Raw genomic sequence first — 243,793 nt, 5'->3', positions numbered from 1 at the left:
GGCGTCAATGTGGGCCACGGTGGACTCTGATGTCTTGCGCCACAATTTTCGCCTCTGCCAGCCCCACCGTTAAACATGACTAGCTCTGCGCTGAAAGTTCTGGAAGGAAGTCGGCCATTTACCGCCAAAGCCTCTGGTTAATGGCTGCCAGCATGGCATCCACGTTGAATTGACAAAGATGTAGCAAAGCGTTGGAATAAAGCTTCCTCCCGTACGCGTCCAAGATCTTATCCTCCTTGCCTAGCAGCGCAGAGGATGACTGTAGCTTTGAATAGAGTGACGCTGCAGCAATTACTGAAGAGTGCGGTTGAGGGTGGGTCGACAGCAGGAGTGGATCCCCCTCCATTTGCCTATACTTGCCGTCGAGCCGCAGATTGACAGGCTGGGCCGAATGGGGCTGGAGCCACCCCTTTTTGGCCAAGGCTACAATGTCCCTCTATATCGGGATCCCAGTTATAGCCATGGGACGTAGAGTAAGCACCTCTGCAAATACCCCACCTCCAGTTGTTCAACTTTGTGTTGAGGAAGGCTTAAGTACTCTGCCAGACTTACAAGTTGTTCGTGGAAGTCCTTAGTTGATGGTGTGTTGGGGTCTTCGACCTCGTCTGTATCCACCAAGGCGTCCGGCTGGTCCAGCGCGGGCAGAGGGGTGCTGGGCACCGAGGTGTGTAGACTGGAGCCAGAGGCTGCATCAGAGGCTGGTACGGAACCGCCTGAACTGTTGGAGGCAGGGGAGCCGGAATCTAAGGAGCCGGCGTGGGCAGCAGGGGCTGCACTGGGGCCTGCAGCGCTGGAGCCATATGAGGAATGACTATAGGCGCAAGCAGAGGGGCCAGAGGGAGCATTTCCATGATTACATCCCCAAGGATGGACCCCATATCTAAGGCAATCTCATGAGCGTGAGGAACTTTTCAAAGAACCTGTCCTCGCAGGCCGGTTAGGTGGCAGGTGATATTGACGAGGTAGCGGGTGGCTGCTGAGGCTGGTGCATACTCTGTCCAGCTGTTTGCGGGGTAAACCTGCTCGGCTGAACGATGAGCTGTAGGCCACAAACCTGATTGACACCAGTCCCACCTTGTAACTCTTTCTCCCACCTGCATCCGTTCCTCAGGGTGGTATCGGACAAGCGGCCATATTGTCTGGCGCAGCAGCCATCTTGTCAAGCTGCATACCATGTGCCGAAGTCGTGGTGCTTGGCTCACTGGGCCCGGCCTCCTGCAGGACTCTTGGCGATGGAGCGTGAGACCTACACTGCACCTCAGGCTGAGGCCTGGTAGGCGGGTCGCCCTCACAGAGTTGCCGGTAGTGCTGCGTGCAGGCACCCCCTCTGACATCTGGCTGGTATTAGGGCATAGCCCCTCGGGTGTACACCCGGTAAAAGAACATTGCGGCCCTCAGCATTGTCTCCGGAAAAATCCAAAGACCTCTCGGCCGGTAGCTGAATTAGCCTCGGTAGCCGTGCTGGTGCGAGAACCTGAGAGGTCCCTCCCGTCTGGATGTTTCCTTGGGAAGGAGTCGCCCTTGTGGGGCGCGCTGGAAAAGAGCGGCCCTCCCTTGGGCCTTGACTTATGTCTGACAAAGTCCTTCAAGTCCTCTGGAGGAGACTTCTCAAAGAGCTCCCTCCACCTAGCTAGTCTGTTCTTCAAAGCATGCGAAGACAGTGCGTTGAACGTGGAGCAACCCTCCCATCCGTGGTCAGGGCCAAGGAGCGGAGGTAAAGAGCGTGGAGATCTGATGTAGGGAAGAGCCCCTCACAGGCTTGCCACCTGCTGAAGTTGACATGTGCCGAGGAGGAGCGTGGGCCAGAGGACCTAGTACATGCTTAATAAAAGACCAAAATGACAGAAGAAAGTATCCGGGGAAGAGTGTGTGGTATTACATGGCCGAAGCCAAACCCAGGAGCACTGGTGAAATCGTCCCGTTTGTCGATGCGGAAATGGGGAATGGGGAGTGGCGCAGGTGGGCGGAGTCAGGGGAGCACATGCGCCCCGTGCAGCTCTAAATTTAATGGTGAAGATTTTTTTCCTGGTGAAAAAAAAATTGAGTCTCCTGTCCCTAGCGAGGGAAGCCAAAGCAGTATAGAGCAAAGGGGACGGGACGCAAGTGTAAAGGGAGTTACCATAATTGTGCACAGGCTGGCTGAGAAGGCCACCAGAGAGTGATCAGAAAGGGTGGCCTCTAGTTGAAGTCAGTAAGCAGTGGAAATGTTCCGACCTTTAACATCTCCCTTGAGCAATACAGGGACTCGACGGGAAGGGATTCAGGTGGTACATCCAGGTCTAGAAAAAAAGGGAACCGAGCGGGCAAAGGTTGGTAAATGGGAATGAAAGTGAGAGAGAGCAGTGCCGGAGGTTAGCTACTAAAATATTTGATGGAAGAGGTGAGAAATGGTGAGTGAAGATGGGTCAGTGCCGTTCAATCATATGTTAATGTTAAAGGATATTTGTATCACACACTATCACCACCGGAGTGGTCCCATGTCGCTCTGGTGGCTCTGAAAAAAAGGAAGGAGGGGAGCGAGTTAGCGGGAATAAGCTAGAAAAGTGCAAGAGAGCCATGATGTGCTGTTGGCGGCCTCAGCCCGGTGGGTCCGTTGGCTGGGCTTGCAGTGCTTTCCACTTGGTAGTCGTCGTGTACTGTTGTGAGAGTCTGTGATGTGTTTTGTTGTTGCAGTGTAGTGAAGTTTGTGTGGTTTGTTGTGCTATAGAGTTGTGGTTGTGTTTGTTTAGAGTTTGAGAGGTGTATGCAGAGGGGTGAGATTGTTAGTGAGTTGGTTATCGATTCATGATTGCACGCTTGGTCCAGGCTTGGTGAATCGCATGTCAATCATTGAATCACATTACCATCTAGATGTTGCGGACTAAACTTAAGAATTCCATCTGAGTGTGGTATATGCAAAGAAAACCCCATTTCTATCTAGATGTGATGCAGGCTAGGTTGAGTATTCCGACCAAGCGTGGCACATGCTATCATTTATAGTTCTATCTAGAAGTGGCGCATCCAAGTGTGGCATATGTTAACAATCACATTTTTCTAGATGCGACGCAGGCTAATCCGTTAAAGTAACTGAACTATGCCAACACCAATTGCTGATCTTGAGTGTCCTGCATATTCATTTTAGTCTACAATAGCCTCAGTTACTTGATAAACTTGTACCAATCTCTTAGTATCCTACTTTATCAGAAGTAGAGGCAGGCGAAGGCCTTATCATTGGATATATTGAGAAAGTATTTTGGTATTCAATATCACTTAGAAAGGGATATTGAAACAGCTAGATGCATTTTGGAAACAATCTGCAATAGAACTACCGTCCAGGCAGAATATACACAAGTGAGAGATTGGTACAAGACTAGCAAGGAACTGAGGCCATTATAGACTTCAAGGAATAAGCAGGACACACAAGATCAGCAATTGGTGTTGGCATATTTTAGTTACTCTTAATCAACTCTAAATCAAAGCCCTGAAGACCGGTTAGTAAAGGTCGAAACACATGTTGGCGGCAAACTATTACAGAAACATGTCTTGAATATAACAGCTGAACATTGCTTCTATTTTGTATACAAACGATTTACATTTTCAGGGTGTAGCGCACATGGTCACCAGTTATCCATCAACTTAACATTTATGATCCCGGGCTAGTGTCAGGTTGGTTGACCATTGCATGCTTTCTTTACCCCGCGACCTTTAGTAGCTATTTGTGTATCTTTTAATCTAAAATAGTATATCAGCTCAATGAGGTGTTAGCCCAATTAAACTAACCTCAATATGTATTCAGTCAATTGCCACGGTTACATAGAAGATATGTCGCAGCCATCATATACACTGGTTGTGTTTATTATTTGGAAATACAATTTAAAAAAGGTTTAAAACAAACTAAATAAAAACAACGGGTTGGTAAAAGCAGCATGTAAAAAATACCCTTAAATATTAATAGTTCATCTAGATTCTGTGTCTCTAGCACACCACATTAGGTAAAGAAGACTCAAAGGATGTAACCACAACTGAGAATATTTACTTGTTTAGGAACCTAAACCTATTACTAGCTTCCCAGAAATCCTACCCACCCTCCAGTCATCAAGTACAGTGATCTTGAGCAGAGCTGGGCTCCACTCTTCCTCCCCAACAGCAACCCCCTCTGGACTCATAAATGCAAACTATTAGCCTGTGTCGCTATCCAAGTAGAACCCCAAATACAAGTCCTTTCTAACTGGTTATTGCTACAGATGTCCAGTCTATAGACTTGTCCACCACCTCAAGGTTTCGTAATGCCAGGATCAGCTAACCCCACACAGCAGTGATGTATATTAGTGTTGCTGACACAAGGATAGAAATTAAGATTGGAGAAGCACGAGCTAAAAGCAGGCACTGGGTATCCAGCATCAACCTGTGACCAGGCGCTACCACTGGGGAACGAGGAGCTAGTCCATAATGTTCCACAAATCGAACTAAAACATAAGAAGCGAACAATTTTTTCCATTATTTATAAACCCTTATGCTTTAAATGTCAGATGTGCCTAAATGTTCAACTGTAGATTGTCCGAAACGCACATAAGTATGTTTGCTCGGCATCAGTTGGCCTGCGGGAGCAGCCAAAAGTTAACTCCTGGTAGCTGTTGGTGTCAAGCTACCCAAGATCCTCTAGGCCACAAGCAGGGCTCCAAGCTCCCCTCAGTTTCGAACCGTGCTATGCCCCATTTCTGTTTGTAACGATAAGGTTAATCCAAAACAGATTATCAAATGGTATTTGGGAAAAACTGCACAGCGAATGGGATGCACAACCTGTGGCAAAAGGCTGTTAAACATGGAGCGAGCTCAGCAAATCAATTTAAATGTGTAGCTCGTTCATCAAGTCATACCAATTGCTTTCACTCCAAGAAGGGAACCTTTTAGAATGCGATGGAGCGGTTGGTGGAATTCCGCAATTGATGTTCAATTATTTAGATCCAAGACTTTCAAATAACATTGATTACTCTGTCTGGAGTTTTATTTATTTTATTTTTTTTAAACAGGCAGCCCCCTTACAGAGGGCAAATAAAAACATATTAAAACAATCAAAAAGTAGGCGCTTCTATCAGCACACTATTAAACATTTTTTAAATGCGTAATAATGGAATGTGCCTCTTCAATCTACTTGGACAAAGAAATGTTGTAGATTTTCCACAACTATAAAACAACGAAAACACCACAGCGTAATAAAAACGTGTCAGCAAACAAATACATGTATTAAATACTCTTAATCAGTTCCAAAATATTTTTGGCCGAAGTGCGTTGGAGCAACAGGATGAACCTCTGTAGTTAGGATTGTGATGTCTGGGAATTCCTGAATAATTGATATGGCACCTATAAAGAAAGAAGAAAAAACATTTGATGGATAAAATACATGTATTTATTTTGGTAAAAAAATGTAATAGAGACAGCCCAAGGATTGTATTGCTTCACTCTCCACCCGCACCTTCAGCCCTTCTTGGACAGAAAACCTTCTCATGTGTATTAAGAAATCACTTGCATACATTACAGTAAGACTACTGTTTCCGGGTCAGACAGGATTCATCAGATCCTTGGTACACCTTCCCCCGATAAAGAAACTCCATCTGAAAACGCCATCCATCTCACTTGCCTACTGTATCCAGCTCGTTACAACAGATCTTAGAGCATTAGAAATCTAACCATATCAGTTTTAATTAATGCAAGAATATAATTCTACATCTCCAAGGATAGAAAAGTCTACAAAAGAAAAGTACATTTTCTTTGCAGTCATAAACAGAAATTTAAATACAGCTTTCGTGGCTGCAAAGAAAATAGAAAAATATATATTTTACTACAATAAGCTGTCGCCATTACCCAAGTCAAGGCTATGTTTATGAATCTATACCATGAAGTGTACGTTTGAATTAACATCTGTCCAGATGTGTGGCCAGCCAACATAATGCCAAATGAATCACCAGCGCAAATACTGGCAAAATTATGCAACTTTGGGATGAATAGCACATCAAAACTATCAAAATGAGATTTTATGCAAGTTTAAAACGGAGACACTTTGGTGTTGATGCGGAGGCCTAAACAATTAGGAGCTGAAGGTATCGTGTTCCCATGTCTTCCTTTTAACAAATATCCAGAGTTGCAGAGATGTTGCGAGACCACTCGGAAGAAAGAGCAGGGTTCGAAACTGAGGGGAGACTGGAGCGATTTAGCTCCTGCTTGTAGACTAGAAGAGCCTGGCTGCAGCCTAGAAGCTACGTCTGGCTCCCCATGCCAACTGATGCGAAACACACCTATGTGATTTTACCTCTCAGCCTTTGAGACCATCTCTAAATAAGCATTAGGACGTATCTATAGGACATTCAACGCTTAAGGGGGAATGGGGGTTATTAAAACAATAAGCAAAGTATTAGGTTTGCATCTTATGTGGAAGTTAGATTTGCAGAAATGCTTTGTACTAGCTCTTGGTTCCCCAGTTGTTGCTTCTGCTCACTTGTTAATGGCGGCTACCCACGACCAGCTTTTAGCTCCTGTTGATCTAATCTTAATTTAGATCCCTGTAGAGCAACCTTGGCGGTGACCAAAAGATGTAATGGAGGTGATGGAGGACTCGTGTTGCCGAGAGAGACTGTTGCAGGAGGCACATGGGTCAAGTGTCATGCCCTACACCCTGGATTGGGGGCGAGTTGTGCACTGCAACACAACTCTGCTACAGCTGGGCCCATGATGGAGGAAGTGACTAGGGTGCTAGTCCAAAGCAGGGCACCAGCAATGGCCCTCTGGGAAGTGTGCAACTGTGATGAGCCTAGCGCCAGTAGTTGCCAATAATACTTGAAGAGAAGCGAGGAAGCTCATATGAGATTCTGTTGGAACAGTCTAGATGATTTGAAGGTGACCCCATAGATTCCATGGCGCATTTAAAACAGCGGGAACAAAGGGAAAAGGATTAGCAGCCAGGGGACTGGAGCTATTCGAAAAAGCAAGCAGTCCTTGGCAAGGAAGATAGCAACCGGTTTCTGCTGGAAAGGAGGGAATGGGAGTGAGGAAAGCTTCTCCTTTACCCCCATGTCTCATGGCAGCCGTCGATGCAAGGGGGGGGGGGGTGGAGAGGTGGCATGTGGGCAACCAAGATTGAAGCAGGGCACAGCTGGTAACCCAAAGACCGAAAGCTGGAGAGGAGGTCCATAAGAATAAGGAGCGACTCGTGGATCCCCAAAAAAGCATAACGGGTAGAGTCACTGGAAAAATGGGAAGGCATTAAGGGCAGCGGCCAGCTCAGGGCCCAACTCAAGATCCCCATGTGTGACCAATGGCAACAGAGTAGACCTCTGTGGGTATAAAACTAAGTGCCTGAAGGGAGGCACAGGAAGCCGGCTACAGCGACGCAGTGTAAAGTCTGCTAAAGGACCACATACTACATACAACGGTGTGTGTTGCCAAAACGTCTACACACTGCAGACAGGAAAAATGAAACGGTCTGGATCACGAGCTGGAAAGCTCAGCTGTGAACATCCTAGAGTCCATCAATCAAAGAAAGAAAAGATTGGTTGAAGAAAGTCCTAGACCCGCTGATCGCCAGTCTTCGGAGTGGAAAGAATGCATAGTGTATTGGGAAAGAAACACCCAGCACACAAACCCAGAAGGCAGCTTATTAAAACATGCTCAAACCATTCATATCAAAAATCCTGACCTCGAGACAGAATTCATACCTCCAAAAAGGTAAAATCTAGAGGACTCATGTTTAAATCTTCAATCGCGTTGATCTTCCCTATACTACTCTAGCAGACCAGAAGCCTCAGAAATCTAACAGTGGGGGGAACAGAAGTGGAGGAGAATACAGGTGAAATACATGCTAACCTATTACTTTGGGCGAAGAGTGATTCAAAGACACAGTCAAAGAGGGACTGGATGGAAACATTTTCAGGAGGCAATAAGTTGCCCAGAGGGGAGGATTGACATGGCTCTTCAGATGAGCATGTTGAAAGGGTGATTCAGAATTTCACATGAGACAATGAAGGAGAAATGGTCAAGCGGAGGAGAGCAACAGCAATGGATTTTTGACTGACAAAAAGACAAACACACAGAAAGTGAGATTTATTATTGAAGCAGACTTACCGGAGGCGAGGCATGCTTTCTGGCTTGATCTATGGCTCAAGGGTGACCTGAAGGGCATTGTGGCCTAAGTAGTTAACTGCCTATGAATCGATGTAAAGATGAATTTCTAGAATCTCGCCTGGAGGACAGATTTTAGGAAGCCACACTAGTTCTACTAAACAGGGGAATTCTGAGAGGTTAGCCAAACCCAATCAAGCTAAGCGTGGAGAGTGGTCAAGGCTTAGTCTCAGGAGAAAGTGAGTGGGGTCAGTGGTCCACAATGAGTCCACACAATAATTCAATTTAGACAGGCAAGTACAAAAATACTATATTAAGTATAGGTCCAAAACGCACACCAAGACATGAAATAAACTGGTAGTAATATCGCACAATACTCAGTTTTCAAAACGTATATACAGTCACCTTTAGGTTTGTAGGAATGCATACAGTAACTTCAAGAAGGTAGGGATGTGGTAGAATGAAACCAGTTCACAAGAATGTTGCACTAACTTTATAAGTCCAATCCCTATGGATGTATAAGGCCTTGTACCCAAAAGTCAAAGCGTTTTAGGAGAGTGAGCGTATGCAGGCAGAGTTCCTGTGGTGGTGAAAATGTTCCAGAAGAGATTCAGCAAGTTATAGGTATGTAAAATATGATTCCATCTTTCAGAAACAGGTTTTTTGATCAGATGATTAAAAAAAACGATGGAATAGTCGAAGGATAAGAGGGGAAGGTGAATGCTTTGGCATTAAATAGCCCCCGATTCTGATTTTACCAGATTACTAGGTATGTAAATTGGAGAGGGTGGCTTGTTGGAACTAAGCTGGCCCGCGGTTGGATCCAGTAGAAAGTGCTCAGGAGCTGCATGTGCTAGTATGATTCTTCTGGTCAGTTCCAGGATAATGAGTGTACCATTTGCAAAGAGGAAATACAGAAGGCCCCGATGCAGACTTCTTCAGAACACTGCACCAGATGGGGGGAAGGAGAGTTCCAGCAATACCTAATGCACAAAGGCGACAGCAGGAGTCTTTACAGTCACGGTTGAAGACGACCTTCCAGGGCAGGATCCCTTGGATGCTGGGAAGCTAAACGTGGCAGGAAGGAGACTTGTGGCACAAGCTGGCGACCACTGAAGTTTGGAAACAAATGCAGAAAGGCGGCGATTCTACTGAGGTAGCCCACTGGAGAGCTGGTGGACCAGAGACACTTCTGAAGGCTCGGGATGACTGGATCCTCGAGAATGCGTCGAGAATGGTTGGTCCCACCAGTCGAAGGATTGAAGCACTGCTGAAGGCCTTCGTAGATCAGGTAGTCCAGCAGGACTTCATCAGGCCAATCACAGGAAAGGATGCTGGGTCTGTTCAGGAGTCGTTTAAATCTAGTGTTCTAGGTCTCTGTCTTGTGAACACTCGGAGGCCTTCGGGTGAGTGGCGCTGTACAAAAAATATATAAATAGATATACTTAACTCCATGCTAATCTGAAGAAATGGCTGCAGGAGTACTCTTCTCGTCCTAAATACTGGCTGGAAGCAAGTCCAAGCTCACCAATGGTAAGGATCTGCACCATTCAAATAGCCAGCAGTGGGTTTCACTCATGCACACACCCCCAGACTCTCTGGCACCACTGACCTCTCCCCGCCCCCACCACCCCCCAGGAATCACTAGCCCACGAAAACAGCAGCTTTTCCAGGCCAGTGTAGGGCCTTATGTGGGATTTCCTGACCGGAGAAGGCAGGAGGAAAGCGTAACAGTATGGCCAAAGGACAAGCAAAAAATCTCGTGACATGGCCATTTTAGGCCCTAGCCATGTTTAGTAGCCATGCGCAGTAAATGAGAGTGTGCACACTAAAAATAATGAAACAATGGCAAAAAGCTATCTGCTGGCACCAGCTTGTCTTTAGGCGCATATAAAAAGTAACCAAAATCCCCCCCCCCCCCCCCCCCCCCCAAGTGTAAAAGACTAGGGCTGTACAAAAGTATCCCCCACTGCACTGTAAGATGTGTAAAAGGTTACCAAAAAGCTAAAAGGAAAATGGAAACAGTCTCCCAGTACTAATAGTCTGAATGACTGATCAGTTTACCCACAACAAATTAGCAAAAGGCCAAAGGTAGTAAAGCTGAAGGCTTCACTTCCCTGTAAAACACCAGGACAGGTTCAAAAACAAAAAGCAAAACATTTGTGGGTCCATAGAATGTGGAGGGAAAATGTCCTAGAGAGGGATCATTCCTAACACATGTGAAGCCTCAACTGGCCTAGTTCGGTGGAAATAGACTCACAGGATTCAAAATTGCTCCTGAGAGACGATTAGACAGACTTCATGCAAATTGGTTCAATAACAGCTCCTCTCAGTAAGGTTGAGAAAGACACATTTGACATTTTATTGAAGTGCTCTTTGGCTTTGTAACAAAAGGCTTCAGCACTAAAACATTTAAAATAAGAAAAATGTAATATACAAGAACCACAAATAAACAACAGCAACACAATTCTAAAATGACAAATATAGAAAATGAACAAATAGGCAAGGCAATATTTACATCAAAATTGCACTAAAAAGTCTGAGAGCTTCCTTACAAATATGAAAAGCAACAGATGTAACGACCACGGATTCGGCAGAATAAATTGATCAGACAGCCAAACAGCGACAGAACTCAAAGTTGCAGTAACCCTCATCTCTCACGCAGCACTGGACCTGCAGTGAGGATATGTCGACTAGTTTCAATGGCGTAGTTTCAATGGCGTGCTTACACAGGCGACAACGCCTTTCCTCATAACAAATTCCTCGCGAAGCTCCTGTGTAATCAAATGTGGGCAAGATGTTAAAGTGCAAGTAACATATAAGGCGTGTGAGATTGCGAGTGTCAGGTTTTAACGAATAGGGACAAGGGGTGCTGGGATGCTTCTTTTGAGCCTTAACTTGGCAACATTTTGGGATCTATCCCAAACCATGGTTTTAGTTTTCAGCTCGTGGAAGATGGAGGGTGTGCATTGTCAGGAAAGAAAATGGTACTTAACCCTGGTAGAGTTCCTCCCACGTATTCCTCTTCTTTGATGGAACATGTAATGTCCAGCTTCAGTTGCTTCGGAAAATATTTTTCGGCAGAGGGTGCTGTGTGCCGATGGCGTCGAATCTATGTCCTTCGAAGGCCTCAGTTGATGGTGATGTCATCGAAGGGTATATATAGCTCGCTTAAATACAGGCATGAGAGTACTCAGCCTTGGTGGAGCGGAAGCTGTAATAGCACAGGAAATTCTATTGAGGGGTAGGTTGTGAGGGCGATGGGGAATACGTGGGAGGAACATCCAGTCGAAAGAATGTTACCAGGGGCAAGTAACTTGTTCTTCGAATGGCTTGTGTACTCCCACGTATTCCTCATCTTTGACATACTTCCAAAGCAGTATTATGTTTGGAGAAGGGTGTAGAATTACAATTTAAACATTTTCAAGGGCAGAGCAAAGTACTGCTTTGCCAAACGTACCATCCTGAGCAGTAAGGTATTGTAAACGTGTGGATGGAAGACCACGTTGCAGCTTCAGATATTTCTAATTGGAACACTCCTTTGAAGGGTTGTAGATGTAGCCATGCCCCTGGTGGAATGAGCTCTCAAACCTTCAGGAGGATCTTTACCTGCCAGTCTGTAGCATTCTGATATTGTGCGAATTATCCATCTAGACAAGGTCTATTTGGAAACAGCCTGACCTAGCTTGTATCCTGTGTATCCGATTGAAAGTTGGTAATCAACTCTCAATTTAGACATTCGAGACGTAAAAGCTTAGCGTTCTCCTAGAGTACAACCTGTGGAGTCTTTCCTCTTCCTTACCAGGATGAGGTGGAGGACAGAAGGAAGGCAGAACAATGTTCCGACTCAAATGGAAGTCCAAAACAACTTGGCAAAATGGAGGGTTTGACCCTTAAAACAACCCGGTCCGGGGGGGCGTGGCCAGCGAGCGATGAGGACGTGACTCGTCTGCGCTCCGATGGCCGCCTGAAGAATCCTGTAATATCCTGCGTTACGAAAAGGTGAAATTGCTAATAAATCCGGGCAGCCGAACACAATAGCAGCACCTAGCCGTGAAAGGGGCCGGATCCACGCCGGAAAACGCAAGATATCGGCATTGTAAACTGTAAGAACGTATCGCGCGGGCCCAACCAAGATGGCCGCCTCCAAGTCGCGATGAAGTAGAGTGAAGACAAACGTGGGCAGCTGCGAATCTCAACTGTCGGAGCAGATGCGGTACTAAATACCCTCGGAGCAACTGGGTGTTATTCAAACCACAGACTTTGCACAGCGGTGGACCATATCCTGTTGCCGAGGGCGAGCGGACTCTGCGATCTTCCCCCACTGGCACGCGACGGTGGAATCGACCCGCGTAACAACGCCACTCCCGGGCAGCGGTGCCTCGGAGCGCCATTCGGCTCTTGGGCGGGCGGAGCCCGAGAGATCAAGTCAAGAGGACCAAACCAGAATGGCGGGAAAAGACGTGAAGGGCCTGTGACCCTCCTTCCTCCCCGCCCGACCACCGACATCCCACGGCACCTGGCAACCTGGCGAGGCAGCCTATCACACTCCTGCTGCGGTGCAGCCGCCTGGGGAGGAGATAATCGAGAACCTTGTGGAATACTGAACGGAACCATCTTTGCGATGCGAGGGGAGAACTGAGTAGGCGAGTTGGCCCTCCTTGATACGGAAATACATACGAACAATGTATTTCAAGGTACTAAGGAGGCAAGATAAATGAGGTGATACCCCGAACAACTCATCAGTGAACAGAACCTCAAGGAGACCACTACTGCTTAAGGCTCCTGAGACTAACACTGTAAGCAAGCTACAAGAGCACGGTAGAGGCCCGAGATGAGGCGGGAAAAAACAGCCCCTCTAAACAGGCAACAAGCGACCCACGCAAAGCAATACCATGGGCAAGCAAAGGAATAAGAAAACCTCGACCCAATACACCATGGACCAATACGCCACGAGCACAACCACGGCACTAAGCACAGAGGACGCGAGGGTAACCCCCTCTCCGCCAAAGGAACCACTCATTAAAGGTCGTGATGGCCGCCATCGAAAACTTGCGCGCCTCGGTGGAGCAGAAGATGGACACCATCTCCACCGAAGTCTCCTTCCTCTGCCACGACCTCCAGAAACTATCATCCCGGACCGGGGAAACAGAACAACGAATCTCCGGAGTGGAGGATGACCTGAGCGGGGTACACCAACAACTTGCGCAAACATTGAACCGACTGAAAACCCTGGAGGCCCGAGTCGACGAGTGAGAGGGAAGGTCCCGCCGCAACAACATTCGTATCCTGGGACTACCGGAGCGTGCGGAGGGACCCAGCGTGGAACTCTTCCTGGAGGAATTGCTGGCGGATCTCTTTGCACCAAAGACCTTCTCAAAATTTTTCTCGGTGGAGCATGCACACCGCATGCCCACAGGATGCCCGATCCCCGGGTCCCCCCCCTCCCGAGGACAATCATCGCAAAACTGCTTAATTACCGCGACAGAGACGCCATCCTACAAATGGCCCGTACCAAAGGATCAATGACATAACGGAGCGAAAATAGCCTTTTTTCCAGACTACGCCCGTGAGGTCCAACGGGCCAGGCAATCCTTTGAACACCCAAAGAGGAAACTACGCTCCATGAACGTGAAATACGGACTGCTGTTCCCAGCCCAACTGAAAATCCTGCATGAGGGCAAAACTGTCCATTTCACTGACCCGCAGGAGGCCTGGAGATGGGCAGAAACTCACATTGGGGGGGACTGGACTGGACCGAATCAAAATCGCAATCGGAGAAAGACCTGCACAGCTACCCAGACCGGATGTCCCAATCGAACCAGACGGAGACCCCAATGAATAACGGATGTTTAAGAAAAAAAGATGTGCAGCGGCTGGACACGTAAACGGGCTGATTCACGGCATACTCAATGCCCGATCACTTCTCCTGGCAACAACCTGCAAGGAACACTCCTCCGGTCACTTCTCCCGGCAACAACCTGCAAGGAACACTCCTCCGGGTGTATCATCGATGGCGGATTACCCCCATCCCCCTGCAACGGATCACATGAACCGCAGTCACCAGTAACACACCATGCCACCGGCGGCCGCCATGCCCCCGACTTGAGACTGAGACACCAGACCCACAAGGGTATAGTAAGTCAGAGGGGTAGTGTGAACAATTCATGTTAAGTTAACCTGGCGACAGTTTTTAGGCGCCAGTAGAGTTCGGGCGACAGATACTTCATGAAGGGAAGTTGTATTATGTTCATCTTTTTCCGGGGAACCATACCAGTCAAACGTCCATAGCGAATTCACCAAACACAGTGCTCGCCGCCCACGCTCCCACCAAATGCGAACACAATGTTTAAGTTCATACACACCACGCGCCCGCAGAGCACAACACCATAAACCTCTAGACAGTAATGGCTACACAACAACATAGCGACCCCGATTGCCAAAATACACAAGCCTCATCGATGTCTAATGAACGCCATAGGTCTCTTAAGCTCCTCACATGGAATGTGAATGGCATGGGCTCAAGTATAAAACGCCGACTGATCCTACAGTTTCTTAACAGACGCTCCCCTGATGTAGCTCTTCTAACTGAGACCCACTTAGCAGACTCAAACTGCCAGTTTTTCCGCAGATCCAAATATCGGGCGACGTACCACGCAGGGTATACTATGGGCTCCCGGGGGGTCCTGATCCTCCTGCATAAACGACTCTGGGGGGAGACAATGGCTATTCTAGCGATATATTCCCCACCGGGATTGGGGGAGGCTCTCCTGGGGGAGGTGACGGCCCTGATGGCGCAACGACAGACGGAGCTGTGGATCCTTGGAGGGGATTTTAATGTTACGTGTAACACTCGACCGGACCCATATCCGCAACCGGAACCCGCGCAGGCCCACGGGTCTAGCGACCTTTGCATCGGCGCTCGGTCTGAGCGGCGTGTGGAGAGAACTACACCCAACAGACCGTGGATTCTCCTTCCACTCTGGAGCACACGCATCCCTATCCAGGTTAGATTTTTTTTTCTTCCCAACCCCCGAAGCATATAGGGTAAAGGCGGCAGAGCTCCTCCCCCGCGGCATATCAGAGCGTCCCCTACCGCCCAAAACATGGAGATTAAACAGCTACTACCTGGGCCTCCCTGAATTCGTGGAGCATATTACTGTAAAGTCAGACGAATTCTTCGAAATTAACACAGGCTCGGTGGAGGACCCAGTGACACTTTGGGAAGCACACAAGGCGGTACTTAGAGGGGAGATGATGGCCTGGATATGCAACAAAAGGAGAGAACATCATAGGAAAGTAACTGAGGTAGAAAAGTGGGAAACCAATTACATCGCTGACGCTACCCCAGAAACACACCGCTCCCTGTTAAAGGCCAGATCTACCCTGCATAACACAGCGCTGGACAACGCCAGACAGGCACACAGGGAGTCCAAAACCAGAATTTATGAACAGGGAGATAAAGCAGGTAAACTATTGGCGTGGCTGGAGCGACGGGAGGAAGGGCACAGACATGTTAGATTAATTACAGATAGCCCAGACAGACCGGCGCAAACAGACCCAGAAATAGCAGAGGCATTTGCCAACTTTTATTCCTCGCTCTACGCCGCTCCAACGGCCCCCACGGAATCATCCCTTCTGGAGGAGATCACGCTCCCGCAGTTGTCGGAACCCCAAAGAGCACATCTGGATAGGGAAATGGATGAAGCTGAGATTGCGGAGGCCATGACCCAACTACAATTGGGGAAAACACCAGGCCCAAATGGCTTCCCGGCCAAGACCTGGAAGAAGTTAGGCACCAACAAGATGGCGGCCCCCCTTTGTGATCTGTTCCTAGTCGCCAAGACGCAGGGCACCCTTCCCGGACCTACGAACCGCCAATATCGTGGTCATTCCCAAACAAGGGAAACCTCCCGACCAATGTAAGTCGTATAGACCGATATCGCTCATTAATAGTGAAACTAAAATCCTGGCCAAAGTATTGGCAAATAGGCTCCAAATGGTCATAACGGCTCTGGTCCATCAAGATCAATGCGGCTTCATGCCGCAAAGATCGACCAGAATGAACCTACGACGTTTACACCTGCTCCTGGAAAGGGCCCCAACCCTTAATACACCACTCGCGTTGCTTGCAATTGATTTTGAGAAAGCGTTCGATTCGGTGGTACGGGCAAGACTCTGGACAATAATGCGGCGTATGGGCATAGGCGAAACCTTTCTCAGCTGGGTTCAACTTCTATACGAGGCACCCTTGGCCGCAGTTAGAGTAAACGGTTGGACCTCTAGAACCTTCCCACTGGGCCTAGGCACTCGACAGGGCTGCCCACTGTCCCCCCCTTCTCTTGGCCCTGGCAATCGAGCCACTAGCCCGATGGCTCCGACAAGTAACTACATGGTCCGGATTCCAATGGCCAAACGGACGGGAGAATAAACTCTCCCTTTACGCAGACGACCTACTGTTGTATTTGAGCAACCCGGACCATGCATGCCCCATCATAGCCCGAATGCTGATGACCTACGGCAATTTCAGTGGCCTCAGGGTAAACTGGGGGAAATCAGTCCTCTTCTCGGTTAAAGGCGATGATCTGGCAATTCCCCGGGACACCCCATGTCGAGTGGAGAGGGAAGGTTTTCGTTACCTGGGCATATGGGTCACTGGGACACTATCAAACTATGTGTTGCATAATCTACACCCCTCCTGATCGACCGCTTCAATGGTGACGTACAGCACTGGAGGCTCCTGCCACTAACACTCATGGGGAGAGCGGCCCTATTCAAGATGATGGCACTTCCACGTTTCCTCCATGTCCTGAAGAACGCCCCTCTAGCCATACCAAATTCTGAGTTCACCCGGGTAGAGGGCATCTTAAGGAAACTAATATGGAGGGGGGGGGGGCAGCCCCGAATAGCACTAGCCACGCTGCAGCGCTCTGTTTGGGAGGGGGGCATAGGAGTACCACATCTCAGATCCTATTACTGGGCCAGTCAATTAAATATAGTTAATGACCTCCATGGGGACCCAGAACTCCCACACATCAGAGCGGAATTACCAATTACCCAGGACACCCCACCAATCCGAACACTATACCAAAGCCTACCCCGACCCCCCGCACAAACTACTTCATCCCATATCACGATTGTCTGGAAGCAGGCCCATAGACGCAAAGGCTGGGAGAACAGGATCACCACGGCACAACCACTATGGGGCAATCATATGCTGACGGAGGTTAAAAAACTGACTACATGGACCCGATGGGTGAGGGCCGGGATAACAGTGGGAGATGTTATCGCGGATGGCGCCATCCTTCCGTTTGAAACACTCCAACAGAAATTTGGAATCCCGGCAGCAGAACTATCACTATACACAACTAACACACGCTCTCAGGGGTTACAGGCAAGAACTTGCTGACGCACCAGATTATACACCCCTGGAACGTAACCTACTGCCACAACATCTCCCCCACCAAGGTAACGACTATACTGTATAAGGCCATCAATGCATTCGCTACTCTGGAACTGGCCAGCCTCAAAACTAGATGGGAGCGGGATATTGGGGATATTGACCCCGAGGACTGGATTCAGGTCCTCATGCACCCTCGCAAAATCGCAATAGACTCCAGAATAAGACTGGTACAGCTCAAAATACTTCACAGGGTATACTACCCCCGCGTGACCCTTTTCGGTTGGGGAAGGGCAGCAGACCCCAATTGCCTGAGATGCCGGGGGGAGGAGGGCACTTTTTTTCATCTCCTCTGGGACTACCCCAAGATCAGAGACTTCTGGACACAATGCTCACAAGTACTTACAAGAACGCTGGGCCGCACAATAACACTAGAACCCGCAATAATGCTACTGGGCGCTCTGGATGAAAACGCCTCGAACAAATGGGAGGGTATTCTTCTCTCCACAGCAATGGGCCTGATAAAGCGGGACATAGCACAGAAATGGGGTGCACCGGAATGCCCAACAGTCGACCAATGGGTCAACGAAATGGACATCTGCGCGACAAAAGAACACAGAATATACACGGCAAGGGAGTGCCCTGCAAAAGCTACGAAGATCTGGGGAAAGTGGGAAGAATGTGAAATCTGAGAACTATTGGTGGGCAATGGCGGGAGCACTGGGGTCCTATCTTGAACATTACAGGCGACATACTACTGGAGGTGATGCATGGAGTGGCAAACATGAACAGACCAAGGAATCAACCCGGGATGGGGGGGTGGAAGGGGGCAGGGGGGGGGGAACTGTTGATATGGTGTATAAATGTGTTTAAATTACCAATAAAATAGGTTTATTAAAATTAAACAAAAACCCTGTCCTTGTGGAAGGCATTAAAGGGTGGCTTGGAGGAAAGTGCCTGCAACTCGCTCACTCTACGGGCGGATGTCAGAGCCATCGATAGGATTGTCTTAAAGGTTAACAACCTTAGCGGACATGTGTGCAGAGGTTCAAATGGAGCACACATCAGGAATTTCAAAACCAGATTAAGGCCCCAAACCGGAACCTGGAAAGGAGTTGGAGGGAACACATTAATGAGCCCCTTTAGAAATTGAGTCACCAGTTGCATTTTGAAATCCGAGCATTTCTCTGAAGAGCGCTTAACCATCGATAGCGCTGCCAAGTAGCCTTTGATGGTACCTATCTGAAGGCCCAAATTAGCCAACGATAGAAGAAAAGATTGGACATCCGGTGTTTTACACAGAAAAGGATCAACATTTTCCTTGCACCAGTTTCAAAACGTATTCCAACAGCAACGGTACAAATATTTTGTTGCTGGTCTGCTGGCCGAAAGCAACACCTCCATCATGTCATCTGGGAGGTCCCAATCCTTGTATCTCAGTCTTTCAGAAACCAAGCATGAAGTTTGAGAGTTTTGACCTCTGGATGGAGAACCTGACCCTCCTCTCGTGAGAGAAGGTCCTCTCTTTGTGGAATACGCATCAGAGGACCGATGGACATGTCCAGAAGGTCCAGGTACCACGTTCTCTTGGCCCAAGCTGGAGCAATTAGAATCATGTTTTTCCTGAACCTTCTCAACCTCCTGATTACATGAGGAAGGATTGGGACTGGAGGAAACTGGTACGGGAGTGGAAACTCCCAGTCCACCACAAATGCGTCTCCTAGAGCTCCTCTTGGAAGAAATTCCCCGGAGCAGTACAGTTCGTACCTTCGGTTCATACTGGTCGCAAACAGATCCACTTGATGGGTTCCCCAAAGGGTGAAGATCTCTTGAAGGACTTCCTGAGCTAGTTCCCACTTGTGAGAGACTGCTCTGCCTGTTCAGAGAGTCTGCCACTGTGTTCTCCTCTCCGGCTAGGTGAACTGCCAATAGGGAGATGCCTTCTCGAATTGCCCAGTACCATACCTGCATATACTCTCTGCACAGTGGTAGTGACCTTACGCCTCCTCTTTTGTTGAAGTAGTGCATAGCCACTGTGTTGTCAGTCATTATCAGGACATTCCTTCCCCGGGAAGAGGGCAGGTAGGCATTCAGCGCTAGTCTGATTGCCCTCGGCTCCAAAAGATTGATGTGTATTTTGGACTCTGATGGAGGCCGATCACAGATGGTCAGATCATGGCATGGGCTCCCCACCCCATGCACGAGGCATCAGTCACTACTGTAATCTCCGGCCATGGTTGCCAAAAGGGTTCTCCCTTCAGATTATCATCCCAGGCACACCACAGAAGATCCTGCGAGACCCTGGATGGAATCTGAAGTTGGTCAGACATTTTTCCTGAGAACTAGGACCAGTGTTATTAGAGCCCATTGAAGCAATCCAATTCTCAAACGGACCTACGGCACCAGAAAAATGCAGGATGCCATGAGGCCGAGCAACCTCAAATAAATCGAAGGCCAGCAGAGTTTGTCCACACAAACCTGGTAACCATCTGAAGAATGTTTTGAGCCCTCACCTCGGGTGGCAAGCTCTTTCCCAAGGGCGTGTCTAGTACAGCTCCGATGTACTGGAGCCTTTGGGAAGGTGTCATATGGGACTTCTTGTAATTGAGGGAGAAGCCAAGTCTTTGAAGAGTGGCAGGTTGACAGATGATCCAGAGCTTGTTCTGGAGAATGCGCCCTGATCAGCCAATCGACCAGGTAGGGGTAGACGTGTATCCCCCCCGCCCCCCTCTCCTGAGACACCCTGCCACTGCCATCAGTTTGGTGAAAATCCTCGGGGCAGCGGTCAGCCCGAATGGCAGAACTTTAAACTGAAAATGAGAACCGCGAACCTCAAGTATTTTCTGTGCTTGAGATGGATTGGCACATGAAAATAAGCATCCTGAAGGTCCAATGACACCAACCAATCCTGTAATTGGTGGGCGTGAAGGATCTGAGAAAGTGGGACCACCTTGAACTTGTACTTCCTGAGGAACTTGTTCAAGTATCTCAAGTCCAAAATGGGTCTCAACCCTCAGTCCTTTTTGGGGGATCAATAAATATGGGGAGTACCATCCCTTGTTCCTCTCCGCTACAGGTACTGGTTCTATAGCACCTTTCTCTAGCAGGGTTAACATTTCCTGCACAACGATCGGATCCGGAATCCTCAAAGAGTGGTTTCCCGGTGGATTGTTCCAAGGTCTTCTTATAAAAGGAAGGCAATAACCGTTGGTTTCCAAAGCCCAAGCATCCAAAGTAATGTCTCGCCATTCTTGCAGATGGAGTCGGACCCCCACTGGTGAACTGTGGCTCAAGACCTCAGAGTGGTTTTGTGGAGGCTGCTGCTTCAGCTGGCTTTGCGCCTCTACCTCGTCCACCACAAGGAAATCTTTGGCTTCGTTGACTGGCCATTCCTCTCACCCTTCCAACTGGGGAGTAGTAGTGAAAAGATCTACCCCTCCAAGGTTGCCCACTAAGACAAAAAGGCTAAGGTTGCCCAATATCGGCGCCTAAAGATCTGGCTGCCAACTTTGAGGTCTGCAACTACTCAAGGATCTCATTAGCCTTGCTGCCAAAAACATGAGACCCATCAAAAGGCATGCTGAGAAGCCTAGGTTACACATCCGGTGTAAAACCAGACTTCAACTACGCAAATCTGCACATGATAGTGCTGGCAGCCATGGATCTGCTGATGCGATCCTGATTGAAGGGACTCGCACATGGCCTCTTTGCCGTCCCTAACAATAGCCAAGAAACCGTCCCTTTACTCCCCTTCGGGAATGTGATCTGCCGCCATGAATATAGTCCCACAGAGTGTACGAAAATGTTGCGAGGGCACAAGTGGAGTTTATTGATTACATTTGTAATACAGAGTTGGCAGATTTCAGTGCCATGCTCTCTGCAGAAAATACCTTCCTCACCCATCCATCTACACGCTTGTTGTCTCCATCAGGAGGGATGCTAGGGTACGCTACCTGTTTTGAAGTAGCTGTAGCTGCCTGAACCATCAGACTCTCCGGAGTCTGGTGTTTGGACAGGTAGTCAGGGTCGCTACTGACGGGCAGTATATTTTAGTCAGGTTCTTGTCGACTGCCGGATTAGACTCCGGAGACTCCCCGTTCCTAGCCACCCTTTAAGTGCCACATGGAAGGGCAAAATGGGATCCTGACGCTGACGGCACCACCGGCGTCAAAGGTGTCGATGGCCTTGACGACCTCGACTTTTCACCATGTTTCTTTTGATCCTTTGTTTTTTCAGATCGAGGCCTCGAGGGCTCCCGATGAGGATCAGGTCTTTTACCCAGGCTCGAGGGCGTGCAGGCTTTCGATCAAGACCTCTCCTTTACGGCTTCATCCGAAGGCACGGTCAGAGCATGGCTTTGTTTGTCAAATATTTAAACATTTGCATCCTGAAGGCTTCCCATTCAGCCGGTGTTGAGTTTTTAGCAGGGAATGCAACCTTTTCTGGGGAATCGTCCAATGAAGTCGACGAAGGCGACTGTCTGTGCCTCCTCTTCAATTTTTTCAAAGACGAGGAAGAGTGGTGGGACTCACTCCTCGACCTACACCGCTTGGCCTTCGTCCTCCGAGGAGTCTTCCCTTGACTCGTCAGTCGAGGGACTAGCAGTTAGGATAGGTGACTTTTTGGGGATTTTCCGACCTGGAGTTTCCTCTTCCATTACCTTAAGGCTTTTCCTGTCATGGACTGACACTTGGAACACTCTGTGGTATCGTGGCTCTCCCCAAGGCACCACAGGCAGATCCGATGCGGGTCAGTGACATTTTCGAGCCACAATCTCTGCATTTCTTAAAGCTGGACTTCGCGCGACTGAGTCGAAGAAGAAGTAATTTTCGATGATTTTTGTAACGTACGTTACAGAAGAGGCGGGACGAATTTCACTTGAAGCAATTGCTAACGCAGAAAAACAGAACTGAGGCCAACGAGCGCTGTGCAAGCTATATATACCCTTCGATGACATCGACTAGACGCCATCGACGCACAGCGCCCTCAGCCGAGATATTTTTTCTGAATTAGCTGAAGCTGGCCATTACATGTTCCGTCAAAAATGAGGAGTAAGTGGGAGGCACAATCCATTCGAAAGTGAGGTTATACTCACTGTGCGCAATAAGGCCGAGTAGCGTGTTACTCTCCTTGCAGGCCTGACAAAATGTTGTAAAAAAACAGCATTGGATCAGCCATAGGGACGACAAGGAAGGCTACCCACTCACCTCAGGGCCTCCACAGGTACGGCAATAGGCACATCCATTAACGAAGGAAGGAGCTTTCCCTCAATTTGGTCAAGCCATGTAACCCAATTAGATGGTAAGCACGCATGGCCATATAGAAAGCAGGGGATTATTCCAACCTTCTAGAATACCCAAAAAACCCTTTATACCCATTTCCTGGCAATTCATCTTTTGTTCACTACCACCGTTTGTTGCCTTTATTATTTATCCTTTTCTCCTTTGCTTCACACTTTCCACTTCTCCCCCTTCCATGCACTTTTCCCCTCCCCCTCTCCCATGCACTTGCGCATTTTCAATGTCACTGGGCCTAGTAAGATCGCGGTTTTGTTCTCCCCTGCTCCCCTCCCTTGCCGCACTCTGAAACACTTGTGTACGAGCGCAATAGAAATAAAATATCAATATCAACAGCCATTTCTTGAGCACCTTCTGGGTGACATAATTGGCAAGGAATTGGGAATTATGGCAGGATTTGATGGGAATGCCCAGGTAAATATATGAGTTTATCATTTCAAATACTGCCTCCTCCAACTTCCAAGGGAAGCTTTTTGCTGCAGGACTGCTTACCCATGATCATTACCTTGGTCTTAGTGGTATTGATTTTCATGTTGTTCTTAGAAGTTGAAAAGCAGGGGTGCCAAAAACGCACCCCTGCTTCAAACCTTGATTAGTGGGGCTCAATCTTATTAATTGTCCACCTAAATCAATGGGTATACCAACAGAAGTGTCTGTGTACAACAGTTTGATGAAGTGCAACAAAACGGGGTTGATGACCCAACGTGAAAGTTTCCCCCACAGGATAAAGCGAAAAACACAATTGAATGCGCTGGAGTAATCCACATAACTGCGGTAGAGCATCCTGCCAGGGCATCGAAGGACGTCCTGCATTATGTAATGTAAGGACCAAATATTGTGTGAGGTATTATGTGCACATCTGAAGCCTGTTTGATATGTGCTTAAGAGACCAACCTGCTCCAACCACAGATTCAGCTTTTGCAGCAAAAGAGCCACAAAGATTTTACCACTGGCATCAATCATGGCAAGGAGTCTACCATTTAAGGGGTCAGATCTATTAAGCTTATTTAACACTGGAACGAGAATAGACTCCCGCCAAATGGCTGGAATGTTTCCTGTGTTGAGAATCCTTGCATAAACGAATGTAAGCAGATAGGCCCAATATCTAGGATTACTCTTGATCACAAAGTTCGCAAAACGATGCAGCCCTGTGGCCCAGTCCAGCATCTTTACAGATGCCTAGTGTCAAAATAAAAGGTTGGAAATGTACGAGACCTAATTTTCTTCAGATATTGGATTGAGTTCCTTGGGCATGTCAGCTGTCATAAACCTAACTGTGCATAACTTTTCTACTGCCATTTTATTTTAACAAGGCAAAAAAAAGGCGTTATTCACACTGTAGTTTCTATGCCAATTCATATATTGTGCATCGAGAGAGTGTATAGCTCTGGTCTTCCCATTGACAGTAACTAAGATCTGTCTATTAATCGGATCCCTCTCCATAGAGCTTTCTTTTCATTTGCGACATTGTCATCATAAAGGCCCAAAGGAGAGGCCTGGCCAGGCACTATCCGGCCCGTGTACAACGAGGTCTGAACCTTGCCAACCACAAAACGAATATCCCAACTATGATGTTGCAATAAGAGGGCAGTAGGGCGGATATCTTGGCAAAGAACAGATTGGCACCTTGCAACATTGTAGCAGTCCATACCAATCGGTGGCCCCGCAAATTAACAGACATGCAAAAGTTATTTTGCAACGTTTTTGAACATAATTATGACTAATAGCCCAAGAGACTGCAATTTTATGTTAAGTCATTTATGACACGCCTGTACACAAGCGTTTCTAGGCGCGACAAGGGAGGGAAGACAGACGGAGCGGTAACCAAGAACAGCAGCTTAGGGTGGTGAATGGCACTAAACTATCTTCCGAGCCAGTCACTCGCTTCCCCAGGATGAATACATAATAAGTGTTTGCCAGACAACAAAGGATGTGCTCCGACCTTATTTACAACCCACAATTGACTCTTGAAATTCCATGGTTGCCCTATGTGGCGGACTAGAAGGAGTCGGATTAAAGGTTAACATTTCAAGGGTTTTATTGACCAAAAAAAGGAAAATGCCTATCTGTCCCTATCGCTAAGAGGGATTTCCCAGATTTCAAACTAAATATAGGGTGCTCGTCAATTGTCAAAAACTTTACAAAAACATAAAAATGAGCCAGAGCCGTAGCCGCCCAGCTCTTGCTTTGTCCGGCCAATGTTAGTTGGATCTCTCCCAAAGTACTGATCATAGGACAAAAATGTTTGTTCTCAACAGTTCACAAAAACATTTTCAAGTCTCTTTTTAAGTTACTCAGGAAAATGTGCAAGTCTGTATGAACCAAATGTCTCAAGTTCTTCAAGGGGAGGGGTTTATACCCAGAGTCCATTTCCACCAACTTGGACCTCCCCCCACCCCAAAATACTGTGTCTTGTAGAGATTGATTGAACCTTCAGGTTCCAGTCTAGTAACATGGTCTCAGGTTTATGGCTCTCCAAGCCCCTTTGGTCCTCTGAATTACTTATTCCTCTCTCTGTCTAATTCCACTCGCCTCCCTCTACCTTGGGCAACCCTGGTACCTTCTCTGCCTTGGGCGTGCTCCAGTGGAATGGTGTCTCTGGCATTCTGCTTTTACTGCACGTCTCGGTGATCTTTGCACCAACAGCAGAAGATTAGTTCCCTAGTCTCTGCGTCAGTTCTCAGGCCCCATACTCCCCACGGCTGCAGTGAGAGTTTGCCTCCTTTCCATCTTGTCAGTTACTATGTTCATCGCACTCAGAGCGAAGGGTTTGTTCCTCCGTTGTCCCCTGGTCCACAGATGCAGAGTGATCCCACGCCACCAGGCACGACCGTTCTTCCCTCGTCTCCGTCCGGGCAAGGTTGCCCTTCCTGGAGCCAGCCTCCCAGCACCTCGCTTCTTCAGTGCCCCACGCTACTGCTGGCTTCGCTGTGTAGCACGGCTCCACCCCTCCAGGACGTTCACACATCAGAAGCTCGCCTCTGCGTAAGATTCTTCCTCCTCCATTCAAGGTTCCTCAGCTATTCTCGCCACCATACTTCAAAGGGGCGTGCTGGCTTTGGCCAGCTGCAGAGTTCAAGGGGATTCCATCATTACCTTGAGCCAACGATATGGGAGTAATGCAGAGTCGTAGACACGGTAGAGACTGAGTGGGCAAGGCCCACCCAAAATCTATAAATGCTCACTCAGCAGTGCTGTGTGTGCATTTATAGGTGTTAATGTCACTGCGGTGGGCCCAACTACATTAGCTGCAGGTCCCACTTGTTAGACAATCCTGGCTGCGCGCCTCTGGAGTAATGTCAAAAGGGTTACAATGTAAAACAAAAGTAACAGCAATGTTTTTTCCACCCCCATATATGCAGAGAGTATTCCTCATTGGAATTCCTTACTTGTGTACCTCTATTGGATAGTTGCATCTAGCCTGTCTGTATACTGCCATCTGATGGTTGCATTTAGCCTGTTTGTACACCGCTACTTGACATTTGCATTTAGCCTGTCTGTGTACCGCTATTGGATAGTTGCATTTAGCCTGTTGCACACTGCCATTCGATCTCTACTGCAACTGCCTGCTAACCCCGGTAAATCCTGCCACCATGCACCAGTCCCCATCAGTCCTTCATTCCCTCAAGTCTCCGCTCCACAAGTTATTTGCCCTAGCTTTGATTTGTATGCTCCATCTTACCATCTATTTAGTGCTCATATGCAAACTCATCTTGACTGTCATCTCACTCACACTACCACACTTATGTCTGCCCACAACACCAACCCATACCTCAACAACCGTGCTTTATGGATCCAACATTTTGCATCTAAACCCACTCCTTTCCAACCATGCACCCTTGCCATGAGAAACACCAGACTCGGCACCAGACTCACTCATGCATTTTACCACCAGTTGACTCCCCCTCCACCCTCAAACACTCACAACCCACCACCAGAACTGACTTCCCAACCTAGTAACCTCGATGCGAACACTATTAAAAGGTGCATTAATTAATGCTAGATCTCTCACTGCCCACGCCACAGAGGTAGCGGACCTTATGATAAGCCTCGACCTGGACTTTTTACCTGTCACTGAAACCTGGCTTCATGCAGCCTCTGGACCCCTACTCTCGCTAGCCATCCCACCTAGCTACAATATTATCAGACATGACCGCTCTACTAGCCAATCTAAAGGTGGCGGCATTGCCTTCATCTACAAAAACTCCCTCAACTTCCGCCTCGCTACTGTTCACCAAATCTCATCTATGGAAGCTCTAACAGCCAAATTCACCCTCACTCCCAACCGCATCATCTCACTACACCTACTCTACAGGACCCCAGGGCCATTATCGTCCTTCGCGGAAGACTTGTCAAGCATCCTGACAGAAAATACTAAAACTAATTCACAAATTATTGTATTAGGCGATTTTAATCTAGGACTCACTGACCCCAATGACACGGCTGCCCTGTCGATTGACAACTTGCTTGCTAATGCATGCTTCACCCAGCACATCAACTAGTCTAACCATTCCAAAGGTAGAATCCTTGATTGGATAGCGGACCTTAACTGCAGACTCAATATAGTATCTAACCAACCCTGTGTCTGGACCGACCACCATTTAATCACCTTCAACATCCCCGCCAAGACCACCAGCCCCTCTTCAGAAATCGCACATGCCATCCCCACACGCAATAAGCGCAATATAACTTGTGACAAACTCCTCCCACTTATCCTTCCGGTCCTGAATGAACATGCGCTACTATGCACAGATCCTACTGTCCTGGTGGACACCTTCAACCTTACTATGCTCAAAGCCCTCGACCTCATTGCCCCATCCAAACTGAGAAAACCCAAACCACAAGCTCATGTTAACTCTTGGTTTAAACCCCAACTAAGAACGCTTCGCAAAGAAAAACGAATCGCTGAATCAAATTGGAAAAGTAAGCCCACAGAAGCTAATAAATAGTGTATCACACTAGCTACTTTAAACTATAAGGAAGCTGTAATCCAGGCTAAAAAAGTGCTTAATGTGTTACAATAAACACATTAAGCAAGCTAAATCCAATACCAAAGAACTTTTCAAAATCCTGAAAGAATTGGAAACCCCTGTCACCGCACCCGGTACCTCCATCAAAGACAGCACCTGGTGTTCCAATATCCAAAACGCTCTCCTTGGTAAGATAGCCACTCTCCAAATTAAAATCAATGACACAGACTAGCTTACAAACCAAACTGCAACCCATTCCTCTCCCTACCTTCGACAACCCTATCCCTGACTCCGTTCAGCTTCTCCCCCTTAACTATCCCAGAAGTAGAAGAACAAGTTACTTTCTTATCTAGTAACGTTCTTTCGATGGGATGGTCCGACGACGTATTCCATATCTATGACAGGTAATGTCCACAGCTGAGCTGCTTCGGAAAATTGTCTGCGTCGATGAGGTCGATGCGCCATCCCCCCCCCCCGAGGACCTCCTCTGACGGCCGACGTCACCCGATGTGATAAGTAGGACACACGCCGCCAGTACCCTCAGTTGTAGTTTTTTCCCCAGAACGTGAGACACCAGTTTTCTGCCAGTCAGATACACAAGGCCTTGCGGAACGCAAGCTGCAATCACAAATTTTGCAGCGGGGAAGGTAGGGAGGGAGCGATATGTAATGCGTCGGACCATCCCATCGAAAGAATGTTACCAGGTAAGAGAGTAACTTGTTCTTCGAGGGGATTGGGTCCTCCGACGTATTTCATATCTATGACAGACTCTCAAAGCGGTACCAAGCAAGGAGGAGGGAAAATAATTTAGAACACAAATTTGCCCAATCAAATTGCGGAATAAAGGACTGCCTTGCCAAAGGCCATATCCTGCCCTTGGATGGAATCGAGGGAGTAGTGACGTACAAAAGTATGTACCGAAGCCCAGGTGGCTGGATCACAGATGTGACGAAAAGGAACACCCCTCTGCAGGGCAGAAGACGCAGCCACACCCCTGGTAGAATGGGCCCGCAAGCAAGCCGGAGGGTCCTTACCCGCCAAGCGGTAACACTCGGAGATAGTGAAAATAATCCAACGAGACAAAGTCTATTTCGTCACAGCTTGTCCCAAACGCTTCCCAGCATAACCAATGAAAAGTTGATCGTCCACTCTGACCCGGGACATGCGGGAAATATAAAAGCTCAACGCTCTCCTAGGATCAAGCCTATGGAGCCTCTCCTCTTCCTTAATAGGATGTGGAGGAGGATAGAATGCCGGAAGAACCACCTTCTGGCTCAAATTAAATTCCTAAACCACCTTCGGAAGAAAGGAAGGACGAACTCGAAGGACAACCCTGTCCTTATGAAACACAGTGAAGGGTGGCTTAACTGAAAGTGCCTGTAACTCAATCACTCACTCTGAGCGGAAGTAACCGCAACCAAAAACAGTTTTAAGAGTTAACAGTCTCAAAGGGCAAGAATGCAAAGGCTCAAACGGAGCACCCATAAGAAACTTAAGAACAAGGTTCAAAACCCAACCGGGCACCAGAAAAGGTGACGGAGGGAACACATTAGTGAGCCCTTTCAAAACTGAGAAATTCAAGGAATCTTAAAATAGGAACATTCTTCAGACAAGTGCTTAAATATGGACAGCGCCGCCAGGTAACCTTTAATGGTACCCACTTGCAAGCCCCTGTGGGCCAAGGAAAGCAAAAAAGACAGAACCATGGGAATGTCACACTCAAAAGGATCCATATTCTTAACTCTGCACCAGTCGCAGAACTAACGGCAACGGTACAGAGACTTTGTTGCCGGCCGTCTGGCCGAGAGCAACACCTCCAACACGTCTTCAGGGAGGTCCCAATCCTTATACCTCAACCTTTCAGAAGCCAAGCGTGTAGGTTGAGGGATCTGACCTCTGGATGGAGAACCGGACCCCCCTCCCGTGAGAGCAGATCGTCTCGGTAGGGAAGACGACGCGGAGGGCAGATGGACAAGTCGAGAAGGTCTGGGTACCACGTCCTCCGGGCCCACGCCGGAGCAATGAGGATCATCCAGGAACCGAACCTCTGTAACCTCTGCAGTACTTGTGGGATGACGGGGACTGGAGGAAACGCGTACAGCAGTGGGAATGACCATTCCACCACGAACGCATCTAAGTCTCCTTTTGGAGGAAATTCCCGCAAGCAGAATCTTTCGCACTTCCGGTTGACACTGACAGATCGAAACTTCCTGCTGGATGGCCCAGAACTCGAGCTGCATTGCCTCCCTGCGCAGAGGAAGTGACCCTGCCCCCCCCCCCTTTTTGTTGAGGTAGTGCATGGCCACCCTGTTGTCCGTTAGGATCAGGACACTCTTTCCCCGCACAGTCGGCAGAAAAGCCTTCAGGGCTAGCCTGACGGCCCTCAGCTCCAACAGATTGATATGGAATCTGGACTCCAACGGAGACCAACGACCGCTGACTGTCAACCCATTGGCATGAGCTCCCCATCCCGTGAGGGATGCGTCCGTCACGATTGTCACCTCCGGCCAGGGAAGCCAAAACAGGGCCCCCTTCATCAGATTGCCTTCGATCGCCCACCACAGAAGGTCCTGGGCGACCGAGGGCGGCACCTGAACAGGGTCCGACATCCTGCCGGAAGATTGCGACCACTGCATCTTGAGTGCCCACTGCAAAGATCTCATCCGCAGACGAGCCTCTGGCACCAGAAGAATGCAGGATGCCATGAGGCCGAGCAACCTCAAGAACTCGAACGCCCGGAGCGTCTGGGCAAGTTGAAACTTGTGCACCATCTGCTGAATGTGAAGAGCCCTCAACTGGGGAGGAAAACACAGCCCCAGGGATGTGTCGAGCACTGCTCCGATGTACTGGAGCCGCTGTGTTGGCATCAAATGACTTCTTTAAATTGAGGGAGAAGCCCAGCTTGTGAAGGGAGTGGCGGGTGACAGACAGGTGATCCAGGACTTGCTCGGGAGAGCTCTCCCTAATCAACCAATCGTCCAGGTAGGTGTAGACGTGAATTCCCCCTTTCCTGAGATGCACTGCCACCACCACCATGAGCTTGGTGAAAACCCTCGGGCGGAGGTCAATCCGACCCGAAAAGTGCGAGTAGCCAACCGCGAACCTCAGGTACTTCTTGTGCTTGGGATGGATCGGCACATGGAAGTAAGCGTCCTTGAGGTCGAGAGACACCAACCAGTCCTGAAGTTCAAGGGCCTGGAGGACGAGAGAGAGTAACCATCTTGAACTTGTCCTTCCTGAGGAGTTTGTTCAAACCACGCAAGTCCATGATGGGTCTCAATCCCCAGTCTTTCTTCTAAATCAAAAAATAAGGGGAATACCATCCCTTGTTCCTCTCCGCTACAGGCACCAGTTCTATGGCGCCTTTCTCCAGCAGGGCTTGAATTTCCTGCGTAAGGAGCGGATCCGGACTCTTCAAAGAGAGGCTCCCAGGTGGATTGTCGTGAGGCCTCTGCCGAAAGGGAAGACAGTAGCCGTGGGTTATGATCTCCAGAACCCACACATCTGAAGTAATGGCACGCCACTCTACAAGATGCTGCGCTAGCCTTCCCCCAACCGGCGAACCATGGGACCTGGCCTCATGACTGAGTGGTAGCGGCTGCAGCGTTGCCTGAGGACAAAGAGGCAACTGCCCGAGTGGCCTTGGCACTTCGAGTACCCCGTTTTCCACCTCTGGCACTCTTACGGTGGCCTCTTTGACTGACAGCTCCTCTCGCTTTACTGAAGGATGAGTAATAGCGAAAGGAACCTCCCCTCCATTGTTGTCCCCTAGGACAAAAAGGCGGAGGTTGTCGAACTGCAGCACCCAACGACTTCGCTGCAGCTTTGGAGGTCTCCAACCTCTCAAGGCTCTCGTAAGCCTTGCTGCCAAAAAGATATTCACCGTCAAAGGGCATGTTGAGGAGCCGGGACTGCACATCAGGAGCGACCCCAGACTTCCGCAACCACGCAAACTTGCGTATTACGGTGCTCGCCGCCATGGACCGGCTGACACAATCTGCCATGTCCAAACTCGACTGAACGGCCCTCACACATGGCATCCTTGCCATTCTGAACCATAGCAAGGAAACCATCCCGTTCGTCCCCTTCGGGAATATCTTCAGCCGCTAATGCAACACAGTTCCACAGAGTGTGTGTGAAACGAGACAAGGCACATACGGAGTTGGCCACCTGAAGCGCCATACCCCCTGAAGAAACCACTTTCTTCGCCCAGCCATCAAAACATTTGTCGTCCCTATCCGGAGGGATGGTAGGATACGACGCCTGCTTTGCCGTAGCCGCCTGCACCACCAAACTATCCGGACTGGGGTGCCTGGACAAGTAGCAGCGGTCGCTACTGGCTGGACGGTTTTTCGCGACAAAGACTTGCCCACTGCTAGGAGACTCTCCGGAGCAGTCCAAGCCGCCGCCACCCTTCTCTGCAGAGGGGGGACCAAGATCAAGGATGTCCGTGAGATCGTCCTGAACAAACTCCCCTAGGGGAGCCGACCATCACAAGTACTCGGTGACCCGAGACATAAGGCGCCGGTACGAAGAATCGGCATGAGTGCCAGGCTCTGGCCTACAAAACTCCACCTCCGGAGAGGTGTCCGTCCAGTCCACTGGCATCATGCAGTGACTGCCTCAGGTTATCAAATTGGCTAGGGCCCGAGAGAAGCTCATCAGGCACCGTAACCGGAACCAAGCCCTCATCAGAGCCCTCATCACCCTCTGAAATGTACTCCAGGCGGTGAGAGGAAGACACCTTGGGACCAAAGCTATGCCTGACCTTAGCCAGAGCCTTTCTAGGGGCTACCCCTGTGCCACGGGGCCCCTCCGACAGCACCGCCTCGAAAGGCGTTGAGGGCGCCGAACGAGTCGGCGCCGGGAGAATCTGCGTCGAGCGAATCGGCGTCGACGTCAGCCGCAGCGCCGCCAGCACCGGCGGCGTCGACACAGGCCTCGAAGCCAGGGCTCCAAGCGTGTCCGACGACCTAGGCGCCGACGTCTTCCTCGAAGACGTCACAGGATCACGCGATCTCGAGCGCGTCGAGGACCGGGAATGGCGAGAACGGTTAGTCTTGTCCGAGCGGGACCTCTCCCACGAACCGTGCCGACCACCCGAGCCCAAAGGCGTGCGAGTGGTGTCTCTCGACCGACCCCACTCGGAGGCGCGGACGGACCGGTGCCCTGCGATTCGAGAATCGCTAACATCTTCTTCCCGAAGGAAGCCCATTCCTCCGGTGTCGCTTGCATGGTGGGATAAGCGACTCACCGACGGGCGGAGTCCTCGGAAGAGGACGGGGAAGTCGACCGATGCCGGCGCTTCCGAGAATGCCTCGGAGAGGCAGAGGAGTGGTGAGACCGACTCCTGGAAGGAGACCCACTGGACCTCCGACGATGATGCGGATTCGCCTCTCGAATCATCCGTCGAAAGCCCCGCAGACCTCGACTTCCGGGGCTTAGACACCCTACCTACTGACAACTTCTTCTTGCGCTCCCGCAAGGCCTTGGCCGTGAGCGACTGGCAGTCGACACAGTCGTCCGTGTCATGGGCCTCCCCGAGGCACCAGAGGCAGGCGTTGTGCGAGTCCGTTACCGACATCTTGAACCCACAGTCCCCGCATTTCTTGAAGCCCAGACACGGGGTTGAAGACGAGGTAGACCGTCACGAACAGGCTTTTTTCACAAAAACCGAGCAGGTTCAAAGAACCGAGAAGAATACAACAAAACTCCAAAGAGTCGAGGCATACTGAGATTCACGAAGCGAACACGTTTGCGGAAAAAACGGAACTGAGGCTACGGGCGTCGTGCGTCCTACTCATCACATCGGGTGATGTCGGCCGTCGGAGGTGGTCCTCGGGGACGGCGCATCGACGTCATCGACGCAGGAGCCGAACATTTTCCGAAGCAGCACAGCTGTGGACATTACGAGTCATAGATATGGAATACGTCGGAGGACCCAATCCCCTCGAAAATATAATTAAGAGCCTCAAACCGTCTAACTGCCAAGAGGACCTCTGCCCAGCGCCCATTGTCAAGGAAGCGGCCCACGAGCTAGCTCCCTTCATCACTATTCTCATCAATTCCTCATTCAGCACTGGAACCGTACCTGACAATTTGAAGGATGCCTGGGTAATCCCTCTCCTAAAAGAAACCCACCCTTGATGCCAATATACCCACAAATTACAGGCCCATCACCACGGTGCTGTTCCTACTCAAAATCATTGACCGAGCAGCATACTTACAGATTCAAGACTATCTTGAATCCAATAAACTCCTGGGCCCAAGGCAATCTGGATTCCAACCATGTCACAGAACCGAAACTGCCCTTATCGACCTCAAAACTCAAATTGAAGATCTAAGAGACAAGGGTAAACTTGCCCTACTACTTCTTCTAGATCTCTCTGCGGCTTTTGATCTTGTCAACCATCAGACTTTGTGTTGCCACCTCAAACTAGCCGCCCATTTTTCTGATAAAGCCACAGCCTGGATCACCTCATTCTTGGACAAAAGATCTATGCGTGTCTTCTCTCCACTAGCAGAAGCATCACCGGCACCCGTCACCTGCGGGGTACCACAAGGTTCCTGTGTTTCTCCCACGTTGTACAACGTGTTCACAAAACCGCTATTCGATATTTTGGACTATCTGGGTGTCACATATACCAATTATGCTGACGACACCCAGATACTCATCCCTATCTCAGGAGACCACACAGCCAACTCCCTCTCTGTAAATGCCATCTACCTAGTCATCCAAGCTTGGATGGCACAACACGGACTCTGTTTAAATGACGAGAAGACTGAGCTCCTCAGTCTCGGCTCCCTGCAAAAATTATCCAAACTGACCCCTGAGTTCAATTCCTTCATAATCAATGGCAAAACTATCAAAACCTCCAAGGATACCAAAACGCTAGGGATCTACCTCGACTCTACCCTATCCTTGGCCAGACAAACTAACGCAGTGTCCTCTGCAGCGGCTTACACGTGTAAGTTTATTACAGCCAGCCGCCCTTTACTATCACCAGCCAATTGTGTCACACTGGCTAGGACCCTCGTATTGTCAAAAATTGTCTACTGTAATGCCCTTTACCTAGGCACTAACAAATGCAATTTAAACAAGCTACAAATCATCCAAAATAACTATTAGAGCTGCCCTCAACATCCCCAGGAACCAACATATCTCTGACACCAGACGTAACTTACACTGGCTCTCCGTCACGCAACAAATTTCACTGGAAACATTTGCCCTCACTCATAAATGCCTCTCTAACTAAGCACCACTATACTTAGCCAATAGATTTACCCTACACAACACCAACAGACCTCGCACAACTGCTCAGACTAACTGCCTCTCTATTCCACGTTTCAACCTCCAAAGATCTGGCAGAGCCAGCTTCCCTGTGATGGTGGCCAAACTTTGGAACTTGCTTCCCAATTTGATAAGATCCGAACCATCCTTCCACAGTTTTAAAAATATGGCTAAAGCCTGGCTAATCCCCCCCAAGACCCATCACCCTCCCGCCAATCACCGCCTCCGCGTTTGTCGCCCATCATCACATGGGTCTTGTCTTCGCACTCACCTGTTACCTCTATGTATATATGTTTATATGGTCTCTGTAATATTCAATTTGTAACTTAACTGTTATTGTTATATCCTATTTGCCTCAATATGTTGTAACTAAAATATGCACCCGGATGCCCTCGGGCCTGGTGCGCTCTATAAATAAAATAAATACAAATTACAGCTTGTCTCCTAGAGGGGAGTCACTCCCAGTGACGTCTGGCTTTCCCAGACTCCTAGGGAGAGTCTTGCTTAGTGAGCCAACCTCCCTATCCTCAAATGGGGTGGCTCCCGCTAAGGGAGAAGGGACGAATTCCCCAGATTTGTTACACCAAATGCAATCCAAACAGAGGAGGACCTTAGCTTTGACTCCTCTTATTGTTGAACTCACAATATGTGTACAAAGACTGAAACAACACAAACCACTCCAGTTAGGGATCTCTTAAAAGCCACAATTTCATCATGTAGGGCAGAAGGATAATACATACACTTCTGGACTGTTAAAGTAATTTTGGGTGCGATTTCAGAGACTGGGGCTTAAATCCTGCCCATTAAAATGGATTTCTAGAATCTGTACTGGTGGACAGATTTCAGGAGGCCACCCTAGTGTTATGAGTTTTTCTAAAGTCCAACTAAGGGCTTCATTAAAACATACATCTGAGGCAGTACATAAGCTCCACTCTTAGTATAAGGCTGCACCCCCTGAAAACATTTGGTAGCATAGACAGAGCAGCCAGGCTTATTTTAGGAGAGAGTGCTGTAGCTTGGTACAGAGAAATTGCAGCATATGTATGATCCAAAGAAACACAGAAACACTACGTATTGTAAAAATAAAGGGTTTATTTAAATATAAATAGACCAAGAAAATTCTAGGATAAGTTCTGTAACATATAAACACAATCATAAAAACCAACTCAATACCTCTGGTATGCAAACCAAGATATAGCTTTATTTAGAAGAGCCAGAAGCAAGTCAAGGTGAGTCAAACCTAAGTTTATACATTCAGGATAGTAATATACTATACTATGGTAATAAGACCAGGTTGATATACGTTTTGAGTACAATCAGTATTTTAAGCATAGCAGACCCTGTCAGTCATGCAGGGACACTCAGTTATAGACATCATATAATAAACCAACCCAGTTACAGGTATACACCTTGCAACCTTACTTTTTACAACTCACTTCAGCTATAGTAAAACAACTCATTCTTTCTGGAGGGAGCCTCAAGCTACTCAATGATAAGTATGAACGCTTATTTTAGAATGCACCAAGCAAAGCAGGAAAAGCAAACTCCAATTACAATTAGAAAAACACAATGTATTTCACGGTAAGCAAGTGACCTATTGGCACAGAACTATCTTTTATCCAATAGCTAGTTATATCCAGTATATGTTTAAGAAGTATATAATACACTTTTTAAAAGGTAAGAACTTTATGAAACTATTTTAGTGTATATAATATTACACAAGGCATTTATAATGCACCTGTACTAGGCGCCACAAGACAATGAGGGGGGAACAGAGGGAGGACAAAACAACGATCTTACTAGGCCTTGTGTCAATCAGATCGTGCAAGGGAAGGGGAGAATTGCGGAGGGGAGAAGTGCAGGTAACTCAATAAGTGCAGCCGGCGAGTGGCTCCTAAGTGCAGAGAGAAGGGACTGTAGGGTTGCAGATATAGACCTTAAGTGCTGGGGGAACCCGGCGGCAGTGCAAGGGCAACTCGACATGCAGGAGCCTGGGCCCGAGTTCAGAGGGTAGCCAAGTGACCAGTGCGTGGAGCAGTCGGGACATTCGCAGGGGAGAGGAAGAGGGAAATCGGAAGCGAAATGGAAGGTCTCGAGTTGCTTCCGGATCCAGAAGTGGTTCTGCTCAAGTTTGAGAGAGGCAGGGAGGCTGTTCCAGAGGGAGGCCCTGGCTGAAGAGAGCAATATGCCCCCAACTCTGCTTGGAAAAGTGTCTGACCCTCAGAGTTGGAAGTGGATGAGCGGAGAGCTCGAGAAGGGAGATGTTTGGAAGAGAGAGAAGGTAATGCAGCGCCAGGCCCCAGAAAGCCTTGTGGACGATGCAAAGGGTCTTGAACTTGATCCTTGCTGCCACAGGGACCCAGTGCAGAGATTTCAGAGCTTGAGAGATACGATCCCTGGGCTTGAGGCCAAGGACAAGTTTTGCAGTCCTGTTCTGGACAAGTTGTAGGGATTGGGGAGTAGAGGCAGGCAGATTTAGAAAGAGGCTATTGCAGTAGTCCAGCCTAGAGAGGACCAGAGCTCTGGAGACAGATATTCTTCCTTTCCTCACTTTCCCCCAGAATCCCACTGAGGAGGTGCAGCTGATAGTTTGACTTCTTAGAGACGTCAGAGATGCGAGAAGAGAAGGAGAGGGGGCAGTCGAAGATGACACCAAAGTTCTTCGGCTCACAGGTAGGAGAAGGAAGAGGGCCCATAGTGGGCAGCCAGAGAGTGAAAAGGAGGGACCTTGTGTTCTCAAGAGTAAAGTCTCACTGGCATTAAGGCAGAGATCATTAGCGACACACCACTCCCGTATTGCAGCCAGGCAGTCTGGTATGAGAAAAGGGGAAGAGGCGACAGAGCGGACCCAGAAAGAGCTGGGTGTCATCCGCATAACACTGAAAGTTGGAGCAGAAAGTAGCGATGCAGTGGGCAAGAGGTGCCAGGTAGAGGTTGAACAGCCTGGAAGAAAGGTTAGACCCCTGGGGAACACCACAAGTAAAGAGATCGAAGAGAGGAAGGAACCCAGTTGGAGCCGAGAGGGTCGATCAGTGAGCAAGGAGGTCACCAGGCCAGGGCCTGATCAGCGATACCCAGGTTATCACAGAGGCGATTGAGCAGTATAGCATGGTTGACAGTATCAAAAGCAGAAGAAAGACCGAGAAGAATGAGGACAGAAGGAAGGTTAGAGTCAATAGCACCAAAGCAATTCAGGGAAGCACAACCCAGGTTTACAAGTTTAGAAAAGCAGCAGCTATTCTAAGCGAGTAAGGCTTATACACGTTTAAGAGGAACTACCAGCAACTCAAAGACAAGTATTAACTAAAAGACTGTTTCAGATCTATATAAAGCAGACCAGGAGAGGCAAAACCCAATGTTACACTTTGAAAGACAGTGCCTGATTCATGGAATTATTTGCGCGAAAAACGTGAATTTCCGCGCCTTTCTGCCCGAAAATCCCTGTTTGAAGTACGGCGATTTTCGGGCAGAAAGGCGCACAAATCTGTGTTTTTCACGCCAATAATTCCATGAAACAACAGACAATGAATTTCAGGGCAGCTTTTACACTAATCCAGTAAAGCAATGATAAAACAGTCCCAACATGTATTACTATTTACCATTCAAATAAACTTGCAATTGTAATAAAAATGTTACCAGGTAAGTCAGAAAGGGGATACATTGTATCCCCCCCCAGCACTCCACAAAAGGTGGGGTGTGCTGGCTCACCTAATGTAAAGTGAATCCCATTTTACTGCTTGGGAACAGTAGTTCACCCAAGATATAATAATTAAAAAGGAAGCCACTGCATTACAAATGCTGTGTGTTGCCATAGCACACTAGTCAGTTATAGGAAACTATAACTCCAAGCATGCACTATGGAGAGACATGAAAATGTCACCCATAAAAAGAGTACAAGACTAGGTGAGAGGAGAACAAGATTCCCACTCACCTAGGGACAAAGCGAAATAATCAAGTTCAAGCAAAATGTTCTGGGGTTGACACAGGTCAGGAGGATTTATCATAAAGATGGGAATCTTACTCAACACCTAGTTTGGGTGAACAGGGAGCTCCGAGAGTTTTGCCAAAATCCAATCAAGTTGGTTCTATGTGATATGGTCACGGGAAATATCCTGCGGCCCAAAAGACCAGGTTTCTTTTGCACTTCGCAACACAATTATATATGTAGGGGGAGACACTCTTACGCAACCTCACCTATACTCCCCTTACAATAAATGATTACCCTAGCCCAGCCCTCACATATAACTATGATCAAAAATGCAAACAAAAGAGTCTCTATTGTCCACGACCATATCACTGGACACCAAGTTACAGTGCATTGCGGCCGAGGCTTAATCTCAGGAGAGATTGAGAGGGGTTAGGGGCCCTCAATGAGTCCACAAAGTATAATACACAATAAGATATACATTTTTTTTAAGTGATTCTGCGGTTGACTTGTAACCAAATCTTTGGCCATTACATATAGACAAAATTCCAATACCATCAAATTCATCTTAAAATCACAAAATCGTTGATACCATGATACATCATGATCATGATACATGATGCTTAAATGAATATCCTCCGTACTTTAGATAAAAATGCTCATTTTAAAAAGAAACAGCTACAATTCTAACTTCCTTAGAAATCCAACTACTGCTAATGCCAAATTGCCACTCCATATCTTTGCCTACTGTGCGGGGAGTTTTCCTAAAGTCTCCCAGCAGGTAAGACTCCATAAAACTATTCCTTTGGTATACATGCCCCAACTGGAAGTAGTAGTCTGTACTACCCAAATGTTTGATAGATTGGCAGAACAGCCAGGCTCGTCCTAGGAACAGGATCTGAGCTTTAGGTAAGTACAATGTACTCAGTAAATACATAGGCCTAAAGAAACACACACTTGTATTAATTGAAATATACATTTATTTTATATACACAAGGCAAGGTTTTCAGGTATGTAAGTACCATTTTTATTTATTTGTATATGGTTTGTACAAACCTTTACAAAAGTAGAATCACAAGATAAAAAAAAAAACACAGTATACAACATTAAAAGCATTTTAAAATCAAAAACATTTCATTATCACCACAATTCATCTAAAATCATATATGCAGATATTTTAAGATCTTGTACTAAACATTTCATTCCAAAAAGCAGAAGTTCTTTAAAAAGGCAATAATTCTTATTTTCAAGACCGCGGAGCTGTTGTGTCGTATCTGAAACCACAACATTTCCGTATTAACAGAGTGTAGATGTACAATAAATTGCTAAGTACTATTTAACTTAATCACCACAATAGAAAATATCAGCAATACTTCAGGTGAGTAAGCCAATAGTCACTCAGAAAATGTTCTGTTGTAGGAATACAAAGGGTTATTGAGCACCAGTGATACATAAGAGCCCTGTCTAAAGACTGGAGGGGGGCATCTGTACTCCTGCTCTCTATATGGCAGAGTGGAAGCACAGAGCACCCCAGCCAAGGTTCTCTATTTGGTAGCTATAGACTAGCAACTCTCAGGAGGTGATGCAGGCTGGTTCTTAAGTACAGTGTATTCCCCAAGCACCCACAAAGGAATGTCCACATACTATGTTAGTGAAAACAGTCTTTATATAAATAATGTTCACGTTACATACACAATCACAATAACACACGTTGTGCTCCGACAATTCTAAAATGGTAAATAAATATATACAGTTTCTATGTGGTAACACTATTACTCTGATTCCATTCAAATGCATCAACTGTAGACAGTTCAAATAACAAATCAATATAGCAAAAGGCATCAACCATTGACTTTGGAGGAAAACAGGTGGTTAGACAATTGGCAGAATGCTGTGTCCGTTTACCTAGACACAGTTTGGTGTGAAGAACCCCCCCACCTGGGCAACCTGTGAATAAAGATATAACACAAGCCCAGTCCATATATCGTCTAATAGCGTCTCATCTCCTTCTATAAAAGTTCTACCGCCCCAAAGTACCTGGTTTAGCAGAGTTCGACGTCAGGTCGTCGACGGATCCTTCTTGAGTGACACCCTTAAAACGCAGGAGTCACAGATAGTCGAGATCCCACGAGGAAATGTTGAACAAAGGTGTCGAGGCAGCAGCTTCGGGCCTGGCGGTGCTAGTCGATCAGTCATGGACGTCCTGCTAAGATGAGGCGTGCAGGGCACCTCAGCGACGATAGTTCCTTGCCGCAAAGAGTTACTGAAGAACTTTGGCCCAGCAAGGGCATCAGGTCGTCTGCGTCTTTTTGGTCTTCGGGTGGCGGGAAAACCACCAGCGGATTCTCCTCGGCAGCCTTGACTTTCTCCGGCGGGACAAAGCGGTCGTCAGTGATGAGCGAGGGAGCCCTTTGTTCAAAGTGTTCTTAGGCAAAGCAGTACTGCAGCTCCGGTCGGCGACAACAGTCGTCAACGGTGATGGACTTCATGTCCAGGCGCTTCGCTTCGTGATTCCGTGGCGGTCCCAGTCTCCAGTCGGCAGACTTTCGAGGACTGACTTCCAGGGCGCTTTGGCGAATGTTAACTGGTGCACGATGGTCCCTCGTAGCTCGGGAAGAGGTCTCCTAAATAGGCCCAGTTGGATCAGTTCCTTGAAGGCACACCAGCTTTCAGATTGGCGAAGAACAGCAGTAGCAATTCTTCTTCCAGTGGGCATCAAGGTTAAGCATCAAGTATCAACTTCAGCTTCTGAACGATTTCCATCAAGTGAGATGCCCCGAGATATACTGTTGATCTCCCATTCACTCTGCTGGGTCAAACTCGGGCAACCAATCATTCAGAAGGGGAGTCAGGCAGCCAATCAGGCTCACAGTGCATTCAGGCCATTCTTCTCCATCCAGACACTCACAACACGGAATGTGGATTCGGACAAGCACTCTGCCATTCAGCACTCCACACTGCATTCATATCTGTTTCGGGCAGGGCTGTCTCAGTCATTTTGTCAACCACCAGATACTAGACAACCATAACATGAAATGTGTATTCGTCACACACTCCATTCACCCAGGTACCACCCCGCTGGCGTACCCACAACATACAGTCATTGGGAAGGCTCCAGCCAGTCTGGCCTGGACTTCCCCACACTACCATATATGGAACTTCCACCCAACAGCCAGTCAGTGGGAAGGGACAGAGTCGGGACTTCAGGAAACTAAGGTAACAGGCGATAGAAAGCAAGAGGCCACAGGGGCCATCTTGTTTCCTATCAGGAATCAACTGATTCCAATGGCAGGGCCTGGGTATCCCCAAAATGTAGGATACCCTGAGCACCTGTCAAATTCAGCATGGAGCTGCCACCAGCCCATACCCTGCTCTGTGGGCCACACACTGGTGTCCAGAAGCACACTAGGAGTACAGGGTCGTACTCCCAACCATGGGTGCCCTAAGGGTACCCCAAGGGTCTGTTCACCAAACCAATAAGAGGAAGAGCGGCACCGCCGGGGGTCGCACATGAACTCCTGCGCGGAAAACAAGACAGAACACTCATGATTAAGCAATAAAGGACAAGGATATGCAGGCCCTGTCCCTCCAATGCATTTCCAGCATCACCCCTGCACATCAGTCACGCTACTATAGGATTAGCAGGGAAGAGAAGGGGAAAAGAGGGAGGAAGAGAGAAAGGTCTTGAGGCTTTTTTCAGAACTTAAGGAGGTCCAGCTCAAGACCTAGAGGGAGACAATTCCACAGGAGGGAGCCCGACGAGGATAATGATCGACCACCGGCTCTCTGTTTAGCAAACCGCTTCACAAGCAGGGAGTTGGTGGCAGAGGAACGCAGGCTGGAGGAGCCCGGAAAACTTAGAAATAAAACTGCAGCTTTAAAAACGTTGCATTTATGTTTGCGGTCGCTTTTGAAGCGACCGCAAACATAAATACAACGTTATTGTGTTGGAAAACGCTGCGGTTTTTCTTTCCAAGTTTCTCAGGCTCCTCCGGCTCCCCACGGGGAGCCCGAGAGCCCCAAATGGGAAAGCAGATTCAGGCAGAAACAACGCAGCATTGCGGAAAACAACCGCGTTGTTTCTGCCTGAATCTGCTTTCCCATTTGGGGCTCTCGGGCTCCCCAGCCCGGAAAACTTAGAAAAAAAAACGCAGCTAGTGCTTATTTTTAAAAAATAAATAAATAGCACTTACCGAGATTCAGCTGCAGCTTTCCTGCTCTGGTCTCTGGTCTCCGGTCCCCGTCCTCCGCCTACAGCACTAATGAAGGGAAAGCCACCCAGCGGTAGCTTGTTTACTACAGCTGGCTGGCTTTTCCTTCATTAGTGCCGCAAAAGCAAAAGCCAGCACAGGCGGGGCATCCATTTCACAAAATGGATGTGCCCATGTGCTTGCTTTTGCGAATTTTGAGCTTGAATAGCTCAAAATTTTACATAGGAAGTTTTAAAACGGAGAATGCTATTTTTTTTTTATTTTTTATGTTGCCTATCTATTTTTTAAATAAAAATTTTTACTAGACCATCCCTTTAAAACTATGGATGTCCGGTCCACTAGCACCAAATAGTCTGCCTAAAGCAGCCACTGGACCGGGAACCCATTTATATGTGGTGAAAAAGCCCTTATTTCCTTCAAAGCCTGTCGCAGATCCAGAATAAACCAATTAAATAAATGCCAGGGAGAGTCAACATCTTGGGTTTAAGCCTCTAAATGTAGGTAAAGAGTGATAATTTCCCCTGGTGATTTCATCTTACTTTTAACTATGTGTACCTATATAAACTTTTTAAAGTTTCCACCAAATAGACAGGGCAATTCCAACCTTGTTATTTCTTCCACAAAAGCACCAAATCGATGCCATCAAAGGCCTGGGCATAGTCAATAAAAGCCAAATAAATGTGTATCTGATCTAAACACCCTTTTATTAAATGATTTTAAAAGACCCATTCAAACCAGTTCCAGTCCCCGTAACAAACCCAGTTTGCTGAAAGTCATTAATTGTATTAAAACTCAAGATGCAAAAGTCTTCCCTGGACATTCAACAATGCTTTTGGGCAATAGTTCTTCGGAGATGTTCCATCACCCATTTTTTTTAAAAAAAGGACTATAGCAGTTTTCAAGGTAGGGGGAATCGCTGTTTCTAAAATATTAGTAAAAAGAGTTGTTAAAGACTTTGTGCCCCATAGTCTGGATGCTTTAAAAAAAAAAGTTGGAACGCCTGTCTGGCCCCGGGGCCTTAGATTTACTACCTTTTTTAAGGAGTAACTAAATCCTGAACACAATACAAGGACCATCGTTTATCTGAATGTTCCCCTCTTTATCCTTTCGAACTCAGATTTATTGCAAATAAAACAGTAACATGATTTATCCATTCCTCTTCTGGTTTAATTGAAACGCCCTTTGCAGATTTTCTTTACTCTAATAATTTTCACACATCGCCAGTCTGTTTGGTTATGATTGCTTTTAACATCACCTGTGCATCATTCAGCAACAATTTAGCTCTACATCCCCTAATCCAATGTTTGTATTACAGTCTTAATTTTCTAGTGGATTCCCTATTCCTTCAATTTGACTGCACTGGACCCAGGTTGTCTTTTTTATTACTGGACCACTGGCTCAAAAACATGAATGTTTTTATAGTGGGGATTTATTCATAACGATTGGACTTGTGTAAAAGAATCTAACACTATTACACATAACACCAGTTCTTGTATATTTTCCCTCATTGTGCCATCTAAACAATTAAAGACATGCGTTTAATTCTGCCAATTTATGTTCTGTCCAGTTGATCCTATTTCGCCCTGAATTTAACCTAGTTTTTGGGGTTATCGTTCTTCCCTTACTAAACAGTTGTCAACATAACAAATCGCTTGTAGTGCTAAATTGTCACTCCACCCTGAGGTATTAATACACAATAATGAAGATTTCCCATGTGCTTTGCGCAGGAAGTCTTGATTCTATTAAAGATACGGAGGCAAGCGTTATGCTTTATCTTCTGTATTCACTGCTCAACAGCCTTTCAAAACTTCACTTTTAACCCTGTTTTTTTTTTCCAACAGTTAACGAATGCCCAACTGGCTTGAAAAAATAAAGATAAACAAAACATGATGAACTCTGAAAAGTTCTCTAAACCACATTTTCCAAAGGTCTCTGCAGGCCAGTAGTCCCTAGCCTCAGTTGTCCTCCAATGAGGGCTCTTTAGTAGGTATAAGTCCCTGAGTCTGTAGGTGCCTTCCTCTTTTTTTCTTTTCTCGCTGCTCAACTCCTGCAGCAGTCTAACTGATCAACCTCTTAACAACTTGGTCTAGATCTGCTACACTGGACGGCATTGCCCTCTATGCGATGACTTTCTAGAAATCAATCACAAGTGTTCTTCTGCTCTTCTCCTATGGTTAAAGAAAAAATTAGGATTGTTAGGGCTGGGAATTCGTTGCCAAACACAAATCATAATGCAGTACAAGATTATTTATACAACTGAATTCCGTAGGGAGGGATAATGCTTACCTCTGTGTCTTTAATAGAATCAAGACTTCCTGCGCTAAGCGCATGGGCAATCTTCATTCTATGACACGACCGGAGGCGAGCATTATGCTTGTTCAAAGCTTTGCACCACTGCTGACGCAATGTTAGCTACTGGCTGGAAATAGAAAGTCCTGAACACTAAGTCACTGGACCAGTCTGCTGCCTTCATGATCTCCTGCAGCGGAACTTCGGCTGCAAAAGCTACGGAAGCCATAGCTCCTCTGGTCGAGTGAGCTGTAAATACAGAAATGTCTATTCCCGCCAAATCCATAATCTCCTTCACCCATCTTGCTATAGTAGCTGGGGTCACTGCGTTATGTGGCTTCCTGCGCGCAATAAGTAGCTGCGTCACCCCCTTTGGCCTTATCGCTGCAGTAACTGCCTCGTATCGCTTTATGCATTGTGCTACGCAGAGGTTGCGGTTATCAGGAAAATATGGGTATGTAATGACTCTGGAGTTGGTTTTAGTATGCTGCGCTATGTTGAACGCCACTCCTTCAGGTTAAAAGATCTTTCGGTCTATCTCCAGAGATCTCGCATCCGAAACTCGTCTACAAGATACTAAACAGAGTAAAGTGGCTAACTTCCCAGACAATTGCTTCCCCAATAAGCGGTTGTTTCTTGGCCACTGTTCAAACAAGTGCAAGACTTTAGCAACGCCCCACAGGACCGAGTATCTAGGCAATGGAGGCTTGCTCACTTTAATACCCTTCAGAAGTCTAACCACTGCCGGGTGCTCTCCTGCCGGTACTCCGTCCACCAGCTCATGCCCAGCCGAAATGGCTTATCTGTACACTCCCACTGTTCTGAATGCTTTCCCTCCTGAGCTAAGGGATGCTAGAAAATGTATGATCTGAGTTGTAAGAGCTGAAATGGGAGAAATACTTCTCCCCCTGCACCATATCTCCCAGGCCTGCCAAGCGGAATTATAGCTCCTGACTGTAGAGGTGGCCCATGATACTCCGATGAGCTCTGTAGCTTCCTCTGAAAGTCCCGGCAAACACCACCTTTGCCTGAAATTCTGCAGGCCCGGAGGGTTAGTGTCTGATCCTGAAGCAGAGAGCGGGGCTCCCGCTGGATCTGTGAGGAGATCCTCTCGGTGAGAGATCCTCTGAGGGAAATCCGTGGAAAGTTCCATCAGAATCGGAAACCAGGCTTGCGACCTCCATTCCGGAGTTACTATGACTAGTTCCGCCTTGTCTCTGCGTACTTTCGCTAGGGCCCTGGCCAGCATCGCAAAGTGTGAAAAGGCATAGTGGATGTGTTGCCTCCAATCTTGTAGGAACGCATCTGTCCCTATCGCTCCTGGATCCAGCTTCAGTAGTTCGGCAGGTGTGTATTTAGCCTGGAGGCGAAGAGATCTATATGAAACGGCCCCCACCTGTGCTGTAATTTGTCGAAGACTGATTCATGTACTCTCCAGTTGCTTGAGTCGATCAGATAGCGGGAGTTCATCTGCCACTGTATTCTTCACTCCCAGAAGATATTCCGCTTTGACCAATATGTTCCTGTTGTAGGGGAGGATTGGTCCAAGAGACGCCCCTGCCCTGCATCCTCTCCCCCGGTGAGGTCCATGGCTCGTCAGGGGCCCCTCCTGCCATCAGGGCCCAGGTGGTGGATGGGCCACTGGCTGTCGACATTGACCAAACCTGCTGAATTTAGCTAGGCCTTGGAAACCATTTTGTCTAATAAAGATGGTTTGAGCCCTGTGCACCGCAGCGCGGCCCCCACCCTTGGAGAGTTTCAATTATCCCTGTGGCCACAGCTCTCTGGCTGATCCGCTGAGAGCCTGTTCCCACGAACAGACGGACATGAGCTAGTGTTAGATACCAACAGTAACATTTCACCTTCTGCAGTGTATCGCTGTTTTCCAGCATGAACCGGCCAGCAGGGCCTGGGTGGAAAAGAACTGTACAATGGTCCCCTGACAAAAGCAGAGTCCCCAAATACTAATGAGCAAACCACCTGTGATGGAAGCGTTCTCTCCACAACCTCTCTGACTAAAAAAAAAACCTGTAAAATGTATAAAAATGACAGAATGGGTGCTCATATGACATTAGGGATGAAGCACCCACATCCCTGTAGCTATGCGCAAATGGTAAAAGCGTCCCGGGGGTTTTTCATGTTGTGTGTTATCGAGAAGACTGCACCCCATGGTCCTGTGCCAAAACTGAACTAATGCTGCTAGAGTGCAAAGGAAGACAAATGCAACCATATTGAGGGCTCATGTAAGGGGTGCAAGAAAATGCACCATATGTGTGTCCAAGCCCACTATGTGCCACTGCCGTCAGTCTCATTGGCGGGTTGTTCCTGCGTGCTCCACCAACCTTACTACTACCTCACTTACCGCGCATGTATAAGCATATAACAAAATGTTGTAGTTGTTAAAAACGTAGTGTACAAGTAATGTGCTCAAATTGGCCATATGGATGGCACTAGCAATGTCAAAACATGAGTTTTGGAAAGACTCAATGAGTATTGTATAGTATAGTCTCGTCCACCTAAAATCTGCAACACACGAGGAAAATACCTTGGTGAGCACATGCAAGGCCATTCCCCCTTCCTCCCAGTGAAGCCTGCCAGATGAAAAAGCAGAGGCCTGTGCCGCGCTGCTCCACCTCCCCCAATTCGGCTGGAGCCGCTTCAAGCATTCACATTCCCCCCGCAGTACCCAAGGCCACGACCTGCCACCTGAATTATTTACAACCCAGCAGTAAACCCCGGCCTTAAAACACAGATCCAAAGGCGCCTTTCATAGGCTCCATGACCCACCAGCTCACCTTAGGTTAATGGCCCCTGTAAAATGAAGACACCCAATATTATGGCAACACTACAGGAACACATCCATAATCACTTCTAACAAGACGGGATAACGTGGACCGCCTGTCCCATGCCCTGAGACCCAACCCCGCGACCAATGATACCCGGTCAACAGGACAATGGTAACCATGTATTGATGAATCGCCAGCACACCCCACTCTAGGTGCATTCCTCCTGTGTTGCATTAACCTGTAGAATAACCTATTGGAAGATTTACCAGGGAAGATAATATTGCAATGTTGAATGACTGCGGTGTGCGTGGCCCTAGGGCAGCAAGTCAGGAAAGACATTCATCTGTGACGTTGGTCACGGTTGGCACAACACCACCATCTGGATGAGCCCAGCTGACCTGCCAGGCCCAGCCCAACCCACGAGGGTAACCAGTGACGTCCTCCAGCCACAGCAAACCACATCGCAGCAGCACCTATAGCTAGTCGTCGCCACCCAATCCCCACGAACTTGTGCCCCCTATAGCATGTAGGTTCTTATGACTTTTTTGTAAATATATACGCCTGTCTTTGCTATTGTCAGGCAGAGCGCTCTCGGAGTTTGCAGAGTTCTTTGCATGCCCTATTCTGATTGATAAACTCCCATTTAAGCTCACCCGCACTTTGTCCTGGCCTTATTCCCATCCTGGGAGAGTCCATTATTGTCTCTCATTGTGGGGAGGATCGTGCTATCTGGGGACGCTTGCCTTCACTGTCCAGACAGAAGTGCCAGAAGCCAGAAGTCCTTGGCAATTTGTACTAGCATCTTGCACTTCGTTCCTCCCAGTTTGTTGATATATCTCACTGCGGATATATTGTCCATGCATAGGAGGATGCAACATTGTGCCTTGTCCTTGAAGGCTTTGACTGCGAATGACCCTGCGAGAAGCTCTAAACAGTTGATGTGCAACTCTAGCTCCTTTTGGGACCATTTTCCTCCTGTCTGTCCGCATCTGGCTCCCCAGCCTGACCTGCTGGCGTCTGATTCTACTATGAGCTCTAGCAGGTCTCCGAAGACGTTCCATGCGTCCATGTTGTGAATACACCAGCTGAGCTCTGTCCTGCTGTCCTCGTCTAGAGGAACCTGGTGATGGTATCTCCATCCCTTTTGCAGTTACCTGATCTTGAGAGCTCAATAGTGTAAATGCCCGGGAAATAAATAAATTAAAAAAAAAAAAATCCCCCGAATCGAGGCTGCAAGCAGACCCACTATCCTGGTCAGATTCCGAAGCGAAATAACCTGTCTCCACAGGGCTGTCCTCCGATCCTTCTTGATGGATCTTATCTTGGCGGACGGGAGCGCTAGTGTGGCTTTCCTCATATTTATGGTGAAACCTAGGAATTCCAGCTTCCTGCATGGGATGAGTTCTGATTCCTCCTTGCTGATCAGGAAGCCTAGACTCGAGATGAAAGCAGTTGCCCACTGCACTTGCTTCTGCAATCTCGCTTTGTCCTCTGACATGAACAGGAGATGTCGCCTAAATATATGATCATCCTTATTCCTTGCTCTCTCATCGCGGTAGCCAGGGGCCTCATTAACTTGATAAAGGCCCAAGGCGCCAAGGCTAGCCCGAAAGGTAGTGTCTTGATCTCTCCCTTCCACTCGAATCATAGGAAACTACGGTGAAAAGAAGTTATGGGTACTGTCAGGTACACATCCTTTAGGTCTAACCGTGCTAGCCAATCGTCCTTTCTCAGGAGATCCGTGTCACGCTCACCTGGATTCCACGGGGGCGCCGAACTAAGCTTGACTGCTGTGGTCTCCACCAGTATGACTCGTAGCGAAGTGATGATCGACTGCACTTGCCCACTCAGTTTCGTCTGCCTGGCCCGCAAGAGGATTTTCCTAGAAGCAGTAAAGGGAATTAGCCCCCCTTGGTAGAGGGGTGAACAATAACACTATCTTCCCGAAAATTTCTAGTATTCCCCTTCGTAAAGTCTCACCTGTGCAGGGGCGCGTAGAACTTCAGTTACTTCACTGATCCGAAAGTATTTGGCAGAGTTCCAGACAAATAATGACTCCGAGGTAAGTTGTGTGTAAACCAAATGTATAGTTCTTTTAGAGTTCAAATGTCTGTTTATTCACTCATGCTCCTTTCATACCTTTCCCCATGCAGCGTGGTCCGAGGAGCGAGTTTGCCTCGATGGATGAAGCTAGCGCCTTGGTAAGAGTCCGTTTGCAACAAGCACTGTTTAGCAAGTAATATTGTTCCAAGTGTGATTAACCAATAGTTCTCTATCTTCGTTGCAGGTGCGGCGCCTTTGCGAAAATGTCGAGCGTAGAATGGTGACCAGCGCTGCCTCGAGCTGTAATATGCCAAGTAAGTATCTTGCGGTAAGTAAGTGAATGCCTTTGGCGGAACCTCGCTCACCTTTTGTTTGTTTCTTGTTTTTTCAGATGCTGATGTTGCGAGCGGCGATTCAACGGGCACCGCGCTGGGTCGTGAAGATGCTCTAATGATAGGCGAGTATGGCGCGGCGCTGCAGCTGGCAATGGGACGCGGTTGTTTTAAATGTTTTTTCCCTTTCTCACAGGTGCGGCTGCTCCAGGAGAAGATGATGACCAAATGGGAATCTTCCTGTTCTAACCTTCTCTTCTTCTTTCCTTTTCTCTAGGATCGGCTCCGGACACAAACCAGACACAGTGAGCGTTACGCTGCTAAGATGCAGAATAACGCGAAGCGTGTGCTGCTCTTCAGGCGTGGTTTAAGTAGCATAAAAAAAGTAGTTCCCAGGTAAAGAGTTCCAGTACCACACCCAAGTAGTAAAATAGTTCCTAAAGGAAAGTAGTCCCTTCATGGCCTCATGATGGCCTGTGAGTTCTTTGCAGGATGATCTGCACAGTTTAAAGATGGCAATATGAGCCTGGCGCCGATGGCGCCAGGACTGAACCCATATAGCCCCTAGACAGGGTTTTGGGAATTCCTGGGTCTTCATGGATGCCTGTTCCCTGGATAGATGGATCTGTTCCGGATGTCTGGGGCCAGGCATCGTGACAATCCGCTAGTAGATAGTTTACAGACACTTCAAGATGGAGGGAATCCAACAACTGTTCAGCTCTTTCAGATTGATGACGACAGGTCTGAGCTTGCCCTTGCAGTGGACTAAAAACATGTTGCTCAAGAATCCCTCAGAGTGAGGTTGCACTCTCTCTATGGCCTGTTTTCGTACCAGTGCTTCTAATTCTGCATCTAAAAGCACCATCTCTGAGGTGTGCATGCGCTGTGGGGGGCGTAGCTGAATCGGCTTTTGTGCAAAATCTAGGTGAAAGCCCACGCTGTCTGAAGCACCCATGCGTCTGCTGATAATTCGCGCCAATTGTTCATAAAAAGTAAGGTTCTCAATCCTACGGGGGGTACATTGCTGCGCGTTCCCTCACCTGTGGGATTGTTCTGATGCCTGAAGTATCCTCTGCCCCGGCGGCCCCTGAAACCTCTGCCTCTGTTCGGAAAGAATGCGTCGTCCTGGCACGATTCCCCATACTGGGCTCTGGGCCCTTGGGGTCTCCTGTTGGAATTGAAGCGGCCGGTCGAGCGGCCCCTGAAACGGCCGGCCCCTGCAAAAACTTGACTAAGGAACACCTTCCTAATAGATAGCTGCGCCTTTTTGAGTGCTGTACAAGTTCCTACGAACGTATTAATTTCTTTGACAAATGTGTCACCGAAGAGTAGGCCTTGGGCCCTTTCCCCTGCCTCATATGAGGCTAGGTCACCTAGCTTGTTGTCCATCTTAAATACCATAGACCTACGTCTTTCTGCAGAAATGGCTGTGTTTGCGTTACCAGTTGGGCCCACCCAGCTAGAATGAAAGGGTCTACTGGCTCTTCCGTGTCCTTTGATCTCTCGGCGAGGACCATCATTTTTGCTATGGGGCCCGTTAGGTCCAGGATCTTGTCCTGACAAGTCTGCCAATGCGCGGTCCATCCCCCTCCTGGCGTCCTTACTGGCCTTAGTGACAAATGTTAGCATTTTAGGGTCGAGCTCCGAGGTCTCTGCCACCTTTCCCGTAAGCTCGGGTCTGGGGCATTCCGCCCCAAGTAGGAACCTGGTCTCCTTTTCCAAAGGTTTCCTGATCTTTTGAGCCATATAGAGCGCTACCCTCTGGGATGGGGTCCACTCCGTGGACCTGGGGTGCCTAATGGCATCCGGCTCAAACATGTCAGACATGTCCTCTTCATCGGGGGTACGCTCCACCAAGCTGGCTTTCTTCTCTGGAAGTCTGTCTTTCTCTCGCGTTCTTGAAATGCCTCTTGACAGACTTATTTCATCCTCATCTTGCTCTTCCTGATCGTACTCCTCCGAGGATGAGGGTGCGTCCTTGAACCTATTAAAGGCATCAGCTGCCTCCTGGGGCTTCTCTCTCTTCCCCATATCTGAGCCTGGGGGGGGGGTAAAAGAGTGCTTCCTCTTCTGGGCTACTTTACACCCCCTATGTGGTTCTTGCAGAGGCTTAGTGGTGGAGGTCCCCTCACCTGGATCTTCTTGCCTGCCAGCTCTAGTGCCCAAAATATTCTCCAGGACCTATAGCCTGTCCTGTATAGGCTGAACTCACTGAGCTACAGCATTGACTAGGGAGTCTCCCAAAACTCTTTTAAAGCTTTGGGAGAGGTCTATTTCCTCCTCCTGCAGCACCTGCTCTTGGTCACTATACTCCTCCCAGTATTCCTCCCCTCTGTCACAGGCTATCTTCTGACTCTCTGTGGGGCAGTGACCCTGCACTATGGTCTTTGTAATTGACCTGTCTGCCTTCAGTGGCACTGGCAGAGCGCTTTTTTTTAATTATTTTTTTATGCTTTATACGCCTCTGATAATAAAAACACTGCTTTTCCGATGTGAATCGGTGGTCTGGGAGCTCCGGAGCGGTGTTCGTCACTGCTTCGTTCGAGGAAAAAAGTTTGAGGAGGAAATCAAAGCCGAGCATGAACAGACTCCTCGTTTCGAGTCATCTCTGCTTTGTCATGCGTATGGCGCCGGTGCGCTACGCAGCAGATAAAACAAACCCCTCAGAGGATAATGACTTTCCCTGATGCGTGCGATGTCTCTCGCGGGCTCGTCATTTCCTCCTGCCATTATTTTGAAATATGTAAACAGTATCCCGCTCGAGAGTAAAATGAAACGCTCTTAAGTAAATATACGCGCACTAAATGATCACGCTGGGCGACTACCTCCTAACATTGTACACAAAGATACCTTTGCCAGGTTCAAATACAAATCGAATTCACATGTTATTGAGTATACGCATGTGCTAATAAATTGTAAAAAGGGGTACATAGCTGTCAAGAACAGCAAAAAAAGAAGAGGAAGGCACCTACAGACTCAGGGACTTACACCTACTAAAGGCGCCCTCATTAAAGGACAGAACTGAGGCTAGGGACTACTGCTCTGCAGAGACTCTTGAGAAATGTCGTTTAGAGACCTTTTCAGAGTTCATCATGTTTTGTTTATCTTTATTTTTTCAAGCCAGTTGGGCATTCGTTAACTGTTGAAAAAATAAAAAAACAGGATTAAAAGTGAAGTATTGAAAGGCTGATGAGCAGTGAATAAAGATGATAAAGCATAATGCTCGCCTCCGGTCTTGTCATAGAATTCAGTTCAGTTATAGAAATAGTTATTTATTTAGACCTTTCAAATACACTGAAAAATGAAATTAGCAGGTAGTATATTACAATACAATCTAGTACAACGATATACAAATCACCAATATGTCAAGCAATGCAGGTAAGTAACGCAGATGCATTCATATGATGGGAACAAGTCACAATATCCTAACTTACACGTTTCAGGTTCAATGCCCTACCGACTACAGAAATTCAATCTGCCCGCAGTATAGACCCTGCAAAGGAACTTAGCTGCCGGTATTGGGAGTGGAAGAGACTCTGGAGCACTTGATATACTAGGTTTGCATTAAGACCTTATTGGATTAATTATTTAGTAAATTTGTGGCTCCCTCAGGTCTGCAATCATTATGGATAAAAATGTTACATGGAGCAGATAAATCGTTACAAATATCCATTGTGAGGTTTGAGACATGTATGTAAATTGGAAACAAACTGATTTGCATGTGGGTAATGCTGACTAAATAACTGTACGAGCAGAATGCTAGAAGTCTTCAAGTGTAGGTCCCTGTTTGCTTTGTCCTGAAGATGAAGACATTAAGTATTTAGTGCATTTTTCCTTTTTTCCTTAAGTAATTATGGTAGATTGCTCATATGTTCTGACTTATTTTCTTTTAAGTGTGATTGCTCTGGTTTTTCTTATTTCCTGTAATTATTCACGATTTATTATCTAATATCTTTTAAGTATACATTTTTAAAACTATTTTTTCATCTGGAAATTTTGTAAAGGTTATCTTAAACCATATACAAATAAAATATCCTAATTTATAAAGGTCCAAACCCTAAAATGAATAGGGCCTTGTGCCCAAATGTCACACCGTTACTCACAGATACATTTTCTCCTTTCTTCTAGATCCAAGGCTAACCCAGGGGTAGGATATCTGACCAGGATCGACTACCAGAGAGGATTGGAAGGGAGATAGGTGACAAAGGGAGTTGTGCCCAATGTTAGCCTATAAAGTACGGGTGACCTGGGTTGGGGGTAGGGACAGGCACAGCTATGCTTACTTGCCCTTCCCTAACCCTGAGAATTTGCAATGGATTGTATGGGGTCTTGTTCTTCCACACTTTCACTGAGAGGTACTCTGGGGTTGCCAGTTCGAGAATTCTTCCAACGGGTGCAACTGCAAGATGCAATACCTGTCGGCAAAGAAATGCAGAACTCAACAATGCAGACCTCTTCAGGACACTTCACAGGATGGAGGAAGGAGAGTTATAGCAACGATCAGCATTTGCAAGTGACGGCAGATGTCTTTCCAATCACAGTTACAAAAGCTGCACCAAAACAGTTTCCCTTAAAGATAGAAAGCAGGAATTCAGGGAGAAGGTGACATGTGGCACAAGCTGGCGACCAGCAAAGTTCCACACTATCGCGGAACGGCAACAGTTCTGGTGAAGTAGCCCACGAAAGAGCTGGTCAGTCCACCAGGCTGTCTAGGGACACTGCCGAAGGCTCTGAAGGGGGTGTTAGATCCTCAAGGCGTTGAGACTAGTTGGTCCCACTATACAAAAGGTTGACGCACCGCTCAGGGTCTTCAGAGATCAGGCAGAGGAGCAGGGCCAGATACTGGAGGGGATGCTGGGCCACTTCAGGAGTCATCTTCGGGTCATCAACGGTCTGCTCTTGTAGGGATTCTTAGCTGCAATGTAGATCTGAAGAAATGGCTAAAGGAGTCCTCTTATCCAAAATCCAAACTGGAAGCAAGTCCAAGCCCACCAATGTAAAGATCTGCACAATTTAAAACCGCCAGTAGTTGTCCAATCAGGGACAACTTCTGGTTTCACATCCGCCCCAGTAGCAGACTTTCTGGCACCAGTGATGTAGACTGGGACTAGACAGTTCCAGTCCCTTTCCTAGGCCACATACACGCGCACACATGCACACTAGCCCACGAATGCAGCAGCCTTCCCGAGCATGAGCATGACCTTATTATAATATTCCTGCCCTGAGAAGGCATGAATAAGACCAAAATAACATGGCCAAAGAACAAGCAAAATAGTTGTGGCACAGCCATTTTAGGGCACTAGCCATACTTCGTAAAAGCGAATGTGCACACTAAGAATAATGCGAACACTGCCACCAGCTTATCTTTAGGCACATATAAAAGTAACCAAAAATCCCCATGTGTAAAAACCTAGGGTGACACAAAAGTCTTCATCTAAAAATAGACACTTCCATGATAAAATCTCATTAATAAAACACTGTAATCCTTTGACTGAAGAACTCCTTGTGACCCAGATTACCACGACCAAAAATAATATTTTGTCCAGAATCACTGATGTGCCATGCCACCAACCCCCAATTTAGGACATATTGTGATGAATCCCAAGGTGTCGTCACTGCTCTAGAGGGAGGAAGCCCATTTCCATTAGGCGAGGGAATCCCATAGTTCCCCTGGGGGTGGTACCCAGCAGGAGACTCATGGGAAGGGAGGACCACATTGAGAGTAGTGACCACTTCAGGATAACAGCCTTTTGACCCTTCCACCTTCCCTCAAAAACCTTCTACACCCCCAATTGCCCAATGTACTTTTGCTGTAAGTCTCGGGTGGAGACCACTGGCAAGGAAAACACCCATAAGGTATCCAATGGTAACACTGGAACAAGAAAGAGGACAGGCGCAATTAAGATCATGCTGAGAACCAAGCCATGCGGTCTGGTAGTTCGTAACTACCAATTGGCCCGCTGTCTTTCAGGAGCGGATCCTATGGTGTCTTCTACCCCTCGGCACAGACCGGGGAAAGCAGCATGTCCGCAAGAATCCCACCAGGGCTGGACTGCCCCACCAGGACTCCAGGACATCCCCCGGTAGGCCTCTGGGCATAAGGCCTCTTTGGCGAGGAGCGGAAGGATACAAAATTAGAGGGAGCAATGATCGCATGTGTCATTTGATCCATCTGGGTGATACACATTGAATTGGCTGCCACCGCACCGACCAAGGCATTTCTTTTCTTCCCCAGTAGCTTGCGCCTAGTGCGTATGAGGGACTGGGTACCCCAACCGCACATGCCCCGCCTGCTGCTACACACACATTGCACAGGTCAGGTGCAGCCAGGCAGCTAAAGTGCACTGGCGGAGTGGGCAGGCTGCCGTCGACAAACACCAAGGTAGGTGAGAATGAGCTAATTGAAGGAGCGGTTGGCTTGGTGATGCATTTCTTCACATATTTAAGAATCCTAAATCTTAAACGTATGAATTATTAGGAAAAAGAAAGATTGCTTAGTGGTGGGCGTTGGCCGGTGGTGGAGGTTCCAGTGCGACTGGAGGTTTGGGGCAGGGGTGGGTCAGGTGGAGTGTAGTAGTACAGTACTAGTTGTGTAATGTGTGGCTGCTGCTGGCCTGGAACAGGGCCATTCTCCCTCCCCTCAATCTAAGCTGAGAGAAGTGGGGGCTGGCGAGCCCAGTCATTCCTTGTAAAATTTGATTGTGATTTCAGGGGGCACATTTTACCAATGCGTTCATGTGCGCACTTTTATGAGAGCCCCAGGCCCTCAGTAATCTGATATGGCGCGAATATAACCTGCATCAGCCTGCAAGGTTAGAGAAGAAACTCCTTGCTGCTGGCACGGGCTGCGGCAGTGTAATCTCACTTTATGCAGCAGCACCCCTCAGAAAATGTGCCACACTCGGCTCCATTTTTTTTTTTGGGGTGTGTGTGTATGTGTATGTGTATGTGTATGTGTATGTGTATATATATATATATATATATATATATATATATATATATATATATATATATATATGGGATACATTACTCACCGTAATCGTATTTCTGATGCTTGTATCTGCTTAGATTCACATGCTGTGCATAGGCCGACATCTAGTGGAAGCTGCGGAGTATTACAGTTTGTTTTTCGAAAGTCGAAAATGGGCGTCGACACAGGCGTGCCAGTAATACTATCCCTAGTGTGACGTCCACTGTACCCAAGATCCCTCACGCGTGTAGGATCCTCAGATTGTATTTTTTCTGACATGAGGAAGCATGAGGAGTAGCGTGAGTACAGATAATCCAAGCAGATAGACAGAAAAGGTAAGACTACAAGCAATCATGCGCCTTCTCTCGGAGGGGAGGAAGGGTGGGTCGCATGTGAATCTAAGCAGATACAAGCATCAGAAATACGATTACGGTGAGTAATGTATCCCTTCTGAGGCTTGTGGAATCTGCTTAGATCACATGCTGTGCATAGATTAGCGAGCAGTACCAGAAGAAGGAGGTGGGATGTGAGAAGGGTCATGAGCAAACAGGTGTCTTAGAACCGCTTGTCCCACTTGTGTATCTGTCTTGGAATGAGTGTCAATGCAGTAATGCTGAGTAAAAGTGTGAATAGAGCTCCAAGTAGCCGCTTTGCAAATGGTGTCGAGGGGAACATTTGCAATGAAAGCCAGAGTGGCACCAATGCCTCTAGTAGAGTGGGCCCTTGGCGTAAAAGGCAGAGTCTTGTCAGAAAGAGAGTAACACAGCTGTATACAGTTGATAATCCACTTCGAGATAGCGCCCTTAGAGACGCGATCCCCCTCTCTGCCTGTAGCTACGGAGACAAACAGTTGATCTGTTTTCCTTAGCGGTCTGGTTTTATTTACATAGTATAGGACCGCCCTACGCACATCTAGGGTGTGTAGTTTCACCTCAGCCGAGCTTTGCGGGTTCTGGAAGAAAGCCGGAAGCTCGATGGACTGGTTTACATGGAACTTGGATATGAATTTAGGTGAGAACCTAGGGTGTGTGCGTAAAACCAGTTTGTCCTTGTGGATAGTAAAGAAAGGATCCTGCACTGACAGAGCCTGAATTTCACTGACCCTTCTTATGGAGGTAATGGCTACCAAGAAGGCCGTTTTATAAGTCAGGTGTTTGAGACTACTTTTATGCATGGGTTCGAATGGGGGTCCCATGAGCTTAGCTAGCACCACGTTGAGGTCCCATCCTGGCGGTGGGTTCGAAATAGGAGGGTGAAGTCTCTTTACTCCTTCCATGAAGGCTTTAACCACTGGTACTTTCCACCACGAGACCTTGTTATGGGATGTGGTGTAAGCCGAGAGGGCTGCCAGGTGTACTTTCAGCGAGTTAAAAACCAACCCTGCATCCAGCAGGTGGAGCATGTATGTCACAACGTTGGAAGGAGTGCAATCAACCGGGTTGATTTGTTTATTCTGGCACCAGATAACGAATCTTTTCCACTTATCAAAGTAACAGTGCCTTGTATTTGGTTTCCTGGACTCCTTTAGAATGTCCATACACCTCTGTGGTAATTTGAGATGTCCAAACTCTATGACTTCAGGAGCCATGCTGCTAGGTTCATAGAGTTGGGTTCCTGATGCACTGTTTGACCCTGTTGCTGGGACAGTAGGTTGTACCAGGCTGGGAGTCTGATGGGTTCGCACACCGCCATCCTGCGTAGGTGTGGAAACCATGGTTGTCTCGCCCACATGGGAGCAACTAGGATGAGCGTCATAGATTCCTTGTTCATCTTGCACACCACCTTCCTGATGAGAGGAGTTGGTGGAAAAGCGTACGCAAACATCCCTGACCAGTTCATCCACAGGGCATTCCCTTGGGAGTCCGGCTGGGGGAACCTGGATGCAAATCCTGGGCATTGTTTGTTTTCGCTTGTGGCGAATAGGTCTATAGTGGGGAAACCCCACTGAGAGAAGAGATCTTCTACTACGTCTCTGTGAAGGACCCATTCGTGTTCTTCTGGGAGGGAGTTTCTGCTTAGAGCATCCGCTAGGGAATTGAGCTCCCCTGGAACATGTTGCGATGACAGGAAGATGTTCGGTCTGAGTGCCCATATCCATATTTTCTGGGCAAGCTTGGACAGATTTGGCGAACGAGTCCCCCCTTGCTTGTTCAGATAGAACATGGCTGTCGTGCTGTCCGTCCTGATCTGCACCGACAAGTTCAGTAGATGGGGCTCGAACGCCCTTAGCGCTCGGAATACTGCCAGAAGCTCTAGCAGATTGATGTGGTTCTTGGCTACTGAGTGAGACCAGAGACCCTGAGCTGTGTGGTGGAGATGGTGAGCTCCCCACCCAGTCAGGCATGCATCTGTAGTCACCACGGCTTGTACTTCGGGATCGTAAAAGGGTTTCCCCTTTGCGAGATTCTCTCTTGTCCACCAGTGTAGGCTCTGTACGAGTGTTGGCGAAACGACCACTAGATCGTCCCAATGACCACTTGCCTGAGACCACTGTTTCGCCAACCATTCCTGCATGGGACGCATGCGCAGACGCGCGTGGGGGACCAGGTAAATGCATGACGCCATCATGCCCAGTAACCGCATAGCTTTGCGTACTGTTATCTGTTGACCAGACTGATAATGCGGAATTTGCAGAAGTATATTCCGAATTCTCTCTTCCGAAGGGAAGGTCAATCCTTTCTGAGTATCTAGGATAGCTCCTAGAAACTGTTTTGAGGTGCTTGGCACCAGACTTGACTTTTTCTCGTTGATGGAGAAGCCTAATTCGTGGAGGAGGTCGATAGTCCTCTGAATGTTTGACCTGCAAATTCCTGGGGTTTCCCCCGTTATGAGCCAGTCGTCCAGATAAGGGTACACCGGGATTGCTTCCCTGCGTAGGTGTGCAGCCGCCACCGCCAGTACCTTGGTGAATACCCTTGGTGCTGAAGCTATCCCGAAGGGCAGTACCTTGAATTGGTAGTGGCGACTGTCCACCTTGAAGCGCAAGTACTTTTTGTGCGCTGGGAGCATGGAAATATGAAAATAAGCATCTTTCATATCCAAGGTTGCCATGTAATCCCCCTTTTTTAGGAGGGGGATTACCTCTTGTAGCGTGGTCATACGGAATTTTTGGGGCTTGACATATTTGTTGGCAGGCCGTAAGTCCAATACTGGGCGCATTGTCAAATCTTTCTTTGGCACAAGGAAGTAAGTTGAATAGATACCCTTGTTTACCTGGTGTCCTGGGACGAGTTCTATCGCGTCCTTTTCTAGCAGAATGGCGATCTCCTCGAGAAGGATCCTTTGATGCTCTAGGGAGTGCACTCTTTGTCGTGGAGGATGATTCCGGGGACGCTGCAGTAGTTCTATACAATATCCTGCGGATACTGTTGACAGCACCCATCTGTCTGAGGTGATCCCTTCCCAAGCCTGGGTGAAGGTGGAAATGCGTCCCCCTACTGGGGTTGCGTGGCAAGGGACCCTGAACTGAGCGTCACTGTTTTGGTGGAGGCGTGCCACCGCCCTTGTTGGGGCTGCCTCTGCCTCTTCCACGACCTCTCTTGTTACCCCTGCCGTAACTCTGGGTAGACTGCTGGTTGTTATTCCATTGTGTACCTTGTCCCTGGGCATAGTTGCCTCTTTGTGAATTTTGGCCGCGTGGGCGACGAAAATTATTGTTCCCCCTCTGGTTAGGGGGTTTGTTGGTAAGCTGGCCAAGGGATTTGAGAGTCTCATATTCATCTTTGGCATTTTTAAGTGCGTCTTCGACCGCTTTCCCAAACAATAGGTCGGGTTCCACTGGCTTGTCTATTAAAGAAGCCTGGGTTTCTGTCTTGAATCCCGACTGCCGTAACCACGCATGTCTCTTGATAACAGTACCTTCTGCTATCAATCTCCCTGCGTTGTCAGCGGCGTCGAAAGTTGCTTTTAAAATGCAACCAGACACGGCTCTCCCCTCTGCCGAGATCCGAGCCAGCTGGCCCTTAAACGGTTCTGGAGCAGAGGCAATGAGCGCCGCGACTTCTTCCCATTGATGGCAATTGTAACTAGCCAACAGGGTGGTGGAATTCGCAATCCTTGCTTGGTAGGCGGACGTTGAGGCTACCTTTCTGCCAAACCCGTAAAGTTTTTTGCTCTCCTTGTCGGGAGGAGCTTCTGATGAAGATAAGGGCGTGCCAGCCCTCTTTCTAGTGTTGGTCACCACTAGGGAATCTGGTTTAAGATGTCCCTTTATATACAGAGGGTCAGACTGGGCTGCCCGGAAAATCTTTTCAATTCTGGGGTTGACAGCTCTGGTGAGGTTAGGATTCACCAGGGAAGGATCTATTCTTCGTTGGATGGATTTGAGGATAGGGATGGTCTGAGCGACCGGTCTTCTCTCTCCTACAAACTCCTCCGCGAAGTCCCTTTCCTCCTGTACACCGTGGGTGTCGATGTGGAAGTGTTCCGCTGCTCGAGCGAGAACCTCGTTAAGGAGGGGCTGGTTATCAACTGGAGAGTCAGTAACTGGGGCTTCGCTTTGTACTGGGGAATCTACTCTGTAAATTTCCTGCTCATCTTCTCCCTCCTCCAGGTCCTCATCCTCTGCATAGTAATCTGTCCCGGTTTGTTCTTCCATAATTGCAAACTCCTGGTCCTCTTCAGGGAAAACTTGTCCCTGATAACTGGGGAGTGGAGTAGAATATGGAGTGGAGTAAGGCTGAACCTCGAAGGGTTCAGGTCTTTCGACCCGGGGCTTTTTACTTAGCGGGATAGGATCGGAGGAGCCTGAGGGTGTGGCCCCTTGAGGGTTATATGAAAGAAAGTGTTCTGGGTTCTTATCATAAAAATCAGCCAAGGAAGACATCCTAGACATAACCCTGTCTATGTCTTCACTGGACCATTCCCTGGAACAGGGTATTACTTTAGCAGGTGATTTATTTTCAAGGGTAGACTTGTGTTTGCTTGTCTGCTTAGGCTTTACAGGGGTGGAAGGCTGTGCTTTCCGCTGTTTCCCCCCTTCTCCGTGCGTGGAAAAATGTTTTCCCTGTCCCTTGGGGGCCCCAGAGACTTTCGACGCCTGGCGTCGAGGGTCTGGAAAGGTATCTGTGTGCTTCGGGCGTGGGGCCTCACTGGTGTTAACCGCGGTCTCGGTATCTTGGAGCGCGGCCTGGGGGTGGAAGTCGTCTTCGTCTCCCGACGATCGAACTTCCGTTAGTGTGTGTAGCGAGGCACTCTTGGCAAGAGTGGATGATTGCCTTGCGTCGTGAGGCGATCTCGATCGAGAGCGCCCAGAGGACACCGAGTCGGACCGTTCTTTTTGTGCCTCTTTCCGGGAAGTCGACGTCGTCGAGGTCCGGTTGGTCTTAGTGTGTTTAGTGTGTGTTAGGTGTGTAGCGCTTGCGTCGCCGGGGGTCTTCCCCATAGCCGCCTTGCCGGACGACCTTCCGAGGTCGGGGACCTGCGCTCGTCGGCTGTCTTTCGACGCCGTAATGCCCTCGCCGTCCGAAAGTACGGCGTCGCTGCCATCGCTGAAGGCGCCCTCCGCTGCCATGGCCTCCTGCCTGGCGTGGTGGGCCCAACGCTTTGTCGAACGGTCCTTAAGTGTCTTAGGTTTAAACCTACTACACGCTCTGCAGTTCGCTTCGGGGTGATCCCTCGGCAAGCAGAGATTGCACGTGGCGTGCCTGTCGACCCAAGGGTATTTGCGATTGCACTTGGGGCAGAATTGAAAAGGGGTACCCTCCATACGCACCTTAAGGCAGCGGGCTGCTAAGTGTAGGAATATATATAAATGTAACTATATATCAAGAGTGAAGAGTATGTACCACCCCCCACTCTCCCTACTTGTAAGGGCCGAGGCCAGCGGCCTACTAGGCCCGGGCCGAGGCCAGCGGCCTACCGAGGCCCAGATCCGTCGTGCAGCAGTCGACGGTCGATGACTTCTCCAGCCGTCGTCGAGGTTGAGGGTCGACGTTGGGGTGGGGAAGGGAATGAATAAGAATTAAAATTATAATAACAGCAAAAGTATGGCTAAGGCCAGGGAACTCCGCAAGATGCTTCCGACCAGTATGGCGGAAAAAAACAATCTGAGGATCCTACACGCGTGAGGGATCTTGGGTACAGTGGACGTCACACTAGGGATAGTATTACTGGCACGCCTGTGTCGACGCCCATTTTCGACTTTCGAAAAACAAACTGTAATACTCCGCAGCTTCCACTAGATGTCGGCCTATGCACAGCATGTGATCTAAGCAGATTCCACAAGCCTCAGAAATATATATATATATATAACCACCACAATACATCTATGAACTAAGCACCGCGCTGCGCAAGGTTTGGCAGCGTTTCCATGTGTCCCAGCCAGAAGACGGACCACGGTAAATCTGACAGCAAATACAGTCCACGGAGCAAAATGAGGCAGCACTTGAGGGCCTCTTTCAGGCCTGCTTTGGAATTACTCTCCAGGCGGCAACTGGTAGCAGTACCCAGACATACACAACACCATAACATTGTACACAAGGTAAAGCTCTGTAGTTTGCCAGTGATTGCTTAATGTGAAGTTTACATATCGATGTTAGCTTATTTGGTTATTTAAAAATTGTACCGAGGGGCCCATTTCAAAGCGCTATCAGGGAAGACGGGAAGGGGTGAGGAGAAAACGGAAAAAGGAAGACGTGCCTTTCAAAAGGTTCGGTTGGCGGATGATGCCCAAATCGCTCCTTGAAGCTACTAAAACCGCCTTGTATTTGACTTTATGGGGTTTTTGAAGAAGGATAATCTGATCTGACACTGCTGTTCCGATATTTATTGATTGGGTGCTCAATACAGTGCGATATCAGGTCGCTTATGGCTGTGGCATTTACTAGGTAATAAGGGCTGAGCAGTAAGGGTTGGGTGCTGTTGGTTTGACGGATTTTGGAGAGTCCACTGAGGGAATGGACGAGTTGGAAGCCAATTTTAGATTTTGGGGTTGGGCAAGACCAAAGAAGGCACTGTAGCTCTGAAAAATGCAGAAGGAATTATGGTGTATGTGGCAGGCGGGTGGCTGTCTGGGCCTGTGGGAGGGGGGGCCCCCGGCACTCCAGGCCGGCAGTGTGTATAAGGTAGGAAAATATATTAAAGATTGTAATTTGTAGGTCATTTTCTTAAGCGACGTTAAACATTTCATGGTTTTTAAAGCTGAATTTGTCACTTTTACTTAGAACATTTTGCAGTAATGTACCTTCAATGCATTCGGTCATTTTCAACTAGCCCTTTGTCATACCTGCCCATCATTTATACTTGTACAAGATTAGAAAACAAATGAAGTTCCACGCAAAAGGAATTCGTCACATTTCATTATTGTGCAAACAAAAGGAACTTTAGAGCGTCACACATTTGTAAATGCAATTATTCAAAACCGAGCATTTAGGGAGCACCAGAATTGCCAAACATTTTATATTCAACAAATATTTCAGTGATGATGATTTAAGAATCAAATCCTTTAGAGCATGTAAAGAACACTAGGCCTGGTGCTCATTTCATTTGACAGTCACTCCTTCGTCCTAGCAGTAAAAGATCTGCTAACCAGGATTCATATTTAGTCCTTTGGAGATTCTTAACATTTGATGTGGGGTGCGGGACAGACAGCATCTCATTTTCTTAAGTGCTCATAGATTCTCAAAGCATTGCTGAAAACTTGCCCATTTGTATATCCAAAAGTTCAAGTGCTCATGACTGGGGAGCGGAGGGAGTACCAATAGAGAAGCAGATTTTGAAGATGGCTGAGGCTCCGTCCTTGCTAGTCCTGGTATAAGTAGGCGGACGTGTATCTGCACTAGATGCCATTTGGCAGCAATTATGCATTATTCGTTATTTTAACATGTGGTTAAATGATCCAACAAACATTTCAAGCTGTACAAGTCATCCTCTAACGCTTGCTCTTTTCTAAGATATGAAGATATTGTATTCTGTCATCAACCTATTGTAGTATTAAACATTATGATCAATAAATTGACTTTAAAATAGTCGTATTAACGAAAATGGTTCAAAACACACATTTCAATTACTATAGCTTGTGAATGTTGACTATGGCAGGGTTAAAGTGGAACGTTTATTGACACCGATATTGCACTCATTTGTCCATCTATCATTGAAGATCTACTTTGCGAGATCATGAACTTATTTAAAACATACATTTTTTTAATCCAGATATGATTAAAACATGGTTTAAATGCACTAATTTTATCTAACATCTCTTTGGGGGCTACTTGCAATCCTCTCATAGAAGGGTTGGGCTTGCACACTGTGCTTGCTCATACAGCTAAATATGGGTCCACTTTGAAAAAATGTCCAGGGCCACCTTTGGTTCCCAGTCCAGCCCTCAATCCCACAAAGCATGAAGCTTCCTGAAGAGGGAGGGTGGGGGTTTGCGGGACACCAGAGAATGCTCCAGGTAGCTGGAGAAACCACAGAAAACCGTGGGAGACCCAAAACAGAACCGGAGAGCAGCTGCCAGCATCCTGCAGGTATTAGGGTAGCTAGGCCGGGGAAACCCAGAGAATGCCCAAAGCGCTAAATGAAATAAGGACTGACATTTGTAAATAATTGTCGACGCACAGCAGCATAGAAAAGGGGGTTTGGGTCAACACTGGGAAAAACACATCCCAAGGAGAATTAAGAGGAAATACAAAGAACTTTGCATTTACAGTTTACATTCACAGACCTTGGGGCAGGGGTGTAAATCAAGACTGTGGCATCAGACACATAAGATAAAGAGAAGAGTGAGTTTGACCAAGCAAAGGGGGGTCTGGGACCCCCCACTGGGGAGGTGCAGCCCGACCAGTGACAAAGAGAAATACCAACCTTACATGCACAAGTGACACTCAGACCTTGGCAGGAGATTAAAACAAAGCTGTGGGAAGCCAAACCAGGGAGAAGGACGGTGAGAACAAGATCGTCGAATACCCCACTTGGCAAGAGAGTGGACCAAGAAGTGGGTATTGAGAAAACTGGGTCAGCAACGCTCAACAAAGTCTGGGAGAGAGAGCCAGGCTATTGTTCCTCGTTGCAGTACCCTGGGAACTGGGTCTGCTCACAAAGGGCCTGGAACCCTCAGGGCGACCTGGAATTGTAGCAGTGCCTGGGAGGCAGGTCTGCCAAACATGGATAAGGACATATCTAGAGCATTGAAGACAGAGATCCCTTTGGATAAAGCTGGAAAGACTCTGGAGAAAGGGAAGCAACCCCTTGAGTCTTGTGGAACTTGGTTTGCTTTTCTACACTTTAGGAACTTTTGTTTTGAACTGCAAAGCTGGGCGGCAGGTCAGCAGCCAGAAGATATTTCCCTTCTCGCATTATATTAAATGTAGCTTGTACGGGATAGGTTAGGATTTGGACACAGGACAGCAAACTTTATTTTGTACATTCTGACAGTTTAATTAGCTTGTTTTGTTGAGGCAGGGAAACCCCTCTTAAATGTAGGGTTAGTTAGGATTTCCTCCAACCCTCCCAGCCCCATTTTGTTAATAGACGTCTTTGCCAATCAACATGCCACTCATGTTCACCTCTTATTCCTAGACCCTCACTATATGCATATTAATTATACACAAACACACATGCACGTACCAAGAACACTTTTTGGCACATGCATGTGTGTTCGGCGCTCAATGAGTCCTTTGCAGTGATCACAGACTTGAACCCCGAATAAGAGGTTAGGGCTTGTTTGGACTCCTGCTCATTAAATGGTTGCTTACTGTACCTGATCAAGTCAAAAGGAGTATAGACCGGAGAGGTAATCCTGGGAACCAGCAATGCATCTCAGGGTACTGTGACGATTCACAAGGAGTCGTCACTTCTCCCAAGAGGAGCCCTTTCCCATGTGGCTAGGGAGGTGCGGCCGCTACCCAATGGGGAGGAACTCCCCCCCTGGGGACAAGGACAATCGCCTGGGGTACAGCCATTTGAATGCTGTCACTCCCCAACATTCCCTAGTGCGCCTCTCTGGTCAGAATCACTTTATCAAAAGCAAACCGTATGTATTGATGCATCATAGGAGACAAAGCCAAAAGTACTAGGTGGAGCTGGCTCCAAGGAGGCATGTGGAGTGAGCCGTTAACAGCGACAAGGGACTTTTACAATCCGCATGGGAGGAATTTGATACAATGTATAAAAAGGAACAAAGGACTACCAAGTGTGTCAAGCCCAGCCATGTCAAACTATGCCCAGTCTGGCAGCAGAAGTCGAGGCGAGCCAGTGCGAGAGTACGAGGTGTTGCGAATAGACTAGCGGGAAGAGGACAATGGTGAAGTGCCGTGGGAATCCTTCACAGGTTCTGCGTGAGAGTACCCAGGCCGAAGACTGAGCAGGAGAGCGCAGCTGCAGAACAGACTGAAGTAGTACCGCACAGCAGACAGAGCAACAGAAATGATCCATTAGAGCCCGAGAGAAGACCTGCGATCCCACACAAGGTAACGGGAGTTAAGTGAGACCCGGAGGGGACACAGGGCATAAGGGAAGCTGGTTCACAAAGCTCTTGCTCACTTCAGTAGTGGGAAGCCCGCTACTGGCTATAACCAGGAGGGGTCTGGGACCCGAAAGCAAATATTGAGAACATTACGAGGAAATCTTCCTCGTCAAAGGGGAAAAGAGAAAACTACTGAACATCAGACAAGGGTCCGAGACCCTAACAAGATTTGGGACTTTGGTAGCAATAATCCAGAGTGGCAAAGTGTACTCCAAGCAATACCAGGAAAAGGGAGGCATTTCTCTTGGTCCTAAACTGAGAGTTGTGCTGGAGACACCATGGGAAGAAAGTCATTCCCCCTGGTGTTATTGGAAAATGTACAGATATACACCAGGAGACATGAGCCATTCTCCTGGATGTGAAATTATATGACAATTGTGTAAGAACCTGCAAGCCAGGGAACGGGAGTCATTCCCCCCTCGCAGTTTTTGTTGCAAGTGAACATTCTGGTGAATATCTGAGAAGTAGGAGAACAGAGCCATTCTCTTGAAGGAACTTTGTTTAAGTTTTAGTGTGAGGGATCGAAGTAGGCTTTGACACATGACTGTGGAGATTAATTTGATGGACATTCAGATGGACCCTTTAGTATTAGTTTTGAGGCAGGGACACCCCTCTTAAAAAGGATAGCCTGGGTTTTTTTTATTTATTTATTTATTTATTTTTTAGACACAAATACAAGTCTATAGCCACCACATAACACCTTTATGGCAACTTCCTTCTTCGCTACCTTTACAGTACCACGACTGCATAAGTGATTTCATGCCAGTTTGCTGGACAAGGAAGGCCCTGGGCGACATTAAGAAGGTGTACGTGGTCATGTCTAAAGCTGCCTTTGTACTGCCTCATGGATCAGACTTTTGGCTAATTGGAAGGCAGACTTTGTACTCTGACTGCAGAACACATGCACACAAAGAACAAACTACTGCAAAAATAGCAGAGTGCAAAAATACCATAAACAATAACAAATCGGGGATATTATCACCCATCAGTGCCAGGGTAGTAGTAGAAGAATTAATAGTGGCATCCTTATTTACAGGCGGTACAGGGCAAAAAGAGGTGTGGAGGCAGCATTGGGAATACGTATATATTTCCTTAATCCATCTCCATCCTTTCTGCAAGGAGCTGCAGACTGAAACCCCTGCAGCAAATTAAGAGAACTGCAAGCCCCCTTAGCACTACTGAGTTCTCGTCACCTGTGGCAAAGGCAAGCAAGGAACAGGAGCGGCTCATCTGCAGTCCAAAGCGCAGAGAGATATCGAGGCTTTAGTGAAGAGTCCACAGGGAGCTTGAAGACATAACAAGAATTATGAAATCCAGGTCAAATCAGGAAACCCAATCTCTGGCAGAAAATAATGATGCCTTAGGCTAGCATGGAGGTAGGCAGGAAACCTTGATTTGAAACAATAGCAGAGGGAGCGATTGTGAAGGACCCCCTTCTAGAGGAAGTCATCTGTGTGTCTCCCATCACAGATCAATCTAGCTTACAGAGAATTGCAGGTATGAAATAAGTGACTTCTTGCCTCTATGATGTGGGAGGGAGGAGCAATTGAAAGGATTGACCAGGTCTGTGACTTCTTAGATCTTGGAAGGGGATTATCTGGTTAGTGTTTTGTCATGATCCCATTTACACCTGTGCTTATGGCATACAAATGTTTGCCAGATTCAGTGCATGGTGCGAGACTCTGCAGTTTTAATAAAGTTACTCACCATAGTGACTACCTTACTCCTAGTCCATAGTCCGCTTTCCTTCATACTTTTGGGGCATTTCGTCCCATGGGTTGGGACCGAGCACTTTTATAAAAAAGCATCAAATTGAAAATGTGGAGGCGGGCGTATGGAGGAAAGGGGACTATGGAGTAAGGTAGTCAATACGGTATGTAACTTTATTATACTGCTACGTCCAATCCCCTTTCCTCCATACTTTAGGGAGATTACCAAGCACTACGGGTGGATGGAACTCCTTTATTGAAAGAGGTTTCTATGAAAATCCTGCCTGAACTGAGCATCGGCCCCGGAGCTCAGAACTAGGCAGTAATGTTTCACAAAAGCTGATAGGGAAACCCATGTAGCTGCTTTGGCAATGGTTTCCCAGGGAACATATTTTTCGAAGGCAATGGCAGCTGCCTTGCCCTGCACAAGATGGGCATGAATCCGCCTCAGAGACTGAAGGCCCTGAACGGCATAAGCCTCAGAGATAGAGGAAGCAATCCATAGGGAGATAGCTGCTTTCGAGGCTGGCTTTCCTTCCGGGTCTCCGAAGGTCACCAAGAGCTGGGAAGAGCTCCGAAGATTAGATGTTCTGTTCAAATAAAACTTAAGAGCTCGCCTTACATCCAAATTATGTAGAACCGACTCGGCATCTGAAGCCGGTTCTGGGAAGAAGACTGGCAAGGAAATAGACTGATTCAAATGGAGATCGGATATCCCCTTCGGAAGGAAAGAAGGATTGATCCGGAGGACAAACTTATCCTTACGAAAGGTGAGGAATGGGCGCTCTGACAAGGCCTGAAGTTCGCTTACACGCCTTGCAATCACCGCAATCAGAAAGGCCATTTTCCATGAAATTATTTCAAGTCTGCCAGGTTTATGACGGAGCAGTAAGGACCACATTCAGATCCCACCTGGGATGCGGGTTACGAGCAGGTGGCTATAGATGCAAAAGACCTGCAAAACGCGGTTTAATTACAAGCAAGCAGCAATAGCCGACAAGTAAGTCCTACAGGACAAGACATGCATGCCCAAAGCTGCCAGATGAGAAATGAAAGACGGGACCGTATCGATGACAGCTTCAATGGGGTCCAGCTTTTTAGCTAGAACACCAGTGACAAAAACGGGGCCATTTACTCCTATACCGAGACCTGGTCGAAGGTTTTCTAGCCGCTTGGATAATACGCATATCATCAGCGGACAGATTGAAAACTCTAAAGATTTGAACTCGGGCACCAGGCCGCCAAGCTGAATGATTGTGGGGAGGGGTGCAACATCTGCTGATCACTCTGGTGAAGCAGGTCGGGAATCAGAAGCCTGATCGGTGAGCAGACTGACAGCTGCTGAAGCTCTGAAATCCAGAATCTTGCTGGCCACCACAGGGCTATGAACAGGAGAGTGCAATTCAACATGTTCCTGAGCTTGCATAGCGCCCGGTGAATCAGAGGAAGAGGCGGGAAGGCGTAAGCCCTCATGTTGTGCCACGGAATCTCGAGAGCATCCCCCAGGGATGAAGCTCCGAGCCCATTCCTGGAAGCATAAAGAGGAAGTTTCTTATTCAATGACGTCGCAAAGAGGTCCACTTCTGGAGTGCCCCAATGGTGAAAAAGTTCAGAGAAGATCTCTGTGTTCAGCTCCCATTCGTAGCTGACCACCGCTCGCCAGCTGAGAGAGTCTGCCGTTACATTCAGCTGGCCCGGAAAGTGTACCGCCAACAGCCAAACACAATGCTGAATGGCCCACTCCCAAATCTGAATGGCTAGATATACAAGGTGAGGTGACCTGGTACCCCCCTGCTTGTTGACAGAACATGGATACCGCATTGTCCGTGCGGTTGCGGATCACCTTGTTCACAATCCCTGGCTTGAAAGATTTGAGCACCAGGAAAAAAAAATAAAAAAAAAAACAAAATCGCCAAAAGTTTCAGATAATTTATGTTGAATTGTCTGTCCTGCGGCGAACACAGGTCGAAAACCTGAAGATTATCCATCGTCGTGGCCCACCCGATAAGGGAGGAGTCGGTCGTAATGGTCACCTGAGGGAAGGGCTCCTGAAAGGGCGCACGCACCAACATATTGTTGGAGGAAGACCACCAAAGAAGATCCGTCCTCATGTAGGGTGGAACCGGGATCATTTCGGGGTCTGGGTCCACCGCCTGGAGGCAGGAGCTTCAAAGAGCCAACTGTATAAGTTGCATCTTGAGACTTGCCAGAGGGAGGGCAAGCATGCACGAGGTCATGAGGCCCAGAAGCCTCTGGAACCACCAGGCGGACATGTTTTCCGACTGAATGAAGACCTGACACATGGTTAACAGATCCGCCATCCTGTCCATCGTCAAGTACACCCTGCAGTCGATAGTGTTCCAATGGAAACCCAGGAGTATCAGGTCCTGAGAGATCATCATGGAGGATTTCTGCCAGTTCACCAACAGCCCAAGACAGAACAGGAGCTGAAGGAGAGACTAAAAAATTGCCCGAAGCTTTCACTGGACAAGGACTACGCAGAAGCCAATCGTTCAAATATGGATACACATGAATACCCTGTAGCCTTAAAAAAGCTGCAATGACTGACATCTTTGTGAAGACACGCGGCGCAGAGCCGAGACCAAAAGGGAGCACTCAAAACTAATAGTGCTCCTCTCCCAGAGAGAACCGCAGATATTTCCGATGCGGCCTCCAAATCAGGATATGCATTATAAGCATCCTGAAGGTCCACAACACTGAGCCAGTCGCCCTTCTGAAGAGAGGACTTTATTTGGCAGGACGTAATCATCTTGAATTTCTCTTGGGGAAGAGAAAGGTTGAACTGGGAAAGGTCTAGAATGGCGCGCAGGCCAGCCTGGTTGGGTTTTGCCACCGTGAACAGACAAGAGTAGAAGCCCTCCCCTCGTTCCCCTAGGGGAACAGATTCTATCGCTCTGAGATCTAGATGTTTTTGGACCTCGGCCTTGAGGGAGGGTGTCCCAGACTGCTGAAAGGGAGGATTGAAGGGTGGGGTAGAGGGGGGGAGGGGCAGGCGTAAGCCTGCCCGAGCGATGCACAAAACCCACCGGTCGTCGGTGACCGTTTGCCACGTCTCGAGACGAGACGAGACGAGATGAGACGAGATTCGTCCTCCCACCGGAGTCTCGTGGGAGCGCCAAAAAATATCATTTTGCAGACTTTTAGGCGGAGAGACTACCTGTCCCTGAAGCGGAGGCTGAAGACCCAGGGGAAAAAACGACCTTGTTGCCGTCTCCAGCGGGAGTTACCTCTCAGCGGGTCAAACTTACGAGGCCTGTGGTCCTGGAACCCTCTGAAACCTGAAGAGGACCGAGGCTGGAAATCAGATCTCCGAGCGTTGACTGGGGCCTTCACTAGCACCGACAGAGACTTGGCAGTTTGCGTTCTGGCCTTGGTCTTGGTGAGCTCGTCATCAGTCGTAGAATGAAACAGCTCTTTGCCATCAAAAGGCAGGTCCAGAACTATCTCGGACCTCCTTCGAAAACTTGGTTGCATGAAGCCAAACTTGACGAGAGATGTCCACCCCCAGCATGAGGCCTCGAGCAGAAGTGTCGCCATGGTGCGCAACAGCCTCCAGCATATCCTGCGCCAAGATCTTGGCGTCTGACAGACCGCCCTTGAAGTCTTCCAATTTGTCTGCCGGAATGAACTCTTGGAAGTCAGCCAAATCTCTCCAGTTTCATATTTGCCGCTGCTAAAATGAGCTCTGTGTTAGCCTGACGCAACTGCAGCGCCGAGTTAGCAAAACTCTTCTTGCCCAAGGAATCGAGCAATTTGTCCTCCTTGGACAGAACCTGGACCGCAGCTGCGGAAGTCGCAGAAGCCGGCTTAGATTGCAGAGTGGCAGCCGCTACCACTGTCGGGGACGGAAGCGGACATGACGCCAAGCCTACTCCCTCGGAGGTGTGAAGCCTATAACGGGCGTCAATTCTTTTATGTGTAGCCTGGTGTGGGGCTCATCCCAGACCTTGCGGGTCTCGGCAAGGACATTGCTCTGGAGGAACAGGCTGGTGCGCTTCTGTTGAGACAAGGTCAGTGCCCCCGATAGCACCCCTTCCTGCAGAGCAGGTGCCTCGGGGACTTGTCTGTCCAGGAGTGACATGTCCAGTACCCGGTCGTGAAATACTCTGACTGAGCGGGGCTGGTCTTCACTATCCTGATCTGCCAAGGGGTCGTCTAAAGCATCCGAGTCCCCCGACTGCGATGCGACCGGCGTCAGATTGACATCACGCTCTGCTGAGGACTTGTCCACAGGTGACAAGGGAGGCAGAGGCGGAAGAGCCAGAGGAGACCCGGGAGGCAGAGGAGGTGCTGCCGCCGGAGCAACAGGTGCCGTGACAGGAACTGTCGGGGCAGGCAATGGAGTGAGGGCAGATTTCTCTAAAGAGGCCCTTAAAGTACTCTCTCATGGGATCAGAGTGCATTAGACTGAAATGTCCCAAAAAAGGCATCCTCTGCCAAGACCTTAGGTGCTGGAGTGGGCAGAGGCCTCTCATGAGGATCATAACCCCACAAATGCAGTGAAGAGGGCTGCCAAGAGCGCCCGCCACCCACCGGCTCTACATAGACCAATGGGCCAGATGTAGGAGGAAGCAAGAGCGAATGTGGTAGTGGCATCCGAGCACACCAGTCATAGGAAGGGCAGGAACAGGTTGACACTGTCGCGTGGAAAAGGTTGTCCACCAAAAAGAAGATTCCCAGCACCCGCTGACGATAGCGTGGGTGTGAGGGAAAAATCCAAAATGGCCACCGTAGACCACGCGGGAACGCCCGCCATTTTGTGAACATCTGAGGAGAACTGCGTCACATACGATGAGGCAGTTCACTCCACAGACTGGTCAGGGGACTTGACTGAGATTTTAGCCTTGACACAAGGAACCTCAGCAGAGCCGGTACTACGGGGCCTTGAAGGTTTACTGGACATAGTGTCTCTTAAATTAGCCTCCAAAGGAGGAACCTCAACAAAGCCGGTAACAGAGGTGTTGTCGACAACCTCTCCCTGTGCACCCTGCACAGAACTGGTAACACTGCGAGTGCGGGAAAGATGTGGAATCCACCTCACAGACAAGACCTTAACAGGCCTCTCAGTTCTGTTGGTACACACCTTAGCCTCGTGAAGAGGTACCTCGGAATAGAGTCCGGTCTTAATAGCTCCCCCGAGAGGGGCCTCGAACCGTGGTTCGGTACAGAAAGCCTCAGAGGCCTCAGGGCGCACCCCGGTGTCTGCTCCGGAAGCTCCTAACAAGGAGACCTCGGAGCGAACTCCGGTACCCAATGCCTCAGCAAGACTAGGCTGGCTATTAAAACCTGATCGGTGAACCTTGGATCGTGATCTGCGAAGGACCTGCAGGCCCCTTGCGGAAACCGCAGAGAAAACCCTGGTATGCCTATTAGGCCTGAGAGGCACCTCAGGGATAACCCCTGTAGTAGAGCTTATGAAGCCCCTCCCGGACATGGAGGACCCCGGGAAGGAGTCACCCCGGCCGGGGTGGCCTGAAAAGTAAAGAACTTACCGGGCGTCTCTTCTTTCCGTCAATGAAGAGTTGGAAATGCGATGGAATAACCTTCTGGAAGATTTCCTTCCACCTACGAAGACGACGCTGAAGTGCCCGGACCGAAAGGGCGTCACAGAAGAAACACGAGTTCCAACGGTGATCCGGTCCCAGACACCGCAATCAGACAGAATGGGGATCCGCCCTAGTGAAGCGACGCTCGTAAGAGGAACAAGTGTAAAATCCCAGATGCTCCGGCATAGACGGAGGACAACACGACCGCAGAACTGGAGCAGGAGAGAAGGACAAGGGGAAAGAAAAAAGGTCTTCCCGGTGATGCTAGTAAATCCAGCCACGACCGCGCGGAGAAAAGGACTGAAGGGCGTTGCGGAGCTAAGGAGGGCGGGGTTACGGCCGTGTGCGGTACCCCGCGTAAAAAGAGAAGGACACATTTTCAATTTGATGCTTTTTTACAAACGTGCTCCGGTCCCGTCCCACAGGACGGAATGTCCCAGAAGTATGGAGGAAAGGGGACAGAACGTAAGAGTAAAAGCTACTCGCGCAGTGGCAACCTTAGCAGTGGCAGACGGCTTTTTGAACCCTATTCGTAGACATTCATATACATGACAAACCAATGGGAAAATGGGAAATGGCCTACTTGGTGGTGGCATTGCTCTTACAAGGCTCAGCAAACTAGTTTAAAAACAGATTGTCCATTTAATATGCCCTAGACCAGCGGTATTCAAACTGTGGGCAGCGGCCGCATCCCTGGGGGGCCGTGAGAGGCCAGCATGAAATAAAAAATAAAAACTAAGATTTTTTTTTTTTTTTTAGATTGAAGAAATGGCAGGGGCGGCTCACATGGTCTGGCAGAAGCATGAAACGGTCTCAGACCCCACTGAAGATGTGCCCCGCAGTTGTAAATGGATATTCATTCCTTCAGTCACAGACTGTTTGAACAGTGCCCAAGGGGGTGCTTTGTGTTAAAAAGTAAATTGTGATATTTAAAGAATATTTATTCAGCAACAATGGTCAAAATTACTAACTACTCAATTGTCAAAATCTAACTGCATAGTGAAGTAACTCAAACTGGCCCACATTGGCCAAAAAGGTGGGCCATTTTAAATGGCCCATACTAGCATTTTGAATTTTTGATACATGCATTGCCCTATTGCCCTATAGGCCAGTCCGACCCTGGCGGCTCATCCATAGTGTCGAGGGGGCGCCCACCCAGTGGTCCCAAACCCATTATGGAGGAGCCAGCCCAGTGAACAATGAGCACTCCCTCATCTGCTTTTTTCAGCTGCGGGAGTGCTCCTGGGCTGGCTGAACTGTCAAAGAGAAACACCATTTCCCTTTGACAGTTCTGTTCAGTGCCCCAGCCGCACATGCTCACTGAGCCATGCAAGGCCGGGGCGTTTTGCTTCGCCAGCATTGTATAGCTCATTGGAAATGCTGGATGGGGCACTGCATGTCTATGTGCGAGGGTGAGCTCCTGGGCCTCCTCGCGCATACGGACAGAGCAGCCTGGAGCGGGGCGTTTCAGCACGCATACGCAGGCCCCTGCAGAAGGTACATTTATGTTCATTATTCTTTATTTAAACATCTTTATGGATGCATGTATGCTTGTGTTATGAGTGAGTGTAGGGTGATGGATGCTTGTGTGAATGATAGAGTGGTTGCTGTATGAATGTGTGTTAGTTTGTTTTGGTCCGTTGAGCTGATTTTGGCAAGTGGTGGATAGAGGGGGAAGGAGGGCTGTACAACAAAGGCATTTTAAAAATGCCTAAATGCCTTTGTTGCACAATCCACCTACCCACCTGCCAAAATCAGCTCTCCTTCCGAGGCACTGTGGAGCCCAGGGAACAGGGATGGTATTTTTATACTGGATTTCTATCATAGATGTCCAGTCAAAAATACCAGGCTTTCCCCCTTGGCACCCCAATGCCTTGCATATACACATAATCATGTTGATTGTGTTAGGTCGAGTGGGGCCCAGGGTCCAGGGATGGAATTTTTGGTCATGCCTGCCCCCTGGCCCTCCAGCACCAATTGCAAACTGTTTGGCTATTTACCCATTTCTTTTTTTAAAGTACGCTCTACAATGCAACTTTTTTTTTTTAAATCATGGGAGAAACCCCCCCACCCACCTGATCGCCCCTGGATTGGTTCAGGCTCCCTCACTGCTCTCGGTCGCTTATGCATTTTTGGGGGAAATAGTTATGCCCCTCCACTTCAAAAATTCACCAGCCACCACTGGCCCTCGGATTGTGTTGGGAATGGGATGGGGGAGCCCAGGGACTGTGGTGGGAGCAGGAGGGGCAGGAACCATGGGATAGTGGTAGGAGAAGGGTGGGGAAAGCCCATGATGTGTGATGGGGTGGGGAGAGCCCATGGACTGGGTAGGAGTGGGATGAGGGAACCCAACGACTGATGGGAGCAGGTGGGGGAGCCCAGGGACTATACTGGGAGTAGGGTGTGGCGACAGCACGCAATAGTGGTGACAGCCCGGGAGGATAGCTCAGCGGCAACATGCTCGCCTTGGAAGCAAGACAACACGAAGCAACACAGGTTCAATCCCCGGGTCCGCGCTTAGAAAGCTCTGGGTATTAAGCGTGTTCTAAATAACCTATCATATCATACATACTATCCATTTGGCATTTTTTGGGGGAGTCCCGGCCTGCCCAAATTTTGCTCCGGGGGGCCCCGGCCTAAAAGTTTGAAGACCACTGCCTTGGACCATGAGATGCGCAAAAGGCATGATGGTGAAACTGCTGTCTCAAAAGGATAAGGAGGGAACGAAAACACAGCAAGAGGAATTTGATAGTTATTTTTAACTCTTGAACATAAAAAAGGGGCTACCACAGAACACCTGCAGCGTGCCCAGGTGGCACGTAGACATGACAGTAGTCCGACAGATTGTTTTCAAAATCATGAGCTGCAAGGGGCAAGACTGCTCAGGTTCAAAAGCTGCAGCAAGAAGAACACCAGTTTCAATTCCCAAGACAAAAGCACATAAGTCTTTGCAGGGAAAGGAGTTGAACTGCTTTTTCAATAACCAGCATGACATCAAAGGCTCAGATGTGCACATATAGGGTGAAATATTCCTGAATAGTGCAACCAATTTAAAAAAAAAAGGTAGACTCTAAAAACAATTACCAGAGAGCACAACAGGTCGAGACCTTTAGCACAGCAACTACTGGAAAATACTTTCTGCATCGAAGAATAAAAGAGCCTCAACGAAAAGGCCTGCTGGTGACAGCAACACACCAAGAACATCTTGAGAGCAGTCCCAATCTTGGTAGCTCAGATTCTTGATAACCAGTATGGCTAGGCTTGGATGGAATCTGTCTCCCAGCCCGCGACAGAAGATCGCTCCTTCAGAAGGATACCTGGAAATAAGAAAAATACAGGCATTTCCTACAGAGGCGGGCAACTCAAAATCAAAGGACCAGAAGCAAAGCGAGCCGTTAACTAGTCCTTGACCGAAACTACAAGAGATTCGGTAGGAATCTCCAACCATTAACAAGCAGAATGGCCTAGTTTAGCTCTTTTCAATTGGAACTCCACTATGGCCTATTTTACAGCAGTACATTCCCCCCTTCAAATGTGGATGTTAACATGCAGGTATTAAATCATTTACAGTCATTCCACATCACACAAACATTTTTTCAAAATGGCACACTGGTCTCTTAGAATTATAGCGAGAGTACACTGATCAGTGCATTTCACTAGCCAAACAAGGAGACCTAGGAACTTACCGTGTGGGGTAGAGAACAGACTGAGTAGGATGATAAAGCTGGCCTGGACTCCATGTTCAATTAACACTTTTACAGCCTCAATAACTGTATTCCCAGTACCTAATGAAGTGGGAAAGCACAGGCATTAATATTGATGTATTTGCTTTTACTCTACAGGTTAGTCAAGGCTTTTTATACATGCCATCCCCATGTATTTGTATAGTTTCAGTGACCAAGGGAAAATTAGAACTACCTTACAATTAAAGTTTGGAATCCTGGCTGTGAAAATTAGAATTTTATGAAGGAGCCCCAACTCCGGCCAATTCTACATGGCTAAAATGATTGCGTCTCTAAATAAAATTACCACCAAAGCTGAATTAAAAGCAATGCAATACCTATTTAGTTTTAGCTATTAGGTGGCGCTGAAAGCGCTACCAATAAAGCCAAAACTATTTTCATTAACATAAGAGCTTGAAATAGGGGCTTTGAATGTAGGTTTGTAATTCTTTTCAATGCAGGTTGACATATGAGGATGGATATATGTAGTTTAGCTCTGTGTCCCCCCCATTTAATGCCCATTGCCAAGTGAAATCTTTAGGCTTTACCTCCCATTTCCACCCATTTTCCCTCCAACCACACCACCTGTTGAACTCTTTGGCTCAATTTCTACTGTGTGCTGAATTTGTCAGCCATTTTACTTCAAAAATGGCGGCCGCCATCTGTTAATGTTATTTGATAGTTATTTGACGCTTTTAAAAATATTTATTGAATCTTTTAATTTATGCTACATATTCAAATGCATTTGGTTTTCAAAATAAAGGTTACTGTTAAAAGATACGGGTTTCATTAAAATGGCTATCAAATTGTCCATGGACTGGCTTGGAGGTGTGGGTACCTAGTGTTTTCTGCTGTAAGTAGTACTTGATTGTATCTCCAGATACTCATATCAGTATGATGTGAACTCTAGTCTGCGTTTGTTTTCCCCTAGGTAGCCATTTTATTTCAGCATTATTACTGCATGCAGAGTTGTTCAAGTAACCCAGCTCTTCTTGGGGACAAGCAGAAGCCAAGCACTCAACAATTTTGCTTTCAACGCCCCACAGGGATTGTGCAGCGAGGAGAACGATTGTACATCTACAGAGGTTATTTTTAAAAGTCCGATTCCCGCTTCCTCCTAACATCAAGCAGAATAGGCGAGAACAGAAAGAAAACGAACATATTAACGTTTATAGTGTTCGTTCCCATCATTTTCAGATTTGGTCGCTTTTAAAACTTCTGGCTCCTGGAGAGAATGCAATGAGCGCTTAACTTGCTTAGTTATCGGACTGGCTTTTTATTGCCAATGAGTTCTGACTGAGCAGGCCTCGAATGTCCGCCAGCTGAAAGCTACTTTGTATTTATATGAAATGGTCTACTTCGCAGATCAAAATATTGATCAAGTCTCAATGCTACTACGCAAGTTACCTGCGTTCCTTTAGTCTGCGTTTAGTTTAACAGTGGTTGCAAACCCGACCAATGATTTTAAATGGCATCGCTGTTCATACAAACAGCACTGATAATGTGTAATATGGAAGCTATCGGACAGTCGGAGAAATTAAACACGCTCTGGTGTGTGCGTAGGTTGTGCTATGTCTGTTTATGCGTGCAAGTCTTCGTACCACACATATCCCATGTTGTCGAGAAACATGTTCCACAGAGATTGCGTTGATAAAAATGAAATGGATGGGCTTTTTTTTTTACACAGGTTATGTGCGCGTTTTCACAAATACGCAAGACAAAACCCAAGAGGTACAATGCAAAACCAACGTGGTGGGCGAGGGAGTTCATTTTGAAGTCCTTAACAAAACATACTTGTCCCGACTGTACAGCATTAGATTTAGAATCGTATATAGCTCACATTCTCCCTTTTCAGTGTTCTGGTGACACGGTCTTGGTTGAAGCTGGCTTTACCAGAGTTCCACAATCATCCAAACGGTAAACCTGCTGTGCTTTATACTGAGCTTAGTCTGTTTTCACTGTTCACAATTTCGCAGGACCAAGGCAATTGAACGATTTGCCGCTGATCAATTTGTTTGACCAAAATGACTGCCACAATTATATAGCAAGATGTCTCCACGAGCCAAACATTTAACAATTAGAATAGCAAAGCAGACACTTCCTATATGTAGCAAAGTAGACCCTGTTGGTTTTTTCCTGGCCTGTGAAGCCTAGCATTAAAAATACTGTGGGCCAGGAAATGGCGAACCACAAGAACACCACCACCCCCTCACAGTCCACCAGCTCGGGTGAGGTGTGCTCAGCAACCTGCAATGAAAAGGTTAGTACAGGAGATGCACACAATGCCGAGTTCCTGGATGTTAATGAGGCACAGTACAACGGTGGGGAGTTTTAGTGCCCTCACAGGCTTTTATATAAAATAAAATGCAAAGGTTAAACATAACTGATATCTTCAATTCAACCCCCTGCCCCAATCTATAGTCCCATTCCATGTTTGATGATGCATTAATATGGGTAGGGGACACCCATTGCTCAAACCCCTATGCACATTAACATTATGCAGGTTAACAATGACTTCACTCCGAGCATCCGGTTACTACATCCGCCTCACATTCCACATTTACTTTAACACTGACACTGAACCACCATGGCAGCTGCAGTCTGCCCTCATGAACTAACCCACAGTCCTCATTGGTCAGTCCCAAAACAAAGTCAGTAAATGACAGTACCTTCTGCTGGTGCCGTCCCTGTCCTTCTGCACACATGAACACAAACCCCCGCTCTGCCGCAGATGGCTTTCACAGGGCATATTGGTGGCTTTGGCAGCCCTGGTATCCATATGTGCTCTTACTGCCTTCATGGTGGTGAACACGTGCAAATTCCTCCCCTAGGACTTTGGGACCCCCCGTTTTCATATTGGGCTCTGGGAGCCCAATATGCTGGGGCTTATAAACCCATATTTCCTATGTGGTGGTGAAAATGCTGAGTAGAACCCCAACTGTTAGTCCTGAGCCCACACACTCCCTGCTAGAAGGTGCCGGATTAAATTTCCTCCATGGCGGTGTGTACACACTGTCCTAGGGCTGAGAGCCCTCGGTTTATTTTTCCTCTGTGGAGGTGTGAGCCTTCGATGGGCAAAGCAAGCGTCCAGCCGAGGCACTCCGCGATGTGTCCCCGCCGCTTAAGACATTGCGGCTGGTGCTCCAAGTAAGTTCTGCTTCCTCCTGCTCTCCCCGGGGAGAGCAGATTGCCGCCAGGCCCCCCGGCAGTGCTGGTGTCGCTGAGGTCTTTTATTCACCACTCGCCCCGCGAGGCCAGGGCGGGCAGACTTTCCCTGGCACGGCCATGCTCTTCACCCAGGCCGCACTGCGCACACGGCCCGGGTCTTTGCCTACCTCTGGCCTGCCCAGGTTGGCCACTGGGCGGGCTGTAGCCAACAGGCCACTCTCCGTTTTGGGTTGCGGCAACACGTGTCCCATGGTGTTATTTTCAGCCAGGCCACACCGCCCGGGACTTTCTCTTCTGCTGGCCCGCCCGGGTTGGCCACTAGGCGGGCCATTGCCTCCCAGGACATGCTCTTGCTTGGGATCCGGCCTGTACACGCTGCCCCGGGCGCGCAAGTTTTCATTCATCCAGGCGCTCCCCGCGTGTGGCCTGGACCGTTTCCTCTCCCTTTGCTGGGCTGCAGCTGACAGACGCAGTCCGGCTCAGCAAGGTCAGGGAGCCCTGGAGGCTGCTCGAGGAAGTGACCCTTCATGCAACGTTAATCTTTTTTTCCTTTCTTTGTCCCCTGTCCTGCTTTCTTGTTGCTTTCTTTTCACTCCCTCCTTCAATCAATTGTCACTTTTCAACGGTTCTTCTCCTTCTCCCAGGTGAGTCCAGTCCATGTCTGTTGGTTGGCAGGGGAGACCTGCCATTGTCCTCCAGTGTTCCATGTGTCCCCCATGGTGGGGAACATGGTACAGTCAGGTAAGTCAGTCTATATAAAACACATACATTTAATAAAAGCTTTAAACAAACTCCTAATGTGCCTTGTCTTTATTTATATACTCCTCGTATACGCATAACCCCTTTAGCCAACAGGGCCCATAGGAGTCGGGGGCTACATATATAGTAGAAAAACAGTGATTGCTTCTGCCTTCATCTAAACGCACTTTAAAGTTTTACTAAACTAAAACACGTCCGTTGTCCCGTTCATGAACCGCCACGATATTTTAGCTAAAAATAAATAGCACTGCCAGCTCTCAATACTGCCGAACCCAGCGCCTGCTTCTTATTTTGGCCACAGGATAATATTACTCCCCTGAAAGGCCCATCTTGCGGATGCATTCATTATGAAGTGTGCTCGCTTCCTAATAACTTAAAGGATAGTTCCGGGACTTTTTTTTTTATTGTCCCTACGGTTCGGCCATGTGTTTTTAAGCATAACTCGGTAGATCGTAGAAAACTTTCCTATGGACCTTACCCGACTTTTCGTCCATTAACGCACTCGAAATCAGCCGCCATTTTCTGATAATCCTATCATTTCCCCCCATCGCCCTGGCTCACCTGCTTTTGCGGCACTAAATCAAATCCCCCGCCCCTGAGCCTGACATCAGCAGACGCGTACCGCCCATTTCCCAACGCCAAAGCACGTTTCGTGTCAACAATCGCTGCGCCTCAGCTAATGACGTGTCGCCATGGAAATGGCAGGACGCCTCTTTCCTCAATAAGTATAAACACACCGTTTCACAACACACAGCAGCAGATTTTCGATTCCATTACTCTCTCTGTGTTACTTTGAGTATTCTGTGACTCGTTTCTGTGCTCTGGTCAGCTACCTTCGCCGCTTCTCGGCCTTGTGAACACCTGTACCATCTCTGTAAATTATTTTACTTTCTTTACCACACAATGGCTACAATAATGCCGTATATGTACGAGCCCGAGTACACCGAGGAAGAACTACTGGAAAGGCAAGCACGCGAAAACGATGGGGATTCGGACGGCAGTTGGGAGGACCAGTCAACGGATGAAGAGCCTGGACCATGTCGCATGGACGGCGTCTCCACCTGGTGCACGTGCAATCGGTGCGAGCTAATGCCAACTGAGGAGGAGAACTGCTGCTGCCGAGAAAACTCGGGATGCCTGGCCTACATTTCGGAAGGCGAGCCAAGTCCGCAATGCATCACCGAGCTGCCAGAGTTCAGGGAAGCCTGCCTCTCACGGACCGTGTTGAGGATGATGATGGTGCTTATGCACGAACTTTGCGGCACTGTTCGTCCGCGTAATCCGAGTAACGAGTAAGTATACTCTGGTTGTGATGTCAGTGATGCCACTACTATTTCATGGTCGTCTCATCATTCGAATGCATGTAAATTGGTTCCATGTTGTGCATTTTCTAGATAGAATTTTTTTCAAAGCAGAATGACATTTTTTACCTGAATCGACAGTGATAAGAAAGTTGTCATTTTAATACAGTTTGCATCTTTCATTTTCACAGGTGGTACATGCTGGTGGCCTATCGTTGCTTCACTTGGTGGCTTCACGGGAGGCTCGGACACCGCGTTCGGAGAGTAATACCTGCCTGTGCGGTACTTGCCATTAGACAACATTTCCCCAGCGACAGTGGACAATACCGCGGATTTTCCCTGGATGTGCTGCAACCGCAACTTTACAATGTGTAATGTTTATTATTTATGTTCAATTGAAATTAAGATCTAAAATAAAACCCAACATATATTTTAACAATGGTTGTTTTGATTTTTTAAATGAATCTAGTGTGTCTCCATTGAATAGTCTTCCTGCCTGCTGCTGACTAACTGCCTAGGCATCCAGGGTCTCCAGGGTGAACTGCACCCATATATTCTCCTGGGAGGGTGAGGTATTTATAAACTCACCCCCCTGCCTTCCATGCACTAGATCCTGCAGCCTGCCTCTTACATGCAGTTAGATGGCCTCTCCTTGGTGAGGCCCTGCGGCAAACGAGTTGTCTGCACGACCACCGCCCCAATCCACCCCCCGCCCTATCAAAGGCAGTTCGCACCGGGGTACTTGTGCTGGCAAGTGGAGCTGTCAGGGAGCGATAAAGGCCAAGAGGTGCCAAAGACCATGTACACTTCAAAGTGGTCTATAGAGCATGGGTTGTTGTTCCCATGTCTACCTCCAGACCCCGTGTCTCCTGCCAAGCATCCCCCCTCACGCTGGACGGCCCCCTGCAAACCGCATAATGCCACGACATATACACGTCATTCATTCACAAACACACCCCTGTTTCGAATTCTTTATAACCCACTTCATATTTCTAATGAGAACTTCTTTGCGCTTTGCTAGTCAACCCGTGCAGGTGCTGGTTATCTGCTCTTCGTCTCTGTGAACTTCCGTGACCACTTCGAGGAAACTCGTCAGTTTGCAACCTGTGAACTGCTCCCTGTTCTACGACAAGAAACTACTCTGATCCCGGAATCTAACTGTTTGTTCGTCAAGGTAAGGCCATGTACCATAATCATTTTGCGTCCAATTTCTTTTCGTTCAAGACAGTACATGCAAGGAACTAGTCACATGTTCTGAGTTTAGTCAAATTATTTTTCTATTTTTTTTAAAGTTATTCAAATACTTATCTGCATGTGAATAACGTGTATAGTTCCAAGAACCAAAACGAACCTTGCATTGAGCCTTTTATGTGTCATTTAATTTTTTAACACATTGGTATTCATAGAGAATTGTTGATCTTTACTTTTCAGAACTTTCCACAATGCCTGCCTGTTCCATTGGCGGTTGCCCTTCGAAGACCCATAATAAATCTGAAGGTACTATAATGCATGTTTTCCCTAAGACAATAGATCAGATAAGAGAATGGGTCCGATATTGCGGATATCCACCGTCTGAGCTTGAAAGTAGAGTCCTAGAAGTCTTTGCGGACAAGAGGGGTGATCGATACCGCATCTGCAGCAGGCACTTTAGCTCTGACATGTACTCCACATCATTGCTAATAAAGAAGAACACACCGCGAGCGAAGCGAAAATTGCTCTCAACCGCTATTCCCACTCTATTCGTCCACATCCCTCCACTGGTGAGTCAAGTTTACGTATTTATCTCTCGGCCTTGCGGTAGTGTGTAGCATTAGCTAACAATAATTTCCCCATTTATGTATCCACTCAATATGAAGGCGGAAGATTCTCCATCCGTGTCGTTATTGCAGTCATCAGCCACTTCAAGCGCCTATCGGGTAATCTTACTTGGCTATTCTGCCACTGACTTGTTTTAGGCATGTAAATCAATAGTTTTAATTTATCGTGTAATTATTTTACCTAATGGTACACCCTTGTACTCGTCCTCTAGTCTTTGTTTTCAGTTATAATTATTGTTATCCAAAATAATGCAAGTACTGTCTTTCAGGGAGATGCTGAGGAGTCCAACGTATTGACGACTACCGTTGATGACACTCAGATGCTCGAGGTACGTTTCAGGACAGTTCCATCGATGGAGATCATCAGATCTTGCATTCTTGTAGCGTGATTGTTACACACAATGTTTCTTTCGTTTTTAGCCATTGATATGTCCTTCTGTCGTCGCCCTCCTATGTGTCTTCTTTTTTCAATATTGTGTTCATTACTAATGAAAGTCCTATGTTTCAGGGAGTCGATGGAGCATTAGTCCAAGAAGAAGGGGGAGCGTGCAGTTACGGGTCGGCGCAACAGCTTGCAGAAGTGTGCACCGCAGTTACATCGTCCCTTGATGTTCTTATGCATTTCGAGGTATGGATACTGACAGTTCGATCAAGCGAAATCATATGACGTGATTACATCCGCTATACTTCCTTCTTTATTAACGCAAGTACTATGTTTCAGGGAGATGACGGAGCTTCTTCTACAAGAACATCACCCCTAGTAGTTGATGCAGATCTCTGGGTGGTGACACTTCCAACGATCGAGCCAATCGAATCATATTTACATATCCATTATTTATTTTAGACAACTGATCATTTGTGCAGGTCTATTTAGATGAGCCGTTCACGTCTGCACAAAGTTTCTGTTCTTTTTATCAAAATAGAAAACCATACTAATGCAATTACTGTGTTTCAGGGAGTCACTGAAGCATCATCTTCAATAATATCATCAACGGAAGTCTATGAGGAGCCCGAGGTATGGATCTTGACAGTTCCATCTAACTAGATCAACAATGCGTGAATAATTGTCGTTTGAATGTTCTACACAAAGCGTTCATTCGTGTTTTGCTATTGAGATGTACGTGGGTATTGGTCCCCAAGTACATTTTGTGTTTTCGATATTATTATACATACTAATGAAAGTTCTATGTTTCAGGGAGTCGATGGAGCGTCAGTGCGTGATGGATGTGCTTATCATGAAAATATAGTCGTTGCAGCGCAAGAGGAAGTGGAGACATGCACACACGAGTCGGAGCAACAGCGTCCTGATGTTGAAGTTCGAGGCAAGAAGGTTTCAAAGAAAAGAAAGCAAAAGAAGGTTAGTGTCCTGGTCACTATATTATGTTGTTTTTCACTGTTAATAGTTCAATACTGTAGTTGTGTTTAAACTGAACATCCCTTTTCCAATCTGTCCTCTAGTTGCGAGTGGGTGTACGAACTAGATCTACACAGACAGTGAAGCGAACGAGAGATGTTGCTTGTCAAACCTTTTGGCAGGGACTTGAGACTGGAGATGCATCGTGCCAATGGGAAGAATATGAAGTGATTGACAACGGAGCTATACCACCACCAGCCATTGATAGTGAATGTCCTCCTGGTAGTTCGGATGCAGTCGGAGATCAATTCACAGAATCCACACCCGCAAAAACTAAGACCGCGAGAAAGTTGAAGAAATTGTTTTATTCACCCATCTCCGGAGAAGGAACAGATGTTGCAATGGAAGAGAATGAAGTGGACGACAATGAAACACCATCAATATCACTGAACATAGCGGAAGACGATATCAGAGATTCTACCTTTCATGTGAGTGACATGTCCTCAACGTTACAGGCCGAACCAGCTGGGATGCAGAGTGACAGTATAAGGAAAGAGGCCAAATTCATTGTATTCGATAGTTGTTTGATTGATATTATTATTCGGATGAAATGTGGGCATTCGGTTGGTGGGGAAGTATGTGGGGAGCCATTCATTAATGTGACTCGTGCAATTCGAGGCACTAACCTTAAAATACATGCCACCTGTACAAAATATCATCCTTTCTCATGGTCTGCACAACCTATGCTGGGACAACTGCCAGCAGGCAATCTACTTTGTGCAGCGGCTGCACTTTTTAGTGGTTCAAGTTTTAAAAAATTAGAGTCTTTCTTTCAGTTTGTGGGAATCCATTTCATTGCGAAAACTCAGTTCTACAAATACCAAACCAATTATCTATTTCCAGCCATTAGCGAAGCTTGGAGAATGGAAAAAATGTCTATTGATAGTACATTCGCGGGCAAACGGTTCAGGCTAGCCGGTGATGGACAGTGCGACAGCCCAGGATTTTCAGCCAAGTACTGCACCTACCACTTTCAGGACATGGAAAGTAAGAACATTGTGAGTTCGGTGGTCGTGCAGGTGTCACAAAGTACATCCTCAGTGGCCATGGAGAAAGTTGGCTTTGTAGCATCATTGCAAGAACTACAATCGCGGGGAATGGTGATCGACCTGATAGCCACGGACAGACACGTTTCAATTGCCAAGACAATGAGAGAACAGTACAAAAATATAAATCACCAATTTGACGTTTGGCATCTTGCAAAATCAATCAATAAAAAATTGTCGGCTGCAGGTAAAAAAAAAGAATTGCAAGGTATTTCACAGTGGTCCAAGTCAATCAGCAACCATCTTTGGTGGAGCTCAAAAACATGTGGAGGGTCGTTGGAAATTCTACTGGAAAAATGGCGGTCAGTAATGCCACACTGTACGAACGTTCACCGATGGAACACGAACCAACATTTCCACAATTGTGAACATGGCCATTTGTCCACAGAGGAGGCACGGAAGAAGAAGTGGTTGATTCCTTCATCACCCACTCACAAAGCCATTGAAAAGATTGTATTTGATAAAACTATAACAAAAGCTTTGAGGGGACTCACGGAATTCTGCCACACAGGAGATTTGGAGGTGTTTCACAATATGTGCCTAAAGTACAGGCCAAAACGATTGCATTTTGGCATGGAGGGCATGATAAATCGGACTCTTTTAGCGGTCTTGGCACATAACCATAATGTTGGCCGTCAACAAAGTAGGACGACCGGAACTTTAGGGACGCTTCGCTACAATAAGGCCTTCACTAAAAGAAGTAAACAATGGGTGATCAAACCAGTGTTTGAGGATATGCAATATGAGTTTATTGAGAAACTTATTGTTGACGTCCTAGATAGGCACATAAATGGAGTTGTGAACGAACCTGTGCAGGGGACAACTGCATTGCCACCCAACATTGCCTCTGTTCCATGTCCACCTAAAGAAGAACTCATTGAGAAATACACATCACGGTTTAAATGATTGTAATTTGATTGTCTGTTCTCTCGAGTCTCCTCATGTCGCAGGCCCATTGAATATGTGTATCTATCCAACCTTGTTCATTTGCGCATTAAATTAAACCAAACAGTAATATAAATCATTTTTCAAAAAATATAGAATGTCTCCGTATTTATGGTTCTGTGGGGCTGCAAAGCACGCAGACAAAATGCAAAGATGGAGTGTAAATTTCAAGTCCTGTGAAAATGCCTTACACTGAATGTAGCTAACTAGGAATGTGTGCTCGTTCAAAGTGAATGTCAGCTGCTTTGATTTTTTCTCGGGTGCCAGAATGGCCCACGACTCAGTATAAGGTTCTATTGTATTTTGACCTTGACAGGCCGGGACCACGTAAGAAACGATAATGAATATAATTTCAGAAACGAAAGCCATTTCATGTTCGTTCATTAGAAGAAATAACGTCGGCATAGAAGGAGTGGTATTTCGGGGCTGCCCTACGCACAGACACAATGGAAAATGCAAATATAATGTAAGTAACTCTTTAGATGAGTTTATACCGCAATTTAATTACTATACAGTAGCTTTAAAGACGGGTTAAGTTTTACTTGTTCGTTCTATGTGGCATATTGTTTTGTACCGCGCACTATCTTGGGGAGAACCGTCTACTTTTACGGAAGCACCTCAAAACCTTTGCTTCTGCTTTCTCTCTCCCTCTCCCCTGCTACAACTGGTCCACTGTCTGCGATCTCGGTCCTGGGCCCTTCCACTCTCCACCTGCACTCCCTGTCAACCCCTGCACTGATGGACTGTCTCAGTATCCTACAGCCCCCCCTTGACGTTTAAAACCCAGTTGCACTGTCCTAGCTATGAAATAATTTCCCGACCGAATATATAAAATGAATAATTTTAATAAAGATCTGATGGTGAGACTAATTTCATCGTTTATGTTTTTCAAACAGGTACATCATGCATTACTGCATGTGTCACGAGTACCAGACACCGGCGGACGGCTTTTTTAACCGCCAGTTGCTTCTCCGCGTGAACAACGTTACCACCCTGACCATTTTATGGGACGATCGCCAAGTACAAGTATGCCCTTACGCGGTACTAACGGCTAGATGCAACATACAGACCGTTGTGGTGGCCTAGTGCCTCGTTGTTGGAACAGCCATGCGATTATCAGTGCGACCGAAGAGCTTATTTTATCGTAAACCAACACCCTGTGTACTGCACACGAACATCGCTTGCCTCAAGACGAACTATTTTGGATCGAGAGCAAATAAAAATGAAAATCGCTGAATATTCTCTCAACATTTGATGTCCAATAAATGTACTTTGCCAAATGTACAATCTTGCAGTTTGCTTTTAAACCAGTTTCATATTCCGAATTGTGGCGCTGTATTGTGAGATGATCTAAGACCCTGTGTACAGCAAAGGAACATCGCGTGCCTCAAAACGAACTTTTTGGAACCTGAGCAAATAAAAATGCAAATCGCTGAATATTCTCTAAACATTTGATGTCAAATAAATGTACTTTACCAAATTTACAATCTTGCGGTTTGATTTAAAAGTACAGTTTCATATTGCGAATTGTGGCGCGCTGTGTTGTGAGCTAATCTGTGTTGGTTTCCGGGTTCTGTGTGGAGTCGCGTAGAAGACGCCTGGGCGCGTTTGCCTACGCAGCACAGTCACGTCACGGATAGAGGCGGGGAATATGAATGTTTTGATAAAGTCTTTCAGGGGCGGGGGATTTGATTTAGTGCCGCAAACGCAGGTGAGCCAGGACGATGGGGGGAAATGATAGGATTATCAGAAAATGGCGGCTGATTTCGAGTGCGTTAATGGACGAAAAGTCGGGTAAGGTCCATAGGAAAGTTTTCTACGATCTACCGAGTTATGCTTAAAAACACATGGCCGAACCGTAGGGACAATTAAAAAAAAGTCCCGGAACTATCCTTTAATCTATTTAAAAACGTGGCCAAGAATATTGGACAATGACCGCTGCATGCGGCAGAGCCCCAGATACAATGACAATTCCAAATATGAGTTTCTGGGCCAGAGGTTTCTGCTGGGGGCACCGGCGATACCCATTTTAAGAAAGCTTTTCAGGGACACTCAAACTCCCCACAACAATTCTTTCACTTGGCAAAAGTCATTTCGGGACCATGTTGTAACACTGATGCGAAATGTTGTGAACACCTTTCCTTCCTTCCCCATGTACTAAGCTGGTTTAATTTGTGCCCGAAACAAATGACCGCCCCAGTGCTATCCTGCCTATATGTGATGGCAAGTATATAAGTAGTGTTAAAAAAAAGTTTACAAAAAAAGATAACGTTGTTTGTGATTTTATAGCAATACCTGTGATTAATAAACATTTTTTAAAAAGCACCTATGCTGTTGATGCCAACACCGGCCCTATGATCGACGTATTTGGCTGAATGAGCGCCTAATATTGTGTTATACCTGGCACATGATTTCTGTGCTTGTGCATTTGAATGGAGTACATGGGTATGATGCAAGTGCCAGGAAATGAAAAGTAGACTAAGCCAATTGTGTACCTCGCATATAATAGCAACACCTGACCATTTGAGTGCCTTCCATTTGAATGGACCACCTGATGCCTGTAACTTTCCATTTGATACCAATACCTGGAAAACTAATTGTACTACCTCAAAGCAAAAGCCGTTGGCTTTTCTGTACTTCTCCCCATGCGGTTGGCACACCAAGAATGTCCACCTGCTCTTTTATAGAGGGGTGGGGAGGGGTGCATCTTATATTGTGTGAAGCATGCCATTATTCATAAAATACAGCGCGGTGCATAGCAAGTGCCTACAGCATTCATAGCACGCCCTCCAACTGAACCAAACCTTAAAAGGGTTAGCACCTGATTAGGGAAGTATGGATACCACTTTAATTATTGAGTAATTCTCTCCTCTAAGAAAAACATCATTTTTTATTCTTTATCTATATTGAACAATCATGTTGTGAAAACCGACTATCTTATTTCCCTGCGTTACTAAAGGAGGGTGACCTGATGATTGCACGTTATCTGTACACTGCTTCTTAGTTTTGGGTATTAGCTGGTGCTAAATGTTTTGCCTTAGAATATCGGTAAGAGGGAGATCAGATAGGCGAGAGGAGCACAGCTTGTTAGTGTTTGGCATTTTACCGACCCAAATGACTGCCTATTGCAAGGACAATCGCTACGATATGAAATATGCCATTTATAACGCGCCTATACACAAGTGTATCAAGGCGCTTCGAGGCAAGGGAGGGGAAACAGAGTAAAGACAGACAACGATCTTACTAGGCCAGGTGACATTGAGATTGTGTAGGAAAGGGGGGGAGGATGCGAGGGGAAAGGCAGGGGGCCAGAGCAGTACATAGGATAAACAGTAAATAAAAATAAGCTAGTGGCAAGTGCTGGTAGGGAGCTAGATTCCTTCATTTACAAAGCACTTTAACAACAAGTGTGGGTAAATTAATCTCAATGAATCATCCTGGGGAGGTTGAAGGACGCAAGTCTACCCTGCCAGGATTCTAAGCAGTACCTCGCGGGTTAATCATAGGTTAAAAAACTGAACTCACAGAGCTTATTCGACAACAGCCAAATATCAGGTGCCAGAACGCAAACACTGGAAAGGGGCAACAAAAAATCCCTAACCTAACAGCAGTCAAAGTGCAGCTCATCTGCCCATGTAACTGTGGCAAGTGGCTGCGTGGGCAGTTCCAATCAGTCGGAAAAATAAAGAACCCAGGTTGGTGTGTACAACTGACTACACCACTACTTTTGCCATACAACTTTCAAGAAGCAATTTCTGGTTCCACCATCAGGTCGCAGCAGAGTGCAACAGTTGGTTATATTGCAGACGTATGCGAGAGGAAGTCTGCTATTATATTTCGATTAAAGTCTAGGCTACCCAAAGAGTGATTTACTCTTGCTGCAAACTAAAGCAAGTGTGCTCAAGTTTAACCAATTCTACAGTAGTCTCATGAGTTTCAAGGCAAGTCTTCAAAAAAGGACAGAATTCTGGATAGCAAAGGATAAAAAGAAACGGACTGCACTGTTCCAAAATGCTTCCTCTGTCCAACTCAAGCTTGGTTTGAACCCTGTCGATTCCTTACCCACCAGATCTATTTGTGTCTGTTGAAAACGGTCTTCTCAAAAATCTGCCAACTGTTCCTTAAGAATTCCAGCTCAGTAACCTATCGCACCACAATTCATCTCCAAGCAACGTTCACTTTTTCCCCAATTGAAACTTTCCTACGCGTTCCAATTTACTAGCTTTCGAACTAAGCAATGTTGATTTTATGTTCACTACTCTCCCTCCTTAACTCCAATAAAATGAATCCTTACACATAGCTTTCCTCATGCTTCTTGCACTAAACCACTCATCAGTACCCGATTCAAGGGCTTCTGTGTCTACTCTACTGAATGCTGCCTCCCCAGAATTCCAGTCCGTCTGCTGGCAGATCTCCCACAGATTGACAATTTGCCTTTTAAAGGTCAGCCCCATACCCACTTGGAGGTGGCCCAAGTGCATTGATTGCACCTGTGCAGTAAGGGCTCGTCCTTATTGGGCCATGTGCCTAGGGTCATATGGTGTGTAAGGAAGATTGTCTATGGACATAGGTATGCTGGTGGCCATTTTGATTTTCCTTTTGTTTTCTATAGTGCAAGGGATTACTGTCCACCTGTGCTGGCGATTGCCTATATAAAGTCTAGGTAATGGTATGTGTGGTGCTGTGACCCTGGGGAAGGAGCCCCTGTGAAGGGATTTTGCTCAGGTCACATGGCAAGGACCATGTGACCACAACAATAAAAGGGAAGAGCGGTTTCCCACTCATCAGGCGATACAGACCGACTCCTGCCTGCCATGTCGTTCTTCCTGCAGCGTGACGCAATAGTTATTATCGGCCTACTACTTAGTATCACAGGGAATGGTACACTTTTCTGCTAGTGGTAACGGGTGAACAGTGCGAGCTGTACTTGATGGCGGTCAGGAGAGATGGTGGGATGGCAGGGTTTGGGGAAGGGTGCATCTTATATTGTGTGAAGCATGCCATTATTCATAAAATACAGCACGGTGCATAGCAAGTGCCTACAGCATTCAGAGAGTAAAGCCCCATCTACTACTCACTTAGAATGGGATACATTAAGAGAACCTTCCGCCTGTACACGTCTGGGGGGAATTTGGCATAATACACTTTAGCTCGCTGCGTCTCCTCGTCACTCTGAATGAGGATCTTTCCTATTCGAATGGATCGACAGCAGTCCCGTAGTCCTTGTTCCATTGCCTCGCCTGCAACAGACAGACAAAAAAAGGAAAAGAAAAAAAAAAAAAAAAAAAGCACACATGAAAAACAATTGACAGAGGGAATTAAGGCTCAACTTACAGACATTGCCAAGTGTTGCTTTTTTATTGTCTCCCAATCGATCATGCAAAGTTTGTTGCCGATATCTCCTAAAAGCGAATAGCCGCAACTCTAGTACCAAGCTTCCTGATTTTCTGAGGGCGTAAAACACGGTACAAACATTCTCTTCAAACTATTAGCCCCTTAACTGAAGCATCAGAATAACACCCTGGATCACTAATAGGTAACAGCACAATCCTATATGCTGCTGAACCACATCCTGAGGGGGGGTGGGGGGGGGGGGGGGGAGGGGACCATCTGTACAAGAACAATTAAGCATATCTATTGCAAGCCGTGCTTAGTAGGGAGCATAGCTATTCTCTCTTCATAAAAACTGGCACACAAAATGAGGTTCATCACAAGTCAACCTGATAAATGGTGGACTACACCTATGGCTATACCAATACCAGAGAGAAGGAAAAATGTTGTACGGATTCTTCTCCTGCAGATTCCTCAACAGATAGCCATCCCTCTTCCAGGGTCAGCTGTTCAGAATACTTTGACACAGGGTGGCTGTCCATCCCTCGACTAGATGCAGCAGCTGTCAACTCCAGATGGGACATTAGTCGCACATATACTGCATCACTATACCCCCGTACCTCAGTTCACTCCCCCTCTCTCACAGAATTCTCAGACTTAAGAATTGACATGGATTGAACGTAGGACAGCATTCCCAAATCCTCCTTCCTGGCTAGAGGATGAATCCAGACAGTAATGTTTAGTAAATGTGTGAATGGTAGACCAAGTGGCTGCCGCACAAATGTCTTTTATAGGCGCCCCTCTTTACAGAGCAGAAGATGTTGCCATGCCCCTTGTGGAATGAGCTCTCTGGCTTTCTGGGGGATCTTTCCCAGCCAATCAGTAGCATTCTGTAATAGCAAGAATTATCCATCTGGACAAAGTTGTTTTGTAACGGGAAGACCCAGTTTGTGTCCAGTGTACCCAATGAAAAGCTGGTCATGTTGACGTATTTTCGCCATTCGTGAAACGTAAAAGCTCAAAGTCCTTCTGAGATCAAGCCTAGGCAGCCTTTCCTCTTCCTTACCAGGATGAGGAGGCAGATAGAATGTAAGAAGTATGATTTTTGGGGATAAATGAACATCTGATACAATTGACAACAAAGAAGGTTTAACCCCAAATACTTGTAAAAAACAAAAACAAATAGTAAATGGAAGCTTACTAGATAAGGCCTGCAACTCACTCACCCTGCAGTCTGATGTCAACACATCTAACAGAATGGTTTTGAAAGTTAATAGTCTTCGTGCACATGAATGAAGTGGTTCAAAGGGAGCATACATTAGAAATTTCAACACAATAATAAGGTCCTAAATCAGTACTTGGAAAGGTGTAGGAGAGAACACATTAGTGGGCTGTTTAAGAAATTGAATGATTAACATCTTGAAATAAGATACCGCTTCCAATTGGGGGTTTAAAAATTGAAAGCGCTGCCAAGTAACCTTTTATTGTTCCAATTTGGAGCCCCAGATTTGCTAAATTTAACAAAAAAGATATCACCATAAGTGTATTGCATTGAAAAGGGGTCCACATCATTTTCTTTACACCAGCTGCAGAATGTTTTCCAAGTGGTATAAATAAGGATTTCATTGCTGGCCTTTTGGCCGAAAGCAAAATCTCCATTACGTCATCCGGGAGGTCCCAATCGTTATATCTCAATCTCTCAGAAACCATCCACGAAGGTTGAGTGTTTTGACCTCTGGATGGAGAACCCAACCATCCTCTCACAAAAGAAGGTCCTCTCTTTGCGGAAGATGCATTGGAGGGCTGATGGACATGTCCAGAAGGTCCAGGTACCACGTCCTCCTGGCCCAATCCGGGGCAATTGGGATCATTTCCCATACTTTGTCAACCTCCTGATTACGTGAGGAATGACAGCAACTGGGGGAAACACTTACAGCAGTGGAACCTCCTTGTCTACTACGAACAAGTCTCCAAAAGCTCCTCTTGGGGGAAATTCCCTGGAGCAGAAAAGTTTGCAATTCCGGGTGATACTGGTCGTGAACAGATCCACTTGAGGGGGTCCCCAAAGGGTGAATATCTCAAAGGACTTCCTGAGTTAGTTCCCACTCGTGGGAGACACTGCTCTGCCTGCTCAGAGTGTCCGCCACCATATTCTCCTCTCCAGCTAGGTGAACTGCTGACAGGGCGACTCCATCTTGAATTGTCCAGAACCAGAGCTGCATTGCCTCCCTGCACAGTGGAAGTGACCCTACACATCCTCTCTAGTTGAGGTAGTACACGGCCACTGTGTTGTCCATCATTATCAGGACATTCTTTCCCTGTACAGAGGGCAAAAAGGCCTTCAGCGTTAGTATGATTGCCCTCAGTGCCAAAAGGTTGATGTGTAATTTGGACACTGATGGAGACCAAGGACTGCTGACTGTCAGATCTTTGGAGTGGGCTCCATCCCGTGAGTGAGCGTCCCCAACTACAGTCATCTCTGGCCATGTTTGCCAAAAGGTTCTTGACTATTTACCAGAAGGAGCTGCAAACGAGTGTGGTGCTACAAGAAGGTGACTTAGGGGTCAGGGACTAGCGATTCTCACTGTATATCACAAGCAATGGAGATATAATATTGCACTCGAGCCTGCAGCGGCCTGTCCTGTCTTCAGGGGAAGAGAACGCGACCTTGTTGAACCATACTGGTCATTGAACAAGGGAAGGTGCAATGCATACAGGAATTTCAGAACCAGTCTGATGGTGTCCGATTCAGAGTAGTTGGCCTTGGTTCAGAATAAACAGAAGCGATCATTAAGGATTAAGTGCCCTTCTATTACCCGATAGATATCCCCCAATTAACCTTGTGGGTTGAACTGTGCCTTTCAGTCTGTAGCGGGTAGCTTCCGTTTCTGTAAATGGGGCAGGCATATCCCTTACCTGAAATTCCTACATAGTGTGACCATATTCTAGATCTCTGCTACACCAGTCTGAACAATATCGGTTAAGAAAGACCAAATTAAAAAGCTTTTAACCTTAGAATAATCCTGACCAAACACCAGAGATCAAAATAAAGATTTCATAAATAGTCGCAAAATTAAGTGTTCAACGTCTTCTTTTGGATCCTTGCATAACAAACAAGACAAAGAAACACCATTATCCCACCTGTGCAACGGAATTCAAATTTAGAGGGAATAAAATCTAGGTATTCTTCGCAGCCCATCTGATGGCAAGATAACAAAATAAGGTTGCAGAATCTTGGGAACTCAACACATTATCGCGCTCCACCTTAACCAAAGCCGCCCCCTTTACCACAGCACTAGATGCTAGAGTTAGAGCACTAGGGTTACACCAATATTCCTCAAACCCCAGTTCCCCCAGCAGAGTCTTAACATGCTTGAACCAGCTCCTTATACTATACTACGTGTGGCACTTGCATCCGTTCTCCACCGCACCACTGCAGTGTTGTCTGTATAAAGACTTTAGATAGCTGACAGAAGTGCACCCGGAATACCATAGTTCCCCAAGGACCTCCCATAGCCGTTCTTTAGGAACAGTGACAACAGCAGTTTGCAAGTCTACAAACATTGCGTAGACGCTAGTCTTCCAGAGACCTGCGTATTTATCGCACACTAGCCGCAGCCAAAGGCTTTGGTCAGTTGTGCTCAGCCCTACACGGAAGCCCGCCTGGCGGTGGTCAATCTTATTTTGCTTTCCCATTCAGGCAGATGGTATAGGAGAGCCCGGGCAAAGGTTTTTCCTCCAGCATTCAGTAGAGAGATCAGTCTAAAATTAGCCAGATCACCACATGAGCCCCCAGAACCATCCCTCCACTCTATTTTGAGTAGAAGAGTTTGGTCAAAAAAGGGACCTGGACCGTGAGCTTGTTCCTGTAAAAAGTCAATGGGAACCATATCCGGGCCTGGAGCCTTACCCAATTTCTGGCCTAAAAGGGCCTTCTTCACCTGTTCACTGGATAATACCAACAGGGCAGTACTACCGGTCTCCACCTTTACTGCCCCAGACCCATATAGTTAGCCCCGGCGCATGCGGTCCCCTCTGCACTTTACAAGCAACCGTAGTGGTCAACCCAGGTCTTCTCAGATATGCTTCCCTGCAGAATATTGGCTCCAGGTCCACGGGTTGTCCCCATCAATGCCCAGAAACCCAGAGTCCCCTATTCCTATGATTCCCAGGTGCCGTCATAACAACCCTTCTATTCCTTCAGTAATCTACGGTACTCCAGTCTGGCCGGCCTCAACTCTATCCCCCTCCTAGGGAGAGGAAGCTTAGACGCTACTACCAGCTTCCCCTTAGACAGTTTGCATTCCTCATCATACCACGGAGTAGCTGTCTCAGTATATCTATGTACTGCTTTCCGTGGTTTGGAGAAGCACTGGCCCATCTGCTCCATCACTTTCTCATGCACAGAAATTACATGGGCTACATCACCAGGAGGTACCCTTGCAAAGTCCTCCAACAATTGGATAATAACCTTGTAGGCCAGTGGCAACACTGCCTCGAGGTCCATCTTGCACTACCTCAGTGTTGTCCTGTTCAGCCCCACAATTTCCAGGGGAACCGCCACCTCCCCCGGGCGAATAGATCTACCAACATGGGTGGCCCATAAGTTTTCACTATTCTCTAAGCTTAGGAGGTGGTGGTCACTGTCAGCCCTCTTGAGCGCTGAGAATGATTTTACATGGCACCAAGCCTTGAGATTAACCAGGAGATAGTCGGTGTTACTTGTAGCCAGGTTATCGAATGTGGAGGCTGCTGGTGAGTCACCTGGGAGACGCTCATTACACGCTCTCAAGTTGACAGCTGTTTTAGTGAATAAGCTGCAGTGGCTGTCCTCTTCGTCCATGATCTCACCCATGCATCGAAGTGGCTCAAATTGGAGATTGAGATCACCCATGAGCAAGATCTCAAGAGGCCAATGGGAGCGCCATCTCCAATCTGCTACAATGCCAGTGATTCTATCTACTAAGTCCATGCCCCTTATAGCTGGAGCCTTGTTGTAATAATTAATCAACAGGATCTTAGAATCGTCCTATAGTTTGATATGGATCTCAAGCAGCTTGCTACATGCGGTTTCAGTCCTGGTCACAGACTTCAACAAAGCCGCATCTACCCAGGTTCCCAAACCCCACCTGGGATAACCCCCCCCCCTCCCACCACCTCAAATGGGCTGGGGAAAAGAAGGTGGCAAATCCTTGAATATGTGGAGGTTCAAGGGCCCAAGTTTCTTGTAAACTGATCACCCCGTAATCCCTGACAAGATTAACCCAATCGTTGTCAGATAGGTATTTTTGTCACCCCAGTGATATTCCAGGAAATGACCCGCACCTCAGGCGTGGTCTGCATCAGCCAGTTTCCCATTTAAGGCCTCGGATTAGCACACAGCACCATGGCATCCTGGTCCATAGTAAGAACGGGTCGACAGGGCATCCAGTCCATTTCCTGGTTGCCTGCTCGTGGCTCCCACCGAGCTGGAGCAGTCTATATTGAATCCCCACCTCCCTGGAGCTGTTGTGCCCTCAGCTCCCCCTATGATCAATGCCCGCTAAAAGGCTTGCGCCGCTTTCAAGATTGCACCTGGTCTGGGTGTGGGTGCCTACCAGCCCATCAGATCTTCCTCCCACTGACCGAAATCCCAGGGCCTCTTACATCATAATCATGCTGCCCTACTGGTGGAGATATTTTAATGAAAATTCTTAGTTCGTTCAGAGGAAGGGATCCCTGAACAAGCAGTGGATCTTTAATTGTGATCTCAATTGCATCCTCGTCTCGAGCACCCATGAGCCTCTTTCAGTGTAAGTTATTACTACGAATGACTGACAAGCAACCTCTCTTGGGGTTTATAGTGATGGCCTCGAAAACAAGGGGCGAATTACAAAAGCATCGAATACAAACCCTCGACATCCTATATTCTACATATAAAAGTGCAATTCCATCAAAACCAGTCCATCGACAATATACATGGACTGGTTTCAATGGAAATGCACTTTTACATGTAAAAAGCACGTTTTCATGCATTTTTGTGTTACTTTAAAACGTTATATGGCGCTGTCCAGTGCTGAAATTTCAGCACTATCCAGCCCGTTTTAATATTTTTTATATATATTGGGGGGTTCCCCTCCAGCCCCCACGCCTACCCCCCTAGCCTTTGCCCTGGCCCAAACACTAACCCAAGCTCCATCCCTAGCCCTAGCCCCCTAATAATTAGCATTCCATGTCGATGGAACCATCACATTTTTTTCAACGAAATGGCCATTCTTTGGAATGGTATTTCAATGGAAATAATTCTATGGTTTGTGTTTCGATGGTTTGTGATTCGATAGAATAACCGGATACCCTCTCTTGGCCCTCAGCCAATGGACGACCTTATTGACAGGCAGTTCCCCCCCCTCCCCCCTGTTCATGACCCCTTCTCCAACCTCTTTGGCACATTCATGGAGGTAGAAGCAGTCTTTTATTAGCATTATCTACCGAGCTAGCACTTGGGAGGCCGAATACTGCCCTCTGGGGCTCACACTTCTTGTCCTCTCCCATGCCACCACTCTGGACAACCAAATATGCAACAGGCCTCACAGAGAGACCATATCATACCCCTAACCCTCCTGTTTGGACAAGGCTTCCACCTGAGGTTCCACTACCAGCCCCTGGGTAGGGGGAACCTGGACCATCAAGTCCTCGACCAATTTAGCCAGTCTTCGGATATCATTTTTAAGCTCTACATTCAACTTCCTCAAGATTGACAAATTAATTTCAGGGCACACTTGCAACCATCGCATCCCCCACACCCTGTGGGCTAGGGTGAACTAAACCCAGTCCGAGATCATCCAGTGTCCAAGTGGATGTTTCTGGAGGGGCGTTCTCTTCTACCGCATGATCCTCCAAGACAATGGGCATTGGGTCAGGGCCAAATTCCACGCCTGGCCCAAGGTTAACTAAAGCCTCAAACCTATTACATCCATCCCCGCGGGGTAACAGGGAATTATTCCCCACCGCCCACTCTTTGTAACCTCCTCTGGGTTCTCCACTCTGGAAGTCACAACCTCCACCGGAATATTATAGTGGAGCGCTTCTGATCCACCCACAATGCTTTGGACCTGGTAACCAGAGAGAAACCTATCCACATCAACAAGTGTCCCCAAGCTAACCTTAGGTCGCCCCACGGTGTCCTTTGCCAGGACTCGCATCTCCTCAAGACTCAATTGGATCTTGTGTCCCACCCTATTTGGCACCTCCAATGCCCCGCCCGCCCCACAACTGTCAATACTGATTATCTCAATATTCTCCATGGCCCAAAGTCGTACAGGTCGAGGGAGCTCTTGTGCCATTAGAAACATATTTTGGATTTTATTTACCACTTCCCAACTGTTAAGAAACCCAGCTGTTTCTCTTATTGCATTTGTTTCATCAATTCTTCCTAGAAATGTAGAGGTGCGCTTCCTAGCTGACCCATTTAGAGGCACGCTCTGAGCCTTCCTCTTAAGACATTATCAGCTAAAATAAAGTGCAAGTACACGCCCACAACAAATACATGCGAACACTTGTAAAATACAATGTATAGTATTTCTACCGCCTGAAACATAAATAAAACAATACTAAAAAAAGAATTAAGATTATAAGAATGGGTGGGCTACTAGATAAGTCCACTTAGTGGAGAACTCTGTCTCAGTCTCTTGAAATCCAGGAAAAAGAAACCAAACTTTATCAGCAAGATCCAGCTCCCCGTCGCTGTCTGTCGATGTAACGTGGTTCATGAGGCACTCTCCAGCAAAAACCCCTTCGCCTCTACTGCTGTGCATAATGGGGGGTGGCACAGGGTCCAGAGGAACCAAGTAAACTGTTTAGAGGAGAGTCACACAACAAGGCGCAGCCGAGGCTAAAGGGGCTGCCTTAGTCAGTCTCCCCTGCCTCACTTCTGTGCTCCCCTCCAACAAGGCTCTAGCAGGGCCTCCTGGCACCTCTCAGAAGGTCAGAGCTGCTCGCGAGTCACGGCACACAAGACTTAGCAATGAATCGTGCAGTCATGTCAGTGAGTTGGTCCCCAGGGCACTTATGAGGACACAGATTCACTGGTAGCCACAGTGACACTGGCTCTTTAGTCAATTTTGGCTTGGGGATAGTGAAGGATTAGACACAGAGCCCCCTTGGGCGCATAGAGTGTGGGGCTAGCAGCCCAGTTGAAGAATTGAAAGTAAATTCACCATGCCAGATTCTAGAAATCCATCTCAACACAAATAAGATTCAAACTTTACTTTCTGTCCATTACACATGGGCCATTTTGAGTCTTCCTAATGCTCCTTTATACACATTCCAAAACACACAATTAGTATAACGTGTACATTTGTATATTACCATTCAGCCTGGGTAGTCAAAAAGGGAGTCAGGCTCCGCTAGATTTTTATGACCACGGAGACAGAGAAAGCATTTTAGTTGGTGTTAGGCAGATTTACACAATCTCACCTTTGGTATAAGTCTGTACTACACAGTTTTGTGGTAGCGGGGCTGAGCAGCCAGGCTTTTCTCAGGAGGGATGTGAGCAGTACAAGGTGTTACACAAAGGACTTGCAATCACAGTGGTTCAAACACTTACTCAAGGTTTCTTGGTAAAACAATATTAATATATTTACACAGTCATTTAGAAAACATTCCACTAGCAATAAACAGCTCAATATCACACTATAATACACTCCAGTACCAAACCAATACGTTTCTGAACAGGTTAGGCTCCCCTGAAGTGGGAGAAAAATGGCACGTCAGTAACTTTAAAAAGGGGTAAAAAGACAAAGGTTATAAGAATTAAACCAATACTTTCTCAGGCAGGGCAAATAGTTCAGATCACTACAAAAGGCATTTCAATAGGTCTGGGCCAAAGTCAATGGATCAGTGTCTTGGATACGATAGCACACTTCTGGTAGTAAACGGTTAAGTCTTTGCCAATGTTCTTAGAAGTAGTTTGCACGAAAAAGAGTTATATGTCGGATAAGGAGCGTACAATACTCCAAAGTTTGGAAAGTTTCACAAACTTTCATTGCGGCAGAGAGGATTTCCCAACCGCGTTTTCACAGTACCTTTGTAATGAAGAAAGGCTGTAGCTGAGGCAATTGTTTCTGGCAGTTCCTGCATATCTCGCTGTTCCTGGGTCTCAGTCGTGGGGACAAGAGGGAGGACGTCGGGAGGTTCCTGCACAGCATGGGGAAGGATCCACAAGTTTGGCAAAACGTTTGCTTAGGTGCGAGTGCCTTAAAGTCCACAAACTGGTATCCTTCTCACTGGCTACCCGGTTTTCAACAGCACTCTGAAGAAAATCTGACCAGTATGGAGATGGTTTCCAGGTGGCTTGTGAGTTGGTTGTTCCCACCACCTCAAGGGAAGAAGTCGTCCTTGAAGGGGCTTCTCTGTCGAGGGAGTTTCAGGCTATTTGGCCCTGCAGCAGGGCTTCACCGAGCAAACCAACGGTCCAGGAGTTGCAGCAGTCGTCTTCCTTCAGCTCATCTTCGGTTCTTTTGTTCCAGTGGTCGACTCTGCCTTCCAAGTCCCAGAGACCTGCTTTTAAACAGTTTGCGCCAATTCATTCCAGCCTGGCTGCCACTCACCCAGCAGGGTGGCTGTCCTTGCCAAACAGCCAGCCAGCCAGCCTATCACTCCAGAGTGCATTCAGGTCTCCTAGGAGACTAAGCACAGGGAGTTTCGGGCACCTCCCTCACATCCTGTCCACCCCAGATACTCAGACGCAAGAGGGGGGGGCTTTAGTACTGAAGCCCGCCAAAGGCAAACTAACTAAGGAACCAAACCTGGTTTGGAACGCAGAGACAAACACTAGAAAGTCCTTTCCAAAAAGAAATGGCAATAAAAGTCGATCAGAACCTGTTTTTACATCTTGAAAAACATGGCTCTGGTGGATGTTAGCTAACTGAGCGTTTAAAAGTGTCGCGGTCGGACAAACCATAGTAATACCACTGCCACCAACCATTCTGAGAAAGGGTAGCTTTTGAGGGTTACATGAGTTTTCTAGGCATAGGATACTAGGCATTCCCTCCAGCACTCTGCTGTAAGGCAGTGTGTGCTGGGTCTAGCATTTTAAAAAGACTAGCAAAGTCAATTTAACTTTACATTCACTGGGAGACAGTAGTCAGTCCCATAGAAGGTATTTAAACCTTGGGAAGTCTGAAAGACATCCCTGTGCCACTGCACTGAGGGTGCTGTGCGACACACAAGAAAAAGATTATGCCTATGGAGTGGTCTAAAACTCCATATCCAAAGAACACAAAAGTAAAACACACATCAAAATACATGAGTGGGTAAAAATTAAAGTCCTAGAAATCCAGCAAAGTTGCTGGGGGTCTCAAAAGGTAAGGGAAATTAGCACATTTATGACAATTCTCCCTAAAAGTTGGCACCTGAAACCCTCTGGAAATCCCAGCATGGCGACGAGGTCACAACGTTCTGAACATTCATTCCTAAAGATGTGGTATGAAGAAATCTAAATGATTCAAAGATCATTAATTACAGTCACAAGGCTGACAGTGGAGGACAGGAGGACAATCAAAGCTAAGGGTCATATGCTGGTGACAAAAGGAAACATTTTCATGTGTTAGACCCATTCTGGTCATTTAGTCCTGGTTGAACATACAGATGCTCCCTTAGGAACGGTTGCATACTTAGACAAGGACCTTGATTGTGCAGGCTTCCTTTATTTTGGTAGGCCCATCTTCATAATTAATTGTATATATGGTTATCCTAGAGCAGTGAGCTCGAGTGATTAGAACAAGTTTCTTCAACATTCAAAAATATTTGCAGTACAAGAAAATATGTCATCCTTGTTTTTTACATCATTTAGAGACAGGGCCGTTGAATTGACCGTGTGCCCCGGCAATTAGTACATCACTTGGTTAAATAATGCCACTATTCTCCTTTAAAACCTGTGACTAGTTTAGAAACCAAACAAATCACAACCTACCACTTCGCATTATGCTGACGCCACAGTTTCCTCTTTCAAACCGTACTCCTTCATACTTGTACCCTAGGGGGAAATGAGGAAAGGGTTAACTTCTTGTGTGCAAAGCTTATGTTTCATCTTCACCAACATGACCTTAAATAAAAATGATTTAAACAATTCTTATTGTCATTTTACAATAAATGCTCACATTCACATTTAATACCCACCCAATTTATGAAATCTTTGATGCATACATTTCTCCCCTATTGCACTATGTTCACAATGCTCATGGAATCAAATCCCAGAAAAACAGATGGTCTTGCTTAGCTCATTTACATATCAATGTGCAGCTTTCAAACTAATTCAGCAGAAATTAGATTTATTCGGAATTTAATCATTAGCACATAAAAACAGATTTACAATAATAAAATAGTTAATTCATCCCCACAAGCGCCACGGTCTCTACCCGTTCTTAAAACATAGGACTGCATAAAAATTAAACAATCTTCAAGATTCTTCTTCTAAGAGATGCTTGTACATCATAAAAACCGTTGTATAAAAAAAAGAAAAAACGATAATTACTTCTCATGAACATAGTTCTGCCGTCCAATAGATGCCCAGATATTTTTTTTAATAAAATATGGTCCTAGACATTTATTCCACAAGGACATATCCTACTTTAGGTTAGCCAATTCATCCTAGCTCTTAGAGGGAGGACATGAAACCTGACCATCAGTATCATCCTTCGGCACTCAGGAGATGTAATAGACCGGGGCACTTGGATACATACAATCAAGACAGTAAAATATTAAAAGATGACATAGTACGATTTCTGTCCTATGCTATACCAAACTATTTCAGCAGCCCTTTAAGTAGGGACTTACGGTGGGCATTTGAAAGGTTACTCAAGGCGTTCATATCCGCCAGCCCCCAACTTTTCATCGGAGTGATGTCGCTAGTAAGCGAAGTTACGGGGACCTTAAGAGGGAAAGGATACATCTCCCCCATAGCTTTCTCCAAATGTGGGTTTGTAGAGGGGGAAAGCTGCCTCCTCAAATAGAACTCCAAAAATCTCCTCAATGGACACTAAGTCATGGCAGTTTTTCATCTTCCAACTAGAATAGCATAACAGAGAAATCTGGTGCCAGAGCCAGCCTGAAATCTGAGCAACGACATTGACACATACTGCTCTCTTCCAATGGCCTGCATTAGTCACCCGCCAGATTTAATTGCCTTACCCAGCTTTGTTCGAGACTTCTCGCCACTGTAAAATCTAAGCAAATATCGTTTAGCTGACGCTGGGTTCCATCTTTGATCTCATCCTGCACTCACCAATATACTAAGACTAGTCACAATCTTATTAGTACAGTTCCATTCAACTCACCTGTGTGTGAGAAAGTGGAAGAAAGTGTCAGGGTGTTAACAAGGAAGGTGGTCCTCTTTTGCTCCCTTTTGTGATTACCCTGCATATTTGCTCCTATGACGTCTTAGCCATTTTCTCCCCAGTGAGCTCCATCCCGATACTGGGCATGTGACACATTTGGGGCCTTTTCTGGGATCTGATGACCCAGAATGGTGGGGGGCAATGGTGCCCCTTAGTCTCCTGGGGGAGTATCCTGACCCAGATAATTGCACTGCTTCTGGTTAGAGGCAACATACGTTATTTAAGTTGCTACAAGAGTAGCAGCCATTTTGGCCCCTAAAACGCCTTTCCTGCCTGAAGGCTCCCAAAATGTGTAGAACACATTTCAGGCAACTGTACTTTAAACCCTCGAGTATGTTAGGGTGGAGACCACGAATGACCACGTAAGGTCATTTTCCAACATGAGCTCCAGCCAGAAGCTGACAATGTGATGCATGGATGGGCCTGTGGGTGCCTCCAGGGGGATGCGACACCACAAACCTTGTCAACTGCTGGGTTTGTATCTTGAAGCATCCAAGAGGATTGACCAGATGCTGACAAAGATAGCTATGCTTCTTTCCAGACCAGTAGTAACAGTGTCCGGTGCTCTTATTTTAATCCAGCGCAGACAGGTTGATCCGTTGCTTGGAAGGCTTTTGTGTATCTCCAACTACTAGGGCCTGCCTGTGCTGTTTAACGACTGAAACAAGGCATCCCACAATTTGGTCTCCCTGGCTTGGCGTTTCTTCTGGATTCTTTGTTAGACATAGCACATGGATCCGGACGTGGAGACCTTAACCGTCATGCCCTGGTGCACTTTCATTGAACCGCAAACTGGGACCCCTGAAAAAACCCACTTTTGATGAATCTTTGCTCATACGTCAGTCGTTTCTTTGCTTGCACATGGAGTCCCTTCAACCTCAGCTGGGCTAACGGTACCATTCTTCTGGAGACAGGGTCTTTGTTTGCAAACCATGCCCAACCAGCTGCTCCAAGGGCTGTACTCTGCAGGCTCATTAAGGCAATGACTTAATCTTCACTTCTTCATTGGGATCACCTATTGGGTGCCCTTACTACTCACCTACGTATGCTTGTTTTGTTCTCCCCCGGGTTTAGGGCTCCACTTCTGAGCTAGCCATTCGAACCGGGTCCATCCCGGTTGATGACAAAAATACTTACCTCTGCAGTCCCCTGTTCTAATGGTGGCTCTTCTCATCCCTCTGGAGGAATTCTTTGAATCCCCACCGCTTACAGGGTTCCCCGCGCAGACATCCTACTTACTTCAGCGGTTAACATTGGCCAACTGACTCGCATAGGCCCAGAATATCAACTTGGGAATAACTGTGTTCTCAGAGACCTGGAGCCTCATAAACAGTCCAGTTGCACTTCGGGACTTCTGAGAACAATCTGTGGTCCTGTGACACCAATAAGTTTACAATATTCTAAAAAAAAGTGTATTCATTTACTTGCCTGTAAACATTTTGTAGTTATGCCTATCCACAACTTTTATTATAAAGAATACATTTTTATATACAGTGTGTGGACCGCTTTTACAATACCAATCAAAATTATTACCTGTACCTTTAAAATAGCTCATCTCTACTGGAGAGTGGCCTGGACTGCTCTGCCGTTTTATCAGTAGATCGAGAAACTCAGAAATCGCCCTGTAAACCAAGTTGGTCAGAGGAGGAGGGGCACCTGTCTCTCCCGCTGTCTCCCCCCTCTTCCTAACCCCTTCCTCCTCTCCTCCTCCATCCCCCTAGCAGCTGTACTATGGAGTAAGGAGGTTGTGTGGCACCCTGAAAGATGCACCACACCACCGTTGCCATGGGCCATAAGCTCTCCAGACTCAGAGATGCCTGCTTCTCCTTCCATGTATCCACCTTCTGGAACTCCCTCACTATCTGTCTCAGATGATCACCTGGCGTTTAGGAAAGCCCTCAAAGTCTGGCTGTTCCCCTCCCCAAGTCTGGCTGTTCCCCTCCCCAAAACGCACACACGCATAAGCGCTCCTCCAAATTGTTTTCATACTCTGGACTTTGGTCCCTCTGAGGGCATTTAACCAACAGCGCCCTGGGGCCGAGCACCAGCAGACCGAGACAAGCAGGAGAAGGAAGTCCACGTGCGGGAGAACACTGTGTGGCGCTGATGTGCTGCCTGGCTCCGAGGAAGTGCAGCGGAGCCGCCAGAGGCAGCGCCAACACAGAAGGGGGCTGAGAAAAGCAGTCGGGAGACTCAGGAGCCAGACAACAAGGTACGGTCCATGAAGGGGTCAGGGACCAAAGCAAGAGAACCCAAATTGGAAGGGTCATGGACCCGAAAACCAAGTTGAAGTGGTCTGGGACCCAAGGCAGAACTTTGCAGGGGAGTAATACCAGGACTGCCCATCGAGCCACTGAAAGGGCTCTGAAGAAAAGCCAAAGAAAGACCAGGGGAAGGGAGACCTTCCCCAGCTCCAGGTATACGTAACTGTGCCTGTCCAGAAGAAAGGAGTCCTTCAAAGGGGTTGTACTGCTCGTCACAATGATCTGGCACCACTTTGAAAACCATTTCCAGGGACATTTTTTGTTCCCAGTCCACCCCTGGATGCAACAGCACTTTTGGACACCATGAGGCTCACTGGATTCAACACGTATCTTCAAGGTTCGATGCAGACATGGTCATAGGCATGACCTATACTTCGCTCAGGGTATTCCAGTGGTAAATGCCCTTTTCTCTAGTTCCCCATCCAATGAAAAGATCATAAGGCGAGCCAGATGGAAATCCGAGGCACCTTGGCCCCCTATAAAAAGGTGCAATTAACTCTTGAGTCGGTAGATTTGACCCAAGAGAATATTCTATCCCATTCTGCTTGAGGTAGCTCTAAAAATGTCAATCCCCTCTTCTTTTTGCTAAAATCTGTAACAGACATTGGTCTGAAGTACAATTCTGCTCTCCCGACGGTGGTTGACAATATTACTCCTCTAGGCAAAATGCTAACTGGAAGAAGCTAGAGTGTTCCTTTGTACAAACTCTTCCAAGAGTTTGCAAGTCTAAGAACCAGCCGAATGACAACATCCCGAATGACTTCGGATGTGTCAGCACGGGTATAATGGCACCATTCAGAGCATAGAAAACTGATTGCTGTGAAAATTGACAACTCACAAAACAGTCCATCATAAGCCTTCAGGATTGAAGACTGCCCAATTCACCCCAACCAACAGCCCATCTAGGATGTACTTACTGAAGAATGCAGTGAATTTCACAATATTTTTCAGGAAATGATTGAATACACCATTACTGGCATTAGTTAACTCTAAACGCTAGCCTCAAGCCTAACTATTTCTTGCATTTTTTAAATAAAAGATTGTTTGCAAGAAGCAAAGATCTTGAATGCATAAGAGTATGCCATACCTGTTCCACCCACACCCTACCTTCCCAGTTTGTCACCCATTCTGACACCAATGCTCCCCCTTTCCCAACAAAAGGAATCACATGTACATGATGTGTCGGCCTGCATTCAATTTAACTGGTTTTTCAATCTTCTGGATCAAATAAAACTCATACTGCAGTCATCGATTTCCCCTAAACCTTCTCACGTTTCGCCTCACGGTTAATACATTATTTTTTCCAATCCCAAATACCTCTTCAGAATTTCCTTTTCTTCCTGCACCCCGAGGCATCTTCTGCTCTCTGTGTCCTGTAAACACCTCCAATACCACAGTTTTGGGTCCAATTCTAAATCCCCACTATGTACATTTGTGGTCTCTCTCTGGAATCCTGAAGGTGGGTTATTCCCCCATTATCTGACAAAAAAGTCCCCACATAGTTATTTTGGACATAATGGACATCTTTGTCCCATTTATTTTTTCCAGACTAAGTGGGGAATAATATGTTCTATGTAGAATTTTAAAATGGAGGCTGAATATAGCCCATATTGCGATATAGCCCTCTTTGCACCTCAAGTTTCCGCCCCATCTGCATCCTCAAACGAGAATATGCCCAATATGGTTAGATCATTCAGCAGAATTTAACACCGTGGACCACTCGATCCTGCTGTCCTGTCTGGCCCTGGCTGGTCTCTTTGGGCCCGTCCTGGTGTGGTTGACTTCTTTTCTGACTGACAGGGGCGAATCACTTCCTCCTTTTTCTGCACCTTCCTGTGAGGTTCCACAAGGAACTGCCTCATCTCCTATTCTTTTTAACATCTATATTCAGCCTCTTGTAGGTTTCATCCACTTCTTCAGCCTCCAGTGCCATTCATATGCAGACGGCACTGTTTAGATCTTAACCAGGCTGAGGTGTTGTCATGCCTGTGTCGGTGCCTGACGGCTGTGAGGGAGTGGATGAACAGCAATTGGCTGAAAATGAATGGAGACAAGACTGATGTCACCAAAGGTCTTTCAAAGAACTACATTCAGTCAACAGATGATGCCAGGATTACTATGGTAAAATGTATAAAGTTAAGAGAAATCTGTGTGTCTTAATTGCCCATCTATGAGAATACTGATCTTCCCCAGGATTTCCTAGCTAGAGATCCTTACCCGTCAGGTCAAGAATATAGTGCCACGATTCCCTTCTCCCCCTCCTATGCACCCCAGCTTGGGTATTGTCAGGTCTAGATATCTGCATCCTCTAGTTACGGGTAACCACCTGGGCATTCATTAACACCAACACACTCCAACCACAAATATTTATTTTCACTTGTGCAGGTTTTTTTGTTGTTGAAGCAGTGATGTTCTCCCCGTTGAATCAAGGAACACGCTCCTGGGTCAATTAAAGAGCTTCTTGGTATGCCTCTATGACCTGGTTAAACTCCATTGAAGCCATCCATAAGTGATGGAGATGTTGGATCTGGGATGTCCCCAATAGTAGCTCTCCCATCGAACTGCAGATTCTTGTTGCCCCTACTCTCCAGCTCATACTACTACTATCCTTGGTCTAGAACCAGGACTCCAGGACCATGAACCTATACAGCACTCTTGATTAAGAGAATTGTTCAATAAAGCTTTGGATATATTCTTCTTTGGTCTCATCTCATAAGACGAGCTATTCCCACATTCTGCTTGTTCACTTTCCGTTGTTACCTCCTTCAACTAGGTTTTATCAGATGCAGCCAGTTGTTATTTGCCTCTAGGCAATCTGAACTAATTAGTGTCGGCACATCACTAGCCAACATTTTGAATTCTGGCGAAGGACAGAGCAGGCCTCACTATCTGCAGAGCAGCACCTCGACTTTGTTGTTACTTTGTGCTCAGGCATAGAGGCCATACAGAGGGTTTCATTCCTTAACCACAAGTCATCATAGAATGTAGCACAGAGCTCATAAGCAGGAGCACCCAAGACAGCCACAGACCCCAAACAAGTATCTTCATGAGGTGAATTGTGCATCTTACAGATTGAGATTCAAATCAGCCCAAGGGGTTGGAAAAAGAGCTTGCCTTAACAGAACAGCTTATGCTAGATGTTCAGAACATCCACATCCAATGCATGACAAAAGAAAGGCTCTGGGAATTTCCGCAACCTCCCAAATCCATTAACCTCCCCCATATATGACATCACAAAGCAGGAAGCCATCGAAGCTCCTAAGAGCCACCCAGAGGCTAAAAGAAGGGATATCTAATGTCTGATAAAAGTCAGATGGAGGAGAATTGGTTAAAATGTAATTCAGAAGAGATGGAAATAATGATCATCTGTTCTGCAAGACAATGGGAATAGGTCAGGACTGTGAGGACAGACATCATAATGGTGTGTAATGTAAGCCCTTCTTTCAGATACACAAATCTCCAGAATTGTCCACAGAAAGAAGTACCATCAATGCTTGTTGAAGTTATGGTCAGTACAGGGCTTTCTCCCAACCCCCCCTCACATTATCTACTAACCTAGAATCATTGATACACACAGTGAGAATGCCTTTGGACTATGTGAGTGCACTCTATGTAAATTGGTGTACATCTGTTTCGCCCTCCCCAATCTTAGCACTTTAGATATCTTTTGCAATTAAGGGGTTCCCCAATGCAGGATGGCATGGTGCTTATTGGAACACAATAATTCATCAACACTCCATGTAAATTGTAAAATGGGCACTTATCCCTCTTTATCATCTCTTATCAAAATACAGAAAGAAAGATGAGCAAATATTTTAATAAATCAACATTAGCGTGGTTTCAAAACACATCATCTCTGCCAAATCACTTCACTGGCACCCCCAGGTTGTAAGAGAGTCACTCGCCAATGGGAACAGGCTGACTGAGCATGTCTGCTTGCATCAGCCCACTCAAAATTCTAAGTGACTTGCTTTTTCTCGGTCTGTGTGATGTCTTTCCCTCAAGATGTACTCCAGTATTTTTCTAGAGATGTTTACAGTCAGTAGAACCCCCACAGCTGCGCAACCATTACAGTTACCGGACTCCACTGAATTTGTAAATAATCTCTGGTCTCTCATTAGAAGCGGACCGACCTTGCTCTTGGCTGCTGAGAGAATGCAAAATAAACTGTGTCTGAACACAAACAAGCTGTCTTTTCATTGCTGCACTAAACGCACAATGTGCTCAGAAATGGGCTTCTGTTTAAGCCTGAAATCTAGTGTTCACTGGTATTCCCAGAATGCCTCTCATCTTGACTCCATATTGGAATCAAAGCGAATACATTTTTAAATACATTACAACATCTTGCATGGAAGCTACAGCGGGGAGTAGTTGAATGTTGCTGCTCAAATGTTAAGTGTCTCGTGCTTCCAGTAGATTACCTCCACTTTGAGCAGTCTGTCTGGTAGTTTTGCAAGGACAAGACCAATTGATCTTCAGTGTCAGGTGTACTGCCAGAAGGCATTAACGCACACCTGAATACCTTTGAAGACACGCTCCTGGTCAAGGAGATGCATCTGATGCGGTGAGGTCACTCCTTATAAAATGCAAGTTGCATTGCACACGTTTGAAATGCTTTTGCGCGTTTAATGACAAACTAAATTCCTATTCCAGACCTGTTGGAAAAACCACTCCCAACATAATACGCTGCTAGGCAATTCCCTCTTAAGAATATGAATATTAATTGATTTGAGCAGTTTCAGTATTTTGCTGCCAGCTAAATTGGGGCGTTCTAACATTCTAAATAATAAACTGACAGCCTGATATTGTACTTTGCCCCAGTGTGGTCATTTATGATCATCAGGAATGTTTCGCCACCGGGTGTGTGGGTGTGGAAAGAGAAAGGAGTTTAACATCAATTCCCGGAAAAGCAGAATTTGCACATTTAAGTGGGGGAGGTTTCCACCCAGAGAAAACAAAATGCTTGCCACCGAGTTGATTAAAGGATTGCACCGGTTTAAGACTGTTTCAATGCAATATTGTACGGCACTATCTTGGACTTCTCAGAGGGGGTGCAGTTTTACACTAATCAAAAGTGGTCTTCAAACTTTCACAGCCTGGGCAACCTGAACAAAATGTTAGGAGGCTGGGCCCCCACCCCAAAATGCCAAATCGACAGTAAATCCAAATTGCTATGAACCATCTGTGCCCTTGCCACACCCTGCTCCCAATATAGTACCTGGGCTCCCCCACCAGTTTCTGGACTCCCTCATCCCACTCCTAGCCCAGTCCATAGGCTCTCCCCACCGCACTATCCCATGGCTCCACCACCCTGCTCCCAGCACAGTGCCAGGGCCAGTGGCGGCTGGTGAATTTTTAAAGTGGAGGCATAAATATTTGCCCCAGATATGCCATAGCGACCGGACGTAGCCCAGACCAATCAAGGGCAATTCAGGGGGGAAAGAAATTTAGAATGATAGCAGTATAAAAAGGGTATCAACACAATATTTATTCCAAGCTGAAGACCAGATTTATTTTTTTTAGTCTAGAACCTAGACTCTAGGCTAACAAATATCTTTCTTTTTAAAGACCGTGGGTGCGCGACCTCCTGACATGAGGCCGCGGCCACCAGTTTGAATACCGCTGCGTGACAATGTGATCTTGCTTCAAATGCTCGCTTACAAGAATACTGTACAGAACAACGTTTGAATAAGTTATTTTGTGGAATGCCATATGGCGACCATGTATAGCCATCTCTCCGTTACTTATTGCACTTAATGTAAACAGAGTAAAGACTTCCTAGTATGCATATGATAGGTTTTGTATTATCAATACAGATATAAGCAAACTATGATCAATGTGATGGTATTGATTTCAAACATTACTCTTTTACCCTAATTATTTATTGAAGTGTACCGTTGGATGTACCTGAAGTACTATCACAGAACTGTGCGATTCAGCTTTGCTTTAATGGTCATATTCATATTATAATTACCAATGTATTGTCATATATTTACCTGTAGGAGTGGTCACTGTGGACTCTGTGTACGGCAGCTGATTTAGTCCCTCTTCAACCACAAGTCTGATCTGCAGAAACACAGCGATAGAGCATTGTGCTAATCACTATTCTCGAAATAAAGCATTGTAATCAAATCACATCTTAATCCTCACATACCACTTGTATTCATTTAAAGGGCAACAGCGGAGCAGGCAATTGACAACTTTTGAGTTCAAAGCGGACTTCCTGTGCCAAGGTCTTAATCTAACTGTCCTAAGAAGCTGGAGATAGGGAGCAACAGCAGGTGCCAATGTATAATTCCACCACCACGCACCCTCCGCCCCCACCACGACCACACATGCAATCATGGAGAGATAAGAAGAGGTTGGTGAATACAGGCAACAGTCTCCCAAAAGATGAAGGCTAGCAGCAACTTAAAAGAATCGGGTAGCCCAGTGGTCTGCAGCTGCCGTAAACATTTTGTCCTACAAATTGACCGTTTTACTAGTTTTTAGGTCAATGGTGAGCTTGTGACAACTAGTCAGTCATTCTCTACCAATTAACTTACCGTGTTATTGCTACAACTATGTCTGCTTTGAAGCCTTTCACTGGATGTATTGCACAATAGCAAAACCCAATTACCAAGGCAATCTTCAAATACAAGGTATCCCAAAAATAACTTTGAGGGCGGCATTATTCTTATTACTAAAGACGCTCACGATAACCTCAAAAATAGAACTATGCATGTTTTATCAAATCACAAATAGCATGCATTGTAATCCTAGCCCATTACGAATTAAGTGTTCTTTCCAGCTCAGATACCTCACTCCGTTTGGCAGAGCTAGAGTCCCCAGTGCATTTTATGGGGCAGGCTTATTTGGCAGGCTCAGTCAATGGGACTGCTGTTAACGAAGACGCTGCCTGCCCACTAAAGAGCAGCTGTGCGGCCGCAGAAGTAGATCACACTGACCAGATGCTTCAGCGCTGCAAGCCAAGATGTAGATTAAATTTGCCATCACAGCACACAAGTTTTTGCTTTCAGACTAGTGTTACAATTTAATGAGCAGCAGAAATGAAGTGCATTTTCTGTAACAACTTACCAAACGATCAGCGGAAAAAACGAAGTCTCCTCTACTTGTTGTCCTGAAAAAACAAATTAAAAGGCGCAATTAATTTTCCTGAAGCATACAAGGGGACATGTAATAATAAATACATTGAAATAGGTAGCTTTAATGGTCTGGGATGCATGTCCAGACCCCGCCCCTCCTAGACGATTTAGATTGCGAAAAATATATTTAAATATAGAAATGAGTACGGAGCGGTGTAGGGGAGAGGTGGGTGTGTTATGGGTAGGGACAATTGGCGGGAGTAGGAAATCATGAAGAGGAAAGTTAACCAGTAGTTTTGCAATTGAAATATGCAGGATGTAGTATACAAAGATACACACACGACAGTCATAACATGAACACTGCGTCTACTCGCAGGCCGTGTTTTCACAGAAACACAGAATTACAAGGTCTCATCCCTCGCCTCACCATTGCAACCCGAGGCCCAGGCGTGGCAAAGAACACACAGGTTCCCACATCAGTTATGCCTTTGGACTAATTAGGTAGGAATGTGTGCAGTTAAAGAAGTTAAGGGCGGGTGTATATTACCAGTTCCATGTAAAAGCTTGGTCAAAAATAACCTGACAAACAATGGCGCGGTGTAAACACAATTTCTAAAGAGTGATGCAAACAGTAACAAAATGGAGAAAACGTTAAATGACAAAAAAAAACCTTTAAAAACAGGGATGCAATGCTGTCAAACCCTGGGTGTGTTTAAATTGGGCTTCTACATTCCTACTGATTTAATAGTATGGGACAACTCTCCTGCCATTGCCACTGCCTTCATCAGCACGTCACTTTGTGCAGCACAACCTTTTTCTTTCACACTAACCCCGTTTTCATCTGTGCAGGATTTCTGGAAAATGACTTAATCATAACTACTTTACCAAACACCTCAACCCTCTTCCCCATTGTTAATCCTCTTAAGTCATCGTTTTTCTCTATTCTCACAAGTACTTTTTTTATTTCCCTCTTTTGTTTAAATTTTAATGTTTTGCCCGTTTTTTTTCAGTATTCTTCATTTTCGGACAGTTTTACTTTACGGTGTACCATAACAGAGCCCAGTGGGCTTGCGGACAATGGATTCCATTGCGCATGCTGTTTCATGAAGGTCACCACTTACCGCACCCAGGCTCCTTCACATGACAGAATTTCTCTCAAGGGTTTTGTGCCAAAGGCTGCCCTCCCTGTTCAGCTGAACAACCGCTCATTGTTTTAAGACTGCAGTATTCCCCCGAAATAGCCGAGACCACGCTGGCAGCCCCACTCCCGCCCCCACCCCACATACAAGATACATTTGTACTACCTTACTTTGATTCTCTCGCATGCCCAACAACTGGTGCAAGCAGATTTGAATGTTTTCACCATGGTATTACCCAGTGGTCAACTTTCTATATGATCCGTGAGCACTGGTACCAATTGCTTCGAATTACAGCTGCTATAGGTCAGTACTTTCCTTTGTTTGGAGGCTATGGTGTTGGCCATGCTAAGTTTAGAGCAGCTTTAACACCCCTATTCTGGAGTGCCACATCGACCACTACAAAAACTAATTTGCAAATATTACGCCATGCTATAATCTGGTTGGAAAGAGCTTGTGAAGATTTTGGATACTCCCTACCAACCAGCTGCGCACCACACTACAAACATCTTAACAGTTGGAGAACCTATGGACAACTCTTGCTACTTAATAGAGAGGCCCTGAAATGGAAGGACTAGAGAGAAATATAACTCAAAGCTGCAATTATCGGCATAAATACACTGCCCTATACTGCATAACATCAGAGGAAAACTACAGAACAATACAACACACAAAACGAGAGACATGCAGTAAAAAAGCTCACAGAAAAACGGATAAAAGATTAATAGATTAAAACTTGAACAAAGACGTTTTTAAGAGATCAATGTGCCAGATAACTCTGTAGTAAAAAATACATGAAGGAGGAGAGAGAACATGACCTACTGGCAATTTACCATTATTGTCAAACACAACAAGCTGGGAGATTCCCACCTTGTAAAAACCAAAAGGTGAATAAAAAGAGGCTTCCAAAGAAAACATGATAGTGCCGTTTACGAACTATATACAAAAAACAAGCTTAAGGATAAAACCTGAATAACTTCCATACAGAATGCTAGAGGATTTGGTACACAACCATCTGCTCTTTTACCAACATTAAAAAGTACAGGGAATAGCAACAGTTACTATTACCTTGTTAGGATGTAGAAAGAAAAAAGTGAGCTCATAAAGCTACAAATTCACCATTAAGCTATATCGAACTGCAGGGTTTGAAATTAAGATTAGATGACCAGGAGCTAGAACCAGCTCCTGTGTGTCAGGCATATTCACCCAGTAGGCAGGAGCTACCGCTGGGGGACCAGGAGCACATTCACAGTGCACTGCAAACTTAATTTCCACACTAATATTTGATCACTATGTATGATCCATTAAATTTAAGTGTCCCAAGTCGTCTTTATTTACATTTTCAAACACTCAGTTAATGTCATATATGCATGTTTGTAAGGCACCAGTTGACCTAGGGAGCCAAATGTAGCGCCTGATAACTTTTTTCTGCCAACTAGGCTCACCTCAGGTAGATGTAGGAGCTAAATAGCTCCCATCCACGTCGAAACCCTTTACTGTGAAATTAATAAGCATAAGGAAAGAAAAAAAAAACTTTAAATAGCTTTAAAGATAAAAGCAACAAGAAAGAGGAAACAGATGCTCAACTACAAAATTCTGTTAACTAGAAACATCGGACCAATTTCAATACACCAACCTACCAACCTGTGCTCAGCTAGCTGTGTTTTATTTGGATGATGAGGTGTTTGTGGGGTCATGTTAGCATGAGGAACAGCTGGCCTGACTTTACCATGGTTTAGCTGTGTTCTAGTTGAGCGATGGTGTATAGGGGAGAGTACGTGTAGTAGTGCGATATGGTGATCAGTAAAGCGCCTGCAACCAGGCACGAGAACAGGACAGAGGGGCGTACATAGCGGCATACGTATATAAAGCGACAGGATGGATAGGGTAAACATGGGATACAGATAACATGAGGATACAGATATTTAGGCGATACAGATATGTACCATCGGCCGTAGCAACCGCATCGTCTGTACCGTCCTCAGCATCCGCACCGTCCGAGGCGTGCGCACCATCTATTACATACACTCTATCCGTTCCATCTCTCTCATACGTTCTATCACTCCATCCGTCCAACTTTTCCATCTGTTCAATCCACTCTTTCTTCTGTCCATTTAGTTTGTTCCATCTGTTCCATCCATTCCATCAGTTCGACTCCATGTGCTCCATCCGTTCCATAGGTCCTATCAACTCCATTTGTTTGACCCATTCAGTTTGTTCCATCTGCTCCATCCATTCCTTCCATCCATTCCATCTGTTCATGGACCCTCACCATCCATTCCGCCCATGCCAGCTACTCAGTCCGTGCCAGCTACTCAGTCCGTGCCATGCGTTCCATTATTTCCATCCACTTGATATCTTCCATCCACTCCTCCATTTTCACCCTTGCATGTGTCCCAGCCGTCCCATTTACATTATCCGTTCCATCGACTCCCTTTGCTCTTTTATTTTCTTTGTTCAAACAACCTTGGATTTCTGTTTATTGTGACTATTCATTCCATTTGCTCTTAGCGTCGATTACTTATGGGAAGAGCAAAGTTTTCAGTAATTTGCAGAAAGACAAGTGGTCTAGGGTGAGTCGAATGTGGGGTGGAAGAGAGTTCCATAGAGAGGGGGCCAAGGCTGGGAATGAGGATCCTCCTAACCCGAGTTGGTGTTTGGTATCACTAAAAGGAGGGCAGAGCTTGATCTTACAGTGCGCCGTGGGTGGTAGGGTTTAAGCTTGTCCTGTAGGTATAAAGGGCGGTTTTATGCACTGTTCGGTGGGAGATGCATAATGTTTTGAAAGTTGGCCTTCGTGCAACCGAGAGCCAGTGGAGAGTTCTCAGAGCTGGAGAGGTGTGGTCTCTTGGGCCAAGTGCTAGAAGCATTTTGGCTGCAGCGTTTTGTGCTCTTTGTAATTTAATGAGGTGGTATGCTTGGACCCCGAGGTAGAGGGAGTTGGCATTGTCCAGTCTCGACATTACAATAAATTGGACAGCGGCAAGTATGTTGGGAAAGAAGACGTACAGAAAAATGCGTCTAAGAATTTGGCAAGAGAAACACAGAACACATCTGAACATCACAAGAAAAGCAAGGAATCAGTTCTGAAAACCGCAAAGGTTTCTGTTCCGTTTCTTATTAATAAGAGCTGAAACCTACACAGAGAGAGAACAAAAATAAAACAGACTTCTAATGTGTTTTAGAATGTGCTACCTAATGGTGTTGCTGCTTCAAAGCTCCTGGGACAAACCAAACAGGACATTCAGAACAATACAATAGCCATCACATATATACAAGGAATAGGAAGCATAAGATAAGGTTACATGCACAGAGTTTGCTTAGTTACGATCAGTATCAGATTTGAGTATACTGATGAGTTATATCGAATTAGCATACCATGGCCCTCTAAATAGTTATTGGGTTATTCTAAATGTGGCCTTGTGGCGGAAGTGCAAGTCATTAGGTGCAAGTGTCGTAGAATCACGTATAAGAATCATTGGGGCTGAGAAGGTTATTTTGTTGACGTACATGGGCTCATCGGAGTAAGAGCTTCTGTTCATGGAGCGCAATTTATAATAAGCAACTGTAATAACCATGAATTGCAATCACTGATTCTTTTTGGTCACAAAACAACCAATGGGGATTTTACTGAAAAAACAGCCACAACACCATCGTATTATGTGAGGCCTGGTATGGGACATAAACAAAGGGCTACAGGAATGGAGACCAGGAACTTATTGAGCCCCCCCAAAAAAGCAGGCAAATTAAAATGAAGACAATAAGGGGGGAAAAGATCTGCTACAAAACAGAGATAGCTAAAGTTAAACAATTACCAACCAACCTTGGGTTAGCAGATCTTGAGAGATATTCCAATAACCGACAGAGGTTTATTCATGTGCAGTACACATACCACCGAGTACGCCCCATGCTACGATTAGGAGATATTCAACAGAACAAGAATCTCCGGCCTCCCAAGTGAAAGGGCATATACATATGTGGGGACTGTGGCGAACCAAAAGAAAGAGTCAGACTAAGTTGTGACATTTTCAAGGGTTCAAATAAGAAACATTTCCATCTAGCCCTATCGCCATGACGGACGTTCTCTGCCGAACCATACTAAAAGTAAGGGTACTCATTAAAATCCAAAAGAAATGGTCATTAGTCCAAATCCTAATAGCCAACTAGCCCTACCACATAGGAACATTTAACGAAAAGGAGGTCGGAGAAATAGCATCCATCCTTGGCTTCTGCCTGGCCCAATACTTCCAAGAAGGTTTTAAAAGTGCATCAACTTCTGCATTTCTTTCCACAAAGTTTACCAATTTCTCACTCTGCCTCTCTGCAGATTCTGTAGGCTAAGATTTAAGCCTTCACATATATTCCATACGGTTCCTTTTTCTCTCAGGAAAGACAAGGTTTTCTTAACACAATTCCACCATTTCTCACTTGCTGCTCGACAGTGTCCTGGTCTTTTTAAACACTGGAATCCTCCAGGTTCTCTCCTCCTACTTCTGTTCACTAGGTTTTGTGTTTCCAGGGCCATAAAGTCCTCTAATAGTCTTACTTTAGCAGGGCCTCAGAAGGACGTCTGCCCATTCGGATTTTCTTGGCTTCTGTAACCCTTATGCCTTTCCCAGCTTGTGATACCACGGTTCGACCCTATCAAACAAGTTACCTCTTCAAGAGTGGTTGCTTCCCTTACTTAGCTCGGCAGTAGTTATACTTATGAGGATATCGGGGATCGGACATCTCCGCTGTGGTCTAGTCTCAGCATCAGTTAACGTGCCCCAGGCACACCACAGCTTACGTGTGGTCACGCCACCAGTCAAGAAGCTCTTTACCGTCTCGTCTCTCTCCCGACCTCAGCTTCTTGGTGTAGACCAGCCTTCCGGTGTCTTGCTAGCGATTCATTTGCTCGCCACAATACCACTGGCTCTGCAGTCTAGCGTGGCTCTGCCCCTCCAGGATGTCTTCTTGTCAGCGGCTCGCCTCTGCTTGGGATTCCCTCTCCTCCATTTAAGATACCTCGTCTTTATGTACATAATCCCAAAAAAAAAAAAGGGGGGGGGGCGGCACGTCATTCTTCTTTGATTCAGCATTACCTGAAACCAGAGAGACTGAAGAAATGTCAACATTTGGTGAATCCAAAACAGAAGCATCAATCTATCTTTTCGATTCCCATATACAAAGAATGCATTCCTGAAATGGAGTTCCTTATAGCAATGGAGTCCTTGTCCCCTCGAGAGTCTCCGCTCCCGGTGAGGTCATACTTTGCCACGCCCTTAGAAGGTCTTGTTTAGGAGGCTCACTCCTTAGCCTAAAAGGGGGTGGCTCCCCACTGGAGAGAAGGTACAAATTGCTCAGATTCGTCACAGGACTCTACTGCAAAAAAACTGCCAGGGCACAGAGTTCACCCAACAAAAGAAAATAAAACGCATGTAAAGATGGGACTATCCACCCAAACTCAGACAAAAACAGACAGGGCTATGGCCACAAAGCAAACAGGCATAGGAAAAGCTATGCAAACCATTAGACCTACTCATCTTAAATTGCAGAATGGGACTGAACTCTCTGGGTTAAGTCACATTTAACAGCCCACATAGTATCGGTGTAAAAGACTATGTTATCACAGACATGCAGAAAAAGTAAATTGAAAGAATTCACAATCAGAACTCAGAGAAACCTATATGACTATAACCTCAAACCAAACGGTTTCATACCTACAGAGCAAAGAACCACACCTGGCAGACAAAACCACAAACACTTCACAAACTTTGCTCGAAATACAAATCAACACCAAACAGCAGAACACATTAGGAGGACAAACTCTATAGTACCGTGATAGAGACCTTACTATAGAGGAACTTCAGGCCTAATAAAGGAAAATGACCATGGTCTTAAAGACGAACACATTAAAAACAGAAGCTGACAAAAACTGCCAAAGACAGACACAAAAGAAAACCCAAAGTAAAATGATTTGACAGACTGCAAATTCTACATCATCAGAGACTGCTCACTCAAAAAAATAATGCACGGACAGCGAGAAAGAAAAAAGCATAAATCAAAGAAGTTTGTCTGTCCCTCCCAGATAATCCATATTTATCCCGTAATCTATCAAAACTAACAATCTGATACTCTTCAAAAAAGGTCACCTATGCACAATATACCTTTGACAACCCAGCTTTTCCAAAAAATCATTTTGTTGTTATGCAGCTGGAAACTCAGATTATTCCAAAAGAAAGCCTCCTTATGCAACCAGACCACCTGCTCATTCACCTTTAGCCATAAGTAACGCGTTACCAGTAGTTTGTGTAGAAGATCATAAATTAAGTCGCAGCATCTTAGATCTAGAACAAACATGTGTATGATGACCTGTACTCCTTAAAATCTATGACAGTCCTCAGATAGTGTCGACTTTCTTTAGATTTATGCCGGTTGTGTCTGAGATTACTGATGGTTAAGATATGGCATTTAAAATGCGCCTGTACACCCGTGTTTCTAGGCACGAAACAAGTGTTTCTAGGCGTTGTGATTGTTTGTGGTCAAAGTGGTCTACTGAGTTGAATTGTGAGTTCTCGCAGAGTGAGTCTGAAGAGGCGACAAAGGAGACAACATTAATGAAGTTAGATCTGAAGTAAAGATTAATATGACAAAATAATTCTAGGTAGATTATATTGGCCCACAGACAAAATGTGTTTGTTAGGTCTCCAAGGTGAGGATTATTGTTGTGGATGTGGAGTTAGATCAAGTGCCATGGTTGCATATGCTATGGAGCTGTTGAAGTATTTCGGAGCGAAATATTTGACATACTGAGTTAGATATGAATACTGTTGTTTCAAGGTGTCCTAAACATACATTACTGTGGTTGAGTGGGTTTAGCATCGGAGCAAACCTACTAGAAAATGTGGACTGTCAGAGCGCTGGCAACTGCTCAGAAGCAAATTCTAACAGTATGAAAAACCTGGAAAAAAACTCAAATAGATGATTTGATTATACTGTCTGCTTATGAGAAAGACGTATGAGAAACAAAAAAAATCCTCCGATACATATGCTGATGTTTGGATGTCCTTTAATGACTGTCATGGGCGATTCTGACTTGGTGAGGAGAATTGTGGTGCTGGATCTGGGTGTGTGCAAATAGTTAAGGATACGGTTTTGTTTGTGTGTTTGCTATTTAATGGTTAGCTACTTCAGTTGCGTTTACTCTGTGTGCATGTTTTACATTCAGAATCAATTATACACTTGAAATGTGTTGTGTATTTGAGCATTCTGTATGTTTTTTCATAATTCTCTGATATTTGATGGATTTAATTGACCTGTTGCTCGCAATATATTTTATGCTACGATCTGATTTTTTTTTTGCAGAGACCTACATTGCACTGCACTTGCGGTTTATTCAATGTTACTGCGCATTTGAAAATGATAGTTCTATAAAAAAAAGAAATAAGAAAAACAAACACACAAAAGAGAAGAATACTACGGCATGCCACTGCGCAGATTTAAAATGCTTGCCAAGAGAAGAAGACCATTAACAGTATATGAAACCAAACAACTCACATATAGAGAAATCACTAAGAACAAACCTTTTCGAAGTCATGTCAAAATGAAATGGAAAAAAGAAAGTTAATGAATTAGGCTTAAGAAGTGGGAAAAGCACTTCCAGGAACTGTTTTGATGTATACCAACAGAGCAAGTGAACGCTGAACCATTAGTACCCATGAGCAAGCTAACAGATATGAGAATCACTGGACATACAAAGTAAATTAAGAGAGACCAATGGCAATTTACAAAAACTGAAATCTGGATTATCCATTGTAGTCACCATATTAGGCATGAACGAAAGCATGGTTTTCTTAAGCACCCTTAGTTTTGCCGGCCAACTTAAGTATATCTTCCAGTTTCGTGGATGAACAAAAGCAGAATCATGCAGTTACATTTTTTTATAATTTCATTTTTTAAAAGATAAATAACACAAACATGCATGAATCGGGGTGGTTGATGAGGGATTATGGGTCATAATTAAAAACATGATGGTATCCCAACTTTGTGTCTTAAGCGCATGGTGCTCTCAAACTGCTCTATTATTTAGCACAGTATTGCAAGTCCATGCTAAATGAAGGAAGTCTGCGTCCACCAGTGCCTGCATCCAGGTTCAATGTGTAGGTAAATCGGGTGGAAAATACATTTGGTGCAGATATTTTAACTATGTGAATTTGAAACTTGGGTTTAAAGAAATTCTCTTGACCCGTTAGCATGTATAGGACCAGTCCTCATCTGTTATGATCCGTGCCAAGGCATTTCCCAGTTATTTTCATTTGGGCAAGACAGGTTGCCACCATTCAGTCTGGCGTAGAGTCGGTAGACTAGCTTCCCTTCACCCCGGTTGCATTGGTAAGGATGGAAGCGCAGTACATATTCATTCTAAAAGTAAGGGAAGACATCAAGTTGACATATACACCCGATCTATTTCCAGGAACTTAATGAGATAAACTGGTCATCTGAGAAGTGGTAAACTATTGCCTCTATCCCCAGTTTGGCCAATGTCCTAGTTTAATGTTTCTCAGAGGCAAATGGCAGACATGCCATGGGGATTGCCGGGAGAGGCGGCGTGTACATACAGTTAGTCTCAGCTTTCTTGGCTATCATTCTTCTACAATGTGCATGCAGCAGTGTTGAATTCATCTCAAGCGCTGCGTCTACCATTCAGAATTGCTGTTCTGATTGGCGGTGGAGAAGCTATGGCCCGTTCTATTTGAACATGCAGCCTATCCAGGACCAGAATGACCGATAACGCACGTGTGCTGATAAATAGCAATTCTCGAAGTCTGCCATGGCCAGCCTGCCCATAGCCATTGATGCAGTAAGTGTCCAAGCCAATTCCTGTAGGTTTCCTGGCCTATATGAATTCGAGCAGCAAACCTTTAAGCGCGTAAATAGCATTTGGGTAATAATAGGGGGACATTGATAAGTATGTATGAAAATTAGGGGTGGACAGCAATTTTAATTAGAGGCACGCTACCCAGTAGCGACAGATGAGGACAATTCCACTTGGCTATATGCAGTTTTAGCTCGTCAAGAGCCCTTCCATAGTTTTCCTTGTAGAGCATGCCAGCGTCTTTGGTGATCTTTAAACCCACATAGCGTGTGTTCTCCATTTGCCAAGTAAAGCCCAGACCATCATACCTGCTTGTACCTTTGACTAGGGGAAACAGAATTGACTTGGTCACACTGTGGGCATATGCTGCATTCCTAGCGCCAGGTTGTGCTCTGGGTGCAGAATATCACAAGACTGTGACATACACAGACACTAGGACTATGAGCATAGAATTATACCCAGATGTAGGTGCTTAGGTGCTTAGCCCTTAGCTGCATGCCCAGGGGTTCAACTGCTAAATTAAACAGCATTGGGGAGCTGAGGCAGCCTTGTTTAGTTCCCCTAAGCAACTGTATTGCTGTGGACAGGCATTTGTTTATACATATATAGTTGTGGCGAATCAGCTATTTAAAAAGGATTATTTTTTATTGTTATTATCAGTTTAGACCCCAATCCCATCTTTTTTTTTTTAAACCAAGAACAAAAATGCCAATTTCACAGAATCAAACACCTTCTCATCACCCAATTAGTTATTTTTAGTCACTGTGGTCGTCACTTTTATTTAAAGAGGTATTGGTGGAGAGCACACAAGGGACACTCTTCTGCAGCATCCTCAATGAAAGAATAGATATTCCTTCCAGAGAAAGATATATTACACTGTACACAGGTGGGATTTCTCCCTAAACACTGAACAGATCATATATGCATCCTTTGCACACGGACAGACAAATGTGACCAAAGGAAACATATCTGCTTGTTTTGTGGACTTGGCTCAATGTGGCATCCAGGGACATCACAAGTCGAAACTGGTATTTGGGCAGGAAAGTTAGGATACATATCATTATAAATCAAAGGCGCATTTTAAAACTGCATTTGGCCTGGGATTACCGAGTGAAAACAGACTCGAAACTGAAGAGTTAAGGGATGCTGCCTAAACCCCACTGTGTTTAATCTGTACATGAACGGCATACCCATCACAACGGAACCTTCAACGCCAGGGCTATTACTGGGGGGACACAAAAACTGGTGCCTATAATCAGGGGGCATAAATGCAAGTTTCAAGCTACTAGCCTAGCATCCAAATGTATCTTGCCTCCTCAGTTCTCCACATGCACATAGCACACACATTTCCCCTGTAGGTTGATTTTGTCATCGATTACCCATACAAGAGGGGCTTGGATATTTGTGCTACTGGCAACGAATGGCCCATAGAAATGAACAAAACAAAAACCAAAGTAAAGATTTTCCACAGTCGAAACAATAAAAAGCAACAATTATACTTCAAAAACGAAACTCTACAAAATATAACTGCATATACACAACTGTGAATCGTCTTTAAAGCCTCTTGAAATATCACAAGCCATATAACATGCCATAAAATCTAGACAGCGACTGAATCGAGGTCTGGGGACAGACAAACTAAACACGTCGAGTGGGACAAGACTAATAGAACATAAGCACTTCGTGTTCTGCCAGACACCTTCGGATCCACAGAAACACTAACAACGCATGCAGAGAAAGGAGAACTGGTATGTTACATCCTACTACCAGTCCTACGAATTTGTATACACATCTCAAACAAAGCAGTACTCGTAAGTGAAATAACGAAGCAAAGACCTGATTAAACAGAACTGGCACAAACCCAGAAAACCTCTTACAGCCCCAGTCTAAAGTACACTGTATAATCCACTGGCAACCTCCAATAGAGAACGAAAGTTGCAGACCAATTGAGAGGATAGATCCTTGCAGAATATCTACGAACAGTAAAAAAGAAATGTAAAAAAAAAAAAATCACTAGATACAAGCAACTCGCAGACTGGAGATGTAAACCGATTGCCACAAGGAAACCGGATTAAGACCGATCTGTAACCAGTGTAACAGGGAATCTCTAAGACTAATACCATTTTCTCACTCATTGGCCCAAATACAAAGACACCAGGACACGAGAAGGCATTGTTTGAGAACTTGAGAAAGATCACATTTTCCGAAACTACATTTATAACACAATAATGCACATTGAAAGCAGTGAGATGGTTAAAAAAAAAAAAAAGCAGAATACCAAGCATCAAGTCACATCATAATACAACAAAATAGCACAGACCAACCAGGAGGACCAGACGCTAAGTGGGTTTTGTCACCTTAATCCAAAAAAATAGACAAACTGCAACCAAACCAGAAACTAACCCTCTGTATATTAACAATATTCCGAAAATGCATTATAGAGGGGCGTGGCCTGGAGCGCCAGCGATGAGGCAGCTCCTCCGATGGCCTCCGCGGCTCAGCGTTAATTTTACCCGTTTCCAGCAGAGTCCGTTGGTCGTGATGGGGAGCTTTCACCTGCTGTGGTCCTGGGCAGTGGATGGCAGCATTTTGAGGGCATAACGCCTTCGCTAGCGGCGAAAATGCGACGGGGAGTGCGAAGGCCTGCTCCCGTAACACGACCTAAAATGGCCGCCACATCCTCGCGACCCGCTCTAGGCTGGCGGCTGGCTGCCATCGTCTGCCCATGAGACGCGTATGAGGCTCATCCTGCCCGACACCCTGCACCGGAGCGTCTCCCCCCCCCCCTGTGCCCGGTCCTCAACGGGGCGAGGTCTGCCACCGGGCCCCCCCGCCCCCCGAGATCACGCCTCGCTGGGATTGCTCTCTGCGGACCCTCCACCCCCGAATCAGTGGCCTGTGCACCGGCTCTGCGCAACATAAAGTGGCCCTCTACGCGGATGATGTTTTGCTTACCATCACAAACATTGAGAGATCCATGAGCGAGGCCTTAACTGAAATCCACAACTTTGGGATGTCTCGGGATTCGCAATTAACTATCAAAAGTCGGCGGCGCTGGGAGTGGGCATCACGCCAGCTGAACGGGAGGGAGGCCCTGGTGAAGAGCGGTCCGTTTCAATGGAGCATCAAATCGATCCCCTACTTGGGGGTTCATATCCCCGCACGCCCAACGGAAGTTTACCGAGCCAACTTCCCGCCACTCTTCGAGGAACTAGAAAAGGATCTGACCCGCTGGCAACCCCAAGAGAACTCCCTCCTAGGCCGGATCACGGCGTGCAAAATGAATGTACTCCCGTGCTTCCTCTATGCCTGTGCCGCCCTCCCGATTACCATCCCGCTTCCCCCCTTGCAGCGGCTCCAAAGGAAGATGGTGGACTTTATCTGGAAAGGAAAGAAACCGCGCATCCCGTGGCGAACAATGGTGGCCAGCACGATTGGGAGGCCTGGGGGTCCCCGACCTCCGCAAATACCATATGGCGGCACAGCTGGCCCACCTCCAAGCATGGGGACTTGCTACGGGTCGACCGAAATGGGTGGAGATCGAACAATCCTGCCTCCCTCTGCCCCTTTGCTTCCTCCCGTTCTTACCCACAGCTTTACGCCGCAGCTGGCCTGGCACCCACAGCTACAAAACAATTAGGGCCTGGGAGTGGGCTCGCAGACACTGGGGCGTAACAGGAGATTTGAGTGCACTCTCCCCGATCTTCCTCAACCCAGCTTTCTCCCCTTGGGCCCGTCCCCAAAACTTCAGAAACTGGGTCGCAGGGGGCCTCGCCACCTTAGGACAACTTTTTGAAAGGGACTCCCCCCTAACCTTTAAATGCTGCAAGAGGACTTTTCAGTTGGCGGAAACGGATAAGTACTCCTACGCTCAGCTCAGACACTGATGCTCTCACCCACAGACCCGAGCGGCGGCCACAAGACCCCTCACCTCACTGGAACTGACTGAGCGACCTACCGGCCCGGGGGAAAATATCGACCTTGTATAGGCTACTACAGGAGGACCCCCTCCAGTCCAGGCCTTCCTACATGTCCCAATGGGAAACTGACCTCGGACACACCATTGAGGACCATACATGGGTAGACATTTGGACAAGAACGCGGACGTCTTCCCGCTGTATAACCAACAGGGATTGTGCCCATAAACTACTCCTGCGCTGGTATTACCCCCCTCTACGCCTTCATCACTTCCAACCAGCACTAAACCCTCTCTGTTGGCGACTTTGCGGCCTCCCAGGATCCTACTTCCACATGTGGTGGACCTGCCCCCGGGTGCAGGAGTTTTGGTCTCTCTGTCTAGCCACCATTGAAGATGTCACCCAGGCGATCATTCCGCTCACGCCCGAACAGGTCCTTTTAGGGATTCCATTGTCAGGCTCATACCCGCGGTCGGGGAGAAGAGCGGCCCTAATATCCCAGTTCCTATTAGCGGCTAAGATCACGGTGGCCCGCACCTGGAAGTCCGCGGACGGACCCTTGATGGCCCTTTGCTGGGTCAAACTTTGTGATATTTTAATAGCTGAGAAAGTCACGGCAGCCAGGGCGGGACTGCTTCATCGTTTTCGGGATATCTGGGAACCAGTGCTAGACTATGACCGGAAGTATCCGTCCCTGACCTACAAACCGCCCTGATCGCAAGGGCCCTTCACGCTGTGGAGGACCCACCAGTGCCGCCGAGCCAGTCTGAGTAAGGCCGAGAACTATGCTTGCCGGGGAACGTACGGGGACTCTGGGTTACATGGCTTGAGATACTATATGTAATGTCTTTGTATAATCTTTCCTGTGTGTCGATTGATAAACAAATTAAAAAATTAAAAAATAAAATGCATTATAGAAAGGATTCAGCTCAGCTTTGTCTAAGCTTTTCTGTTTAGCCATGCAACCAAAGAATGACTGCATAGCGTGGAATAATGACCACCATCACCACCAAATGGTGAGGGGTGTTCAGTTGGGGGAATTGTACAAGACCAGGTTTCACCCCTTTGGATTTACAGAAGTTAACAGGATGATAAAGGAAATGCAATGAAGATTTTTTTTTTCCTCAAAGGTGGTTACTATTTTACGGTAAGAATGAAAAGCATAGCATTATCAATGAAGTAATCAATGTACATACATTATGAGTAATAACTAGAGCAGAACATGGATTAAGCATTAGAGAATAGGAATATGTGAAGATGGAGAGGATTTTAATTGGATAATAGGCAGAAAAATCTGCTATGGTGTCCAACTCGAAGGGTAAAGTTTGAAAGAGCAGAAGAGGTAGTCAAAAACCAAGAGAAGCACAAGGCTTTTGGGTGGTATGGGTGCATTCTCACTTTTTTTTTGTTAGGTCTTCCTCTTGCTGTTAAACAGCAATGACTCAGAAGGCTTGCAATGGCAGTTACTTAGGCTTTATTCTTCAGGTGGCTCTGAAGTACAGAGACACAGGAGACACCTCCCGCGACCCATCTCAGCCTCCAACTGAGACACACACATAGAATATTTATTTGGAGAAAAAAATAAAAAGGAAACCACCTAACATTCTCTGACGCTTCATTCCCAGCGCACAGCAACATTTTAACAGTTATTCATAGAGGCCAGCAGGAAAGAAACAGGACACGACACTTCCTCTCTTACACCAAGGAGCAATGACACTTGTGCACACACACAGGTACTAAACACCTTCCATCGATCCACACACAATTCCAGGATGGACTCCGATATGGTCTGGTAACTGCTAAAGAGAACAGCATTACAGGATGAACGACTAACCGAGAGAACAGAGGTTCCACTGATGGCCTACCACGGCAAACCACAACTACCAACCCTATAGGTGTGCACCACCGGGATAGCTTCCAGAATCCCACAATGCCGGCACAAACCAAATCCAAACCTAGCCTGTGACCTCAAGGTTCGGGTAGCACACGCCCTTTATCAGGCATGTTTCATGAAATAGTTGTATGAAAACCCCAAATATCTTACTAGTGAGACAGACATGCTCCCAAATGCCAGGGCAAAACACAAAGTCACGTTGGGGCCTGCCACACAGACCAGTCCTGCCAAGCCTTGTTTTGTTTGTTTGTTTGTTTGATTGATTACTTCTATTGCGCACCAGACCCAAGCGCATTACGTAAGACATCTTACAGCTTAGTTACAAAAACAATTTAAATACACGAATGGAACACTAATTGTACAAGCAGAACAACTCATTATCATATATACATGTAGTGCCAAAGGTAGGCACACGTAGGCACTAAGAGGGAGCCCTAAAAGTCCTTATGGGTCAAGGGGTTAGTAAATGTATGTATGTGGCGGGACTGGGTGGCAAGCCAAGGTGGTCATAGTTTCACAAAGATTCTGTGGGTCAATAAGAAAGTACAAGTATACACATATACAGTATGGCCAGACAGGATAGCAAGGAGGAGCAATCGGGTAAGTATAGGGCCTGTCCTTAATAATCCTGATCTTTAATCCACTTTATGAGCTTCTGTCGGAATGGAAGGTAAGGTTGATCTGATCGCAGAGCGTGAGCTAGGGAGTTCCAAAGTTGAGCTGCTTTGACCTGGAAGCTACGTCCCCCCACACTGGGAAGGTTGAATTTGGGTAGTGTGATGCGATTGGAATTAGCAGACCTACTGCGTCTGGTAGAGCCTTTTCTGGTAATTCTCTCAGAGAGATAACAGGGAGCAGCCTTGTTTAGGCATTTGTGTACAAGTGATGCAACTTTTAGCTGGATTTTGTCGTGTGTCGATAGCCAGTTCTTCTATTATCAGAGATATAGTCTCATTTGGAGATACCTAGTGCTGCTCTGAGCGCATTATTCTGAAGGAGTTGGATTCTCTTAATAGTGGTTTTATTTGCCCCAAGGTAGAGAGAGTTACAATAATCCAAGTTTTAGAGAATAAGTGCTCTGGCCAAGGTAATACAACTTTTGTTGGATAGGAAGGGTTTACCTGCTCTAATCAATTTGCAAGTGTAAGCAGTGGCGGACGCCATAGAATTGACTTTTTTATTGAAGGATAGGGTAGAATCAAGATAAAAACCTAAGGTTTTTACCTCATGTGCGGTGGTGATCAGGTTGTTGTCAATGTTGAAAGTGGAGTAGTTAGGTCCCAGTTTTTTAAGGGTAATGAATGTACCCAGGATGATGATCTCAGTCTTCTCGTCATCCACATATTGCAATGCTGGGACAAACCTACACACCACAACACCCTGCAGTGGATGGCTTCACCACAATACCTCACAATTCCTACAAACCTTAGGCACACCACACCTGCAGTGAGACTCCAATCAGCGTACAAAAACCCAGGCCTGCTTCACCAGTATATCAATAGTACAACAAATACTGGGTTGAATCCAGACAACATGACCACCCTGGCTGTTAGCTCAATTACAACACATGTCCGATAAAAAATAAGCTTGCAAAGAAACAACCACCCAACACGCTCACTTCAGCCCCAACACCACATATGCCCTCACCCAATCACAGCTCACTATAGCAACATCAACATCTACGAAGTCACAAAAGCAGCTGTACGGAAACTGTGCACGCCAATAAGCCAAGATACACACAATACCCAAGTACCCACAATTTGTGAGTGGGATGTACAGCATAGGATACAGCATAAGATACAGCCCATTAATACATGTAGCACTGCCAGAGTTTCCGAGGTATTAAAGGCAACAACATATAACACATTCAATCATGACAACTGCCACACTACAAAGGGAGGCTATGTAACTTAATCCCAAAGAGCCATAATCTCCACTACACCATGCCTAAAATGCGCTTAGTGACAATGTGGAACAATCCCAACACGAGGCCACAAAACTGGTTTTCCAATGTATACACACAGGCCCTTGCATAAAAGTCTATAAGTCTAGACGCTACAACCACCCTCCCCCCAAACAAGTTTTGCTGCAGCCAAGTGTGGACTGGCCTATAGGGGAATAGAGCAATGCCCGAAACAAAAACACAAAATGCTAGTGTGGGCCAGTTATTTTGGTCAAAATTGGCTACTTTTTTGGCCCATGTGGGCCAGGTTGATAAGTAACTTCACCATGTGGCTAGTAGTTCTGATCAGTGTTACTGAATACATATTATTTAAAATGCCCTGCACACTGCTGGTCTGAACAGAGAATATGCCTCTATATTCCAAACGCATGGAAGGTCAGACCTAGAAAAGACCGGCCATTAAGGTAGAATAACACTGGGCCATAGTACATAAGAAGAACCATTGATCAGCAGTTGGGGCCCTTTCCTTAGGGCTCTTCAATGCCATCATTTAGCCATTCCTACCCATACCCTGGGCCGCGGACATCACCAGGCACCACTTCCTGCGCCTTCCATAGCCCCTTGGCACTCCCAGGCACCTTGGGCACCAGCGCCCCACAAACAATCTGCTGCAAAGAACGGTAGATGAGTCTCCAAATATGCCGATCTTGACATAATAGCAAGATGTTGATGCGGAGACCTGCAAACTTCCAACATATTTTCCTGTATTGCTGGACCTCAACTACCATTAGCACAGCAAAAGGATGCTTCCCCAGGTCCATGCAGGGTACAGCCACCTATTGTTCAGTGTGAACTATGCCAATGCAGCTTTTGCACACTGAAGGGGAGAACGTGGTTTACAGAGAACCGGAGCCCTATCGCTACCAATATCATTTACACATTCGATCATTGATCAGGATGATCTCCATTTAGGGCTCAGATACCTTTAGTGCAACAGTTGAAGATTGCATATTTCACCCCCTAAACAGAGCTCACAGAACTGACCCACAAACAGCACCTTCAGCGCTTTGAATGAAAGTCACTGTGCGGTTTTAGTTTTCTACAGGGTGCAAGTGGGGGTGAGACCCTCCTTTTAAGAGCTACCATCATAGCCTTGCACAACTCAACCTAGGGAGCAAGCTAATACACAGCACATTGAGGAACCTGTGAGAGTCTCATCCTCTTCTACAGGTCCAATCTTCAGGGACTGTCTCTGCACTTCTAATGTCCTTTGAACAGCTGGTTGCCAAACATGTCTGACTAGTATCGGAGGCAGCGAGTACTGAGCAGGCTTGAGATGTAATTTACTTGGGTGGAGCTCTTCAGGTTGCTTCGCCGTTTACTTATACTTTACTAGATAAGACACCTGCCGGCCAACTCTCAGTCTAGCTTGGCACCCAGCACACGTACAATATATATATATATATATATATATTTTTTTTTTTTAAAAAACACACACCCGACGCCGCCCCCCTCCCAACATACTCAAAGAAGCTAACTTTCACTCTGCGCACAACATTTCAGCTCACAGTCATAGCTAGCAAGAAGTATGCTGGTTGCCGTCTCCCTGAGAATGTCTTCTTTGGATTGTAAAGCAGTTCCTTGGCACTAACACTGGAACAAAAAGAATTCCGTAAACCCACTTCGAGACCCAGAGCCCTGACCAAGAGAAAGCCCTCGAGTAATTTTAGTTTAGTCCTTCCCTGCACCTTTTGCTTAGACTGCTCAGAGACAGAACATCATTGTCAGTTGTAGTACTAGATCTGCCCTGTCCCACATCACAAACAAGCACTGATCCCATTACCCATATGAACAGGAATGTGCATATGTATGCAACAGGTCATTGGTTTAAAGCCCAGTATGAGTCTACCTGCCTAATTTCATATCTGCAGAAGGTGGAGGGACCGAGGTTATTGCAGGTATCTAATCACTACACGTCAAGGACCCTGGTCAATTTCTCCTTATGAGAGGAGTTGAGAAAATGAATACATCCAAGGAACCAGGAAAGGTGGGTCCCCAGAGATAAAGGCCATGACAAAAGAAGGGAAGACGGAATGGTAGAGCCCAGGCATATTATTTCAGTATGTGCTGCATTAAAGGCACAAATCGTTATTGAACATCCAATTTCGTTATTGAACATCCAATTTCAATTCTGCAATTATAGCAATTTCCATTTACAAAGAATTGTTGAATTACAAGGGGGAAAAGGATATTTTTAATTAAAATTGTGTTTCACTTTAACTATAACCCCACCCCCCCTCATCAAAACGTTGTACTTACAACTATCCCAATCCCAAATAACCCCAAAAACAAAAATATTCCATGCTATTAAATGTGTATAATTCGATTATCTTGGCCTACACAACCTGAACAAGATCCTAGATGGCTTTGTCCAGTAGAAGAGAATCGTCCTAATCAGTTTAAAAGTCAATAGTTACCTTCTCCTAATGAAGGCACCATCCGCAAAAAAAGGCTCCTTTTGTGGCAACTGATAATCATGGTGACAAAATTAAACCCTCCTGTTCCACATTCTTCTGTGTAAGCAAAATACCTGCGAATCGCTGTCCTTCCCGGCACCCCTCTTATCGTCCCATATTGCGTTTTTATTGAGCTTCTTATCAAAACATCTAATCAGTATGAAATCTCCACCATAGTTACAAATGTGACGCACTTTTTTCTTTTTTAAATATTTTTATTGAGTTTCAGGAAGTGAACCAACACCAGACATTGGTATTGCCATTTCAACTAACAAATACATTCAGATTGTTATACAATCTAAAGAAGTCTATCCAAGACTTATAAAGGAGGTAATGCCCTGAGCCCAGAGCAGCGAGTGATCCTTTGTTAGAATCTGGGTGCTGGACCCTGCCAAAACAGCAAGATCTAGAAACGGAGAGCATGGAAGTACAAGGGGAGCAAGATAGTGGGGAAAGAAGAGAATAAAATAAAAGGCGGGGCGAGTACGTCACAGCATGCAAACCTGTTGTGTACATTTAAAATATTATTGTGGGGTTTATGATGTACGTATGGAAGTCCTTTATTGCACACATTTTATAAATGGTAGCCAGGTTTTGAAGTATTTCGGCATCTCGCTCTTATTGGCTGCTTCGATTTGATCTATGGCTGGCCCAAACCAGATCCTCGTCCTCCATTCCCGTTGTGTTACCTTTCCAATTATGAGCTAATGTAATTCTAGCTGCTACTAAGAGGCATGACACAAGTTTAGCTATTTTCCTGGAGAGCGTGTAACTGCCAAGAAACACCGTTAGAGGATCCAACGGGAGGTAACTCCATGTAATCCGTGTAATGTGTGATAACACCCCTTTCCAATATTGTTGAATGATACAGCAGGCCCATCAACTGTGAAACAGTTCTCCGGGACCATCTGCAAGGCCGGCAGGATGGGGCCACTGACAGATTTATACGATGAATCAGTTCTGGAGTGAGATAACATTGACATAGCAATTTGTAACCATTTTCTTTTAAATACACAGAGGATTTTGTGGCCCTAGTCCAAATGTTATACCAGGTTAAGTCATCTATAGGAGCTAATACAACCGCTTCCAATCTGGACATGTAGTCATGTGGGCGACCAAAGGGTTTCCCGTTAAGGTTCTTATACATCGTTGAGATGGTATCTGGTCTTTTCATCGAGTGCTAATCCATCGAAGTCAGTTCCATTGAATTTTATTCAACAAAAATCATTTCCACCAAAATGCCTTTTCTTTGAATAAAATTTGATAGATTTCGATGGATTTTAGGGTCAGAGCAAGGGTTAGATTTAGGGTTAGGGCAAGGGGTAGAATTAGGGTTGGGGTTAGGGCGAGGGTTAGAATTAGGGTTAAGGCAAGGGTTAGAATTAGGGTTGGTACGGCCGAGGGTTAGGGCAAAGGTTAGCGTTAGTGTTAAGGGGGGTGTCCGTGGGGGTTGGGAGGGCTGCGGGACCCCCACACCAACTTTCACAAAAAACATTAAAACATCACAAGGATCTGGCCAGTGCGGAAATTTCAGCACTGGACAGCTCCATGTAACGTTTTAACGTAGAAAATGAAAGCATCGAAATGCTAACTTTTACATTTAAAATTACATATCCATTTGATGGATATGTACTTTTAATGTTAAACATAGAATTTTGATACATTTATTTTCAAGCATATTTTTTTGATGCTGTCTTTTTGATGCATCTTTTTCAATGTATTGACCATAAACCCGTTGAGATCTTTTGACCCAGCGGATCCCCAATGAATAGATCCTCCAATTGTGTGGTTTCTCTACTACCCCCCCACCCTTTAGTCATCTTTTGACTCCCAAAACAAGGCCTCAATTGTATTAAAGTGTATTTAGCTACGTCTGAGTATGAATGTTGTTACAACGCAAGTTGAGGGGTTGCAATGATGAGCCAGGAGACCAGGTTGGGTTAAGAGACTTTAGTGGGTTCGTGGTACATAAGTCACAGGTAATAAGTTACAGGCAGGATAAGTACATAAGGGAGGGAAGCATCCACCGGTCCCCCCTCTGTTCAGCTCATTTTCCAACTGACCAGGGAGAACCTTGGCACTCGCACCAAAACATTCTAGATGGAACACTATAATACAAGCATTCCAGGCACAGGCTCACATATACTTAGGAAACAGCTAAAGAACCAGGATAGGTAAGACATAACACATCTCCCCCCTTACATAACAATACAATGAAGGAAGGAAACAGAAGGAAAAGTCATAAATGGACAATATATCTAAAAAAAACTATCCTTCCATATCCCATCCAGCAAACCACTAATCGTCATATGCTATTCCCTTCCAATTCCATGATATAGCTAAAAATAGCTAATCCACTACAAGACACTCGCCAGAACCATAATGGCCATTTATGGAACTCAGCTACAGGGAACCAGCCCACAATCTAATAAACAAACCTGACCACCTACATCATATCATTAACCCTGTTACAACATTCTCCAACATCAAAAGCTTCTTGAAAGAAACTACAGGGTTAATACCCTCTATCTGCCTAATGCATATCATTTAGAGACACAAATTGCCTCCACATAACATCCTGCTGAGCACCAACCACATTAACGGTGACAAATAGCACCAATGTTGATACCCAACCAAATGATCAATCATTAACTAACACATTGACACAAAAATGTGCCAACATAAAACCAGGTCTGTAACCTAGCTACTAACCTTGAAACACCAATGCTCACCACTGAGCACATTAACATTTGAACCTATGTAAGTTCACTACCTGAACAAGAGAATGCTCGCCACAACTAAGCATATTAAACATAGGCATGCTTAAAGGTCAAGGAACTAACCTATTACTAGACAATGAGCAAACCATGCTCTCATACTGGCAAACAGACGTTCACACAACCACAATCACACAGCTGACTTATTAATAACCTACACAGTTTGTTAAATAAACTAATGAACGAATTCAGCTTGGAAAATGTGGGAATATAAAACGTTTTAAGTTACACCACCATAGCGAGTCCCAAAAATCATGCTTGCAAAGTTCAGTTTTGACATATACCTGTGGAAAAATTGTTAGGTTAATAAAAACATTGTCAAAGTGAACATATCAAAGAAATGCCGTAGTTCTATGGCACTCAATATCCACACAAAAACAACAAGACAAATTCAGCATAACAAATTTTGATAATCCGAAAATTAGGTGCACTGCAATAAAAATTCAAAATGTTATGCCTGCAGAGTCTTTGTTGATATGTAGCTGTGGGTTATAGTATAGTTACTGTAAACTACACTATACATTTTATTACCTGCCATTTCTTTTGGTTGCATTAATTCCATTCCATTACCACTTAAAACCTGCTAAAAACATTGGTGCCATAGCCATTTCCAATTAAAACTTGCCAATAACCAACATTGGCACCATAACTTTAGGTCCAATGCAATTACTAAAACACTTGCCAAACAAAACACATTGGCACCATAATAAAACACTGCTTATTGGCACATAGCCACCATATGGCTCCAAAAATAATTTAATTGCCCACCCTAGGGTAACACTCATGCTTACAGTTTGGCACACACCAATAACTATATTCACACCAATAAAGAGACCCACAGCACATGGCCACTGTAAATCAACACTCCTGCCAACGCTATTGGCACAAAAAACAGGAAACTCCTTTCCCAGAAGCATGTTATAGAATGCCATATAACAAACCATAAAAACTACACCACAATGCCTGCAAAATGTGACCCATGTTTTCATATATCACATTCCCAAAGTGATGCATTGCCTTCATTTTTATTTTCCAAACATTTTAGCATGTGATGGCCTTTGCATTTACAATATAAAGAAACGTTGCATGGGCACATTGCATGTTGCTTTTTTAACTCTTAAATATCAGCTCAATAAAATGGCAATGTCACAAAAAGAAATTGCAATATACATAAGGCAAAACATTTTGAGTTCGCACATTACACTTTCAAGAAAATCGAAAGGCAGTAACACTTTCCTGAAGATCCGATCAGACAAAATGGAAATGCTAATAGAAAATAAATGCCTGCCACTTTCATTTTGATAGCCTTGAAATGCATCCTCCAGTCATTGCAGTACATGTAACGTTCCAGTAATGCCAAAGGTAATGAACAGTCAATCCAGCTGCGCCTTTAACTCCTACTCAGTGTTAATATGACCTGCAGCCGCTCCTTTTTACAGCATGTTCAAACGCAGCTTGTAAAAGTCTTATGAAAGTGGGCGTGATGTCAAATGCTCGGCTACTTCTATGCGCATTATCGCTGGAGCCACTTGCACTGCTGATAAGCAGAGTCTCTCTTTTGTTCCCCCGACTCCTTGCTCTGCCAATAACACGCCATTGACTTCTTGTGAAGCGCCAAACTAAAAATGCGCCTATGCCTTCATATATTAAGAAGCCCTTGCTGTGGCAGATGCAGAACAAATGAAAGTGAGCAGCGCTGCCCCCGAAAATCACTATAGGTGTCCCCAACTAATCAGTCATGCAGGACATGGGGTGCGCTCACCAAGGGTCCGGGGGGCGGTGGATGCTTCTGGTTCCTCACTCCTTTTTGGTGGGCAACTTCCTGTGCACCATATTCCTTCTGGCACAAGTTTGCTTCTTTTCTGTCCTTTCTTGCTGCTTTTCAGCCCCATCTGGTTCCTCACTCCTTTTTGGTGGGCAACTTCCTGTGCACCATATTCCTTCTGGCACAGGTTTGCTTCTTTTCTGTCCTTTCTTGCTGCTTTTCAGCCCCAGGTACACCTCAATCACCAAAATCCTCGTCGCCAGTGTTACAACGCAAGTTGAGGGGTTGCAATGATGAGCCAGGAGACCAGGTTGGGTTAAGAGACTTTAGTGGGTTCGTGGTACATAAGTCACAGGTAATAAGTTACAGGCAGGATAAGTACATAAGGGAGGGAAGCATCCACCGGTCCCCCCTCTGTTCAGCTCATTTTCCAACTGACCAAGGAGAACCTTGGCACTCACACCAAAACATTCTAGATGGAACACTAATACAAGCATTCCAGGCACAGGCTCACCTATACTTAGGAAACAGCTAAAGAACCAGGATAGGTAAGACATAACAAATGTTTATTTATATTCCTGAAAGGCCATAGTACGCCTGCTGACAAATAATGGTCCTATCCTCCTCAATCCCCCCTCCATATAGTGGTTAAAGGGGCAAGAGTTCAAGAATGGAGAAAATGCAGGGTTTTGCATAACCGCTGTGAGTGGGGAAAAAGCTCTGGTTATGCTGTATATCCTACTTGCCCTGTCCCAATTATTAACTGATGTTGTGGCAGGCAATATGGTTGTAGGATAGCATCTGGTATTCAGAGTAATCCAACACCATTCACATCGCTACAGCTAATCAATTCCTACCCATTGCTCATGCAGTTTAGAATGGGGATAGTTGGGCTACATAGTAATAACTTTCCAAGTCACGATTCCCAACCCACCATTAACCTTAGCCGCTAACGGTGCGAGGCTAAAAACCCTAGGTGTTTTCTTGGGCCAGATCAATCTAAACACAAGTGTCTGTGACTCTTATACGATCTTCCTCGAGTTTATAATAGGGGGTACCTGCATCATAATCAGAAGCATGGGCAAGAGGGACATCTTCAGAGCTGTAATGCCACCTAACCAGGAGATATCTTGCTGTGTCGATCTTGCCAGCACTTCCTTTAATATTTTGCATAAGGGTGGGATGTTTCGTTGATACAAATGCATATGTGCTGTTAGCTGTACACCTAGGTATTCTAAAGAATGTAGGGTCCATCAAAAATCATAGTGTTTTCAGTACATTAACCACATGGTCTATTTCGGATAGGTTTAGGATGTGCAATTTCGTGTAGATCATTTTAAACCTCAAAAGAATGAAACCTCCTGTGTGGTTTCAAGGCATAAAATAAGCAGTGTTGCATAGCAATTTGCTATGCAATTCTGTAGGTTTTCTAATCAAATGGACACTTGTGTAGCAAAGCTTGCGATTTAAGTTGCCATGTTCAATCAAAGTACAGCTAGCCCTGCATTCCTCTCTGGCCCTCAGTGCTCTCTTCCCTCTCTTTTCAGTGTTCACTTCAAGTGCTAATGGAGTGAAAGTACAGCATTTATCATCGCCTCCACTCTTAAGTGCCAAATGCCTGTGTGGGAGTGCTAGGCAAAAATTAACCAGACGTAATCGAGATGATAGTTTTAGTGGTGCCTTTATTAAGCCAACTATATCCTGTCTGGCAAAGACCAGTATGTGTTAACTTTACATATTTCTAAACGACAGTCATGCAATTCCATTCCTAAAGTTGTTACATAATGCATAAATATAATAATATTGACACTGTAAAACACTGCATTGTCTCCATGCATTACAGGAAAGATTAGGTTAGTGTATCTGAATCGCATATTGAATTTTGTTGATGAAGATGCATCATATTGATAAGTGAACACTTTTGAAAATGTACATGATCACACAATCGAATGTTTTCAATGGCAAACTTAGTTCTGTAAATTGCTGGTTGCATACATCTGTGCAATTGCTGCTCGACCCATGAGCTGATACATACTCATTGACTTTCCATAGTATCAGCTTTTTGTTTTATACTAGCTACCCTGAAAGCGAGATGACCACAAACTACAATATTACACCTAGTTTGCCCAGTTCTCTGCTTGCTACGCCATCCACTCTGCGTAGTCTCCTACTTTCTTTCCTCTTACATGATGAATACACAAAGCTAAGTAGATGTTTACGCAAAGTAGCGATCAGTAGTTCCATCCAGTTGCTACATCTACAGATCTACTGCACTACCATACACCGTAGTAAGCATCCAGAGCTCAATGTGCTTTATAATTATGATTGCATTATATATTAGCACCTTCAGGAGACAGCTGGCCAAACTGTTTTCAGAGCTTTTTTTATTATCATATCCATTTGTGTCCCTTCATGCAGCTAACCCTTTATATTTTACAGATACTCATGCACGGCTGGCAAAGTCTTTTCGCCCACTCGCATAGTCTAATAGATTTTATAAAGGGCGAGTACCATTTGCAAGGGATGTTTGAAACTTGTTTAACATGTACTTTGCAGTAAACGTCAAATAAAAGTTTCACTGTGCATAGCTAGCCTCTGGCTGGTAGCATTGTGCTAACCATAAAGCCCGTTTGTAGTAACATGCACCATTTTACAGATATCGCATTTGTTGTCATCCGTTGCTATGGGTTGAGTGCATTTCTCTTAGGTTGAATGGGTAAGCAAAGTTTCCCGACCTGCAGGTTTAGCTGAATTTTAATGAATTTGCAAGTCGTAACTGTTGCGACTATGCCTTATTTGAGCTGTAAGCAAAAATGCTGTATTGTTGCTCATTTCATGTATACAGTACAAATAACTTCTGGCGACATTAACAATATTAGTACAAGATTGCTAATCAAATGGGTCTGTTTGCTAATCAATACATTTTTAATTAGCAAACTCTGCTAATCAATTTTTGAAAACTAATTTATGCCTTGGGTTATAATATTTGGCAGGGTTCTCTTTAAATTATGCATTAAAAATTATATCTGCATACAAGGCAATCTTATGATGTGCTGTCCCTCTGATGCCAGTGATGCACTTTTTCAGCTAGACTCAACAGAATCCTTGTTTCTTTACCAGATATTCGGTCACTGTGCAACATGGTATGTGCGTCGCAGGAGTGTGGCCCCTCTGGACATCTTCCCCACCCGCACCTCTCCTCCGATATTGCAGGTTTATGTCCTTGTACTGAGCCTAGAAAATTGGTGTATTACATAGTTACATTCTGTCATGATTCCTGCCCCTCATGTCCCCAGCCCTCCAAGATGTCAGGCTGGAGCCAGGCCACGATCACCTACATAGCCCTCAAGGGCCTCTCCATCCCTCCAAAGACCCACTTGGAGTCAGACTTGGCGCTTGTGGCACCAGACTCACTCACTCCCATAGAATAACATTGGGGATTGGACTTGTAGTGCATTGATGGGCCAAGATGGATGCCCCCACATATTTCGGTTCCCAGAACTGCATGTGCAGTCTAGTCTTTTGGGTGTGGTTCAGCCCAGAGGCACCTGGGATACCCAGAGACTATTTAAGATACACCCAGGCTGAGAAACATGCTTTGCGTTTTCTGCAGCTGCAGCGTGACACTCACTGTGTTCGGGTCAGTCTCCAGTAGGCCTGCGTCTTTCTTCTGCGCTCCGCTCCTGCAAGAACAAGAACACCGTTAGGAACAGCCTTACCTTGCGGCGCTTCTGCCCATCATTCATCGCTCCTTCTGTTCTGCGGGCATCCTTGGCAGTGTCATTCCCATCCCGGCACGCCGCTTCCTAAGGAAAAGGGAAAAACACAGAAAAAAGGCATTAGTAAGCATTCTGCAAATCTTCGCTTATTTTTTAATACTGCACGAGCTTCAAACGCTTACCTGAATCCCAGCCGCTCTGGGGGAACTCTGTCTCCGGAACTTCTCATCCATCTGCAAGAGGGAAAAGACACCCCAGGTTAGCGTGGAAACATCTAGAGGCGCCGCATACCGCGCTTACTAACCGTATTTGTTCTTCATAACCGGCATCCACGCTGAAAACGTCGCGGCACCTAAAAGGCACAGAAAAATAACTCAGTTCAATGCAAATACGAAAGGGGTGCATCGCGCTCTCGCTCACCTTCAGCGCTACTCATCTCAGCAGCACGCCGCCATCCCCGGATGCCGACCATCATCTAAGGAAGGAAAAGAATATGGTTAGAAAACTGTACAAAAAACTCATTATACTTACCCGTCGGACTCTTGCCAGTGAAGTAACTAGGCAGCAACGAGCCTGCATCAAACAATGCGCCCCTGCGCTGAAAGCAGGACGGAGAGCACACTATCCAAGAAAACAAGGTGAACTGTGGATCAAAGAGAAGGAACCCGGAGAAGGGGTTCAAGCGCACAGAGACAATAGGGAGTTAAACTCTACCAATCCTGTGTTTCAGGCCCAGTCTCCAGTCGAATAGCCTCCAGGGAAGGGTTCAAGGTCGTAAGAGGTCAGAACAGGCCGAGTGACGTCCCCGTGAATACCAGGTGAGCGTTACACATTCCTTTGTGTTTTACAGTCGACACCTGAAAAGGGCCCTGGCAGGAACAATCACATCAGCAGCTGCGTTAGAACTGGACTTTATCCAGCTCACTCCCACCTGCTTGACAAATGCTCAGTGATCTATGGAGAGCAGTGGCCGCCTAATGTCATGTGCTGCTCTAGCTCAGTACAACAAACAGTGCATTTTATGATCATCTTTGCAGTCACAGTGACCACACCTTACCTTCTCCAATAGAAGCAATCTAATCTTTGCGTTACCTACATTTTCCTTTGCTCACAGGTATGCCATTTTATGCAGCTAGGGTTCCGGTGTTGTAGAAAGCCAATATGTGCCGTTGCAACGAGGGCAAGTGCCTCAAGACCAAGGATCAGCAGTTTACAGTGTTCCGGTAAGCATTGTAAGAGTGCAGAAGTAAGACATGTATGGGTCATGGTGGTTGGCATAAGATCTACGTTATACCTCAATCTGAAAAGCTCAAATTACAAAACAGGGAGGGTCTCCGTCGCATTTTGCAATACAAGCTTTTCGGAATTTGTGTAATTGTCCCCCCACTTTCCCTTTCATTTTTTCAGGGGGACATTCTGCAAACCCCAAACCCGAAAATACTGAACTAGGGGAATCTCCCACTCGCCTAGCTCGGTAGATTTCGGATTCTGCATTTATTACCTATGCCAAATGCGACAAACGCAGTCAGCATTTTTTATTCAGTATTTTGGAGTAAACCAGTTGGCATACATTTATTAAAAGCAAGAACGAGCCCTAGTTCTAAGAGGCGTTTCCCTGCCTCAACCAATGTTACCAATGTTAGTCAAGATGTTCAAAAAGAGTCCACAGTCCTATGTCAGAATTCTAGCACTGTCCCTCACACTCTATGTGGAGCTAAACAAAAGAAGATCTTCTTAGTCCAGAGGAATGACTCCTTCCCTGGACACAAAGGCAGTTCCTGGTTTACAGGTTTTCTCAAGTATTGGGATGGGGGAAATGTCTCTCTTCCACAGCCTTCCCCAGGTTTCTCATACAGTTAATCAACTGCTTGGTGGGTGGATGTCTCCCTTTCTTTAACCAGCCCTTCCCGGGCTTCTTTTCCGTCTTTGGGGTCCAAGACACTGATTGGCAGACCTGCTTTACACCTACCAGGCACTTCAAAGAAGAATGACCTGGACACCACTCCAAGCTGTAGTGTGTCTCGGACCCTGGTTGGCAGACCCAGTTCCCTTTTTCTTCCAGATTCCCCTAGTCCCAAACACAGACCTGGTTTACTCTTCTGCCAAGTACTGCCTCCGTATGTATTACTCTCAGTTCTCTTCATAATCTCTTGGTTTCACATGCATACGGTCTACTCACCTGCATTCATATGTTTTATTCCCACAGTTCTTTTCACCTTCTCCCGTCTGATTGGACAGCCATGGGTCGCTGCCTTCTCTCCAAGTACTGTCACGAGGAAGATTTGAAAATTCGTATTACTTGCCCTGATCTTTTCTTGTAAGAGTCCCAGACCCTATTGCTCTTGTTACAGTTCAGTGATAATGTTTCTCCAAGTGTCCTGTAGAGGTTATCCTCATTCCTCATGTTTCAACACAGTCCTGGTTTTAGGGTTTGCCTACCCTCTAGGTACCCCACCCAAACAAAAGGCTCAGCCACCTAAATACCTTTAGGGTCTTGGCTGCAGCCCTCCAGTCGGTCTTGGGCTTCCCTTGATCCTTCTCTGCTTCGCCGGCGCTCTGGGGCTCCTCTCTGCTTGCTGCAGTGGTTCTGCGGCTTCTAACCCTCTACCGTGATTTTCTTCCAGGCTGACAGCATGGTCCTGTAGTCAGTGATATATTTTCAATTAGGCCGAAGCCTAGAGCGGCACATTACAGGGCAGCAGCACATTTTTATAGATGAATTACAATTTTCTTTCTTTTTTTTTTTTTTCTTTTTTTTTAGGCACTTTTTTTTCTGCGTCTAGTTGCCAGATCAGATGTCATGTGATGCTGGTGACGACGTTTGAAGGTGTGTCCCAGTGCGTGCAGTGCACAGTATGAAACACCAGCAGCAATCCTCTACGTGCATGCTCACTTTGGGCACAGTGAGCAGCAGAATGTGAGCACAGGATGGCAGCTTTTTATCACACGCTCACACCCAAAACCTCCAGCAGAGAGAGTGAAAGGGGTGCTCTCTTTCCACCAGGGAGCAAAGTCGCCTTTTCCACATTGGGCTGCCTTTCACTTCGGACTCAATGTGCTCCTTCTAAGAGATTGCAATCTAGGTAAACGACTTCCATTCGGAGAGGCAGCAGCGTTGTGGCTCAGAAGCTACGAGGAGAGGACTGTTCAGTGGTGAAATCTTGAGTTTGCCACCAAAACAGTGTAGTCTACTCAGTCTCAACCCTACCAAACAGTTTCATTGCTTCAATTAAGGTCAGTCTCTCACTACATAGCTTGTGACAACCCCCCCCCCCACCTCACCCATCTCTGCAGTTATGATACATAAATACCCTTCGACCACCGGGGAGGGTGTGGCCCGGACCCCAGGTACAACACACCCCACGCATGAAAAAGTGTGCATTATAGTTAGGCCTGAAATAAATGTGCCTAGATTATAGATGGGAGAGAGTACCCACTCACCGGCATGCTATAGGGTTATTGCAAGTCACAGAGGAGTTCTGGCACCAAATGGAGGCATGAGGCCAAAGGCAGTGTTCCTTCATGAGGTCAATAAATTCTGAGTTGACTTACAACATTCTTTGTATGGACAGTAGGGGATAATTTAGTACTTTTAATACATGGCTGCCCTTCCATCCCCTTTGATGTCGTGCTTACCATAATGCATGAGAGCTCCTAGTTGCTGCTAGAATCAATGCAGAATATGTTTGATGAGAACAATGATACGCATCAAGGAAGGTGTTGCAAAATAAATGTAATTGGTTTAATATGCTGCACTTAAAGCCTTGAATGGTTTAACATAAGTGATAACATGCAAATGGACTCTTGCTCCTCATTGCTCAAGTCCAGCAGTGCCCAAAGAAATGCAACCATAAATAGTATATCATTAAATAATAGTCTGCATTTATTACAGGAAGGTATTTAATGAGGGCATATGAAAAAGCTAGTCACTAATTTAATCAAGTGTTCTTGTGTAAGCTGGAACTCCGCTCTCTGCTGGTTCAACCAGCAGGCATGTCACAACTCAGCAGTCATACATTACTACAGGTACTGTAATGCTATTTTATATTACAGATGTGTTATGAAAGACGTATAAATGTCCAATAATATAGGGTGAAGGCTTGCTGTTGTGCGACTGCTCAATGGGATTTTACCCATGTACTAACTCAACCATATTTAGTGTGTCTGCAATTCTAGCTTGGTTGACCGAGTGACACGCACAAGTGTATTTCCTCTCTTAATCTGGGAGAGCACACAATTTGCAGGCAACTAGAGCAATTAAACAGATAAAGATTCCAAACTTGCTCAGCACAGGGACAAGAAAAGTCTAAAAGAGGGAACAGAATGACTTTTCCACTCCAATGTAATGTCTGCTTTTAAATGTTTAAGATGACTTGGGGGGGGGGGGGGGGGACGGGGGGGGTAAGAGGGCGAGTGGGGGGGGGGGGTGTGACAAAGGTGGCTGAGTCCGGCAAACAGGGCAGAGTAAAATGTGGGGAGGCAACTTGTTGGACCTAGGACAAGAACAAAACCTAAATACTCAACTGCCTGTGATGTTGTGGTGCTAGTGTTTTTCTCCAACCAGCCTCTCGGTTTGCTCTGTGTGGAGGCCACCACTTCACCTTCTCCGCACCTGGGTCTGCTCCTGCTGCCTTCCTCGCTGAGCACCAGTCTCTCTTGCAGTTCCTCTCCTGCGCATCTGGTGAGTTGTCCGTTTTTATATTCAGATCTGGTAATGTCTGTGGCTGAAGACTAGACCACTTAGATAGTGGTAACTGAGTGATCCCTGCAGATGCGTGGCTCTTCATCATAGTTTCTTGATTTGTATCGTCGTGATAGTCATGCCTTTTCTCCCACTCTCAGTCCTTTTTACTTCTGACATACTATTCAAGTATATGGGATAGTAGGGAGGGGTGAAAGAGGTGCAGGTTTTAGATGGATACAATGTTCTCCCGCAATAGTAGTCACTGGTGCATTCGCCAATACCCGTTTTACGAGTTTCTCACCGAATTCCTCACAGCCCAAATTCCATTGGCGGAATGTGTGCCGTAAAATTACGAGATCAGTGAATACACAGTTTCTCCTCTCCAATCTTCCTCCGACCATCACTAAGCAGCAGTGTTTTTATCCAATTGCTGCTACAGCTCCTGCCTCCACTGTGCCATCTTTACCCTGAAACTCATCCTTAGGAATGTAGACCACTGACCATGATAAATGCTTTTCTATCCGCCTCCCCCCACCCCCCCATCTGTACAACGACATTCAAGGATTGCGAGCGAATGCCTCCCCCCAGTCCCAGTCTCTTGTTGTCCGTTAGTATTCTCAAGAAACATCCATGATTCTGAGGCAGTAAGAACAGGGCTGCAAAAATGGTAATCTGTTTCTCCCAAATGGATAAGCATTTCATTTCATCACTCTCCAACATACACGGCTGGACGAGTGGAAAGCGATTATGAGAGGGGAGAAGAGTAGAAAAGCAGTCAAACATAGGGAAATTAAAACCAGGGTATTGGGGAGGTGGGGGAGGAGCACACATTGGCCGGAGCTGAAAGCGCAGCACATAGGCCACCAGGAATCGAGCAGGAGGGGCACATTGGCTGGGGATACAAAGAGGAGGCATGCAGGCTGGAGATGCAAGCAGGCACATATGCCAGGGATGCAACGGGGGCTGGGGGAGGGAGCAGGGAACTGTGAGAAACCTGAAGTTGTCTCACTGTCTAAACCTTGAGGATCCGTCAACCAGGGGGCCAGAACACGGCCATTGTTCTTGGAACCAGTTCCTGGGGGTGGACCAGTGAGGAAGGATCACCTGGATGAGGGGTCCTCGGGTAGCGAGAGTGGGATGCCAATGGATGTGACGCAGTATCCCCCTTCCGTTAACACCTTATCCCTATCCTCTCACGTAGGATACTCAAAACCTCTAACACCCTCTTTTTCCAATCCGAATACTATTTGTTACTGTGATAGAAAACAGTCTAATGATGAAACTGTTAAGCCGACATGTCCTGACGCAAGGGTCAGGAAAAGTCAGGCAATTGATCAGAATCACACACACCTGACGGCCCTTTCCCTTCCCCACAGGTATAAAAAGGTGGAGCCAGAGAACACAGTTTGAGAAAGGTGAAGACGAGTACAGTAGACAACACAACAAGACGGCTACCAAGCAGCAGTTCAAACGAAGGATAAAGGTGGCTTCAGTCCAAAGGGTGGTGAGGAGAGAAGTGACCTAGCCCTTTTCATCTCAGGCCCGCGGAATCTTCGTCACAGAAAGACCGTGAACAATAGCATCATTGTCCGCCAGCAGAGTGAACAGTACACAGGGCAAACCTATGCTGACAAGGCGGAGCAGAGGAGACTCCCTAGCCTGTGGTACCAGTCTCGACTCTAGAGAAGCCAAAAGCCAAGCGGTTCATCTCAGCCGGTGAGTCGAGGGGAGAATCAATAAGCAATGAGCTGTGTTGAGTGAGAATCGCAAAGTGGCAACCAAGGCTAATGAACTTTAAGTGTGAGGGGTAGACCAGCTCCCGAAGGAAAGCGGCACCACGTGGGTGCCAACTCGAGACACTCTGGTCGCGTCCCATATTGAGAAACTACAGAAGCCAGATGGTCATAGGAAGGAAGCCAAAGGAATGCAAAGTGGTCATACGCGAAGGTCGAGCAACAGCCCTGTATGTTCAAAAGACTGATTCATGAATTGATATTTAAAAAAAAAAAAAAAAAAAAAAAAAAAAAAAAAAAAAAAGGTAAGCTGTATAAAAGCTTAAAGAAAGAGAACATTGAAAGTAAGGAGGGGTCAGCCCAGAAGAGGGGGACTATCACACTGCTTGAGTGCCATAGTAAATCCAGTGAAGAAAGACTAAGAATTGAGAGGGGTCAGAGCCCAGCGGAGAGGGAAATCAGAGGGTGAAAGGTCATCACCCCAAAGCAGAAGTTAAAAGACGGCAAGAGTTAACCCGAAGGAGGGATGCCAGAGATGAAGCCATCACCCAAGTACTAGCAGTCAAGAGAGGTCCAAGCCCGGCCAAGGAAGATCCGAGGGCGAACCTTTCATCAGAACTTTATGTAAAATACAATGGAGAAGGACCAGCCCAGAAGAGGGGGACCCAGCAGTGAAACCATCACTCACATTGATTGGAACCAACTTTCATTTGTTAAAGGAATTTTTGTTTTATTGTTTAAACGCATCAAGCCCCGAAGGCAAGAGACTTTCAGAGGAAACGAGACTTGGCCATCGACAGTCCCGAGAACTGTCATTTGGAAATGTTGTCTCGTGCTGTACAAGCGCGAGACCATACTGTGCTACAAGCTCCAACCTCAGCCCGTGCTCAAAACGTGGGGGAAGGGAGACTCAGGCTGCCAACCACCGCCCCCCTCCCCAGACTGATCATTTCAGAACACTTCTTTCCTTTCTTGAAACTTAACCTCACACCATTTGTATTTAGTATAAGGAATTGGCAATAGGTATAGGCCCTCGTATTTGACTTGACACCAATAGGACTGCCTTATTAGGATTTGATGGTGGACACCGGTCCCCATCTTAGATTTAGGCTTAGATTAGGTGTTTTTCCAAGCCACATTCAAACTTTCATTTGTTCAACAAACACCCTTAACTGTGATCATTTGTGTCTGTCTTACTTGTGTCACGATGAGTTTCTCACAGAACGTAGGCTTGGGATGGGCCAAAGAACACAAGGAGGTAGAAGGAGGAGACAATAGGCTGTGAATTAGCGAGGGGAGGCACTACTACATGGAAGCAGAATGGCAAGTAAGCCAGTGGGGAGTTAAGGACACAAGTATGACAGCATGGGGATGGGCAAGTAGGTCATGGTGGAAGGCAAATTAATAGGGGGAGAGACAAGGAGCACACAACTGAAGGGAGGCAGAAGCAGTCAAGGGATGGGTGGAGGTAAATGGGAGGGATGGACTCTGTAGGCCGGGAGAAGAGGACAAAATAGGTAGGGAAGGGGTTTGGGGTATGCCAGGGCTGGAGAGGATGAGGGGGAACAAATAGGCGGGAGAGTGACACAGCCTAGGGAGGGAGAAGGGACACGAGGAGGAAGTGGCAAGTAAAGTGGGGAGGGTGGGAAAGAGGACATGTAGGCTGGCGATGAAGGGGTGGCAGACAGATTGGGCAGAGATGGGAAGCAAAGAGTATGCAGTTTAAGGAGCTGTGACAAGGAGGACAGACATACGGGGGGAAAAGAGGCTGGGCGTGAAGCCTGAGCATTTCTGTAGGCCCACGATGGAAGAGAGGGGCCAACAAGTAGGCCAGGAATGGAGGGTAAAATAGGTTGAGGTGGCATTAGATAGTGGTGGGTGGAGTGGTTTGACATATGCTGTGATAAGAGCAGCCCAAGAAACATGGATGTATTTTTTACTAGTAGCTGAAACTGAAAGCCCCTCCACAACTGAATTCCTACTTCATGAACACCGGACACCCAGACATACAGACCTGGCTATCAACTATGAACTCAGAGGGCTTCACACCCGGGATCCCCTCCATCGCCAAGTACCTTGGGTTCCACATAGACAAACACCTCTCCTTCAAGACGCACATAGCTAAGAAAAACAGCTTCGTATCCGCTGTCCCTCCTTGAAACGTCAAGCCCTTCCTTCTTCTGGACAACTTTAGATCCACTGTTCAAGCACTGGTCCTAGCCCACCTGGATGGGGCAATGCACTCGTCAAAGGTCTCCCGTCATACTCCATTGTGCCCCTGAGAAGTGTCCTAGATGTGGCCGCAGGCCTCATCAAGGGTCTACGCAGATACGACCACCCAGCAGGCCTCCTCGACCTTAACTGGCTCCCACTGCACCCATGAATCACCTTCAAGTCTTGCTGCAGATCTAGAATGCAGTCGCCCTCAAGTCCCCCAGCTACCTCGCAGAGAATCTCCACATCTCTGGCAGACAGCGCACCACCAGAAGCCAGGTCACGTGCAGACTTGAAATCCGCTGCTGCAAAAAGAAAAGCACCAGAAAAGAAGCCTTCTCTGCCTAAGCCCCAAGACTACGGAACCTCCTCCCAGTCAGCCTCAGACTCGTCCACCCGCTCCTACAATTCAGAAAAGAACTCAAGACCCACCTCTTAAAGGAGTTTCTCCTCCTCAACTAGGCAATCAAGTCACCACCTCGCACCATCTGACTAGCTAGATGCTGCCCACCCTCTCTTGCCCGCCACGCGGTACAGCTGTACCCGTGCCTCTGTATCCCATCCTCCGCCCCGCGCTGTATATCGGTTCTGTTACCACTGAAAAGCACTCGGTTTATGCATCAGTAATGTTATACACCTATGTAGTATGCTATGTTGCTTCTTGAAGCTAGGTCTACACTCAAATACCATATTAATGCTTGTGTTCCATTTCACTCTCAACGCCGCATCTCAAGTAACCTGTTTTTTGTATAACTGGTGCCACCACCACCACAGCTGCTAGACTTCTCGTGCTGGTATTGAGAGGCAAACAGGGAAAGGATTTCTGTGCTGCAGACACAAATGGCCATGACACGAGAGTGGATGGGGTTGCAAACAGAAGGAATGACTGCAGAAAGCAGCTAAAGTGAAGACAAACAACAAGAAAATATGCCAGTGGATCCCCTTAAGCGGACATGGGCATTTTAGATGTTCATGGTACTTGTTCCTAGCGAACATGGTAGCCTAACAGACTTTTTCAGATATGATGCAATGTACAGCAGGGAGGTAGCAGAAGGACCAGTTTTTAATTTCCTGCGCAATGCCACATCTAAACACACCCAGAGATATAGCAAGAATAACTGGGTGTGCCTTCTGCAGGTGCGCCAAGGGAATGCAGGTAGCTTGCCAAAAAAGAAGGCTCCTAAAATTCAAGTGAACATGGGCAGCCATCCCACTCAAGCTCTCCAGTTTCAAGCCTACCGTTACACACGAGCAAGGGCTCCTCCAGCTTGATCAATGATTAGTACCATTTTATACTGGTCTAGTCTCAGGACTTTGGAACTCACGGGCTCTTCTGACACTGCTGAATATATATTATATATAGTTCAGTCTGCTTGTGCTGTGTTAGCAAAGGGTAATACGTAAAGTGTTGATCCAAAGGCCAACACACCAAAAAAAAAAAAAGAACAAAAAAAAAAAGCTACTTCTTTTTTATTTTTCTAAAGCACGGCCAAGGCACAAGTGCATGTGAGCGCTCTATGAATTAACAGTATGCCATCATTTCATTGCCGGATTTTTCATCGCTGGGTTTTTTTGCCGCGTTTATTTTTTTTTTGAGAAAATAAAATATCTAATTTTTTTGGAGGGGTAAAAAAAATATATAAATTGGGTGTAGGTGTACGGGGATGTAGAAATAATTAAAGGGATGGGGGTTTGGGTGGGTAACCCCACCCCAAAAAAAAAAAAAAAAAAAAAAAAAAAAGTGAGGGATTTTTTTTCTAAAACAAAATCTGCGGCAAAAAACCCAGCAATGAAAAATCCAGCGATGATCACATAGAACCAAATTAACATATACAACAGAGGAAACCTTTCCAGGGGGTGAACGAATACTGATATCCAAGGCAGAAGAAGCCCTGAGCCCAAAGAGGGCTGAGAAAAGCAAAACTGCTCCAGGGGATGAATACTGCTACACAGCTGAAGCCTAGAACCCACAGGGGGCTGGAAGGTATAAAAACCATAAACAGGTTCAAAGAACCCTGATATCAAGGGGCGAGGAAGCCCAACACACAAATGGAACTGCGCAATATCAGAATCACCACAGGTAGACGGAAAAAGGGCAGACACTCGACCCAAGCCCAGGAGAAACCCAGGGTTCGAAAGGGAGGGGAGCTGGGGGCTATTTAGCTCCTGCTTGTAAACTACAAGATCCTGGTTAGCTTGACACCAACAACTACCAGGAGTTACTTTTGGCTCCAATCATAGGCATATAACTCTGCATTTGGGACAATCTATAAGCATTAGAACACGTCTATATGACATTTAAAGCATAAGGGGCAATACATAAATCACAGAATTATAGGTTTACATGTTATGTGGAAGTTAAATTTGCAAAATGTTATGTACTAGCACCTTGTTCCCCCCAATGGTAACTCCTTGTTGAAGGGGCCCCTGAGGGTCCCTCGGTTGTGGAAACAAGGCACAATCACCACACACGAATGGATACGCCAGACACGAGGCTCTGTTCCCAAAATCTATGGTTTATTGCAATACAAAATAGTCCCATTTGGCCAAATGGTCCCACGCCCCGCGACGTGTGTCTAACAGACCTCGGGGGACGCACGAGAGTGAGAGACGTACATCAGTTACATATATACAAAAGGAGCACATTACAATCAGCAATGAGACAGTATGACACATTCAATGCCACCCCCAATTCATTTCCCTTTGAATTAGAGGCGATGATTGACCATTGTGACAAATATGACACCTTAGACCACCATATTTAGTAACGGTTTGCAATCTCCCAATTTTACAGACACCATTCTTTATTTGCGAGAACACAGCGTTTGTTTTCATGGGCAAGCTGCGCATAGGAGACTGGCACATACCAGGCCTCACTATCTTTTAGTTTCGATTCTCGCTCTAGAGTTCAGCCCGCTCTCCAGGGCCTCACTGTGCTCAGAAAGGGGGGCTGTAAAGAAGAACATAATTCAACTCTTTAAATGCAAGTTTCATACATTGCTATTCTTTCAGGAGACTCGCTGGCATTCGTGTACTGATTAAAATGCCTTGCTCCCTGCCTTCAAGGATATGTGAGGGAGGGAATCAAGCATTTCTGTCTGGCTTTCCAGTGTAATGTTTCAACATGTTTCTTAGCCTTGGATCATTGAAGCGAAATAATATCTACAGCAATGCAGTTTTACATGAGGCAAAGTAGCAAAGTTAGAGAGAGCAGAGAGAAAACAAAATGGCGATTCTGGTCATCTTAAAATGGCCTCACTCTAGTTGAACTGATAGCTACGTAAAAGCTAAGGAGTATATATTCTTAACACTGTAAATGAGGCGATTGGTCTTCGGCCAACCAATTAATCATGCATTTCCTTCGGCCCCAGGGGGGTTTAGTATTTCTGGACTGACATCGTCACTGGTTAACACTGGATACCTAAGAGCTGCTATTAACTCTGGATTATCCAATCTTAATTTCGATCCCTGTACTGCCATGCTAATCAGGCCCCACGTCTATCTAAGGTAACCCATTGGAGCAGTACAAAGCAGGAATGTTCTGCAACCCAACAAGGTCTACGAGATACATTCCCGAAGAAGGGACAAGTTGTTGAATCACTGAACTTTTCTACAACATTTCTTTGGGATTTTCCAGGAGGTTCTTTTGACTATTTTACTCGACATGGAGCTGGGGAAGACTTTGGACATCGTGTGGGGGTAGAGGTCAGAAACCAACCATCACCAGATTTAAAGGCGGAGTAACCCCGAAATCTAAGCGACTCTTTTTTCTCTCTTTCTTTCTATTAAAAAGGTAGTGTTGAAATAGTTGGGGTCTGGAGAGAGTAAAGTTTTGAGTGGTGTAAAGATGCCCTGACGGGCAGCACTTTGCCGTTTTGTAGAGGCAGGAATTCATCTTAGACACTAGACTAGGTTTGCCTTTCAGTTGTTTAATCAAAGTGTTGTGACCACTATCTTTTCTTGTCAGTCTTCTATATCTGACCGATCATAGGGGCCGATACATTTTGGTCAATAAGTCCATTGATCTGAAACTACACTCTCAAACTTTCCCAGGAATGTCAAAGTATTGTAAGTGATTTCAATCTGGCACACACAAGTCAAAACCCAGCATGTAGTGCACAACTGAAACCCTTATTTGTGTCTACAAGTTCAATATTCTGAACGATATATCACTCATATTACACCCTTCTCCTGAGACCCCCACCCGGTTACACTGAACCAGGAATCGGGCTAGTTTGCAAAGGTAAATATTTATGTATTTAAAATGTAATCACAATATATTTTAATGGGTAAACAACAATCACCAATGGGGTGACAGAACACTGAAAAATCTTTAATACACTAGGAATAAGTAATAAGCAAAACAAATGCAGCACAGAAAATAATAGTTTTGTGTTGGTTCAGATCAGATAGCACTATGGTTAGAGGTTCGCCCTGCAACACCCCAATCCCCCACCCCAATAGGTAGTTAAATAGATGCGAGGAGAGCAGGTAGTCAGGAAAAGCACAAATCAAACATAATATCAGTCCCCCCTTCAAACATCAGAGAAAAACAGAATTGACTTTTCAGCTGTCAGCATGGCTTTTAAATTAGCTTTAGAATTGACTGGGCAAAAACACCAAATATGGTCAAAAAAACTTAAATTGTTGTACATTCCTATGGGAGCCGCTTTGAACAGTTGCACCCAATCACAAGCAATGATTTAGTCCAAAGAAAAACTTTGAAATCTTAATGTTCAAGTCAGAAACCATTTAAATCTATTTAATACGTGTAAACCTTTCAGATTTTTAAAATCGCTGTAAACTTTTCCTTGCGCGATTTTTGCTATAACAGGAGAATCGCATTTTGCAGTGCGGTTATGGGTTCTACGAATGTTAGGTACAAGTAGGAGTTGAAATTTCGTTTCTATCACAAAAACTGAGGGAGTTAGAGGTTTTAGTAAAGGTCATTTTTGTCAAATAGGCGCGAGAATGGAAAACAGAAATGCACTTTTGAAAATGACAAATGGTTTTGCTTACACTAGAGGATGACTGAAAAAGCGAACACCCCACAGGGATCTTACAGTCACGTGATCAGTGCGACCTGCCTGCTAAGGAAACTACTTCTTCAGATAAGAAAAGGGTCAGCGCAAAGATAGTTCTAACAATACTGGTTCTGAAGGAAAGATAGGATGGGTTTGGGATAAGGCAATGCAAAGATACTAGGGCCACAGTTCTTCCCATTAATACTCATAGGATAAGTTTTTAAATGGGACTGTCAGCTCTGGTCATTGGATTGGGTCTAGTCTAGGAAAGACAGCACATAAGGCACGGTACTGGACTATCTATGCCGGCCGCCGGATTGGCACAGGATCTGCACTCCTAGTCTGCGGTTATTTTACTCAGCTGGATGGCGAGTTACTCAGGCAAGCCTAGTGGTGGCAAGCCATAGAATTTCAGGATGCTGGTTCAAAAGGCCTTCTCACACCACAGCGCTTTACTGGGTGGTGAGAATACATTTGAGGATATGGGGCCTTGGTGGAAATCAATAGTTCTCTTTTGCTGGCAAGAGATTTGCCTCTGGATCTGGAAGAATATTAAAGCTGGATGTAGAATGCTGGATCAGAGTGCTTTGCCGGAATCAGGAAAGTGAGTGGATCTGTGAGTCCCCATGTGTTGTCAGCTGTCTCAATTTATGCTTTAAAATAAAATCACAAAGGGGGTGTATGGGCCGGCTTAGCTAAGCTTGCCCCTGTGAGCTAGGTTTGGAACAAACTTCATGTCCGCCTTGCAATTTGAGTGATTGGATCAAGGCCGGGTGATGTCACATTTTATGGTTTGCTTTACAATCTTTAGAAACCTCCCTTTAGCCACTGGTCTCAAACTCAGATTTGATACTAAATGTACATTTCTACATTGGTCACCTTTATACAAATCACACACAAAGATGCCATATTTTATGTAGCAGCTATTCCTCAAAACCCTGCAGGGGTGGGATCTTGTCTCAACTTTCTACAGAACGTTGTCCTTGGAGGCGCTGTTGAGCGCCGTTTAAGATGGCCGCCTGAAGGTGACTCTCCGTGGCAGACGGGTCGCAAAATCCTTTTTTGTGGCGCTTCTCGCACCTATACCCGTGTCCTGAGCACACGATCCGACGGGGGTTGGCTTAGGCTCCTTCTGGTCCGAACCCCGAGAAGAAACGGAGCCGGGGACCGTGAGATCCTGACGCCGTCAGTCTCTGCACCCCTCCCCCACCTGTGAGGCGGCTCATGCTGACGACCGGGCCCGACTGGGTGAAGCGCCGGGCCCCCCCACCCGCCTCCGGCGGCGACCCCCGCCCGCCCTTGCTGAGACGGGCCGATCATCGAGGCCCCCTTTGGAGTCTTCATCCCGCCCTCCTCCCACGGAGGGCGGACGCATTCGGCTGCTGCTGCTGATACGGGGACCGGCGCCGCCTTGCGGGGCGCCCTTGACGCTGCTGCGGACCTGCTTTTCCTCAGCAGCGGCTCTGCCCCCTGCCTCTTCCGAGGACAACACGCTGGAGGCTCTGCACGCCGTGACCGCGCCGGCGAGGACCCCCCCCCTTGTACACCGGAGAGGGGGTCGAGCTGCGGCGCACCCTTATACACCTGGTGCCGTGCTCCTCCCCAGCCATACGACACGGGTCCTCGGACCCAATAAGGTACGTGGAGGGGGGACGCTCCCTGGGTTGAACCGCGATCTGGGTGCTGTTGAGGCCGGACTCCTGGACACGAGGGGGCTCCCTGCAGTTACAGGGTCCTCCACCATCGTGGCCGAGGAGCCTCCGGCTCTACCTCTCCCAGGTGCCCACCCTGCTCCGAGGACCTGCTTGTACCTGTGATACCTACTGGGGAGAGCCCGGTACCACCCACGTCTCGGCTCTAGCGGGCCTCTTGTCTTGGGGTCCGCCGCCGCCCGCTGCGCTCTACAAATACGACCCTGATCTGCAGCCTACTCACCGCACCAGCAGTTTATAAGACTGAGCGGGGCTCTTCCCCATCTCGCCCTGATAGCCACATCTGGAGCGTCGCTTCTGCGGTGGCCACCGCACGTCACTGCTCACTACTCCTGCGTTTGCCTACGCCCGAGCTCCTCGGATCGTGCCTTTTACATCATCTGGAGCTGACTGATCCCCCGCAGGCCACATCGGCAGTCACAAGCTTTACGCACACGTTGCCGCTGCCACTTGCCTCCCCTGGAGGTCCACCCGTTCCTCACCATACCTTGTACGCTCCTCAGCTCTCCCTCCTTGAGCTGTTGTGCTCCCCCTCTCATACCACTGAAACTCAACGTCGCCACTATGACCAAGGGAGCTGCAAAGAGAAAGGGCTCCATCAATATGTTTGCGAAGCCATCGGCGAGATCGTCGGAGGAGGCCGCCGACCTAGCCCCTACTGCGTCATCATCCGCCACAGCTCCGGAGCCCCAAAACATGATGGACTTTATCCGGGAGGGCTTCACCGCACTCCACTCCAAACTGGACGACATGAACGGCACTATATCCTCTATCAAAGCCCACATTGAGAGGACAGATAGCCGGGTGGCGGAGGTCGAGACACGAGTGAGTACCGCTGAGGACGCACTGGGCGCTCTACGCTCGGAGGTCGTCGCTCTTTCCAACCGAGTCTGGGAGGTGGAAAAAAAGAACGAGGATCAGGAATCCCGATCAAGACGCAATAACCTCCGAATTATAGGGGTCCCTGAGAATGAGATCCATGAATCAATGGAAGACTTTGTTGAACACACATTGCTGGCACTCCTAGATTCTCCCAAACTCTCCCCGCAATTCACTATAGAGCGCGCACATCGGGCTCTGACAGCTAAACCCAAACCTGCTCCTCCTCGTCCCATCATAGCCCGTGTGTTGAATTTTCATGACCGCGATACCCTCCTTAGGGCTGCGAGACTCAAGGGCGAGCTCCTACTGGGTGGCGCAAGGATCCATCTCTACCTAGACTTTTCAATGGCTGTCCAGCGAGAACGCAAGACCTTTCTAGCAGTAAAACGCAGGCTGCGTGATCGTTCAATCAAATACGCAATGCTCTATCCTGCCAAGCTTCGCATAGAACATGCCAACCGGGTGTTCTTTTTCACACTCCATGAGGAGGCCTCCAGATTCCTGGACGAACAGTTCCCGGGCTGACCTCCCCCTCCCCTTTGTTCATGGCTAGTGGATTTTTTCGAGCCTATAGTGGAGGGACCAGGCCCGGTCGTTTCCTTACCCTGGAACCACGTTGTTTCTTAGTTCTGTACTCTGCTCTGTTTATTTCTCCTATATGGTTATGTGCCACATCAATATGTGCAAACTCTCCGTTCAAGTTACGTGCAAATTTTCATTGCTGACACCTTAAGTTTCACGTTGACCTGCCAGGCCCGGAGAGACACAGCCAATCCGGCCTACAGCCCCCCAGGCGCTGATGCCCTTGGTTTGGTTTTTGTTGAGGGGTTCTGGGATCGCCATCCCTCTGTTTGGGGGAGGGATGTGGGAGGGGGTGGGGCACGTTGGGGGTTATGTTATAAAAAGCTTGGTGTTGGCAGCAAGGACGGACAGCAGGGCGATACTCAGACTGGCATTGCAGGAAAGCTAAACTGACCTACTGGTCAGGGTGATTCTATTGGATCCGGCATCAATGTCTGGGGGTGACGTGACTTTCATGAGCTGGAATGTGCGGGGGTTGGGTAACTACAAGAAGATGAGGCAGCTCCAGCTGCAGGCTGAGCGCCACGGGTCCAAGATTCTTTTCCTGCAGGAGACACATGCCCGCACAGAACAGTGCATGAAATTTGCCAAAACATGGGGCCCCCACAGATTTTTCACCAACTTCTCTTCCCAAAGCCGCGGGGTAATGACCCTCATACATAAGAGCCTCATGTTCACTCTTATCTCTTCACAAATAGACCCTCAGGGTAGATATGTGCTGCTACATGCCACACTTCAAAATAGGGAGATTGTCCTGCTAAACATTTATGGTCCCAATATAGATGACCCGGATTTCTATGCTCAGGTCACGTCTCTCCTTGATGGATTCCCCCTTATCCCCATCCTCTGGGGGGGGTGATTTCAACACAATTTTTGATGTAACCCTCGACAGATCTGGGTCCAGACCCCGCCAGCTCTCTAGAGCGGCCTATGCTGCACTGTCATCCCTTCCCCGTCTCGCTATGGTCGATGCATGGAGGTTCTTTTACCCGGATTCTCGTATCTATTCCTTTTACTCCTCAGTCCATGATTCCTACTCCCGCATCGATAGATGGGTGATCTCCATTGAGTTGGTTAAGAATGTCCTACAACTGACGATCCTCCCCAGAACCCGGTCCGATCACTCTCCTGTAACCATCACTGTGAGCTGGGGGCCGGATCCTGGTCGAACCCGTCATTGGAGGCTGAAGCCCCTTTCCCTCCTAGACCCGGAGTTCTGTTCTGACCTCGAGGTGTCTATTGAGGAGTTATTTGAGACAAATACAGGCTCAGTAACATCGCAGGCTACTTTATGGGAGTCCTTCAAGGTTTATATTAGAGGGATTGCACTGTCGAAGGAGAGTGGTATTCTTAAGTCGATTCGAGGGGCTCTCACCGAGAGTGAATCTAAATTATCGATCCTTGAGGCCAAATGCTTGCTACACTCCACCCCGGGGACCCTGGCGGAGATCGGGGTGGAGCTGGACACGTTCCGATCCCTTGCGGAGCGCGAACAAACATTTTTGGATAACCCTGGCATGGCAAGGAGATACGGAGAGGGCGAGCGCCCTGGCCGATTTCTAGCGAGGCTGCTCCGTCATGAGATGGGGGCCCCGCGAATACTTGGGATCGAGAGGCCGGATGGCTCCATGGCGGTCACCTCACAGGACATTAACACGGAATTCTTTACATTCTATGAAACCCTATATTCTAACTCCGATGAGGTGCCGGAGATGGATTCCTTTCTTGATGCCCTCCCCCTGTCTACTCTCTCTCCGGAGGCCGCGGGCTCCCTGGATTCTCCATTCACGCTGGAGGAGCTTTCTGACGCTGTGGACTCCTTGTCCTCGGGGAGGGCCCCCGGCTCGGATGGTATCCCGGTCGAATTTCATAAGCGCTATAAGCCATTGCTGCTCCCTCACCTGATGGCACTCTGGGATGAATCGGTTGAGGCTGGTGTTTTTCCCCCTTCACTTCGGGAAGCCACAATTACAGTGCTACTTAAATCAGGTAAATCCCCTCGCACTGCGGCTCGTACCGCCCGCTGTCACTTATCAATTGTGATGTAAAAATATACGCCAAGGCTCTGGCGCTTCGCTTAGCTCCCTTTCTGCCATCTATTATCCACCCGGATCAAGGGGGTTTTATCCCAGGTCGCTCCACCTCTCTGAACCTTAGGCGCCTTTTCAACATACTTAACAGAATTAACCCCGAGACACAAGCGGTGGCTGCCATGCTCGACATGCAAAAGGCGTTCGACTCCGTTTCATGGCGGTATCTGTGGCGGGTCCTTGCGAACTGTAAATTTGGCCCCTCATTTCTCTCATGGGTCAAATTGCTGTACTCTGCTCCTGTGGCTAGAGTTCGCTCTGACGACCGCTGTTCCCCTCTCTTTGAGATCGCCAGGGGGACGAGACAGGGCTGCCCTTTTTCTCCCCTGATCTTCGCTATAGCGATAGAGCCCTTCGCGGATATGCTCCGCCAATTTCACGCGCATAGAGGTCTTCGCACCGCGGGCCACGCGGACATAGTGTCACTATACGCGGACGATGCATTGCTGTTCATACGTTCTCCCTCTTTCAATTTACTGGAAGACGTTAGGCTCTTTGGCCGCATCTCGGGCCTTAAGGTGAATTGTTCGAAATCCACACTTTTCCCACTTACAGAATGCACCCCCCCCTCCTGACACCCAGGGGTTCACATGGGCCCAGTCTACTGTTACTTACTTGGGGATTGAGGTGACACGCCATCGAGCTTCGACTTTTCACGAAAACTACCAGAAGTATCTTACACACCTGTCATCTAAAGTTCGGATCTGGGACAAACTCCCGATATCCCTTGCAGGCAGAATAGGCTTACTGAAAATGGTGGTGTTGCCCCAGCTACTATACAGGTTCACCAACATCCCCGTGTGGCCAGGAGGGGACTTCTTCAGCGAACTGACTCGTACAATCAACACTTTTCTCTGGCACTCGGGCGCGGTCCGTCTTAAACTCGAAACCTTGTCCACCCCAATGGTATACGGGGGCTTTGGTGCTCCTGATTTCCTGAAATACTGGCTGGTATCCCAAATTCAATATGCATCCCACTGGTTTAGCATAGAGGATCCTCCCACACGTCAAGCTCGAGAGGCTTGCGGTCTCCGACCGCGATATCCGCTCCCTGATGATACAACCCGTCCCCCTGGCGCTGGACTCACAGAGCCCGGTCGCCTGCACATCCTTGGCATTAGCAAAAACATGGAAGTTGTCTGGCACGGTTTACACCTTCCACGGCAACCTCCCTCTCTGGAACTTTTTCCCCCGGGGTCTTACGGGTATCACCTGCTATGGTTCGACGCTGGGCCCGGGCGGGATACGAGCTGATGCGCGATGTGTTTGACCAGGGTATATTTATTGAATGGCCCGACCTCCCATTGCCCTTGAGAACCGGCCAGTGCGCATGGCTTCAATACTCATCCCTTCGCAGGTTCCTCAAACGCCACTACCAGATGTTTCCAGCATTACCACCTGACGACTATCGTTGAGAACCTCCCCCTCACCTACTAGAGGTAAAATATCCAGATTATACACTATGCTGCAGTCAAGATCCATCCCAGATTTCACTAAACTGAAGCGGGCATGGGAGGCGGACCTGGGTATTGAAATGTCCGACGAGCGCTGGGCACACCTGTGTGACCGCATACACCGTGTGTCTTTCAACTCTCGTTTCAAGTTGATTCAGTTTAAAGTCTTACACAGGTTTCACTTCACCCCGATCAGATTGCACCACATATCCAGTGATAACCCGTCTAGCTGCCCTAGATGCGGTCAGGACTCAGCTGATTATATCCACATGATTTGGTCCTGTCCCCGCATCTCACAGTTTTGGGAGGCAGTTTGTTCGACGATGTCTGCTATGCTTGACCACCCCATCAGTCCCTCCCCGGTGGTTTGTCTCTTCCACGATCTCCCAGGCCTCCCCCGGAATTCCAGGAAACTAGCCGGCCTCTGCATGCTTCTCGCAGTACGTTCCATCCTACTTTGCTGGCTTCGCCCCTCCCCCCCCCCCCCACACATGCCCAATGGTTAAGGGCGGTCACATGGGCCTCGGACTCAGAGGAAGCCTGGTCTCACCTACAGCCTACCCACTCCAGGCCCAGGAATATTTGGCTTAGATTCCGATCCTACATGTTGGATCTGAGTACGACACCGGACACGTCCTCCCCAGCGGCTTCTCCTCGCCTTCTCGGGGCCTCACCCCTTACATAGCGCCCGGCCATTTCGCTCATGTCCTCAAAAATGCCTAATGTTTATGCTTATATCGTAATGTAACTACTGTATGTCTGTATTGCATATATTGAACTCGCACTGTATTTTCCTGGCACTGTTCGCCCATGTTTTGTTGCCAAGCTAAATGAATAAAAAGAAGTAAAAAAAAAAAAAGAACGTTGTCCTTTTCGCTATGAGCACAATTTCCAAATGTTATGCAACTTCCCACAAAGATGTGTGTTAAAAATAGGGATGTGCAGGTAAATTCTCACAATTCTAGCATTAATACATTTAGCACAAACCACATATATTGCCATTCCTGCCCAGAACATGTCACACAGTTCTACCGCCTCTTCACACGTGCAGCCAAAAATTAAATGAACAACTCTGTCCTTTTTATATTGTTCACCCTTTTGGATGACAAGTTATGAGTCTTAAGACTGGTTCTATGTTCATGTTTAGCAACAGATGGTCCGCCCCTTTTTGTCTCCCTGCAGTCCAGGGGCATCCCCCTCCTCGTTTGTTCCTTCCAGAGGCCATTTATGACCCCCTTCACACTTCCAGTTTCCTGGCTGAAGCTCTGGCATTGTTCCTTCGCTTTCTGTAGACAAGATTCTATTCTAACCCGCAATTATCACCTCCCATTGAGTTTATGCTAGAGAGGAAGGCCCTCCTTCTGGGAGAAACCTGCTTTTCCAGTTCTTGTGACTCAGCAAGCTAATTAACTTCTTAAATCCAGCAAAAAACAAATTTGTTGCATCACACATAAATACATTTCTTTCTTGACCTTAAAATCTGTGGGATCAAAAACAACTAAAATCTGTATTCCTTTTTGGCAACAATCCTGTTTGTTTGCTAATCCAGCAGGCTTTTTAGTTTTAGGTCACTTCTAAAGTTTCACCAGTACTCCTCTGACATCTGTCATTCAGGCAGCCCCGGATACTTCACCCAGATTTTGGCATAGGCTGTCAGTTAACAGACTTTGTATGTTTCACAATGCTTCATTAGATACATGAATTTTTTCACACCAGGCAAGATTTTGAATGTTGAGAAGTGTGTTATAGGCATTTTGGATTTTTTAGCAACAAAGCAACTGTCATGTGTGGGCACATTTTGGGGTTTCATTTGCAAAGTGCTGCTTCTCTCTTTGCACTCCGTTTGCTGGTCATGGAGCCCACTGGCACATTTCAGCAGGGTGTGCTCTATTGTACCGCACATGCACCATGGGTGGCCGGTTGTGCATCCATCGGAGTGGGTCAATACATCCCACAGTAGTAATTGGTTTATAAACTTGGACATACACTCAGCATCAAGTTTTAAGAGAGTCACAAAAGCAACCAGAACCAAGTGAAAGATGAACAAGCACAAGAAAAAAGAAAGAATAACTATCTTTACATTTAGAAGCCGAGCAGGAATCAAAGAAATGTGTACCTTTAGTCCTAGACATTGATGCACTCATCAGCTCCAGAGGACAACTCCTTTTCCCCAGGTTTCTCTTCAAGACACTTCAAATTCTTAAGGGCATTAATTTTCCTTAGGGCTCCTTTTTCAGCGAAATACTTGTATACAAAAATCAACTTGGAAGCAAGTTCCAACCTGGTAGGATAACTGGTGTACTCCCCTGCCAGGTTCTTTTCCACTTTGATTAACTATTTTCGGATTTGGCTTTGCTTGGTGCATTCCCCTGCCAGGACTTCTTTATGCAATTGGTTTTGCACACTTAAAATCATTTGTTTTAAAAAATAAAGAAACTTTACTTTGGCCTGGCATACTTCCTTGCCAGAGCTTTTCATATGATTTACTCCCAAGGCTTGCTTGGTTAACTCTCCCGTCAGGGCTTTTTATCTGATTTACTTTATACAATTGCAAAACTTGTTTTCTCTTACATTCATCTGTAAACCCTTACCAGTTAAAATTGGATTTCATATTCCTTCTCATTGGCTTCATAAACTTTTGTCTTTCTTTGGCAGCATTGCCAAAGTGCCCCGGTTTCCCATTCTCTCTAGGACTCATTGGTTTCTCGTGGCGTCCTTTGGTTTCCTCGCCGTAGACAGGAGGCAGCACTCCATTCCCACCTCCAACTCGCGGGATCCCCGGCTTCACCGAACAGCTTTCACACACTTTGCGGCTCCAGCTTTCCTCTGAACTCTTGCACCGTGTTCAGGTGGTGGTGGTGAGGCTGCTTTCAGGTTCCCGTGGCCGCTAGGAGGTTTCTTCTAACCCCGCGCGTTAGTTGCACAGTTAGTTGCGTTAGTTGCACAGTGATCCGTCCCGAGCAGTCCTGTCTCCTGCCTTTCTCCCGAGCCTGCTAGCTCCACGATCACCTTCATGTCCTCACAGAGAGGGCTCGGCTTTCCCAGGTAACGTTTTCTCTCTTCATGCTAGGTAAAGCTTTTAAATGTCCCAGCACCCATTTTTTTTTGTTGCATTTTTATATAGCGCTACGAACCCTCAGGTGTCTGAGCGCTGCTTATTATTACCCACGGTGTGTGGTGCTCATTTATAGAGCTCAGAAGGATGAAAGGCTGAGTTTGGCCCTGCCGGGATTCGAAACTGTGTCAGCAGGCTCTGCACAGGTGTCAAAGCGAGCACTCTACTCGCTGTCCCACTTGACCGGCTTACCCATCATACGCTCACAACCACTAGAGCGTACCTGGTGCTTCTCGTCCCTGGTGATATGCATTATTCCATTCAGCATCCTCGTCCCAGTATTCCTAGAGGTACGGGAGTTGTTGGCAGTTCTTGGCATTTTATGTGTAGAGTATTGAATGGTGTTACCTGTAGGTCTTGAGGATGGTTGAAAGGAATGAGCACAATATGCCATCAAGACCCGCAAAATGGAGGGGGTATCCCTAAAAGGAAAAGGGGGATACCATGTCTCATCCGATGATGTATCACCCCTACGAAGGTCGCCTCCCCATGTGGTTCTCCCTCGTCTCCCGGCCCCCAGAGTGAGGCACATAGGGAAGAGAATACAGCCGGGAAAGGAGTGAGGATCATATTCATCGCAACAATGAAAATTAGATTGACGCTTCTTCAATCCTAAGACATTGAACATGATCTACTGGATTTTACTGTCCATGCAACATACTACATGTAGGCCTGACAACTAGGAAGATCACCACGATGATAGAGGATTGACGCTCTAAAGTTAGAAGCAGTACTTGCCATCAAGAAATGTGATTATCCAATATTAAAGTTAAAAAACATTCAGATAACGAACAGTGGTAGAAAACTATCTGTAAAATGTTAGGCTACACCTGTAGATTGTAGTTGAAGTTTGGTATGCAATGTATTTTCTCATCATGCACCGCACTTCATTTAAAAAATAGGGGCGAGTGAATTACCTGTATGGCTAGTAGCTCACGACTTGACATTTTGCATCCTGGCTCACAGGACCTGGGGGCCAATAGTCTATGGCTGAAAGTCATGGTCACTGCAGCCATTGGCACAGTGCCTGGAGCATAATCATATGAACACTAAGCAGAGACTCTGCACCATAGGCCTAGCCTGCATCAACAACACTTCATGATGTGCCAACAAAACAGTGACCAGAGTTAAAAGACCAAACTATGTCCCACCAAAACCACACAAAAGAAAAAAATCAAGAAGAAAAAAAAAAAAAAAAATACGTTTTTCTAGTGGGATTACCAAAAAAATAAATTCCCAGAAAACAGAACAATCAGTTAACAGGACATGTTATAAAAAAAACTTTAAAAAAAATATAGATAATCACCACTTATGGTTTGTAATATAACCCGAACCCCTTAACCCCCACCTCCCTTTGGAGTGTTCATTATATCAGAAGACATCACCCATGTCTAAAGCGATGGAAGTTGTGAGTGTTGATGGCAGGTGCGTTGGCAAGCAATCGAAGGGTTTCAGTCGTGTTCAGGGTGAAGCACTAACTTGACATGTCCAGAAGCCACACCCGAAGGGTATTGTTGCAAGGTGGAGTACACCCGTTTAATTGTGTTAAATTGGCCAGGCATTGTACCAACAGGACATGGCTTCAATCCCATCATAATGGGCTTTCCTCCAGTTGCTATAGCCATAGAGCATTGCAAAGGCCATTTTCTGGTGGTGCAGAAAAGAAGGGTATGGCACACAGTCATTGGTCCTAGGAGGTTGTCTCCTTTAGGTGCGGCTGTCAGGGGTAATAGGTCCAACATAGAGCCATAGGGTAGTCTATTCAGTTCAAAGCTCTACCTCCAGTTCATTGCTGCTTCTATGGGAGGAAGCTATTTTTTTCTAGTCTCATCAATTACTAATTAAAAACGCAACCCTTTGTTCTTCTAAACCTCAGTTTACGGATGTCCCCCAGTTCCATCAGCGCAAGAAGAGAGGAAGATAAGTCTGGGTTCTGGTGCCCACGAGATTAAGTTCTCCCATGTATGTGGCCTAGGCAGAAACCGGTCTTCCTTTTTATTACCACCAGACCCTGCGAGCAGAGCCGCAGGTCATGATAATAAGGGACAGATGCCAACTACTGCGGATGGGAGTGTTGCCGCATTGCAGCCAATGCATAAAATGGTGAATTAGTGAGCTCAGTCATACAATGGAGACTGCCAATCACCAGTTTGGAGTGATGTGCAGAATGGTGAGGAAGCTACGAAGTGAGCCGTGCAAACAGGTGGCGAATGCGGTTAGCAGTGTACAGGGTTCGAAATCGAGGGGAGCTGGGAGGCCAGCCTTAGAAGAGATCAAGAGAAGGGTAAACCAGTGGAAAGGCCTCAGGAGTGGTGGAACCACTATAGTGAAAATGAGAAGCAAGAGCAACCAAGTCCTTACAGAGGCAGACTTCAATACGAGGGCAGCATATAACTGAAAGAAAGGAAGAATCATAAAGAGACAATATTAGGAAGGAAAATAAGACTGACAGTAAGGTCCTCAGGAAGGCAAAAAACAGGAAAGATTAACAGGGACTGTGTACTAAAAGCAAAAGGAGCTCATGAGAAGGCTTGTGAGAGTCCGTACCAATATTACTTATTGACTGAATTTGAAAACACAAAGATTCACTTTTCTTGTTGAGAAAACCCTGGAGGAAAAGGTCTTGCAACCAGCAGGCCAAAAAGGGAACGTGCCAGAGGGGAAAACAAACTGGCAATCTTTACTTTTATTGATAGGGCAAGATAGAAGTAAGGTTTTGTTCTATGAACATTTCATTTTGGACTCTTCCTGACAGACGAGCACCTTTATTTTGTTCAGGTAGGCAGGGACTATTCCGATAGCAGGAGGGCAAGATGGCGTTTTCTATTATTTAAAAAAAAAAAGCTTCCTCCTGTCTTCCATGTGTCCGAATCCTCCTCCTGGGTCGCCACAGTATGCCAACAACTGTTGAAATCAGCTGCAGGGAAGCTGCAGAGCAGAAAACCCTTGAGTGCTGCAGTGAGCCTGTGGAGAAGCGGCACTGGAGGCCAAGATGACAAAAGCCCCACAAGTGGAGACACTATCCACACTCGCCATCAGACACGCAGCCAGGCAGGGGTGAAACAATCACATACTGAACTGGTCAGATTAGTGAAACCTTAACACTGAAGCAACAACCTAGAGAATTGTTAAGAGCCTAAACCAGCACCACACACAATCATCAAGCCAGAGGGTCCAGCCTGCAGAATACAGCAGGAGCCATCCAAATACTAAATTGGTGCATGGGCAGAGGAAGTTAACTGCTTGACAGAACATGCAGTCTTGAAACTCCCAACAAGTGTAAGGGATGCTTGGACTTGAGCAATAATAGAGAATGCAGTGTGTTGAACACAGACAAGAAAGACGGTAGGACTGGTTTTAGATGGTGTGATGCATTGATGACTAAGGGCACAACCTGATGGGAACAAAGGTTTTGATAGTCCCCTATGAGAGCAAGGCCCAATAACGAGCCAAAGAGGCCCAAAAGAATAATGTGGGTTGCAGAGACCAGAGAACTAGATGACCTGAGTAAATTAGTCGACCTAAGGCCCACAAACACAGAGCCCAAAGTACAGAACCTTGCTCGACACTGAAACAAAGGGGAAGAGACAGAGGAATTCCAGCACAGTATTGGATCGTAAAGTTAAGATGAGAACTAGGACATGCCAATACCAGATATACCAAGAAAGGAAAGAAGCGCACGCCAGGGTTATTAACTATATCAAAAGCACGTAAACATCAAGAACAATAAAACGAAGCAGATGGTTTTGCGTGAAGAGGAAGTAAGAAAATTAGTGACATTCGGTAGAGTAGTCTTCAAAGAATGAGCGGACAAAACTCATATTGCAGAAGAGATTTGGATTCCAGATGTGTGCAAATTGAGAGTAAACAGCATGTTCCAAGAGTATAAAGAAATGGGGCAATTAAAAGAAAGGGATGGAACTCAGACCAAGTAAAAACCAGTATGCAATAGAGTTTGGAAAGAAATTACCCAGGGGAGTTGAAACAAGCGCATCAGAAGGGGTAGTAATGGGATTATCACGATTAAGCAAGGGAAGTAGAACATTCCAAAAGTTGGTTAAAACAAGAAAAGGAGGACGAGATGATTAAGCAACAACTGAGTAAGAGAGAAAATCCCCAAAGAAAAGGAAGATCTTTGAGCACTAATCTTAGAAGTAAAACAGCAAGCAAAGTCAGAAGCAAGAAAGGGTGGAATTATACGAAGGATCAGGAAGACGAGGCAGCATGGGTATTGGAGAGAAAAGAGATGTCACATATGAGGAGCGACAACACAGCAATACACTTAAAGCAAATCCCCTTAGCGTGAAAATGTTAAAGGTTTTACGATGCAAGAAGAGAGAACAAAGTGGCAAGAACCGATGAAGAATTATTTTTTCCATGATCGCTCCAGTTTAAGTGTCTTTACAGGGTTTCTAAAGAAGGGGTAAGCCACGGTTGGGGAGGTTTTCAAGAGGGGGTAAAAGGGAGGGAAGGATAATGCAAGATTAGAGACTGTGGAGAAAATAATAGATCAGGATGAAGAGAGGACAAGTTCTCAAGAGAAGGTAGTTCAGGGTGAGCAGAGTATGCAAAGGGGTGTGCGTCAAAGCAACAACAAACACCAAAGATAAACATTGGGAGAGAAGGAGCTCACTGGGTATTGATATAAAGGAAGAGAAACACATTGATTAGACAGGAGAAAAGAAAAGGGTAGAAACGGAATAAACAGTAGCATGGGTAGTAAGATCAGATCTAGAGACGACAGTGCTTATGAAACCAGCAGACAATGAAGGGAGCGGTGGATGGGGGGGTGCAATCATTTTACCCATGAAAATCTAGCAGATGGTGGTATAGCTTGGGAACTGAAAATGTGTGTTTTGGGAGTGGGGACAGAGAACGAGGGCTTTTAATGTATTGATGTGCCCATCCAGTTAGACTGGTCCACACACCGATGTGTTAACTAAAGAGCTTAACATTGGGAGAAGCTGATCCCAACAAAGGGACATATGCAATAAAAGGGATTTGCAGGAGACTAGCAAGGCCCAGGAGGAGGCAGGGTCTAAGATCTATCCTGACAGACGCCACAGTCCACGCAAGTTTATCTTTTTTAAATATTTATTTCCTCCGAGTAAGCAGGTGGGGTGATGGTTCAAAACTCAAGTCACGCTCAAGCCAGTCACCTAGCCCAAGACCTGCCTGGCTCACAAACTACTATATAGTATTCAGTACATGTGGGAAGAGGTGAGGTACTTGGGGCATTGTTTCAGTGAACACCCTGGGTGCCCTAGCAGGCACGACCACATTTATGTGTTAATGGGTTTATCTGAGGAGATGACCCCACCCCCCAGGAGACAGAGGAAACAATTACATAAAATGGTATATTCCATTCAGGATGACCGCAGTGGTGAATTTGGGGAGTCTTTTTGCTGACAGCTGTCCGTCAATCTGGCCCACCGTAACTCAGATGGGCGGAAAAAGCTCTCTGTGGAGGAAACAATGTTGCTTTGTTGAAAGTTGTGCACTGTGTGGCAGATGCACCAGGTAAGCGAATGGTGAAAAAGTGTCCCAACTACTCCTACAGCAATGTGGGAAAAATAAAATGAACAAGGCCGAGACCAGCATGCTCCACCTGACTGGGAGTTTGAGGGCAATTGCTATTTGGGAAACGTTGGTCTGCCAATCACAAACATGAACATGTCTCCTTCATGTGCTAGACACACCCATTGGCAATGCTGCTTGCCTCACCCCAATATGAGAAAGATAGGACAGCATCTCTTCTTGTTTCTTCATCGCCCTGAGAATAGGCACACAGACTGGTCGTTCCTCTATGGGTCGACTGAGTTTTCCGAAGCCATGCAAGACTGTTCGCTGTATAGGAGCTATAGGTATTGGTTTTATAGGTATTGGCTCTTATGGAATGAACAGCACCCACAACACAAGTTCTGAGTGCCGTATATATTTCTCTAGCCACTGAATCACAGACTGTCGCTTCCTCAGCCACTATGGACAATACCACGATTTTTTTTATTTTTATTTTTTAAACCATTGCATTTTTTAAAAAATTCTTTTTGGGAGGGATCCCCCCCTTGCCCCTTATTTTCTAAAAAATTCAATGGGTTGTTGGAAAAAAAAAATGCGCACAAAAAAATCCTTTGAATAAAATCCTGCGACAAAAGGACGTCGTACCATGGACAATATCCCCAACAGGCCGGACAGGTTGGAATACATCTCTACTTCCTCATCCCATTTCTGGAGGTACAGCTTTGACGGAAACATCAGTATTGTGTTGTATTGAAGGTCTTTCCATTCTTTTACGATCTTCTTCCTGATATCCAAAACAAGCAGGCAGACAATTTTCAGAAAACCTTATCTCTGTGTTCAAGTTATGTGCCAGGCAGTGACCATCAACAAACCACATTGATTCTGAGACTTGTAGCAAGACTTTTTCCACCTCTACTCTGGCCAGGCATTTCCCTTTAAAGTTCAGGATGCCCTTTCAATGAGAAAGAGGATGAAAAGGAAACAGAGGAGAAGGAGGATAAAGAGGACTAGGAACAAGCGGAAGGAGACTTTGATTACTCTTTCTTTTAGCCTTTTGTCCCTGCAGCACCTATCCAACAATATCCTTTACTTCACTCCTGTACATGATGCCCTTATGGCTTTTTCTCATGACCCTTGCTCTTTTTCTGAGGGACGACCGCCTGCACAGAAATCTCAGATTACACGTACAGCCAGTGCATTCCATTTGTCTTTTTGATGCCCCCTTTCTTTTTCTTTTAAATTGTGATTCTAGTTTATAACAAACCTTACACAAACATCTTTTATACAAGTACGATTTAAAACAAATGTGAAATAAAATCAAATTAAAAAAAGAAAATGCATGCATTTCATCGCACAGAAGATCTTAAAATGAGGACCAAACTAAGTAGAAAAAACAAACTATCCTATTCAAATCATTTGATGGATACATTTCATTTAGGTTTCTAAAAACTGCCAAAATTAGGGATACATGCCTACCCTCAATATGTATACAAAACAATAATGGTCAGATTTAAGCCCACTACATGAACTCCAAAATGCCTCATTCTCCTCTCGGTGCACTGAACATTCAGTAATAAAATGTTTAAGAGTATCTACAGCCTCAGGAGATAGACAAAAACGACAGATGGGCCCTCTCCTAGGAATCTTCAATCCTGCTCCCAGTACCTCCAGTGTTGGCAGAAGATTTAAACAAAGTCTTAAAAAAAGATTCCTCTTCTGTACACACAAACATTCGCAAATGGATAGGAACCTCATCATAGGCCTTCTCTTTTCAGAGAGTCAGATAGTTAAAGAGTGTCACTGCTTAGTGAGACTGGTAGCACACCTATCCACCTTCCTCACCAATGTTGGGTTTGCCAACAAAGTTTCACTGCACTTATTAATGTCAAAGAAGAGCTTTTCACAATCTTTTATCCAAAAGGTTCGATATAGCACACGATTATCCCAAACAGAGAATGTTTAGATCTTGAAAAAGACATTTCCCTGGAGAAGCGAAGAATTTCTGTATAATCGCTTCCTTTTCATTCGGCTAAATAAGGATAATGAGTCCCAGCTCATACCTCAACTTGGCAGCAGGGACACAATTCGGTAGACAAATTGTTGTGAAGTGCTTGTTGGTGAATGTCGTGTGGTTGTGTGTCATTGGAAAGGAAGGAGATGTGTTGTGAAGTGTTTGCTGGTGAATGAGAGACCCTGTGATGTCATGTGGAATGTTGATGTGTGAATGCTGTATGAGTGTTCTACCGAGGTGAGTTAAGCCTGGGCGATGGGACCCGGTGGTTATCCTTATATGTAGCTTAATGTAACTATGTAATAAAGTATATGTAAGAAGCCCAAGAAGACCCCTGAAGTTACATTATTACACAAATAACTCTCGAATGTGGCCCTCCAACCTCAACCAAAGTTTTTCATTGACGAGTATAATCTCGGATTCATAAAGTAGGCAGGGCATAACCTTAGATTTATAATCTAGTGAAAATCTGAAGTAAGGTTTAACGACCATATTGCTGGTTATTTATTTCAGCTGGAAATACAAGTAATGCACATGGCTTTAATCCTTTGTGCACTATAGCCCAGTTGTTAAGTAAGGTAAGTGAACTGCTCTACGATCTCCAATTCCTTCCCCGCCCATCTCCAAATGAAAGCCAATTTCCTTTTTCTTGTAGAGAATACTGTGACCTTGGATTTCTCACTATTTATTTCCGGGTTGTTCTGCTTCACATAACAATCCAGTGCATTCAGACTGTGTTGAAGGCCAATAGGGCCTTGATCCAGGATGAGCAAGTCATCTGCATGTGCCAGATAGTCTCTCCAAACAATGGGGGCAGCTTTAATCTTACTGAGGTAGCTGCTGAGATCAGCTATATTTACATTAAACAGCACACAGCTCTGCCGCAATCCTCTAGAGCAATGATCTTCAAAATGTGGGGCACACCCCCCTGGTGGTGTGCAACAATCGCAGCATAAGTGCTCATAAGTGAATGGGGCTTCAGGCGTTAGAGCGGCACTTTCAGAGAACATAAACACTGCCGGGAAGCAACTTCCCAGCTTTGTTTATTTCATTCACTGGTGCAGTCAGCACACTTCTGGGAGGGGCAAGAGCAGAATGACAGAGGATTGGAGTGAAAATGGGAAAAGACTCGGTGGAAGAGCGTTGAAAGAAAAGAAGAGTCATTTGTAAATGAGACTGAGGGCGAGACAAAGACAGAACTGGAGCATAGCAAGAATGTCTCCACACAAGAGAGGAGAAACAAATACTGTTTGAAGGTGATGACAAAGATGGAGGATTGAGAAGCAGAACTAGAGTGCGAGTAGGTCATTAAAAAGACAGATGTATAGGAGTGGCTAGAAGAGACAGGTAAGGGAAAGATGAGAAAGGGATGAGGCTAAAATAGCAGAAGGGTGGCATGAATCTAAGGATTAGAGAGGAGAGTCAAAACAAGAGGGAAAGACCAAAGGGAAACAGTGTATTGGAGGCAAGGATAGAAGAGGGAGTGAACGGGAGAGGCCAGGGAGATTGCAAAAGGCAAGGTGAGACGGCACAAGATGGAGAATGAAAGCGGCAGCCACAGGAGATTCAGAATAGGTGAGAGAAAATAGAGACAAGAGGTAGAACAAGAATATAAGTGGTGAGAAGAAAAAGAGTAAGGGGGGGATGTAGAGTGACGAATGGAGAGATACAGGAAAAGGAGGTAGGGGTCAGGGGATTGAAGATGGAAGGAATAGGTAAGTAGGCAATGACTGTCATAAATCCAAAACCACAAAAAGACAGTATAACTTTGTATGGAAGCCTATGGTTATGCTGCATTGTTTAAGTTCCCCCTTGATGAACAGCCTTTTTAGGTGGTCAGGATGGGCCCTATGCCATCTCAATTCCTACAACTATGAAACAATCTGGGGCACAAGGTTTCCAGAGCAGTCATAACCGTCTCAAGAAAGCAAAGACTACATGTTAAAGGAATAGTGCGCTCAGAAACATTATTGTCCCGTGGGTTCGGGCATGTGTTTTTAAGCATATGTTGATCGATCGTACAAATATTTCCTATGCACCTTACCGTAGTTTTTCACTTTTGTACACATGCGAAATCAGGCAGCAGAGAGCGGCCATTTCGTGATATTCTTATCAGTTGCCGCATCGCCCAAGCAGGACTGCCCTGACGGCACTAAATCATATCCCCCGCCCCCGAGCCTGACATCACTAGACGCGTACCGCCCATTTCACAACGCCAAAGCACATCTTGCATCAACGTTCTCCGCGCTTCAGCTAATGGCATGATGCCATGGAAACGGCAGGACGCCTCTTTCCTCAAGTATAAACAGACCGCTACACAACAGGCATCGAATTTTCTTTTCCATTCCTCTCACGGTCTTTCGTTGAGTAATCTGCGCCTCGTCTCTGTGCTGTGGTCGGCTACCTTCGTTGCTTGTAGCCGTGCAAACAGATACCAGTACCATTATTATAAATTATTTTCGTTTCCCCCAAAATGGCAACAATACAGGCCTACCAGTACGAGCCGGAGTACTCTGAGGTGGAATTACTCGAAAGAGAAAGATGCGGAAACGATGGCGCTTCGGCCGACAGTTGGGAAGACGATTCAACAGATCAAGAGCCTGAGCCTAATCTCATGGACGGCGTTTCCACCTAGTGCACCTGCAATCGGTGCACGCAAATGCCAACAGATGAGGAGAACTGCTGCTGCCGAGAAAACTCTGGATGCTTGTCCTACATATCTCAAGGCGAGACACGCCTGCTATGAGTTACAGAGTTTGTGCAAGTTTGTTTGATTGCATTGCTAATGGCTCAAGTTCTAGCCCATTACTCCCCTCTTCCCATTGTTCTTTTTCTTACTGGTTATTCCAGGATTAGTCAGTCAAACTTTTATTCAACATAAAATCTTCAAGTCAACACATACATTATACAATAAAAACAAGAAAATGGAAAATAATTGCACAATGATTAACAATAGCTTAACAAGGGGGCTCGGCTTGGAGCGCCATCGATGTGGCTGCTCCGATGAAGCCTCCCATGTGAAGCCCGCCGTGCTAGCCATAATAATGAGGCTTCCCGAGATCTTACCAAGGCCCCAGTAACACCTGTGGCCGGCAGATCATATGGAGCAGTAAACCGCCAAAAGTCGGAGCATAACGCTCTCCGGGGCCCCAGCTGGACCGCCGCCTCCTCGCGGCGCGAGACTCTGTAATTCCAAGATGGCAGGCGCCCTCGGCCCGCAGACGGCGTTGAGACCTTCGGGGGTGGCCTTGTACATGAGGGCCCCCCCCACCCTCCCATCCAGCATTGAGGCGCCCGACCTGGGGTCCCACAACGCCTTCCAGCGCAGAAGGAGAGACGCCCGCCCTTTGCGCCGGTGCGGAGCCCGCTCTTCCCCCCTGTCGCAGAAGCAGAGGACTGTCCGTGTCGTGATCCCCGTTGCCGTGGGGAACGCCCATTCCGGGAGATCGCGCTGAAGGTTGGGGCCGCGGCACATCTCACCTGGGACCACACCGCGGGGTGGCGGACGCGTCTTTCCGGGCTCCTCCTCCTGCGATCTTCCCTCGACTGCGTTGTACCACGCTGGGACCCGCCCGGGGGCCTGCGCCTCCGACAATGCGGGACCCCTGCATCATCCTCCCACCGGGTGCCTCCTCGTTGTGGGGCGGCCCGGGTGCGGGTTCTCCCAGCAGACTGAGGGGCCCCGCGCCAGCACCAAATCGAACCAGAGGGTCTCCAGCCGGAGCCAACCTCATCCTATCGGACTTCCCCTCCCGCCCCAGTGGGAGCCCACTGCCGCCTGACCCGGGACATATTCGGGCCCACTGGGGGATGGCCCCGGACCCTCCTTGAAGCTTGCAGTCAGGATCCCGGGCAGAGTGGGCTCCGTGGTGGGCCCCTGAGGAACCACTCACCTCCTGACTCTCCTCTTCCTGGGGCGCCCCGGCCCATCTCTCTCTCCCCTCAACTCTTCTGGCTGCCTCCTGTGCGACCCTGGTGGGCGGACTCCAGACCCAGTGCTCCCCGACTTGGGACGGCACCCTCAAGACAAGACATAAGGCTGATCAAAGCTGAACGTAAGTCAGAACATAACCTTGCCGCTTAACCCAACTTCCACCCCACTTCTGGCACTATGTCCAAACAAGCGAAAGTCACCAAAAATGCAGACATTGCCACCATGCTGACGGCCTCAGACAAGGGGAGGAAGCCCGATACCGCCAGACCCGCCCCGCAAGACGAACAAAAGGAGGGCGATCCCCCAGCTACCAGGGGCGACCTACTAGCATTTATGGCAGACATTAAAGCCGAATTTAGAGCCTGCATGACAGAGCCATCCACCAACCTGGAACAAACTAACATAGTCGCTGAGGTGGAGCAGAGACTGGGAAAGGTCGAGGACCACACAACGACGCTGGGCGAAATCCAACAATCAGTTAGAGCCCTTCAGGATAGGTGTGAAATCTTGGAGTTCAAACAGGAGGACTTGGAGAACAGGGCCCGCCGCAATAACCTCAGAATCCGAGGCGTTCCCTCCTCGATCTCGGACAAGCAACTGGCGGAATACGTTGGGGATTTCTTCCAAGCCCTCCTACCGGACCTGGACAAGCACCTACTATTGCTGGACCGCACCCACAGGCTGCGCCCTCGCCGTGGGGTGGACCGTGGAATCAGACCCTCCACCAGATGTCATCACCAGGGTCCGCTTCTACTCTACTAAAGAGGCAATATCCGCCATCAGCCGCTCAAAGGACGAGCTCACCTTCTTGGGCTCCCGCCTCCAGATCTACCAAGATCGCTCACTCCTAACCCTTCAAAAGAGGAAAGCTCTTCGACCCCTAACCCTTTTCCTTCAAGAATGCCAGGTCCGATACAGGTGGCTCTTCCCAACAGCCCTGCAATTCTCATTCAATGGCACTCTGCGGAGAATTGCCCATCTAGAAGACGCCGACAAAATCATGAACCCCTCCTCCCCCAGGGGGGCCGCCCCATAATCCTCGGAGGCGATAGATAACCAGGAGCCCTCCCCCGCCCCGCAGCCCAAGCGGTCCGCATGGTCAAGAACCTCCCGGAACAACAAGAGGAGGTGAAAGGCACACAGGCAGATAACGGGAATCAATGCCACATGATCAAGTTAGGAGCCTTGGTACCCTACACATCTACTCACCCGTTCCGAAGCAGCCGAAGGTTGCCACAGCATGATCCGGCGGGCTTCACTCGTGGCTCATGCCCATTCCAAGGTTCGTTCCACCTTCATGTCCTTGGAAATCTAAGTCACTCTAATGTTTCAACTGGCCCCGTTGGGAAGGCCGCACTCACAATGTCGACCTAACCCCGCCAGTTAAAACCCTTAGAGCAGGACATCTCAATCTTATCCAACACCAGTGATGGCACCTGACGACCTACCCCAATCCCCCTCGCACCAAAACTCAACACAGCGGGGTTCCCGACCCAAGAAGCGCAGACATTACTATGTCTCTCGCTAAATGTCAACGGGCTGAACTCCCCCGCTAAGCAGAAATCGATCCTCCAAAAACTACAGAATGAGGAAGCCGGAGTGGCAATGCTGCAAGAGACTTACCTCCTCCCAGCGGACTTTGGGCGTCTTCGATCACGGCTATACCCACTGCAATTCCTCGCCTCCGGGGGATCCAAGAAGGGGGGGCACGGCGATCCTCTTCAGGAAAGGCCTCAACCCCCAGATCCTGGACTCTATATCGTGCCCAGAGGGTCGCTTCATGGCAGTAAAATGCCGCCTGTTGGGGGAATCTATACACCTTTGTCTCCGGTTTTTTTCGGGACAAGCAAGCTTCTACGATGCCCTGGGCTCCGCCCGCTCGGGCTTCACGGAAGGCCAGCCGATTCTGGGAGGGGGGGACTTTAACGGAGTTCCGGACCCCACCAAAGACAAATCTCACCCTCCTGCCCTTGGCGATTTTGACATAGCCCTCAGCCTCCTACGCCTATTCAGAACTCTGGATGTGGTGGACGCATGGCGGGTGCTTCACCCCACCGAGAGGGACTTCTCCTTTTTCTCCCATGTCCACCGAACTTTCTCGAGGATAGATCTCCTCCTGAGCTCACCCCAAACCCTCTCCGTAGCCAAGGATACCTCCATCAGCCCTATCATTCTGTCAGACCACGCACCGATAATCATGGAGCTTCGAACCCAGGACCCCAGGTCCGACCCCACGCGTAGATGGTCACTCTACGACCCCATCCTTAACGACATTCTGGCCAGGGATGGGATAGCATCCACAATTAAAAACTTCCTCAAGGACAACCCCGCTACGGACACTTCCCTCGCAAATAACTGGGATGCGATGAAAGCAGTGATCAGGGAAGCCCTGAAGGTTCCACCACCATTTTCCACCACCATCGTCGACTGACCCGGCAAACCCTCGAAAAAGACCTGCAATCGGCAGGAGGCGGCCCAGAAAAAGAAGGGGTGGTCTCCCAAATCTCAACGAGCCGTCCGTATAGCCAGAAAGAATTTGGAGGCCCACTACGCTGACCACACGGCACAGTTGCTGGCCAAGACGAGGCAATTTTACTATGCCATGGGCAATAAAGCTAATAAGCTCCTAGTAGCCAAATTAGCCAAAACAAGACGAGCCAATACCATCTTGGGGCTCCGAGACCTGCAGGGACGGACGCACTACGGCGAACTAGAGAAACAGCGGTTGGCAGTGGACCACCTAACTCAAGTAATGATGGCGCCCCCGCAGGACCAGTCCCAACAGGAGGAATACCTACGAGGGGCAGCCCTCCCACGCTTGCCTACTGCAACTACGGACATCCTTGAAGCCCCAATAACGGACGAGGAGGTCGGTGAAGCCATTAGAGCCTTAAAAATTCGGGCCCCGGGCAGACTGCTTCACATCAAGATTTTACAAGATATTTAAACCCCAGCTAATCCCCCCTATGGTAACACTCTTTAACTCATTCAAGGAAACTGGGTCAGTGACACCATCGATGCAGGAGTCCACAACTATCCTCCTCCCTAAGCCCGGGAAGGACCCTAGGGATCCGGCCTCGTATAGGCCAATTGCCTTGCTGAACATAGATGCGAGCATCTATTTCAAGATCCTGGCCAACCGGCTCTCGCACATCCTTCCGACCCTAATCCATCCCGACCAAACGGGCTTCATTCGGAACAGAGCGGCCGGGGATAATATCAGAAGAACCCTGAACTTGGTTGACATCACCCACTAGTCCGCCCAGGGTATGGCATGATGGCCTTGGATGCCACCAAAGCTTTCGATAGAGTTGACTGGACATTCATGAAACTCACCCTGGGTGCCTTTGGCTTTGGCCCAACCTTCCAATCTATGGTGATGGCCAACTATGCATCCCCCAAAACCCTCCGGAGAATCAACGGCTTTCTGTCATCCCCGATCCCCATGTCTTGCGGGACAAGACAGGGAGGCCCTTTATTCCCTCTCCTCTTCGAACCAACGATGGAGCCGTTTGCCCAAAGAGTTAGACGGAATGAGTTTATTAAGGGACCCCAGGTAGGGCTCTCCCAACATAAAATTGCACTGTACGCCGACAACGTGCTTCTGATTCTCTCAAATCCCAACGCCTCAGGCAAACACGCCTTGGTGGAAATAGCCAACTTTGGAAAGGTCACCAGCTTTGCTGTTAACTTTTCTAAGTCAGTGGGCCTGGGAGTGGGCCTTCGCCAGGAGGAACTGGAGGCATTGTCCAGGCTATGCCCGATCAGATGGGAGAAACAAGCTATCCCCTACTTGGGAGTCCATATCCCAGTGAACTCAAAGGACACATACCAGGCAAATTTCCCCAAATTATTCAGCGAGTTGGAAGGAGACCTGAGGCGCTGGTCCACCCAGGAAATCTCTTTAATGGGGCGGATCACGGCCGCAAAAATGAACCTGCTTCCGCAGTTTCTCTATGCCTGCTCCGCCCTTGCGGTGGCCATCCCAAGACAGGCGCTCCAGGACCTACAAAGGAAAATGCTCAGGTTCATCTGGAGAGGCATTAAAGCCAGGATGCCCCTCAAAACCCTGATGGGGAGTTTGAGGCTGGGGGTCCCCGATCTTCAGGCTTATAGGGCGGCAGCACAGCTAGCAGACATCCACGCTTGGCAAGTCCTTTCAGACCGCCCTAGATGGGTAGAACTAGAGCAAGCCCAACTGCCGCTCCCCCTGCGATTCCTCCCACACATCCAGGCCCCCCCCGAGAGATCACTGGAAGGCACTTCTGCTAACCACCAAACATACGCTGATCTCATGGGACTGGGCCCTGAAACAAAAAGGCATCCCAAGAGGACAAAGCCCTCTCTCCCCTATTTTCCACAACCAAAATTTCTCCCCGGGGTCAAACCCCCGGATCTTTCAGAACTGGATCGATGGAGGCCTTGAGACCCTGGAGCAACTATATGCCGGGAACGTACCACGCACCTTTGAAAAATGCAAGACGATGTTTCGAATCCAGGAAAGGGATAGATTTACATACTGCCAACGCCGTCACTAGTGCTCTCACCCCCAGACCCTCCGGGTAGCGGTCCGCCCTCTTACCGCTCTGGAGTTAACGCTGAAGGAGCTGCCATTCCGGGGTAGGATTTCATCCCTGTACAGACGCTTCTTGAGCGACTTCTTGAACGTTCGGACACAAGCCATGGCCCAATGGGAGGCAGACCAGGGTCACCCGATCGAGAACCAATCCTGGGTAAACATTTGGACCCGCACCCACTCCTCATCCACCTGCGTGACCAATAAAGAGTGCGCATATAAGCTATTGCTTCGATGGTACTATCCCCCCCCTTGGATTACATCACATGAACCCCCGGGTGGACCCTTCTTGCTGGAGGCAATGCTCCCAACCGGGCTCCTTTTTTCACATGTGGTGGGCTTGCCCCAAGATCCAGCGATTCTGGGAACAGTGCCTAGCAACGATCAATCACATCACAGGGGCTTCTCTCCCCTTGGAGCCTGAGACAGTCCTACTGGGGGCCCTGACCCCAGGGGTCTAGCCAAGCTCTGGAAACAGAGCGAAACTAGTAACGCAATGCCTCCTGGCGGGCAAAACCGTGCTAGCCCGCTTCTGGAAGTCCCCGAACGGCCCGTGCATAGGCCATTGGTGGGGTAAACTTTGGGACAACCTGATCGCGGATAAGGTGACCGCGGCAAGGGCGGGTGTCTGCATCGCTTCCAGAACCTATGGGCCCCAGTGCTGGAGTACGATTAACGTTTCCCTGCCTTAACATTTAAACCCCTCAGCGCGCGATGGACTCTGAGAGACCAAGGGCCCACCTGAGGGATGGGGGCTACAGATGGCCAGCAATATGGGGTCCGGGGACGAGGGGGGAGCGATGGGCTCCTAAAGGGAGGGGTAGAAGAGGGGGGGAGAAGACAAGCAAAAAAGAAAGAATTTGGTGTAAGATCTTTATGCAATGTGATTTGTAAAGTGTCCTGCCTTGGTTTAAAATAAACATTTAAAAAAAAAAAAAGCTTCACTTTTTCGATACTCCATCGTTAAAAATTACAAACATGACATTTCTGCAGTCTTAGTCTTTAAAAATTCTCACAGCTCTTAGAAGTAGCCCACTTATTGATATAACAATCATTTGTATTTGTATTTTATTTATTTATAAAGCGCACCTGGCCCAAGGGCATCCGGGCGCATAATTTGAGATACATACATAGTCATCAGAGACAGTTACTTGACATGGAAGTATTTACAGAAATATATGCATACATAATAAGTAATTATGGTTAATGTACACGTGGGATTTGCAGATTAAACAGAAGGAGGTCAAACAAACAAAGATATACAATTAGGAATAATACAGGTCAGAATTTACAAGTGTGCAACAGGCCAAGATGGTAGGTCTAAGCGAGTGGGTGGAGTGGTCCGTCTAAATCAGAGGGTGGTTGGGGCAGACAACCAGGCTTTGGCTTGTCTTTTGAACGCACGGAAGGAAGTTTCAGCTCTGAGGGGGTTCGGTATTGAATTCCAAAGTTTGGCTGCCATAACAGGGAAGCTGGTTCCCCCCGATCTAAACAGGTTGAAATGGGTTTTGGATAGACAGTTGGAATGGGAACTTCTGAGTGGTCTGTTAGCAGTATGGATAGTGAATCTATTGGCTAGATAACTAGGTGCTTGGTTCGCAATGCATTTGTGCATAAGAGCAAGGGTTTTTAGGAATACCCGCTGTGGGACTGATAGCCAGCGGAGGCTTTTTCTAGTGTCGGAGATGTGATAGTTCCTGGGGATGTTTAGAGCAGCTCTGATCGCATTGTTCTGGACAATCTGAAGTTTGTTGAGGTTCCCTTAGTTAGTGCCGAGATAGAGGGCGTTACAATAGTCAGTTTTAGACATGACCAGGGTTCTAGCTAATGTAGGACAGTAGGCTGGGGATAGGAAGGGACGGCAGGCTGTGATAAGCTTGCATGTGTAAGCTGCCGAGGACGATATTGCATTGGTTTGCCTAGAGAAGGAAAGGGTGGAGTCGATGTAAATGCCTAGGGTTTTGATGTCCTTTGCAACTTTAATGATGTTGCCATCAATGACAAAAGAGTTAAACGAGTTAAATGAAGACAAAACCAAAAATGTGTTGCTTGTCTTGAGAAATTCACACTTCTCCTTGAAATTCACACTTCTTGTGTAGGATGAGCCGAGACCTAGCGACTGTATCCGCTAGAGTGACATATACACTGTACGCAAATGTCACGATCCCCAGTGCCTCAGCCGCAGCACAACTCAGTGTGTTGTCACTAATGTCGGACGAAAACCCTGGCTTTGATCGCTCTGGTTCCGTGCTCCACTCGAGATACGAACACCCCCAGCAGGGGAATGGGCTGGTCCCCTCCGAACGTGAATATGCGAGCCCTCAGGTGCTTCAGCACTGGAAGGTCATCCAACGCCTCATAATGCGCTTTGGCCATGGCGTTGACAGACACCCATATCCACCAAGACACGGACCGCCGAGCCGACAACTTGTGCTGTACACTTTGGTTGTCTAATAGTCTTCGCCTTTAGCACACACACTGGATATAAAGAAAAGGTTTTTCCTCATCCTCCTCCTCTTCAAGCTCCAGTTCTGTCACCTCCTCTTCTTGTTCTGCGAGAGTAACACTCCAAGGGCACTGTTGTCTGAAGGACCCAACCCTGACTGGGCACCTCTGAACGACCACCGGAAGTGGTGCGCGACCCATCCGCTTAGCGGTCCCAACTGCCACACCTTCCACATACCTTCCCTTTCGGCAGGCATTCCGGTGGATGAGGGAGAGCACACCCGCACTGGAGGCACGATGCTGGCGCTCTTGCTCCCCTCTCACGTATTGGTGCCATGATTCTGCAGGCCCCCATCACTCCTTGACCGTGCCCCACTGCGCACACCTCATCCATTTTGAGGGTGTGTATTGCAGCGTTTGTCTTGGAGGCACGTGTCTCCACCACCTCATATGATCTACCCAGTTCACAAAATGTGTGCTAGTGTCAATCCAGGTTCCCTCGGTACCTGCCGGTGCAACTTCCCAGATGTACACTCTTGGATCAATTGGTTCTGGATCATACCTTCCTCATTCTCCCACGCACAGGTGGCAGTGAGGTGCCTAAGCCGGCCATGAAATGTGTCCAATGGCTCGTCTTTCTGCTGGCATTACACATAATAATTTAGCACAAACCTCTCATGCTCACAAGGGGCATAAAGTGTTCCCTTAGCACAGCCTTAGTGGCAGCCTATGTCCCACTGACCGGTTGCAAGGATTTATAGATCTGATGAACCACAGGAACAGTCGCATAGAGGAAGGTGGCCCTGAAGTAAATCTCCAGGCGGTCAACCCAGGAGTTCTATCTTGGCTCCAGACTGGATGGCGCCCCTGAGATGTCAAAACTCCAGCATTGGGGCAAGCAACCCTGTGGGCGTGGCACACGTGCCCTTGCCTGGGCAACTCCACCAGCTACAGCCCCACCATTGCTGATTGTCCGGCAAAAGTAAAAGACATTCAAAATAAATTTAAAAAAGTGCCTCTCACTGTGATCCCCTTTGTGATAATAGGCAGGCGGCTTACTGATTAACAATGTCACCCACACGGAAAGATTAAAATATCCTACACTACTATATTCAATTACGGTAGCCCGACTCCCCTGGGTGATGATGGTCACCTCAAACACGGGTGACAGCAGCGCCCTCGAACACCCACTGAGATGCTGGCAGCCATACCCATAACAGGGGAATTGTTAACACTCAAAAAGACGTCAGTAGAGTAACTCCACGGATGAAGCACACGCAGGTTACCCCATGCTGATGTATCCGATTGCCCCCTTGACACTCACTTGTCCCGGATAATGGTCTGCAGCTCCCGGATCTGGTCGTTGATGGGCAGCACCTTGAGCTGGGGTCCGATCTGCCGTGCCAGGAGCTGCTCCTCCAGCTCTTGCTGGGCGGCACTGCTGCCATGGTCCTCGCTGCCGTTGCTGCTGTCAGGGGAGGACTCGCTGCTGCTGCTGCTGCTGCCACCGGCGGCGCGGCTGTCGCTCTCCACTGCCTCCGCAAAGCGGAGCTGCTTGTGCGCGGCCGGTTCCACGACTCCGGGCCCTGGCTGCTGGTTCTGGCACGGCATGATGGCTCCTGTCTTGGTGGCAATGGTGCTACTGCTGCTGTCAGTGCAGCGAGGGGCATCCGCGGCCATGCACCGGCCAGCGGCACTGTGGAAGCAGCAGCGTGTCTGGCGGAGTGAACATAAAGAACGGCCAAACAAGCGAACTCAGGGGGATCTGCGCGCACCCAGGGCTGCCATCTTGGAGTGGTCCATTTCCGAGTGCCTGTGAAGACAGTGCCACGTGATCGCTAAAAGACCGGGGGCGGTTATCTCAGAATTCGCAGGCTTGGCAGCGAAGCTGCGCTGAACAGGATTGTCAACGGGAATGCGAAAGGGGAGGCGTCGCGAACCTGCCAGAGCGTACATGACAGTTAAACGCCTAGTTCCCTTTCGAGAAACGGACTTAGCAGCGCCGCAACGTGCCCTTCTCGTCGTGGGACTGCGCCACGCTCACCGTGATCTTGAAGTACGGTCCTTTCTTTCTTTAAATTAGAGTAGGCGTGGACGGACCCACGCAGGCGCTTCCCCATCCAATTGGATGATGTGCACCTATCCACCATTCAGCATTCAACCCACGTAAAACTCACAATTCCTCCCACCGCCCTGTCTGCCTCACAAAATCCAACATCACACTACTCCTCCTTCTGCCACTCACCCCATCACCTCCCAACAAAGCCTTCCCACTCAACTCAGCCACACCCTGCGCAGTCAATCGAACCCTCATCAATTCTCTCTCTACAGCATGTCTCTCACACCTAAACAGAAAATGTTCCACAGTCTCAGGCACTCCACACACCGCACAATTCCTCGATTCTCGCTTCCCTACTCTAAACAGATATTCATTCAGTCCCACATGCCCTATTCTCAATCGATTCAGCATCACCTCTTCCCCCCTCCTCCATTCTAGACTTCCCGAATTCACCTTTACTGACACTTTCTCACGAATACCAAACATCCACCTACCTTTCACCCCACTCACCCACCTCTCCTGCCACTCATCCATGACCCGCCTCACCATCACTGCCTTCGTCTCATCCACACTCAAAGGTAATCTTACATCAACCGCTTCCCTTCTCATACCCTCACCCGCCGCCAGATCCACTAACTCATTTCCCAGAATGCCGCTATGACTGGGGACCCACGCCAACTCCAGATCCATCCCTCCACGAACACACCGATCAATCTTTCTCCTGATATCCAAAATCACATCCTTCCTATCACCATCCCCTGCCACAATCGCCTGCAACCCACTCAATGAATCTAAAAATACCACTACTTTCTCAAACCTCAACTCGCATACCCTTTCAATCGCCATTGCTATCGCCATCAACTCAGCCGTACAAATTGACACATCATCCGTCAGACGCCCCACTTTATATTCCCCCGTGCTTTCTAGATAATACGCCATTCCCACTCTTCCAGATACCGGATCCTTTGAACCATCCGTGAACACCCTGCACCCTTCTTTCTCTGCCACATATGCCTGACCCAAATCTTTGATCTCACCCCGCAATCCCCGCTTCTTTGACACCACACTCGTCAACTTCAAGCACACCTTAGGAGACCTCATCATCCACTTCGGACACCTCACTAGATCCATATCTGTCACAACCATCAACTCGCCTACACCCCACTGCACCCTCTTCTCCCACATGTGAAACCCCAAAGTGCCCCCTTTCTTCCTCCACCGATCCCCATAATAGTCAAACCTCCAATTATACCGCAAACATTCACGTACCGGATGAGCCACACTCTTCGCACTACACTTCATCCACCACCTCATATTCAACACATCCCTTCTCAATTCCAAAGGCATCTCCCCCACAAGTACCTGAACCGCATTCATTGGAGAGGATCTCATCACACCCGAACACACTCTCAACGCTCTCGCCTGCATCCTATCCAACCGCAACTTCTGACTCTTTGTGAAACCCACTGCCACCTGACATCCGTAATCTAGCACACTCAGAATCAATCCCTTATATAACATTCGTAAACATTTCTGCTGCGCACCCCATTCTTTCCCAGTCACCGCCCGCAACAAATTCAACCTGCGTTTACACTTGTCTATCACTCCATTCACTTGCATGTTCCAATTCAACTTTCTATCCAGAATCACCCCCAAGTACCGAAACTCCTTCACACTCTTCACCCTCACACCTTTCAAAACTAAGTTCAACTCCTGCTGCACTCTTCTCCTCGAAAACACCATACTCACACTTTTTTCCACAGACACCGAGAAGACCCATTTCCCACACCACTCCTCCATGCGTACTATTACAGCTTGCAACCGATTCTGCACCGTCAACAAACTCCGCCCTCTTACCCATACCACACCATCATCCGCAAAGAAATCTACCTGACACCCTAATCCCATCATAGCCCAAATTAGTCCATCCACCATTACATTAAACAGCATTGCACTAATCACACTTCCCTGAGGTGTTCCATTTTCCATCTTCCAAACTTCAGACAGCACCCCCCTCACTCTCACCTGAAAGGTCCTATCCGCCAAAAATGCCTTTATCCACCGAAACATCCTCCCCTTCACACCTACCTCCAACAATCTTACCAACAACCCACTCTTCCACACCATATCATAAGCCTTCTCCAAATCCAAAAAGAACGCTCCCACCATCTCTCCATCACATATTGCCTCTTCCACCCCAGTCACTAATCTCACTAATGGATCAGCCACCGACCGATTCTTCCTGAACCCACTCTGAAAATCACTCAAACACCCATTCGACTCCAAATAAAACCCCAATCGCTCAACCACCATCCGTTCCATAACTTTACACATCACAACAGTCAATGCAATCGGCCTATATGACTTACACTCCGTTGGAACCTTTCCACCCTTCAAAATCGCCACCACAATCGCTCTCTTCCATATCTTCGGCAAAACACCACTCTTCCAAATCTCATTGATCAGAGCTAATACCTCCAACTTACATTCTACCGGCAACTTCTCTAAAAATACATACATAACACCATCCACCCCTGGACTTGACCACTTTCCCTTCCGAATCGCATCATCCAACTCCAACATCGAAAACAGGACCTCATATTGCTCTTCCCAAGGCCCAACATTTGCCAACACCTCTCGCATCTCCTCCTCTACCATACCCATCCGTATCCTCACCTCTTCTGGAAAATTCCCCGAACTGTGTACCTCCGCAAAATACTCCCCCATCAAATTCGCCTTTTCCCCATCCTCATTAATCACCTCTTCTCCTTTCAACAACACTGTCATTCCACCCTGTGATCTCGTTAATCCAGACATCCGCTTGAACTGTTTCCATACCTCACCCACACCGGAATCATTCCCCAAGGACCCACAATAACCCCTCCAATAACCACGTTTCCGTTCCCGAATTACTCTCTGCGCCTTAGCTTTAGCCTTTTTATATGCCACCAAATCTGCTATCATTCCTGACCTTACCGCCCTGGCCCTAGCCTTCTTACGTTCCGCCACAGCTCTCGAACATTCAACCGTCCACCAAGGTACCTCAATCTTCCCACTCTTCCCCTTCTCAATCTCTGGAACTGCTGCCTCAGATGCTGCTCTCATTCCCTGCACCAAATATTCATTCCACTCATCCACCTCTTCACCTCTACCGCGAGAAACAATCGCTTCCTGGCACACTCTTTTATACATCTCCCAATCAGCCTTCTTAAAATTCAACCTTTTCCCAGTCATCCGTGGCCTGATCCCTACCTCTCCTCTTACAGTCACCAATATACCAGAATGATCACTCCCCATGTCCCCTTCCATACGCACCTCCCAATCACATTCACCCGCTATAGCAGCAGACACCCAGGTCAAATCCAAGCACGACAGCTTCCCAGTCCTCACATCTAACCTTGTACCTGAACCATCATTCAGCAAAACCAGTCTCAATTCATCCGCCATGTCCTCCAACATTTCCCCATTTGTATCTGTCCGGTCGCTACCCCACAACGTATTGGCACTGTTAAAATCACCACACAACACACAAGGTCCCACATGTCCCCTTATCACTCCAGACAGCACACCCACTTCCACCACCTCACACGGATTATAATAATTCAGCACCAATATTTCCACTCCTCCTACCCGTATCCCCGCCCCAATCACTTCTACTTCTCCATCCACCACAATCTCTCTTGCTACCAACCCCTTTCGAACCGCAAGAGCCACACCCCCCCCTCTCCCTTCCAACCTATCCTTACGAAACAATTCAAAACCCGGTATCACAAACCTCAGATCTCCCCTCAACCATGTCTCCTGAATACAAACCACGTCAACATTCAATTCCCTGCACAACACCGCTTTTAACTCTTGTCCATTTCTCAACAAACTTCTCGCGTTCCACTGTAAAATCCTCATGCCGGGATCCCACTCTGCTTCCGCATTTTAGCAACCATTTTAAATACATCCTCTTCCACCACATCCACAACACTCAAATACCTCCTCCCCGCTTCCATCACTCCTTTCGTAAGATCTGACACACTAATAGAAGCATTCCTTTGAACCAACTCCAGCACACTCACTATGAAACACATAAACTCAGTTTTTGAAACAATCACCATTTCTTTGCCTTTCACCTCACCCATCACTTTCTTTCTTCCCACACCCTCTTCCGCTACCAACTCTTTCGCACTCACCTCGCTTACTACCCGTGCCGGTTTCACCTTTGCTACAGCCTCAGCATATGACAAACCTTCCGCCGCCCTTACCTGCACCACCTCTCTCGCAACCCTGTGACTCTCACACCCCCTAAACGCAGTAGAATGCCCTCCCCCACAATTTACACACTTCATCGGAGTCTCCACCTTGCATTCCTTAATGTCATGATCTCTTCCACACCTCCCACAATGTCTTTCATTTCTGCATACTCTCGCCATATGCCCAAACTGTTGACACTTATAACACCTTATTGGCATCGCTACATAAGCTTTCACACGAAACCTCTGATAACCCAACTCCACCACTTCCGGACACTCCTTCCGCGCAAATCTCACTGCTACTGTTGTAGATATTACATCCCCACGTGCATCTCTCCTTCCCAACCTCCATGCTTCCACCACCCCAACATCCACTAATTTATCTTCTATCTCAGACATACTTACAGTTACCGGAACTCCATACAACACCCCCTTACACGACACACCACTTTGATCAATCGCATGTACCGCATGTCTACCCAAACAACGCACTTCCAGAATCTTAGCTTTGCTATCAACATTCGTTCCCTCCACTAGCAACCGACCTCCAGCCACTACTAGCACCCGAGTAACATCCCCCACAGCTGCCTCTATCCATCTAGCAATTTCCAATGGACTCACCCCCAAAAATGTCTTTTCGCGACTATCAGGTTTCAATACCACCTTCCACACACTTTCATGTTGCATCTTTTCTGCCTCCAACACACCACTCCCCAAAGTCCCCAGCTCCTCCAAATCACTTTTTTCCTGACACTCCGACCCTGAGAAGTCCTGAACCAACCCTCCTTCATTATTCCTCTGAGGAGACCTACTGCGAAGCCGTCCCCCATTTCCCCCTTTCCCCTCCTCCATAGATGAGGATCTCACAGAAGACATCTTTCCCCTCTTCTCCCTTTCCTCCACCCCTCCTTTCTTTCCAGGCTTCCCACCTCCCTTGCCCATCCTTACCTCCTCTTCTGGACACACTTTCCCCTTGCTCTCGCCTAAGGAGACCTCTCAGCCTCCTCAAGCCCAACTCTCTCCACTTAGTAGCTGCTCCGCCCTGCCTGAGTCCGTCCACATGAAAGCCCGATGCAAGCCGCGCGCTCAACTCCTTTCCTCGCGCTCACGGTCCAGCATTCCCCCGAGCTCTCCTCCGTGATTCTCTTCCCAGCTCCCGGCTCTAGCACTGCCCAACTCCGGGCCCCCTGTGCTGTCTCTAGTATGTCTACTTCCCATCCGAGAAAAGGACCTTCCCAACGCTCGTGTCTAGTCCCCCCGTAGACTCTCCTGCCATGTCATGAAGTACGGTCCGTTTACTGGTAGCAGGGCACAGGTGAGGTTCCAGAGCGCAGGCGCGCCGCACGTGCACCACCTATTCTCCAAGAACGTCGTCGGCGAAGCAGACAGCTTTCCTGAGGAACTCCATGTGGAGGATGGGAGTCGGCTCTAGGGGCTATTTGGGGATTGAAGAATGTCTTCATCTATTCGCCGTTTGGAGCAGTCAGAAAAAAATGACTAGATAGGATCAGCAGCGCTGGTCATTGTGCCTAGTTTTCCTGGCTCTGAGACATAGCTTTCAACCTTTTTTTGACACCAACGAGGGTGAAACCACACGAGTTTTTTTTGGGGTGAGATGAGAACCGATTGAAGTGAATGGGCGTATAGGGGGCTTGGCAAGCGAGACAGCTGATTGTAAGGACGATTACGTTTTTGTTACAAATTAATTTCAGATTATATTTATAAACTAAAACAACACAGTGCGTCACATGAGGCTAAATAAACACAACGTAGAAAGTTGAAGCTTATCAGTGCTGACTTGGTAGACTTTCCGTTTGGCTTTCTTCTGTACCCACTGTCTCAATTAGTAAGACTGAGCCTGTGTGAGGTATGCACCAGAGTCGGTGGCTCCAAGGCCGGTGAAACAAATGAGCTGGCGGGTGGGTGGGTGGGTGTCTGGATGCTTTTTGCAGGTGATACCCGCCAAAAGCGGGTGAGTTTGAGAACTATGTCTGACCCGATCTTAGATATTAATTTGCCCCTTTAAGGGTTTTAGTGTTTTCAATTTCCCTTTGTTACTGTAGCCGGTATCAGAGATGGAAGTGTAACGTGTATCTGTCAGAAATTCCTACCTTCATCAAAATGTGCTGCTGTATTCTCCTACCCATCAGAAAATCCTACCTGCAGAAAAATGTTAAAAATACTGTCCTGAACTGCTGAGACAACATCCTTATAAACAATCAATGCACAAACAGTCCCCGTTCTTTTCCATGCCTCTTGCAGCCCACTCGTTCCTCTGAATCCCCGGCCCAACAAAGTACAAGACACAACAGCACGCTACCCCACAAAGTTACAAACCTAAATTCCTGCAGTCCAATAATCCTATCCCGTTAATTATTGACTGAGCATGCACAGACACACTGCGCAGACACAATGCGCATGCCCAGTCAGCAGGGATAGGATTTTTTGAGGACACAGATGGACAGTTGAGGACACAGATGTTAAACTTCACCTGAGCTTCGCTTTTAACAAAGGCCCTACAATTACTAACGTAAATCATTTCACTGTTAGTACCTGCGTTCATGTTCGTGCATTTTTAGGCAATTGAAATCATGATGTCGGGTTAGTACTAGCATGCCAATGGAGTGATTGGAAGGGTAGGAGACCACTCATTATCACAGAAGCCCTTAAGTGGGTGCTTTCATACTTAAAGGAGAGGGTTAGGTGCTTGTAACATTGAAGCTGCACTAGAATAGTCTAATTAGATTGTAATTGTATAAAGTTAGATGCCCACCACACAGATGTGTTTGCCCATCCCACACCGCCTCTGACGTTAGCACCTCTCCCAACATTTGAAGGGATAGCCCATCACCCCTGAAATTTTGGTTTTGTTGCGCCTTCTTGAGATTATCCTTAATTTAATTGTGAGCCAAGAAGTAGATCTAACTGTTAGGCTGTATATAGGGACTCTCCCGGAACTCCAGTATTCCCATTGTTAGGACCTGAATCAGATTAAGTTAATGCATCCTGACACCCTTAATACAAGTATCTTGTTTATGTGCCTCCCCAGGGTCTATGATGTATCTCTGTCCATTCCATTATCCTTAATAAAAGTGTGGAAATTCATTTGTGACTCTTGTGTTTTCTGTTGATGCTTTGTTGCAGTCGTTATCACTAAATATGTGACAATATGCCAGGCTTATGATAGCGTCACCAGCATATGGTGGCAGTAGGGGTGTGTGTCAGACATTCCCAGTCAGAGGAGACAGTAACCGTATTTGTGCAAAACATTTGCGTATGTGGCCATGCCTGGTGAAGAGGGGTGGTCGAATCCTACCCCTGCTCCCCCTCCCATAAAACACATGGCCCGAAGAAGAACCAAAGGTACCATGATCGCCCATACCATTTCGGACCGTTTCCTAGTGCTCCTATGATAGACAAGTATGTCGAGAGATACCCTAATAGCCAACCATACAGCTCAGGAGCTGTGCAAACGTTACCTAGAGAGGACGAGGAGCCTCAACCTGCCACTAAGAAGACTTCAATTGACAGAATTGACTAAAGCGCAAAGAAGCCATGTTGACGTCGTTGGAGACACCACGAGATAGCATCGTTAGATGGGAAGCACACGTGCCATCCGCACATCGGAACATAACACACACACCCGAATACACGAAGAACACATGTGGAACAGTTGTATAAGTTAGAGGACAGACCCACATACATACTGCTTTCCTCCTATTATTTTGTCATTAGCTTAACCGCATCAACGCAGAAACTGCAAGAAGCAAGAGATCCTGAGCGAGCTTGCAGATGCTTACATGCAAATAAGGTCTTGGAACTGCAGGAGCACCTAAGAGCCCTGACAGAATCAATGTGTTACTAACATGGAGAACTATAGAATAACACGGACATGTAGAAGCCATGGCTTAGGAAAATCACAGTAGGCCACAACCACCTTAATAAGAGCCGAGCTGAGCTGAATTCAGACTGAACAGAGAGGAGCCATGTGGGACAGGGCCAGCTGCCAAGGCGACTAAGATACAAGTGACATTCCTTTCCCTGAACAGCAGTAACACCAGCTGCAATACATTCACATACATCGAGTAAGTCAGAGCTCCAGAACCCCAAAACACTGTCTCTGAACACGTGACTGCAGTTTGGATGATAAAGTGAAACCGGCGCTGGGAAAGAGGAGCGATCTCACGCCGCCAGACAGGAGCTTGCAACAAAATCGTTACAGGAAGAGACGTGGGTTGCATGATGTGAACGGGCACTCTCATAGTCTTTGGTGGTGCACACACGTTACAATGCAGACACATAGTTGTTCTTATTACTTTGAAGAGGTACACCTCAAGCTGAGAATCATTTTGAATCCCAGGCCTGGAGACGTCCGCTCTAGCCAATCAACAGTACAGGACCCTAGGCGTGGATAGCAACGGGTGAGACCCAATGATCAGACCCTCACACTACAACATTGTTTAGTAACAGCAATATTGGGATGGGCGAGGCCTGACATGAGAGAGCCAGTGAACTAACACGTATAGGGTCCACTATAGGTGGACTACTACTCCACACCCAATCCCGAATGGCAGTAGGTTTTCTGGAGAGGAGCCCAGGTTGTGACGTTCTCATGACACAATGTGCCATCAAAACTGGCCTGCAAGCTAGAGCTCACTGAGACGTTCCAGGATTTTGCCTATCCTTGTACTGATCCCTGTTGGTTTTGGCTTTAATAAACCACAGTTTGAACTTGCTGTCTGGCTGGGCCTGCGTTCTTTTTTGGGGAAGGTGTTGGACCTTCAATGAGGTTGTGAACTCCTAGTAGCCCTCGGACCTACCTGGGTGTAACGCTTACCTGAACTCTGCAGGGACACACACTCACAACTACTTATCTTGTACTTCTTCTCAGCTAGCGATGCATCTATTCTCAATTATTCTTCAATACAGCTATACTTATCCTAGAAGATACACAGAAAAGATTTTTAGGTGGAAATCTCTAAACCCAATCTTACTATGACAACACCCAATGTTTCTCTTATGCTATGCCCTCTCCCTAGTTTCCTCATGCTTTTTTGGGGTGAGCACTCCATGCTGCTTCTGAGCAGGGGCTCTAGTTCTGAAGAGGGACTTTACTGGAAGATGACTTCTTAATAATGGATTGCGGAAGGCACTGCACTTGGTGACTTTGATTTAACCTGTAACTGGTCTGGGAGTAACAATGGCACTGCAGTGACAAAGAATGCCATAGAAAATTATGAGATAAGTGCTCTGCAGTGAGTGGGGAGTACAGGTTCAATCCCCCCAAAAAACAAATGAATGAGAATTCCCAAGGGCAGCAAGGACATATTCAAATGGATAAACTGGCCTAATGTGACATTCCAGAAGCCACAAGAATTCACATGTAACCTTCAGGAACTACATGACTAGAAATGAAGATTTTCCTCAGAGGCTTGCTCAGGTGTAACTATCTGAATACCCACACACGATAACTATACCCCACTGAAAGGATTACATCATCTTAAGCAACCAGCGAGGTTCACATGAATATGTAATTGTGTGTGGTGCAATATGAGAGAGAGCGCAACACGCATACAATAATCACATTCACCGCGCTTCAAGCGGTGTACAATAACGCTTCATGAATACAGCGCGATAACTATGAGGTGCGCACCATATGGGGGAGCGCACAACACGCGTACAACTATTTACATAAAAACATGCCTCAAACGGTATGCAGTAACACTCCTTGAGAAACAGCGCAATACAACGTATCTAAGTACGCGGAAACACAATGGGCATTTTTATACAAAGCTAATCATACTTGCTGTGAAGGCTTCAACAGGAATGAGGGAACGTTGTAAAGGAACAAGATGAAGCTCATCAATTTTGCAAAAAACAAGATCAAGTAGCAACAGAGGCTACACCAATGGTGAGCTGACCTGGATGTAAGTATGGCAGAATTCTAGGAAGTTATTTTTGTTACACATCGCCGCAAGTGGTCTTTATGGGCACGGACCCGCTTGTGCGGCGCTTTGATTCCTAACATTTCTAAGATGGAAGCTGGTGATTCTCCCCAACCGGCTGACAGCGGTCTAGTAGTTGCACGCTCCCTTGACGTGCGGACGACCGATCACGTGATCCTTTATCCGGAAACGAAGCGGGCAGTGCTTCGCGTCGCTTCTGCCTTTGACGCTCCGTGAGTTCGCTTCTGAATCCTCTCTCTCCATGCTCTCATTACCCTCTGTGTTTACGGTTCCTACTTACCCTGTGTTACTTTCTCTCTTCAGATCCTTCCCTCAGCTTTCGCTGGTTTCGTTCTCAGTCGGCTTCGCAAATCAATCTTATTTGTCTCCCGTTCCGGCCAGTTCCCCATCTGAGTAATTTCCCTTTCTCTAGGATTCCCTTGAGTATTTTTACCTGGTCCTCATCTCCTGTTATCCTTCCAGACTCTCCCGACTCTCCCGAAGCTTTCCTACTCAGCCAGGTTGCAGATCCGAACTCTCGTCCCTTTCCCTCAGTCCTTTTCGGGTGAGAGGATTTCCAATGATCTCTCCTTTCCTTTCCCTTCTTTGGGCCCTCCTCTAACCTGCTCCCTATTTCTTCCCTTCTCATTCCTGCAGACAAGGTGTCTTGTGTGATTCCCGGGGGTTCCTGTCGGAGACGTCCAACCTTCCACCATTAGCCTGATCTGCACGAGCTGGGATTTCGTCCAGGGTTTTCTTCCCATTGGGGGTTTCCCTGGGAGTCCTGCCTGCTCTCCTGGGTCACATTACCCTGGGCTGAGTGGCCAGGGCTGTCACTGGGAAATCTTCACAGCTGCTTTGATTCTCCCAGTTGTAGTCATCGATTGCCAAGGTGAGCTGTTTGTGAGTTATTACTTAAATTAGTACTACAACAGCTTATATTACTCATAAATATACAGTGCATTAACAGTAAGCGACGCCCGAAGGAATATTGGCAATCGGAATTCCAAATGGAACAACAAATGCAGCAGCTAATGGCGGCCATGCAGGCCATGCAGGCCATGTCATTAGAGGTACAATCTTTGAAACAGGATAATGCTCAACTACGACATCAAGTAGCTAGAGCCTTTTCAGACACTCCCCCGTCGCACCGGTAAGTGCCCAGCAACATTCTTCCCCGTATCAGACCAGTATGTCACTTGATAACTCTCTTAGCAATCTGTCCATGGTGGTAGTTTCTCTTTCCATCCTGCTACCAGAAAATGTCATCCCAGGTATTCCAGCCTTAATAGACTGTGGAGCGGCTGGTAATTTTGTGGATGAGGAGTGGGCAAAATTACACGGTATCTCTCAGGTACCAAAGACTTTGGTTACTCCTATTCAGGGAGTTGATGGTACCCCTCTGAGTTCGGGTCCCATTAAAGAGCAAACCATTCCGCTCACTTGTAAGATATCGAGTCATAAAGAAACCCTGGTTTTTGATGTTATCAGAACTGCCCATTACCCAATTATTCTAGGACTCCCTTGGCTGAGACTGCATAACCCATTCATAAACTGGGCTGCTGGAACCCTTTTTCTAGGATCAGAATATTGTGTCCATCATTGTCTTTCTCAAGAATCAGTGGGGATCCGTATACCTTCAGATGAGACTCTCAAACCAGCTGTATCTTCCATCAGTCAACTTGAGATTCCTGACTGTCATGAGCCTTACCGATCAGTGTTTGAAAACCCTGAATTTTCTAATCTCCCTCCTCATCGAAGAGATGATTGTCACATAGACCTGCTTCCCGATCAGCCCATTCCCTTTGGCCGCATGTACGTTCTTTCTCAAAGAGAAAAGTCGGCATTAAAACAATACCTTCAAACCCATTTACGGAATGGTCTCATTCGGTGTCTCCTGCAGGGGCATCATTATTCTTTATCCCCAAAAAGGACTCAGATGAGCTCCGTCCCTGTATTGATTATCGTGGTCTCAACAAAATAACCACTACTGACAAATATCCCATGCCTCTCATCACGGACATTGTTGAAGCTGTTTGAGGGGCTTCTTGGTATACCAAGTTGGATCTTCGTGGTGCATACCATCTTATTCGTATTGCACCCGGAGACGAATGGAAGACCGCATTCCGGACTCCCTTTGGACATTATGAATATCACGTAATGCCATTTGGCTTAGTGAATGCTCCTGCAATATTTCAGAGATTCATGGACCATCTATTTGCCGACATGTTGTTCCGGTTCGTAATCATCTATCTTGACGATATCCTTGTTTACTCCAACAACCAAGAGGAACATATTCATCATGTTAACACCGTGCTAGAACGCCTGGATTCCAACCATCTCTACTGCAAAGCATCCAAGTGTGAATTCCATCAGAGACAAGTTACCTATCTAGGATTGGATTTGTCCTATCTTCCCAGGGTATTTCCATGGACCCCAAGAAGATATCCGCAGTTGTGGATTGGCCTATTCCAACAGGGATAAAGGACATACAGAGGTTTTTGGGGTTCGCAAATTTTTATCGTAAATTTATTCCTTCCTTCTCAGAAATCATACTTCCCTTGACTCGACTTCTCAAGAAAGGGGTCTCATTTGTTTGGAATTAATCAGCTCAGAAGGCATTCGATATTTTGAAGGAAATGTTTACTTCCTCAACCATTTTGATCAACCCTGACCAATCCAAACAATTCATTGTCGAGACAGACGCTTCTCAGAATGCATTAGGTGCTGTGTTGTTACAGTCACCAGAACAAGGTGAAGAAAGACCGGTGGCATACTTATCCAAGACATTTAATTCTGCTGAGATAAATTATTCGGTACTTGAGAAGGAACTGATGGCTATCAAACGCGCCTTCGAGGAATGGAGACATTTGCTTTTGGGTTCACCCTTTCCTGTCTTGGTGCGTACAGATCACCAAAATCTCAAGGTTCTTCAAAATGCTTACACCACAAACAGCAGACAAGTACGTTGGGCTTACTTCTTCTTACCTTTTCGGATAGAATTCATTTACTGGCCTGGCAGACATAATTTAAGAGCAGATGCTTTATCCCGTAAGGATTCTCCAACTTCTACTTTCTGCCCAGAAAAGATGTTTCCCAATGCTCGGTTCATTGCAGTACTTATTGATTTCCTGCAAGAGGTACGAACAGCCACCACTCTTAATAAAACTTTCTGTGAAGACTTGGCATCTACTTATCATCTCTCCAAAGAAACAGAATACTACTTTCATGGTACTCAAGTTTTGATTCCCGTTCCTTCTTTACAACTGGAGGTGTTAAAAATCTGCCATGACTCACAAGCTGCAGGACATAGGGGTGTATTTCCCACATTGGAACTCATCCAACAACATTTCTGGTGGCCTTCCATGAGATCTGATGTCCGGGACTATGTTGCCGCCTGTAAGATCTGCGCTCTTGCCAAGTCTCCTCGCTCACCACCGTTAGGGTTATTAGCAAGAATGCCCATACCAGACCATCCTTGGCAGATCATTTCCACTGATTTCATATCTGATCTACAGCCATCAGCGAATATGACTACTATCATGGTAACGATCGATTACTTCACCAAGTTAGCACACTTTACTCCTTTGCGAAGATTACCAAATGCTCCTTCCATGGCCAACATTTTTCTCTCTGAGGTGTTTTCTCGCCATGGTCTACCAGACACTATTGTGTCGGACAGAGGTCCCCAGTACACCTCTCTCTTTTGGCAACAGGTTTGTCGCATTCTGGGTATTAAACGTGCCCTCTCTTTTGGATACCATCCCCAGACGAACGGTCAAACTGAGCGATTGAACAAAACCCTCGAGGGATACTTACGGTGGTTTATTTCTGCGGCTCAAGACAATTGGGTGGAACTGCTCCCACTTGCAGAGTTTGCGTACAACAATTCTTTGCATTCTGCTCTCCAGTCCACTCCCTTTTTTTGTACCTATGGTTATCACCCTTCCTTTGCTCCGAATGGTTCTCCCTCTGATTCTGGCTGTCCGGGTGTGGATTCTCTGATTGCAGATATCCATGAGGGACAGAGACTGGCTAAGCAGTTGTTACAGAAAGCTCAGGATCGAGCGAAGAAGTATGCTGATCTTCGTCGTCGAGACTTTAAGGAACTGACCATCGGGGATTCGGTCTGGTTAGCTTCCAGATTTCTTCCTTGTCATTTGGTCCCATCTAAGCTATCTCCCAGGTACTTTGGTTCCTTTCTAGTCCTCTCCAAGATTAAGACGGCCGCTGTCCGACTTGCCTTACCTGCTTCCTGGTCTCGGATTCACCCGGTTTTCCACCTGTCTCAGATTAAGCCAGTGGTGCGGGATCGTTTTCACCGCGATGGAGATTCTCTACCGCCTCTGATTCTCACTGACAGTGGTCCTGAATTTGAGGTAGCTGCTATCTGTGACTCACGATTCCATCGTGGTCGATTGCAGCTTCTGATTGACTGGAAGGGTTATTCTCCTGCTGAAAGAACTTGGGAGCCAGCTTCTGGGGTTCACGCACCCCGTCTTGTGTGGCGTTTTTTCCTGCTTCATCCGGGTAAACCAGGGGCACCCTCCCGGAGGAGGGGGCATACTGTTACACATCGCCGCAAGTGGTCTTTATGGTCACGGACCCGCTTGTGCGGCACTTTGATTCCTAACATTTCTAAGATGGAAGCTGGTGATTCTCCCCGACCGGCTGACAGCGGTCTAGTAGTTGCACGCTCCCATGACGTGCGGACGACCGATCACGTGATCTTTTATCCGGAAACGAAGCGGGCAGTGCTTCGCGTCGCTACTGCCTTTGACGCTCCGTGAGTTCGCTTCTGAATCCTCTCTCTCCATGCTCTCATTACCCACTGTGTTTACGGTTCCTACTTACCCTGTGTTACTTTCTCTCTTCAGATCCTTCCCTCAGCTTTCGCTGGTTTCGTTCTCAGTCGGCTTCGCGAATCAATCTTATTTGTCTCCCGTTCCGGCCAGTTCCCCATCTGAGTAAGTTCCCTTTCTCTAGGATTCCCTTGAGTATTTTTACCTGGTCCTCATCTCCTGTTATCCTTCCAGACTCTCCCGACTCTCCCGAAGCTTTCCTACTCAGCCAGGTTCCAGATCCGAACTCTCGTCCCTTTCCCTCAGTCCTTTTCGGGTGAGAGAATTTCCATTGATCTCTCCTTTCCTTTCCCTTCTTTGGGCCCTCCTCTAACCTGCTCCCTATTTCTTCCCTTATCATTCCTGCAGACAAGGTGTCTTGTGTGATTCCCGGGGGTTCCTGTCGGAGACGTCCAACCTTCCACCATTAGCCTGATCTGCACGAGCTGGGATTTCGTCCAGGGTTTTCTTCCCATTGAGGGTTTCCCTGGGAGTCCTACCCGCTCTCCTGGGTCACATTACCCTGGGCTGAGTGGCCAGGGCTGTCACTGGTAAATCTTCACAGCTGCTTTGATTCTCCCAGTTGGAGTCATCGATTGCCAAGGTGAGCTGTTTGTTAGTTATTACTTAAATTAGTACTACAACAGCTTATATTACTCATAAATATACAGTGCATTAACAATTTCTTTCGTGTGAGTCTCTCTTCTGGAACTACTGTCATACCTGCAAGGTATATATATATATATATATACGTTCAGGTCTTATTGTTACCAGAAGTAAAGAGGGGCTAATGAAGCAGCAGAGAATAAATCAAGGCTTACCATGTGAGGTGTTTCTGGATGACCCACACGAAAGAGCAGTTCAAAATGATGAGATGTGCTGCAGAAGAACCAATCCTGAGAACAGACTGTCCCGACGGAACGAGGACGTCTATCACACAGAGTGGTGAAATGTCTCTATTCCCAGAAATGGCACCTAGCTCGACGGCACAAGGACACCTAACAATCCTCCAGAGGCGCAACAAGGAAGTCCCTATTCCATGCATAGGTGAACGGATATTAAGTGAAATGTATCTTCTTCTTGATCCACAATTAGGAGTCCAGACGTAAATGGGACGGCAACAGGCTGGCAGTGAAAGTAACGCAGCGTGAAGCAAGGCAATTGGGAGATCAGGCAGAAATGGGTCGGCAACAGGCTGGTGGTGAAAGTAACGAAGCATTAGGCAAGGCAATTAGGAGTTCAGGCCGAAATGGGTCGGCAACAGGCTGGCAGTGATAGTAACAGAATGTGATACAAAACAGTGGTAAAACGTTCTGAGTCAGCATGATCAAAGAACAAAGTACTGACAAGGAAGTTACCAGTACAATGTGGGACCAGGCATGGACAAGACCGAGCAAGGTCGAGGAAAACAGGCCAAGATTTCAGTAACGAGGAATCCAACAAGGTTTTCAGGAACGGCCAAGAAAACAAGATGCACTTCAGTAAATCAGAAGTATTGGAGTGGGGGCTGGGAGGTGCCTAAGTACTCCCGGTCACCTGACTCCTAACTCGCTCGATCCCCGGATGGTAAACCTGACGCTGAGCGGATAGAAGATGCCACAGTTTCCATGGCAAACTCCAGCTTGTACTGTAACGTGTTCTAGCTTTGTTCCTGACTGCTTTCCGAAATCTGTAGTGAGGGAGCTGGTGAACGTGATGCAAGGGATAACCACGTCGGATGTTCTTGTGTATGGGAGTAACACTTGACTGTACGTTGTGCGCACCGACATTGCGCTTATGACCTGATCCAGGCATCCCAGCACCTGGAATCCTGACAGTGGGCCTTCTCTACCGCGGGTTGGCCACGTCGCTGGGAGAATTTGGAAGAGGAACGGCAGCCTTGTGGAGGATTGACATCTTAATACAATTAAGCCGTGCCATCAAGGCTGAACAATCCGCCCCCAGCGCTGCATGTCCTCCCTTATCTTACTCCATAGTGGGGGGTAGTTCCTCTGGAATACATGATTGGGTTCCCTCGTAATTTCTATCCCGAGATATCGAAAGCACTCCTGCTTCGTCTTGAATCCCCATTTAGTCACTGTCTGCCTGGTTCCAATTCCCCACTAGAAATGTGACTGACTTAGCTAGGTTGACCCGGAACCCTGATAAATTCCCATATTCTTTCAGCCCCTTTAAAAGGGCCGGCACAGAGGACCTCAGGTTTCTTGAGGTAGAGTAATGCGTCCTCTGCAAAACGACTCGCTTTATATTCTTGTCCTCTTATGCACCCCTGCTATATCTTTGCAACCTCTCAGACATATTACACATGGCTCCATCACCGGAGCATACAGTAGGGGTGACAGAGGGCACCCCTGTCTAATCCCTCTGTGGAGCCGTATTGTTCTGGACATGTTATCATTACATTGCAGGTCACCCTTGCTCTTTAGGTATGATATAGGGAATTAATCCATCCCCTCCACCACTCTCCCATATCGATCTCCTCAAGGGCCTCTTCCATAAAGCACCAATTAACCCTGTCAAATGCCTTTTTGATGTCCAGGGAGAGGACCAAACCGCCCCCCCCCTTCCTTCTTGTTCTCATGCCGTCCAGGATATGTAGGGGTTTTCTTAGGTTATCAGATCCCTGCCTATTTTGAATGAATCCCGTCTGGTCTGGGTGTATCAGGCGGGAGAGATGTATCTCCAAGGGGGACGCCAAGATCCTTGTGAAGATCTTTATGTCTACATGAAACAAGGATATGGGCCTATATGAATCACAGCCTGTCTTGTCTTTACCCTGCTTGGGATCACCGTTATGAGTGCCTCCCAGAAAGTAGAGGGCATATCCTCTGTCTGTTTTATGGAGTTAAAGACCTTTGCCAGAGGCCCCGCCAAGACTTCTTGAACTGCTTATAGAAGCCTGCTGTATAGCCGTCTTCCCCCGGTGCCTTCCCCGACTTCAACTGACGTATCGCCCTCTTCACCTCTTCCCTAGTTACCTCTGTCTCCAGCATAGATTTCCCCTCTTTCGTCAGGTGTCTCGGATCCAACTACTTCCCTGTCTTCGTCCCTCAGCCGGTGGACCCTCCTATTGCCCCTACATTCTCTGACCCTCTTTGCCAAAAGTGTCCCTACTCGATCGCCCCCTTCATAAAACCTTTGTTTGGTGTATCTCATTTTCTTTGCCACTTCCCCTATCGGGAGCGAATGTAGTTTGTGTCTCTTGTCCCGCATTGTTTCCAATAAGCCCTCTCTGTCAACTCCCGGTCTCGTTAACCTTATCCTCATGTGTCTTAATTGCTCCCGCGCCTTCCCTTCTAGCAGCACTCTTTCCCTCTTTTAGCAGGCCCCTTACGCTATAAGAAGGCCCTTCACTGTCGCCTTGGCCACCTCACATATTGTTTTCAAACGTGTCTCCCCTGTGTCGTTTATTACAACATATTGGGTGATCTCTGTGAGCAGGAAGTCCCGAAATACTGGGTTTCTGAGGAGGCCATCATTGCATCTCCAACGCAGCCACCCTTTCCTCCTGTCCGATTCACCCTCCTATGAGTATGGGATGGTGTACCAAGACTGGCAGTTGAACTCGTCGTATCCCGAGAAAGTCCAACACATCTTTTGGTCAATAGATCCTTCAGGTTGTTTTATTGGGATCACCTGAGGGGTACGTTGGCAGGATGAATTTGTCATCTACATGACGAGTTCACCTGCCAGTCTTGGTACACCTTACCATACTCATACCAGGGCGAATCTGACATATTCAGAAGCCTCTAAAAATGGACACTATCACACCCAGGCTGCCCTGTTACAGATAGTGACTGATCTGTGCTCAGATATGGCAGCGGCTCATGATTCAACTCAACGCCGCATAGATGAGATACAGTCGGGTCTTCGGGCCGGAGGAGCGGAGGTATCTGCCCCTCTGCCTGCCTCGGCTTCTGGTTCTGCCTTACCTAGACACGACACCGTTCCGGTGTACATGGCAGCCCAGTTTCCCTTGGCACCCACCAAAAGATTTAATGGTGATTCAAAAAACATTCAGACATTTATCAATCAATGCAGATTGCATTTCTTGTGCCGACCCACTTCTTTCCCAGACTCAACTACGAAAGCCGCATTTGTGTTATCTTATTTGGGAGGTACCGCAGCGTTGTGGGCTAACCCTTTATTGGAACAAGGCAGCCATCTGTTGTATGATTGCGATGCTCTGATTACTGCTCCAAGCCGGGTCTTTGATACCCAGTACAAGTCCCAGGCCACTGATTTGGAGTTGTTAAGTTTGAAACAGGGGGACCTCTCTCTTTTGTTCTATCTCGCTAAGTTCAATCAGCTCGTGGCTGAGACTGGTCATCCAGAAGAAAAGAAAGGGGCTCTGTTCTATAAGGGCTTGTCAGACTCACTCATGGACATACTTGCTACGGTACCTGTGGTCCCTATGGCCTTACCGGAGTTAGTAGATTTGGTACTCCAGGCCGATGCTCGTAAGGCTGAAAGAAAACGGGAAAAAAGAAGTCTGGCGCCCATACCTACCGGTATCACAGTCCCCGGCCTCGGATAATGGCGAACCCATGCAGATCGGGGCTATCCGTGGCCCTCTGACTTCTGATGAGAGGGAAAGCAGAAAGAAGAACGCACTTTTACTGCGGGGCTTCCGATCATTACTTACGATCTTGTCTCAAGAAACCCAAGAAACAGGGGAACGCCAAACCTTTGGAACCTTTCACGGTTGCAATCACGATCAGTAGTTCTTCATGTTCGCCATGGTACACAGTGGCTGTGTTGGATTCCAGAGCTACTTGGAATTATGTTGACATGCAGTATGCCTGGGAAAGGGGCATTCCACGGGTTACAAAAGACTGTCCAGAAATGGTCAATGCAGTTGACGGTACTATCCTGCTGTCTGGTTTAGTAACTGAACGTACCGTAGATCTAACTATGACTATTGAGCCTGGACACACGGAAACCCTCACCTTTGATTTGATTGCAGCACCTCAGTTCCAACTAATCCTGGGGTTACGATGGCTACATAACCCGGTTGTTGACTGGAGGCTCGGGACGATCATGTTCACGTCATTCCATTCTGACTCCAATGTTTAGTCACAGACAACAGACAGGGTGATCCTTGTTATCCTCTTCTGGATTCTGCCTCTGTGGTGGGGGGATTGTCGGTCACTACATTGCCTAAGGAATATGAGAAATACAGTGACATGTTCGACAAGCGTGGAGCAGAAGTCTTCCCCCCCACCGACCCTATGACTGCCCTATCGGTTTGATACAGGGGGCAAAGATCCCTTCTGGGAGGATTTACTCCCTCACTCAGAGCGAGGATGCTGTTTTGAAGGAATACCTAGACAAGGCATTGATAATTGGGTTTATTCGGCCTTCCTGCTCCCCATTGGCTTCCCCTCTATTCTTTGTACCCAGGAAGGAGGGGGATTTACGTCCCTGCATTGACTATCATGCTTTGAACGCAGTCACGATACACAACCAATATCCCATACCATTCATTTCAGTGTTATTGGACCAGTTAGGGTCATCAGTGGTTTTCACTAAACTGGATTTGCATGGAGTTTACAATTTGGTAAGTATACGCAAGGGGGACGAATGGAAAACTGAGTTCAAGACCCGATATTGGTTATTTGAGTAATTGGTCATGCTGTTTGGCTTATGTAACGCCCCTGCAACGTTCCAGAACTTTATCGACGATGTGTTTCGTGACATGCTGGACCAATTTGTAATAGTATATTTAGATGATATCTTGCTATACTCATCATCCCTTGAGAATCACATCAAACATGTTTCTGCCGTTCCACAGCGGTTGCAGGAGAATCATCTATATGCTAAACTGGAAAAGTGCATCTTCCATGTTTCCGAGGTGGAATTCTTCAGGTATGATATCACCAGTGATGGGGTCGAGATGAGTCAATCAAAGGTGAAAGCTGTCTTGGATTGGCCGGTTCCTACCACCTTGAAAGCTTTGCAATCGTTTCTGGGTTTTGCACATTTTTATAGACGATTTATTCCTCAAGAGTCATTTGATGCACTCAAGGCAGCCTTCACAACAGCACCTGTGTTACAACACCCAGATTCCACCCGACCATTCTAAGTAGAGGCCGATACCTCGGACGTAGCTGTAGGGGCGGTTTTGTCACAACTATGCACGGTTTCAGGCCTCCTCCATCCAGTGGCCTATTATTCAAGAAAATGAATACAATATGAACAAAATTACACTATCATTGAGCGGGAGCTGTTGGGTGTTTGTGATGCTGTCATGGCCTGGAGACACCACCTTCTGGGGACGGCCACCCCGGTGCAGGTATTCACTGATCATCGCAATCTATTGGCGTTACAATCCGTCAAATGCACTACAGCCCGGCATGCCAGATGGCATGGGTTTTTCTCGATGTTCAACTTTGTTCTCACATACCGACCTGGGTCATTGCATTCCAAGGCTGATGCTCTCTCCCGTTTGCACGGAGTATCATCCTGCCGGGAATGGGACGGTTCTCTTCTTCTTCCCCAGCAGGTTGTCTGTGGTTGTACGGTACAACCTTCTTTGAAAACTAAGATCCAAGAATGGGTTTTGAAAAACCCCGAAGAAATCCAAGACTACAACATGGATGTCGTTCAGTCCCTACCGTATGTACAAGGCCGCATTTACATACCAGATTTTGGGACGCAACAAACCGCCTTGCAGCGGTGTCATGATTCTCTTCTAGCTGCGCATCCAGGTCGGAGAAAGATCATGGAACTGCTTCACCATTGGTGGCCCTCCATGCATAAGGATGTTGCAGTATACATCGCTTTTTGTGCGATATGTGCCGAGAGTAAGACCATGGCTGCCAAGCATGTGGGTTTGTTACAACCTGGTCTTGTCCCGAAACGTCCTTGACCATATCCATGGATTTTGTAGTAGAGCTCCCTACAGTCAGGGTTTACGACACCATTTGGGAAGTCGTTGACTATTTTACCAAGATGGCACTGTTTGTCCCTTGTCAAGGCTTGCCAACAGCGCCTGGGCTTGCTGCTCTCTTTTTGAAGAATGTTTTCAGGGTTTTTTGGTCTCCCTGATATTATAATATCGGATCGTGGGTCCCAATTCACATCACGTTTCTGGAGAGCTCTTACCTCGTCCTTGGGTATAGATGAGAGGTATTCTACGGCTTATCACCCACAGACAGACGGCCAAACCAAACATCTGAATGCTACACTCGAGCAATATCTAAGATGCCTTACCTTGCAACACCAGGAGACCTAGTTTTCTGTTCTACACGCGGCACAATTTGCTTATAATAATTCTGTACACACCTCCACCGGTTCTTCCCCATTTTTTGCTTTGTATGAACAACACCCATGAACCCTACCATTACATCCGATACTCTCCTCGACAGACCGGCCGCTCAAGCATGCATCTGTGACTTAGTCTTGCATCGCACTGTCAGAGAACATCTGACGGAGGCGCAGGAGCGATCCAAGACCTTTGCGGACGTGCATCGTGCCTCTGCCCCAGTTTACAGGGAGGGTATGCGTGTGTGGTTGTCCACAAAAAACCTCTGTATCCCTGGACGCAAGTCTTTGTTACCTCGGTTTCTTGGCCCTTATACTGTGAAAGAGGTAGTGAATCCTTTGGCGCCGGGATTGATCCTGTCCGCCTCATGGAAGATACTTCCTGTGTTCCACGTTTCGTTGGTGAAACCTTGTAACGAAGATACAAGACACCCCTGTCGTCCCCTTCCTGTTTCAGTACAGGGTAATGACGAGTATGAAGTCAATGCTATCCTCGATTCCAAGTTGTACCGAGCGAAACACCTGTATCTAGTAGACTGAAAAGGGTATGGGCCTGAGGAGCGGCCGTGGAAACCAGAGGGGAGCATCCATGCCCCAGAACTATTGGCCTGTTTTCACGCTTCCCAAGATGTGTGTGTATCTTTGGGGAAGGATGCTGTCTGGAAACCATCAGCTATTAAGTGCACTCGTATGTAGGCAAATATCCATGCTGCCAAGACGTTAATGCATAACAAGCACTCAATACGTAATGCTCTTTTTTTACCATCATGAAAGCCAAAGATTGTGCCTTCCAGAGAAATGTTGATTCCTGTTTGTAAAGGCGGGCTATGCTCTTGAGGTCAAGCCAAAGCAATCTCCCTGCACGGTTCTTCAGTTCGAGCACACTGGGGGTTGCCATGACGACACAGCCGTTCCACGTTCAACGAATCAAGTGATCACATTTAAGCACCGCCTCCATCTGGCTTTGTGCTTCTGAATTTACTACATTCAGCAGTTACGTGTTTTGTTTCCCAATAAAACAACCTGAAGGATCTATTGACCGAAAGATGTGTTGGACTCTCTCACTCTCTCGGGACACCACTGGCTGTAAAGGAAAAACACAATATCAAAACCAAGTCACTAGTAACAAACATATGTTGTCAGGGAATATATGGGGACTAACCTGTACAGGGTTGTGGGAAACAGATTATTCTTTAACATGTAACCCAGATCTGGATCCCCTTAAGCAACCAGTATTTTTTTTTTTTAAATATATTTTTATTTTATCTCAACCAAACAACATTACAACAAAACATAAATAAAACACTTCAAACAACAAAACCAAACAAACAAAAAGTAAGGCACTGCAATCCCCGTCCCTCCGCCCTATGAGCCTGTAGAGTGTCTGCCCTCAGTGTCCATTCCGTGTGGTGGGGCCTCATCGCTCTCAAGTCCAGCCGAGGCTGATCCCGCACCAAACAGCTCAGCTAACAACAACTTCCATGCCGTGAGAGAGCCTATCTCTTCCCCATCCCCTGCCATACTGCCATCTTGCCACGCTGTCGTTTCGGCATCCGCCCATTTTTGGAGATCCCGCCACCAGACCTCCACTCGCGGCTTGTGACATTTCTTCCACTCCATGGCTATCCTACGTTTGACAAGCACATAGGCCAGATCTTTAAGTTTCTCAACATGTCGAAGCTTACGCGCCCTGGGATACCCTCCCAGCAGACAAGCCCAAGCCGAATCCACCTTAAGTGTAATACCCCTCCCTGCCAGCCTCCGCGCCACTTCACCCCAGTAAGTTGCAATCACTGGGCACGCCCAGAACATATGTATCATGTCCGCATTCACTTCGTTACACTTGGGGCACGCCTGGCGCCCACTACCTAGGAATTTGGAAATTCTAAGGGGGGTCATATATGCCCTGTGCGTAATATAGAGCTGTATCTGCTTGAACCTGGCATTCCTCGATACCTTTTTGTGGTACCCCAGGGCGTGCTCCCACATCCCATCCGACATCGGGGCCCCCATCTCCGCTTCCCACTCCAGTCTAAGGTGCCCCAAATCCTTCCCAACCTTTGTCATCAACATTTCGTACAACCTAGAGACCTCGTGTCCACCCTCTGATGCGTCATACATCGTCTCCAGCCTGGCATCCGGTTCATCGGCCAAAGTAGTTTCTGGCCACGTGCTCCGGACCTCCCGGACCACCCTATGATATGTTACATATTGACCCCTGTGTAGTCCCGACCCTGCCTCCAGTTCATCGAACTCCATCAGGGTCCCATCCTGCCAGATGTCGCCCATAGTGATCAATCCCACTGACTCCCAATACATCCGGATAATAGTTCTCAGCTGCCCGTCCTCCTTTGCCAGGGCGATCAGAGGGAACTGCGGCATACACGGCAAGGGGTCACCCATCATTCGACAGGCACGCCGCCATATATTCCTGCCAAGGGCTAGCATCTTAGGACGCTCTCTCATCCATGAGCCAGTCACCCAAATCACCTCCCGCAGATAGAAGGGGGAACAGTCTTTCCCTAGCAGCCTATGTTCGGGGGTCTCCTCATCTGAAAGCCACCTGGCCACATATTGCAGTTGCGCCGCAATATAATAGGCCTCAAAGTTCGGCAGCTTCACGCCACCTTTCTCGTAAGAGTTCTGCAATTTCCATAATGCGACCCTGTTGCGCGTGCCGTGCCACAGGAAATTCCTACACACGCTACGTAACCTAGCGAAAAACTTCCTAGGTATCATGTACGGGATGTTATTAAAGTAATGCAGGAGTCTGGGCAGCACCACCATTTTAAGCATAGCTCCGCGACCCATCATAGCTAAAGGCAATCTTTCCCAGAACCTCATGCACCTCTAAATCTTTCCCACAGCTAGTTCAGTGTTATACTTGTGTTCTTCCTCGGTCGTGTGATACACGTCAATGCCCAAGTACCGGAAGGAGCTCGTTGCCCACGGAATCCGCAGCACCGGCAACCTCTGAGGGTTTACCGCTATGCCGGACAACCAGGCGTACCTCTCCAATACCTCCAAGATATACTGCAAATTCTCTTCCGGATGTTTCAGGTATAACAGCATATCGTCTGCATACAGGGATATAAGATGGCACTCTCCTCCCACCTCTATGCCCACCGGATCATACTGCTGCCGGAGGTAAACTGCTAAGGGTTCGAGGGCCAGTATGTACAACATTGGGGACCAAGGACATCCCTGCCTGGTACCTCTGCCTAACTGCCATCTATCTGACACTACTGCACCCGTACGGACCCTAGCCAGAGGCGCACTGTATAATAACTCGGCCCACCTCATGTAGCATGGTCCCAGTCCGAACTGCCCCAAAGCCGCCAGCAGCCATGGCCATCGGACGGAGTCGAACGCTTTAACCGCGTCCAGCGCCACTATTGCCATTTCGCTGTCCTCACTGCCCCCCATTCCACCACCCTGTGAAGGCGCCTGTGATTGTGAGTAATATTCCTGTTCGGGACATAGCCCGTCTGGTCAGGATGGATCAGCTTGCCTATTACCCTCCGCATTCTGGCCGCCAGGACCGCTGTCAGGATCTTGCTGTCCTGGTTCAGCATCGACGGGGGCCGGTAGGAGCTACAATCGTGCCCCGGTTTATTGGGTTTGGGGAGCGGTACTATAATCGCCTCCCTGAGTGATTCCGGCAGCCGCCCCACCTCGAACGCTTCATTAAACATCTCCAGCATGGGCGGGAGCACCTCCTCCCCATACGCTTTATAAAATTCACTGGGGAACCCATCTGCACCTGGGGCCTTACAAGTGGGTAGCTGCCGCACAATCTCCTGCAGCTCCTCCAGAGTGATCGGAGCATCCATCTCCTCTCGCTCTTCGTCACTTATCTTGGGCAGGCCTATGTCTCCAAGTACTACCTCTATCTCTTCCCGGCTTCCCCCCTCTCGATCCTCATATAATGTCTGATAATATTCTGCAAATGCTCCATTCACCCCTTCCTGGGTGTCCTGCTCCACTCCCTTTTCAGTGATAACTGAACGGATCGGGGATCTTGGGGTCTCGCTCTTATACAGCCAAGCAAGAAGCCTGCCCGTCTTGTCTCCCCCGGCATGCAACCTCTCAATATACTTCCTGTAATTCAGATTACAAAGCCTGTCCCAATGTTCTGCGCACCTCTGTTGCAAATTAATGACCTCCTCCATGTCCGTCTCCCCCTCCCCCAGCTCTCTCTCCAACTCAATCTCGGCCCTCCGCAGATCTGCCAGGACTCCTCCCATTAATCCTTTGGATTTAACAATGGCAACCCCCCTCATTACAACCTTAAAGGCCTCCCACAAAGTACCAGCCGACTTGACGCTGCCTGCGTTCGCTTCAAAGTAAGCAACTATCTCCTCCCTCACTTCCTCTCTGAAGACTGAATCCCTGAGCGCTTCCGCCCTAAGGCGCCATGTTGGAATTCGCGCACGTGGAGGACAAAGCTGCCAACGCATGACCAGGGGCGAGTGGTCCGAAAGGACTCTCACCCTGTAATCTATCTGGTCACACTCCGCGACAACGTTCGGAGTGGCGAAAAAGTAATCCAGCCTTGTGTGTAACTGGTGCGGGGCCGAGTAATGCGAATATTGCCTCACGCCAGGGTGTCTCGTCCTCCACACGTCTGCCAGGCCTAGGTCTACCAGCAGCGCCTGCAGTACCCTAGCCGCCGGGCTGGGCCTGTCCACCCTGTCATCTGACCTGTCCTCCTTGGGGTCCAGTACACAATTAAAGTCCCCTCCCCAAATCACAGGACCCCCCATCCCCTCACCCAGTCTAGTGGTCAGTGTCCTAAAGTATGTCGCCGTGTCACGGTTGGGGGCATAGGTATTTATGATGCACACTAGTTTATTTTCCACAAGCCCCCTTACCATGACCAGCCTCCCATCAGACTCCACAACCTCCCCAAGTAGCTTAAACGGGACATGTGGTGCAACCCAAATCAGCACACCTCTAGCATAGGCAGAATATGTGGATCCAACTACAGTCCCTTTCCACTTTCTCCCCACCAGTTCCCGTTTATCCCGTGTCAGATGTGTCTCCTGTAACAAGGCGATATCCATCTTTTGTCTTTTTAGGCACAACATGACCTTGTTACGCTTAAGGTAGCTGTTAAGCCCTCTAATGTTCCACGTTAGTATCCTAAGGTCCCCCATGATGCATCAGTAGCTCCAATCCCTGTCCCAGGTCCACTCGCCTCCCCCCTACCGCAAGGGCCCCCATCCCCAGTTTCTCTCCCAGGCTCATGTAAAAACTGACCCTCCCCACCCCCCTAACCCAACCAACTGCCCAGCTCCATCCCTGGATCTCAGGCATCCCTGTGTTCGGTTCTCTCTGGAACCCAAGTAGAGAACCCGACAGGGTGTCACCCCACACACCGTGACTAACCTAAACTCAAACTGGGGTACAAAGAACAGTCCCCGGAGGCTCCCCTCCCACAATTCCGTATCCGCACACATGGACCATGTTTCGAAGTCCTAACGCATACACTACCATAACAAAGTCCCACCAACTCTATTCCAGTCCCAATATTCATCGCCCAACCGGGCCCGCAGCGTCACTTATCTCTTCCCGTTCCATCCGCCATCCGCTCATCTGGCTCTTGAGGACAATTTTGTGCATCGAGCCATTCCGGAGTGTCAAAAAACAGTGTCTTAGTCTTAAAGAATATCTTCAATCTGGCCGGGTAGAGCAACATATACTTGTACCCCGCTGCCCGCAATCGCTTCTTGACCGCCCCAAAGTTCATGCGACTACGCTGCACTTGCAGGGTGTAGTCGGGGTAAGCAGTAATGGTCGCCTCTCCTCGCTGTATGGTGCCCCCCTTACGAAAGTGCTCAAGGATCCTTTCCCGATCCCGATAGTTAAGGATCTTGGCGATCACAGGCCTAGGTGGGTTCCCCGGCGGTGGTCTTCTGTTCAAGGCCCTATGCGCCCTCTCCACCGCAAACCCCTGCGACAGGGCTCCCCCAGTGATCTCCTGCAGCAGCAAGTTCTCAATAAACTCCGTGGGGTTCTGGCCTTCAGCCCCCTCCGGCAGGCCCACGATGCGAACGTTATTTCTCCGAGCGCGTCCTTCTGCCTCTTCGGCCCTACTTTCCAAGTTACCCACCCGCTGCACCAGGGCATGGATATCGCTCTTATATGCAGTACAGTCCACCACAGTAGGGCCCATCTCCTTTTCCAGAGTTTCCGTGCGCTCAGCAAGGGCTCGTACATCCTGCCTCAGGAGGTTCACGTCCTCCTGCACCGCCCCGACCTGTAGTTCCAAAGCAGTTTTCAATTCGACCACAGCAAGTTGGAGCTTGGTCTCCCATGTTGCCTTCAGGTCCGCGATCGCAGCGAGGACCTCCTGGTTCGCACCCCCGGCGGCCATCTCTTTGGTCTGAGCTTTATCCCTGCTCCTGGCACCTTCCAGGCCGGGCGACGTCTTGGCGTATTCATCGAGCGTAGGCTGCTTATTCTTTGCCCTCAGAGGTTTGTTCGACATATCTCCAGTCAGGAGCGTCCTTCTGGCAGCGCTCCGGTCCAGGCCAGGGAAGCACCGTGCCCATACACCACGACTCAGTTGAGAGTCCCAGCTCGCCCCACAGCCTCGGGCACCGCTGTTGTACGGCGCTCCCCCCAGATGGGCTAGGTCGCGCTGCCCCCTTTGTTCCGCTGAGAGGGCGCACGTATGCTGTGGTCCCAATCCACCGCTCCTTTGTCCCCTCGTCAAGCGGCGGCGGCCATTTTGTCGTCAGTCGTGATCTCGCCACCAGTGCTTCATTCGGCTTTTAAGTACACGTGCGCACCACGAACCCGTGTAAAAATGTGTCCTCGCGTGCAGCCGGACTTCATGTTCACAGTCTTCCCACTTTCTGCCAAATCACAGCAGTCCTTGCGCGGTATCAGTCGGATTATGTACGGATCAGCGGGAGCTCCCGTACAGGCACGTCCTTTCACATGGCTTCCAAGCCACGCCCCCCCCTTAAGCAACCAGTATGGTAATGAACCTGCAATCAGATAAATGACTTTAGCAATTTAGACTTGGAATTACTTGCAATATTTATTAACCAGAGAAAAATGACATTTCTTACCATTTTCGAAAGCCTTGTCTGCAAGCTCTCTCTCTCTCCTAGCCAGTCTCCCACTGTCGCTACTCTCTACCGGCCCCCTGGTCAAATTACTTCTTTTCTCTCAGAGTGGGCAGACCCCTCCTCCTCCCTCCTGGCCTCACCCACTCAACTCCTCCTCATTGGTGACCTCAATATCCATCTGGATACTCCCTGCTCTTCATCTGTGCTCTTTCGCAACCTCTGCAAGTTCACTCTTCCTCTCCATCCTCCCCTCGGAGTCACTCACTCTGCCGGTCACACACTTGATGTCTTGATCTCCTTTGGCCTCCCCCTCTCGATCCCTCTGACTACTCCTCTCTCCTGGAGTGACCACTGCCTCCTCTCCCCTCATCTCTCACTCTCTCCGCCCCCAAGCCAAGCCTAGCCCAACACTGCCACCTACCTTCTCGGACATCCGGCCAATGAAGCTCGTGTCAGTTACAGGCTTTCACTGCCACCTTCTCCCCCCCTCCTCCTCTGGCGGACTCACACCCGGACACAGCCCTGTCCCTTCTCTACTCCTCTATTTCTGATACTCTTGATGCTCTTACCGCTGTCATGAGGATCCGTTTGAAGTCCAAAGACAAGTGCAATTCCTGGTATGACTCTGACCTAGATATACTTAAACGTAAGTGTAGGGCGGCTGAGAGGAAATGGAGGGCTTCTTGTTCATCCTCTGACAAACTGGCCTGCCACCTGCTCCAAAGGCAATACAGACTCTCTGTCCGCACCAAGAAGAGAGTCCACATTCAAGCCCGTGTCTCTGCGGCATCTAACAACTCGGCCGAATTCTTTAAAATCTGCTAGAAGCTGGCCAACCCTGCTGCAGTCTCCACCCACCTCTCACCTCCCAGGCTCTTTGCAATGCCCTTTCCTCTCACTTTATCTCTAAAACCCAGGACATCTTGTCGACCATCTCCTCTTCTCCCCACTGTGTCTCTACTTCCTGTCCCTCCTTCAGCTACCACCCACCCTCTTTCTCCTCCTTTCCTCTCTTCTCCCCTGATGAGGTCGCTAGACAAGTCAGATCTATGAAAGCCTCACCAAAACAAGTCCATCCCTGCTCCTCTAAAACCATTAAGGACCACATTGATACCCTTGCTCTGGCCCTTGCCGATTTCTGCACCCTCTCCTTTGCCTCTGGATCTTTCCCCTCCCCCTGAAGCACTCCGTTGTGCACCCTCTGCTCAAGAAACCCACATCCGATCCTTCTTGTCCGGCTAACTATCGCCCAATTTCCATTACTCCCTTTTTCGGTAAACTCCTGGAAAAGCTGGCCATCTCTCAGCTAAAACTTCATTCCAATTCTGTTGGCTCTCTCCATGACCACCAATCTGGCTTCAGAGCTGCTAGAAGCACGGAAAATGCTCTCCTGAACATCTTTGAAGATCTGCTCTCCAACCTTGACTCTTAACATTCCCTCTGTCCTCATCCTACTTGATCTCTCCTCTGCCTTCGACACGGTCAACCATACCACCCTGCTCAACCGTCTCTGTGACAACCTGGGTATCACTGATCAGGCTCTGGCCTGGCTGATCTCTTTCCTCTCTGATCGACCCTCCGAGATACAACTTGGTTCATTCCTTTCATCGATCCCCCTATCTACCTCTGGTGTACCCCAGGTGTCTAACCTTTCGCCCTGGCTTTTCAACCAATACTTGGCAGCTCTTGCCTATTGCATTTCAATTTTTTGCTCAAACTTCCAGTGCTATGCTGATGACACTCAACTCATTTTCAGGCTGCCCTCGGCCACCTCCTCTCCTTCCCTCATTTCTGATTGCCTAATTGCCATTCAAAATTGGTGTACTGCAAACAGTCTTTGTCTAAATGTCAACAAAGCTGAGATCCTCCTCATCGGTACACCTTCACCATCCTTTCCCCTCACTCCCTGGCCGGCCTCCCTTGGCCCTCCTCATACCCCCACCTGCGAAGCCAAGAACCTTGGGGTCATCTTTGACTTCACGCTTTCCTTCTCTGCACATATTTCGGATGTCTCTAAAAAGTCAAACTTTCTACTTCACCTCCTCAGAAGTAATCTGCCTTTCCTCTCCTTCCCCCAGAAGCTCACTGTCTCTCAAGCTCTGGTTCTCTCCAGATTGGACTACTGTAACAGCCTCTTTCTAAATCTGCCTGCCTCTACTCTCTGCCCTCTGCAACTAATCCAGAACAAGACTGCAAGTCTTGTCCTTGGCCTCAAGCCCTGAGATCGTATCTCTCCAGCTCTGAAATCCCTTCATTGGCTCCCAGTGGATGCAAGGATTAAATGTAAAACCCTCTGCAATGTCCACAGGCCTTTCTGGGGCCTGGATCCAAAATACCTACAACCATCCCTCCGCAAATACATCCCCTCTCGAGCCCTTCACTCCTCTACCTCTAACTCCCTAAGGGTCAGTCGTTTTTCATAGAAACGAGCTGGGGGCAGATCTCTGTCTTCGGCTGGGACCTCCCTTTGGAATAGCCTACCGGCCCCCTTGAAACTTGAGGAGAACCACCTCTGGTTCCGGAAGCACCTCAAGACCTTCCTCTTCGCTTCCGCCTTTGCCCTTCTTCTCTCCTGCTGACCTTTTTTCTCTCTTGGCACTGTGCACCTGGACACCCTCTGTCCTTCGGGGCCAGGTACCTGCTCTCCGTGCCTCCCCCCTGCACTGCCTCTGGGCCTCCCATTGCACTGGGTTCTGTATCTGTACCCATACATTCCTCCACTCTTCTTCAGCACTTATCAGATATACCCTATCTGACTAATCTTGCACTTGCCACTTGTTGGCTGCACTACCACCTTTTCATTGCCTGTATTTATTTATTTAACTTATACTTTATTATTTTCTCTCCTCTGTTCTGCACTTTCCACTTCTCCCCCTTCCATGCACTTTCACCCTTTTCCTCTTCTCCTTGCCCTTAGCGTTCTTAATTTCACTGGGCCTAGTAAGATCGTTGTTTTTATTTTTTGTTCTCCCATGTTCCCCTCCCTTTGCTTGGTCGCGCTCTGAAACACTTGTGTACGAAATAAATAAAATATCATATCATATTAAAGGAGTTGATGCAAGTGTCCAGAAGAAAGTACCGCAGATTTGGCGAGAGTTGTGCAGATGATGATTGAAGAGACTGGTCCAGGCTGTATTTTAATTCCCTAACCCACCGGCAGGAGGACGCCTAATTGTGGCAAGAGAAGTGCTAATAGGAAGTCTCGAGTACTAGCACTGTATCCCTTGAGCCGACGGCACGAGGACGATAATTAGGGCAGAGTTAGTGCTTGAATGAAAGTCTCTTCCACACTTACACAAGGTGTTCAGCATGAGAACCCTTTTTGTAAACAGGAAAACAAAGCATATAAGGGACAGGGAGTTAGTCCAACTACTTTTAGTAAATATGATTCTACACATTGTGTTGGGATTATACACCTAAGAGAAGACCATTACTTCCTTTAACATCTTCCCTTTAACATCTTCCCTTAAATGTACATCTTAGCTTGGCCACCAGGGCACGCAGATATGAGCTAATGCATCCGTGTCGCTCCAGATCACCAGGGAATTTAAGGGAATTGAGCCCCCTCAGCACTCCCAGGTTGTGTGACACGAGTGCATCGATAGTGAGATGAGCACCCCCCCACGGCACCTCTAGGTAAAATCTGGTCTCAAAAGGACACCGACAAGCAGAGGAACCATGGAGCAACTGGGCTCCGGGGCTCTGAGGGGACGTGGACCGCTGCAGAGGCCCAGCCAGGTGGAGAGCGATACAGCGGTATCCCAGACCTGAGGCTCCCATAGGAGATCCCGATGTGAGAAACAGGAGAGGGGGAACAAGCCCCACCCCCATTCAGCAACCCTCCGAGTGAGCTTTATGAGAGGACGAACACTGGGACTCTGCTTTCCGGCTGCGCTCCAGTGCAAGAGAGGTGGAGATGAGAGCTGGGAGGTGGGCCGCCGCCGAGACTCTCCCTGCTCGGAGCGGTGCACGGCTGTCATCCTGAGCAGAGACTGAGGGGGAGCCAAGGCTCCCCACCCCCAAGCAGAGCGAGAGGGCGGTACTGGATGGTGTGGTGCAGCCGGCCTTTAGCGGTTGCTAAGGGGTGCAATGAGCGCAATCGGCTGAAGAAGAGCCCGCAGGAATCACCCTTGGTGGGCCCTTGGTGGCGGGGAAGTTAGTTAAATTTTTTATCCGCACCCCATCGCCGCAGATCCAAAAGAGGGGGAGGCTGGGCCACAAACACCTTGCAGGTCGGACCCAGTGAGCCCCTGGCCCTCCATGCTGGGGAGGAGGCTTGAAGTCACCCGTGCTGGAGAGGTTGGAATACCTCTGTAAGGACTGCCACCTACGGGTTCCATGTGATAAAATTGCGGCAGAAATTGCTGTGATTACAAAATATCGGTTAAAAAATGCTGTGGTTTTTGCGCCGCAATCCATGTAAAGGATGCGGGGGACACCCCCGCAACCCCTGGATCCATTATACCATTTAAGGGAAGCGGGGGCACACCCGCAGCCCCCGCCCCTTTAAATGGTATAACGGGGCATACCTTTACCGGGTCAAACCACAGCATTTTTGCTGCGTTTTTTTTTTTTTTTACCGCAACATTTTTGCCATGATTTTATTACCTGATACCCACCTACGGGAGCAGCTAGCAACTGGGGTAAGGTCGCTGCCAAATCCCCCTGTACAATCCCCACAGACAGGCTGCTGGCCTGCAAGAGAGGTACCGCCACCTTCACCTTTCCGCCGCCCTGCCACAAATCACAGAAGTCAAAGTGGTGAGTCGCTGCTTTATCCAACAGAAAGACCCTGTGAGCCCCCACTCCATCCAGAGTAAGGAGAAAACTACTGAGAGCCCAGTGACCTTGCAGAGTTCGGGCCCCCCCCTCACCCAGAGTACATTGTGATGTAGCTGCGCATAGGGGATTCTTACCCCCGCAGTCCTGCTGGTGCGCCCTCCACAGTGGGGTGCACCACTGATCCAACAGGGAGACACGTGCAGAATCAGTGACAGACAAGTGCCACAAGTGCTACATGCAGTCTTCTAGGAGGAATTTATTTTCTCTGGGACCTTCACTTTTCTTTCATTTGGCGGCACCATCCCTTCCTCTCATGCGGTGAGGCATACACAGAGCTGTACTTCAATTCTCTTGGAAAGTGGTACAGAGTGGCAAAAAGTTACATATTGGGAGACAGAGACTTGATACCCCCAACTTCATGGACTGGAAGTCCACTCTCCAGGTGTCCCACTTTGTTTCGCCCCCAGGGCGCAGCAACGTGGTGTCCACTCCCTTCCGCTCAAAGATGATGGGAGAAGATAGGTCGATGAAGCAAGACATGGCGGCTTTGCTGTAGGAAATAAGAGGCTTCCTAGCTGATGTCAGTCGCAGGCTGGATGGTCTTGACAAGAAAGTGGAGAGTATGGACGACAGACTCCGGGGGTTGGAAGCCAATCAGTCCTCAGTGGTGATCTTGGAGACGCAGATGGATATGCGGATTGTGGAGCTGGAAAGGAGGGAGGAGGAATCTGCATTAAAGATGGACGATTTTGTGAGTAACAAATGTCGCAATAACCTTTGTTTCTTTGGACTCCCCGAGAAAGATGGCAGAATGCATGGGGATATCACCAGGGGGATTAATGAGATCATACAAAATATTTTAAATGACGACAATACCACAGAGCCCACCATTGACTGAGCCCATCACGCACGGGGGCACAAGGGGCCCACACTCTGTGCTGGCAAAATTCCACTGCTATTCAGAGGAAACAAGAATCCTAGAAAAGGCAAGAAGAGTGGGCCATGGGGAGTGGGGATCCACGCAAATTAACATCTTCCAGGATCTCTCACCCTTTACTCTGGCTAGAAGACTACTCTGCGGTCCCCTCACCAAGTGGCTCTCTTCCAAAGGAATTTGCTACAGATGGGGCTTCCCTTTCTCCCTTGTGTTTGAATACTAAGGCGCCAAATACAAACTGATTACATAAGACATCAGCAGAATATCCAACAAAATCTTCGGGGATCAGGATTCTGGGCCCTAAGGCTGCTCGTTAGAAGGACCAGACGAGGCGTCCCAGAGAGATAAAGGCCTGAGCAACAACGACATATAAAAGGCCTCGTAAAGTAAAAAAAATTGAATACTCTCCCACCTTTGAGTGCCAGAAGCTAAATGCAAGCGCTACTCTTGCCCTTGGGGCGGTTTAGTGTGGCTCCTGACAACCAACTTAATCTTTCCTTGTGAGTGGCCCAGTAAAGGGAAAGTCATGGGTGTATTTACCAGGGAGCATGGGGTGGAGTGAGGAGGTCCGGAAGTTATGATTCCTGAAATGAGGTAGACAGTTGCTTGCCAGGTAGAACTGTGGATGCCTTTTTGGCGGGAGCTTTGGGGGAAGATGAGTGAAGGGGAGGAGGCTGATTTAACAAGGCGACGAAGAGAAGGGCGCGGGTGTCTCAAAAAGAGGAGTTCTTGGGATGTTATCCCCGATTGATTCGGGGTGGGGGGTTTGTGGTCTGGCCAGCCCGAGCGATGGTAAAGTTCTCGAGGCCAGACATGGGAGGAGGCGGGGACGGGAGTTAGGGGGATTTTTGGTTAAAAAAAGAGTTGGGGGAGTTATATCTATTTTTACATTTATTACGCGCACAAAACCCTTGGGCATCGCAGTGCTGTTACAACCAGTTACACTCACATATTGCAAAGAAAGTCGGGAGCCTATGGCTACGGCGTTGGCTATGAAAAGATCTGTATGCTTGGGCTATTTGCACTCAAATGTAGTAAGAAAGAGTTAGGTGCACATGGTTAAGGCGGTGAGAAGACCAGGTGCTTATGCAAATAGCCATGTTTTAAGAGCCTTCCTGAAGGTCCAGTTGGAGGGTTCTTCTCTTAGGTGTGGAGGGCGAGCGTTCCATTGGTTGGCTGCCGCTCAAGGTAAGCTCGTACCCCCGCTTTTGAACCTTTCATATTTGGCTGGGATCAGTCTGTGGGTGTAGGCCCTTCTGATGGGTCTGGTGAACTGGGCTTTGTGGAATCTCTGTGCCTGGTGCGGTGGGGCAGAGTTGGAAATGCATTTGTGTGTGATAGACATTGCTTTAAAAATAATTCTTTCCTTGACTGGCAACCAGTGGATGTTCCTCCTGGCCTCAGTTATGTGCTCTCCTCTGGGGATGTTAAGCGCTGAGCGTATGGCATTGTGTTGTGTCACTTGGAGCTTGTGGATGGTGTGAGCCGAAGTTCCTGCAAAGAGGCCATTGCAGTATTCTAATCTGGCCCCAATAATGGCTCTGGCGACAGTAAAGCAGCTGTTGGGGGTGAGTAAGGGTCTGGCTGCGTTGATTAATTTCGTAATGTAGGCTGCAGAGGTAGCTACGGCTTTGACCTGACGTGTCAGGGAGAGTGTAGAGTTAAGGTACACCCTTAGGGCTTTCACTGCTGTTGAAACTGGTATTTGAATTCCATCGTTGTTGAAGTTGGTATATTGGGGGCCAATACCTTTGATTACAGTAGGGGGCCCCACTAGTAAGATTTCTGTCTTCTCTTCATTGAGGCAAAGGCTGTTGGCTGCCATCCAGGCTTGGATTGTAAGGTAGATTTTATTTAGGGCTTGGGAGTCTTTGGTGTGGTTGTCGGACAGGGATAGGAGAATTTGGGTATTGTCAGCATAATTTGTGGAAGAAATGCCGATGAAGTCAAGATGATCGCAGAGGGGCTTGGTGAAATTGTTGGAGAGTGTGGGGAAATGCATGATCCTTGGGGCACCCCGCAGGATATGGGGGATGGTAGGGCGCAGGCAACTTCTGAGAAGACTCTGATTGATCTTCCGGCCAGGAAGGAGGCAACCCATGATGTGGCTGCTGGCAAGAAGTTGGCTGCTCTTGTGAGATGATGGCAAAGAGTGGTGTGGTTGACCAGGTCAAAGGCTGCAATAGGTCTAATAGAAGGAGGAGGGAGGGCTTGCCTTCATCTCTGATATCATCCAGTTGATTTTTGTGGTCTAGTAGGGCTGATTCTGTTCCCTGGCCAGGTCGGAAGCCTGACTGGCGTAGGCCGAGGATGCTGTTATTTTCCAGATAGTGTTGGATTTGGTTATAGGCTAGCCTGTCTAGGATCTTTAGCAGGAAGGGAACTGTGGTGATAGGGCGATAGTTACTTGGAATAGCTGGGTCCAGCGTGGGTTTCTTTGGGAGGGTGAGAACGCAGGCTTCCTTTAGGGAAGCAAGGACTATGCTTGAGTTGAAGTAAGAATTGATAAAGCAGGTGATAAAGGGAATGAGGGCTTCGCCACTGTCCTTTATGATGGGGGCTGGACAGGTGTCACCTTTGCATTTGCAGGGTTTGAGGTTCTTGAGAATGCTGATATCCTTTGATCCAGGAAGTTTCTGCCTGGCATTTCTTGGTTCTCTTTTCTTGCAGATCACTGGAGAAGTTGTTGTGGGTCAAAGCTTTGGCTTTGCAGATTGTTAGCGGGCAACCATGTCCATGGCTGCTGCCAGTGTTTTTAAATAGATGTCTACTAGCACAGTCGGGTCGTTGGCAAAGTGGAGGATGTGGTTGGGTTGGAGATCAGCCAGCAGTGGTGTGATGCTGTCCTTGGTAATCTTGCGGGAGCTCTGTGCCCATGTGGGAGACAGGGGGGGAGTAGGTCAGAGTGCTGTCAGGTGTCTGAGGGATAGAGAAGGTCAGAATATGGTGGTCGGACCAGGGGCATGGGGAGATGGCGCTGATGTCTATCTTGCAGTTGAGGTCAGATAGCCAGTCAAGTGTTCAGCCCTTGATGTGGGTGGGGCAATGACGCGGTGAGTGAAGCCAAGGGCACTTAGAGAGTTTGCTAGGGTTGTGGTTTTCTGGTCTGTGGGGTCATTTAGGCACAAATTCAGGTCGCCCAGGAGTATGGATTTTGAGGTTTGCTTGAGGTTAGCATTAAAATGTGTAAAAGGTCTTCTTCAAATGTGTTTGTAGGTCCAAGAGGCCTGTAGGGAATGTTGCGTCAGATTGTGCACGTGTGGGAGATGGTGAGTTGGGCAGATAGGAGGTCACAGTTACTCTCCATGTTGGATGTGCGTTTTCTAATTATGAGGTAGTGGGATGAATCGGTGTGGGGGTGTGGTTGGGTTTGAGGGGGGACTGGAGGTGCCTGCTATTGGTAGAGTGCCTTCTTGTTTATATATGTGCGGTCGGCAAGCCTGGAGTTCCTAATGGCCCATGTTTTTTTTTTTTAATAAACATATTTTATTGGTGATTTAAACACATTCATACAACATTTCAACAGTTTCCCCCCTTGAACCCTCCATCCCGGGTTGATTCCTTGGTCTGTTCATGTTTGTCACTCCATGCATCACCTCCAGTAGTATGTCGCTTGTAATGTTCAAGATAGGACCCCAGTGCTCCCGCCATTGCCCACCAATAGTTCTCAGATTTCACGTTCTTCCCACTTTCCCCAGATCTTCGTAGCTTTTGCAGGGCACCCCCGTGCCGTGTATATTCTGTGTTCTTTTGTCGCGCAGATGTCCATTTCGTTGACCCATTTGTCGACTGTTGGGCATTCCGGTGCACCCCATTTCTGTGCTATGTCCCGCTTTATCAGGCCCATTGCTGTGGAGAGAAAAATACCCTCCCATTTGTTCGAGGCGTTTTCATCCGGAGCGCCCAGTAGCATTATTGCGGGTTCTAGTGTTATTGTGCGGCCCAGCGTTCTTGTAAGTACTCGTGAGCATTGTGTCCAGAAGTCTCTGATCTTGGGGCAGTCCCAGAGGAGATGAAAAAGTCCTCCCCCCGGCATCTCAGGCAATTGAGGTCTGCTGCCCTTCCCCAACCGAAAAGGGCCATGTGGGGGTAGTATACCCTGTGAAGTATTTTGAGCTGTACCAGTCTTATTCTGGAGGCTATTGCGATTTCGCGAGGGTACATGAGGACCTGAATCCAGTCCCCAGGGTCAATATCCCCAATATCCCGCTCCCATCTAGTTTTGAGGCTGGCCAGTTCCGGAGTAGCGAATGCATTGATGGCCTTATACAGTATAGTCGTTACCTTGGTGGGGATATGTTGTGGCAGTAGGTTACGTTCCAGGGGTGTATAATCTGGTGCGTCGGCAAGTTCTTGCCTGTAACCCCTGAGAGCGTGTGTTAGTTGTGTATAGTGATATTGTTCTGCTGCCGGGATTCCAAATTTCTGTTGGAGTGTTTCAAACGGAAGGATGGCGCCATCTGCGATAACATCTACCACTGTTGTTATCCCAGCCCTCACCCATCGGGTCCACGTAGTCAGTTTTTTAACCTCCGTCAGCATATGATTGCCCCATAGTGGTTGTGCCGTAGTGATCCTGTTCTCCCAGCCTATGTGTCTATGGGTCTGCCTCCAGACAATCGTGATATGGGATGAAGTAGTTTGTGTGGGGGGTCTGGGTAGGCTTTGGTATAGTGTTCGGATTGGTGGGGTGTCCTGGGTAATAGGTAATTCCACTCTGATGTGTGGGAGTTCTGGGTCCCCATGGAGGAGGTCATTACATTAACTATATTTAATTGACTGGCCCAGTAGTAGGATCTGAGATGTGGGACTCCTATGCCCCCCTCCCAAACAGAGCGCTGCAGCGTGGCTAGTGCTATTCGGGGCTGCCCCTCCTTCTATATTAGTTTCCTTAAGAGGCCCTCTATCCGGGTGAACTCAGAATTTGGTATGGCTAGCGGGGCGTTATGCAGGACATAGAGGAAACGTGGAAGTGCCATCATCTTGAATAGGGCCGCTTTCCCCATGAGTGTTAGTGGCAGGAGACTCCAGTGCTGTACGTCACCATCAAAGCAGTCGATCAGCGGGTGTAGATTATGCAACACATAGTTTGATAGTGTCCCAGTGACCCATATGCCCAGGTAACGAAAATCTTCCCTCTCCACTCGACATGGGGTGTCCCGGGGAATTGCCAGATCATCACCTTTAACCGGGAAGAGGACTGATTTCCCCCAGTTTACCCTGAGGCCACTGAAATTCCCGTAGGTCATCAGCATTCGGGCTATGATGGGCCATGCATGGTCCGGGTTGCTCAAATACAACAGTAGGTCGTCTGCGTAAAGGGAGAGTTTATCCTCCCGTCCGTTTGGCCATTGGAATCCGGACCATGTAGTTACTTGACGGAGCCATCGGCTAGTGGCTCGATTGCCAGGGCGAAGAGAAGGGGGGACAGTGGGCAGCCCTGTCGAGTGCCTCGACCCAGTGGGAAGGTTCTAGAGGTCCAACCGTTTACTCTAACTGCGGCCAAGGGGGCCTCATATAGAAATTGAACCCAGCTGAGAAAGGTTTTGCCTATGCCCATATGCCGCATTATTGTCCAGAGACTTGCCCATACCACCGAATCGAACGCTTTCTAAAAATCAATTGCAAGCAACACGAGTGGTGTATTAAGGGTTGGGGCCCTTTGCAGGAGCAGGTGTAAACGTCGTAGGTTCATTCTGGTCGATCTTTGCGGCATGAAGCCGCATTGATCTTGATGGACCAGTGCCGTTATGACCGTTTGTAGCCTATTTGCCAATACTCTGGCCAGGATTTTAGTTTCGCTATTAATGAGCGATATCGGTCTATACGACTTACATTGGTTGGGAGGTTTCCCTTGTTTGGTAATGACCACGATAATGGCGGTTCGTAGGTCCGGGGGACCCTGCGTCTTGGCGGCTAGGAACAGATCACGAGGGGGGCTGCCATCTTGTTGGTGCCTAACTTCTTCCAGGTCTCGGCCGGGAAGCCATTTGGGCCTGGTGTTTTCCCCGATTGTAGTTGGGTCATGGCCTCCGCGATCTCGGCTTCATCTATTTCCCTATCCAGATGTGCTCTTTGGGGTTCCGACAACTGCGGGAGCGTGATCTCCTACAGAAGGGATGAGTCTGTGGGGGCCGTTGGAGCGGCGTAGAGCGAGGCATAAAAGTTGGCAAATGCCTTTGCTATTTCTGGGTCTGTTTGGGCAGGTATGTCTGGGCTATCTGTAATTAATCTCACATGTCTGTGCCCTTCCTCCCGTCGCTCCAGCCATGCCAATAGTTTACCTGCTTTATCTCCCTGTTCATAAATTCTGGTTTTGGACTCCCTGTGTGCCTGTCTGGCGTTGTCCAGCGCTGTGTTATGCAGGGTAGCTCTGGCCTTTAACAGGGAGCGGTGTGTTTCTGGGGTAGCGTCAGCGATGTAATTGGTTTCCCACTTTTCTACCTCAGCCTCCGCCTCAGTTACTTTCCTATGATGTTCTCTCCTTTTGTTGCATATCCAGGCCGTCATCTCCCCTCTAAGTACCGCCTTGTGTGCTTCCCAAACTGTCACTGGGTCCTCCACCGAGCATGTGTTAATTTTGAAGAATTCGTCTGACTTTACAGTAATATGCTCCACGAATTCAGGGAGGCCCAGCTAGCAGTTATTTAATCTCCATGTTTTGGGTGGTAGGGGACGCTCCGTGTGGCGCGTCACCTCCAAGGGAGAGTGATCTGATATGCCGCGGGGGAGGAGCTCTGCCGCCTTTACCCTATATGCTTCGGGGTTTGGGAGGAAAAAATAATCTAACCTGGATAGGGATGCGTGTGCTCCCGAGTGGAAGGAGAATCCCCGGTCTGTTGGGTGTAGTTCTCTCCACACGTTGCTCAGACCGAGCGCCGATGTAAAGGTTGCTAGACCCGTGGGCCGGTGCGGGTTTCGGTTGCGGATATGGGTCCGGTCGAGTGTGTTACATATAACATCATTAAAATCCCCTCCCAGGATCCACAGCTCCGTCTGTTGTTGCGCCATCAGGGCTGTCACCTTCCCCAGGAGAGCCTCCTCCAATCCTGGTGGGGAATATATCGCTAGAATAGCCATTGTCTCCCCCCAGAGTGTACCTTGAATCATCACAAAACGGCCACTGGGGTCCTGCACCACAGTGGATATTTCAAAAGGGAGTCGTTTATGCAGGAGGATCAGGACCCCGTGGGAGCCCATAGTATACCCTGCGTGGTACGTCGCCCGATAGTTGGATCTGCAGAAAAACTGGCAGTTTGAGCCTGCTAAGTGGGTCTCAGTTAGAAGAGCTACATCAGGGGAGCGTCTGTTAAGAAACTGTAGGATCAGTCAGCGTTTTATACTTGAGCCCATGCCATTCACATTCCATGTGAGGAGCTTAAGAGACCTATGGCGTTCATTAGACATCGATGAGGCTTGTGTATTTTGGCAATCGGGGTCGCTGTGTTGTTGTGTAGCCATTACTGTCTAGAGGTTTATGGTGTTGTACTCTGCGGGCGCGTGGTGTGTATGAACTTAGAAACATTGTGTTGGCATTTGGTGGGAGCGTGGGCGGCGAGTACTGTGTGTTTGTGTAACAGTTATAACTCTGTTGAGGTTAGTACCTCTCGGAAATGTGTTACCAAATCCCAAAAGGATATTAGAAAGTACAAACACTAACCTGATCGGATGTCAACTTGTTCGGAGCAGCAACAGCAGAGGAGAAGAATCACCCCGGAATCCTTGTTTCCCCCCTAGTACTGAATTTAAAAGAATCAGAGAGGGGAAACACGAACCCCAGGGAAACCCTCTGGGGAATAAAACGCTGGAGATCTTGAATCAATCTTCTGGTAAGGAAAAGACTCGGGACATCCGGACTGGTTGATTCGCAGGATGGCCCTTCTCTATGTGGCGAAGTGGAAAGAGACCTACAGAACGAGAATAACAGGTAAGTATAAGAAGAGCAGAATGAAGGGGAAATAGATGAGGAAGGAGTGAAGCTAACTTTGAATATGACTGGAGTTAGATCCTTCAAATAGGTCTTCCCGGGCAGTTGGAGGAGTAGTAGTCCAAAGAGGAGGGTAACAACTGACAAAGGAAGACTGGTAAGTGTGGTTCTAAACAAAGAAAAGATAGGCCAAATGTAGGAATTGGACTTACTTCCGCTAGGCGGACTTGCTGACTAGAGCGGATTATCAAATGGAAGGGCCCACTGGAAGGGACAAGGGAAATCCCTGGACTGATCGAAGGAGAGGAAGTGAGCAGGCCAAGACGAGATACAATTCTATAACAAAAAGGAAGGTTAGTAAGAAAAGAGAGATGAATAGTTGTCGATGGAATAGGGTTCGAGGTTCTGAATCTTATCGAACTTACGGAGCATCACATTCAACAGAAGCGACGCATTGGAGCAGAGTTCCGGGTTCCTTAGGAGGGATCAGATGACTGATCACGTGTTCCTGACGGCAACGTGAAACAACTACACTGCTGGCAAAGGATTCTCTTGCTATATCGGAGTTTCCTTGAATCATAGCTCCACACAGGGACCAATGACGCCTAAGTTGCCATCGGTGAAATGGTGTAAGAGTTTGGTGAATTCGCTATGGACGTTTGCCTGGTATAGTTCCCTGGAAAAAGATAAACATAATACAACCTCCCTTCCCCCCTCCCCATACTCCTCCCCAACATGAAGTATCTGTCGCCCGAACTCTACTGGCACTTAAAAACTATGTCTCCAGGTTAACTTAACATGTATTGTTCACACTACCCCTCCGACTTACTATACCCGTGTGGGTCTGGTGCCTCAGGTCTCAAGTCGGGGGCATGGCGGCCGCCGGTGGCATGGTGTGTTACTGGTGACTGCTTGCGGTTCATGTGATCCGTTGCAGGGGGATGGGGTAATCTGCCATCGATGATACTCCCGTAGGAGTGTTCCTTGCAGGTTGTTGCCGGGAGAAGTGACCGGGCATTGAGTACGCCGTGAATCAGCCCGTTCACGTGTCCGGCCGCTGCACCTCTTTTTTCTTAAACATCCGTTATTCATTGGGGTCTCCGTCTGATTCGATTGGGACCTCCGGTCTGAGTTGCTGTGCAGGTCTTTCTCCCCGTGGTCGGGGCCTTGATCTACTTCTGCGATTTTGATTCGGTCCAGTCCAGTCCCCCCCAATATGAGTTTCTGCCCATCTCCAGGCCTCCTGCGGGTCACTGAAATGGACAGTTTTGCCCTGATGCAGGATTCTCAGTTGGGCTGGAAACAGCAGTCCGTATTTCACGTTCATGGAGCGTAGTTTCCTCTGTAGGTGTTCAAAGGATTGCCTGGCCCATTGGACCTCACGGGTGTAGTCTGGAAAAAAGTCTATTTTCGCTCCGTTATATATCATTGATCCTTTGGTACGGACCATTTGTAGGATGGCGTCTCTGTCGCGGTAACTAAGCAGTTTCGCGATGATTGTTCTCGGGGGGGCCACGGGGATCGGGCGTCCCATGGGCATGCGGTGTGCACGCTCCACCGAGAAAAATTTTGAGAAGGTCTTTGGTGCAAAGAGATCCGCCAGCAATTCCTCCAGGAAGAGTTCCACGCTGGGTGCCTCCGCACGCTCCGGTAGTCCCAGGATACGAATGTTGTTGCGGCGGGACCTTCCCTCTCCCTCGTCGACTCGGGCCTCCAGGGTTTTCAGTCGGTTCAACGTTTGCGCGAGTTGTTGGTGTACCCCGCTCAGGTCATCCTCCACTGCGGAGATTCGTTGTTCCGTTTCCCCGGTCCGGGATGAGAGTTTCTGGAGGTCGTGGCGGAGGAAGGAGACTTCGGTGAAGATGGTGTCCATCTTCTGCTCCACCGAGGCGCGTGAGTTTTCGATGGCGGCCATCATGTCCTTTAATGAGAGTGGTTCCTCTGGTTCCTTTGGCGGAGAGGGGGTTACCCTCGAGTCCTTGGTGCTTAGTGCCGTGGTTGTACTCGTGGCGTTTTTGTCCATGGTGTATTGGGTCGAGGTTTTCTTATTCCTTTCCTTGCCCATGGTATTGCTTTGCGTGGGTCGCTTGTTGCCTGTTTGGAGGGGCTGTTTTTTCTGCCTTATCTCGGGCCTCTACCGTGATCTTGTAGCTTGCTTACAGTGTTATAGTCTCTGGAGCCTTAAGCAGTAGTGGTCTCCTTGAGGTTCTGTTCACCGATGAGTGAGTTGTTCGGGGTATCACCTCGTTTATCTTGCCTCCTTAGTACCTTGAAATACGTCGTTCGTATGTATTTTCGTATCAAGGAGGGCCAACTCGCCTACTCAGTTCTCCCCTCGCATCGCAAAGATGGTTCCGTTCAGTATTCCACAAGGTTCTCGATTATCTCCTCCCCAGACGGCGGCACCGCAGCAGGAGTGTGATAGGCTGCCTCGCCAGGTTGCCAGGTGCCGTGGGATGTCGGTGGTTGGGCGGGGAGGAAGGAGGGTCACAGGCCCTTCATGTCTGTTCCCACCATTCTGGTTTGGTCCTCTTGACTGGCGATGCTTTCCAGCAGATCTCTCAGGCTCCGCCTGCCCAAGAGCCGAATGGCGCTCCGAGGCACCGCTGCCCGGGAGTGGCATTGTTACGCGGGTCGATTCCACCGTCGCGTGCCGGGGGTGGGGGAAGATCGCACAGTCCGCTCGCCCTCGGCCACATCAACAGGATATGGTCCACCGCTGTGCAAAGTCTGTGGTTTGAATAACGCCCAGTTGCTCTGAGGGTATTTAGTACAGCATCTGCTCCGACAGTTGAGATTCGCAGCTGCCCACATTTGTCTTCGCTCTACTTCATCGCGACTTGGAGGCGGCCATCTTGGTTGGGCCCGCGCGAGACGTTCTTACAGTTTCCAATGCCGATATCTTGTGTTTTCCGGCGTGGATCCAGCCCCTTTCATGGCTAGGTGCTGCTATCATGTTCCGCTGCCCGGATTTATTGTTTTTTTAGCAATTTCACCTTTTCGTAACGCAGGATATTACAGGATTTTTCAGGCGGCTGCGGGAGCGCCGACGAATCACGTCCTCATTGCTCGCTCGCTGGCCACGCCCCCTAATGGCCCATGGTTGAGCATTGTCATGGTGATGTGGTGGGGTCTGCTGCCGAGGCGCCGATTTCTTTGTTCAGTGGTCATAGGGGCAGCATGGCAGGAGGTGGTCATGATGGGAGTTCTTAATTTAGTGCTTTGTGCCCTGTTTTGAAGGGCTGCTGGTTGCAAGATGGAGAGTTGGCTGCAAGTGGGTTATTCTTCGAGACTGGTATACTTTGTGGTGGGGTATTGGGTGATGACCTGCGTGTATGGGAGGCTGGAGGCCTTGCTGGAGGTGGGTTCTGTGCGGGCATGCCCTGTTGAGGAGGTCGGTAGGACAGATGGTACAGCATAGGCCCTAAGGCTCACAGCCTTATTCGATGCCGGTTTAGCAGTGGCGTTAGGAGTGCGGGCGGCTGTGGCCTTAAACGTAGGGGCGGGCGGAGCAGACTTCAAGGTCACCGGATGCAGGCACGATAAGGCTGCTGAGCTAGGGGTCGAAGAGCATGCGTCAAGTGCAGCTGGATTCCTAGGTGTATCCGCGCTTGTGCCGGGTGGGGTGAACTGCTTCATGTGGTGTTGCGGAGTAGGGTTAGTCACGGGACCTGATGTTATTGCTCTATGTTTTGTGGCCTGGTCCGGGTAGGGGGTTGGATACTCTATTTGATGTTCATGACGCCTCCAAGTCACGACAGGTGGCAAGAATGGGGTGGGGTGGGAGAGTATGGTGATAATGCTGCATTGCTCTATGTTTGGTTTTGAACGCTGCATGGTTAAATGGGAGAGGAGTCTTAGGGCAAAAGTAACCCATCGCCCAAGACTAAGTTAAGAGGAGATACTGGTACACACTGGAAGGGGCCTAATGACTAGGCTACACTCAGCCATTCAGGTGGGCTCACTGAATGCGTGGGGCCTTAATTCCCCATACATATGGTCCCTTTTACTCCTTGAGTTCAATCGCCTTAAACTGGACTTTTACAGGGAACACACTAGGTGAGAGGTAGGGAACCGTCAATGAAAGCAAGGGCCATAGAATCAATCCACTTGGTGGTTGACATCTCAAAAAGAAGGGAGTGGGCATAATAGTGGTGAGTAAGCTAGGATTGGTAATGGAGGGAATATTAAAGGACCCAGAGGCCCAATATATTTTCATAAATGGTAGAATAAGAGGGAATAAGGTGACAGTGGGTTTGGTGTATTGCCCCAATGAAGGACATATTCCATTTTGGGAGACACTGAGGGCCAAACCCCAGCTGTTTGCTGAAGGCCAGCTAATGGTAAGGGGTGATTTCAACATGGTTCTCAACGCCAAGAAGGACAGGAAAAGAATGAAACTGTGATGAGTGGTGCCATTCAAACTCTTTCTCCCCTGCAAGCACCCTCTGCAATATCTGAAAGGTGGACGGCAGAGGATCGGAGCGAGGAAACCCGGAAACAGGAAGCGTCCAAAGTGGGTTGCAACCCAGCGTCTACTAGGAGGCGGGGAGTCAAATACTCCCAGCGGCGCTGCGTAACGTAACTGGGGCTGGTAGCAAGAACATAGAGAAAGGACTAAAATACCCTACCTCTGTGTCTCCAGCTCCAACGCGGAAACATCTGCCAATTTCGGCTATGGCCGTGACGGCGGATGACAGTATGCGCCTCCTTAGACCACAAGCACCCCAGCTTCCCCGGGTGCAAGCGGTGGAATCTGGCAAGCAACCGAGGGGCATGTACCTGAGAAGCCGGTTCCCAGGAGTCCTCCGACTCCGGGTAACCCTTCCATGACAAGGGGTATTCCAACCTACCACGGTAAAACCTAGAATCTCTAACAGCAGAAACCTCATACTCATCCTGGGTGGATGTAGGCACAGGAATATGCCGGGAGAGAGACCTGTGGTGGGGATCTGGATAGTAAGTTTTGAGGAGAGAGGAATGAAAAACAGGATGAATGCGTTTAAGAGAAGGGGTGAGTTGAAGACGATAGGTCACAGGATTGATTTTGGAGAGAATGGAAAAAGGACCCAGGAAGCGTGGAGACAGTTTGGAAGGTCTTGTCCATCGGGGAAGGTACTTTGTAGACAACCACGCCTTGTCTCCTGGCCTCCAGGAAGGGCATTCTATACGGTGCTTGTCAACTCCAACCTTATTCCTTCGTCTGCTGTCTTCCAACCCTTGCAATGCGTTGGTCTGTGCCTCTTGGATATTTCTCAAAACCTCTTCAGCGGCTGGTGAGTTGGAAAATCGGGGTACCTCTGATATTAGAAATCTTGGGTGGACTTCACCCAAAAAAATGGAGAAAGGCCTGTGGCGGAGTGTTTGGAATTATTGTAGGAGAACTCTGCCGTGGGAAGTAGAGAGACCCAATTGTCTTGATGTTGAGAAATGAAACATCTCGGATATTGTTCTATAGTGGCGTTGAGACGCTCGGTTTGGCCATTAGATTGCGGATGGAAATGTCATGCCTGCTGGACACATCTCTGGGCCGGGAACAACCTCTCCATACAGAATGAGTTATGGCCATATAACTGCTAGACCGTTCTATTCGAAATGGAGGTTGTTTGATGCATTGCCAGGAAAACGACGTCTGCATTTTTCACGTCGTTAAATTCACGTGACTTAGTTCCGTCACCTGTGTTACGGCAGTACGTACATAAGCAGCGTGGAAACGTCGCTCGCTGCTTCTGATTAAATCATTTTTGCCGTTTTTGTAGCTGAACTCTGGACCTGCGTCCTCGCATTTCCTTCAGCAACTTCTTTGGCCTTTTGTAGCGTGTTTTCCTCCACACTCTAATTCCTGGAGCCGTGTATCCTGTTCGCGTGCCAAATCTCCACGCGGACACTGTCTTCAAGCGCGGCTGTCCTGGTCTGCGTGTACCCTGTTTGCGTGCCAAATCTCCACACGGACGCTGTCTTCAAGCGCGGCTGTCCTGGGCTGCGTGTATCCTGTTCACGTGCCAAATCTCCACGCGGACGCTATCTTCAAGCGCGGCTGTCCTGGGCTGCATGTATCCTGTTTGCGTGCCAAATCTCCACGCGGACGCTGTCTTTAAGCACGGCTGTCCTGGGCTGCGTGTATCCTGTTCGCGTGCCAACTCTCCACACGCAAACGCTGTCTCCAAGCGCGGCTGTCCGGCTGCGTGTACGCTGTCGCGTGCAATCCTGCACGTGGTTTTCTGAACTACTTTGAACCTTTGGTACCTGTGATAGTTAACAGGTGAACTTCTATTTTTTTGTTCTTCGTGGGAAAGGAAGTATTTCATGAACTATTGGAAGGTGATTGTGCACAGTACTTTGTACGCTATCCTGTGGTGCACCAACCCGGTATCTAGCGTGAGCCTCGTGCCGTTCGGGATAAGTCTCCCTAACAAATCTTCCCTTCCTTTGTCGTTGGTTCTACTCCTGGTTTTCTTCAAGAGACTTTTGTTGGATACTTCAGTTTTTGCCATAAGGTCAGTGTTTGAATTAATGGTAATACTGTGCTATCATAGTGAGTTGAGTTTGGGACAGTTTCTTATGATACTTTGTCTATCCTAGGCTGACTTCCGATACAATACCCACACCCTTTCCAGTGATCCATCTCTCTGCCTGTTTCATCAGTCAGAGATTTGTATCATTTGGAAGGTCTAATTTGACTTACCTACAATCAAGTCTCGTGAAAAAGGATCCGGAAGAGCCCTACCAATTGTATCCTTTTTTGGTTACCGTATCCTTTTCTGTTGATACATTGGTGATTTATGACAGGAAACCGGAAGAAAGGGCTCTTTCTACCCCTAATCGGTTACACAAGGCTGTCCAGAATTTTGAAATGTACTGACTTCCCCGATCCGAAATTATCTTGTCAGGGAGACCATGTAATTTGAAAATGTCTCGGGCAAAGGTCTCCGCCATCTTGGTTGCGGTAGGTAATCTCGGAAGGGGGGAGAAATGTGCCAATTTGGAAAAAGCATCCACCATCACCATGATACAAGTACTTGATTCGGACTCCGAAAGATCCACTATAAAGTCCATGGAGATTAGTCCCCACGGGCGAGTCGGCTTCTCCACCTGAGTGAGGAGTCCTAGAGGTTTGCCCGAGGCATACTTGGCCTTGGCACAAATTGGACAAGATTTCACGTATTCAAACACCTCCTTTCTTATGTTGGGCCAGAGAAACGACCTCAAGATGAGTTCTAAGGTGCCGTCTCCGCTTCTGTGTCCCACCATACGTGAGTCATGACACCATCTCAGGATCTTCCTGCGTAGCGGTCCTTCTGGGATATACCACTTCTTCTTATAAAACACCCATCCATCCTTTACTTGAAAGGGGGAATCGGAAAATTAGGAGATTTGAGGCAATTCTTGTGTGACAGCAGCCTTCACCTCTTGAAGAAAAGAACCCACAATTGTTAGGATCTAGTTTCGGTGGAACATGGGCTCGGACTTGACAGACACTGTTTCAGTATGGGAGTCCTTACGAGACAAAGCGTCAGCTAGTCGATTAAGCGACCCCGGAATGTATGTGATCTGGAAGTTGTACTGTGAAAACAGATAAGCCCATCTTGCTTGTCTGGAGTTTGAACATTCCATCTCCTGTAAGGCCTTCAGATTCTTGTGATCAGTGCGGATGAGGAACTGGTGGCGGGCACCCATGAGGAGGTGCCGCCATTCTTCACAAGCCAATTTCATCGCCAGTAACTCCTTTTCAAGAACAGAATAATTGAGTTGACTGGGAGAGAGAGTCTTAGATAGGTAGGTGACCGGGTGTTCTACATCCTGAAAGGTCTGAAGTAACACGGCCCCAACAGCAATGGCGGATGCGTCCGTCTCAAGAATAAACGGTAGAGTTTGATCCGGATGTTGCAGAATCGGGGCTGAACAGAAAAGCTTTTCAGATGACAGAAGCTCTCCTCTGCCTCAGTGGACCAGGAAAACGGGTAGGCCTCCTTCTTGAGCAATCGGGTAATGGGAAACACCACTTCTGAAAAGTTCGGAATGAATCTCCTATAATAATTCGAAAGTCACAAGAACCGCTGCACCTCCCGAACAGAAGTAGGGGCCGACCAGTCAAGAATGGCGTGTACCTTGTCTGGGTCCATGGCGATCCCTTCTTCAGACAGTACATATCCCAAATATTGCACCGAAGGTACAGCGAATTTGCATTTTTCTGCCTTGACCAGTAGATTGTTCTTTTGCAGGTGATTCAGAACTTGCTTGACTTGTTCGATGTGATCCTCCATGTTAGATGAAAAAATCAAGATATCATCCAGATAAATGATGACTGATATCGAAAGCATGTCGGAAAACATTCTGTCCATAAATCTCTGGAATACCGGTGGTGCATTCACCAATCCAAACGGCATTACCCTATATTCAAACAAACCCAGAGGGTTACGGAATGCTGTTTTCCATTCGTCTCCTTGGGCAATCCGTAGCAGATGGTATGCGTTTCGAAGATCAAGCTTGGTAAAAACTCTAGCCCCTTGTACAGCCTCAATGATGTCAGTTATAAGAGGCATCGGATACCTATCACGGATGGTGACCTTATTTAGACCCCGGTAGTCTATACATGGTCTAAGATCGGTGGAGTCTCTTTTCTTAATGAAAAATAAAGGGTACTCCTGCAGGGGGCTTTGATGGTTGTATAGGGCCATTCTCCAAATTGGTATCTAAGTATTTCCGAAGAACCGGTTTCTCTGTCTGCCTGAGAGAGAACATCCGACCAAACTGAACCAGGGCATTGGGTTCCAAGTCGATGGTACAGTCCTCTGGCCAATGAGGCGGCAATTTGGCATGAAGGCACTCTGGAAACACTTCGGAAAATCCTGAGCAAAAACTGGGTAATGCATGGACTCCCACGTGATTGTTGGAAAAAATCTTAACCGGCTGTAGATCTCGCCGACACTCCAACCGAAAACAGTTGGTAGCGCAATACGGTGAATTGAAACTCAGCTGATTCTCGGACCAGTTTATCAATGGATTATGTCTACGGAGCCATGTGATGCCCAATATAATGGGAAAATGGGCGGCCCTGATGATGTCAAAACATAAGATTTCCTTGTGTTGGTCTATCGTCAAGGAAAGTTCCTCCGTGGTATGGGTAATAGGACCAGAAGACAATGGAGTTCCATCCACTCCTTCAAGCTTCTGACCTTCCTTCCGTGGTATCCGACGGAGACCCACCTTGTCTGCCCACAGGGTGTCAACAAAGTTACCCGCCGCTCCACAATCTAGTAGGGCTAGGGTCTTAACTTTTCTGCTCTCTAGGTCAAGATGTACAAGAATCACCATGAGTCTGGAGTCCTCTTTAGACTCGGATGAGGAAACTGAAAGAGAGACATAGGGACGGTGAGAAATGTTGGGAGGCCCCCGGTCGTTTGTCCCTACTGACGCCGAGGGTATTCGTTTCCCGATCTCTTGTTTGGCAATTCTGTGCAGTCTTTGAGAAGGTGTTGGTCTGAACCACAGTAGGCACATAATCCTTTTTCTCTTCTGCAACGTCTTTCAGCAGCGGATAACGGTGCTCTGGTGGCGCTGATCTGCATTGGTTCTTCAGAAGAAGTAGCAGTAGAGCGACCGGGGAGTGAGTGTGCAGAGGGTTCTGTAGTATAACCAGGGCTTCTTTGTTTGCGACGCTCCGCCCTTCTTTCCTGTAGACGATACTCTATGTGAAGAGCAGCCGCTAGAAGGTCTGAAAAAGTGGGTGAACGAGGAGACCTGGCTAGCTCATCTTTGATTTCTTCCTTCAATCCACTCCTGAATATGGCATATTGTGCTGTCTCAGGCCACCCCGCTCCAGCAGCCAGAGTTTTGAAGGAGGAGATGTGAGACAATTCATCTAGAGAGCCTTGTTTGACATCCAGTAAATCTTCACAGGGTGTAAAGGACAGCTCTGGCCATTCAAAAGTCTGCTTCAGTAGATTCTGAAACCCTGGAAAATCCTGCAAAATGGCGTTTCCACTGGTCACCAATGGTGTAGCCCAGGACAGTGCGTTTCCTGTCATATTTGAAATTAGGAAATCCACCCTGGCTTGATCTGTAGCGAAGGGACGAGGCCTAAAGGTGAAATAAACCATGCATGCTTCCAGAAACTCCTTCACCTTTTTGGGAGATCCATCGAATTTCCCAGAGGACAGCGCCATGGGTGGTAATTCCGGGGGGCAGTTTCTCTAGCTGATACCATCTGTTTAAGCAGAGCATTCTCAGTCTTTACTCCTTGTAGCTCCTGAGACATTGCTTGAAAAGCTTTCCACAGCTCTTGAACCTGATCCTCAGCAGACATCTTTGAAGCTTTTGGCGTTGCAATCAGTGATGAGTGGTGCAATTCAAACTCTTTCTCCCCCGCAAGCACACTCTCCTCATTTGAGTTGTCTGAGTTGTCGTTCTCTTGTAGGCGTCGTCGTACAAGGTAGTCTCTTCCCTTCTTATGATGAATATGCTTGTCACGGAGGGAAGCCACAGTGACTGCTGGATAAACAGCTGTCCCGTGACTCCCTTTCCGGAACCAAGCCAGGAATCAGGGAAAAACCCGAAAGGGAAAAAAAACCTAAGGTGTAGTGTAGACTCTTCTAATCCGGATGACAGGATGATCGCTGATGAGAGCAATGGAGCGAGGCAGATGGCAGATTAGAAGATATCCAACAGTCTAAACCAATGAGTAGCAGAGTCAAGGGAGACGGAAGCTCCTTGTGGCAGTTTGAAGATATGTCACTGGTTCCAGGAAGAGGAAAATAAAGGTATGCGGCAAGCACCGCACAGAGGAGCCAGCAGAAAGAGAGTACGGGAAGGATTCCCGAAAATCAGAAGAGAGAGAGAGAGAGAAACGGATAAAGCACACCGGAGTACAGCCGGTGCGGCGGTAGGAAATAGAAGCGAGGAGTAGCGTTCCGAGGAAAGAAGCAGGAACACAAGTAGACAGGAAACCCTCTGGCAGATCCGAAAGGTGGACGGCAGAGGATCGGAGCGAGGAAACCCGGAAACAGGAAGCGTCCAAAGTGGGTTGCAACGCAGCGTCTACTAGGAGGCGGGGAGTTAAATACTCCCAGCGGCGCTGCGTAACGTAACTGGGGCTGGTAGCAAGAACACAGAGAAAAGACTAAAACACCTTACCTCTGTGTCTCCAGCTCCAACGCGGAAACATCCGCCAATTTTGGCTATGGCCGTGATGGCGGATGACAGAAACTCCGGTCTATCCCCCTGGCATACACTGCCCAATCACAACACTTTCAACAAATTAATGAAGAACTCGGAGTGGTGGACTCTTATGTTCAGGTAGAAGATGGTGATCCCCCCAGCACATAGTACTCCCAAGTCCATGACTCCTACTCTAGAATCGATTTCATCTTATTTGAGAAAACCTGGAAAGGTAGGATTATGAGGTCCTCTACAGAACCCATAAGATGGAAAAAGTCAAGACGGGGACAATGCATATGCAACGATATCCTCCTGGAGGATAAAGAGCTCACCCAGGGTTTATTGACAAAAATGAAGGAATACTTTACCCCGGAAGAGGGAAGACCAGTCATCTGGAAGGCCTTTAAGGCAATGATCAGGGATGAACTCAAAAGGTGGAGTGCCCAGAAAAAAAGGGAACGTACAGAATTAGAGAGTGAGCTGAGAACTAAAATTGAGGCACTAAAACCAGGAGGGGTGCAGAA

The 243,793-nt window shown here is 47.4% G+C and overlaps 1 protein-coding gene across 2 annotated transcripts; it reads right to left on the bottom strand.

Annotated features, from left to right (window-relative positions):
* Positions 1–4,976: 4,976 nt before the first annotated feature.
* On the bottom strand, positions 4,977–188,858 carry UPRT (uracil phosphoribosyltransferase homolog). Of its 2 annotated transcripts, XR_011274137.1 has the most exons (8): positions 188,357–188,835; positions 116,565–116,607; positions 115,484–115,553; positions 105,801–105,863; positions 94,597–94,758; positions 79,033–79,131; positions 78,431–78,663; positions 4,977–5,340 (listed from the first exon to the last, which is right to left on the bottom strand). XR_011274137.1 is itself a non-coding variant. In XM_069612581.1 (7 exons), the coding sequence occupies exons 1-7, from the start codon at positions 188,710–188,712 to the stop codon at positions 5,234–5,236; spliced, it is 900 nt and encodes a 299-aa protein (XP_069468682.1). In that variant the 5' UTR covers positions 188,713–188,858; the 3' UTR covers positions 4,977–5,233. The 2 variants fall into 2 exon arrangements, 1 of the variants encoding a protein (XP_069468682.1); XM_069612581.1 differs by lacking the exon at positions 78,431–78,663 and having other exon boundaries at positions 188,357–188,858.
* Between the last annotated feature and the right edge of the window lie 54,935 nt (positions 188,859–243,793).

This window comes from Ambystoma mexicanum, chromosome 5p (genome assembly GCF_040938575.1).
Source record: "Ambystoma mexicanum isolate Mex_15411 chromosome 5p, UKY_AmexF1_1, whole genome shotgun sequence".
Classification (NCBI taxonomy): domain Eukaryota; kingdom Metazoa; phylum Chordata; class Amphibia; order Caudata; family Ambystomatidae; genus Ambystoma; species Ambystoma mexicanum.
This window is presented reverse-complemented; position numbering and strand designations above follow the sequence as displayed.

Excerpts from the sequence above, each read along its gene's own strand:
- UPRT (XM_069612581.1), bottom strand. The coding sequence starts at position 188,712 with ATGGCCGCGGATGCCCCTCGCTGCACTGACAGCAGCAGTAGCACCATT. Across the intron at positions 116,608-188,356 it reads CAGACCATTATCCGGGACAA|GACAACAAGTAGAGGAGACT; the intron begins GTGAGTGTCAAG and ends TTGTTTTTTCAG. Across the intron at positions 94,759-105,800 it reads CGTCAGCATAATGCGAAGTG|GCGAGGCAATGGAACAAGGA; the intron begins GTAGGTTGTGAT and ends TGTCTGTTGCAG.